This window comes from Lampetra fluviatilis, chromosome 52 (genome assembly GCF_964198595.1).
Source record: "Lampetra fluviatilis chromosome 52, kcLamFluv1.1, whole genome shotgun sequence".
NCBI classification, from domain to species: Eukaryota; Metazoa; Chordata; class Hyperoartia; order Petromyzontiformes; family Petromyzontidae; genus Lampetra; species Lampetra fluviatilis.
Window position 1 is genome coordinate 3,001,966 of NC_136326.1, and position 247,067 is coordinate 3,249,032.

At 51.2% G+C, this 247,067-nt stretch overlaps 3 protein-coding genes and 2 long non-coding RNA genes across 10 annotated transcripts; 4 read left to right on the forward strand and 1 right to left on the reverse strand.

The window, feature by feature from the left end:
- The first annotated feature begins 48,998 nt into the window (after positions 1 to 48,998).
- On the forward strand, positions 48,999 to 150,017 carry LOC144949086 (estrogen-related receptor gamma-like). 3 transcript variants are annotated; one of them, XM_078878920.1, is made up of 7 exons: positions 48,999 to 49,042; positions 119,640 to 120,175; positions 123,776 to 123,892; positions 141,792 to 141,902; positions 142,077 to 142,238; positions 144,224 to 144,493; positions 149,093 to 150,017. In XM_078878920.1, the coding sequence occupies exons 1-7, from the start codon at positions 49,002 to 49,004 to the stop codon at positions 149,335 to 149,337; spliced, it is 1,482 nt and encodes a 493-aa protein (XP_078735046.1). In that variant the 5' UTR covers positions 48,999 to 49,001; the 3' UTR covers positions 149,338 to 150,017. The 3 variants fall into 3 exon arrangements, with proteins under 3 accessions (XP_078735046.1, XP_078735048.1, XP_078735045.1); XM_078878922.1 differs by lacking the exon at positions 48,999 to 49,042 and adding an exon at positions 49,098 to 49,164; XM_078878919.1 differs by lacking the exon at positions 48,999 to 49,042 and adding an exon at positions 94,622 to 94,967.
- Positions 52,554 to 53,860, forward strand: LOC144949087 (uncharacterized). The gene is made up of 3 exons (XR_013640240.1): positions 52,554 to 52,570; positions 53,643 to 53,682; positions 53,840 to 53,860. It is a non-coding gene; the product is annotated as an uncharacterized LOC144949087 (long non-coding RNA).
- Positions 150,018 to 165,835: 15,818 nt separating the features above from the next.
- Positions 165,836 to 167,970, reverse strand: LOC144948982 (uncharacterized). The gene is made up of 3 exons (XR_013640232.1): positions 167,930 to 167,970; positions 166,999 to 167,028; positions 165,836 to 165,991 (listed from the first exon to the last, which is right to left on the reverse strand). It is a non-coding gene; the product is annotated as an uncharacterized LOC144948982 (long non-coding RNA).
- Positions 167,971 to 173,840: 5,870 nt separating this feature from the next.
- Positions 173,841 to 201,677, forward strand: SYMPK (symplekin scaffold protein). Its single transcript, XM_078878924.1, has 26 exons — positions 173,841 to 174,104; positions 175,956 to 176,024; positions 176,870 to 176,923; positions 177,484 to 177,557; positions 178,897 to 179,023; positions 180,258 to 180,507; positions 181,171 to 181,341; positions 182,439 to 182,590; positions 182,893 to 182,983; positions 184,211 to 184,362; positions 184,739 to 184,889; positions 185,373 to 185,622; positions 186,040 to 186,190; positions 187,161 to 187,396; positions 188,273 to 188,354; positions 189,028 to 189,141; positions 191,032 to 191,179; positions 191,925 to 192,085; positions 192,918 to 193,026; positions 193,957 to 194,057; positions 194,744 to 194,834; positions 195,651 to 195,752; positions 196,519 to 196,706; positions 197,811 to 197,987; positions 199,159 to 199,251; positions 199,897 to 201,677. Exons 1-26 carry the CDS (start codon positions 174,006 to 174,008, stop codon positions 200,557 to 200,559), a joined length of 4,056 nt encoding a protein of 1,351 aa, XP_078735050.1. The 5' UTR covers positions 173,841 to 174,005; the 3' UTR covers positions 200,560 to 201,677.
- Positions 201,678 to 205,492: 3,815 nt separating this feature from the next.
- Positions 205,493 to 241,191, forward strand: LOC144949088 (uncharacterized). 4 transcript variants are annotated; one of them, XM_078878923.1, is made up of 19 exons: positions 205,493 to 206,610; positions 207,732 to 208,004; positions 209,919 to 210,676; positions 211,323 to 216,161; positions 217,034 to 217,139; positions 217,875 to 218,127; positions 218,626 to 218,703; positions 219,666 to 219,858; positions 220,900 to 221,012; positions 222,760 to 223,001; positions 225,298 to 225,360; positions 226,300 to 226,419; positions 227,509 to 227,685; positions 228,178 to 228,261; positions 229,275 to 229,358; positions 230,542 to 230,631; positions 232,640 to 232,691; positions 235,190 to 235,323; positions 237,026 to 241,191. In XM_078878923.1, the coding sequence occupies exons 1-19, from the start codon at positions 205,723 to 205,725 to the stop codon at positions 237,170 to 237,172; spliced, it is 8,694 nt and encodes a 2,897-aa protein (XP_078735049.1). In that variant the 5' UTR covers positions 205,493 to 205,722; the 3' UTR covers positions 237,173 to 241,191. The 4 variants fall into 4 exon arrangements, 1 of the variants encoding a protein (XP_078735049.1); XR_013640241.1 differs by lacking the exon at positions 232,640 to 232,691; XR_013640242.1 differs by lacking the exon at positions 232,640 to 232,691 and having other exon boundaries at positions 218,629 to 218,703.
- Positions 241,192 to 247,067: the final 5,876 nt, after the last annotated feature.

The following is a 247,067-nucleotide window of genomic DNA, read 5'->3' on the forward strand; positions in this document are numbered from 1 at the left end:
AAATATATAGTTTCGTTTTATTTATATATTTTTACACTCCTGTATTATTTTTTGCTGGAACGTTCTGACCGGCCCCTACATGTGAAAAAATAGATTCATAGCCCACCGGGTTCCTCCAGTGTAAATAAATATTCTAATAACTAAAAAAACTACTTTTTTATTTTACCAGGTAAGGCCCATTGAGGTGTATAGCTCTTTTTCAGAAGCGACCTGGCCACAAATGATAGCTCAACGAATCGGCTCATCGCGTGGAAATTTAAAGCAGCCAAATACTCAAAAAACGCGTGATGTTCATTCTAAATGCGGAGGGAAAATCCCGGAGGACCAATGAGAAAAATCCACGCGACCAGAGAGAGAGAGAGAGACAGAGAAAACACGAAAACTCCAAATATACAGCAGGCATCGTCAGGGTCGGGATCGAACCCACGATCCTCCTGCATACGAGGCGAGGTAACTAACATCACCGACAGAGTGCGGAAGTCCAAGGACGGACGGAACGCTTGGCCCATGGGATGATGACTCGATGGACAGCGGTGGCATTGCGCACTGCACTCAACATTTCAGTCCCGGGGAGTGTTGCCGTCTCCCCCACACCACCACCCCTCCTCCTCCTCCTCACCCCTCCTTTGCACCTGGGCCACTCTGGCCCGAGTGGGACACTCGCAGCGGTAGCAGAGCCGGGTCTTGCGGGGCCTGTAGAATATGTTGTTATCAAGGGGCCCGAAATATTTTAAAAAATATGAAAACACAATTTTTTTTACTTGCCAAGTAAAGTAATTGTATTTTTTTCATTTGCTATACAGCCAGATAATACGACAAATCGCTAACCTTAAACACCCAGTCGTTCGTACGAGTTGAAGGGCAGTATAGTACTATAGTAATAGAGCAAGTGCAGAATCACTGAACGGGAATTGATAGTTTGAAAGCATTTAGCGCGGGACCATTGATGTAGCTACTACTACATATGTAGTATATGTAGTTTGTAGCTACTTTTGCTGTTAGGATATAGTAGTAGTAGCTACAAAAGTAGCTACTACTACTACATATGTAGCTACTTTTGCTGCTAGGATGTAGTAGTAGCTACTACTACACATGTAGCTGCTACTACTACATATGTAGCTACTTTTGCTGCTAGGATGTAGTAGTAGCTACTACTACTAAATATGTAGCTACTTTGGCTGCCAGGATGATCTAGCAGTGGTGGGGGTGGTGCGCGGGGTTGTTGTTGTTGTTGGGGGGGTGGGGGGGGACTCAGGCTCCGTCTCCGCGGCTGGCGAGCCGGGCTTGAGCAATAACAAAAACATAAAACGGATTGCTCATCGCGGGGAGTTAGCGAGCACATCTGTCATGTGACAGCCGAGGACGCGCTCCTATTGGTCGAGGAGGCGCGAGGTAAGGGGGGGGAGGGGGGTAGTGTCGGGCAGCAGCCGTTAAAACGGCGGTTTAATAATGGTGGGGGCACGCCCACCACGGGGTGTGGGGGAGCGGGGGCTAGGGAGAGAGGGGGGGGGCTAGGGGGGAGGGGGATAGGGAGAGAGGGGGGGGCTAGAGGGGAGGGGGACAGGGAGAGAGGAGGGATTAAGGGGAAGGGGCTAGGGAGAGAGGGGGCTAAGGGGGAGGGGGATAGGGAGAGAGGGGGGGGGGCTAGGGGGGGAGGGGGATAGGGAGAGAGGAGGGATTAAGGGGGAGGGGCTAGGGAGAGAGGGGGGGCTAGGGGGGAGGGGGATAGGGAGAGAGGAGGGATTACGGGGGAGGGGCTAGGGAGAGAGGGGGGGCCAGGGGGGAGAGGGATAGGGAGAGAGGGGGGGCTGGGGGGGAGGGGCTAGGGAGAGAGAGGGGCTAGAGGGGAGGGGGATAGGGTGAGAGGGGTGGCTAGGGAGAGAGGGGGGGGGCTAGGGGGGAGGGGGATAGGGAGAGAGGAGGGATTACGGGGGAGGGGCTAGGGAGAGAGGGGGGCTAGAGGGGAGGGGGATATGGAGAGAGGGGGGGCTAGGGGCGAGGGAGCTAGGGAGAGAGGGCGGCTAGGGGGGAGGGGATCGGGAGAGAGGGGGGCTAGGGGGGAGAGGGCGAGGGGGCTAAGGGGGGAGAGGGCGGAGGGGGGTGAGAGAACGGGGGGGGGGGGGCTCGGGAGAGAGGGGGCTACGGGGAGTGGGATAGGGAGAGAAGGGGGGGGTAGGTGGGAGAGTGTGCCTGGGGTTAAAGTGGAGTTGGGGCGCGCGGTGGCTATGAGATGTTAACTACCTCACTCGGTATGCAGGAGTTTGTGGGTTCATCCGGCTGTATATTTGGAGTTTGCGTCTCTCTCATCATCATCACGGTGGCTAGGATATGTTAACTACCTCGTCTGGTGTCCAGGAGGTCGTGGGTTCGACCCTGACGCCTGTTGTATATTTGGAGTTTGCGTGTCTCTCTCCCCGTGGTCGTGTGGATTTTTCTCCGGGTCCTCGGGTATTTCCCTCCACGTTCTAAAATCAAGGTGCGTTTCGAGCGCTTGGCTGCTGTAAATGTCCACACGATAAGCCACTTCGTTGAGCTATCGTTCGTGATAGCCAGGTCGCTTCTGAAAAACAATATACAGCTCAGTGGACCTTACCTGGTAGAATAAAAACATAGTTTAAGTTTTAGTTTAACTCATCTCCTGGTGAGGAGTTCGCTGTCAATGACCGCGAGCGCAGGAGCTCAGAAGCGAACGAGCAGCCAGCGTGATGGGTATCGAACTTCTGGGTATCATCAGCATTGTCGGGCTTGCTAAGCGCATCAATTTTGAACCAAAGCCCTTTTGGGACACGTGCGCTTAATCTTCACCAATGCAAGTTCAACCCCGACTCCGCTTGGAGAGCTGAGCGGAGTTCAAGAGAACCCACAAATACAACAGCGCCTTGTTGTCAAAGACCCAACGCAGAATATCCCTGGGTTTTTGATCTTCGACGAAGCTCATGGTCCACCCTAAACCGCATCCGCACATGCCACGGCAAGGAAGACCTTGCTTGATTTCATTTTAAACACCCTGTCGTTCATAAAAGTTGAAGGCGATATAGTACTACAGTTATAGAGCAAGTGCAGAATCACTGAACCGGAATCGATACCTTGAAAGCATTTAGCACGGGGCCCTTGAAAGTGCGGGGCCCGTAGCTACATTTGTAGCTACTTTTGCTACTTGGACAATCCGGCACTGCGTGGATCGTGATGAAATGACAAGGCAGGCTCCGTTATAACCGCAGAGTAGTGCATACTTGAGAGAGATTTTAAAAAAACCCGGAAGTTTGCGTTTCGTTGTTTGAAACGTGTGGTCTCCTGGCCTTCACCGTTGTTCTGTTCTGATGGGGCTATCTCGTCATTTGCGGGGGTGGTTCATTCACAATAAAGGTTTTTTGGGGTTAGATTGCGTGAGTAAAAATGTGTCGTAACCCTCCACCACCCGACACAGCCAGAAAGGGATTTGTCACGTACAATTTAAATTGTTAATGTTGTGGATTTACTGTGTCGGGTGGTGGAGGGTTACGACGCATTTGTACTTACGCGATCTAACCCAAAAAACCTTTGCTATGAATAATATTGGTCGCCAAAGCCCGCGTGTTAAATTGAGGTTGTTTATTGTCGGCACGAGCCAGTGGGCTTCACTCGGGAAATGTGCCTCTCATTCTGGTGACTGTGCTGTGCTGATGAGTCCTCACGAGGACGAAACGGGTCCACGGTTGTCTGTCTCCGTCTCACTGCTGCTGTCAGTCGGTTGCGTTTTGTTTTTGCTGAAATGTATATTGATCTTGATTTGAAGCTTTCGTGACTGCAGGAATCCATACTCTTTGGTTCTTTCTGTAAAGTCACGTAGGTATAAAATAAAATAAATCACGACGTTTCGATCGCTACTTCAGCAGTAGGAGCCTACTTCGGCAGTTTATTATTGCTGTGGTTGTTCCACAAGCGTCCGTCATCCGGTGGGAAAGCGTGATGACGGACGCTTGTGTTGCGCCCGAAACGTCGTGATTTATTTGATTTTATTACCTACGTAACTTTACCGAAAGAACCAACGAGTATGTATATTGATGCTGACCAAAGACAAAATGACCACAATGCACTTCTTCAGGAAATGCTGCTCGTGGCTTTGAATCAATGTTTTTGTGAATTTTATTTAGTTATGATAAGCGCTTTTGGGTTAGGTTAGATCGTGTCAATGTTAAATGTGTCGTAAACCCACCTCCACCTGACACAGCCAATCAGCACGGTTTGTCACGTGAACAGAACGTGCCAATATGTTACCACTACAGCACAACGGCGGGGCCGGTGAGCTGAATTGGCCAAATTGGTTGGGATACAGATCGATTTTTATTGTAATTTTGACCTCGTTTGCATGACATGTCACAACTCCCCGTGCACTGAAACATGTAGAGAGTCTCTACACACGAAGCATGGCGTGTGTGGGTATGTGGCGTGGTGCTGGCCACCCACCCCCTCGTGTACCGTTCCGGCCTTTATAGGTGCTCGCTAACAGAACTTGCCCCTACAGTCTGTTAAGGCTATACGGGGGATCTTTATCTTTGTGCCATTGCAGTGGCCCCACGTACGTGGAAATGATAAAATAAGAAAAAATTCAACATAATACAATTATTTTTATATTATTCTCTTGTGAGAATAATTTTATTATGTTTTATCTTTATTATTTTATTATTTCCATTCTACGTGACTTTACCGAAAGAACCAAGAAGATGAATCCCTGCAGTCACGAAAGCTTTAAATCGAAAGATATCTCAAAGCTAGTTCCGCAACATCACCTTCCTCGGGGCCGTTCTCTCCGATGTTTTCGTAACTCCTCACCACGGAGCGTCGCGCGACCCGTTGCTTTCTCGTTTGTTTTTCAATTGTTGTGGGGTTTTTATGTTTAGTTTTGAAACTCGGCTGTCAGCCGAGCGGAGCGAGCGAAACGAGAGCCGGGCAGCTGCTAGCGCGGTTCGCGAAAGCTCGAACCGCACCCGCCGGCACGCGCACTCGAAGATTCGCGGAAACTTTCTGGAAACGCCGACCAAGATAAAAAAAAACTACAACAACACACACACACTCGCGGAGTGACGAGAGAAGAGAGAGGTGCTGATGAGAGACGGAGGCCGAGCGCAATGAATGAACGCACGCACTGGGTCGTTTGTGAAAAAAAATTCACCCGTAAAAACAAAGTTTTTCACTATAAATCCTTTATATGCGTGTTCAATGGGCCACAACCCAGCCCACATTGGTCTTTGAAACGGGCGGCTAGAGTCCTCTCGTCCTCTGGCTTGAGATGGCTGACACCTATGGGTCAGATGATTGCCTGCCACCATTAAGCAATTGGTAATTAAATATAAAAAAAAATTCCTAAAAAGTGTCAAATTTTGGAAAAAAAATTCACGAAAATAAATTGTCATGCACAACGAGTCTGTGTGCAAAATGTCAGCTCGATTGGATCACGGGAAGTGGGTTAAAAAACGACCGAAAGATGTGCACGGTCGTAAGCGCGCAAGCGAGTGAACTTAATATAAAGGATTTAAAAAGGGCGTTGTAGCAACAACAACAATTAATCTATTATGTGTTTGAACATCTTAACACCTGCCGTTTTATTGCCAGGGAGGGTAAAGACGTACATCCTTTAATACTGGCAAAAATGGTCCCCAAGTTAAAGCGGCTCACTGATCGCTATAAATGTTCTGATAGCGGCATTGTCTTTGTGCTGTTCGCCTTTTGGCGTTCTCTGGTTTGACACTGGGTGAGGAAAGGCCATGACGAAAGCTGTTTCTGGTGTAGACCAATCAGTTTCAGAGACAACGCATCATCTATTATCGGAGCGTGTGTGTTTGTATGTATGTTCACCACAAATACGTGCGGTTAATGCAGACTTTATTCTTCGTAACACATTCCTGCGGAGGGAGCTGGTAGGAACGTTGGGTTGCTCGGTCAATGGCCAGGGTCAACGGCGGCGTGGTGTATTCCGAAAATATGCCCGACTGTGAGGGCGAGCACAAGCCGGCGTGAGTAGGTTAAACGTTGAGTTTTATGAGGGCACCACGGGGTGACCAGCCCCTCCCCACCCAGCCCCACCCCTCCCACCCCCCACCCAGCTCCACCCTCCCCACCCAGCCCTTCCCCACCCTCCCCACCCAGCCCCTCCGCACCCAGCCCCTCCCCACCCTCACCTCCCCACCCAGCCCCTCCCCACCCTCCCCTCTCCACCCAGCCCCACCCCTCCCATTTTTGGATGCACGACGGACGGACACAAAAATCCCCTGTGGGCTGGTGGAACCAGTGGGTTCCTACCAGTAAAAGGTTTCTATTTCGTGTTTGAACATCTTAACAGCTGTTGTATAGCTAGCAAAGGTAAAACCTATTCTTATTTTTTTCGGATGCTGGCAAAAAAGGTCTCATATATAGATAGCGTTGTAGCTAATCGGATTCCTCAAGTATAAATACATTATTCTGATCCTGAATCGGCTGTCTACTTTAATTAGCTCGTTATGTTTATAATTGGGATTTGAATTCGAGCCCATATCTGATGACGCGCCCTCATTTATGAATGTCATGGATTCGCACCCCCCCCCCCCCCGGACGCCCCCCCCCCCCTCTCTCCCACTTGAGGTCCTTAATCTTTTGCTGGGCTTACTTGAGCCGAGCGCCGCCACTAGCCGTGCTGGACCGGTGGAGCCGGGGCAGGGAGGGGGGGTAGCGTGCAATTTAAGGGACCCAGGGCGGTCCAAAGACAACTCGCGGCTCGGCATTACAAACAAAACCCCGCAGAGCCGAGAAGTGAGTGAGGCCCCCCCCCAACATCCCCCCCCCCCCCACAATTCCCCCACCCCCCGCCCCCCAATAAAAAAAAGGAACCCACCAAAAACTAATGAACGAGCCAGCCTTTGTATTGAGTCATAACCCTGATTGTATATTCATTAGCTCAACAAAATTATTTTTCGGCTTGGTTAAATTGTTTATTGATTTTTATTCCTTTCCCCTCTGAAATTAATGTTTTTTTTTTTGCTACAAGAACGCGGTGATTTCCATTAGGAGCCTTTGGCAATCGCGCCACGCTTTCTCCTGGGCTTTGCGCCCGGCGCGACGGGCATGATTGCTTTTCAAGTGCAGAATAATTGTGTCGTTAAGGGCCGGGGTGGTGCTCACTACACGACGTTTAGGAGAGGGTAGCGGGACAGACCGCGTGCGTGCACGCGCGCGCGTGAGTCCACGTGCCTGTGTGCGTGCTTATTCACACACCTGGCGCACGGTAAAAGTTGCAAGCGGTTAGCGCTGCGCTGCGCTACGAACCCAGCGACACCGAGTTCCGTTTCCCGCTCACGGCCAACAGACCAATGACGATTATCTAAACCGGTCCTGGGCCTCCCCTAGGTCCACTCAGCCTCAAATGGAGTACCCAGGTGCGATGCGCGGTACACACCGCTACTGGGGCGTGGTGCTTGCCACCAGCCCTTCACTAAGCTGCTCGCTCAGGGCACTCGCTCCAACCGTCTGTTAAGGCCACACGGGGGGATCTTTTGTGCGTGCGATGGCGTGCGTGCTGACCGGGGGAGGTCACGGTGTCCGCGCGGTCTGTGCGCGCCTGCAGATTGCCTTCTCGGGCTGCACTGGCGTGCATCCATCACGGGGGGGGGGGGGGGCTGTGGGAACGAGGACGCGGACTTCTTTTTAATTCTTGCATTTATAGACCTGGCGCGTGTCGCCACGGCACGGATGCGCGGTGAGCATTTAATTTGGTCGGCACTCTATTAATCGTTGTTATACGCCAAGCTTTCGCGACTACCGTTATCCGTAATAAAGGTTTTAATTTTGGGGATGGTTCGATCGCGTAAATATAAATGTTCAGTTAAGTCCGCCACCACCCGACACGGCCAAGTTGTGAGGTTTGTCACGTAAACGAAACGTGTCAATTCGTTACTACTTCAGCACACCGGTGTGTCGGAGAGTAAACCCACAACGTTTCCTGTACAATTCTACTACGAGGTTTCGCTGGTGAAGCGTCGGTTCGTAAACACGCACGGAGAGTGTGCGGGAAGTATTAAAGATGCTCTCGTCGAGGAGCAAAAGCCATCATCACGCGACACTCCGATCATCCTCGCAGCAGCAGAAGCAGCTTTTGGCTGAGCCATCAAACAAAGACGGCGGTCACCGCATCGCACCGCTTTCAGACGCGCTTCTGTGGCCGTCTGGAACGCTCTTCCTTCCGATATTGGGAAGCTGCTGGAGCTATGCACTTTCAAATCATCTCGATTGAAAACGCATTTCTTTAGAACTGCTTTTTGTGTTTATAGTCTGTTACCCCCCCCGCACCTCCCATTAGCACTGTTGGCTACGTACGGTGCGAAAGAAGTTCAACATACATACACAGAGACCGATAGACTCACACAGAAGCCCAGACTCATCACACATAGACCCATGGACTCACACACAGCATCGTACGCGTTCAGACCCGCTTCCGCGGCCGTCTGGAACGCTCTGCCCTCCGATATTAGGAATCCACTGGAGCTATGCACTGTTTAAATAATCCAGATTGACAAACTAATTTCTTTAGAACTGCTTTAAGCATTTATATTCTGTTGACCCCCCCCCACCGCACCTCCCATTAGCACGGTTGGCTACGTACGGTGCGAAAGAAGTTCAACGTACATACAGTATATACATGCTGCTCTACAGTGTGCACTGATTACGGCGCAGGTCGCCACGGGTTCGATGTCGATCTTGCGACGCTTCAGCTGAAACGGTTACTCTAGACACGACGTTTCGGAGGCAACACAAGCCTCCGTCTTCAGGTGGACGGAGGCTTCAGGAGGAACTGTGTTGTGACGGTTCCACCTGGAGACGGAGGCTTGTATTGCCTCCGAAACGTCGTGATTTTTATTTTATTTTTATTTTACTTTTATTAATTTTAATGTTTTACCTACGTGACTTTACCGAAAAAACCTAAGAATATGAAACGGTGACGCCAGTTTCTTTAAAACGTGACCGCTCCTCTCCATCCTTCTCCGCAGTTCTTGAGCCTTGGAACATCAATTCCTCATTCCAGCGACGAGTCCTCCCAATAGGCTTACTCACTCTCCTTAACGGACCGAGGTGATGTCAAGAACCTGCGGATGTTCTCGAACCCCCCACGCGCCCCGCCTCTGTTCTGTCTCTCATTGCGATTCCTCGGCGTGGTCGTGAACAGCGCACGAGGTCTTGCGATCCGGAGGGCCCACGCCGGTTCGATTCGATGTCCCGGAGCGGCGGTTGAAAGTGGTGGGACGAGTTTGCTAAGTCCACCCGGCGGTGTTCATGGGTTGACCACGGAGAGTCGCTCGATGGCTCGTACGTGGTGGGGTGAAGTGTGTGGTTGTTCCCATGCCCATCCGAGACGTTTTGGCCAGCGTGGGGTTATCGGGAGATTGGCAGCGTGCAGCTCACAGACTATGGAACAACGCTTTGCCCTTTGCTTATAATACGAAGGGAGTCGTTAGAGATATTATAACAGGACTTAAATAATTTAATTATCTTGATAACTCATCTTTCTAAATTGGCCTTTACACCACGCCTCGTGTTGAACGTTTACCCTGCAGGTTCTGTTTTTTTTTTGCTTTCCATACACGGCTGTGCTGGTGGTGGTGCTGGTGGTGGTAGCGCAATGGTGGGATATTACGGATGCAATAATAATAATTTACAAGTGTAAACTATTATTATTGTCATTAAACTTGCTGCGATGGGGCAGGCGCGGGTGGTTTGTGTGGCGGGCGGGCTGACTGGCTGGGTTGTATTAATTCTAGATTTGAAGCTTTCGTGACTGCAAGAATTCATACTTTTAGTTTTTTTCGGTAAAGTCACGTAGGTTAAAAAAGAAAACAACTAAATTAAATCACGACGTTTCGGAGGCAACACAAGCTTCCGTCTTCAGGTGAAACCGTCACAGCAAAATTGCTGTACAGCAATTTTGCTGTGACGGTTTTCACCTACGTGACTTTACCGGAAAAAACAAAGAGTATGGCTGGGCTGTCGCCCGGCGTTTGTGTGGCGGGCGGGCTGACTGGTTGGGCTGTAGCTCGCTTCTTCGTGTGACAGGCGGGCTGACTGGATGGGGCTGTAGCTTGGCGTTTGTGTGGCGGGCAGGCTGACTGGCTGGGCTGTAGCCCGGCGTTTATGTGGCGGGCGGGCTGACTGGGTGGGCTGTAGCCCGGCGTTTGTGTGGCGGGCGGGCTGACTGGGTGGGCTGTAGCCCGGCGTTTATGTGGCGGGCGGGCTGACTGACTGGGCTGTAGCCCGGCGTTTGTGTGACGGGCGGGCTGATTGACTGGGCTGTAGCCCGGCGTTTGTGTGACGGGCGAGCTGGCTGGCTGGGCTGTATCTCGCTTCTTGGTGGGGCGGTCTTGAACGTTTACCGGGAGCACGTAAATCCCGATCGTCGGCTGAGTTACGCCGTCACTTCGCCCGCGACGCGCGCAGGTGTTGACGCGACACTTTCGCAAAAGTGATTTTCACTCTCGTCTTTTAAGAGCAGCCGGCGTAGCCAGCGGGGGCCGTTCCTCTCACTCTGCGCTCGTTAAAGACGATACGGACTAACATCCCCGCGCACAAACCACCCCCCCCCATCCTCCTCCTCTTCCCCCGGGAGGGTGTCTAGCCGAATCCACTTTGACGAAGAGGGCACTTGGGATTTTGTAACGGACCTCCGGTGCGCTGTGTGTGTGTGTCTTCGGGACCGAGGTCCGACGTTTCAACCCCACGTGCTGATGAAGACGGAGTCCGCCGCACAGACGGAGCGATGGGACCTGCACGTGCCCTGGCGCTCGGTGGATGGTCACATCGGAAGGGGGAGGGGCTCGGTTGATGGGGGAGAGGGGGGGGGCTCAGGACTTTTCCCGAGATCGCTCGCTGCTGATGCCAGCCAGGGTCCGGAATCAAACCCAGGGTCGCCAGGATCATAGTGGCAGTGCGCTTAGGGGCCCGTCCATAAATGACGTCACGCACCTAGGGGTGGGGAGGGGGTGTCAGACATTTGTGACGATGTGTGACGAGCGGGGAGGGGGTTTGAGAAATGTGACGTCACATCAAAATGCGCAACTTTAAGTAAATAGAGACAACACGTTCTACTTAATTAAATATACTTTTTTAATAAATGTTTTCTCCTACAACATCAGAGTGCAGCGCCACATTAAATACGCACTGCAATGACAATAGTTTAAAGCGACTTGAAGCATGTTTTAATTTTTTGGGGGGGGGCAGAGATTTGTGACGTCATATTTTAGGGGGGGGCTGACTTTTTGTGACGCCGTGTGACGAAGGCGGGGGGGTGGTCAAAAATCGTCCAAAATCGCGTGACGTCATTTATGGACGGCCCCTTAGCCACAGAACCACACAACTCCCCCTTGGTCCACCGTGTGCGCGCGTCTATTATTTTATCGACGCGCGCACGCGGTTGAATCTTCCCGCGCCTCGTGCGTCCATGCTGACCGAAGCTTCACGTGCTCGCATGCCGGTGACGTCGTCTTCTTCTTCGTCGAACGCTACGGGGGGTGGTGGGGGGCGGAAAAGCCCCCCCCCTTCTCTATACCCGGTAGGGGTCGGCACGGTTTGGCTCAAACCACCAAACCGCGGTTTGAACCGAACCAAATCGGTTTGGTTTGGCTCTGTTTGAACTGGTTCGGTTTGGTTTGGGGCTACGAAAACCGACTCGGTTTGGCTCGGACAGGGTGGAACCGGCTCAAACTAGTTTGGTTCAAGCCAACTTAAGAGGTTTGGTTTAGCTTAGTTTGGTTTGGTTTTGGTTTGGTTTGGTTCAGTCGTCGCTGGTTTGGTTTGGATTGCTCAATTTGAAACCAGTTTGAGTCGGTTCAAACCGTGCCGACCCCTAATACCCGGCGTCAACGGCACCCTCCTTGTCACCTTCTCACGTGCTCGGTCGTCGGGCGTGGCTTGCGCGATGACGACCACCGCCACCGCGTGACGTCACAGAGTTTGCGTCGCGTGACGCCGCCCAGCGCCACGTGACCTCAGCGCGTGGATTTTTATTTATTCATTGTGTTTGTGACTTTGTTGCCGGTGACTTTGTGTTTCGTGTCGAAGTTGGCTTCAGCGCTGTTGCTGCTGGCAGCAATGAAAGTGGTGTACAAGTCAAAAGTCTCTCTCTCTTTTTTTTTACGATCAGTGGAAACAAGAAGATGCTCGGTGTAGTAGTCGGCACTTTGCTTCGTTCATCATTTCGTTAAAAAAAAATTAGAATAACTTTGCTTCATGTAAGCCTCCACCTCTCGCTCACTCTCTCTCTCGTTCTGCACGCAGCCCTTCTCGCAGTCCGACGGCCTCCGACGAGGAGCTCATATCAGCATGCAGAGCTCTCTCTCTCTTTCTCTTCGCGTAACACAGCTCCGCCGTCACGTGATGGCCGACGAAGCGCCGGGGGGCTCGGGCAACGTACAACGACGTCTCCTACGTCACAAAGACAAAGATTTCCCCCCCCCGTGTAGCTTTTAAAATACTGTCGGGGCAAGTGCTGTCAGCGAGCACCTATAAAAGGCCGGCACTGTGGCGTACGAGGGGGTGGGTGGCCAACAGCACGTCCGGCCGCCTTTGTCTCCCCAGTGGGGATGTTTACACACCGCACCAGGTACTCATTTGAGGCTGAGTCGACCTAGGAGAGGCCCAAGACCGGTTCAGAGATAATCGTCACTGGTGTTGGCCGTGAGCGGGAATCGAACTCGGTTCATAGCTGGGTTCGTAGCGCAGCGCTAACCGTTGCACCACCGCTCCCACGTGTCACATCACACACACACACCTGCTCTCTCGTCTTTTGCACTGGCTACCTCTCAGGTATCAAGTGGACTATGATATTGTGTGTGTGTGTGTGTACATGCGTTGAGCTTCTTTCGCACCGTACGTAGCCAATCGCGCTAATCGGACGTGCCCGGGGAAGGAAAGCAAACTAAACACAAAAGGCAGTTCGAAAGAAATTAGTTTTCAGTTTTGTGTAGTGGTGTAGTGTATAGTGTAGTGCATAGTGTAGTGTATAGTGTTGTAGTGTATGGTAGTGTAGTGTATAGTAGTGTATGGTGTAGTGTATAACGGAGTGTATAGTGTAGTGTACAGTGTAGTGTGTAGTGTATAGTGAAGTGTATAGTGTAGTGTATAGTGCAGTGTATAGTGGTGTAGTGTATAGTGTAGTGTATTGTGTAGTGTATAGTGGTGTAGTGTATAGTGTAGTGTATAGTGTAGTGTATAGTGTAGTGTATGGAGTAGTGTATAACGGAGTAAATAGTGTAGTGTATAGTGTAGTGTATAGTGTAGTGTATGGTGTAGTTTATAGTGTAGTGTATAATGTAGTGTACGTATGTTGAACTTCTTTGGCACCGTACGTAGCCAACCTGTTCCTGGGCTGATCGGGCTTTGTGTCACTGTGCAGCTCCCAAGACATTAGAACGTTCTTGCCTTTGCTCACACGACAAAGAGAATCTTGAGAACGATGTGAGTCTCTCTGGAATACTCGTCTCTTTAAACTGTGGCATTAACATACCCCCCACCTCCTACCTAGTTCTGGACGTGTACCTTGTACAGGTTCTAACTTTATCTGGAGCTTTCGTGACTGCAGGAATTACTCTTTGGTTCTTTCGGTAAAGTCACGTAAAACGAAAAACTAAATTAAATAACAGAATACGACGTTTCGATTGCAACACAAGCAATCATCATCAGGTACGAATGAAAGAGAAAACAAACTTAGTAAACTCAGAAATATAATGCAATACAACACAGAGAGTTGGTTAACATAACGGTCAACACCCTTGTACCTGATGATGATTGCTTGTGTTGCAATCGAAAGGTCGTATGATTTCATTTATGTTTTCTTTCTACGTGACTTTACCGAAAGAACCAAAGAGTTGTACAGGTTCTGTTTTTTTATTATTTCCTGGCTTTCCATACACAGCGGTGGCGCTTTGCTGGGATCTACGGATGAAATGCGCCACTTTAGAAACGTAAATCATTTATTTTAGCATTATTATTACTCTCGATTCATCGTAGTTATCATCAGCCATGATCGATCCACTGCGAGATGAACGCTTCTCCGAGCCGTCACCAACTCTCGTGATCCTGTAGAGCAAATAATCCGTCCGATAGTATTCTTAGGTTTTTTCGGTAAAGTCACGTAGGTAAAAAATTTAAATTAAAATTAATAAAAGTAAAATATAAATAAAATAAAAATCACGACGTTTCGGAGGCAACACAAGCTTCCGTCTTCAGGTGGAACCGTCACAGCACGCTTGCTGTATCAAGTAATACAGCAAGCGTATCAATCGTGCTGTGACGGTTCCACCTGAAGACGGAAGCTTGTGTTGCCTCCGAAACGTCGTGATTTTTTTTATTTATTTTACTTTTATTCATTTTAATTTTAATGTTTTACCTACGTGACTTTACCGAAAAAACCTAAGAATATGGATCCTTGCAGTCACGAAAGCTTCAAACCCGTCCGATAGTGTTTGTGATGAAAATTAAACAATTTTTTTGGTGATGGTGGTGGTGCTGCTGCTGCTGCTGCACAAGCACAGTTAATACATTTTAAAATAAACATTCACTGCTTTAAAAAGAACACGAATATGCATATGATCGGCGACGTTTTGAGCAATGACCCTTCTTCTTCTTCGTATCAAATAAAATAAAAAGCCCATCTGCCGAAACGTCGCCGATAATATATCTGTCTCTTTGAAGACAGCGTTGCTGACGATTGCGTCGAGTTTTTTGGAGTGTACGCGGTTATTTATCTCAAAGCGCATGCACGCAGCTGACAAGGGGGAGTCGTGGCACTGTGGTTAGCGCACCGTGCTTCGAACCTAGCCACCTGAGTTTGATCCCGGGCCGTGGCTGACATCGGTGCCGACCCCAGGCGAGAGACGCCGTTGGCTTGGTGCGACCTTCATCCAGCAGTGGATTGGCCACGGCTGGTGACGATGATGATGCTCGCGATGATTAGTAACGTTGGGGATGGTGGAGCAGTCTTCAAGCCGCGTGTCTCTCTCTGTCTCTGCCGGGGCTGTCTCCCCCATAACCCCCCCCCTCACGTGACCTCGTTACGTTATCGCCCCCCCCCCCCCCCGTGAGGGTTGTGGAAGAGGCAGTCACAGCGAGGAGCCGTGGAAGTCGGAAACTGCGCAGCCGAACAAACTCCCAGCCCACACACCTGGAATCACCCCCCCCCCCACCGCGCCCCTCCCCCCTCCTCCTGCACCCCCCGCCCCCCATCCCCCTGCCCCCCATCCCCCTGCCCCCCACCCCCCGTCCACCCCCACCCCTCCACCACCCCCACCCGCATCCCGGTTTGATGGATTGCCACGATTCAGGGTCAGGATCTGAGTCTACGATCAATTGTTTGGCGGGTTTTTTTTTACAAATCATTTTGGTGATGTTGCTGCTGCTTTGGCAGTGGTGCACAAGCGCAATTAAACGATGAATAAAATATATATTTTTAACTCAATACGTTAGGCAATAATAACTCGGCCGTGTGACCTTACAAGTAAAAAATATATATAATCGGTGACGGATCGGGCAACGGCCCTTTTCACAGCACATAAAGAGGTCACCCTGCCTCTCATGGCCTATGTGCTGTGAAATCGGGCCATTGCCCGAAACGTTGTCTACTATATACTTTCATTCTTGTTTTAACATTATCATCAAAATAGTGGCTGCGATAATCAGGTCAACGCATTGCAGCCCGTGTGTATAAAAAAAAAACAAATTATTAATTAAATCGCTTTGTCAATCCACTGCTGGATGGAAGCCTCGCCGTGTCGATCGCTCGCGGGCGGTCTTTGACCATACTTCAGCACGCTGGCCAGCGACGGGAGTTCGTTTGTTACGTTTGTTGAGCCAAGCTGGCAATGATTGGGAAATCCCTAGCCCACTGTTCACCCAGCTTCTACGTGTGCATCTCTATGAGTCTCTACTCTGAGTCTTAATGTGTGTCTATATTCCTCTGTGAGTCTCTACGCCACTCTAGTTTGTGACGCTTGTTCAAGTTCATTTATTAGGTATAGCCCTGTGAGCCATCCGGCTCTTGAATCGGGTGCAACCGCAACAAACAAAAAACAAAATCACGAACAAAAAACATCTTAAAGTGAATATGTGACTAAGTGCAAACAGAAAATCCAAGAAAAGACAGCAAAATATTGCAGAAAAAAACACCGTACACCAACGCTGTGTGCAAAAATCCCAGTGGGTGCTGGGCCTCCCCAAAGTCGACTCAGCCTCAAATGAGTATATGGTGCAGTGTGTAAACATCGCCACTGGAGAGACAAAGGCGGCCGGGCGTGGTGCTGACCAACCCACCCCGTCGTGTGTCGTGCCGCGCTTCATAGCTGCTGCTCGCTAACAACACTTGCTCCTACAGCATGTCAAGGCTATACGGGGGTGGGGATCTTTGTCTTTGTCATCATATAAGTAATGTGTGTTTGCATGTGGGGAAAAACCGGAGCACCCGGAGAAAACCCACGCGTTGTGGCCGAAACGTCGTGAGAATTATTTTATTATGTTTTATTTTTATTATTTTATTATTTCCATTCTACGTGACTTTACCGAAAGAACCAAAAAGATAGCCACAATTCTCGAGCGCACGTGGGCGCAGAATCGTCGACGTCAAGTCGTTCAACACACGGCGAGTGCAACCTGCAGCGTTCTTATTCCAGGCTGCCCTCCCCCCCACTACCATCTCCATGGGATGGGGAGGGGAGCAGGCTTTGTGCTGGGAAAGTGGGGTCCCCACCGTCAAATAATCTACTTAAACTAAGAAACTTTTTTCGTATTTTTTACCAGGTAAGGCCCCACTGAACTATGTAGCTATTTTTCGATTTAAAGCTTTCGTGACTGCAGGGATTCGTCTTCTTGGTTCTTTCGGTAAAGTCACGTAGAATGGAAATAATAAGAATAAAAGATAATAAAATAATTCTCACGACGTTTCGGCCACAACGCAAGCAGCCGTCCTCAGGTGGAGAACAGGTCTGAATGACACACCCCAGGCTTGGAGCATTCCAGCTTAAATAGACGCTCCAAGCCTGGGGTGTGTCATTCAGACTCTGTCTTCTCGACAGACCTGTTCTCCACCTGAGGACGGCTGCCTGCGTTTTGGCCGAAACGTCGTGAGAATTATTTTATTATCTTTTATTTTTATGATTTTATTATTTCTATGTAGCTATTTTTAAGAAGCGACATGGCTTTCACAAATGATACATCAACGAGGTTGCTTGAAACGCACGCCGATTCCTGATGTGGAGGAGAAAAAAATCTCGGAAGGAGCCGAAGAAAACCCACGGGGAGAGAGACACGCAAAACTCCAAATGTATAGGCGTCAGGGTCGGGATCGAACCCACGACCTCCTGCATACCAGGCGAGGTCGTTAACATCTCCTAGCCACCGTGGCGCCCTAGACTGGGGAAGCAGGAAGAAGGGAGGTGCGGGACTGGGATGGCGAGAGACGGGGGGAGGCCCAGGCCACGGCTGTTAAATGCTGCTGTGATTAATGAGAAGGGGCAGACACGGCGGCTGGTGACGGTGGGGAATCGGTGGCTTCGAAGGGACCAAGTGTTTCACCCCCGTGAGGCTCACCCCGAGAAACTGCCGCACACAACAGATAAAGGTCCCACCGTGTAGCCCACGTTGGTTTTATAGGAGGGTAGGGGCAAGTGCTGTTAGCGACGAGCGTTTGTTTTACCGGTACCACACCCGGCCGCCTTTGTCTCCCCGGTGCCGATGTGTTACTCGCCGTACTAGGCGTTAATTTTGAGGCTGAAGGGATGTATTGGAGGCACAAGGGGTCATCTTAGATTGTCTCCGCTGTCGTTGATCATTATCAATGTCCGCATGATGATAAGCCACTTTGTTGAGCTATTATTTGTGGCCGGGTCACTTCTGGGGGGGGAAAAAAGTTAATAGCTCATTTGGCGCTACCTGGTTAGATAAAACAAAATTTAGTTTTATTTTCATATATTTTTTAAGTGATTTGTTTAACCGTTCCTATACTTAACACTCATATTGTGCCTCTGAGTTGCGGCCACTACGCCTGCAAATTTGTGCGCGTTATAAATTGAACTATTATTGTGTTTTTTTGTACTGTTTGTTGGTGTAAAGTTCTGACCCGCCCCTACCGGATATATGTGAATAAAGAGCTTCATGGCTCATCGGATTGCTCCGGTATAAATTAAGATTCTGATTCTGAAGAGCTGTATGCCACCCACTATACTCCAACTCCACATACAAAAAACTAAAAGAGCGTACAACACACAAAGATCCCCCGTGTAGCCTTAACAGACTGTTGGGGCAAGTGCTGCTAGCGAGCATCTACGAAGCCCGGCACTGAACACGAGGGGGTGGGTGGCCAATACCACGCCCGGACCGCCTTTGTCTCCCCAGTGGCGATGTTTACACACCGCACCAGGTACTCATTTTGAGGCTTAGTCGACCTAGGGGTAGCCCAGGACCGGTTCAGATAATCGTCGCTGGTGTTGGCCGTGAGCGGGAATCGAACTCGGCTCGCCGGGTTCATAGCGCAGTGCGTTAACTGCTACACTACCGCTCCCCCCCCAGCCCCCCAGCCCACCAGCCCCCCAGCCCACCAGCCCCCCAGCCCACCAGCCCCCCAGCCCACCAGCCCCCCACCACAGACGAGCTCCGTGGTGCGCTTGTGGGTTCCGAGCTGTGGAAAATGAGACCCCTAAGAGCCGAGTGCATTGGATTTTTGCACGCAGCGAGCCCAAACATATATTTTACTCATCGAGAAAGATGCTTACTGCTGCTGTTTGTATGCTAATGCGCGCGTGTGAAGGCGGACTAAGGAAGCTACTCTGAGTGATGCACGAGCGGGGGATAGGCACCCAACCTAAAAAAAAAAGCCTTTAAAATATTTTAAGTAAAAAAATTGTACGCGGGCCGGGCTAAAACTGGGAAGATAGGGGCAGATCATCAAATTACACTTCAGCTTTCTGTGCTGTTTTGCGCGGTGTGGAGATTTATGTCGAAGGAGAGTGAACGGCAGGAAGATGGAGTGTCGAATTCAACAATGAGGAGGAGAGCGAAGAGGGTAAAACTTTTTGGGGGGTTTTGTTTGTATCTCTATCAAGGAAACGAGAAACGTGAACGAAAGTAAATCACAAAGGTGGCCCCGCGGTAATTACATCATTAACGTCGTGAAGCGGCGTCGCGGGCTCTGTGCGTTAATTAACGGAGAGAGCCGTGCGGTGCGTATTGTGCCCCCTTCAATAACGATGTTGATGATGGTGGTGGTGGTGGTGATGGTGGTGGTGGTGATGTGGTGATGGTGGTGATGGTGGTGATGGTGGTGGTGGTGACGGTGGTGGTGGTTATGGTGATGGTGGTGATGGTGATGTTGATGATGGTGGTGGTGATGGTGGTGATGGTGGTGATGGTGGTGATGGTGGTGGTGGTGACGGTGGTGGTGGTGATGGTGGTTATGGTGATGGTGGTGATGTTGATGATGGTGGTGATGATGGTGGTGATGGTGGTGATGGTGGTCATGTTGATGATAGTGGTGGTGATGGTGGTGATGTTGATGGTGGTGATGATGGTGGTGATGGTGGTGATGGTGATGTTGATGGTGGTGATGGTGGTGATGGTGTGGAGGGTGCCAAAGTCGTAGCCCTGCAAGCGGCGGCTCACGCAACTGCTGGGGGAAGGACCCTCCACTTTGCGATCATCTTAATCCTCGAGTGCCTTTTGCTCCTCTTCTTAAGACGGAGACAGGAAGACGTCTTTAGAATTCTGCCTAATCGCCCGATGAAGCTGGTTGCAATCACCAGCGAAACGTGCGTTTCGTAGTCCATTGGCTGCTAGACGTTTTGTACACGAGACGTTTTGTACACGAGACGTTTTGTACACGAGACGTTTTGTACACGAGACGTTTTGTACACGAGACGTTTTGTACACGAGAAGCGACTTTCGTTGAGCTATCGTTGGTGATAGCCAGGCCGCTTCTGAAAAAGAGTTGCATAATCTAGAATTGAAGCTTTCGTGACTGCAGAAATTATACTCATTGTTTTTTTTTCGGTAAAGTCACGTATGTAGAAAGAAAATAAAATTTAAATAAATAAAATGTAATTAAATTAAAATAAGTCACGACGTTTCAAACGCAACACAAGCGCTCATCATCGGTAAGTGTTTACCCCATTTCTACCTGATGATGAGCGCTTGTGTTGCGTTCGAAACGTCGTGATTTATTTAAATTGTATTTAATTGTATTTATTAAAATTTTATTTTATTTCTACATACGTGACTTTACCGAAAAAAACCAATGAGTATAAGAGTTGCAAAGCCCAGTGGGCCTTACCTGGTAAAATAAAATAAAAAAACTGCACGTGGTTTAATCGTTTCTAGTTTACATCAGGCTGCAAGCACCGCCGTCATTGTGTGTTGCGTCTGTGTGTTATCTTCTATGTTGGTACGGCGATAAGAATCGGTGAAGCGTTGCGGTAAAAAAAATGTTTTAAAAAGTCGCCGGTCGCCTTTTGCATGGCGACCTCGGCGGAACCCGCGCGGTCTTCCGCTGAGCGCGACCGGGCGAGACGCCGTGGGGACAATCAGCGGGCCGCAGTGAGCGCTACCCCTCCGTTCGTTCTCATCGCATCTCTCAGCACCACCCCCCTCTTTCTCTCTCTGCCCCCCCCCCAACCTCGCCCCCCCCCCCCCTCGTCTACACCAGCAGCACAACCACCAAAGACAAAGATCGCCTCCTCCACAGTATAGCCTTGACAGGCTGTTGGGGCAAGTGCTATCATGGGACCTTGTTTCATTTTTTTTTTATCAGAGCACGTTTGTTTGCACGTTCTGTGTGCGGTTAATGCAGAATTGATTCCTTGCAGCAAAATAAAGAAGTATCTCTTCGGCGTTTGAACATCTCAACAGCTATTCATATTCTTGGTTCTTTCGGTAAAGTCACGTAGAAGGGAAACAATAAAATAATAAAAATTATAAAACAATAACATTCTCACGACATTTCGACCGCAACACAAGCAATCGTCATCAGGTGTGAAAAACACAGCAAGAAAATTAGAAAAATCTCAACAGCTGTTTTATTGCAAACCTCGTCTTATTTTTCGGGACAGGTGCCGTTAGCGAAGATCGGCACGTTGCACGAGTCGGCGGGTGTCCAACACGACGACCCAGACCGCCACTTCTACCGATATCAATAACGCCTCCTCCCTTCCCATCCATATGTGGAAGTATTCGCTCGGTCGCCGAACGGATCCGGCATTCTAAGGTCGCACACATTCCGCACACACACAAAGCGCTTGCTTGCCACCAGCGGACCACGGTCACCTTGCCGATCCCGTCGAGGAGTATAGACAACCATCACGCGACACTCCGCTCATCCTCGCAGCAGCGGCAGTAGCAGCAGCGGCAGCGGCAGCAGCGGCGGCAGCGGCGGCAGCGGCGGCAGCGGCGGCAGCGGCAGCAGCGGCAGCAGCGGCAGCGGCAGCGGCGGCAGTGGCGGCAGCGGCAGCGGCGGCAGCGGCGGCGGCGGCAGCGGCGGCAGCGGCGGCAGCGGCGGCGGCGGCAGCGGCGGCAGCGGCAGCAGCGGCAGCGGCGGCAGCGGCGGCAGCGGCAGCAGCGGCAGCGGCGGCGGCGGCGGCGGCGGCAGCGGCGGCAGCGGCGGCGGCGGCGGCGGCGGCGGCGGCGGCGGCGGCGGCAGCGGCGGCTGCGGCTGCGGCGGCGGCGGCGGCGGCGGCGGCGGCGGCAGTGGCAGCAGCGGCAGCAGCGGCGGTGGCTTTTGGCTGCTGCCATCGTACAAAGGCGGTGGCGATCACCGCGTCGCGCTTCTGTGGCCGTCTGGAACGCTCTCCCTTTCGATATTAGGAAGCCGCCGGGAGCAATGGCACTTTTAAATCATCCAGGTTGACCACTCGTTTTTGCCAACGAGTATTACTTTCTTGCCGAAATGTATCTGGAGGATGAAAATGTTGATTCTCGGAGCTGCAATTTATGCAATTTTAGCGCAAAACCAAATTTTAAAGTGACGTGTTTCTTTGCCCAGTCACTGGATGCCGGAACACACCAATTTCCTAAGCTCAACAACCCAGTTTGATCACAGACGGCTGTAAATTGCATTTCAAAACACAGGATTCCCAGCGATGTCTGCTCAGCACTCTCTCTCAGAGCCGCGAGCGACTCTCAGTTGAAATCTTCTTGGTTCTTTCGGTTAAGTCACGTAGAAGGGAAATAATAAAATAATAAAAATATAAAACAATAATTTTTTGTCGTGTTCATTCTTGTTGTTCTTTCCCTCCTCCCGCACCTCCGATTCGCTCGCTCGGCTCCGTACGGTGCCAGGAAGAGGTTCCACGCGCGCGTGGAGACATCCCCGCCTCTCCAGTGACCATCACAACAAACACAAAAAGCGTTGCGCTGCGAGCCAAGTTCCAAGGTAGGGGGCAAGACGTGGGCAGGTATATTGTCGTCGTCGTAGTCGATTGTGGAAATGTTAATTCTAGATTTGAAGCTTTCGTGACTGCAAGCATTCATATTCTTAGGTTTTTTCCGTAAAGTCACGTAGGTAAAAAATAATAAGAAAAGTAAAATAAAATCAAAATCACGACGTTTCGGAGGCAACACAAGCTTCCGTCTTCAGGTGGAACCAAGTGTGCTGTGACGGTTCCACCTGAAGACGGAAGCTTGTGTTGCCTCCGAAACGTCGTGATTTTTATTTAATTTTTATTTCATTTTACTTATATTCATTTTTTTACCTACGCGACTTTACCGAAAAGACCTAAGAATTTGTGGAAATGTTGTGTGATGCTTCAATTTTACTGCTAACAGGCCCCCCCCCCCGCCCATCCCCCCCCCCTTTGTCTCGTGTCATCGAGTCAGCCAGGGGTAGAAGTGGCTCACCGGATCGCACGCGCGATCCGGTTCACTCAGCCGGGCCGGCAGCAGAGCGGGGCTGACATGCCCCCTCAATCACATTAATAAGCTTCACTAGCAGGGCCGGCCACGCTTCATCACGTCGCCCTGCGTGCGATGCGTGAGCGTGTGAGTGCGTGCGTAAGCGTGGGGGGTGAGTGAGTGTGGGTGGGTGGGTGGGTGGCGTGACAGCACAGACTGGCAAGGCAGCTCCGCTTCATCATGTTGACCTGTGTGTGTGTGTAAGAGAGAGAAAGTGTGTGCGTGTGTAAGAAAGAGAAAGTGTGTGCGTGTGTGTGTGAGTGTGTGTGTGTTATGGGGAGCGGTGGTGTAGCGGTTAGGGCGCTGCACTACGAACGTGGCGACCCGGATTCGATTCCCGCTCACGGCCAACACCAGTGACGATTATCTGAACCGGTCCTGGGCGTCCCCTAGGTCGACTCAGCCTCAAATTAGTAACTGGTGCGGTGTGTAAGCATCGCTACTGGGGAGACAAAGGCGGTCGGGTGTGGTGCTGACCACCCACCCCTTCGTGTACCGTTACGGGCTTCATAGGTGCTCGCTAACAGCACTTGCCCCTACAGTCTGTTAAGGCTATACGGGGGATCTTTGTCTTTGTTATGGGGAGCGGTGGTGGAGTGGTTAGCGCTACGCTTCGCTACGAACCCGGCGACCCGAGTTTGATTCCCGCTCACGGCCAACACCGGTGATGATTATCTGAACCGGTCTTGGGCCTCCCCTAGGTCGACTCGGCCTCAAATGAGTACCTAGTGTGGTGTGTAAACATCGCCACTGGGGAGACAAAGGCGGCCGGGCGTGGTGTTGACCCCTTCGTGTGCCGTGCCGGCCTTCATAGGTGCTCGCTAACAGCACATGCCCCTACAGTCTGTTAAGGCTATACGGGGGATCTTTGTAGCGGTTAGCGCGCTGCGCTACGAACCCGACGTTCCAAGTTCGATTCTCACTCATGGCCAACATCGGTGACAATTATCTGAACCGGTTTTGGACCTCCCCTAGGTCGACTCAACCTCAAATATGTACCTGATGCGGTGTGTAAAAACATCGCCACTGGGGGAGACAAAGGCGGCCGGGCGTGGCTGCTGAGCCACTCCACATCCGTCGTGACAGCCTTCACCGGGTGCTCGCTGACGGCAACTTTCCCCCAAACGAACTGTCAGAGGCTACACGGGGGACCTTTGTCTTTGTGGTGTGTGTCCCTTCCCCCCCCGCTCAGTTTCACGCCGTACCTGGCCGGCTGACAGCACCTTGCCCCAAAAGATCTGTCAGAGGCTACACGGGGGACCTTTGTCTTTGCGGTGTGTGTCCCCTGCTCATTTTCACGCCGTACCTGGCCAGCTGACAGCACCTTGCCCCAAAAGGTCTGTCAGAGGCTACACGGGGGACCTTTGTCTTTGCTGTGTGTGTGTGTGTGTGTCCCCGCCACTCAGTTTCACGACGCACCCGGCCGGCTGACACTACCCGCGCCGTCCCGCGGGTATTGAGATTTACGATGTACTCCGTTATCCGGTGTACATTTTTTTGTGCAAACCCCCCCTGGCGGAAAAGATAAAAAAAACTCTTTGGTTCTTTCGGTAAAGTCACGTAAGGTATAAAATCAAATGAATCACGATGTTTCGGGCGCAACACAAGCGCCCGAAACGTCGTGATTTATTTTATTTTCTACCTACGTGACTTTACCGAAAGAACCAAAGAGTACGGATTCCTGCAGTCACGAAAGCCTCAAATCAAGATGCGAAAATAAATGTTCGTTGACAATTGTGAACACCGCGAAATCCACCCCCGTTGATGATACACCCTCAAAGGACTTTAACAGCGGAGTCTTGAAGTTTCACGGAATGAAAAAGAAAACCATCTGTAAATGGTTTGGGAATTTGCACGTTTCAGCCGCGTTCGCAAACGACCCGAGGCTGAGGCTTGCTCGGAGGAGAATCTCCTGGCGAATGCGACCCACGCGTGCATAGCTGCGGTCCGTAGTAGATGCGTTCCATAAAAACATACAAATTTTAAAGGGCGAATCGAAGCGAAATCAGGCGAGGAGACAGCTGCCCACCAAGCGGCACACGTGGTAGACAAACACACGCGCACACACCCAACGTTGTTTCTCTGTACGTATGTCTACGTGTATGTAGCTGCATATGGGGAGCGGTAGTGTAGCGGTTAGCGCGCTGCGCTACAAACCTGGCGACCCGGGTTCGATTCCTACTCACGGCCAACATCAGTGACTATTATTTAAACCGGTCCTGGGCCTCCCCCTAGGTCGACTAAGCCTCAAATGAGCAACCTGGTGCGGTGTGTAAACATCGCCACTGGGGAGACAAAGGTGGTCGGGCGTGGTGCTGGCCACCCACCCCCTCGTGTGCTGTGCCAGCCTTCATAGGTGCCACTCCTTAACAGCACTTGCTACTCTAGTCTGTGAAGGCTACACGGGGGATCTTTGTCTTTGATTTGGGGTATTCGGGTTACATATTTTTTACATTTGCCGTATGGACCTGATTTCACGTGACTCCTCCAGCCACAAGAGGCCGCTAAAATGAACCGCAATGGCGCGACCCAAACATTTAATCCATCCTCAAAAAATTAACCCGTAAAACAAAGTTTTTCGCTATAAATCCTTTATATGCGTGGCGGCTAGAGTCCTCTCGTCCTCTGGCTTGAGATGGCTGCCACCTATGGGTCAGATGATTGCCTGCCACCATTAAGCAATTGGTAATACAATATAACTTTTTTTTCCTAAAAAGTGTAAAGTTATGGAAAAAAATTTTCACGAAAATAAATTGTCACGCACAACGAGTCTGTGTGCAAAATGTCCGCTCGATTGGATCACGGGAAGTTGGTTAAAAAACGACCGAAAGATTTGCACGGTCGTAAGCGTGCAAGCAAGCAAGCAAGTGAACTTAATATAAAGGATTTAAAAATCGTAGCGGAGCTTCCGAGTACCAGTTCAGACGCGATCGGGCGCACCGCCGGTGATCTGCTCATTGGGCTTCCTGTGAATGTCCACGCGATTGAGCCACTTTGTTGAGCCATAGCTTTTCATTGCCAGGTCGCTTCTTAAAAAAAAAGAAAGGAGCTATTTAGTTCAGTGGGCCTTACCTGGTAAAATAAAAACACGTTTAGTTTTACACGAGCCTTATAAACGTCCTACGACGATGCGTGTGTGAAACGGGAGTGCTGAGTCAAATTGCCACAACAACAAAAACGATATTCTTTGGATCTTTCGGTAAAGTCACGTAGATAGGTTCAAAGAAAATAACAGAAAAAATGACAAAAAGCTACGACGTTTCGATTACAACACAAGCGATCAGGAGGAAAAATAAAGATATCGAGGCTGAGCGAGTCGCTGCCTCGCCTCACGTCTCTCCCTGTATTTGCAGCGAAGCTCCGCAAATGTGGCGATTTCGACTATAAAAAAATGATTGGAATCATATCGAAACGACATTTATAACATTTATAACATTTATAACACAGAGGCCCAGTACCGGTTCAGATAATCGTCACTGGTATCGGCCGTGAGCGGGAATCTAACTCGGGTCGCCGGGTTCGAAGCGCAGAACAGCTAACCACTACACTACCGCTCCCCACACACACACAACTACCGGATTATAAGACGCAGCCCCCCCCCCCCCCCCCCCCCCCCAAATATATGTTTTTAAATACAGGTCGGGGGGTGGAGAGGAAGAGCGAGCGTCTTGTAATCAGAAGACGGTAATGACAGTATTGGTTCTTTCACAGGCAATTTGATGCGTCATAAGCGTACTAATCGATTTCAATAAATAAAGTATCGTAGTCCACCTCTGTTTATCACGTGACACCCTCCCGCCTCACCCTCCTCCCCCCCCCTCCCTCCTATAAAACTTATTTGATAAACTTTAATGATTCATCATCGCAATTTAATTCGAGAATCGATCTAAATTTTTGTCTCTGTTTTTTAACCCATCTCATTTGTTTTGTCTGTTGTATGCAACTGTACACATTGTCCACTTTTGTATGAGCCATTAACCCTGATGTAATACGAGCAAAATCATTTGCACGAATCATTTATTACCGCACGCAATTCAATTGCACGTACCATCACATTTAAAAAATCAATGATGAATACATTTGCAAATCATTTTCATAAATTACACGGGTATAATTGATTTGGCACACACACACACTCCAATGCATTCATCAAGAGCATAAGAAATTGATTTTGATTCGTGAATACATTTATCAATACGTGCCTATATCTGTTAATGCATTATGTGTATGTATTACGTTAACAACACAAGTTCAAGCTAATTCGAGACTCGCATGTGTGTATGTTGAACTTCTTTCGCACCGTACGTAGCCAACCGTGCTAATTGGTGCACATTTAATCACCCAGCCCTGAGCCAGTGGTGGAAATTGCACATTACTATGGCCCAGTGTAAGTCTATCCACTGGACAAACACTGTTGATATCATCATGGAACCTCCTTTGCCAGTACCAAAATATGATGATAGGTTTTCCCCTTTCATCTGGCAACAAAACAGGCGTTAAGTGTGTTTGCCAGATTAAAGGGGAAAAACCTATCATCATATTTTGGTACTGGCAAAGGAGGTCCCATGATGTAGCTGCTCGCCCCGAGCTCTCATGACTCTGGTAGTGCGTTGTCTTTGGGCTGTTCGCCTTTTGGCGTCCTCTGGTCTAACACCGTTTGAGACGAGGCTCAAAAGAAAGCTGTCTCTGGTGTGGACCAATCAGTATCAAAGACAATGCAAATATTATCAGAGTTTGTTTTTTGTTTGCATTCTGACCACAAGTAAAAGTTTCAGTTTGGTGTTTTAACAACTTAACACCTTTTGATTTAAAGCTTTCGTGACTGCAGGGATTCATATTATTGGTTCTTTTGGTAAAGTCACGTAGAAGGGAAATAATACAATAATAAAAATTTTAACCAATAAAAACGTAACACCTGTTTTGTTGCCAGATTAAAGGGGAAAAAACCTATCATCACTGTTGATATCATTATTTTTTTCCAAGTATTGGTATCGCTTTACTGGTACCATTTGGACGATGTGTGTTTAGAATACCTCTTCTTGTTCGAGCGCAATGAGCTTGCGACCGGGGTTGGCGAGCCGTCGTTGTGCAAAGGTCCGCAGTAAACTGTTAAGTGGAATCGAAACTACGGACGCCCCGCGGTTTCAGCACTTTAGTTTCTCATCAGCGGCAACCCTCGTAACGGCGGAATGTGTTCTCTGCCTCCGAAATACTGCTTGAGTGAACTTGCTTCATGAGCGGCGTTTTATGGCGCCGTGGATGGCTCGTGCCAGTGTGTAAATCTGTATAAATAATACACGTAGACAAAGATATCCCCACTCCCTTCACCCGTATCGCCTTTAACAGACTGTTGGGGCAAGTGCTGTTAGGGCACACGAGGAGGTGCGTTGCCAGCACCACGTCCGGCCGCCTTTGTCTCCCCAGTGCTGCTGGTTTGCGCACAGCACCAGCTACAGTACTGTACTCATTTAAGGCTGAGTCGATCTCGGGGAGGCCCTGGACCCGTTCAGATATTCGTCACCGATATTGGCTATTAACGGGAATCGAAATCGGATTTCTGGGTGTTCGTGGCACAGTGCGCTAAGCACTACACTGCCGCTCCCCAATGTGAACAACAGTCCGTTAAAGGCTATACGGGGGATCTTTGTCTTTTTTTATATATAAAAATTTTTCCCCCACATAGCCTTCACAGACTGTTGGAGCAAGTGCTGTTAGCGAGCACCTATGAAGCCCGTAACGGTACACGAAGGGATGGGTGGCCAGTACCACGCCCGACCGCCTTTGTCTCCCCAGCAGCAATGCTTACACACCGCACCAGGTACTAATTTGAGGCTGAGTCGACCTAGAGGACGCCCAGGACCGGTTCAGATAATCGTCACTGGTGTTGGCCGTGTGCGGGAATCGAACCCGGATCACCAGGTTCATAGCGCAGCGCGCTAACCGCTACACTACTGCCTCCCGCAATATAAAAACACACGCAAATACGCACACAATAGTCTAAAATAGTTGTAACTCACGTATTATCTCTCTCGCCCCCATTCACACCACATCACCATCGTCGGCCATGGTCGATCCACTGCTGGATGAAGGCCTCCCCAAGCTAACGCCACCTCGGACGATCCTGCGACGTTGAATAATCCTCCTGCACGTGAACTGATTTCGTTGCTCCATCTCCCACAGAGGGTGCGTCCTCCCGGTCGCGTTCCATTCTCGGGATGCCATTCCGTTCTAACTCTCGACCATCGGCCACCGTCCCTTCAATTCTGACTCCACTCAGGACCGTCTTTGTCTTCCCAGAGTCGCTACTTTTTTGCCCCATAGCGGTCGGGTGGATGGGGGTGGGAGTGGGCTTAGCCCCCCACCCCAATCACCCCCCCCCCCAATTGAAAATTATTGTAAAGTCAAAACATTTTGCTAGTGATGATGGTGGAAATAATGACAGTGATGATGATGGTAGTCATGATGATTGGCAGTGGTAATAATTATGGTTATCCGCACTGACGATTAGCACCGCGCCACCAATTAGCACGGTTGGCTCTGTATGGTGCGAAAGAAGTTCAACATACATACACTTGGTGGTGACGATGATGATGGTGGTGATCATGGTGGTGATGATGATGGTGGTGGTGATGATTGGGCTGCAAAGCTATCACTTTGACTGTTTCGACTGTCGAGATGAAGTGTGTACGTTCTTACAATTTTCTCCATTGGATGCCTCCAGGTTCATCTGCGTTCTGCATTTATCTTCTATACCAAAAAAACCCCACACACAATGTTATTCATCCATTGGCATTGGCCAACACATCCCAACTACCTATGCATGGTGTACGTTGAACTTATTTCGCACCGTACGTAGCCAAGCAGTGTTCCCCCTTTCAAAAAAAAGGTCTCCATTGGACTCAGCGTGGCTTTCCTAGCTAAAATAAATCAAACACGCACACCACACACACACCACACGCACGCACGCGCGCGCGCGTGCGTGCGTGCGCGCGAGCGCAGGGAGGACATCGGCCATGTAATTAAACCCTCCCGCGATGGTATTGCACCAGCCATAAGGGAAGCATTACGGTAAGTAGGGTGATGCCGTTAATATGTGTCGGGCGACTTTAGCAGTAATTCGGGGGTGCGTTATCAGCCCGCTGACAGAGTGTCAATGTGGGAGACAGATAGCCCTTTCAGGGCGAGACCGTTGCCGCTAACAGAGCGCCGGCAGATTGAGTTGGCCTCAAACATCCGTGGCATTTACGAATCGATACTTTTCATTTCGTGGCAAGCTCCAATAGCTCGCGAGCCATCTCAATAGGCGGCCGTAAAATTATAAACTGCTACCCCGCGAGCGGCAATTTGCTGTAAGCCGTGGGTTAAACGGCAACGCTCTGCGCCCCCTCTCCACACACACACACTCCCACCTCCCCACACCTCCTCCCCCCTTCTCTCCCCGCTCGACAATCTCGAACTCTTGCGCAACACTTGTGTGCGGGCGAGGTCGAGGGAGGGAGGGAAGGAGGGAGGGAGGGAGGTGCACAGATTGTCCCCGAAGTTGTCAGCCTGGCTTTTGATTGGTCCAGTGTGTTGTGAACAGGGTTTTGGGGTTCATGCGAGGTGGGGTTCACGCGAGGTGCCTTTCTTTGTAAGCAAATGTGTCATACCAGGCAGACCCTTGCAGCGTGGCCTCGTTTTAAAGAAGGCACCGGGGCGGAGTGGGTGCGAACAAATAATAAATGGGGGCACGGCACACACAAGTCTTAACTGAACTTTATTTTTTTATTTGACCAGGTAAGACCCCATTGAGCTTTGTAACTATTTTTCAGAAGCGACTTGGCCATCGGGAAAGATAGCTCAAGGAAGTGGCTAATTGCGTAGAAATGTAAAGATATAGCGATTTCAAATCGGGTCCATCATTTTGAAACACCAAATATCGCCAATCGCACGATGTCGATTCTAAATGTGGAGGGGAAAGCCGAACTTGCTATCCGCGGGTTTGGCTATCCGCGAATCGGCATCTGGAACTCTGGACGGCTCCTGCATCGAGATAGAGAGACACAGTGACGAGATAAAGCGATGAGATAAAGTGACGAAATAACGAGATTCATTGTTATTATAGTTTTCGCGCAATAGCTTCTTTACGTATTGATTTCAGATAATTCACGACAAAAAAAAGATAGGCTTTCGAAGGCCAACATCATTATCCGCGGAATTTGCTACGCACGGCGTTGAACTTCTTTCGCACCGTGCGTAGAGAATCGGAGGCGCGATGACCCCTCGCGACCAGCGAGGGAACGCGGTAGACGCTCTCAGTGAATATTCATTGGGTGCACGACGTACAAAGACTAAGATCCCCCGTGTAGCCTTGACAGACTGTTGGGGCAAGTGTCGTTAGCGAGCACCGATGAAGGCCGGCACGGCACACGAGGGGGTGGGTGGCCAGCACCACGCCCGGCCGCCTTTGTCTCCCCAGTGGCGATGTTTTTACACACCGCACCAGTACTCATTTGAGGCTGAGTCGACCTAGGGGAGGCCCAGGGCCGGTTCAGATAATCGTCACTGGCGTTGGCCGTGAGCGGGAATAGAATTCGGGTCGCCGGGTTCGTAGCGCAGCGTAGCGCTCACCGTTGCACTACCGTGTCAAGACGCCACACATCCACAGCCACATTTGCCGTATGTTCCTTATCGGCCGACGCTATGGGTGAATGCGTGGCATGTGTTGCTGGTCTTTTTATTATTACGTGTGCTTGTGCACCACTGCAGTGGTGTCGCTTCGAGGCCACTGGGTTCCAAGGAAACATTTATTTGGTTGTTGACAGTGCCAGATGAAGCGAGGGTGGGGCCTGTAGCATATGTAATAAAGGGGCCCTAAATAAAAACAAAAACACATGAATATTAAAACACATTTTTAACTTGCATAGTAAAGTAATTCTATTTTTTCATTTGCTATACAGCCAGATAACACGACAAATCACTAACCTCAAACACCCAGTCGTTCATACAAGTTGAAGGCGGTATAGTACTATAGTAATAGAGCAAGTGCAGAATCGCTGAACCGAAATCGATAGCTTGAAAGCATTTAGCGCGGGGCCCTTGAAAGTGCGGGGCCAGTAGCTACTACATATGTAGTAGCTACTTTTGCTACGAGGATAATCCGGCATTGGCTGTTGGTGGGCATTCAGACTGGCCCTGGCTGGCAGCGCGCATCGCTTTTGTCTGCTACTCGTTATCGGGGACACGCGAGACAAGCAAGGCGTTGTGAAATATCGCGCCATCGTCGCGTCAACTCCGTTGGGCGCGAACCCGAACCGTGCCCGCTCGGTGTCGTAGGGAGAGGGCTCTCCCCGTTGCAAGGTCTCCAACTTTGTCTTCTTTTTTAAATCCTTTATATTAAGTTCACTTGCTTGTTTGCTTGCGCGCTTACGACCGTGCAAATCTTTCGGTCGTTTTTTAACCCACTTCCCGTGATCCAATCGAGCTGACATTTTGCACACAGACTCGTTGTGCGTGACAATTTATTTTCGTGAAAAATGTTTTTCAAAAATTTTACACTTTTTAGGATATTTTTTTTGATATTTAAGTACCAATTGCTTAATGGTGGCAGGCAATCATCTGACCCATAGGTGGCAGCCATTACAAGCCAGAGGACGAGAGGACTCTAGCCGCCACGCATATAAAGGATTTATAGTGAAAAACTTTGTTTTTACGGGTTAATTTTTTCCGTTCGGCTTCATGTACATGGCAGAGCAAACAGCTACAATTTCACACTCAGGCGGTGAAGCCGGATAACCGCGTCATTATAAGTCGTGCGGTCTGTTCTGGATGACCACAGTCACACACTGGGGAGTTTTTTTTAATTGTTCGATTTGTGCATCCGAGTTGTCCCGCGCCTGCAGCCGTGGGTTTGTGCGGATGCGGTGTTCGGGTGAACCGTGAGCTCAGTGAAAGGTCAAACGCGGGGATCTTCCGCGTTGAGTCTTTCACGAGGTGTCTGTTTGTGAGTTCTTTTGGACTCCGTTCAGCTCTGCAAGCTTCATCGGCGTTGAATTCGCATCGCTGATGGTGTTCACCGCTGGAGTTTGCGAACGTCGCCTGCAGAAATATTCTATGCGCACGGTCACATTTTTGGCCTGCAATTTCAGAGGTCGCCGCCGGTTCGATTTCGATCTCCCCGGCGCGGCCGGTTGAAACGGTGACGCTAGTTTCTTGAAAACGTGTCGCCCGTCTTTGCCCGTCTCTGTCCACCCATGCACCGACATAATGTATTGAGCCTTGGAACATCAATTCCTCGTGGCCATCGAACAAGAACGGCCGCCGCATCGCGCGCTTTCAGATGCGCTTCTGCGGCCGTCTGGAACACTCTTCCCTCCGATATTAGGAATCCGCTGGAGCTGTACCACTTTTAAATAATCTAGGTTGAAAACTAATTTCTTTAGCGTTTAGTTTGTTGTCCTTTCCCCGCACGGTTGGCGACGTCATGTGAGAAAAAAGTTCAACATACATACGTTCTTGAGCCTTGGAACTTCAATCCTAATTCCAGCGATGAGTCCTGCACCTCTTCAAATCCTAACCCCGAACATCTCACCCAGCAACCCCACCGCGTCTGCACACCAAGCAAGATAAATGGGTGTAGGTCTATGACCGGCAGGTCACGTGTGGTGGGGTAAAGTGGGGGTACTTCCACCTATTCGAAGACGTCTGTGGCAGCATGGAAGAGTAGGCCAATGCACTACCTAGAGTGAGTCTCTTGAGCTCTCTCTAGCGGAGGCCCTTCCACTAGCAGTGGCGTGAGAAAGCAATTTCAGTGCTGCACCTTTACCTTTGTATGTTTGTTTTATGAATGAAACTACCTAATGGCATGGTTGACCCATTAACCAAAACCTTCCATCAAATAATTGACGTAAAATTTGCATAATTCGTAAAATAATCAATTTTCTCACGCACAATCCTGTGAATTTATCATGAGCGTAAGAATCAATATTAATTCACGAATAAATCTACAATGTAATTGTGCACATTCGTTTGAATCCACGTTCATCTTCATGACGAATCCATTGCACATCGCCACAATTTTTTAGTTCGTTTAATTCCATTTTTGAGAATTGAAATGAAGGACGTTGAAAACAGGAAGAGGGAGAGCTGAGCATTCGCCTGTGGGAAATCAGTCAGAGACCCAGGAACGACAAAGCGACACCCAACAGCTTTGTGCGCAAACTCATCCTTGCATCCATCAAGCCACCTGCGGTGAGATGTTAACTACCTCGCCTGGTATACAAGAGGTTGTGGGTTCGATCCCGATCCCGACCCTGATGCCTGTTGTTTTACTTTTGAGTTCGCGTGGATTTTTATCCGGGTCAACCTGCTTTTTCCTTACACATTTAGAAACGACGCGCGTTTAGAGAGTATTTCACTGCTATAAGTGTCCACTTGATAAGCCACTTCGTTGAGCTATCATTTGTGATAACCAGATCGCTTCTGCAAAGGAGCTATGTAGGCCAGTTGGCCTAACCTGGCGAAATAAAAATAGTTAATATTGTACAGCTCAATGGGCTTTACCTGGTAAAATAAATTGCTAACATTGTTAAGCTCAGTGGGTTCTACCTGGTAAAATAAAAATAGTAGTAGTAAATCCTGTAACCGGCTATGCCCCCCACCTTGACCCCACCCCCCCCCCCCCCACGTTCTTCTATCACCTCTCTCCCTCCGTCGGGCGTGTGAGGAACGGGCGAGCGAGCGAGCGATGGGCCAGACTGACAGCTGCCCGGATTCGCGCGCTCGTAAAAGTGCAGGCCCGTGATTGACAGCTCATTCGCGTCCCTTTGCTCGGCGGGTCCCGCGCCAGCCGAGGCTCCGGCACTGTTCAGCAGAGAGGCACAAGCCCAGCAGCCAAGCCCGTCAGCCCTGCGGTCAACCTCCTTAGAATTGTGATCCCATTTCACACCGCGTGGTTTTTCCCATTTGAAGAAGAAATTTATTATTTTTCTTTTTACATTTTTTTTTGGTCAATTATATTTTTTTATAGTGGGGGGGGGGGGGGGGATATATGGGAAAGAAAAACAAAAATAGGAAATACTCCCTGAAGCGAACCCCCCCCCCCCCACCGACCATCACCCATCACCACCAAGCACCACACACCACCCACCACCCACTACCTACCACCACCCAACACCACCACCAGCACCACCACCAACCACCACCAGCACCCACCACCACCACCCACCACTCAACACCACCCATCACCCACCACCACCACCACCCACCACCACTCACTACCCAACACCACCACCACCACCCACCACCACTACCCCCTACCACCACCCACCACCACCGACCACCCAACACCACCACCCACCACCACCACCCATCACCCACCACCACCACCCACGACCACCACCCACCACCACCCACCACCACCACCCAACACCACCCACCACCTACCACCACCCACCACCACCTACCACCACCACCACCTACCACCACCACCCACCACCACTACCACCTACCACCACCACCCACCACGCAACACCCACCACCCAACACCACCCACCACCTACCACCACCACCCACCACCACCTACCACCACCACCACCTACCACCACCACCCACCACCCAACACCCACCACCCAACACCACCCACCACCCACCACCACCACCACGACCCACCGCAGGCGATCCCGGCCGTCGTTGCGTCGGGGAAAATCGGATCGAGAATGTTGTGGGAGCCGAGTGGCGCGGACGGGAGACGCCGTGGATCGAGCTCATCGGGCGACGCAAGCGGTGAGTTGCGCAGTAAATTCGGTGGCGCGGGCAAACAAGGAGGATTTGGAAAGTGACGGCTCACTAAAAAAAAAGCGTGGATTCGCTAACACAGTGGAACATACAGAGTGACTCACGTAGAAAGCGGCTTACTGTGAGGCAGAGTGGCTCACCAGTACGGCGGCTCACTAACTGTGGCTCACTAACAATGCGGCTCACTCACAGAATGGCTCACTCACACGGTGGCTCACTACTGGCTGTGTCTGTCTCTGTGTGTCCCTGTGTGTCTCTCTGGGCACCCCCCCCCCCCCTCCCGTTCCCCCGTCTGATGTGACCCCCCCGCCCCCCACTATGAGGTAAGAAAACTCGGATGGATGGATGGGAGCTCTGCTGAGAGCTTGTGGTCTAGGGAGGCCGTAATTTAAACATGAAAACACCGCATTGTGTTTGTTCAGCGTCATTTGCAAAAGCAAATTATAAATGTTAGCAGCACTTTCCTGTGGGAACATTTTCAAGGAGCAGAACTAATGCGGCGCCGACTATATCTGTAAATATTGCACATTGTACGGGGATTGAACAACAACAACAAAAATTATATTATTTTTTCTCTCTCTCTCTCCAATTTTCAGATTTTATTGAAAACAACATTTATACAGGTACATTTTTTTATATATATACATTTTAAACTGAAATATATTCCGGATCATTCCCATGTACAAAAATTCAGAACGAATCATATTAGTTAGTCCATCGGCACTTGGCGTGTGTCGGGGTTTGAGCGTGGATTCTTGCCTTCTCTTCCAGGGAGTCTGATGGCCCTTCCCGCCAGCAGTGGCATGAGCAAGCCATTGCATGGCTGCGCCTTCATCCCTGCTTACGTTTCGACTATAACCATAACAACAATCCCCTTTAAATTTCGATTTAAAGCACCTCCTACGCATTTCACAAGTAGTACTAATCACATATCTGCATTTCCCATAAATATGCTAAATTCCTCTGGACATGCAAATGCTTTTGTCAAGGCGCTCTTCCCCTTCCAACCCAGCTTAAATATACGCTCCAAGCGTGGTGGTGTTTCATTCAGACGCTATCTCCCCGACAGACCTGGTCTTCACCTGAGGACGGCTGCTTGTGTTGTGGCCGAAACGTCGTGAGAATTATTTTATTATTTATATTTTACCTTAATTTAACATTTCCCTTCTACATGACTTTACCGAAAGAACCAAGAAGAACAATCCCCTTTGTCAATCCACTGCGAGACGAGGGCCTCCAAACACTGAGCGGGTCATGCGCGGTGGTTTGACCATACTTCACCACGCTTGGTGACGGTGGGTGGATCAGGAGCGCTTCAGATATCAACGACTAAACTCTGTTTCACTATTCAGATATCAGTCGCCGCTAGCGTGAGCCGTGGCCCCCCGCTCTCAGTGTGAAATCACGAGGTTTGACAGCGTGCTAGTGTGCGCCACCGCTGTATTATTAGACGTTTACTTTTTCAATGCTTTGCAGTCCTCTTCTAGGTTTTTTCGGTAAAGTCACGTAGAAGGGAAATAATAAAATAATAAAAATAAAACATTATAAATAATTCTCACGACGTTTCGGCCACAACGCAAGCAGCCGTTCTCAGGTGAAGAACAGGTCTGTCGGAAGAACAGCGTCATTCAGACGCTGTCTTTCCGACAGACCTGTTCTTCACCTGAGGACGGCTGCTTGCGTTGTGGCCGAAACGTCGTGAAAATAATTTTATTATGTTTTATTTTATTATTTCCCTTCTACGTGACTTTACCGGAAAAAACCAAGAAGATGAATCCCTGCAGTCACGAAAGCTTTAAATCGAAACTTTGCAGTCCTATCGTGTTTTTGTATTGCGTTTGTTGTTGTAGCGTTCTGACCCACCCCTATTGGGCATCTGTAATAAGTATAACCCGTAAAAACAAAGTTTTTCACTATAAATCCTTTATATGCGTGGCAGCGAACTTAATATAAAGGATTTAAAAATATATTCGCCTGTGGAGGACGCGGGGATCGATCCCGCGACCTTTGGCATAGGAAGCGAGGGCGCTACCAACTGCGCTACTCCGCCACGGCCTGTGGAGGAGTTACGCTCTGGGCTCTTACACTGTGACGTTCAGCCAAAGCCATGAATGAGTTCTATTTGAATATATGTAAAATACATTTTTTTTGCCTAAAAAGTGTAAAATTTTGGGAATTTTTTTTCACGAACATTAATTGTCTCGCACAACGAGTCTGTGTGGAAAATGTCAGCTCGATTGGATCACGGGAAGTGGGTTTAAAAACGACCGAAAGATTTGCACGGTCGTAAGCAAGCAAGCAAGCATGCAAGCAAGCAAGCAAGCACGCGAACTTAATATAAAGGATTAAAAAAAGAGCTTTGCAGCTAATCGGGTTCCTCCAGTATAAATAAATATTCTCATTTGACGAACATTCCCTTCATCCCTTTCTGTTACCCGAACTGCTGCTGCGTATTTTATTGTTTTTCTTTCAACCCCTCCACCCCACCCCAGATCTCCCTTCGCGCGATGCCCTATCGTTCTCGATGGATTCCCATCCGGGTTTAAATAATAGAACTCATTGATTTATTGATCCTCACCGTATGGGCCAGTGAAATTATTCATTGAGGACTTGGTAATTTGACCTATAACGCCGCACACAATTCACTTAGACCCCCCCACAGCACCGCGCTTATTAACGCGCTCCGACCTGAGGATGAGAGGAGCGTACGATGCTACTCTAGACAGCTTTGGGACCGTCCATAAATGACGTCACGCGATTTTGGACGATTTTTGACCGCCCCCCCCCCCCCTTCGTCACACGGCGTCGCAAAAAGTCAGACCCCCCCCTCAAATATGACGTCACAAAGCTCTGCACTCTGATGTTGTAGGAGAAAACATTTATTAAAAAGTCTATTTAATAAAATAGAACGTGTTGTCTATATTTATTTAAAGTTGCGCATTTTGATGTGACGTCATATTTCTCAAACGCCCCCCCCCTCGTCACACATCGTCACAAATGTCTGACCGCCCCCCCCCCCCTAGGTGCTGTGACGTCATTTATGGACGGCCCCTTTAACGCGTGCGGCTTTCACGACCAATATTATCCGCAATAAAGGATGGGGGGGGGGTTTAAGTGGTTAGATCGCTTGAATATGAGTGTGTCAAATTTCTATTTAAAGCTTTCGTGACTGCAGGGATTCATCTTCTTGGTTTTTTCGGTAAAGTCACGTAGAAGGGAAATAATAAAATAATAAAAATAAAACATTATAAAATAATTCTCACGACGTTTCGGCCACAACGCAAGCAGCCGTCATCGGGTGAAGAACAGGTCTGTCGGAAAGACAACGTCTGAATTCAGACGCTGTCTTTCCGACAGACCTGTTCTTCAAGAACAGGACAGACCTGCTCTTCACCCGAGGACGGCTGCTTGCGTTGTGGCCGAAACGTCGTGAGAATTATTTTATTATGTTTTAGTTTTATTATTTTATTATTTCCCTTCTACGTGACTTTACCGAAAGAACCAAGAAGATGAATGTGTCGTTAACCGCCGGCAGACTTATTCACACCATTCTGGCAAATCGTCCAGCGAAGCTGGTTTGCAATCGCCCCCGAAACATCGTGCTCGACTCGTGAATGCGGTGGGTTTACTCTCCAACACACCGGACGTTTTTGAGTAGCAACTCATTGGACGCGTGTTCAATTTTGACTTAAAACTTTCGTGACTGCAGGAATTCATATTCTTTGGTTCTATCGATAAAGTCAGGGTAGATAGAAAATAATAATAATAATAATAAAGTGAATAAAAACATCGCGACGTTTGTGTAGCGATCGAAACGTCGTGATGTTTGTATTCACTTTTATGTTTTCTATCTTTGTGAATTTACCGAAACAACCAAAGAATATGGACACGTGCTGCTTACGGGACAAACCTTACTAATTGGCTGTCTCGGGTGGTGTTGGGTTACGGACGCAATTATATTTACGCGATTTAACCCAAAAAACTTCTGTTATGGAATCCGTTAGCTTTTCCCTGTCCGCCCGTCCGTCTCTATGCCTGTTAGGGGTGCATCTTTACTTTCCACAGAAGAAAGCAGTATAGCAAATGTGGAACCCCCCGCATCCCCCCCCCCCCACCCCATCTATTCCGTCTGCAGAGGTGGGACAAAGTCATTGTTATGCAAGTCCAAGTCGAGTCGCAAGTCATCAAATTCATGACTCGAGTCTGACTCGAGTCCAAGTCACATGACTCGAGTCCACATCTCATAGGTGGGACAAAGTCATTGTTATGCAAGTCCAAGTCGACTCGCAAGTCATCAAATTCATGACTCGAGTCTGACTCGAGTCCAAGTCACATGACTCGAGTCCACATCTCATAGGTGGGACAAAGTCATTGTTATGCAAGTCCAAGTCGAGTCGCAAGTCATCAAATTCATGACTCGAGTCTGACTCGAGTCCAAGTCACATGACTCGAGTCCACATCTCAGAGGTGGGACAAAGTCATTGTTATGCAAGTCCAAGTCGAGTCGCAAGTCATCAAATTCATGACTCGAGTCTGACTCGAGTCCAAGTCACATGACTCGAGTCCACACCTCTGTCCGTCTGTATGGGATAGAATGTTGCCTTCTCTCCCATCTCACGCACGTAGATTTTTCTGTGGGTGCCTACCGGTTTTCTCCGACTGACGCTCCTGCTGTTGTGGAGTGACTCATGCAGCCAGATATGGCTGCAGAGTTTGGTAGTACATGTTGTTCACGTCGTTTATTGTGAAAATTCGGTCACAGTTCCTATGATCACTGTTACATTGCTTTTATGGCTTTATTTTGGTGATTTTCGAAAAGTTTTTTTGGTTTGGCCATGTTTGTTTGTTGTAGTACACAGGTAGACTGATGGCCTTAATCTAAGTTGTCTTGTGGTTGTTGTTGTTGTTGTTGTTTGACTTGCATCCTACTGGGATTTTTGCACACAGTGTTGGTGTACGGTGCTTTTTCTGCAATATTTAGCCGTCTTTTTTTGGATTTTCTGTTTGCACATAGTCACTTTAAGATGTTTTCTTGTTCATGTTTTTGTTTTTTGTTTGTTGCGGTTCCCCCCGATTCAAGAGCCGAATGGCTCACAGGGCTATACCTAATAAATGAACTTGAACTTCTCCCACACGACGCTTGTCTTTAAATCTCTTCATGGCCTTCTGCCACATCATCTCGCCTCTCTCATCTCTGTCAATGTCACCTCTCGTCCTCTTCATTCTCAATTTTCTCTCTGTCTCTCTCTCTCTCTCTGTCCCTCCTTCTCCCAGCGATAAGATAAAGTGATGAGATTAAGGTTAAGTTAATTTATAAACTATTATTTAATACTTTCATACTTATTTTGTATTTACCGTATGTTTATTATAACCAATTGTAACATTTCGTGTTATTATGATGAGTTTCAGGTAATGAATAGCTTAATTTACGTATTCATTTAAGGTAATTTATTTATAAGATATGCTTCCGGAGGCCAATATTATTGTCCGCAAAATTAGCTATCCACATTTATCTCCGGAACGCATCCCTCGCGAATAACGAGGGAATCCTTACAGTGCCTTCTACAACTCTTATCCACCGCATCTCTCTGACTTTTCTATGTGTTATGACGAAGGGCCTTTGCCTGAAACGTCACCTGGTCTAAATTTATTTCTTATTTTTAAGGCAACAGCGCTGTTAACGACTGCGTTGAATAGTTGCTGTTGTTGCTGTTGTTGTTGTTGTTGTTTTGTGTACTTGTGCGCTACTGCCAACCCAGCATCGCCGCATCATTTGTTTTGACAGAAAATGGAATCCCGTCTCGTTTGATTGATGTCTGACGCTCCGCTTGTCACTGTGTCTCAGGGACTCTTCGCCGTATTGACCAGCGATTCGCAGAGTACGGTGCACACCGGTGGGGAATTTGATCTCGTGACCTTGACTTTCGTTTCTGCAGCGAGTTTGTTCAGATGCCATCAAGGAGACATTTCGCTTCGGCCAGGATAAAAACTGACACAATTTTTTTTTATATTTTAACAGGTAAGGCCCACTGAGCTATGTAGCTTGTTTTCAGAAGCGACGTGGCTATCACAAATGATAGCTCAACGAAGTGGCTCATTTGTGTGTAAATGTATAGCAGCCACACACTCTAAACGCACGATTCTAGATGAGGGTGGGAAACGGAGGACCCGGAGAAAAATCCACGCGATCACGGGGAGAGAGACACGCAAACTCCAGGAGACGCCAGGGTCGGGATCAAACCCACGACTTCCTATTCTTAAGTTTTTTTCGGTAAAGTCACGTAGGTAAAAAATTAAAATTAAAATTAATAAAAGTAAAATGAAAAAACCTAAGAATATGAATCCTTGCAGTCACGAAAGCTTCAAATCTAGAACCATGACTTCCTGTATACCAGGCGAGGTAGTTAACATCTCATAGCCACCGCACCGGATAGACCTCCAGTGCACACGCACCACGGATCTCTCGTGCAAAATAGTCGGGCAACTTTGCTAAACGGGACCGTCCGTGTAACATTTCAGAATCAGAGTACTTATTTATACTGCAGGAGGAATCTGATGAGCTATGAAGCTCTTTTTCACACGTGTCCAGAAGGGGCGGGTCAGAATGTTACAACAACAAAAAACACAAAAACACGACAGGAGTTACAAGTATAGGAAGTGTAAACAAATCCCTTAAAAAAATATACAAATAAACCAAACTAAAAAAATAAAGTAAATGAAAACAACTAAATTAAATCACGACGTTTCGGGCGCAACACAAGCGTCCATCATCAGGTGGAAAAGCATAACCTGCTGCTACCACCCACCTGATGATGGACGCTTGTGTTGCGCCCGAAACGTCGTGATTTAATTTAGTTGTTTTCATGTATTTTTTTACCTACGTGACTTTACCAAAAAAAAACAAAGAGTATGAATCCTTGCAGTCACTAAAGCTTCAAATCTAAGCAGGTAAAGCCCACTGATGTATTAATTCATATTTCAGAAGCGACCTGGCCACAAACGACAGCTCAACAGAAGTGGCTAACACGTGGACATTTATAGCAGCAAAATAATCTAAACAATGTCAATAAAATCAATGCGGTATAAGCATATTCCACGGATATTTCCTTTCTCATCCAAAATATTACGAAAAGTCAGCGGGCTTGGGCCAGGACACGACACGGCTCGGAGTGATGATGAACGATGGTCTGGATTAATAGTGGAGTGGCAGCCAACGTATGAGAAGACATCCAAATTTGGGGCCGTCTGGAACGCTCTTTCCTTTCCGATATTAGGAAGCCACTGTGAGCTTTGTAACATTTAAATAATCTCGTTTGAAACCTAATTTCTTTAGAACTGCTTTTTGTGTTTAGTTGGTTGTCCTCCCCCCGCACCTCCGATTGGCAGAGTTGGCTACGTACGGTGCGAAAGAAGTTCAACATACATACATACATACGTACATAATAAGGAGATAAAATTCAGTTTGTATGAAGGTGCCTGGTTAATTGTAGAATCGCATGGTTATGAGAGGTGGTGGTGACTTGAGGAGGCCATAATCCAGCAGTTGAATGACCATGTGTGACGACGACGATGATGATGATGATGATTTCCCTTCTGAATGCATCCGATCAAATCACTTGTAATGTTCCCGATCCCATCAGATCTGGGAAGCTAAGCAGAATTGAGCCTGCATAGTGCTTGGATAGCCGACCCTTGTGCATGACACGTCTCATAACGACAATGATTTGCATTTGAATGGGCGCTTAAATGGCCCAGCAACTGAACGCGACTCGCATCCTATCTCATCGCATCATTCCATTGCCCCGTGGCAGCCTATAGGCGCACACGAACAATGTGCATGCCGCGGTGTAGGAAAACGCCTTAAATTCGTCGTAACACCAAAAAAAAGCCCATGAAACGCGAATTTCTTGCGCACTTTTGCTCCGTGGAGGTAAACACGACGCGTGCAATCTCAAACTCTCTCGACTGAAAATACCCGGCGGTCGAGTGGCCCTGTTGGATCACACGTGCCCTCTCACCTCCCGGGGGTGAGATGGGGTGGGAGGGCAGGGGGGCTAGCGAGTGCGAGCCACCCGTTTGTGCGACCCGCAGTGCCACTCCACACTCGAGGTGGCAGCTTCTCAAGGCGTGAAGGGGGTAGGGGTGGGGTGTTGTGGGGGCACGCGTGCGGGTGTAAAGTGAAGCGATAACGGGATGTCGGGGTGGAGGTGAGGAGGAGGAGGCGAGGTGAGGAGGGGCCACGGGGTGAGAGGCTGAATGACCAGGTGCTGTCACATGCCATTAGCACTTGCCGTACAAACGGCCTATTGTGTGGTTTTTCATCATTAACTACTATTATTATTGGGGGAGTTTTTTGTTTCTCACTCCCGGGATTTTTTTTTTCACTCGCGTGGCGGGCTGCTTTCATGAACGTCCGTCTCTGTTCATTCCTGTCCTGGTTGATCTCGACATGGGCTGCACTCTTTAAAATCCTGGTTCACCTTTTTCGAAATGCCTCTTTCTCTCGGCCTGGCTTCTCGCTCTCCGCCACGGTGTGTCCGTGGTTCATTGCCTTTCTTCTGACCTTGCCCCATACTGGAACATCGGTGAGCAAAGAGCTTCATAGCTTATCGGATTCCTCCAGTGTAAATGCGGATTCGGATTCTTTCAACGTGGTGGTTTTCCATCGTGGCCTCGTGCCACGTCTCCTCTAAGCCACCACTCGTGCCTTCTTCCCCGTCGTATCCCAGGCGATCCAAGTCACGCGATCCCCAAGAATCCATCTCACCATCCTCATTTAGCACAACATCTGAGACCCACACTCATACCCGTCCACGTCAATACTGGTCTGAATCTGGATTGTTATTTTACTATGTATTTTTCTCAACGTGTTTTTTTTTTCCACGTACTGTAAGCACATGTAGGGCATTTCCTTATTAACTGCAAGTGGGTTATGCCCGTTGGGAGTCTGCTTTATTTATTTAGTCTATATATTTTTATTTAGCTAAATCTTTTTTTTTGTGCGTGCAATTAGCGTGGGTCAGGTGTCAACTACTCTTCGCAGACACTATGAATCTTACCTTGTGTCCTGTCGAGAATGCGCTTGCAAGTTGATCGACACGCAGCAGCAGATAGAACATGACGAAGGTAATCAAATACGTGGGAAAAGTCACGCTTGGAATTATATTGAGAAACAAAAAATAACAACACGGAGATCAGAGATTTTGGACAACCAGATACAGACTACGGATGAGTTTTGGATTTAAACATTTCAGATTTTTTTTTTAATGTAGAGATATTTGGGTGGATATTCGGATGATTTACATTGTGCAGTAACATAGCGCGTCTTCGTGCGAACAAAAGTGATACAACCCGATCACTTAGAGTGAAGTCACTTCCTGTGACACCATCATACATTTTGTATCAATCCCAATCAATATATATTTTTATCGGATCATACGAATTCCCCTATTTAGGCCCGATTTTCAGATCTGTTATCGAATTGATCCAAAAATTGAGAACACGTCCCCAATACCCTACAGACCATTCCTGTGGGCTTCGTGAATTTTATGAGACTCAGGCATGCTGTTCTCTATGAGCTGAGAAGATGTTCTGCGCTTTGACGAATCTCTTTTCAGAGCTAAGTATTTGTTTAGAGATATATATATTTTCTAAATATTTGTGGACCTATATACGACGGTTATTTTTTCTCCCTTCCTTTCAGACCTCAATGTATATTTCTTTCCAGTCCGTGAGCTGAAGTCTGGGCATTTCCCCTCCAGCATTTCGGTGTTCTTCGTCCTGCGACTAGTGCAGATTCTCAGCATGCGTTTAGACATACAGTGTGGGTGTTTGTCTTAGCTTTTACGAGGATATCAACATGTTTGGGTTCGGGATGGGAATGGGGGTTACTGAGAATGGAGAGGAGAGCGGGGGGGTGAGTGAGAGGTGGGTTTAGGGTGAGTGAGAGTTGGGTGAGTCAGAGTGGGGTGAGTCAGAGTGGGGGGGGGGGGGTGAGAATGAGAGTGGGGTGAGAGTGGGGGGTGTGAGAGTAGAGGGTGGGGTGAGTGAGAGTGGAGGGGGGGTGTGGGGGTTGGGGTGAGTGAGAGTGAGGTGAGAGTGGAGGGGGTGAGAATGGGGGGGGGGGGATGGTGTGTGAGTGTGGGGTGAGTGAGAGTAGGGGGTGGGGTGAGTGAGAGTAGAGGGGGTGGGGTGAGTGAAAGTGGAGGTTGGGGTGAGTGAGAGTGGTGTGAGAGTGGGGGTGGGGGGGTGAGAGGGGGTGAGTGAGAGGGTGGAGGGTGAGTGAGAGTAGAAGGGTGGGGTGAGTGAAAGTGGAGGTTGGGGTGAGTGAGAGTGGAGTGAGAGTGGGGTGAGAGGGTGGAGGGTGAGTGGGATTGGTGAGAATGGAGGGGGGGGTGAGAGTGGGGGTTGGGGTGAGTCAGAGTGGGTGAGGGTGGGGGGAGTGGGGTGAGTGAGAGTGAAGGGGGGATGAGAGTAGTTTGCGTGAGAGTATGGGGTGGGTGAGAGTGGGGGTTGGGGTGAGTGACAGTGGGCTGAGTTAGAGTAGGGGGGTGGGTGAGAGTGAGGGGGGGCGATAGAGTGAGTGAGAGTGGGGGTAGGGTGAGTGTGTAGGTGGGTGAGGGTGGAGGAGGAGTGAGTGAGGGTGTGGGTTGGGGTGAGTGAGAGTGGGGGGGGCGATGGAGTGAGTGAGAGTAGGGTGAGTGTGTGGGTGAGGGTGGAGGAGGAGGAGTGAGTGAGGGTGTGGGTCGGGATGAGTGAGAATGGGGGGTTGCGTGAGTGAGAGCGGGGGGAGGGTAAAGCGAGAAGGGAAATGTGGGGGCGAGGGAGAGGAATGTGTGGAGTGATAGAGATAGGAGGCTGTGGGCAAATTAAGGGGGTTCCATGGGGTGAGTGAGTGAAGTGGGTTCACAGATTAATGGGAGAGATTGAGTGAAGAGGTAAGCGATGCGGTCGGGCTGTGAAAGAGGGGGGTGTGGGTGAAAGCAGGAGCGTCAACTATCACGTACATTCATTCTGGTCAACCTCCAACAGCGGCTTTTGGCTGGTCATCGGACAAAGACCATCACTGCGATTTCAGACGCGCGTATGCGGCCGTCTCGAACGCTCTTCCGATATTAGGAAGTCACCGGAGGAGCTGTGCACTTTTAAATCATCTAGATTGCAAAAAAACAATGTTTCTTGAGAACTGCTTTTTGTGTTTTAGTTTTTTTTTTCGATTTAAAGCTTTCGTGACTGCAGGGATTCATCTTATTGGTTCTTTCGGTAAAGTCACGTAGAAGGGAAGGCGCCTCGACAGACCTGGTTTTCACCTGAGGACGGCTGCTTGCGTTGTGGCCGAAACGTCGTGAGAATTATTTTATTGTTTTATTTGTATTATTTTATTACTTCCCTTCTACGTGACTTTACCGAAATAACCAAGAAGATGCTTTTTGTGTGTTTAGTTTGTTGCCCTTCCCCAGCACCTCCGATTATGGGGCCCATCCATTTGGTACGAACGCAAAAAATCTGTCAAAACTTGACCCCTCTCCCCCTCCCTGTACACACGGGGACTTTTTAACCCCCCCCCCCCCGGACCCGGTCAAAATGACAAAATAATGCACACAGATGCCTATCTGAATGCAGATTGGCATCATCACCCAGCACAGAAATCCTCTCTCCTCAAGACACTCATCATACATCGGGCAAAGACAGTGTCAGATGGTGAAAATTTAGGGAAAGAGATTAATCATGTTGAAGAAGCACTGAGACTAAGTGGCTACAATAACGCTCAAATTAACAGGGCATTGAATGCCAAATCAACATCGAACAAAAATACTACTGAAAGTGATCAGATTATCAAAACAATTAAAATACCATTTATCTCGGGAGTTACTGACAAATAAGGACGTCTTTTGCAAAAGCAAAATATTATACCTACGTGACTTTACCGAAAGAACCAAAGAGTATGGATTCCTACAGTCACGAAAGCTTCAAATCAAGATTAAAGTGAATAATAAAACTAGTGTCTTGTACTAAAGATGAATTACCGGAATTATCAACAGAAGGTGGATATCGGATCAATTGCTTATGTTGTAAGTGTTATATTGGACAGACGGGACGTAACATTTGCATAAGACTAAAAGAACACCAAAGAAACATTAAATTATCCCAAACACAGCTGTCAGCAGTGGCAGAGCATGTTTGCCAACGAAGACATCCAATTGATTGTGATAACGTTGAAGTGTTATGCAGAACGAATTATTACTGGCCAAGATTAGTTAGAGAATCAATTGAAATTGAGAAGAATTCAAATATTTTTTTTTATCGCTGTGATAGCTATAGACTCAGCGCAGCCTGGAAGCGTATTATTAAGTAAAACACAACACACACTGCAATTCCTTACAGGTGAGTCACATGCTAAGTGGCTGATTAGTGATCTGTTACCTTATTGTATTCACCCCCACCTCTGATCTCGAATCCTGACGGGGTTCAACAACGATGACGTCATCCTGCACTATTTAAGACCAGAACCACGTGGGTGGCTTCACTCGTCTGGCAAATCGCCCGAAGATGCTGGATGTAATAGCCAGCGAAACGTCATATTCAAATTATGAATGGTGTGGATTCACTCTTCAACACACCGGTGGGCTAAAGTAGTGAACTATTTGTCTTTTGCCAACGTGACACACTTTTTTTTACTGATTGGCCGTGTCGGGTGGTGGAGGATTGCGACACATACATAACGCCATCTAACCTTTGTAATGAATAATACTGGTGGCGAAAGCCTACGTGTTAAAATGCTGCATTGTTCGTTGTCGTGACGTTCTGACCTGCCCCTGCTGGACACCTGTAAAAAATTAACCCGGAAAAACAAAGTTTTTCACTATAAATCCTTTATATGCGTGGCATCGGTTTTATTGTATTATTCATTTCTGTTTTTCTTGAGTAAGAGTTTACATTTTTATGACATTGGTATTTTAAATTAAATATGAATTTTTTTTTTCCTAAAAAGTGGAAAATTTTGGAAAAAATTTTTTCACGAAAATGAATTGTCACGCACAACGAGTCTGTGTACAAAATGTCAGCTCGATTGGATCACGGGAAGTGGGTTAAAAAACGACCGAAAGATTTGCACGGTCGTAAGCGCGCAAGCAAGCAAGTGAACTTAATATAAAGGATTTTAAAATAAAAGAACTTTATTGCCCATCGGATTCATCCCGAATTAAATAAACATTCTGATTGTGAATGGTGGGAGGGTGGCATAAGTGCGGCGGGGGGGGGGGCTTAGGGGGGGGCGTGGCCACGTGACGCGTGACGTCACCGCGGACATGGTGCACCGCAGGCGGCGTGCGGGCGGCCCGAGACACAGGTACGAGCGACCCCGCGTCCTCCCCCGCCGCTCTCGCTCTGCCTACCCCGGGGCCCGACCCCTTCCAGACTCGCCCACGCTGCGCGTCCCCGCGGATCCCCGCCGTGCGCCGGGGTCCGTGGGTACGTGGAGCCGCGCTTCGTCTCCGCCGCGCTCCACAGCCCGGCGCGGACCTAGGCCTCGCCGGGCCCCCGCGGCTTTCCTAGCGGTAGCACCCCGGCAAGGCGTGACCGCGGCGGCGGCTGTGACCCCTGCCGGTGACGTCGGTCTTTTTGGTGGTGTCGGGGGGGGGGTTCCGTGTTCCGTGTTCCGTGTCCCGTTTCTCTTGTCGTATTCGCCTGGAGCTGTGGACGCCCGTGGCGCTCGCGAGTGGGTTTATTCGCTCGGGGGCTGTGTGCGTGAAGCGTGGTCAGTGAGAGAGAGGTGAACACATGTGGGGCTAATTGTGGGGCGATGCGTGTCCAGGCAGTAGCAGCAGCAGCAGCACGTGCTTGTGAAGGATTGCGTTGGGGTGGGGGAGCCTGCTACACGATATGACCTGTATGAACTTCATGGGCTGTACGATCTGTTGTAAAGCTGCGTAGGGCTGCATCGTGATCTGTACAGGACAGGGTGTATGTGGATAGTGTAAACCTGAATTAACTGCATCGGTTCGGCGAGCTCTATAGGGGACACGTTTTCTCTATGGACTGCATCACGCAGTGCAGCTGTGGGTTACTTGGGGATGTTTGGGTTGTTGGGGCCGGGTTGCATGGACTGCCACGAACTTACACGAGTTGAATGGACCGTCCGGGATTCATGAATTGTAAGTGATATATGTGTGTGTGTATATATCGAGTTCATAGCATACATGATGGACTGCATGTGTCGTAAGGGCTACCTGGGTTGTATAGCCTGTATGAGCTTAACGTTGACTGTGTTTTATGCCATTTGTATACGCTCTGTGGGCTCTGAGGTGTATGGACTTACATGGCTACATACACTGGGATGTGTTGAGAGACGTGGGCTGTGTAGTCTTCAACATGGGCGAACGTGAGTTGTGGTAGGGGCACGGGTCTGCTAAGTATGGTGTGAAAGAAGTTTTACATACGGCACTGACATGGGCGGTGATGCATTGACTCAATGACGTGTGTTCTGCAGCAGTGCCGGATTAAGCTTGTGCGGGGCCTGTAGCATATGTTTCTAAAGGGGCCCTCAATAAAAACAAACTAATTAAACCACTTGTTTTTACTTGCATGGTAAAGTAATTGTATTTTTTTAATTTGCTATACAGCCAGATAACACGACAAATCGCTAACCTGAAACACCCAGTCGTTCATAAAAGTTGAAGGCGGTATAGTACTATAGTAATAGAGCAAGTGCAGAATCGCTTAACCGGAATTGATCGCTTGAAAGCATTTAGCGCGGAGCCCTTGAAAGTGCGGGGCCCATAGCTACTACATATGTAGTAGCTACTTTTGCTACGTGGATCATCCTGCAGTGTCCTGCAGGCCGGATGGGCTGTTTGGCCTGACATTGGAGCAGCTTGCCCTCTCGGGTTATGTGAACGGTGCTCCCAGGATTTCTGCCCCATCTAGAACCTTTTCCTGCTTGTCACACAATCGTTTTAAGCCAGTGGCTCTCTTCACCTTTACCGCAGCCTTGAACCCCGTTTGGTTCTCAATCGTAAAACAATAAAACATTTTAATGTTAATAAATACATAGGGATTGATGAAACGGTAGTTTATACTTGCGTGCCCGTGCTTTAATTTGTTTTTCGTTTATTTACATTAGAAAAAAAAATCTGGCCGTGTCTCGCACTCCCAGAAAGGGCATCTCGCACCCCAGGTGAAGAACCACTGGTTTAAGCGGTGCGACAGAGCGAGGCGTTCCGCGTACCTCGCTTGTTCAAGACCCTTTGCTCCTCTGCCAATGATTAACTCCGCCTCCCTCTCCCCTGCGAATCCGTAATTGCACTTTACTGTACCACAGTCTTAGATTCGTACCACAGCCTCGACTCGGGCGCCACGGTGGCTAGGAGACGTTAACTACCTCGCCTGGTATACAGGAGGTCGCGGTTGTCAATCCCGACCCTGACGCCTGCTGTATATTTGGAGTTTAAATGTTCTCGTGGTCCTCCGTTTTTTCCCCTCCACATTTAGAATCGGCATGCGTTTAGAGTATTTGGTTGCTATAAATGTCCACGTGATACGCCACTTCGTTGAGCTATCGTTTGTGGCCAGGTTACTTCTGAATAAAGAGATGCAGCTCTGGTTAAATAGAGTTTAGTTTTTAGATTCCCTTACCTGTGGTCTCCAATTCTCCAAACATGCCCTTATTTGAAAATACTCGACCCCTTTCTTCTGCCGACCCTGCTGACCCTCGCGCCCCCCGCACCTTTGCAGTGTCCTTAAGATGCCAATCACAGTTTGTCACCCCGTTACTGTGAAGTTCACGGTTCATCTCTTGGAGTTTCATCACCGCCTGTCCGAACCCCCACCATCCCCCCTTAAAGCCGTCACCGTGGGGTGAAAGTCGGTAGTAATCCCTGCAGCCTTGCTTGGTTCAGTGTTGCGGGGGGCTACACGGTGGGTAGCAGAGGACGGGGCAGCAAAATCCTTTGTGGAACCGTACTTTTCTATGCCCCTGTAACTACGGTCCACCAACATCACACTTGACCAGCGTGGTCAAAGTTGTACACCCATGACGTGCCCCACACGTGGTGGCACTCACGCAGCGGCTGATTAACTAAACGGCTGCACACATGCCATACGGAAGATAATTCGTGTCCCACTTTCAGTAAAGTGTATAATATGCTGTACCTGCCATGTGTACATACACAAATATACTGCCGATGGTTTGAAATATCGGCCTTCTGCTGCAGCCTATAACAAAACAACCTGTTGTGCACGGTGGTCAAGACATCCAAGCACTGTTCACGCTCTACCCCACTTGGCTTATTTGATATGACGAGATTGGGCCACGGGCAGTATACAGTACACATGTATTTTGCAGTCCCTGCAGAACATTGTTTTACACAAATTGGCGACATCACGTTTCGTTTTCACATTACGGAACGCGCATTGCTGTTGTGCGTTATTTATGTGTAACGCATGTGGCGACAGTGCAGGGGTTGCCAGAACTCCACCCGCAGAGTTACAAAACGTGGATGCCGCGCTCTGCTGCTGCTGCTGCTTTCCTTGTCCCGGGGTAAGAACGGAGCCATTTACATCGAACTCGCCGCCTTCATCCGTCCAATACTCTACAATCTACTACGTAAGGTTATCAACCGCTTTTTTCCCCCCCATTCCTGACAGCTGTCAAACATACTACTGTGTACGTTTTTTCGTTGTCCCCTGCGCTCGTGCTGTATACACCCCTCCGGTGTCTCTTCTTTGGGTTACGACAGGTGTCAGGTCGGCGGCCTCCGACGTCCCGACGTTTCGCTCCACATGCCGTGCCGGGCAGCTCCTTCGGCAACTGAAGAAATGGGGAAAGCTCCCGCCAGACGCGTGGGGCGAAACGTCGGACGTCGTGGCGAAACCGACGGTGCAATCAGAAAATACATCGGAGAGTTGTAAAACGTTTTTCCATACCCCCACCCTCTCCCCCTCCTTAATGTATAATATCTCCGTAAGGTTGCTAACAAGCCACTGTCTACCTTCAGCGAGCTCTGCCAGTTAAAGACTATTTGATTATGGTGTGTTTACCTTTTTAATTATTTACACAATTTCCATTAGGCTTTCCATCACACAACTGACAATCCACTCCGTTGCTTCCAGTCGTTAAGGACCATTGAGGTGCAAGTGGTGCGACGTTTTAACAGCCGTATGCCCGCTTGCCTGACACCAAACCACCCTGGGAAGCACGTGATCACGTCAGACATCAGGAGCTCCACTAGGTTGAGCCTGAATTGCGCTTCAGTGGGGGGTGACCGCCATATGCATGCATGTGGAACTTCTTCCACACCTTACCTGGGCAACCGTGCCAATCGCGAGACAGGTTGCCGTAGGGAGTGCAGGGCTACGTGGTGGGCAGTTGAGGGAAGGGCAGAAGAATACTACCGTTGTACTGTACTGCTATGCTTTGTCTATGCGTCTCGCTTTTACCAACCGCGCTAACAGCACGGAGAAGCGTCGTTCAAATAATCCTGATGACTCACACGAGTATATGGGGAGGCCCTCGCCCAACAATGGACGGTGCATGGTGGCCGTCCATCCAAGCACTGTCCAGGACGGCTCCATCCCGCTTAGCTCCGAGATTTGCCGTGATGGGGCGCATTGTGTGTACGTGTTTATATTACGTTAAATACTATGGAACAAAAGTGTAAAAGTGCACAAAGCAGCACGGAGAGGAGCATGCTTGGAACTACTCGGAGACAGAAAGAGGAGCACGTGGATCAGATAAAAAAAACGCAAATCAGACGCATCACGGTGACGAGCATCGTAAATGGGCTTGATCGCCACACTTTTCTCGACGGGATGGGTGATGGTCGGTGGACTGGGCTGGTGACAAGAGTGGCAGCCACAGTCGGGAACACATCCATGAGGCCCACCTCTTGGATGTGTTTTTTTGTTAAACTGCTTTTTTGTGTCGTCCTTCCCCCGCACCTCCGATTTAGCACGGCTGGCTATGCACGGTGCGAAAGAAGTTCAATACGCGTACGTATAACCGTCGGTGGAGGAGGAACAATTAAGATCGGTTTTTGTGCAGCAGTAGGATTGATGGCGGCAGCACTGGCGACAGCCTTCGCCCAGCAGTGGATAAACAATGGCTGTGTTAACCCAACGCGTGCGAACTTGATTTAAACCTCCACAGTGCAAGATACGGGAACCACGTGCAAACAAGGAGAGCCGAAACACATCGCTGGAGTACCCACACTGGGCGGCGATGACTGCTCCGAGCCGCTTGCAACCAGTGCCGCCGCTATAACTGGTTTGTCTAGGCCCTGTTGGTCACGCGATATCCGGTTGAAGCCCACGGCAGGTGCGGCTGGTCGTACCTGCAGTTGTAATGGCCTGCCGGGCGGGGGGAGGGTGGTTATTTTGGTTTGCTGACCCCCGGTTTAGTCTGACAACCCTCCAGAATTTTAGTGGAGTCTGGATTTCACTTCGTCATTCTCTCGGTCTCTAGTCCACTGTGTATGTACGTTGAACTTATTTCGCACCGTTCGTAGCCAACCGAGCTAATCGGAGGTGCGGGTGAAAGACTACAAACTAGCGCACGAAAAGCAGTTCAAAAGAAATTTAGTTTTCAGTCCAGACTTAAAAGTGCATTGCTCCTGGGTGGCCTCCTAATATCGGAAGGAAGGGCGTTCCAGACGGCCGCAGCAGCACATCTGAAAGGTGACGTCACACATTTAGTCCACTCATGGGCGCAAAATTCTTCCCCCTCCTGCCCACAATATCAGGTCGGCCAATCGGTGAATTCTGTTCATCTTTTTTAACACACACACAGACTAAGATTTGATATCTGCACAAATCACCTGATTTGGTTTGTCTTCATTATTGCTCGGCGTAGTCATGCTTAAAAAGTGATTTTCCCACCCCTTCTAGCGACAACCAGGTGTGTTACATAGGACGGGGGGGTGGGGGTGTAGTATAACGCCGCATAGATTAATCGATTCACGTCGGTTCCTGTGGTCAGGGTACGTGCATCGAATAGAGGTTGCTCGAATGCATTTATTCTGGTGTATTGAATGGGCTTCTCTTGACCCCTGCGCAGCCACCAGTGACCGCTGTAGTCACCACGTGCTTAAAACACGAAATATGATTTGTAAATAAAAACACTGACCAACACATGGCCCGGGGAGGTGCTCCTCCAGCAGTGGATTGACGAAGGGCTGAACAATTATTTTTATTCTTTCCGAAGTCCTGTGACATATTACAAATTTGACAGCTTATTTGGACACGTTCTTATGTTTCTGCGTGTAAAAAAAAATAACAATCTTATCTCTGTTTAATGTACAAACTTACTTGAGGTGTTTATTTAATATAGCACACCTAGAAAACGTTTTGAGTCGTGTAACGTATCCGGTGCCTCTTCGTCTTCTCCATTAACACCGGCAGCGTTCGCAGCTTTGGACACAAAATGTTCAGCGAGTAAAAAAAAAAACCCTTCGCTCGACATCCTATTTATGGCTTCGCCCCCCACACCGCTTCTTCCCGCCCCGCCGTCACGTGACACTTACGGGACGTGTCATAAGATTGCCACGCTTCGGAGAGGCAGCGTGCTAATTCGATATAGACACGCGAAATAACCACCCGCCCCTGGTGTCGAAATGATTTAACCCGCTCGCGGGCAGGGGGATGCGTCTGGGGCAGGTGGAGGGGGGGGCCCTCCATGGAACAGTCGTGATTACAAAACGCGCGCGCGGTCTAATTGGCGCAAACTGCGAAGATGACTTGAAACTGAGACCACGGCTGCGCTCTAGATCCGGTTTCTCTCTGCCCGCGATTGTAGTCGGCGCGCGCCACAACTGCGAATGGGGGAGGGGGGGTGGCGGTTTTGGTGATGGAATTTACAGAGATGGCTTGATGGGCCGCTATGGGTTTTTTTGTGGTTATTGCCGTCACCGGACACTTACCAGGCAAGCCCTTACCTTAGGACGACATGTGCCATTATTTTTGCGGGCTCTGTTTTTTTTCTCGTCCGTGTCTTTTGGTAACTGCGGAAATAAAATGCAAACTAACACTGGCTGGGGTTTTTTTTTTGGCAGACAGCCGTTGACAGGTAGGTAGGGTTGATGGGGTGTGTGCGGCGCAGTGAATGCGAATGCCATTACAAAGGGCTGTCCATCATTCGAATACACCGTGCTGGACACACCCAGCATTGCCGGCCTTGTGGAATGTCCGTCTACCTTGCCGTTTCACGTTTATCGTTTTAGAAAAAAGTTGAATTGTTGTTCAAGCTGCGATACGTGGAAGTGATGTTACTGTCTTTGCTTGATGAACGTAATTTGGGATTATCATCTTCCCAATGTTTTGTGCAGCGTAATGAAATGTTACTTTTAGCCACTAATAAGTAATATTATTAATAACGTACGCACCTTTATCAGTCCACTGCTGCATTGAATGCTTCCCCGTGACTTTCGGTCATGGCCATCAGTCGGCAAACAAAATAACAAGAGACCATTTTTTTCAATTCGGTAATAAAAAAAACTCTATTTCAACAGCCGCAATGGATGTGAATAACGCCACGAAGCAGTCCTTAACAAGCCGCAGGTGGCCATACTTCACCACCCTGGGCACTGTTCAGATGTCACTCCGCCACCTGGTATTTGCTGTGACCGGGAATCAAGTTCAGTTCATAACCCTTTGCGCAAACCGCTGCAGCACTGCTCTACGCTCTTGGACACTAAATAAGCATACTTTAGTGAGTTTGTAAACGTTCAAAATCGTATCATTTGCATATTTAATGAGTTTTGCTTGTTGTGTTCACCATCGTTATTTTTCTGTGCGGCTCTTGGGAGATGGTTTTATAATCCAAGGTGCTACTAAAAAAATTAAGATTCACTTACGCTCACTCTTACGATATCGTGAGTAAATAGCATGTCCGTAGCAACAATAGCGCTGCCTGTTGTTGAAGGCTTTCCCGAGCTCCGGTAAGACAAGAATGCGCAAATTTCACTGCTCAGGGAAGGGCCCGAGGTGACGGGCACGAACTTGCCCCATGACGGACGGCTCCATAAAGCGGCCCGCGTGATGTGCATCGTCACCGTGAACCGTCGATTCTCGCCCGGCGACCCTCTGCGCCGCCGTACGCGAACTGCCGCAGATGCCTATCTCCATTCACTTCGGCAGCAGCAGCAGACACCGCGACGGACGTGCGGGCGGGCGAGCACGCGGGTGAGCGGGGGATCGAGCGGCAGGGGTGGGTTGGGAGACACGCGTTCCATCTGCGGATGTGAGCATCGCGTGCCGCAGGGGCGACGCTGCACGGCAACGAGTCGTCCGCTTCGCCCTGCCATGTCCAGGTGTCGCGTTTCGCCGGGCAGCAAGAGCACGTGAGTACGAGACGCCGACGTTGCCGTCGTCGTTAAGGAAACGGTGGCGTTGGCTTCTCGCGCGGGCCAGATGTTTGTGGGGGTCTCCGATTGCACGGTGGGGCGATATGAATCTGAAGATGCGTCTGGCACGGCGTGGATCGTCCTTTTTCGATCGGAAATCGTGGCCGCGCCGATTTTTCGCGCGTGCGCTCGTGGTATTTGCAAATTCGGCCGTCTTGCGCAAGTCTGTGTGGATATAAATAAGCAAAAAAAATAACTTTACGGAAGATTTACTGCCTTTGTCAATCGACATATATGTTGAACTTACTTCGAACTGTTTTTAGCCAACTGTGCGAATCGGAAAATGCAGTTCGAATGAAAATAGTTTTCAATCTATGTGATTTAAAATTCATAGTTCTAGTGGCTTCCTAATATCAGAAGGAAGAGCGTTCCAGACGGCCGCAGAAGCGCATCTTGAAGCGCCGCGTCTTTTTGTCCGACTGTTCGCCGAAATCGACGGCTCTTGGACCAAGGCCTCCTTCACCACGCTACGTCGGTCGAGGGTACGGTGGGGTGGGTTAATTTTGACCGTACCGCACAGCGCGGATCAGCGTTGGCTACTGACGTCGCGGTGTCAGGAGAAGGGTGGCAGGCGCTCGCGCGAGGGAGCCAGCATCGGTTCCGATGCCACCCGCCCCACAGATGTGGCCAGCGAACAAACTTGGGTCGCTGGGGTTTGTCGCGCTGTGCATTAAACCACCACGCCAACAACTCCTCCCCAATGAGCCTGCTCGACGTTCTAAACAAATTTAAACAAGGCTGCCTTGTAAATGAGTTGGTTTCTGTGGTATGGAGCTGCCACGCTTATACAGTTCCATAAAAGAAGCAAGGATCTGCCTCGTAAATTCGTCACTGCTTCATGGAGCCTGGAGTGACACAAAGTTTAAAGGCATATTCCAGTATGTATAAACAATAAATATACTTTGCTTGCTTCCCTTTGTAAATTTACTGTGTTCTTTTGTTTGGTGGGGGGGGCGGGTGGAGCCTGGTTATGCATTGCATTTTAATATAAATGACGGGAATGCCAAACGGTAGCAAGGCCTCATGCGCGGGCAAGTTGGTTGAGGGGTGGGGGATGTGATTTACATAATTTACGTGTCTAAAAATAATTGCAATTTATTTGAGTTTTTTTCGTGCCGTCGTCATGGCCCCATCCCTGGAGTTTTTATTTCCGAAAATCAAAACCCTCGAATTAAACGGCAACTTATCGCCTGGCGCCAGTCAATCTGTCATCGGCGCAAACATCAAGTCGAAAACGGATTTCTTATTCTTCACCCGAGTCTGCCGAATACACGGGGGTAATTCCATTCATTAGGCTCCATTTGCGCGAGGATAAATGAGTGCAGCTAATTTTTTTTCAGTCAAACAAACGCTATTTTAGAATGTTGTCAGACTCGCAGCTATTTTTAATAATTCGGGCGAAATTTCTGCCGTCAGTCACGCACCGCCCTGATCCAATAAACGTCGCGCCGCCCGCGTAATTACGTTACGCACAGAACTTCATATCCGAAATCTAAAGTTTCGGCCAGAATCATAAATGGATTATAATTCAGAGCAGAGACCGCATCATTCCTGCCTCTCTCCGTCCGAACGTATAAAAGGGAACATTCTCATTCCGAGCCTCGGAGTTTCAATTTTGTGTGCCGCCGCCGCCACGGCTGGGTGTGAGATGAGCCGTGGAACTCTCCGATGATGTATGGGGGTGTCCGTCGGGCGGTGAGCAAGGCCTGCTAGCCCGCGTCACGCCCACCTCAGACTGCGACGGAAGAGGCCAGCCAGGCACGGTAGCCCCTAGCACTCAACTGATTCGCTCCAGTCGCTCGCGGATTGATTCACTACCAGCACTTACCAATTCACTCCAGAACTCGCCAATGCACTCCAGCCACTCACTGATTCACTCCAGCCACTCACCGATTCCCTTTAAGTCAATCGCTGGTCATCGGTTGCCCTCCTTATCAATCTTTTGTTGCTGCGACCTACCGTGGTTACTGCTCCCTTGAACTCCAGCCATGGATTCCCCCGCTCCACGTTTGAGGGATCTGTTCTACCGGACACCCGATTGTATTTACCTTGCCTTCACGTAATTTATGTGGTGCCTTGTAGGGAATTAATGGGAGTGTGTGGATGTGATGGTTACGATGAGGTGGATAAAATAGATGAGAGGAAGTAATGGGCGTACCTGTGATGGCGTGAATTACGTTAAAGCAAAAGCATCCACACTGTGATCAACCACCATACCGCATGTCAACACCTCACTCGCCCACCACTCTCCCGGTCACCTCACTTATCTTTCTGCCTCTTCCCTCGCGCTGTTTCGCTATACGTTATAAATACTCTCGCTCGATTCAAGAACCCTTTCACACTCACCTTTTTACAACTTCGACAGTGCTGCTTGTTAAGCTAAACTCTTTCTATTTTACCAGGTAAGGCCCACTGAGCTAGAGTTTTTTTTCAGAAGCGACCTGGCCACATGATGGCTACCCAACGAAGTGGCTTGTCACGTGGAAATATATCGCAGCGAAAATACTCAACGCCTTTTTCCAAATATGGAGGGAAGAACCAGAGGACCCGGAGAAAAAAAATATTTAAAAATACTTTTTTTAAACACGCTTTAATGAAATGTACTGTCCGAGCTGCCCCTCCCTCTGCCCACTTCCCCCATCGCCCCTCCCCTCCTTCCACATCCCCCCGCCCCTGGGCGTGGCTCCCCGAGGCTTGCCGTGACGTAAGGGACCTCGTGGTGATTTACAGGCAACGTGAGTTGAGCGTGGACAATTAAAAGATTGTTTAAAAAAATGTTCTATGACAGAATATAGTATTGTCATCAGTATGACATAGCTATACGAAGTTTGCAGTCGTTAGCACATTGGGAAGTGTGTAAAAATTGAGTTACAAGATTTCTTTTTTGAGGATACAACAGACGAAGTGAGTTAAATAAAAGCGTGTAAAAATAATAATAATCCGACCACGGGGAGAACATGCAAACTCCAATATACATGCGTCAGGTTCGTGATCGAAACCCACGACCTCCTGCATACGAGGTGAGGTAGTTAACATCTCGCCACCGTTAGCACCCACAGCGCTGCTCGTCCTCGGTCGCTCTGCGTTTTTTGGCCCGTTTGGTTCGTGCGCGGCTGGGCGCAACCCTGGCGCAAGCGCGCACGGGTTGCAAGGTTTATGTCGCGTGATGGATTTTATGTTAACAAATATACATGCCCGCGGAAATGCACCAATGAATTATTTATACCGAGCAAGCTGGCGCCTTTGGCAGCGACGCGGGACGTTTTCGGCGTTTGGGGAAGGAAAGGGCAAAATTGGGTGGCAGGGGGGGGGGACCCCTTTCAGACCTAAGATGCGAATCTAAGATGCGAATCGGGACGAGAGTGGTCAGCCGCGTGTGTATGCGATGGGGGAGCGGTAGTGTAGCGGTTAGCGCGCTGTGCTTCGGACCCGGCGGCCCGGGTTCGATTCCCCCTCATGACCAGCATCGGTGGCGATTATCTTAACTGGTCCTTGGCATCCCATAAGTCGACTCGGCCTAAAATGAGTATCTGGTGCGGTGTGTAAACGCCCATAGACTCATCTTCTTGGTTCTTTCGGTAAAGTCACGTGACTTTACCGAAAGAACCAAGAAGATGAATCCCTGCAGTCACGAAAGCTTTAACTCGAAAAAGCCCATAGACTCGCATAGAGACCCGGTTTCGCACAGCTTAATTTCTCCCAGATTTTTTTATGGCTCGCCACTGAACGGAAACAATAGTGAGAGGTAGACTGGATGTGGTGTGCCACGTGCAGTAATTATTTCCCGTGCCACCGACCATGACAGATCTGATGGACATTAATGTCTGGGTCTAACGATTCCTGTAACTTCATCCTGGGAGCCGTCATTTTTGAAGCTCCCTGCCCCATTAATCCCATCGGACAAGTGGTCGTGGCATAGACTTTTGGAAGGATGTGATGCGCCTTTCTCTTGTGGGGCCATCGCAGATGCCGCGGTGGCGAGATGTTAATTTCCTCGTCTAGTGTACACAGAAGTTTGCGAGTTCAAATCCCGACCCTGACGCTTGCACATTTGGAATTGCGTGTTCTGCCTGTGGTCGCGTGGATTTTTCTCCAGCTCCTCCGGTTTTTCCCTCCACATTTAGAATCAACATCACGCGTTTTAGAGTATTTGCCCGCGATAAATTTCCATGTGAGTAGCAAGTTCGTTGAGGTTATTATTCGTTGCCAGGTCACTTGGAGAAAAATAGCTTTTTAGCTCTGTGTGGTGCCTTACATGGTGGGATAAAAATAATTAGTTTTAGTTTCTCATGTTGGGCCATCGCAGAAATATGTAAATGGTTTTGGGAGCTTGTCGAGTGGCAGGGAGTTGTTCTAATGCTGAAGGACAGCTGTAGAGAGCGGGGAAAAAAATAACATGTCAATTAGACCCAGCCTGCAGGTAAGAGCCTCCCGGTGTACAGACAGAAGCGATGTCGGAGCCAGTTTCAAACTCAAGCAAGCTGGCAATGCCAGCCTGTTAAGGGATCCTCCGTTTTGTAATGCACCTCTGATTTAGTGCGGTTGGCCAAAGATGTTCAACATACATACAGTCTGTGCGTCTAGAATTTTACGTTTAATGTATCGTTGAATATACACGTCCCAACCACATGCATTCGAACGGACTTGAATTCAACGTGCTGCTACGTAGCAGCGTAATAATGCTACGTAAAATAAATCAAAACAACGGGAAGGTATTTAATTATTGAAGAAGCCATTTTTGCCCAAACCTAAACAAGCCTGAGTATTGGTATTGGCAGTCTTTGTGTTACATTTCATCGCGATTTGTTTATGGCATGCCCCGGAGTGAATTGCAATTACGATGTAATTACAATTACGATGTAATTATTACAATTACGATGTAATTGTAATTGAACTAGCAATGCTTTTTGTGATTATTGTCGTTATAAGTCAGAAGTCAGTTGGCCATATGAGAACTCATCATGGTCTTCACCGCAGGTCTGGTCTATAGGTTGTCCAGTTGTCATGCCTATCGATGTGTGTTTAAACTTGTTTCGCACCGTACGGAGCCAACCGTTGATGTACGAACGGACCCACGGGCATAAACAAAACTATATCCGCGACTTCCCTTACGATGCCAACGTGGTTTACTACTCAAGCAACCATGTGGAATTGCTCGTTTGTTTACAACATGCTGTGCAAAGTCCCCACATCATCACGGCGAGTCAAGTCTCATTTTCTTGGTTCTTTCGGTAAAGTCACGTAGAAGGGAAATAATAAAATAATACAAATAAAACATAATAAAATCATTCTCACGACGTTTCGGCCACAACGCAAGCAGCCGTCCTCAGGTGAAGAACAGGTCTGTCGAGACGACAAAGTGTGAATGACACGCCCCAGGCTTGGAGCGTATATTTAAGCTGGGAGGGAGGAGGAAGAGCGCCTTGACAAAATAATTTGCATATCAAATATACGCTCCAAGTCTGGGGTGTGTCATTCAGACTCTGTCGTCTCGACAGACCTGTTCTTCACCTGAGGACGGCTGCTTGCGTTGTGGCCGAAACGTCTTGAGAATTATTTTATTATGTTTTATTTTTATTATTTTATTATTTTCCTTCTACGTGACTTTACCGAAAGAACCAAGAAGATGAATCCCTGCAGTCACGAAAGCTTTAAATCGAAATTCAAGTCTCATTTTCAACAACCTCTGCTCGTCCCCTTCCCAGTTTGCTCCTGGCATAAAACACGTAATACCACCGCTGAGTAAGAGCCCCCTTTGTATGAATGTTGAACTTCTTTCGCACTCTATGTAGCCGACCGTGCTAATCGGAGGTGCGTGGGAAGGATGACAAACTAAACACAAAAATCGGTTCTAAAGAAATTCGTTTTCAATCAAGTTTTTCAATTCCCAAAGCTCTGCGGTCCTCGACGTATAAAGATGGTATCAACCAATTTAACGAGTGTTTACATGTGGGATGAACCTTGAAATTGCCAAAGAAAACCCACGTGTGCAAGGGAGAAACGCTTCATCCCATACAGACACAACAGATGGAGTCCATATTTTCGTTTTTTTCAGTCTCCTGGCGAGGTAGCGTATGGGCACCTCAATGCCCACGGGAAGGGAGTTTTTGAGCATTTGTGTAATCCGCCAACTCCTCCCCTCCAGTTCCGGCCCTGAATGCAAAGCCACTTTGGGTCCCCTTGCATGTTATTAATTATCCTCCGTCTTGCACCAGACTCCCTCGTTGACATTTCACCGTGTCCTCAACACCGAACGCTAGGCCACATGTGCGTCGTGCACACGGCCACTTTAAAAGGCTTGCGGCCCGTGCCGAACCTAATGCTGGGGTTGCTCCGGGTCTGGTTCTCCATTGCGTGGGCGAATGCAGGGTGGAGGCTCGCTGCTCTGTTCGATTTATTTAGGTGATCACTGCCGATTGTTGGTTCGATTATGCGACTCCACGGATAACGCCATTGGTTAGCACAGTTGCACCGTGCACCCGGATATAAGCCACTTCGTTGAGTTCTCATTTTAGAGCTATCATTTGTGGCCAAGTCGCTTCTGAAAAAGATCTACTGTGGGCCTGACCTGGTAAGATACAAAATAGTTTAAATTAGAGTGATATTTGACTCAATCCTGGGCCTCCCTTCACCAACCCGCACCAACCAGCGTGACAAAGTACAGTGACTCGCCTTGCCATGACCGATACACAACCTTCATCCAGCAGTCAATTGTGTGTCCTTGCGTATGTTGAACTTCATTTGCACCGTACGTAACCAACCGTGCGATTGGCAAAAGGGGCTGAAAAATATCCCTCTTATTTGTATCATCATTATTGTTACCGGTTTAACATATAGGCTTTCGCGACCAGTATCCATAATACAGGTTTTTTTTGGGGTTAGATCGCGTAAATATATAATTGTCATTAAACCCGAATTGGCATGTTCTGTTTACGTAACAAACCTTACGAATCTGAGTACATCCAGCATCATGGAGCGATTTTTTTGTGTGTGCCAGAATTGCCGGGTAGTGGCGGGTTTAACGGCACGTATATTTACGCGATCTAACCCAAAAAAACCTAAATATCGTTGCTCAATTTGTCAAAGTTTTCTCGCAGGTGGCGGACAGTGCAGGGGTTCCGACTTTCGAGGTCGAGTTTGTCTTCGGCGAAGGCCAAATCTCGCATCTGCCACACGCAGTTGCCCGGGTTCATTTCGCGCGCGGTGAGACCTATTTATTAGTTTCTGAGATGGGCGAGCGCGAAGGATGGCAGCAAATGGTCCTCCGCCCAAGTACATTATGACATTACTTGTAACGAGACAGGCCGCCTCGGTGAGCACGCCATGAGCCTGAATGGAAGTGGCAGAATGTGACATAACAACGTTGCGAAGCAATATACATATTTAACTGACTTGGCACACCCGTGATAACCCTGGGCACGACAATGATGGTGATGATGATGATTGTTAGTATCATTATCGCGATGGTTATTATTGTGGTAGTAATGGAGCGTGCCTTTTTGGTGAGACTGGTCGCACAGTGGTTAGCGCACACCGTGCTATAAACCCGGTGATCCAAGTTAAATTCCCTGGCCATGGTTAACTAACGTAAGTTGTAAGTCGAAGCAGTGCTCTGTTCGTCCTGCCCTCCTTCCTCAAAATGATTATTGGAAATGTAAATGTCAATTAAGGGGGTTATTGAAACATTGAACAACCCACACACTAGCCAGCCTGGTAAAAGTGTGGTGTAAAAAAAAAACCTCATTATTTTGGGGAAAAAAAAGTGACTGCGTCGACAGTAGTGTGCCGCTAGTACGAAATTCGACGCATTCATCAATGACACCACCCTGAACGGGGGGGGAAACATAAATTACAGGAGACGTTTTCCGAGCAATGGCCCTGCTTACTGCTTATGCTATCAAATCGGCCCGCCGTCCGTTTGAGGTTTGCACGGAGCTGTGTTTGTGGACCAAAAAAAAAACCTCTTTCTGGGCCCGCTGCGATCCGGTCGCTTCTCCATAGCGGCACGCTGCTCGCCACCACCCCCCCCCCAGGAAGAGCGCGGCTTGTCAGGCATTGGGGGTGTAAAAGAGGGTCTAGTTTCAGGACCGGGGAACTTTATAGACCAGTGGCAGCTTGGGCCTTCGGACTCGCAAAGCCCAAGCGGAGCAGGGATTCTAAAGCGAGCCTGAGCCTAGCCAAAGCGCTACGGAGCCAGCTGGCCCGGGTGGGGGGGCCAGTGGGGGGGGGGGGGTACACGGCTCCACACCGTTCATCGTTTTCCCACTAAGCCGTCGCTCTGCCACGGTCGCCGTTTGAACTTGACGCGCGTGGTCGTCCGCGTGCGGTGTAGCAACCTGCCGCCCCCCCCCCCCCCGAACCGCCCACTTCTCCCGTGAGTAATTTCCGTAACTTATTATCCGTGATGCGAGCAGGGCAGCCTTAATGTGCCCCCTGTCAGGGCGGCGGAGCGAGAGGCATCGCCGTGGCGCTGCGTCGGACCACACCGCACGAGCAGAGCGCGCGCACGCGCATGGGTAATGGAGTGTCGCGGGTTATATTTGGAGTGGAGGAGATGAGGCCTGCTATTAATAGCGCTCCAAGGATGTTTGTTTCTCAGCTGGCGATGGGGGCGGGGGGGTGTTGGACGGTTGGCTCGGTCGACCCGCGCCAACTCTTGTTTCGTTCTTTCTGCCGCTATCGCCACCGCCACCGACACGGCCGCTGCCTCGAACGCGCCTTCGAAAAAGTGCCGCAGTTACAGAGAGAGAGGGGGACGCCGTTGTTGCGTTGTTACGCCGGGAGCGGCGAGCTGGAGAACGTGGTGGCCGTCACTTGCTGGTGGAACAAGCCCAGCGGACGTTGCAGGCGATCGGCACCCCAACCCCCCCCACACACACCAACACTTTTCTGTTGTGGGTCGCTGTCGACGATTGTGGCATCTCCCGAGGCGGCCCGGAGTTGTTGTCAACGGGAGGGTCGGGGTACACGCCGCATGTTCGGCATGCGTGGCCGTTTGTACCACCCCCCCCCCCCCCCCCCCGTGGGCCTTACCTGGTAAAAAAAATATTGTTTAATAGTTAGTCTCAACGGCAGTGCGGGCAGTTCACAATTGGAAGGATGTGAGCTCAAATCCTGCTTTGAGGTTAACTCGGCCAATCATCCCTGCAGGGTTGGTAAAACGAGTACCACTTTGTGAGCAAGTCAACGGTGTCATTTGAATAGACTCCCCCCCCCCCCCTGCCCACCATAGCAATGCGGATTTTTTTTACCGCTGGGCTCAGGGCTGTGGACATCGGCACGATACCGCTCCTGACAGCGTTGTCTGGCTTGACCACCCGAATGTGAAACTGAAGTTGTTGCTCTGCACCTACGCCAGCCGTGCGGAGGAGAAGGACGAAGACAAAGAAGGGCAGTGAACGGCAGATGGAGCACAGCCTCAATGCTCGTTTGAGCAGCGGAAATCGCTCTGACTACGGTTTCCAGGGTTAATGATCACGAGCGATGGGGGATTGTCTCATGGGTAGTGCTGCAGATGGGGCTGGGGACGTTGGCAGTGTCTCCCCGGACCTTGGACACACACAGACGCGTGGGTGTGTTACAGGACAGCCTGTGACACTGATTAGCCTGGTGCCTGGGTGGGGTGGAGGAGGGGGGGGGTTAGTGGGGGGTTAGAGGGGGGGGTGGATGGAGGGGGAGTGTGTGCATCATGTTGGTGCCACATTTGCCCCATGTCCAAAGTTCACTTGGTCACATCCCAGCCCTTACTGATAGCGCCCTTTCGGCTTCTGGAAGCCTGAGCACACGCCCCTTCTTGTTGGATCTTACCGGTGAAACGGTCGTCGTCTAAATGGTGCACGGGCCGCGGACGATGTTTTGGAGTTCCCGCTCCCAGTGAACCGGTCAACAAATTTCTTTTTGGTCGAGGTAGACTTTTTAGTCAAAACACCGTTATCTTGTCCGCATGTATAGCCGTTTTGTCATGCCACTGCTCCCTGAGAGCATTCCCCATCCCGCGTAGGGGCGTGTCGGTTATTTGACCATACTTCACCACGCTGGTCGACGAAGGGGCACGGGGCGTAACGTGAGCATTAATGCGGACGCATAGGTGTAGAAGTGGAGTACAACAAAACATTTAGGCGCACTGGCCTCTTGGGTCCTCTGTAGCCTCGCGGAAGCCTGTTGTAGCACCCACTTTATGTATGGCGGTGTCCCATACACGCACTATCCAGGCTTGCACATGCTTGGCTTCTGAGATGTGTCGTGATTAGGCGCGTTCTAAAAATGGTTTAATAATAGGCGTCGCTACATACCCCGTCCCTCCCTGCAACATCATTGGCTGCTACTTTGGCAGATGTGCCAACCATGGAATATACGTACAGTAAACCCTTGTTAATTCGATACACATGAGGCTCTGGCCTTGACGAATTATCCCATATTTCTAATTATGTGCAATGCTACTTCCCAGTGCCTCCTGCCCCAATGTATTTTTTTTTCAAAATTTGTTTTCCAACAATGATTTTAGGAAAAAAGTAACGCTTACCATCCATAACCAGCACTGCAGGCGGAGGAGGAGGAGGATGTGGTCGCTTCCATGTGGTAGGTGACATAGGTTGTGGAGGGGGCTTAATGCACACTTAGTATGCACTTACTGTACCATGTGTTCACTTTATCACTAAATTATAACTGAGTTGTTGTTTTGGTCGTGGCGCGTGGCGTTGCTCCACGTTTATGCCGAAATTGGACCATTCAGTACGGCATTTCGGCTCGTGGCGAATTCCGTATATATGCCGAAAGCCGCAGCCGTGTCGAATTATCCCCATTTACGAATGATCAAATACCCAAATAACGAGGTTTTGCTGTACTATTAGTGCGTGTCTGTATCGCTCTCCTCACCAACATGTAAATAGACGCATGCGCACAGTTTGCCTGAAGCCTTTAGGGCAAAGAGAAAGGAAAAATCACAGAACCCTGCCAAACACCTTTGTGAGTCACACCTATTTGAAGGTCTAGCAACCTGCTCTATATATATTTAAACTTGCAATATTAATATTTAATTGAGCAAGCAAACCACTCCACGTTAAATGCCATTTTGAAGTGGCTCTCGGGGAGAGTGGTGGCGCAATGGTTAGGACACTGCTCTATGGACCCCTGGAGTTTGCCCGCGTTAAATATTTGGCTACGGCTTAACGCGAGTGGTGAGTACGATCTGAACCGGGCCCGAGCCACTTTCCCCGCTTCCCCATCCCGCCGTAGCCAGCACGGTAAGCAGAGGTCGCAAACGGGTTTTGATTTCTTACCCGTACACATACCCGGCCGCACCAGGGTCGCAAATGGGTACCCGTACCCTACCCGAAATGAGTGACAAACGGTTACTCACCAGTGACTCACGGCCTACCCGTACCCGTACCCGGCCGCACCACGGTCGCAAACGGGTACCCGTACCCGGCCGGGTATGGGTAGCCGGGTATCGGGTAGGGTACGGGTATTGGGTACCCGATTACGACCTCTGACGGTAAGGTATGGTCAATCAAGCCCCTCGTATGTTCAACTTCTTTCGCACCGTACATGGCCAACCATGCTAACCAGAGGTTGCCGGGGTCTGTGGCGACACCTTCATTCGGCAGTGGTTTGACCCACAAGACGCGAGCGTTCGTAAGTGACACCAACGATAGTTAGGCCTGAACTGCCGGGCTTCATGGGCAGCTGAAACGATTGGGTCGTCACAAGCGCTGTTAAGCGTTTGCGGTGCCGTCGTCCGGGCATGCCGTGAGGCCAGGCCAGGCCCGCGCTGCCTCTGCCTAATGAGTCGTTTCGGCAAACACATTCATTCCCACCTGCGCTTTTTTAATTTCCTCCCTTAAGCGGCCTTTACATCACTGTCAGGCGTGCTGGGGTGCCTTGCAGTGGAGGCACTCTGCTGACTGTGTCAGGCGTGCTGGAGTGTGTCCCCTGCCAGCCACTCGGCACGCTTGCGCTGACGCCGTGGCCAGGAATCAAACTCGGGTTCAGAGTACGGTGCAGTGTGGTAACCACCGCACAACATCAAGAGTCGCAGAATCCTTTAAATAAAAAAAAAGCATTCAAACAATTGGGCAAAGCGAATGGCGAGGAAGTTTGGAAAACTTTCATTTTTTTTCGTGCGCGTGCTGAAAAAGTGCATTGCATCAATGGTTAGATCAACAAACCGTCCCTGCAGTTTTAAGTGCGTTGTAAAGTAGCTCAAAGTGACGGACAAATTCCTAATTTGGCTCCCTCCACATCTGAGAGTTCGAGACGTCGGTCCGATTGTGCACGCCACGAACAATCTCGCAACGATTCAAGACCCCAGGTGGCCCACCGGTGGTCGGCTCTGTCCTGTGACCCCTACACCGCGCGGCCACCTTTACATACCGACCTCTGCGATCGGCGTTTCCCACGCACGGTCGCGATGCCGTCGCGTTCCCGCTGCCGTAATCGGAGAACGCTCGCAGCTAAATAAAGCCGGCGGAAGTGAGCCCCCCCCCAGCCTCTCCCCCTCTCTTGTCTCTCCTTTTGCCCGTTAAGTGAGCGGGGAGAGCGAGGAAGGAGCTGGGGGGGGGTTGGGGGAGGTGATAGGACAGGGACCGGCGACCTCACCCCACTCAAGGTTCTTGCTCGTGGCTAATTAATATTTAAAGGGAAGCCGCGTCTGCGTCCGCTTTTCTGAGCGAGCAGAAGTTGAGCGGCGGTAGAGGCCGGCGTTCGTTTCTTTTGTTCCCCCGTGAGATCACCCCGCGGAGAACGTCCGTCGGGACGAAAGCGTTTTTTATGTTTGTTTATTTCTGGCCAACGCTTGGCTGCGAAGCGGACGGAAATCGTCGCTGTCGGGCGCTGGCCGCCGCCAAAACCACGGCCCCAGCCACAGTGAGACCAAACGCTAACGAGTGCAGATGAAGACGCGGACTAGGGAGCATTTGGGAAGGCCGTTTAGAACCCTCACCCCCCCGCCCGCGTCGCACTGAAAACCGAAACTGGTAATTGGCGGGATGGGTATCACCTCGATTTACGCAAAGGATGCGGTTCTTAAAAAAAACTCGTGTAATTAATTTCGTAAATTGGAATGGCTTTTCCCGTAAATTTTATTTTTAAAAATTAGGGTTGTGTTTCAGACAGTCATTTCAACTCTTCTCCTTAACCTAAAAAGAAACGCCTAGCACTTTTCAAAATACTAAAATAATAATAAAAATGTAAATTTGGAAAGGATTGGATGGCAATGAATTCGAAACTGAAATAATTAACCTTTTCGGTGAACTCGCCGAAAGACCTGCTTTTGCTGCACGTTGGAATGACGGTAAAGGCGCGATGGTGGAGTTGTTACCGCTGCACTGCAGGGACACGTGACGCTTTCGCCGATTGGACGATGACGCAGCCCTTCCCGGCGGCTTCTCGTTTCATGATGTCACAGCGCGGCGCGCGGCCGTAGTGAAATTGCGCTCGCGCGTAAAATTCGATTTCGTCAGTCGAATAGCGGCCGTCATTTGCCAATTGCTTTAACGCGAAATTTCGAAACACCGCACGTTCGTAAATCGACGGATGCCTTCTACTCTATATGTGTGTAAAGAGATTCGCTAAAGTTTACCGATTGGCTGACCTGATAATAATTAAGAGCGGACTACAATTTGGACCATCTTAGTCGACCAGAGTAAGACGTTGACTCTTTTTTTTATTGATGAAATCCGACTTAAGAGCTTTAGCTCAGAGGATACTTCAAAACTCGACTGACCAATGAACGTTGGTAGAGATGTAGTGGCAGTGGTGATCCTTTATTGACACGTGGGCGCCGCGGTGGCGATGTTAACTCCCTCGCCTGGTATACAGGAGGTCATTGGTCCGATCCCACCCCTGACGCCTGCTGTATATTTGGAATTTGCATGGTGGCGAGATGTTAACTACCTCGCCTGGTATACAGGAGGTCGTGGGTCTGATCCCACCCCTGACGCCTGCTGTATATTTGGAGTTTGCATGGTGGCGAGATGTTAACTACCTCGCCTGGTATACAGGAGGTCGTGGGTGCGATCCCACCCCTGACCCCTGCTGCATATTTGGAGTTTCCATGTCTCTCTCCCCATGGTCGCGTGGATTTTTCTCCAGGTCGTTTTTTTCCCCCCTCCACATTTAGGATCGACACGCGTTGAGGTTATATTTGGCTGCTATAAATTTCCACACGACGAGAAGCGGCTTCGTTGAGCTATCATTTGTGGCCAGGTCGCTTTCTAAAAACAGAGCTGTGCAGCTCGGTGGGCCTTACCTGGTAAAAAAAAAAATAACAAATGCACAGACAACTGAACTACCGAACTCCGAGTCTTGAATTACGTAACATCATCGGGAAACCTTGCGGTCCAGTGAACAAAAAACCTGGGGAACGGCTGCAGTGTGGCAAGGGGGGGCTGGGGGGGGTTCGGGGGGGGGGCACTGGGGGGCAGGGCTGAAAGGGAGTTGGAGGACGCCGGCTGGATATCATGAGTTGAATCTGACGCAGTCCACTTCGACGGCGAGTACGTAACACAAACTAAACGACAAAAGGACGCTTTGAACACTGACCTCGTGCAGTTGTTTTGGCGATTTAAAAGAAACTGTTCATCAGGAGACATTCTTTAAAAAAATAAATTCAGGCCCCCATTGTGTCAAGCGCAGACTCCAACTCTTATTATATCTGTCCTATCTCGCTCGCCTCTCTACTCATGTGCCACGAAGAAGGGCCATCACCTTTTAATAATCCTTTTCAGGCCACAGTGTGGTTGATGAACGTGTTTAAGTTGTTTTGTTAATCTTACTTGTGCAGCAGCATTGCCACCCAATAATTTGTTTAACCAACAGAAGGATCGCATTCGGCAACTGCGCGCAGTTTGACCCCGGCAGGTGCCTGGTGCTGAGCGCGCCGCGCCGTGAACCCGGCGATCCCGAGTTAGATTCCCGGCACGGAGGTCGGAGGCCAGAACCCCACGTGGCTCCGCTTTGCCCGCGCGTTGTCGATGAAACCCACGTGTCACTGCTCGCCCATGGAATGAGCACGCGCTCGTTAAGACCGAATTTACACGTGAATGGAGGGGAAAATTGGTCGTGCGCTGAAGCCACGAGGTTTGTTAATAATTAATGCAATTCATCAACGGCATCGGTGCACAATTAGTACTCCGAGGTAATAATTGCCTGAACAGTTTTACTGCAATAGACCTGAATAATGTACTGCAATGGATTATGATAATTGCCCGCCGTCAAGACGGGCTTTGCCGAATTAATGCCGTGGCATGTTCAGCGACCGTAGCAAGGCAAAGGTGCAGCCCTGCAAGTGCTTGCTCGCAGCACTGCTGCCAGACGGACCTTGACTCGGGGGAGCTCCAGAGAGCCACTCTGAAGCTTATTGCGACCGACTCCCCCACGTTGGAGGGACGTCTTGAATAGAGGTGGAGTTACCCACACTTCACCCCACCATATACGTGACCTGCCAGAACCCATGGTGGCCACGTGGATGTTTACACCGGGGCTTCCGGTTTTTTCCCTCCGCATTTATCATCGAAGTGCGTTTCCAGTATTTGGCTGCTGTAAATGCCCGCGCGACGGTGACGAGACGTGAACTACCTCGCATGGTACACAGGAGGTCGTGGGTTCAATCCCGACCCTGACGCCTGCCGTATATTTGGAGTCTGCGTCTCTATCATCATCATCATCACCACGGTGGCTAGGAGATGTTAACTACCTCGCCTGGTATACAGGAGGTCGTGGGTTCAATCCCGACCCTGACGCCTGCCGTATATTTGGAGTCTGCGTCTCTATCATCATCATCATCACGGTGGCTAGGAGATGTTAACTACCTCGCCTGGTATACAGGAGGTCGTGGGTTCAATCCCGACCCTGACGCCTGCTGTATATTTGGAGTCTGCGTCTCTATCATCATCATCACGGTGGCTAGGAGATGTTAACTACCTCGCCTGGTATACAGGAGGTCGTGGGTTCAATCCCGACCCTGACGCCTGCCATATATTTGGAGTCTGCGTCTCTATCATCATCATCACGGTGGCTAGGAGATGTTAACTACCTCGCCTGGTATACAGGAGGTCGTGGGTTCGATCCCGACCCTGACGCTTGCTGTATATTTGGAGTTTAAATGTTCTCGTGGTCCTCCGTTTTTTCCCTCCACATTTAGAATCGGCATGCGTTTAGAGTGTTTGGCTGCTATAAATGTCCACTTGATACGCCACTTCGTTGAGGTATCGTTTGTGATGGCCAGTCAGTGGGCCTTAACCTGGTGAAAAAAAATATATAGATCTAGTCTGTGGACTTGGGCAGGACGTGTCACAACTCTCGGGGATGATGGTCATTGGCCAAGAATGATGACGGAGTGGCAGCCAGGCAATGGAACGCATCTGAGAGTATGCCCACATCGGTCAAAAAGAGCTTCATAGCTCGTCGGATTCCTCCAGTCTAAAAGAGGAGTCTGATTACATCAAACGCTTGTGTGCAGGTGACTGGTGTATTGTTACATCACAGGAGAGACGGCAGCATCTGTGGGGGGGGAGCCCTTCGTCCAGCAGTGGATTGATCAAAGCAAATGATTCTGAAATGTTTGTGAGAAATTTTTAACCGAGGCCTCTATTTATTACTGTCACATGGGACCGGAGTTCACACACTGTCATGGTTATGTCCTGTTTTATTTGGCCACTTTGAGCTAACAGGCTAACTGATAAAATAAATAGGCTGAGCTGCTCAAATATAATCATTCATTTCATACATGTGTGTGCATACACACAAACACGCACATGCACGCACGCACACAAAGATCAAAGATCCCCCGTATAGCCTTAACAGACTGTAGGAACAAGTGCTCTTAGCGAGCACCTATGAAGGCCGGCATGGCACACGAGGGGGTGGGTGGCCAACACCACACCCGGCCACCTTTGTCTCCCCAGTGGTAATGTTTATACATCGCACCAGGTACTCATTTGAGGCTGAGTCGACCTAGGGGAGGCCCAGGACCGGTTCAGATAATCGTCACCTGTGGTGTTGGCCATGAGCGAGAATCGAACACGGTTCGCCAGGTTTGTAGCGCAGCGTGCTAACCGCTACACTACCGCTCCCTACACGCCCCCTACACACCCCCTACACGCGCACACACACACACATACACGCACACACACATACACACACATGCACTCGCATGTGTAAGTCTTGTAGTGGTAAACGCGCTACGAATCCGGCGATCCGGGTTCGATTCCCGCTCACGGCCAACACCAGTGACGATTATCTAAACCGGTCCTGGCCCTCCCCTAGGTCGACTCGGCCTCAAATGGGTACTTGGTGCGGTGTGTAAACATCGCCACTGGGGAGACAAAGGCGGTCGGACGTGGTGCTGGCCACCTACGCCCCTCGTGTACCGTTCCAGCCTTAATAGGTGCTCGCTAACAGCACTTGCCCCTACAGTCTAAGGTTACACGGGTGATCTTTGTCTTTGCATTGTTCCTGTGTCGCACACGCACGTTTTGGCAGCCGGTACCTATTAATCTTAATGATTTGTGAACCTCCATTTGAAGGCGTACCTCCTGGAAATCATAAATTCCTGCGCACGCATTTAAGTGACCAGAGGATTTGTAAAGACCTGGTGAGTACATGCAAACGAAGTGTAATGCAGATTGCTGTTACAACAATCGGAGAATGTCGTGCGAGTCTCGGAGGTTTATGGGTGCCTGTGTCCAGGTCGGTCTGTGAATCGTTAGTGCCGTAACGCATCCTACTCCCGCGACTACTTTTTTTGTTTTACCCAGGTAAGACCCACTGAGTTATGTAGTTCTTTTTTTTTTGAAGGGACCTCGCTGTCACAAATGATGGCTCAAAACGAAGTGGCTTGTCATCACGTGGACATTTATTGCAGCCAAATACTCCTAATCGCACGTTGATTCTAAATGTGGAGGGAGAAACAGGAGGACCCGGAGAAAAATCCACGCGACCACGGGTACAGAGACACGCAAACTCAAAATATACAGCAGGCGTCGGGGTCTGGATCGAACCCACGACCTTCCTGTATACCAGGCGAGGGAGATAACATCTCTACACCGTGACGCCCTAGAATGTGAACCCCCCCCAATTGCTGATGCAAGGGGGGGGGGGTGGTGTGTGATGGCAGCGATTTACCCCCCCTCTCCCATCCTTGCCCCCATGAAATGCGGAGCGTTGTTGATATTTACCACTGAACGCTTTTGTTATTCATGCAGAGCCCTGTTCAATGAGCTTCGCGTTTTGCGAATGTGTACGTCGGACGATGTTATGCGGCTGTCGCCACGCCGCGGCAAACCCTGGCACGCACGGACGGACGTACGCGTGGCAGCTGCCGTATACTGGCACCACGCACCGGTGTCGTGCCGCACAAGCGGGAGAAACTGCGCTCGGGTGTCTGGGGCAACTTGTTTTGTGTCCCGTGGTTGCTGGTGTGTGTCCCGCATAAACGTGTAGGGTCCGGCTGGCCTCGCCTCGCCTCGCCAGTACTTAAGAGAATTGCAATTGAAACGGTTAGTGTCTGAAATGACTTCAATAAAGAACAGTTAGGATAAACAAAATAAATATGTAACAATAACCCCACAGCGAAATAACTGCCTTTCGGAGTGAAACCACTCTCATCGCGCGGGCCCTCAATACTCGGGTGGGCCTAGTAGACAAGCGCGCGCTCCCGTTTGCCCAGTCAGCCCTGGGCACGTTATAACATTAATAATAATTTGTTTACTTAGTCATTGATTTTTGACGGTGCGTGTTCCCGTCAATAAAAAAAGAGCACTTGATTGCATAAATGGTCGACTTCGGAGCGAGGAGGTGCACACGAGTGTAAAAAGAGAAACTAACTTTTTTTTTCGTATTTTTATTGTTTTCATTACAACTGAACACGAGCCCGGGTCCAACAACGCCGGTCACAGAACGGAGGGGTGGAACAAAAACTCCGTGAACGGCATCCCGATTTGGACGCGAGAGGGCCCAATGAAGGGGGAAAATTGGGCTCAATAAAGAAGAAAAAAAACTTTTAAAAGTATATGTATATATGCCACGGTGATGTTTATACCGTCTTAAAGGCATAAAACAAAAGCTGCCGTAGATTGTAAGTCCGCATGGCGGTGCTGCATGAATAAGAGATGCCGCGGCAATAGCACGTCGTGATGGGACGACCCCGTTAAGTAAGGCACGGTCATGGCCGCCTCCCCCCCTTATTTCGTTGATAGCTCAACGAAGTGGCTTGTCGTATCCCCTACAGGGACGGCCACACTCTCATCTCTTCCCAGCCGGGTGGACCGGACGACAACACGGCCGCATGTTCGGCCCGTTTGAGCCGCTGGTCTAGGCGAGGCAGAGAGCATTTTTCACCGTGCAGTGTGGTGGTCACGTGCTGTGCATGAATGGGTCGTCGTGAGCAGCACGGCTCTGCGTGTTGATGCATCTCTTGAATTGGTGGTCTAGACAACGCTCAGATCTTTGTACACGCACGCAAGGCATATTGATGGGAAAGTCTGGCCCCTGTTGTGATGGGATTTCTCATTAGCTACATCGAGCGTTAGATTTGAAGGCAGAGTCGTGTCGGCGTGTGGCCCTGTGTGACCTTTGGCCAGTGGCCTAAGCAGTTGATTTTCATGTGGGCGTCTGGATCATTTAATGCCAAGTTCATAAGATGAACCCGTACCCGGCAGGTGGGTGGTTAGCACAGGAAACTAACGCTAAAGCGATTGTTTTTTTAAATGTAGATGAATATAAAACTTGCAATCTCCTGGCGCGGCAGTTGAAACAACGTGAAAAGTGTTTCTGAAATCCCTAGCACCGCGTCCGTCCACCCAGCGGTGCAAATGTGTCCGCCGCAGTCGATCGGCAGGTCGCGCGCGGTGGGGTCAAGTGTGGGTTCCCTCGCCTCTTCCGAGTTGACCGGCGTGGACGAGTGGGCCAACAACACGCCCCCCCTCTCCCTCTCGGGGGGGCCCTCACTCGGGGGGCCCACTGATGTCGTCTCTCCCGGCAGCAGTTGGTGCGCGCAAGAAATTGCAGGGCTGCTCCTTTTACCCCCTACTCGTAAAACTCACCGCAGTGCAGGCCCAGCACATGACGCGGTGTGGCGACGATGATGGCGTTATCAGACTCGTTGCGCAGCAACAAAAATATTGGCTCGCGCAAACGACAAACGAATTCCAAGTCGATGGTTTTTATTTTTAAATGTTATTTTTTTTAATTATTCGAGCAATTGTTTCATCGAAGCAGCATTCGATAAATCGATGATATTGACTTATTGACAGTGGGCGCTGCTTTGCCGTTTTTTTACGGAAAGACCAAACGTGTGTGCCCCTTGCCGGCAAGTCGTGCGCGCCACTGACGGTAACCCTGGTCCGGGAATCCAACTCGGATATCTGGGTTCGTGGTACGGTGCGGGGAACCGCTGTGCCACCACCACTCCACCCAGATACCAATAACTGATCAATTATTCAACGACATGGGGTAATTGTTCAAGAAGCTCGAACTGAGGGGTTGGTGGGGGGGCGGATGAGGGGGGGGGGGTTTGTGGGGGGGGAGCGGTGGTGGGGGAGGGAGGGAGGGGGTTGTCTAATGCCACACTATCTGGACACATTGGTACTAAAACTGCCAATTGGGGCTGTTCACCTTGGCAGTAGAGGTTGACCTGATAGAAATATAGTGTCTTGTGCCTGTCACTGATTTGCTGTGTCTTAAACTTGTCATTCTCATTCAACGTACATTTTTTCGCATTTTCCAAGCCGAGATCTATATATATGTGAAAAGAGAAAAAGTGATCGCTTGATGTATTTCTTTGTCACCGGGGGTGACTCAAAAGGCTACTGAAATTTTCACCCCCCCCCCTTCCCCCGTAGAATTTTAAATAAACATTACATGTTAGCAATAATAATTACAATCAGATTTTTTTTATTTTTACAGATCGGAGCTTACCCACATGAGCGTCTTTCACAGTGATGGACAACAGTACTTGTAATTGGTGCAAACAGGCAGCAGACACTTGGTAAACAAGGAGATATGATTACGTATGTTTGAACTTCTTTCACACCGTACGTAGCGAACGGTGCTAATCGGACGTGCGGGCAAAGGACAACAAGCTAAACACAATAAACAGCTCTGAGTTTTCAATCTAGATTTAAAAGTGCATAGCCCCAGTGGCTTCCGAATTATCTTCCATCATCATCATTGGCTGTAATCGGTCCACTGCTGGATGAAGGCCACCCCAAGTGGTCGTCATCTCTCACCGTCCTACGATGTCGCGATCCACCCGCACTTTGCCCAGTAGCTCATTTCATCATTCCACCTCCGCACGGACGCGTTCCGCCCTTTGTCTGCTGCGCTTCGACTACACCGCACATTGAGCGTTCTTTAGACGTCAATGAAACTCTGTCCTCGTAAAGCAACAATACTCCCAATGTACAGTTGCGGTTATGTTTTTTTTTTAACTGCAATAAGACTCGGAGCTAAATTCCTTTGTTTTATAACTTTGCACTGTGAAAACTGTTGTCTCGTCCCACAGTAAGTGATTGTTGTAATGCTATTTGTGTGGATATCCGGGTGAATATAATAATGCACTACCTTTGGCATTCTTGCCCCCGTCTCGTAGTTCAAGGGTAACACAAAGGCGTGAGCTGTCACAAACCGGGTATCGTCTGCCAGTGGGTGACAATGCTACGTTGTGGTTTTGCCCAATCAAGTAAAATTTGCACGTAATCTTTCAAACGTTTAACCCCTCCACTGAAATTAACTTCCTATATACATGAAGCAATGAACTTCCTATATACATGAAGCAGTCCCCCTCCTTAACCTCCTTCCGTTCCTCTCTCTAAGCCTCGTCTCTCCTCCATCGCCCATTCCCTTCCTCTTCCCTCGCCCCTCCGCTCCTTTTCGTCCCTCCCCTGGGGGAGCCCTCACGTGACCCCCACGTGACCCCCACGTGACCCCCACGTGACCCCCACGTGACCCCCACGTGACCCCCACGTGCCCCTCTGTTACGGTCACTCGTCCCACGGACCCTTGCACTGCCCCTGCCATCTAAATCGCTCTTGTGTATATTTTTTGTTAACTGCTTCTTAAACCCACGCTAAGAGCCTTGAGCCAAGGCGTCTCCGTATAAACATAATATAAAATAAGATGAGGAATTGGGCCTAAAACTTGGGACGATGACGCCGGCAAGCGGTTGCGGTGTCGTGCTCTTTTACGCCGAACGTGCACCGCAGTATATTCAAGTCCGCTTTGAAAAGCCATCTCTTTGAAGTGGCCTTCGCTCTTTAGTTTGGGTCGGTTACCCTCCCCGGGTTCTGTTTTCGTTTCCAGCTTTTCATGCATTGCGCATCGGGATCCTCGGATGGAATGCCGCATTAGACGTTTGAATTGTTGTTATTGTTAACCGGGGCGGGCGCGGGGCTTGAACCGCGAGGGGCAAACGTGTGGCGCGCTCCCGCTCGGCCACGCCTCCGCTCCCGTGTGGAGTCGCTCGTTGTCGAATGACTCGCTTGTAACGAATTAATCGCTTGTATGGAATGAAGCGCCCCATAATTAATTAATCGCCTGTAACGAATTAATTGCTTGTATTGAATGAATACCTTGTCTTAAATGAGTTTCTGATAGTGAATGAATCGCTTGTATTGAATACGTTTCTTGTATCTATTTCATTGCCTGTATCGATTGAGTTTGCTTGTATTGAATGAATGGCTTGTATTGAATGAATCTGATATTAAATGGCCCGATTGCATCGCGTGCAGCTTTTTTTGTATTTTCTTAACAACAGCAGCAGTAACAACAACAACAATCCCAGTGCAGAACACAACGTCCACGTGGCCGGCGCGGGCTGGCACTGTACCCACAGTGGTCTCCAGCTGTGCTGCAGCGAGTGTTGGGAAAGTGCTATGAAGGCATTGGAGAGGGCACTAGTAGAGTTAAAGAGATGGACCTGGAAGATGGAAAAGGAGATGTGGGGGTGCCACAGTGGCGAGATGTTAACTGCCTCGCCTGGTGTACAGGAGGTCGTGGGTTCGATCCCGACCCTGACGTCTGCTGTATATTTGGAGTCTGGGTGTATCTCTCTCTCTCTCATCATCATCATCATCACGACGGCTAGGAGATGTTAACTCCCTCGCCTTGTATGCAGGAGGTCGTAGGTTCTATCCCGACCCTGACACCTGTATTTTGAGTTTGCGTGTCTCTCCCTCCGTGGTCAAGTGGATTTTTCTCCAGATCCTCCAGTTTTTCCCTCCACATTTTTAGAATCAACGTCACGCGTTTAGAGTCTTTGGCCGCTATAAATTATCATTTGTGGCAGCCAGGTCGCTTTGAAAAATATCTACATAGCTCAATGGGCCTTACCTGCTAAAATTAACGTCGTAATATAAAATTAACATCGAAGAGCATCGAGCAGAAAAAAATAACACGATGTGGGCAAGAAGACAAACTCCGATCGCGAGCTGGAATCAACAACGATGGGACGGAGCCTTTCTGCAAACCGTTGGGGTTTGCGCGGCTTTTGCGAATGCGTGTCGCTGCTTTCATTAGGCCCACAAATAATGCATTAAGGAACGGCGCCTTAGCTATCGCCGGCTCTTCACTGTGCATTATCCAAGTGTTATTGATTTGAAATGTGGCAGAAGTTGGGTTTTTTTTATGCGCTCGTGCTCTCGCGAGCGCACACGCTCGGCTCGTACGTACGCCTCCTGAAATTACAAACTGGCTGCGTGCTCATCACCGACTACCTCGACCCCCTTCCCCCCCCCCACCACACCGCGGCGCAGCCCCCCGTCTGTACGCGTCTCGCTGTCGAGAGAGAAACGCCGCTCGGCAGTGGATAGAGAATGGCTTTTAGTCACAGGTCGAGGGACAGCCCCGCAACTGCTCGCTCGCTCGCTCGTGCCGCCGTTTGGCAGCAGGGCAGCGACCGCCAGATGCCATTTGGTCCACGATGGCCGGACGTCTTGAAAGAGGTCGAGAGTAACCCACACTTTACCGGGGTGATTGAATCTGACCGGCCGCCTCTGGATTGCAAGTCGAGTGTTGGTAACCTCACGACATACACACACTGGCAACATCCCTGCCATTGGCACGCGTTCAATGGAGGAATATCAAAGCTGCACAAACTCTCTCTCTCTCTCCTGAAGCCCTCTCGTGGCTATCAGATCTCTCTACATTGGCATTCAGCTTCTGAACATATTGCCACGGTAAGCAAGAATAAAATAGAATTCATTCTATCTCTCTGGCCTGTCTATTTACGTGCTGTGAAGAGCACTATTGCTCGACACATCTCCTAAGTATGTATATTTTTTATTCAGTGCTATTGACGAATGTGTGTTTTTTTTCTCTGGGTGGTTTGTGAGTAGGTGGCAAGAAAAGTCCACATTGAGCTCGCAAAGTTAAATTCTTCCCGTCAATTCGTCACTGCCGCTCAATTGTCTACCGTTCAAACAAAAGTGTCCAACCTGGGCCAAATCTGACCGCTGCTCCTCCTTATTGGATGGCATCTTCCAATCGGGTTGTGGACACACCGATCACATGACTACCTGAGCTTGCGTGTGCGTGCTCTCTAGACCAATCGCTGTTCATCAAAACAGAATTTTCAACGATTTTTCTTTTCATTGACCCGGACGTTACATCGTCACCGTAGCCTTGCTATTTGGCTTGGGTCTCCTCTAGTTTTATTTCTACAATAATAATTATGAATACACGATTCTTTATTTACATTTAGTGACTTGCTTACCTTCTCAATTTTGCTCTCCGATCGTGTTCTTGTACCGTTGGTCTGTTGCAACTCGCTGTGACCCGCCCATGCTGGACATCTGTGAAAAAAAGCTTCACAGCTCATCGGATTCCTCCTCCAGTCCAAATATACACTCTGATTTTGTGATTCTCGTTTACGGCTGGTGTCGTTCGAACAGACAGCTGCTGCGTGTGCCCCCGTGCCCCCGTGCCGTGCCGTGCTGTTCCCAGACGCCGGCGTATTCCCAACGTGCGGCCAAGGGAACTGTGCAAAGTAAATGTGTTGCCGGTGACAATTGCCTTGAAGTTGCCCTCTGGTGTATCGCTTGCAGGTGAGCAGGACTAAATTACCGTTCCTAACGACTCCGCGGACAAACTCCGTAAAGACGGCGCTTAATTAGCCGCGCCGCGCGTGCGCGAGGTGTAAACGTGCTGCGGCCCCAGGGAGTTTATTTTTGCTTCGTCCTTAGCGTAAACATTTTTAACTTTCATACTTTGACGGCGCGCGGAGGCCTTTTCAGCTGGAGAATTGATTTCGTGCCGGAGTTAGGATTTGGTCAGTTTCTGTGCGTGTGCTTGTGTGTGCGTAGCGGTTGGCGTGCTGCGCTTTGAACTCGGCGACCCGTGTACGATTCCCGCTCGTGGTCAACGACAGTGACGGTTGTCTGTACCAGTCCTGGGCCTCCGCTAGGTCGACTCGGCCTCAAATGAGTACCTGGCGCGGTATGTAAACATCGCCACTGGGGAGACAAAGGCGGCCGGGCGTGGTGTTGGCCACTCACCCCCTCGTGTGCTGTGCCGGCCTTCATAGGTGCTCGCTAACAGCACTTGCCCCAACAGTGTGTTAAGGCATCTGTTTAAGCGAGTAAATGGTCTGCCTGTTTTGACCATTTGGTCTCATCAGCAGTTTTCGTTAAAGCAGTAGGCATGTGAAAACGTGTCGATTCGTACGTGTAATGGCGTACCCCAGGATCGGTGGGTTCTCGACAAAGTTTGGGCAGAACGGAGCCGTAGAAACGAGCCGGAGGAGAATGAGAAACGACACAAACGAGGCGGCGGCGGCGACCAAACGAGCCGTGATCATTGAATCGAATCGCGAAACCGAACTTGTGGCAAAATCGTCAAATCTCTGGGGGTCGGCGGAGTTCACGTTATAATGCGAACGCGTACGTTGCCGGGCATGCCCCATGTGGTGTTGTGAGTGCGCGCGGGGTAAGTTGGCGTGTACACACACACGCGCACACACACACACATACACGCTCACACATACACGCGCACGCGCGTGTGGAGTGGACCTTGATTGTGAGCGAGGAGCGCCACGGCATCTGTCAGCGCACCGGGCGCCCGACTTAAATGAAGATATGTAAAGGAATTCTCCCGCTGTATTGAGCAGTCATCTTTGTTTTAAATTCCCGTCACTCTTTATTTAGCCGCCCGCCCGCCACGCCGCGCATTCCCAGATTGCTCTTTCTGTTCGATACTTGAACTCTGTGGCATGCAGAGCATCGCGTTTTCATTTCAATCGGCGGGCCACGGGAGTTATTACGCGGCATGATCAATAGCATTAGTTGCACGCGGCTATATTGCTGTAGCAGTAATTTTCGAGGCTGGCCGATGACATAACCCCTTGGCCCCCTCACATATAGAGAGCGGGCACGCGCGGGCACGCTCGCGCGGTGTGGGGGGCGGGCTGGGGGCAATGGGGGGGGGGCTCGCCGTTACATTAATGCGAGAATCAGCAAACGCGACAGATTGTGCGATCGCGGGACAAGGCCGTGTGCAAAAGGTCAGCCGACTGTTTAAATTGTTAAAGGCGGCCCGCGGCTCGCCTAGCCTCCGATCGTGGTAAGGGGCCCAGAGCGTTGTGGCCTCCCTTCTTGGTTGCGGCCGCCAATTCTTGGTTGCGGCCGCCAATTCTTGGTTGCGTCTTCTGCGTTGCCGCTGCTGCTTGGCTTGTTTTGAAGGAACCTGTTTTGACGGTTGTTTGTGTCACCAGCTTCCCACTTCCCTTGGCTTCGTGACATTTTTTTACCCCCGGTCGTTGATTCGGTTCATAGCAAAACCGTGCTTATCGGAAGTGGTGGGGGGGGGAGGAAAGGACAACAACTTAAACACACAAAGCAGTTCTATAGAATTGAGTTTTCAAGCATTTGCCGATTTCAGCAGGCACGTTCATCTCACCCCTCTGGCCGCTGGGCCCGTTGCATTCTTTAACAATTGCATTCAACATTTTCTGCATCGAGTGATCGCGCACGCACGCACGCACAGATCAATGTCTTCCTTTCTCTGGCCCCCCCCCCGGCCTTTTGTGGAAAGTGCCACATTTGACACGGGGGTCTGCGTTTGAAGCTGTCGCCGGTTTACGTTTCCCACACCTTTGCCGCTGCCGCCGTGCGGAGCGGCGCCGCGTAACCAAGCGGCCACGCGTCCTCAATCTCTGGCAAAGCGTGCCCCCCCCCCCCCCGCGTGGCGACGTCATTGCGTTCTGACACGTGCCAGACCGCTCGCGTCTCTCGGTGCCAGACAGCGGCACGGGGGTGGGGGGGCCTGTGCCGATCCACACTGTACTGCTGCCCTGATGCTGTGTCCGAGCAGGGTCACTCGCGGCGAGGGAAGGCGTGGGCAGGTGCCAGGAGGTGTGCGTGCAGGTAGAGGAGATGAAGCGGCGCGTGTGTGCGTGTGTACATTGAACTTATTTCCCACCGTGCGTTGCCAACCGTGCTAATCGGAGGTGCGGGGGGGAGGTCAACAGAAAGCAGTTCTGAACAAACGAGTTTTCAATCTGTTTGATTTGAAAGTGCATAGCTCCCAGCGGCTTCCTAATATCGGAAGGGCGTTCCAGACGGCCGCGAAAGCGCATCTGAATGCGCGCGCGATGGCGGTGACCGCCGTCCTTTGTCCGATGGCTTAGCCAGAAGCCGCCGCCGCTGCTGCTGCTGCGAGGATGACCGGAGTGTCACGTGACGGTTTGTGCCCCTTGACGAGACCAGCGAGGTATCCCGTGGTTCATTTGTGGCGAGCGCTTTGTGGGTGATGAGAGGTGTGAAGGCAGAGGAAGGCCGGGAGCAATCGGGTGCAGCAGGAGCAGCAGGGTAAATCTGGTCGGGTGGATGGCAATCCTCCCCCCCCCCCATATAGTGACTAACCGGGTGACTTGCCTGCGTAGCTCGCGAGTAGGAGGTGTGTAGGCCGTGCAACTGCATCAGGGCACCACGGGCCCAGGCGTGGGGCTACTAAGAGGTAGGGAGATAAGTTGGATGTAGGGGGAGGGGGGGGGCGTTGTTGCTGGAGCCGGCATTTAAATGCTTGCACCAGGGCCAGTTGCCAAACCTCGCTGCGCCACTGCCCACAATTTGATTATGATTAAGATGCACCTGCCTTCTGATGTCATCGCTTCGGCGTTGCGCGCGGCCTGGCACACTCGGAGCCATGAGCTACGCGTCGTCGATTCGGTGATCAATATCGACGTTCTGAGCTTCTGGATGAACGCATCAACGTTCTCTGTTTGTTTACGGTTCCACGGGGCGGGAGGGGTGGAGCGGTGGTCCTTGCGGCAGAGAAGTGGCCGCCGAAAGATTTTGGGTCTTGCGGAGGGAGGGAGGGAGGAGCGGTGGTGGCGATGAGCAGGAGACGGGGAGAGAGCGGGAGATGGAGCGAGCGGAAGACGAAACGACGCGCAGGGACGGCGGTTACTCCTGCACGGGGTAGAAGGGAGAGGTTAAACGACTGAACGAGTGAGAGAAGAGGAGGAAGAGGAGGAGAAGGGGGCGATGTTAAAAAAAACACATAGAGGGCAGGGGAAGCAAGAGGCAGGAAGTCGAGAGGGGGGCGACCGAAGAGAAATCGCGTGCGGCGAGGGATCGCGCACGCATAGATCAATGTCTTCCTTTCTCCGGCCCCCCCCCCTCTTCCCCCCCCCCCAGCGCGCCCCCCACCCGCATCCCGTTACCCGATCCTGCCCAACACGCTCATTGTTTCAGCGCTCCCATTGATCCCGGTTTAAATATAGCGTGCGGCGCTCTAGCGGCCGGGTGGCATGACGTAATAGCGCGCGGCATGTGATGCCCGGCACAGCTGCTGCCGTGGGCACAGCCTCGCTCCCGAGCGTGCGCGCGGTCGCGTGCACAACCCAAGCGCGCGTGTGCCTCGTGCCGGCTTGCGCTCGAAGTGCGCGCGCGTGTGTGCTCGCGTGCTTGGGCACTCGTGTGCTTGTCCGCATAGGCATTTGCACGTGTGGGCACTTGAGTGCGTGCGTGCGTGCACCGCGTGCTCTTGAGCTGTGGTGGCCGCGCCCGGTTGCCAGTCGGCGATGGTGGGGGGGAGGGGGCGGGCAGTGTGGTGGTCAAATCCCGTTTGGTGGATTCCGTTTGGACTCCGTCGCCCAGGTTGTCCTGTCCGCCGTCGTGCGCGTGTTGTTCTGCCGTGTAATCAGCAGCGCATGGAGGGAAACGCGGGTCTGGGAGCCGGTTGGCGGTGGTCAAAGCCCCGTGCGTGTCAATTTAATTGGAAGTGCCCGAGTGCGACTGCTGAAGTTGCCCGACCGATCGCGGTGGTGATGAGCGTTGCCCCCCCCCCCCCCCCCCCTGTGGGTTTAGGGCCGAAGAAGACTTTCAGATAGCTTTGGCGACCCCTCCCGCTCCCCACACGCACACACATTGACACGCACAGCTGCAATAACAAATAATAACGGGACGAATTATTAGCGCTCACATCTACCGCGCTGCCATCCTCTCGCCAGCAGAGACTCAACGCGGCCCAAGACGCTCGTTGGTGACGGACAAACATAATCTGCGGGACCGCCTCGAAGGCGGTAGGCCTCATCCAGCCGCGGGCCGGGAGAAACGGAGTCACGCGGGCCGTGCGCGCTGAAGTCGTGGGTCGCATTTGGCCCGCAGATGGTCGAAAATCCACCGGCCGTGGTTCGGAGCCCGTTGATGGTTGGTCACTGGGGGGGTTGGGGCAGAGGTCGCAAACGGGTTTTGATTCCTTACCCGTACCCGGCCGCACCAGGGTCGCAAACGGGTAGGCCGGGTACGGGTAGGGTACGGGTATCGGTTACCCGATTGCGACCTCCTGGATGAAGCCATGTTGCAGGCGCGGGTGGGTTGATTCTAGGAACTTGAATTGTGAGAAGAGACAAGACGTTGGGAAATGAGTGACAAACGGTTACTCACCAGTGACTCACGGTCTACCCATACCCGGTCGCACCAGGGTTGCAAACGGGTACCCGTACCCGTACCCTGCCGGGTACGGGTAGCCGGGTATCGGGTAGGGTACGGTTATCGGGTACCCGATTGCGACCTTTGAGTTGGGGTGGCGGGCGGCCTCGTGGTGGTTGCCGGGTCTCGGGGTGCTCCCTCTTGTGTGTCGTCACGTCACTGCACCGCGCGCTCGCTCCTCCGTCTCGTGTTAACTCCCCGCGGGAAATGGGCGAAGCTCAATATTTGTACTTGTAACGAAAAAAAACTCGACGCGTTCGTCGATAATGTAACACCGTGTGTGTGTGTGGGGCCTTAAAAGGAAAAAAATATAAAAATAAAAGGCGACGGTTCGGGCATTCGCCCTCCTTCATTCATGCGCTATGAAGAAGGGACATTGCCTGAAGCGTCACCACGGTTTTTCCTTTGTAGGGCCACACACACACAAGGTGTTGTGGTTGACGAGCGCGTCGAGTTCTTGCCCACAGGTGCTTGTGCACCACTGCCCAACGCAGAAAAGCGGCGGCAGTAAGCATCGCCAACGCTTCTCTCTGTCAAGCTGCCGAATCGCCGAACGTGTAACGATGCGTCGATTCGTTGCTTGAAGTCGAATGGCCCACGTGTTCCCAGGACGTTCGCTGACTCCGTCTCGAGGGAGAATGGATTAATTAGGACTCGTGCATGCGGCGCACGCTTGAAGATGGCGCAACTGTTACGTTTATGCTAACGAAGGGCGCTCGGCTGTAGAAACGAGATAAAAAATAGACAGCGCAGCAATGCAAACAAGACGGTGCAAATTAGAGGGAGGATTTACCGCTGGAACAAACATCAACATCGAATCGGATCACTTGGGCGAGTGAATCACTGCATGCATGCACGTTTTGGCAACGTCTTTGGACAGATTTCTATACAGCAGACGGACGTTTCTGAGCGTTTGATGTCAACATTATATCCTAGAAATGTACATGTGTGCACCGGCCTGTCTCTACATGCTGTCAGATAGTGATATTTCCTGTGGCTGTCTCTCTATATATGATATATATATATTTTAACTGACACTCTTTTAAATACAAAGACTAGGAACTTGCTTTTAAGACTCGCAGTCAACTCTCGCCTCCTCAGGATAGCCGAGAGATTTCTTTTGAAAAGCCAAAAATATAGACATGAAATTTCTTCCGTGCCAGCCCAACCGGAACCCGTTGCCCCATGTTCTCAGATTTTGCCGGGAAAATTCACCTTGGGGTGGGGGGGGGGGGTTGAGAAAGGGGGGTTTTGGGGCCTGTTGAGTTTAGAAATGGTAGTCATTAGAAAAAAAATTGTTCAAATATTTCCTTCCGAGCTGTGACCTTGGGCAAAGGTCAACCCAAAGTGAAAAAGTGACTTTGACTAGAAAAATCACCCTGGGCACAATGTGGACACCACCGTTTTGTGCAGCACCTCGTTCCACTCATCGGGAGCGCTGCGGCGGCTAGGAGATGTTAACTACCTCACCTGGTATACAAGAGGTCGTGGGTTTGATCCAGAGCCTGGCGCCTGCTGTTTATTTGGAGTTTGCTTGTCTCTCTCCCCCTGTGGTCGCGTGGATATTTCTCCGGGTCCTCCGTTGTTTTTTTTTTCCCCCCAGTTAAAGACATGCGTTGAGTGTTTGACTGCTGTAAATTTGCTCTTGATAAGCCTCCTTTCGTTTTTGGCCAGATCGCTTCTGAAAAAAACATATGTAGTTCCGTGGGCCTTGCCTTGTAAAATATAAATAGGGCAATAGGTTATGAACAGGGCTGTTCAGAAACAAATATCACGTGCCCCTAACTTTTGGCAGTGGCGAGTGTTATTCCAACTTCAGCCCAACCCCCTCTACCCTGTGTGATTCTGAAATGTAACCACTGCTGTAAGAACCCGGTTTTTGCAGACAAATTCTATCTCGTAATTTCCGGGGTTAAGGCCAACCGCCACGATCTTTTCTAGATTTGAAGTTTTCGTAACTGCAAGGATTCATACTCTGTTCTTTTTCGGTAAAGTCACGTAGGTAATTTTTTTTAAAATAAGTTAACTCACGACGTTTCGGAAGCAACACAAGCCTCCGTCGTCAGGTGTAACTGCTCCAGTGAAATTGCCGTAGCGTAACGTCCAAATGTTTTTTTTGTTGTCGCGTCACCCTTCCACCATACGACCTGCCGGCACTGTGAAACCGTCACGAGGTGCACAAGCGTTCCAGCTTGCTCTCACCGGGTGTCTCGAGAAACTCGTCGCGACCGAGTTTTGGCAGCGATTTTGTTGAGCCGCTTCGTTTAGAAAACGCTCCCACTGATGAGCGAGGGGAAATAACTCGGCTTGTTTTACCGTTCAAAAGTGTGCGACGAAGTGTGTGTGACCTTGAGCAACGTGTGCCAGGCTTCCGATTTGGAATAATTTCACTCGCGGTAGCCGCCCGCCGGCATCGTTGCGTGGTGCTGCGAATTCACGCTTTGGGTTTTTCTTTTTTTACGGTTGCGTCGTGATCGCAGCGCGTCTTGTGATTGGACGGAATTTGTCACGTGCAGGTTAATATTTCTTGACTTAAAGCTTTCGTGACTGCAGGAATTAATTCTTTGGGTCTTTCGGTAAGTCATGTAGATAGGTTCAAATTAATAAAATAAAGAGAGTCGATTTTATTTTATTTTTATTAACTTGAACCTGAAAACACTCACAGTTTGTATCTTCTTAACAGGTCGACTTTCGCAACCAATATTCATTTTAATAATTATAATGAGATGCGTATTGACCTGTACTCTGGTGAGTGTGTGGTTGTGAGCTGCAGTGTGGCGGTGGTCAGACGTGGTGTGGATGGGGTGAAACAGTCACTCTGGTAGCCCGACTCCCCAACATGGGTGGACGAATCATGATAAAAGTTTTTTGGTTTAGATCGCGTAAATATCAATGTGTCATTAAACCCGCCACCACCCGATCAGCCAATTAGTAAGGTTTGTCACGTAAACAGAACGTGCCAATTCGTTACGAGTACAGCACACCGGTGTGTTGGAGAGCAAATCCACAACATTTACAATCCGAGTACATCCAGCATCACGGGGCGATTTTTCTTTGTCGCCAGAATTGGCGAGTTGGCAACACATCCATACTTACGCGATCTAACCCAAAGAGAAGAAAATCAAATCTTCACCATGAATGATATTGGTTTGCGAAAGCCGACCCACGTGTGAGATTGCGACTTTATTTACCTTCGCCGGAAGTGTGGTGCAGGTTGGCCCAAAGAGTGCTGTCAGGTGTTTGGCTCATCCACCATCACAGCAGCGGCAGCAGCAGAGTCTCGAACGACTGTTGTAGTGGTTTTTCGAGCAAAAGCCTTAAAATAGCGTGCGGCGGTGGCGGTGTCTCGTTTTTGCGCGGCAAAAAAAGCTTCGCTCGTCATTGGCCGTGCGAAATTGCGCGAGTTTGTCAGACTTTTATTTCATCGTTCGCATATATATACATACGGGGGAGTGGTGAAATGTGATCGTAGATGACAGTAATTATAAGTGTGAATTCAAATGGGTTTCAAATTCCTCCCCATTCAGTTTTGGGATGCAGGGAACCCTTCCAATTTAACATGTTACTCCGTTGTTTTTCTCAATAATTAAATGTCGTGCAAGTATTTTATTCGTTGTTTTGACTGCTTCCGTGTGCGATTTTCAATTATCAAATTGCTTTTACGAACGAGCGTGTGAAGACTGCATAATATTAATTTGCAGTTTAAAGTGATTCATTATATTTGTGTTGGCATGTGTTGGGAGTGTGCACGCACATTCGGTGAGTGAACGAATGATCGGGTGAATGAACGAGCGATGGGGTGAGTGAACGAGTGATGGGGTGAGTGAACGAGTGATCGGGTGAGTGAACGAGCGAGTGACGGAGTGAGTATGCGAGCGAGTGAACGGCCGATTTGAGTGGGCGAGTCGGCGAGAGTGAACGCGGGATCGAGAGAGGGAGGGAGACGGTGAGTGAGTCGGCGGTGCTGAAGTGAGCGAGGTAAGAGAGTCGGCCAGCAAGCGATCGAGTGAGTGAGCGAGTCTGCCCGTGTTCGAGCCCTCCGGCGGGAGTGGAGGCGGCTTTAACAGTGATGTAACGGGCCATCGCCATTGACCCGCGATCCTGGTTTCCACGCGATATCGGATGCGCAGTCGATTTCTATTTGAGGCCCGTCGACGCGGCGGGCTGATTACACCATTGTTTCAAGTGCTCAGACTTTGTTATTAAGTAGATCTCGTTGGTGTCACCCGATCTTTGATATAAAATTCTTAAAGGATTTGAAGTCGATTTAAAAAAAAAAAACTCTGTCTACGCTGAGACTCCCCTCCCCGAGTATACGGCCAAAGACCCCCCTCTCATTCACTGAATCGTCGCAGCTCAGCTTTTTCCTTTAATACAGTATTTTATCATTGCGAATATAGCGGCCTCTAGTGGCTGGGGGAACTTCTGGCAGCAGTGGCGCGCGAGCAAGCAATTTGCAGGGCCGCACCTTTCACCGTCGTGTTTAATAATCTACGGTCAGTGGCGCTGCGCACAATGGGCGTTGTTGGCCACGCTCGTGCGCCCCTGTTCCTCCCGTGGGCACCGGTCCCCCTCGCCCGTCCGGTGAGAAGAACGCGTCGCGTTTTCTCGGGGCGATTCCATGTTGGCGCCGGCGCTCGCCGATGTACACGTTGAACGCCTTTCGCGCACCCGTACGTAGCCAACCACGAGCGAGTCGGAGATTAGCCCCCGTCGCTCGCTCGTCGGCTAGTCGGGGCTCCTCTTCTCTCGCTCGAACCGTGGTTACACTGGTCCTGCGGACTTCCCTCATTGTTATTCTGGCACCCATTTCACGCGCAGAGCTCTCGCGACCAAACATGATTCACGATCAAATAAATGTAAAGTGTCGTACCCACCCGCCTCCACCCCACGAGTTTGCACGTTTTGTTCCACGTGACCAACCCTTACTGGTGTGGAGGTGGGTGCACGACACATTTTACATTGACGTGACCCAAACCCAACAAACATTATCATGAATCCTCCACCCATGTAGGGGGAGTCGGGCTACCAGACCGACTGTTTCACCCCATCCACGCCGTGTCTAACCACCGCCACACACCGCAACTCACAACCACACTCGCTCGCCCACCCGCTTGCCGCGCTGCAGGTGAATATGGTACCTCTCCCCGCCTCTCCCCTCCCATTGTCCCCTATCCTGAGCCCGTAAAACCACACTCGGTTCAAGAAACGCGTGACGCTCTTCATCTGTCACGGCTTTCATTCGAGCGGCTGGGTTGCCCAGTAGTAACGCTCCTTCCTCGCAGCACCAAAGGGCCTAGGTTCGATTGCCCGACCTTGAGCGCCTTTACCGTGTGGGGTTTGTGTGTTTCTCCCCCTGTGCTTGTGTGGGTTTGCTCAGCTCTCCTGTTTCCTCCCTGCACGTACGATGTCACGGGCATTGGCCAAATAATCACGGTGTCGAGAAATAACAAGCAAATAACTCCAATTGGGATTACACACACACAGCAGAAACATCGCCCTCTACCCATTCTGCAAAAAAAAACCTGGCAGGACCCTCTTGAAAAAGAGCTTTTCCTGGTTAAATAAGCGTAATAATGACATTCATAAATAACATAATCAACATCGTCATCAACTAATGTCGCTAAAAATATTCCACTTGAGGTCCCAAACACTCCTGTCTCTTCCCACGCACTGCTGCACTTTAAAATCCCCTCCCATCTTATCCTGAGCCCTTCATAATAACCGTGCTCATATCAGGAAGCCTATTAACTCTTGATCTACGTGTGTGTAGTGAACTTCTTTCGCGCGCCGTACGTAGCCGACCGCGCTAATCGGAAGTGCGTCGGGGGGGGGGGGTCAACAAACTAACACATAGATAGCAGTTCTCGATTTGAAGCTTTCGTGACTGCAAGGATTCATACTCTTAGGTTATTTCGGTAAAGTCACGTAGGTTAAAAAAGAAAACAACTAAATTAAATCACGATGTTTCGGAGGCAACACAAGTCTCCGTCATCAGGTGGGACCGTCACAGCTAGATTTGCTCTATCAAGCGATTTATTTTATTTCTATTATTACTTTTAGTAATTTTTTATTTTATTTTTTACTTACGTGACTTTACCGAAAAAACCTAAGAGTATAGCAGTTCTCGCCAAACGAGCGGCTTCCTAATATCGGAAGAGCGTTCCAGACGGCCGCGAAAGCGCAATTGAAAGCAAACACAAACGAGCAGATCTATTCAATCTTGAGCAGTGACTGGTTCTGACCGTTTTGCATTTTCGTGCCTTCAGGTTCCTGTGCCCTGCAGCTCTGCAGCTCTGCAAAGAGGTAAAAGAAACGGTCCTTGCGGTCGTAGCCGAGGCAACGCACGCGGTCACAAGAGACTCTGTTCCGCTTCCCGTGTCACGCTGCATCGGCGCACCTAGCCTGGCGCAAGCGCCGTGGTGACGTCGCCGCCGCTTGGTGCCGAGTGGCGGTTGTTTGTTGTTGTTGTTGTTGTTGACGCCGCTTTGGTAGTTGACGGATCAGCTCTGCGCTGTGTGATGTGTGCAGCCACACTTGCTCGGGACGACCGTATTTATCTGGACAGGAGTGCAGCACACATTTTGTTCTCCTTTGCCGCCATGCGTTTTAAAGCAGAAGTGAGCATTGCGTCGTATAGTACGGTAGGTGCGTGTCTGTGTGTCTGTGGGGAGCGGTGGCGCAGTGGTTAGCGCGCTGCGTGACCTGGTTTCGATTGCTGCTCACGGCCAAAAGCAGTGATTATCTGCAACGGTTCTGGGCCACTCCTAGGTCGACTCGGCCTCACATGAGTAACTGGTGCAGTGTGCAAACATCGCCACTCGGGAGACAAAGGTGGACAGGCGTGGTGCCGGCCACCCACCCCATCGTGTCCTGTGCCGGTCTAGCCCCAACAGTCCGTTAAGGCTATACGGGGCTTCGCCGTCTTTGTGTGTCACGCGGGACGTGTGTAACAAGCAGCAGGTGTGTGCGGCGTGCGACGACTTCATTTGCATTCGAACCGAGGTCGGATTTCACGTCCCGATTCTCCTGGCCACGGCGAACATCGTCGGCGGAGCGCGATTTTCCTAAGCGCCTCGTCCACCGCGGCGGTTTCGCGTCGACCTTCCGCACGCGGTCAAACGCAAAACTCCACCACGGCCGACGGAGCATGCGGGGGGGGGGGGGGGGGAAGAGACCTCCACCGGTAGCAACGGCACGGCTCGGCTCGAAGCGTTGGCGGCATTCGCAGCGGCCTCGGTTGATCGCTGGCAGCGGTGGCGTTTGGGAATGAGTGATGAGCCGCGGAAGGTGGGAGGAGAGGCGGTGGTGGAAAGTGGCTTGCTGCGTGGGGTTCGAGGCCAGGGGGGTGGGGGGCATTGCTGGAGGGGTGAGTTGGGGGTGGAGAGACGCGGGGGGGGTGGAGGGAGGGGGGGTGGGGGGCCGTGGCACTGCCTACACCAACACCTGTGTGACTATCAGGCGCCGCCCCCGCTGCACCCCAGGGGCAGGCGACGAATGAGACCCCCACTTCCTGGTTGCATGCGCAATGAGGGCGCTCTATATGAAGCGGCGGCGCTGGAGCCTCAGGAGGAGAGAGAGAGAGAGAGTCGATTGGGGGGGGGAGTGGAGAGAGAGGTGCCAGGCAGCAAGAAATAGACGCAGAGAGTGCGAGAGAGAGGGGACGCGGGCGAAAGCGGTGGAGGGGGGGGTGGACGCGAGAGTGCGCGCGCACGCCAGCTGGGAATGTGCGGCGACACGCACGGACACTGACGCCCTTCAGGCCTCGTTCAGCCGTCCTTAAGGCCTCGCTGTGCAGCGACCGACCGCCTGCCAGCCCACCAGCCCGCCAGCCCGCGTGCGAGAGCGCCATCCGTCTGCCGTTGGCCTGCGGGACCCCCCCCCCCCCCGCCCCTCGTGCCGAGATGGAGTTGTGCTTCGTGGAGCCGATCCTCAGCTGTTACAACAACCAGTAGGTCGCCGCCGTGGGTCGCGACCCTCCTCCTGTCTTTGGTCGCCCCCCTCGTCATCTGTCGTCACCTCATCCTCTCTGTGCCCTCTCTCCTCCTCGTTGTTCACCTCTTACGGAACGTCCGTCGTCTTGATCCACATCGCTTGTCCCCCTTACCCCGGAAAACGCCGGTGCGTGGACAATTGAAAAAAAAAAAAAATGTGTTTTAAAAATGTTAACGTGCGGGAAGAAACTGCGGCAAGCCACTGGCGGGCGGGCTGGCAGCGCAACGGTGCGCCAACCATACCCCTCTCTACCCCTGCCACTTCTGCCATCCCTCCATCGGCATGTGACACCGCTTATCCGTGTGCGTGCGCGCGTTTGTGTGTACGGGGAAAGTGGTGTAGTAGCGGTGAGCGCGCTGCGCTGCAAACCGGGCGACCGGAGTTTGAGTGACTCTCACGGCACCGCACGTGCGTAAACATCCCTGCGAGTGAGACAAAGGCGGCCGGGCGTGGTGCAGGCCACGCAACCCCCACCGTTGTTCCGTGCCGGCCTTAATCGGTACTCGCTAACAGCACTTGCCCCGTCAGTCTGTTACAGCACATACGGGGAGGGTGGGCTCTTTGTGTGTGTGTGTGTACCGTAGATTCTTGCCTTTCAGAACCCGACTGCCCTTCTACATCGGTCACTCCTGTCTCCCTCTTCCTCCGACGCCTTTGTATCCCTTTGCTGGTCCCTGTGTCCCTGTAATCCTTTTGCTGCTTGAGAGTATTTGGCTGCGAGAAATTTCCTGCACGACGACGATGAGCAACTGCGTCGAGCTACGTAGCTCGGTGAAGCCTCTAACCTGGTGAAATAAAAAGTTGCGGTTTTAATGTGTCTAACACCCGGGTCTTCTCTGCTTCCGTGCCGGCGTTAATGTTTAACGACGAGCGAATCGCCGTTCGGGAGCGCGGAACGCGATGCGGAGAGAGTTGTAACGCAGTAACGTCCGTTCTGTGACGCAGTGTGCCCTTCTCACGCCGTCACCGTTACGGTTCGTTCGCATCGCGCACGGAATTTCGTTTTCGGGATAACTGACGTCCGTTTTGCTTTGGTACGAATTCTTCGGTATGCATAGTTGAACTTCTTCCGCGCCGTACGTAGCCAATCGGAGGTGCAGTGGAAGGACTAGAAACTAAATGCAAAAGACAGTTCTAAAGAAATTAGTTTTCATTTTACATTGCACGGTGCATCGATCCCAGTGGCTCCCTAATATCGGAAGGAAGGGCGTTTCAGACGGCCGCAGAAGCACATCTGAACGCGCCGCGTGATGCAGTGGTGACCATCTTTTTGTTTGATCGTGAGCAAAAAGCCGCTGCTGTTGCTGGATGACCTGAATTCGCTGCGTCGGCAGTGATGCTGCACAAACAAACAACAACAACGAAGAACTGAACGCGTGCGTCAAGAACGCGCTACCTACCCCCTCCTGGCGCCTCTACGGGCTGTGAAGAAGGGCCGTCGCCCGAAACGTCGCCCACTAACGGTGTTGCAGTGGCAGAGTTTTGTGGGCTTCTCATGCAGATCGGAATGAGGGCATTCGCATCGTTTAGTGACGTGTGTATGTGGGGTGGTGTGTTGCAAGTGCCGCGACACTTTCAACACCCCCACGTGTTTGTGCGTTTTCTGCGCTGCGCTACAAACCCGGCGAGCCGAGTTCGATTCCTGCTCACCGGCCAACAGCGGTGACGATTATCTGCACCGGTCCTGGGCCTCCTCTAGGTCGACTAAGCCTAAAATGAGTACCTGATGCGGTGTGTAAAGTCATCGCCGTGGGGGAGACAAAGGCGGCCGGGCGTCGTGCTGGCCACCCACCCCCTCGTGTGCCGTGCTGGCCTTCATAGGTACTACTCGCTAACAGCACTTGCCCCAACAGTTTGTTAAGGCTATAGGGGGCGGTGGATCTTTGTCTCTGTGCGTGAGCATCCTTAGAGTTCTTGCAAAACGAACTTGTATAAAAAAAAAAGAAATGCTTCGCGGAGCAGTGTCATTGATGAATATTGTTTTCTACCACTTTCTACTGCAGCCTCGCCACTGCGCTGCAATCACAACAACAGAGCGTTTCCTTGATTCTCGCGTCCGACACCCACTCCAGCGGCGTTTATTGAATTCAAATCCGCGAGCCAACGACGTTGACGGGCCCGCCTCGCCGCCGCGCACCGCTGCGGCGCTACAGCTGCGCTCCGATCAATCGATCCCCACCCGCCCGCCGATGGCCGTTCGACCGAACTGTTAATTTCGGAGTCGGAGTTAACGTTAATAAAAAAAAGTGCGAAAGAGGCCCTGCCCGTGTCGCGTCGGCGCGAGTCGCTCCGAATCGCCTCGCCAACTGCCGAGTCGTCGATGTCTCTCCCCGCCGCGGTTTCCCTCCGGCCGCCGTGCCGCTTCTCTCGCCTCATTTGCCGCTCACCCCTTCGTTGGCACCCGGCCGGGCCTCCCACTCCCCCACCCCCTCCTGGCAACGGCCGGCCGTGGACCACCCCCCCCGGCTAAACACAAGACGGCCGCGATAGGACGGACGGAGCCCGTGGTGTGCCCTTCCTCCTCCTGTCGCCACAATTCCGCGCCAGCGGCGTGGTCGCCGGCAATCTTCTTGTGATCTCATTGCGCATATGGCCAGCGAGGCAGAGCGGCGTAATTCCACTTTATAGCTCTGCGAGCATTTTCCCTTTTGCCGGCGGTCGTGTTTGCGCCGCGTTCATTCGGTCGGTCGGTCGTGGCTGTCGCTACGACGAGAAAGAGGTGGCGGTGACGGTGGCGGCAGGGGACCGGAGGAGGGCGGTTGTTGGAGACGTGGAAGGGTGGCGAGTAGGATGACTACCGAGATGACCGAACTTTTGTCAGATGTTCTTTGTTGTCTTTTTTTGTGTGCGTCCGATTTATCGTTGTTTGTCTCCCGCCCGTGTTATGGTGTGTTTTGTGATCCAAGGGTCGGCACGTTCACGCCGTCCCTCGTTTGTATTGTTCCTCCGTCCGTTCCCGGTCATACAATTTGTTCTGCTCCGTGAGCCTAAATGGCCCGCGTGACCGTATAATTACCGTAAATCGCCGACAGTCGATTTTTCGCGTGGCGCGCGCAACACAGGGCCACGGGAGGCAATCCCAGTCGATGGATCTGCGCGCCGTTAAATGCCTCCAAAATATCCCCTGCGTGCGAGTTGACCCGCCGGGGCAGTGGCGGCGGTGGCTACGGCTTAGACCTTTGGCAAGCGGTGGCATTGGGGGGGGGTGGGGGCGGATTTGAGTTGCAGGGGGTCTATTGCCTTTGTGCAGCCTCAAAGGCTCATAAGGGGGTGGCAGAGGTGGCGGCGGGGGCAGTTCAGAATCGGAATCTTTATTTGTAGTGGAGGACTCCGTCCGACGCTTTTTTTTGCAGGTGTTTAGTCGTTCTGATAGGCCTTCATCCAACAGCGGATTGACCGTGCCTGATCGATGATTATGACGACGGCGATGAATCCAGGGCAGCTTGAACTGAAACAACCGGGTTGTACGGCCGCAGACAGCTTTCGCACGGGCCGCCCCACTTTACGAGCCTCGCATCGCCGCGTGGGCATCATCCCTCCATTCATCCAGCTCGTCAGCGCCCTCGCGAGAGAGCGCGCTCCGGGGTTTTTGTTCCGTCGAATAACTTAACGCGACCTGCCGTTGCCCGTCGCTCGGGTCCGTGCGGGCGTTCCGCTCCCGGATGGTGTTCCTCCTAAAAGTGGTCGGCGATTAAACGCCCCGGGAAGTCCGCCACTTAAAATAAATCGTCGCCGCTTAACGGGCGGACCTAATCTTGAGAGCGCGCTGTGGGCGCTTGCGGAGGTAAAGGCGGCCGTGGAGCTTGTAACCGGGAAAAGGCGAGCATGGTTGGCTTTTGGCTAATTTATTGTACGAATGTGTGTGGCTTCTTTCGCACACCGGACGTAGCCGACCGCACCAATCGGGGGTGCACTGCACTGGTGTTTGAATCGGACTGCGCTCGTATGTATGTTGAACTTCTTTAGCACCGTATATAACCAACCGCGCTAATCGGATTAGAATTTCACCGTGATTACATCAGAATCGCACTGCGCCCGTATGCACGTATGTTTGTGCGTATGTTGAACCTCTTTCGCGCACCGTCCGTAGCCAACCCGGCTAATGGGAGTTTTGCTGGATTAGAATCCGTCCTGCTGGTGTCACTCTGTGTTACCCCCCCCCCCCTGTCCATCGCCCCCTCCTAGCGCTAAATGTTATGTGCTGGCTTGTGGCCCGCGCTACGGAGTGGCCTGGCTGCGAGGGGGCATCTCCACTTCGGGCGACGAACCCCTGTGACAGCTAGAGGGGGGGGGGAGGCCTGCGTTGTTATCGTCACCGTGACAACCTCCCCGACGCGTTCGTGGTTCGCTACAAACCCGAACGAGCATCATCATCGCGGCAGCTGCGTACGGCACGACTCACGACAAACCCTACGCTGAAGCGACGCCGCTCGCTGCTCTGTGATTGGGGCTCATGACGTTGTCACGGAGTTAACGAATGGTTTTTCAGGGCGATCTACGCCGCAGCTTGTTGTCTGACTGCGCTTTTGGCAGAATCTTCCCCACGGCGGGGACGGCACTTGAACCGCTGACCCCTCGCTCCCCCGGTCTCCGCCCTCCCCCTGCAAGTCGGCTCGCAAGGGGGGGGGGGGGCGGTGTGGTCAACCCTCCCAGGGCTCGCACTCGCCGCTGTTTAAACGAAACACAAGCTGTTCACTTTTTATTTTATTGCACCAGGAGTAAGGCCTACCCACTGAGCTGTGTAGCTCTCAGAAGCAAATGACAGCTCAACATTGTGGCTTATCATCACGTGGAACTCGACAGCAGCCAAACACCCTTAAACGCGTGATGTTGATCCTAAACGTGGACACGGAAAAACCGGAGGACCCGGAGAAGAAACCCACGCGACCCCACGGGGAGGACATGCGCGCTCTAAAAAAGACGGCAGGCGTCGGTGTCGGGATCGAACCCCCACTACCTCCTGTATACCAGGCGAGGTAGTTAACATCTCCCAGCCACCGTGGCGCCCTGACATCGATGGGTTCCTTCGCACGGCGGTGGTTAAGATCTGAGACCTTGCACGCAGGGAGCCTTGGCGCCACGCGTTTTTCCAGGCTGCGAGCCAAGAACGTCTCTGGCTTTTAAAGATTGCTACCTGGGGAGGGGTGCAAGCTCGCTGCCACGGGCTAGGCGTGTGAACGGAGCGGTGATGGTTCGGTAACGAGGTACGCTCTGAAACTGCCGCGGCGCTTGGATCCGGAGCCGGGCGTTCGTGATTTTGCGACGTTCGGAATCCGCTCCGTCTATTGTTCTAATTATTTCTCGCGTTGACCGGCGTGGCGAAGTATGGTCGCGTAAAAGCCTGTTCCGACCGCCCCCGTCGCGTCGTGAACAGGCCCTCCACGGAGCAGCGGAAAGACAAATGGGGCTGCAGCGTGCGTACACGTGCCGGTCGCGTTTATCGGCTTGCCCCCCCTGTACGGCGGCGGTGGCGGCGTCTTCTTCAGACGCTTTAGCTATTTACACGTTATCTAAATTAAAATTGTGGTAAATGATTTATCGCTGCGATAAATCTACTTGTGCGCGCGAGGGGAAACGCGCTGCCGTTAAAGCTGCCGCTACCGCTGCTGCTGGTGGTGGTGCTTCTGTTGGTGGTGCTGCTGGTGGTGCAAGTAATGCTGGTGGTGCTGCTGGTGCTGCTGGTGGTGGTGGTGCTGCTGGTGGTGCAAGTAATGTTGGTGGTGCTGCTGGTGGTGCAAGTAATGCTGGTGGTGCTGCTGGTGCTGCTGGTGGTGGTGGTGCTGCTGGTGGTGCAAGTAATGTTGGTGGTGCTGCTGGTGGTGCAAGTAATGCTGGTGGTGCTGCTGGTGCTGCTGGTGGTGGTGGTGCTGCTGCTACTGCTGCTGCTGCTTCTCAGCGCGTTTTCCAAACGGGTTGTGCACGACCCCCGGGGCTGTTCGCTTCCAGGTACCGTGTGGTTTTGAGGGGCCGGGGGGGGGGGGAGTGGAGGCGCAGTGATTAGGACACTGCGCCTATTAACCCGGGTGACCTGATTTGATATCTGATGGAAAACGATAGAATCATAATGGTCCTGAAACCAACACATCACAGGCTCGCACCGATGACCAGCATTGGTGAGGTCAGGTAAAACAAACGCCCTGTGACCGATACAGCATGGGGGGGGGGGGGGGCCTTCATCCAGTCGGCAGTGGATTGACACGGGGCTGTCATTTATCATTTAACACGTTATTGTACGCTTGGAAATGTAATGCACTTTATAGTAATTTTCTTTTACGAAGTTCACCGTTGTGATGGCGCTAAATGTTATTGTTTTTGCATCGTGTTTTTTTCTTTTTACACGAGCACACATTTTTTCGTGTGGTTTTGCACCGATTTTCTTGAAAAAAAAAATCGATCGCTGAAAATGTTTTATTTCTACAAATCGGTGTTAAGCAATTCTTTTCGAAAAACTCATCCAACGATAGGCCGTCGTCACAAACACTTCCGTCGGCAACACGAACCTTCAACGCGCAAGGCGATTTTAAATCCACCGTTCGAATCGATGTCCGATCGGACACGCGGGAAGGGGGCGATCGGCCGGCCAGGAATGTTTGTTAACTTGCTGCGTGCACAGCTGCGACCGTGCCTGGGGCCCCGCGTGAGCGACGCCGCCGCAGTTGCGACCGACCTCGCGAGGTCAGAGCTCGCCCGCTCGCCCGACCGACGAGTTAAGTGAAAGTGAGAGCACGTGCCCGCCCGCCCGGCAACACCGACACCTGTCCCGCCTCTGTCGGCAGCCCCGGCGACGGCTACGAACAGCTGGCAGTAAGCGCCGCCAAACGCCAGTGGAGTGAAAGGGGGGAACACAGCGACGCAGGAAGGTTTGGGGGGGTCGTGAGAGGCGGGTAGCGGTTAGGGAAGTGCGAGGCAGGCGGAGGCGCGGCGATTTTAGAACCGCGGGCTGCCGACGGTGTCACTGCCCCCGTTTTAGGCCGACACGCGGCGGAGGAGAGGAGCCGTCGTTTTGCGCGCGGTTAATGGCCCCGGTATCGGGTTGCCTCCCCGGCGGGGGGGCGGCCGGGCCGGACCGATAAGTGGCGGTGTCCTCTTCAAAGCCCCGTGGCGGCCGACTCGCTTTGCCCGTTAAGTGCCGGGTCCCCGGACAGCGCGGTGACGCCGGGCCCCGAGTGGCCACGCGGTCTGATCTCGCACTCCACCAGCCCCCACGACCACCACATTCCGCCACAGCCCCCCCCCCCCCCACATGCCACCGGCCTCTTGAAAGAAGAAACGTGAATACCGAATAAACCGACGATCTTCTTGAGCGGGCCTCTCTAATTCTATGAACGTTTTGTTCGATCAACAACGAAACTCCTTTTGTCAAACTTTTTTATTTTTTTAGCCGGTCCGGTAACGCTCAGCGTTGCTGGACTTTCGCAGCCCAATCTGCAGATCGCCAGTTCAATCCGCAGGCACGGAAGTCGAGGGAGCGCTGCAAGTTACCTAAATCCCCTCGACACCGCCTCCTTGAACGATTTGAATTTGCGATTTCGTTTGTTTTATTTCACGTGTTTGTAAATGGCGTGATAATGATTACACTTTTCGTATGATAGTTTGAAATCGTTGTGTAGCGTCGTAGCGTCGAGTATATACAAAGACAAAGATCCCCTTGTGTAGCCTTAACAGGCCTGGCACGTGCTGTTAGCGAGTAGCACCTATGAAGGCCGGCACGGCACGAGGGGGTGGGTGGCCAACACCACGCCCGGCCGCCTTTGTCTCCCTAGTTGGCGATGTTTACACACCGCACAAGGTACTCATTTTAGGCAGTCGACTTAGGGGAGGCCCAGGACCAGTTTTGATAATCGTCACTGGTGTTGGCCGTAAGCAGGAATCGAACCCATCTATGGGACCATTTTTCCAGTATGAAGATATTGAATGATAAAAACAATAGGGATTTATACCCTCTGGCATAAACACAGGAGGTGTAAATATATTCAAACAACAAATGGATACCTATGATTGAATATACTCATGCATTGCGCCCGAGTGTTACAAATACTATCGATGTTCTTGAAGGATTTGAAAGCTGAAAATTGCCAGAAATATAATTGGCGAGCAAAAAATATTTAACCGCCCCCCCCCGCCCGCCCATGAAAAAAATATATGACCTGCAGGTTGATTGGTTCCACTCGTAGGGCAGGGTCAGCTTACATTTCCAAATTGCCCGAAGCCTCGTGCTAAACACAACGTACACGATTCCCATCAAGCGACGGCGGGGCCTCTCTCAACGCGTGGCGGCGTTTTGAATCGCGACGGGTGTTCGTCTACGACGCGCTCCCTCCATTCGGGGAACACTTTCCGCACAACGCGCAACGTACGCTTTGGCGCGCACGCGAGGAATGTGAATGGAAAAAGTGTTGCCCCTTGGTTCCCGTTTGCAAGGGGCTCGTGATCGGCGCCGGACAAGGTCCCCCCCCACCCCCGGTCCCTTCTCCCATGGGTCGCCGTCGGACATTCTTGGATGCGTCGATTCACACGGCAGGCGGCAGGAATACACAATCTATCCGTGCGGAGCTTTGCGGTTTTTTTAACCGCCCTCTCCGTATGGCACAGACGCTGCTGTTTCCCTCCCACGGGGAAGCCAAAGCTCATTGAAGGAACTGGCCAAATATCACTGCGGGAGCACCGCTTGCCCTATAACAATGGTCCCGAGACTCGGCGAGGCTTTCCTGGCTAAATAAGTCATTGTAATTTTTGTGATCTCAATCGATCGCGCAGACTCACAAACTGAACCAGCTGATATGCCTCTGAACCGTCGCGCGCCTCCGCCACCACGATACTCCCCGTGCCTACGGGGTGCGGGTAATCTGCACACGGCTTCCAACTTTGCAAGCGCACCGGCGTCTTTTCAGACTGCCTGGCAACTGTTTGTTGTAGAATTTTACTGTCCCATCCGTAGGATTTGTTAATCCTTCCGTTGCCCCGGCGGTTACGGTTATAATTTTTTTTCCCGTGGCCTTCGGCGGTCAGCCGGGCCGCGCGATTTGAGTCCGGATTGAGCGGTGAGTGGGTAGGTCTCGGCAAAATGCGCGGCACTCGTTAAAATTAATACGCTCTCTATCGACACCCCTTTTGATTTACGCCGGTAGGGTCACGGCGTGGAGCAGGTGGAGGGGGGGGGTGGGGGGGCGTGTCCAGGGAGGGGGGACAGCCTCTCGCTGGGCCAGTTTGGGAAAATGAAACGACTGGAGGAGAAATATCGGCGTCTGCCTCCGCTGACGCTTTGGCCACTGCTGGTGGTGGAAAAAAAAGTCTCCAGTCGAGGCATCTGTAGAGAGCCCGTGTTTATTATTGTTTTATTTAATATAATTTTTTTAAATTTGTAATTCAACATGAGCCCGGTCCACGGAGCATGAAACCGTAGCGACGGGAGGCGGCACACAATCCGGACGAAAGTCCCCCCCCCCCCCCCCTCTCTCTCTCAATACCTGGATGCCTTCCTGGGTTTAGGGGAGGGGGACAAAAATCGCGGGCTCACTGCCGCCCCCCCCCCCCCACCCAGGTGTGGAACGCGAGCGTTGTTTGGCCTACACCTTGGCAGACGAGCGACTACTCAGACTTTTACTCCCCACCGCTCGCCACCCTGCCGATTACACCATTGGATGGACAGGCAGTGGGGGGGAGGGGCAGGAGGGTCGATTACCGTAATTAAATCGCCCCATCGTTCGAACTGCCACGCCGGGAGATCCAGTGGAACCGGCGACCCCTGTGAATCGCAAGCCCAGTTGCGCTGCCCGTTAACACCGCGGCGACGGCCAGCTTTTGTTACGGCGTTTTTTTAGAGCACATTTTATGTTATGTTTTAGGTTCGGTTAGAGTTACCAAGCAGAGCCCACCCCTCCGCCCGGGTCTGTAACACCACAGTGCAACGTGCCACTCGTTAAGGGAGCCAATCCTTGCGTCGAAACGCTCTCTCGACGTCCGCTTGCCGAGAGATCGCTGCTTCTCCGTCGCTGCTGTGGTCTGGAATTGCTCTCTGTTGTCCAGCAAATCCGCGAGCTGCTGACTCGAGCACCGCCTCTGTTCATGTCTAGGCCCCGGACGCGTCTCCTTTCTCCTGTGCCCGTGGCTGCCTCTCTCATCTCTCGTATGCCGTCATTCGCACCTTGCCATAAGAATATATTTCGATTTAAAGCTTTCGTGGCTGCAGGGATTCATCTTCTTGGTTCTTTCGGTAAAGTCACGTAGAAGGGAAATAATAAAATAATAAAAATAAAACATCATAAAATACACTTCTCACGACGTTTCGGCCACAACGCAAGCAGCCGTCCTCAGGTGAAGAACAGGCCTGTCGGAAAAACAGCGTCTGAGAATTGTATTTTATTATGTTTTATTTTTATTATTTTATTATTTCCCTTCTACGTGACTTTACCGAAAGAACCAAGAAGATAAGAATATATGCGAAGCAGTTCCCTTTTCAGTGGAAACCAAGGAATTGAGTCGGCCAAACATCCCAACGCAGGAGCCTCCTGGAAAATAGTCTTCAGACTCAAGCCAGCCTTTCCCGCATGAACGTAAGGGCCTTTGTGAATTATCACAAATCACGCATCCCGACGTTTTGTGCGGCATCTTGAGTTTTCACCGATGCGCTGAATAATAATAATTACGCATTGTTCCCGATCGAGGTCCTGCGGCCGTGCCGCTGGAGCACGGCTCTCCTGTGTGCGTGTTCTGGCTGTAAGCGTGCGTTTGTTTGGCCACGTTGTCCGACGTTTCGCTCCACGCGCCGAAGAAATCTCCGGAACGCCGGTCGCCGTGCCAAACAGCCGCGCGGTGGCTACATAACGCGAGAGTGCGCCGGGAGAGCCAAATTCAAATTGTAATCGGAGTTGGGCGAAGCGGGGGGGGGGGGGAAATGGGAAAGGAAAAAAACCGCTTTGCCGGATCTCTCGTGAGTTCTCGTCTTTCGTTTTGGAGCGGCGCTCGTGTTGACGCGGCGACTCGTTCGCAGCGATGTTGACAGCGAGACGCAGCGGCCCGCGTGTGCGCGTGGGCCCCCCGCCCCGTTCCCCGAGGGCGAGTTTGATTTTTATTTGCCGCCGCCACCACCGCCCGCGGTAAGACGAGCCTGGAGAACGCTCGCATTCGGCACGGCGGTGGTGGCCTACGTACGGTGCGAAAGACGTTCAACGCACGCACACAACAATCGTCGTTCCCGGGCAGGCAGCCTAACTCGTCACCGTCCACATTTCCCCGTTTGCGCCCCCCACCCCCCCATTCGTCCCCCCCCCACTCCGGCGAGCGTTATCGGAAGTCAAAACGCACCCCGATCTTTGGGGTTTACTTTGAGAGAAACCAAAAAAATCGGAAGACTCCAGTGTTGCTCCGAAGAGGAGGTTGTCTTTCAGAAGGCGCCTGTGACACTCAAGTCGATTAAAAGCACATTGATTAAAACGCACCGTACATAGCCAACCGTGCTAATCGGAGGTGCGGGGGAAGGACAATAATTTAGTATAGTGTATAGTAGTGTACAGTGTAGCGTAGTGTATAGTGTACTTTATAGTAGTCTATGGTGTCGTGCACGTATGTTTAACGTCATTGGCACCGTACGTAGCTGACCGTGCTAATCAGAGGTCCAGTGGGGGGGGGGGGCAAGGACACCAAGCTAAACACAAGCAGTTCTAAAGAAGCGAGTTTGCCACTCGAGATGATTTAAAGGTGCACGGCTCCCCGGTGGCTTGCTGCTATCGGAAGGAAGAGAGCGTTCCAGACGGCCGCAGAGGCGCATCTGAAAGCGTCGCGCGATGGCGGGGCGCCCCCCCTAACCCCCCCCCCCCCCCCCACGACTTTTCTCTTCTAAAAGAGAAGTCGCCGTCGTCGTACGATCCGGAGAGAGTGCGCCGATCGGCAACACCGAGCGGTCGTTCGGGCGCCGTCGATGAAATTGGAACGTGACGTCGTTTGAAATGGGGTGGGGTTTTTTTTTACCCTCGTTTTGCCAGGAAGCCCAATTTTGAACGCGCGAAACGGTGGGAGGGAGTGCGTCAAGAAGGAAATATATAAATAAGATTCCCTTTTTTAATGAAAGGGTGAAATGTAATTTTTTTTATACACTTCTTTTTAAGGTATTACACAGGCGCATATGTTTAATGTGCTTATAGTCGTTGCAATTTATCAGAGGCGGTGATTAATTTTAGATTTTTTTTGGGGGGGGGTGGTGGCGGTGGTGTGGGGTTGGTGATTCCTGAGCATTAAGAAATGTACGTAGTCGCTGCATTCAATGCGGGGGGATGTTTTTTAGCCGAAAATTTACTTTGGAAGCCGTTGTGGAAGCAAATTTCCCCCCCCCCCCATCCCTACTGCCACTGTGGCCAAGCTGGGTGGATGAGCGGCCTGCTTAGCCACGCGCTGTTTAAAACTTGCAGACATTTTGTTGTTGTTGTTGTTGTCAGATCTAAGCTTCTTTTTGCTTTTTCTCTACATTTCATTTGGCCCTTGTAAAGGGAGCACTGTAATTGGGGTTGTGACAGCTATTTGTGGTCCAGAGCCGGGCTGTGGAGGGCTTGCGTCTGCGTGCGTGGGTACGCGAGTAAGGCTTTGTGTTTTGTGTGTGTCTGTGCGTGTGGGGAGCGGTGGCGTAGTGTTTAGCGAACTGCGCTGCAAACCCAGGAGCACCCCCCGAGTTGAGCAAATCCAACCCCCTACCCTACTCGGTGTCAGACGGCAATGCTGTTGGCGTTTGTGACCACCACAGCGGCCAAATGGAGGCTCTGGACAGGTGCGAGAGGCTGGTAACCCCTCCACCTTCAATGAATTACCACCAAACCACGATTACAAATTTTAATTAATAAGCTTGTGGCGGAGGCCCTGGGGGTACAGGCGTCTATGACGTCTCCTGGCGAAACCCCATTTTGGTGGAGCCAGGAGACTGAATCCTTATCCTCGGGGCTCCTCCAGAAACAACAAAAAAACACTACAGGTGGCCACATGGAATGTTCGAATGCTCACTGCGGAGGAGAGGCTTCCACTCCTCTGTCGGGAGCTGGACCGGTACCGCCTGGATCTCTGTGGTATTCAGGAGGTCCGGTGAACCGGCTCTGGCTCCTGCCACCATGAGAGGTGGACAGTCCTCTACTCGGCAGGAGACTGCCAAACAACAGGGAGTGGCTCTTCTGAACAAAATAATCAAGTGGCCGTGGGAGCGTGGCGGTGAGGTGTGGAAAGCTGTAAGCCCCAGGCTACTTTGGGCTCGCCTTCCCATCAACCAGAGGCGAGGAGTGGTGGACGTGGTTACTTATGCCCCCACTGAAGATGAACAGCCCTTTGTTAATCCACCACAGTGTTGTTGACGAGTGTGAGTTTATTTATTGTAATTGTGCTTGTGCACCACTGTCAATGCAGCAGAAGCAGCACCAGATCATTTATTTAGAAAATATGTGTCGTGAAACCCTCCGCCACCCGACAGCCTGGCCATCACCGCCACTTAGTGGCGAATGGCGGTTGTTGTTGTGGGCAGCGTTGGCGTAGTGTTTAGCAAACCGCGCTACAAACCCAGGAGCCCCCGAGTTCAATTCCTCGCCACGGCTAGCGACAACGATGGTCATCTACAACGGTCCTGCGCCCACCGCCCTTCCTAGGGTGGGTATCTGGTGGGGGTGTGTAAACGTCAACCCCGGGGAGACAAAGGCGGCCGAGCACGGTGCTGGCCACAGCACCCGCTCGTGCGCCATTCTGGCCTTAATAGATGCTAGCCAAGGGCGCGCTTGCTCGAATGGTCTCTGCAACTATAGTGGAATCTTCGTCTTTGTTATGTTATCAGCCTGTTCATTTGTAGGTGTCTGGCAAAGATTTTCTCACGTGCGTGTGTACACGTGCCCGCGTGCGTCTCAATTTTGTAAAACGTGCTTGTGTGCAATTGTGGACGCGCGCGCGCGCGCGCACACCCATGCACGCAGTGCGCCGGTGGCTTGCACGTGTCACCAGGGGAAATTAATGCGTGCGTGCGTTTGTGCCCGTGCGTGTGAAGTCCCGAGGGCTTTCTGCCGTTTAATTTAAATCCGGATTCCGGGCCTCCACTCCAATGTTGATGAACAAGCGTCATTTAGCGGCCGTTTGAGCACGCATGTAACTACTAACGAGCAGCACTCCCCGCCGCGTTGGCTCCCAGATTAATTAACGGAGAGTGTTTCTCCCAGTGTTTGCTCTGCCCGGGATCATGCTGGATTAAGTGATGGCACTCGGCGTGATTTTTTTTCTCTCTCTCTCCAGTTGGGCGTTTTTTTGCGGTGCGGTTGGGGACGCAGTCGCCACGCTCTGTGGACTTATTGACGCGCGTTTTATTTTTTTCCTTCCTCCCCCTGTATGTTGAGAAGAATATTTATACCGGAGGAATCCGATGAGCTATGAAGCTCTTTTTTTTTTTTTTACAGATATCGGGGAGGGTTAAAGCATGGGTGGGAAAACCCCGATTTTTCCAGCGGCACGCATCGGGTTTTTTCCTTAATGCAATTAAACCCGATTTCGGGGAATTAAAACCTGGTTTAATGAATACGAAACTCTGATCCAAGGCTTAGGCTGCTTCCTCGTCGGTGCTGCTATCGTACTCGGGGGGGGGGGGGGGGGGCCGTCGGGCACGGGGTAGTCGTAGAATGCGGCGGGCAGGTTGGTCTTGATGAACACGAGCTTCTCCTCCACAATCGTGGGCACCGCCAGTGAGTTCCTTCGCTTGGAATGGATGAAGCCCATCGTTGAGAAGTTGGCGAAGTGCGCTTCTGCAATTAGAACCAATTAAACCGGATTTCTCCCACTCTCAGATGATCGGGTTTAATATAAAAAGACAATTAAACCCGATTGTAAAAAAACCCGACTGTGCGACCCTTGGGTTAAAGCAAGAGTCGGCTGAAGGGGGGGGGAGGGGAAGGAGGTGGGATGGGGGTGCGTAGATTCGTCTTACAATCGGGAGAAAAAAATGGTGAAGGTGCAGCCTTGCGTTTGCTCGTTATCCACACCTCCAATTAGCACACGGTGGCGAGATGTTGACTATCTCGCCAGGTATGCAGGAGGTCGTGGGCTCGATCACGACTCCTGACGCCTGCTGTATATTTGGAGTTTGCATGTCCTCCCTGAGTTCGCGTGGATTTTTTTTTTATCCGGGTCCTCCGGTTTTTTCCCCTCCCACATTTATAAACATGTGCCCTGGAAACATGCATCCAAATATTTTTCTGCTCGCCGTGGAAAGATTCGAGCACGACACCGATACGCGGGAAGCAATACGTTGCGTTGGCAATGCTTTGCGCACCCATTTATTAAGGGAATTGTGCAAGCGCCCCATGCCAGCTGAGGGGGGGGGTGCCTTTCGCCATGCCCTGCGATGCCCTGTGTGCGAACCAGCCCTGGGCCTTCCCTGGTGCGATGTGTAAACACCGCCACCTTGGGAGACAACAGCGGCCAGGCTTAATGCTGGCTACCCACTCCCTCGTACGCCGCGCCAGCCTTCGTAGTCGCACGCTGACAGCACTTGCCCCAAACGTCTGTGAAGGCTACGGGGTGGGGTGGGGGATCTTTGCCTTTGTGTGTGTGTGTGCGCGCGGTGGGTCGCTCGGGTCAGCAGAAAGGGCCTCTAAATCACTTCGGCCAAGAGCGGACGCGTTCTCGGCGATGATTTGTACGAGATAAGCTAATAAATAAAATTAATGTTGGGGGATGACAAACGCCCGCGTGGATGTTGCTTGGAAAGTTGTTCCTCTCTCCGGAGAGCCGTTGCCAGAAACGTTATCCCTCTCCGGAGAGCTGTTGCCTGGAACTTTATCCCTCTCCCTGGAGAGCCGTTGCCTGGAACGTTATCCTAGTTACGCACGATTTAGTTAAAAAAAGACCTTGCTACTTATTCTATCGCAAAAGGCAGCGTTGTCGTCGTCGTCGTTTTTGTACTCGGCTTGTAACGACGCATCGATGGAAATTCTCACTCCCGATGCAACGTATCAACTCGTGCTCCTGAGAGGGGAAAGTTCTTGGGAATCTATGGAACATTACACGCGTGAAAATGCAATGGCCAGCAGCACGCCGAGGCTTGTGACGCATAGAGGTCGCCGGTTCGATTTGATCTCGCGGCACAGCAGTTGAAACAACGGGGCGAGTTTCTTAAATCCCCCCCCCCCTCCTCCTTCCGCCTGTCCACCCAGCAGTGTGATCGGGTTTGTTGCAGTTATCGATCGGCCGGGTCGCTTGTGGCGGGTCATTGTGTGGGTGCTCGCTCGTCTTCCAAGATGCCTGATCAGTGTAGAAGAGTCGTCCAAGTAACCCCCACAATGAAAAGAGCGGGGGGGGGGAAAATATCTAAAATATACATTCAATGGGAGAACTTTTTCTGGGCAATGGCTCTTCTCCTTAATAACTTAACAGGGGGTAACAAACGAGAGGGGGGAGAGGGGGAATCCATGCAGTCCACCTCGGTCGTCCGGTTGCGAGGTCGCATAGCAAATTCAACGTGTGGCACGTACGTAACATACGTAACGTTTGTAACCTAGGTAACATCGCGAGCGGCCTGCACCATGCCCCACGTCTCCGGACTGGACTTGATCATTAGTCGCACCGCTCCTCCCGAAGCTGTTATCGCACGGCCCGTACAACTTAAACCCGGACGTGTAATTTAGAAGAAGAAGCAGTCGCATAGTAATTGAATCGTCTCATCGAGGCTGTCTTGAAAGTCTCAAAGAAGAAGCACTCGCACCCCCTCCCCCCCGCTCGCTCTCTCTCCGTAGCGGAGGCATCAATTTTTGTTACTCTGATCTGCCTCCGGGCTCCGCTGCTCCGCACTTTTTTTCACGTTTTGCTGCTCCGTAAGAATTGACGTTAATGCACGGAGGAGAAGGAGGAGGAGGGGGAGAGGGGGGCGGTGTGGAGGCGGCGGTGGGGGGGTGGGCGACGTTCAGCTAGGAATGTCGAGCCGAGTCCAGATACAAATCTGGTCTGTAGTTAAAAAAATAATAATGGGGGAACGGTGAGTTCTCCTTGCTCAGCAGCACCAGGCGGAGGTGAGTGTTGTGCAGGTGCCCGGTGTACTTAGCGGCCGATCGTTCAGAAACCTTTTCCCTTCCGACTGTTTGACTGGGCCCGCAGATCACACACATCTGCAGTTTTTTCTCTTCTACTGGCTCATCCCCCAAACACACTTTGGGCTTGAAATACGGTTTCTACTTAGGAGGTTGCGATAAGCTCTCAGCCCTTTGTTAATCCACTGCTGGATGAAGGGTTCCAAACCCCCCCACCCCCCCTGCCCCCACACACCGCGTCGGTCATCATGGTTGTTTGACCATACTTCGCCACTCTGGTCAGTGGAAGTTATAGCGAGGTAGTGGAGGGGGGGGGTTGAGTATCTCTTCACGGGTGTCCATGAGTAGGTACAGGTTCGTAGCGTGGTCCGCAAACCGTCGTTTCATCCTCTCCACATCCACATGTTGTGCTTAATCGTAGTAATTTTTATTCCCGATGTTAATGTTTCTTGACGTTTTACTTTTACCCCGGTTGCAATTTACTCTGCTCGGTCAGTGTTGGCCGTGGATGTCGTTGACGTGTTTCTGCTTTTACCTTTTTTTAATTCCCCGTTCGTCTCGGCCCCCTTGAAAGAGTTGTGATGCGCACCGATGCCTACTTTATTGAGGGCGATATTGGCACGTGAAATGAATATTGATTAATTGATAATAACGAGAACATTACACGGCTCTTCAATTCGCCGCTGGCCAAAGGTCCCTTGGCACGCCGTGCCGTTCGCGGGGGAGGGGGTCGGTCGTTTGACCGTACTTCGCCACTCGGGTTCGTGCGGGCCGACGAAGCAGGAGGGGGGTGGGGGGGGGGGCGGTGGAGGGGGAGTGGGGCGCCTGCTAGGACTGGCTCGGATTTCGCCCGCCACCGATGATTCGTCGCGGCGGGGCAGAGGATCGATCCAGGGGCGCCGGGTTCGCTGCGCCGCTGCGCTTCGCGCCTCAGCGGACGGTGCGCCGGTGGATCCGGCGTTGCGCGGAACCCACCGAGCTGCGTGCACCACGTGTTGAGGTTACTCGGGTGATTTCGCCGCGGCAAATGTCCGCGTGACGAGCCACTTTTGTTGAGCCATCGTTTCTGTGGCCCAGGTCGCTTCTGTAAAAATATGTTAATACCTCCGTGGGCTTCGCCCTGGTAAGATAGGGGATGGTTTAGTTTTATTTGTATGTGTGTTGAATGATTTGTTTACCTTTTTATTGTTTGTAACGTTCTACTCCGCCCCTCCCCGGACATCGGTTCCGTGGGATGATCTACGGAACCGTTGGGGTTGTGGGTTCTCTGCGTCCGTGCCGCCGCCCGCCCGTTCACCGAGTTAATTCTAATTACAATTAACAGCTTTGCCGTTAGGGCCACGAAAGGTGAAACCTTCCCCCTGCCCACTCTACTGATCCTAAGCGAGTAACCGATGCATTGATGATTTATCGTTTTAAAACTAATTTCTTAGGATCACGACGCGCGCGCGCAGGAATCTTTGATTTCTCCGCGCGTGGCGCCGCGTGCGATTGGTCTCTCGCCGTCCCTGCGGCCATCAGAGGCCGCTAACGTTGGCCACATTCTTACAAGAGTGGGATTGGACCGGGGCGCGTCGTCGAATCTTGGCGGGCGCGAGGGTCGGTGTCGGAGCGATTACAACGCCTAATTAATTCTTAGTTTACAAGGGCGTTCTCCAAGTATGTTTATATTGAAAGGTCGTTAGAAGTGATGATGACTTGAACATTATGGGTCCCATGTGCCTGCCACTGTGGTCTGATAGAAACGCCTGCTGTTAACAAAGCCCCCCTGGCACTTTGTTTGTTTTAATAATAATGATGGTGGTGGTGGAATCGCCTCAACGATTCTCCAAACCTTTTTCAGGTTGCTCCTGATTTTCCAAAGTTTGGTCACCTTTTCTGAACGAGAGTTCCTTTCCACTTACGATGATAAACAGAGAACCCCGGGGGAAAACCCACCCCCGAGGCGGGGTGCGGGGGAGGAGGGGTGTACGAGGAGCGGGTAACGCTCTAAGCTCTGCACGGATAGATTCAGGAATCCACTACGGGACCCACCTTGTCCCCCCAGTTGCTATACGGGGGATATTTGTCCTTTTAAACTTCTTTTGCACCGTACGTAGCCAACCGTGCCGATCGGAGGTACAGGAGAAGGACATCAGACTGAACACAAAAATCACGAGTCAAAAAATTTGTTTTCAATCATGATGATGATTTAAAATTGAATAGCTACCAGCAGCTTGCTAATTTATCGGAAGGAGAAGAGCGTTCCAGACGGCCGCAAAAGTGCGCTTGAAAGCTCAGGATGACGGTGACCGTCTTTCTTTGATGGCCAGCCAAAAGCTGCTGCCGTGAGAATGAGCGGAGTTTGCGGGGACGGTTTATGGACCTTGATGAGATCAGCGTGGTATTGTGGTTCATTTGCGGCAAGCGCTTTGCTTGTGATTAGAGGTGGAGGCAGAGGAAGACTGGGATCAGATGCAGCAGCAGGGTACATCGTACCGGGGTGGATGGTGATCCTACCCCGTTCCCACATAGCGACGAACTGGGTGACTTCCCTGCAATCGTTGGGTGTCGGTGTAGCTCGCAAGTTGGCGGTGTGTAGGCGGTGCAACTGCACCGGCGCGGTGGGGGGGGGTGTCCCCACTGGGTCAAAGGGCGCCGGGGCTACGAAGAGGGAGGGAAAATAGTGATAGCCCCGCCTCCACCACTTGCTTGCTACTAGAATAGTTGCAGGAACTGCTGCCACTCGCCGTTTACCTCGGAAGAGCCCGCGCGGAATCACAGGGTGCTGCTGCTTCTTTGCCGGAGCGTCCGGGCCAGTTTCCTTCGCTGTGATCGGGGGCGCCACGGTGGCTAGGAGATGTTAACTCCCTCGCTGTATATTTGTATGTTCTCTCTCTCTCTCTTCCCGTGGTCGCGTGGATTTTTCTCAGGGTGCTCCGATTCCCCCCGCCCCCCTCAATCAGAATGGGCGTTGCTTTGCAGAGAGCATTTGACTGCGATACAATTCCCACGCGATAAGCCACTTTCGTTGAGCTATCATTTTACGATGGCCAGGTCGCCCCTCTGCGTGGCTCAGTTGGGCGTTACCTGGTAAAATAACAAAAAATAGCTCGGCTTAGTTTTAGCACGGGAGACCAAGACGGGGCAACGAGAAGAACAGCCCACGCGCACGCGTAGAGATAACGCTCGAAGCTTAGCAACAGATGGGTTCAGGAAATACATTTGCTCTACTGCCATCTGGACCCCACCGCACAAGCAAATCCCTACGACATCTGGCATTCCCTTCGCAGTCTTCCCCCCCCCCCTTCCGATTGCTAACCAGGCTCAGCACCTGCTTAGCCTCCGAGTTCCGACGGGAATGGGCCACGCGTTTCACGGTGGGCTGGTCGAAGGCGCGTTGCGTCTCGTCATTGCCGCGGCATTTCCCGCCAGCGCTCCCGAATCCGTTTTGCGCACAGTGCAGGTCGGGGGGGGGGGCGGTAAACGTCTCCCCTCCGGTTCAGCTGGGCAGGCAGCGAGTTCCGTCTCGGGGTTTTGTAATCGCGGTGGACATGAGCGGGTGATTAACGCATTAGAGGAGCGGCAGGAAGGCGGAGGCGACGCTTAATTCGCCATGGAGTCCAGCTGAGGGAGGGAGGGTCAGAAAAACTGGGATGGAGCTCACTGGCTCGCTGACCTGGCGTCACGGTGGACATCGTTCGAGCGGTGCCCTCGCGGACCTTGCCGTGTGTGAACCTGCTTGCTTGCCCTGCTCTGCTCGCCACAGGCCGACGCTGCCGAAACGGGCGCCGGAAAGAACGGCGCAACTCCGGCATAGGGAGCCCGGTACTCGCTCGCACTCGCTCGCTAACCCCCTCGCTCTCTCTCGGTGTCGTCGTCGTCATCCGTAGGATAATTCTGGGCCGGCCCGAATAATGCGTGTTGTGTGATTATTCATGAAGGTGGCTCCCCTGATAGTGAAACGTATGGCAGTTGCAGCCTTGGGGGGCCGTTGCCGGAGATTGTTTTTGGTGGTTTTTGTCGTTTTCGTGGCTTTTGTGGTTTTAAGAGACGTGGGTGCTGGATGGGAGTTCGCGGGGCTCTTAAAGCGGCACGCGCTGTCCCCACGCGGGTGTTCGTTCGCGGTTGTGCTGCACTGCTCTGCCTCGTCTCGCCCGCCGGTCGCGTTGTCCGGCACCGTGTCCCCCCCCGTTACGTTTCGCCCTGCGTGCCCGGGAGGAGAGCGTCTTCGGGAAACTGAATTCGATTTTTTTGAATTCACCGTTGAATTGTGTTGGTATGTTGAACTTCTTTCGCACCCTACGTAGCCAACCGTGCTAATCGGAAGTGCGGTGGGGAAGCACAACAAACACTAAAAGCAGTTCTAAAGAAATGAGCTGTCAATCTAGATGATTTAGAAGTGCATAGCTCCAGCGGCTTCCTAATATCGGAAGAGCATTCCAGACAGCCGCATAAGAGCATCTGAAAGAGATTTTTCTCTCCAACTCGGTAGGATCTGCTTTTACATCATTTATATTGTAAACTCATTTGTTCAGAACCGCTTTCTGTGTTTGGTTTGCACGATTGGATACGTACGGTGGTGCAAAACAAGTTCAACACGTACGTACGAACGTACATTCTCAATCCCGTGGTTGCGGGATCGGTTATGAAAGCCGCTTTGATTTGACGGGTCTGCGCCGACGCTCGGCGTCTCGCTAATTGGCCGGTCTCCTTGACTGTGGCCGTGAAGTCTTGAGTTTCGACAAGCCGGAACGGGGGGGGCCCCCCCCCCCGCCCCCCTCTCCTCTCTCTCTCTCTCTCTCGTGCGTCACTCTTGGCATCCACGGCGTCTCGTGTTCGTTTTTTTTTGCGTTCGCGACTCCCGCCACCTCCTGCACGGCCGTTGCCTCGCCCCGCTCTCGCGTCGGCGTTCTTGCCGAACGTGCGCTCGGCGCAATGCACTTTATCAGATTTCCGCTCAAACGTGGAGGGGGCGGGGGGGGCCCGGCGCGGTGGGCAGAGAAAGTTGGATCGGATTAGGAGCCCCGGACACATTAAGGACCGCTAATGTACCTCAAAGTATATACGATGTTGGCCGCCCCTTCTTCCCCCCCGCTCCTATCCTTGGTCTGCCCAACATAGACTAAAGTCCCCATTGGCGGGGTTCACCGCCCAGTGTAGATGTTTGATAAATAGGGGATTAACCTGAACGCCACGTTAATCTGGCATCAGATTTTCCAGAGAGCCCTCCGTCCGGCCTGGCCAGAGTGACTGATTGAATTGATGCGTTTGAATGCACTCGCATGCGTTGCACGACAAGAAACAGGAAGGGGGAGGATTTTGCCACAATTCTGGCTGTCGCCTGATGAGGCTGGTTGTAATTTACCGGCGAGACGCCACGGTACACGAATTGTAAATGTTGTGGGTTTAATTGTCACGTTTACGTGGCAAACCTTACTAATTGGCCGCTTTAATGACACATACTTCCACGATCTCACCAAAAAAAACTTATGGATGATATTTGTCGCGTGTTAAATTGCACGGCAACAACCCGGTTGGCGCAGTGTCCGCGTTTCACGAGAGAAGGGAAGAGAAAGATTAGCACGCACACACACACACGACACGACACGGAGAATTGGACTTCCGCTGCCCGCGTGTACTTCTCCGTAAGTGGAGTACAGAAAAATAATCTCCGAATTAAAAACAGCCGAATGAGAATTTATTGCCTTTAATACACGCCGCTGGTGTAACAGGGCTTTCTGTGTAATTGATTAACATTTCGGCGATTAAGGCCGATTGCGCATCGCGCCCGCGAAGCTCTCGGTCTTCAACGCGGCGGGTCTCCGACCGTGAGAGGCCTGACTTCGACTCCCGGCGAGGATCGTTTGCCCGCGACCCCCGGTGGGCGTTGACCCGATGCGTGCCAGGTTTTGTTGAGGCTCTGTCTTACGTGGGAAGGCGGCCGTGGCCGTTCGGCGGCCCGTGTTCTCCGTCGGTGGCGAACGGAGCCGTCGCCACGGTTCGTCGTGAAATCTTGACGGGAGGTGGCGAAAGGTGGCGGTGGCACCCCACTAGACGTTCTATAGCGTCGTGCGCTTTCGACAGCTTTAATGACATTGGCATGTCAACGTGACGAGGAGGCCTTTGTCCTTTATTTGCCGTGCACGTCGTCGTCGTCGTCATCATCGTTGTGGTCATCATCATCATCCTCGTCATCATCCCGCACCTCTGATTAGCGCGGTTGGCCACGTTCAACGTGCACGCATACGTACACCGTCGTCATCATCGTCGTCATCGTCGTCATCGTCATCATCGTCGTCATCGTCGTCATCGTCGTCATCGTCGTCATCGTCATCATCGTCATCATCATCGTTGTGGTCATCATTATCATCCTGCACCTCTGATTAGCGCGGTTGGCTAAGTTCAACGTGCACGCGTACGTACACCGTCGTCATCACCCGGGACGCGTGAGCTACGAAGGCCCAGAACGTCGCCTCGATAGATCTGACGAACCACGCCGGACTGTGTGTGTCACGATGGAGCCATCGTCGAAATCCGCTCTCTGCACGGGCGGATGGACGCTAGCGCGCCGGGCGCTGTGCCGGAGAGTCCTCCTCCGCTGCAGCACAGTGGCCACTTTTACCGTCGGCGTGGAAAAAAAACTACTGCGTTCATGTTTTGGCAGTGTGATGACGGTGCTGATTATGGGTCCCTGTGTGGCTTGTTATGCCATGCCTTTTCTCTCCACTTCCTTTTCTGTGTCACTCAAATGTTCGCATGAGATGAGATCCGACACGTGTGTGTGTCTATATATTTATTTTTACGTCTTTTTTTCTCGTTTACGTCAATGAATCTTCGACGATTTCACATTAGCGCAGCGTTCGGCTCGTCGATAAATTTGATCCCCTCCTCCGTTTTGCGCGCGCGAGTTTGCCGGACCGTGGGATTTACTGACGATTAAGTCATTTTTCCAGCAACCGCTCGAAATGAACGACGGAAAATGACAGTGGAGTTGCCGGCGTAGGGACGATGCTAGAAAACGCGTTGTCGAGTCTGTTTACTTGTGCCGGCGGAAGATATTTGTTTACTTTGCGTACATCGTGCACCGACTCCTGCTTCGTTGAGGGTGATATTGGCACGTGAAATGAAGATTGATTTGATCCAGAGGGACGCCACGGCGGCGAGAGTTTGCATGTTCTCGCCCTGTGGTCGCGTGGGTTTTTCTCCGGGTCCTCTGGTTATTTCCTTACACGTTTAGAGATAATAGGCTGTTATACATTTCCGCATGATGATAAGCCACTAAGTTGAGCTATAATTTGTGGCCAGGCCGCTTCTAAACAAGAGCTGTATAGCAGCTCGATCGACCTTCGTTAGCTGGTGAAAATAAAAATAGTTTAATTGTTTAGTTAAGAGAGGAACGGTGATGTCTTGGGGGATTGATCATGGCTGATGCTAAGGATAGGGAATGGGACTTATCATGTCTCAATGTCGCATCTCAACCATTCCAAGCCGTTCCGACAGTCTAGCCAAGGGGGACCCCCAGTGTCAGCTGTCCCTGTGGCAGCACAAGGTGTACGCAACAGCGACCACAATGTTGATCGTTCACCTTCATTCTCTCTTCCCGCGTACCGCGACAGATACTTGGGCAGGATGTCCGAAAGCCGCCACCACCACCACCACCCGCCCCACCACAACAACAACCACAACAACCACCACCACCATCACCACGCGAGCGCCGCCGACGGGCCCCTCTCGGCCTACATCAAGACGGAGCCGTCGAGCCCCGGCTCCCTGGGCGACGCTGCGAGCCAGCCCAGCCCCGGCGAGCTCTCGGACGCCAGCAGCGGCAGCTACACGCGGCACGGCAGCGGTTCGCCGACGCCCGCACACCTCCTGCAAGCGCCGGCCGCACTCTACTCCCCGCCGCCCGCGCCCCCGGCAACGTCGACGCCCGGCTCGCGGAAGCCTGCCCGCTACGAGCCCGGCGGAGGCCTGGGGGGCGGACCGGCCGCGGCGGCCGCGGCTGACGAGGGGCAGCCCAGCAAGTGCGAGTACATGCTGAGCACGCTGCCCAAGCGCCTGTGCCTGGTGTGCGGCGACGTGGCCTCGGGCTACCACTACGGCGTGGCGTCGTGCGAGGCCTGCAAGGCGTTCTTCAAGCGCACCATCCAGGGTGAGGGGGTGGGGGAGGGAGGGGGGGGAGATGATGGGGCGCGTTTGGGTAAGGCCCCCTGCTCGAATCCTGCGGGCGTTTGACACGCCCGTGTCGCTATTCGAGCCACCTTTGTAATAAAGATAACAAATAATTAGCTTCGCCTTTAATATTCTTTGGGTCTTTCGGTAATGTCACGTAGATGGTTCAAAGAAAATAACAAAAAATATACGACGTTTTGATCACAACACAAGCGATCTTTTTATTTTTAACCATCTACGCGACTTTACCGAAAGACCCAAAGAATATTAATTCCTGCGGTTGCGAAAGCTTCAAGTCAAGATTCTCCTTTAATGTTAACGGGAAGCTGCTGCTGTGGTGTAGCGGACGGCGCCGCTGGACTTGTAATCCAGAGGTCGCCTGTCCGCTTTGATGTAAGTAGGTATGTAGGTAATCGGAGGTGTGGAGGAAGAACAACTAACTAAACACAAGAAGCAGTTCTCGAAATGAGTTTTGAAAGGGCCGAGGCGGTTAAATCGACGGAGAAAGTTTTTAGATCACTCCCCCCACCCCCCCCCCACCACCGCCTCTGGTCCACCTGGCGGCATAGATGGGTAATGCTCACAGTCCGTCACAATCGGCAGGTACACACGCGCGCGCACGAGGTGCGGGTCCTCCACGCCTTCTCCAACTCGTCGTCTGGCCGACCGGCATGGAAGAGTATCCCAAAATACTCGACAGCTCGGAGGGCACACGTGCTGTGAAGAGGAGGTGGAGTAGGGTGGTGGGGGGTGGAGAAATTGGCCAGAGGGAGCCCACCGGCTTATGCCACCCACGCCACTGCGTGCCCACGCACGTTCACTCCTCCGTCCGTCAGACCCAACGGCTTTGTCTTCACCCGACCGCAGCTCGCAACACTCCGCTAGCTCCCCGCTCGTACCTCCTCTGCACTTTGGAATTCCCTAGGTCAAGCAAAGAAACATTCACTCTTATGTATCGCACAATCAACAGCGCTGTTTGCTCCTGGCTGCATGGCGTTATTGGCCTTTGGACCCTTTGCTTTGCAAACCCGACTTTTCAATTGTCCCCTTGCCAGACATTCCTCAACGCACCTCGCACACCACGTGTGTGTGTGTGTGTGCCCGCACTTGCAAAGCACAGACAAACACACACACAGCCCGGCTGTGAACTCCGTACAAGTCCACTGCTCGTTGCCAATCTTTGTACAGCAGCGGCGCGCGCACACACTTGCTCGCACGCACGCGCGCACATGCACGCGTGCAATCGGCGCGCGTGTAAAGTCTGGGCTGACGGTGGCGGCGGCGGCGGCGGGCCGGGCGGAGGCTTCTCAAACATCACGGCGCCACGGTTGATTTATTAAATGCACAGCTCATAAAAGCGGGCACCCCCCCCCCCCCCTTTTAAATAATTCACACCGCCGCGCCCGCACTCCGTCTCAATGTGTCTGTGGCGCGCAAACTGCGGCGTGTGTCTGAGCGATTCTTTTTTCTTATTTTTTTTCTGCGCGCCGCTTGAGAGCTTTATGCTCGCCGCGGCGCACGAGACGGGGCCGGGGACTCTGCGAGCGCTGCCTTCCGTTCCTCCGCCGCCTTCGTTCGGCGCGTTGCAGAGAGACAGAGAGAGACGAGCTTTTTCCGAGTTTTGGCGACGTGGCTGCTCCTGCCTCAATCTTGCCCCACGCTACCTGCCGCAGCGGGGGGGGGGGGCAACCCCTTGGGAGGAAACGATCGACGCGGGGAAAACCCGCGCCTCTGATTGCTGACCGGCGCGCGCTCTCGAAAACGCGCGGCGTCACGCTGCCGCCTAAGGCCCTCGAACCGGTCGGCGGCGCTTTTTTTTCGGTGTCCGCCGTTGTCCATTGGTCTTGGATGGGCGGTCGACTGTGCGCTCCCGTCGTCTGCTCCGCTGCACGCTGCGGTTGCATTATTGCCAGCGCAAAACGGCAGCTAGAAGAGCCTGCGATGCGGTTTGCTGCGAGTTGTCGAGGACAGAACGCCGAACAAATGACCGCGGGTGCTGGACACACTGGGTGCTGCTACCAAAGGAGAACCCTGTTATAAAGCGTCGTATTTATCGGGCACTTAAATGACCCAGTATCTCAAAGCGCCTTCCGACCCTTCTCATTTCAGTCGTTCCGATGCTCTGCTATAATTTTCACTTCACGAGCCTAGGGGGTGGGAGAACCTTCCCCCCCCCCCCCCCCCAATGACACCTGTCCCTAATTGGCCACACACGGAGACAGAGACCACGATTTTACGGACGACTCAACCGCAAAGCTGGCGGTTGTCCAGAACATGCCACAACGTGACGATGTATGCTGGGACAGAGGTGGCCGGGTAGACGAAGCACGTGACGGGTCAGATGAATGCGTGTGTGCGAGCAAGCGAGGGGATGGGGATGAGTGCGGCCGTGAGGACAGAGGGAGTGCGGCCCCTCGCTGCCAACGAGGGCGGCACCCGGCAAGGATAGTTGGCACGCTTCACCCTAATTTCTGAGGGGCGTCAGAGGAACACACGGAGGGGATGGGTGGCGACGGGGCTTTAGGGCTTAATGGACACAGTCCCATCGGTGAGCTCCTCTGACAGGCAAGGCAGCGTTGGCTGGGTCACGTAGCCCGAATGCCCAGCCACCGCATGCCCAAGCAGCTTCTGTTTGGCCGGGTAGAGGGGGCTAAACGGGCATGTCGTGGGATGGAAAAGTGATGGAATTATGCAGCACAGGAGGATGTTGACTTACCAGTAGTGTCAAGATCGGTCATTGTGGAAGAGGTTGCTGACATTACTGGGTAGTTGGTGGCAGTCACCCTCCAACAAAAATGGAGGGCAAAGGACCGGTGCTCACAACAACGAGCGGAGTGCCGGGCAGCTAAAATGCAGCAAGTTGGCACAGTAGGAGGCACCGCTGGTGCATCTGCCAGTCCATCTCATTCATGGCACCTGGGTCTGTCCCACGACATCCTTGCCAGCAGCGAGCCACCGACACTTCACGTGGCCACAAAGTGCACCTGGCCTGGCACAGCCGCCGTGGTGACATCACCGCCACTTAGTGGCGAACGGCGGCTATTATGGTCGCTGTTGTGGGGCTTAATGCCACGGGGTACATTTGCGTCCAGCGTTGTTCGCCGAGACGTTCCGTCGGTGCACCGGTACGAAATCGCGGCATCGCTCGCCACGCGGCATCGGTGACCGCTGTGAACTCGGCGGCCTGAGTTTGATTCTCGGTCGTGGCTAATGTCTGCGAAAAAAAGAGCTTCATAGCTCATCAGCTTCTTCCAGGACATGTAAAGTTTCTCATTCTGATAACATCAGTGGCGGGTGATATCCGAATCATTCCTGGCCATGTTGTGGGTCGACTCGGCGCTCGGGAGACAAAGGGCGGGTCCGGCCGTGGTGCTTGCCCACACCAGCGCCTCGTGCGCCGAGCCCGGCCTTCGTAGGCCCTCGCTTGACAGCACTTGCCCCCTGACGGTCTCTGCGGGCTATACGTGTGGATTTTTGTCTTCGCCGGCTCGGCTGTTCGCTCACCTGCCTGTGTTTTTTGCCCCCACCGCGTGCACGCTGGCGCCTGCCGGGCCCGCCCTTTGCTCTCCGCGCCCACCAGGAAACATCGAGTACAGCTGCCCAGCCTCCAACGAGTGCGAGATCACCAAGCGGCGCCGCAAGTCGTGCCAGGCGTGCCGCTTCATGAAGTGCCTCACCGTGGGCATGCTCAAGGAAGGTGAGAACGTGCCCGGAGAAAACTCGCGCGTGTTTAAGAAAACTCCACATGGAAAGCGTTTCAAAAATTTGATTTAAATGTGTTTTTTTATTTTATCTTTTTTACCTTCGGTGGGGGAACGCTTTCATTCTAGATTTGAAGCTTTCGTGACTGCAAGGATTCATATTCTCAGGTTTTTTCGGTAAAGTCACAGTCTACACAACAAAGGCTCATTCCTAACAGCGTGCTTCAGCCGCACTGAACCTCACAATAATAATATCCAGGCCTACCTTGGCTCCTCCCACCCTCAACCAGTATATATACAAATAGTGTTTTCTTGGAATTTCTATTACTTGATACAGCTATCGTGCTGTGACGGTTCCACCTGAAGACGGAAGCTTGTGTTGCCTCCGAAACGTCGTGATTTTTATTTTATTTTACTTTTATTATTTTTTATATTTATTTTTTACCTACGTGACTTTACCGAAAAAAACTAAGAATATGAGCCCTTTCATTGTCAGCCCTGGCAAAAGCACTCCGTGGAAAACACGAGACCCGCGCTCGGTGATGCCGTACGCAGGCTCGTCGCGCTTTTCCGTAGAGCACGTGGTTAGGAGGTAAACGATGCACGAGTGATGCGAATGTAACTTCAGCTTGTATGTCTGAACTAAACGATACGAAGCAACATTTAATTTTTATTTTACAAGGTAAGGCCTACTCGGTTATATAGCTGTTTTTCAGAAGCGACATGGCCAAAAATTCTAGCTCGACGAAAGTGGCTCCGTCACGTGGAAAATGTACAGCAGCTGATTAAACGCAGGATTCTAAATGTGGGGCGAGAAAAACGGGAGGACCCGGAGAAAAATCCACGCGACCAGGCGCGAGGTAAATCTTGACTTAAAGCTTTCGTGACTGCAGGAATGAATATTCTTGAAAATAACAAACTACGACGTTTCGATCGCAACACAAGCAATCGTCGTCAGGATAAAAAAGGTAGTTGGCGAGGTAGTTATGCGCCACGGTGGCGAGATGTTATGTACGTACTTCTAGATTTGAAGCTTTCGTGACTGCAAGGATTCATATTCTTAGGTTTTTTCGGTAAAGTCACGTAGGTAAAAAAAAAATAATTAATAAAAGTGAAATATAAAAAAAAAACGTACGTTCGTTGAACTTCTTTCACTAATTGGAGGTGCGGGGGGGAAGGAAGCGTGAAAGGGGAATACAGAAGATGTATTATACGAGACGGAACATTGAAACCAGAATAATAATTGGCGTGGATGTGGGGGATATAAATAAGAAACGAGACCAGGAGGCAGCAACGTCTCCCTCACATCTCCGTCTTTCCTGCATGAAATATAAAAGTTTTATTTTTTACACAACTCATCGGTCCTCTACGGCCTTCTGGGAGTGCATATTGTCAGCAGCATCGATTCGGTGCAAGCAAAACTCCTGAACGGTTTCAACTAAACTGCACACAACCGATCGTTGAACCGTAATCCAGAATCGTGACGATGTCGCGCTACGAACCCGGCGACCCGGGTTCGATTTCCGGTCACGGCCAACGCCACGGACAATTATCTGAACCTCTTCCTGGGCCTCCCCTAGGTCAATTCGGCCTGAAATGAGTACCTGGTGCGATGTTTAAACATCGCCACTGGGGAGACGAAGGTGGCCGGGCGTGCTGCTGGTCACCCACCCCCTCGTGTGCCATGGCGGCCTTCTTAGGTGCTTGCTAACAGCACTCGCCCCAACAGTCTATGAAGGCTATAGGTGGTGACGGTGGTGGCGGACAGCTGTACAGTAGTAATACATTAGATTAGGTGCTCGCAACGAACAGGAAAGCTTTTCAGAGCATCAGGACTCCGTTTAAGAGGATCCAGTGTCGTGTTATATGGCAAATCCCTTCCTAACGAGTGCTTGCGTTTTGGAGGAAATCTTGCAGTGCGATAACAGTGGCTTTGGTCTTACCCGGGAGAGAGCCTCTCACCCGACTCCTCTCGACAACTTGCCGAGCTTCCGACTCTACCCCGGGGTGTTTGGCCAATTGTGTCCGAAATGAGGACGCTGGATGGACGGAATTACACACACACACGTACGTTTTATAGGGGAGAAGGGTTAAATAGCAGGCCCGTATCTCCTGCGCGTGTACACGCAGGCACGGTCGATCCACTGCTGGATGAGGGGGGGGTCCTCTCCCCGCGCCGTGTGTGACGCCGGAGTTTATTTTGTTGGATGAGGGCAGGGGGAGCACGGACGTGGGAGCGTCGAAGTACAGTACAACAATGGATTCTGCTGTGTACTGCCCTCCACTGACCCCAACACCTTGTGCCCCGGCGCATGCGCGTGAGGTACGAGGTGTTGGACGGATTCGAGGGACCCTCTGGCATGCCACCGTCCTGGCCACCTCGCATTCCGAACGAACGCCGCTGAGCGTTCCAGGGCAGGTCCCTCCAATCAAGCCTCTCACCCAGGCTCCAAACATAACAAAAAAATCCTGCTTGGCTTTTGAGATCTCAACAAGATCAGGCCATATTCAGGATGATTTTCACCGTAGGCCCAATTTTTAATAGATGTCACGTAAGCCGGGGGAGGGGATGGGGGATTTGGTGGGGGGGGCGGTGGTGGCATTGTTGGCTCGGGTGCCAAACAGACCCCATGGATCAGAGTTCGATTCCTAGTTCACGGCTAACGTGATTGGCACCTCCGATTAGCACTGTTGACTACGTACGGTGCGAAATAAATTCAACATACATTGGCGATTGGATATCAGAACCGGGTCTGTCCACCACCACCTCTCCGTTACCGTCGGTAGATCGAGCACGGCTAGAATGTATTATTTAATCATAGACAGGTTGAGGCCCACTCTTCGCCGCCAGACTGCCATCTAACTAATTCTAGATTTGAAGCTTTCGTGACTGCAAGGATTCATATTCTTAGGTTTTTCCGGTAAAGTCACGTAGGTAAAAAATTCAAATTCAAATTAATAAAAGTAAAATAAAAATAAAATAAAAATCACGACGTTTCGGAGGCAACACAAGCTTCCGTCTTCAGGTGGAACCGTTTTTTACCTACGTGACTTTACCGAAAAAACCTAACAATATGCCATCTAACTAGTCACCTCGCATAGCCCGGCATGTTGAGATCCTCGTGAACGGACGACATAATCCGTGTGATCCACCAACCTCCGGCTTCCAAAAGGCTTTGGCTCGCACGCCGGTACTGCCACCGCCGCCACCGCTACGCGGTCGTGCCGGAGAAATGCGCAACAGCCGTTTAAGATGATTAATTGCCAAGGCCCCGAAGCCTGCGAAGCACAGTGGCGAGGCATATTGTTTGGCACCGCTTTGGTTTTTATGAACGAAGCGGCAAGATAAATTGATCCAACTTATTTCGCTAATGGCGTAATAAAATCATCACATCTCCCCGTAATGAATTTGAGAACATATCTACGAGTGATGGCTGATTGAGTCGCGTGGGGGATGGGGTAGGGTGGGATGGCTGAGTGGGGGGGGGGGGAGCAGGAGGAGGGGCGGAGGATGAGAGGGGATTCAATCGGCGTTTAGCGGGGCACCGTGCGCAGGAGCTAATCGCCCGGAATGCGCACCCCCATTTCGCCGGATCTCTCTCAAGCCGAGTGGGACGGTGCCTGGCTCATGCCTGGCCCGTGCCCTGATTGGCGACCGCCAACGCATCCCGCGTGCACTCGGGACAAGGTATTGGGAAGCGGAGGGCAGCACAACAGAATCCATTTGTTGTACTGCACTTCGACACTCCCAAATCCGTGCTCTCCCTGCCCTATTCCAACACACAAACTCCGGCGTGGCGAGGCCCCCTAATCCAGCAGTGGATCGACCGTCCCTCTGTGCACACGCGCAGGAGATGTGGGCCCGTTATTTTAACCCTTCGCTGATAAAATGGTATATGCATAATCCCGTCGATTTAATAACGGACTGCGTGTTCAATATTTATGTATTGTACGGTGGCTGAACGCGTCCGTTTGTGTGTGACCTGTTGCCTTGAGTGCAAAACAAATCGTCCGCAAGCGGAGACCAAAATAAACAGGGGAAACGATCGTAAAACACAGCCCTCGAGACTCTGCGGGACGGCGCTGGCAGACAGCTGACAGCGCGAGTTTCCATAGCCGCCCCCTCTGAACTCGCCAACCTCCCAGCCTCCCCCCCCCCACCCCGTCCATGCGCCCCTCCTATGCCAGAGGCATAGACGCAACTTCTGAAAAGATTTGCTCCGTTTGTGTGTGTGTGTGCCCGCGCACGTGCGCTGTTGTTGAGTTGCGACGAAGAATGGGGGTGCCGTGTGTGAACAGGCGTGTCGCGTGGTGAGCGTTGAGAGGGGGCTGTTTGGGGTGGGGAGGTGGGTGAGTGATGTGGGAGGTGGGGCGGTGGTGAGGTGCGATGGGAGGGGGGGGTTCCTATTCACGTGGCCCTGTGCTTGCGCGTGTGGCTTTGTGTGGGGAGGCGTGGTAGTGTTGCGGTTGGCGCGCTGCGCTAAGAACCCTTGAGAGTATTCGAAGGCTATGCGGGGGATCTTTGTCTTTGTGTGCGTGCGCTGCGTGCGATTGAGTGCTGGTGATGAGAGTAATTATTCTTTTAACCGTTTACTTACCCCCCCCCCAAGTTACGGACACCATCGATGTGCGTTCTTAAATAAATCACAACGCAGGTAGCAGTCCCGTTGCAAAACCTCTCCAAATGCACCGCTGCTGTTCAAACACACCGGGGATATATCTCGTTTCCGTTGCAATTATTTACTTGCAGGCATTTGGCTCGATCGCGTCGCTACGCACACGCACGCGGTTCACGGTTCATGCCATTGCCGCGCAAATAAGCCGAATGAAATAACGAATTATAATGTACGGCCCTTTTGTCGATCCGCTGCTTGATGAAGGCTTGCCCGCGTCTTGTCAGTCATGGGGGTTTGTTTGACCATACTTCACCACGCTGGACAATTCTCGGGTTGGTGAAGGGGGGATGCCCAGGACTGGATCGGCCGTCACTTGCCACCGATGTTAGACACGGCCTGGAATCCAACTCGGGTCACCGGGTTCATAGCGCGGTGCGAGAACCCCGTTCCGATGGCAAGCAATCGCTGCACCGGTCCGCCCGTCCCCCACCCCCAACCAATTCACCCACCCACACTGACCATTATGGTGAAGTATGGTCAAAACAACCATCGCCAGATACGCAGCGCGCGTGTGCCCTTAAAACAGCAGTGGATTGACGAAGCGCTCTCGGTTACCTTTTCATAATTATTCATCCTTACAGCCGACGGCTACCGAGAGAGAGAGGTGTGTGTGTGAGCGGCAAAGGGAGATGTACAGACGACATTCACGCACGCCGCGATGGCAGCGCGAGCCCCCCCCCCCCGCGCGCTCGCTCAACGCCGCTTCCATTGTGAGCGAGAACCGCTGGCTTTTGTCCTCGCCGAGAGGACTTTCAGCCTCGGCGCGCTGTCCCACCGCCCCTGTCCCAACGCCGAAGCCTCCTTCCCCTCCCTTCCCTCCCTGCCTGCCTCCCAGTAGCGTTACCCCCCCCCCCCCCCAGGGGAGCGTCCCTGTAATGGCTATTGATTAAAATAAAGATTTATTGTAATGTGGTGTTCGGCTGCACTCAGATGAAGTGCTAATTTTGAGGTCCAGTGATGCATGATAACGACTATCCATCAGCTGTGTCCCTACTCATCCCTGGCAAACCAACCAAACCTCCCCTCCTCCCCCCCCCACCACCGATAGCTTCCCGTGAACCAAACTTTGTTGATTTGCTCTGGAAGGGGAAAGTGGTTATTGGATGGTTGCGTTTGCTTTAATGCATCCCAGATTAATTGAGAACACTTTAAAATTGACCCACTTCCCTTTTTTTTTTTCGCGTGCTCCCAAACTGGACCCTGAGAAAATGATACACTTCCGAAACCTCGCTGGTGTCGTCAAGGTGCATAAACCATCGTCACGCAAACCATGGTCATCCTCGCAGCAGCAGATTTTTGGCTGGCCATCGCCCGGCGCTTTCAGGCACGTTTCTGCGGCCGTCCGGAACGCTCTTTCCTCCGATATTAGGAAGTCGTTGGAGCAATGCACTTTTAAATCATCCAGATGGAAAACGAATTCTTTAGAGCTGCTTTTTGCGTTTGGTTTATTGTCCTTCCCCCGCACCTCCGATCAGCACGGTTGGCGGTTACATACATAAGTTCGACATGCATACGTACATACCGCACATGCCTGTTCGCGTGCCGTGACCGACCCCGAGTCGCGTCTTTGTAGCAGTAAAAAAAAAATGTGCGCTTTATTAGGCGTAAATTAACGTGCGTTAACGCGCCTGAGAGCCGGCTGCTGCCTTGCGACGCGCGTCGTAAGGAAGCCCGTCCTACCAGAGCGATCGCTGCAAACACCCCATTGTCGCCCGCGGTGTTTGATGTCTGTCCAGGGGCGGAGAGGAGAAATTGTGGCGCGACTGTTTTAGCGCGGCCGCTGCGATGCCCCTCCTCCTCCCCCCCTCTTTAAGTCACTAAGTTGTCTCTGCCGTGCAGCGGAGCATCGCTACGACCGGGGGGGCAGTCCCAGTCGTCCTCTCGCCTTCAATAATATTTTTTTTAATGTAATCGCTCGCGCAAAAATCCGTTCGTTGCAGCGGGCGTCACAGACGCATCGCCGCATCCCCGTGCGCGTCGAAGCTGAGCAGGCGGTGGGAGAGAATTTAGCAAAAAATATATAATATCCATCGCGGTTCCACCCCCAATTTAGCGCCACTCCCACCGCCCTTTATTGGTGCCCCCATAATAACGTCGTAGCGGCCGGCGCCGTGCCAACCTTTAGTGGCGGCATTAGTCGGCTCTTCCGAGGGGAAACCGATATGTCCATCAGCTGACGTGGGGTAGCTCGGGGGGGGAGAGATCGTGATAGAGAGAGGGAGAGAGACACGGGGGGGGGGGGGGCGTGGGAGGTCGGCCTCCCAACACAAAAGCACGTGCCAAATGCCGCGGCGTTTTTTTTTCCGACGCGTGTCTGCCGTCACCCCTCCCGACTGACAGCTGTCCTCGAGCGGGCGGCTCGGGCGTGGCGGCGGTAACGGGGCGCCGAACGGTCACCCGCTCCCACCGGCCTTCCGTGAATGCTCGCGCACTGCCCCGCTCCCACCGGGCCTTCCACTGACACTCCCCCACTCCCACCGGGCCTTCCACTGACACTCCCCTGATCCCCCTCTCCCACCGGCCTTCCACTGACACTCCCCTGATCCCCCGCTCCCACCGGCCTTCCACTGACACTCCCCTGATCCCCCGCTCCCTCCGGGCCTTCCACTGACACTCCCCCACTCCCACTGGGCCTTCCACTGACACTCCTCCGATCCCCCGCTCCCACCGGGCCTTCCACTGACACTCCCCTGATCCCCCGCTCCCACTGGGCCTTCCACTGACACTCCCCTGATCCCCCGCTCCCTCCGGGCCTTCCACTGACACTCCCCCGCTCCCACTGGGCCTTCCACTGACACTCCTCCAATCCCCCGCTCCCACCGGGCCTTCCACTGACACTCCTCCGATCCCACCGGGCCTTCTACTGACACTCCCCCGCTCCCTCCGGGCCTTCCACTGACACTCCCCCGCTCCCACTGGGCCTTCCACTGACACTCCTCCGATCCCCCGCTCCCACCGGGCCTTCCACTGACACTCCTCCGATCCCACCGGGCCTTCTACTGACACTCCCCCGCTCCCTCCGGGCCTTCCACTGACACTCCCCCGCTCCCACCGGGCCTTCCACTGACACTCCCCTGATCCCACTGGGCCTTCCACGAATGCTCGCGTGCTCCCTCCGGGCCTTCCACAAACGACCTCGCTCGTGCGTCAGGGCGCCCGTCGCGAGCGGACCCCCCCGAACCGGCGTTAGATTCGCACGCCCACCTTGCGCTAGCGGGGACCCAACCGCCGTCGTTTGCTTTTACAGATGAAAGCGGTTTCGTTTGTTTGCTCCGTGTTCCGGACTGAAAACTCATTTCTTTAGTTTGTCGTCGTCGTCCCCCCGCCCTTCCTCCGATTAGCACGGTTGGCTACGTACGGTGCGAAAGAGGTTCAACGTACACACGTGGCGAGTGATATCACAAATCGGTCGCGGGAATGTATGCATGTTGTTGAACTTATTGTGTACCGTACATAACCAACCGTGTTAATCGGAGGTGCGGGGGAAGGACAAAAAACCGACAGCCAATTGACAAAGGGGGTGGAGATGGGATTTGCAAACCCTAGCTCCATCACAGTTGCTGAGCAAAGGCCCAAAGTTACCAACTAAATATTTAACTATTTTAATTTTTCCAGGTAATGCCCACTGAGCTATATAGCTCGTTTTCAGAAGCAACCTGGTCACAAATGATATCCCAAATGAAGATGCTTATCACGTGGACATTTGTAGCAGCCAAATGCTCCGAACGCATGTTTATAAAGCTCCTACGTTTCTAATTTCCACGCGGCCAGCAACAAATGGCACCGTCAAAGTTGTAATAGATAACAGTCGATACGTTTCTTGAATTTGCACGAGGTTATTTTTAGAGCTCGGACAGTGTGTGTCGTGACCAATGTGGTGAGTGGGGGAGTGAGTGTCGTCGTGACCGACAGTGTGGTGAGTGAGTGAGAGGGGGGGAGAGCGCTTTTGAGTGAGTGTGCGGTCGTGACCGACAGTGTGGTGAGTGAGTGGGTGGGGGGGGGGGGTGGTACATGGGCAGGACAAAAGAAAGATGGAAGTGCTGTTAGCGAGCACCTACGAAGCCCGGGGCGATAGACGAGGTGGCGGGTGGCCATGTCACACACACGGACACAGACAGACAGAGACAGACACACACGCGGACACACACACAGACACAGACACACACACGTGCCAAGGCCTCCAGCCACGGGATTATCCGTGGCCCCTAATGAAGCGTGCCAGGCCCAGATTACCGGGATTGCGCTCCTAAACGTTGGGTCATTCTCCCAGAGCTGCTTAAGTGTCGCTTGAAGCGAGGCCCTCCCTTGTTTGGGGGCAGGGGTGGCAGGCAAACTCTGCCGCCACCCCCTCCCGTGCTCGCTCGCCGCCAGCCACCGGCCGCTGCCACCATTGGCACCACCGCCACTCCCTCCAGCACCACCGCCACTGCCATCACCAGCACCACTACTGCCACCACCACCTCCACCACTAGCACCACCACCTCTGATGCCAGCATCACCAGCACCACCACCTCCGCTACCACCAGCACCGCCACTCCCTCCAGCACCACCGCCACTGCCATCACCAGCACCACAACTGCTACTGCCACCTCCGATGCCAGCACCACCACCTCCACTACCACCACCAGCACCACCACCTCTGATTCCACCACCACCAGCACCGCCACTGCCACCACCAGCACCCACCACAAGTGCCACCGCCACCAGCACTACCACTGGCGCCACCACTGGCTACTGCTGCCACTTTGTCTCAAAGCGGCAGTGGTGAGATGTAAATTTCCTCACCTGGTACACAGGAGGTCGTGGGTTCGATGCCGACCCCTGACGCCTGCTGTTTATTTGGAGTTTGGGCGTCTCTTTCCCCGTGGTCGCATGGATGTTTCTCCCAGGTTCGTCTGCTTTTTACCTCTTCTAAATGCTTCAGAAGCGACCTGGCCACAAATGATTGCTCGGCGAAGTGGCTTGTCATGTGGACATTTATCGCGACCAACTACTCTTTACTGCATGTTTTCTAAATGTGGAGGGAAAACCCAGAGGACCCGTAGAAAAATTCAATTGACCACGGGGAGAACATGCACACTCCAAATATGCAAGCATCAGGATAGGGATCGAACCCTAGACCTCCTGCATACCAGGCGAGGTCGTTAACATCTCACCACCGTGGCACCCCAATCTTTCGTGGGGTCAATCAAATGAGAGTACCCCTTTGCACGGATGTCAACAGTTTTTGTCCTTTGGATGGACTCGGCCCCATCATGGGAACGTGGAGTTTCCACCACTGTACTCGCCACCAGCTAAATTCCCCTCCCCCCGCTGGCTGTAACCGCACGGGACGAGCACCACCTCGATGCCTGTCGTCTCACGACCAACTAATTTTTCGCTGTTTGTTGCCCAGAAAACCGTCACCTACCCCGGCTGTCGTCGTCGTCGGCTCTCCGGGCCGCGCGTGTTGTTCGGCTCGATCGTCCCGACGTTTCGCTCCACGCGCCCCAAGCCCTTCTTAACACTCCTGCAGCGCCGCATTCTCACGAGCAAAGCAGAGTTCCTAGCCCCCCCCCCCCCCCCCGCTGCTGCTACCGCCGCTGCAACGCATCCCGCGTTGGTTGGCGGGGTTCACGTTTGTCGTAACCGTCGCATCAGCTGCCGGCGCCGTCACCCCGCCGCCGCTGTTGAGTCCTCGCCGACGATGTATTGTCGGGCTGCAAAACACAGCCATAAATTAACGCGAGATGCGCCATAAGTGGCCGTCGCTGGCAGGGCGGGATGATTGCGGTTATTTACGGAGCCTGATAACGTTACAAATGGCAAGCGCGGTGGAGGGAGCTCCTGTCGCCGGCCAGCGCGCGCTATCCCCTGCCCCCTGCGGTGGTCGCACTTGGCGGGATAATGTGAGCGCGCGTGTCCGTGCGTGTAGGCGTGCGTACGTGTAGGTACGTACGCCTTAAAGTTGCCAAGCGCACAGAAGGCCCCCCCCTCCCCCCGATTTTCTATGCCGCCTTCATCAAACTCGTCGGACTTGGTGGGGGGGGGGGGGCGATGCCAGCCGGTGGGCGTGATGCATTCATTCATAATTTCCGCGCTTTGTTTGTTTACGCGATTATTCACCCGCTCGGTTGGTGCTCGCGATCGTCCGGAAGGTCGGGGGGGTGGGGGTGGGCTCGTGCGAGCGATGCCGCCGTTGCTGCACGGCCCCCCCCCCCCATTGGTACAAAGGCCCCCTGCGACGCAATCGCGGGTCGTGCCACGTGGTGTACCGACGTTTTTCTTGCGCGCGCCAGGAGCTGCTTCAGGAACTGAATTGGAACGTCGAGCATCGTGCCGAAGACGCGCGCGGTCTGACCCGAGAGCGCCTCTCCGCGTGGTGTGGTTGGTTGGTTGGTGAGCGCACAAATCCGGCAGGGCGCATCTGGCTCATCACTCGTGACGGTGATGTTGATCAACGACGGAAGTTTTTTGGGGTTGGATCGCGTAAATGTTAACGTGTCGTTAAACCCGCCACCACCCGACACAGCCAATTAGTAAGGTTTGTCACGTAAACCCACAACATTCACGATTGTAAATGTTGTGGGTTTACTTTCCAACACACCGGCGTGCTGTACGAGTAACTAATTGACACGTTGTATATACGTGACAAACCTTACTAATTGGCTGTGACGGGTTTAACGACACATTTATATGTACGCGCTCGAACCCAAAAAACCCTCTATTCTGGATAATGTTGGTCGGACAAGTCTACTACTCGTTAAACTGATGATGTTTGTTTGAGACCGGGTGAGAAAGAATCCAGACAGGAAGTCTATTTTTCATCGTAGACCTGCGATACCTTAAACACCTTGTAGCATCAGCCTCCAGAACCCAAAACAGTTGAACAGCGAATGTCATAACAGCATCAAAAAAAAGATTCCAAGAGTGAAATTAATAAAAAGTTTAAGGTGTCAAAAAGAGGCAGCCCTGCAAGTGCCTGCTGATGCCACTGCTGGCAGAAGGGCCTCAACTCGACTGAGGTGTGGAGGGTGCTTTGCCTACTCTTCCACGCTGGCCAGAAGGCTCGGTAGAGGTGGGGGTACCCACGCTTTACCGCACCACACGCATCCAACCTCCCTGCGGATCGACTCGCTGCGGCGACAACCCATTTGTCCTCCTGCATGGACAGAGAGAGGGGGTGGAAGTGACAAAGGAAAACTTAATTTCGGAAAACTTAGCACCGCCGTTCGGCGAATTGGACCCACTGGCAAAAACCCTCAGCGCCCCCCAGTTTGGTTGCGTGCCAACCCAGCCTCGCGGGGGGACCCGCTGTTGCCTTTTTTTTTTTACGGAACATCTGCACGGCATCTGGCGAGAGAGCGAGGCGACGCGCGGGCGCGCGCGCGAGTGGTGTCACGGGCACCCCTGTGGCCGCCGGCGCTGGTGGCGGCTAGTTGTTTTTTGTTCGCTCCGAGTCGAGGGTTTCGTGTCGCCGCCGGCGGGGGAGCTGCGCCGGGGCGCTGCCGTTTTTAGAGCCCCAATCGCGGACGAGGGGCGGGGGGAGAGGTGCTAATTAAAAAGCGCGGAATAAAATTAATTGACGATCGAAACATGAATAAATAAGAGACGCGCCTTCACCTGGCTGCGGCGCGGCAGGACGGAGTGAAACACTGTCTCGTAAATGAAATTAGCCATTAGGTGCGTAATTAAAATGTGCGGCGTTAGTGCCGAGGTGACTTGGCGGGGTGCGTGCGTGCGAAGTGAGTGAGTGTGTGCGGGACATATTCTCACTGGGCACAATCCCATGCCAAGCGCGACTGATTTAGCAACCGCGGAGCCAACGAGCCCGCCACCGGAACAGGTGATTGCGATATTAAAGATTGCTCCCGCCACGCTTGCCGGGGGAGAATCGTTCTCGCCCGTGGCGTTTTTTGAAGGTCCCGGCCACGGGGAGGGACACGCAGACTCCAAGTAATACAGCAGGCGTCGGGGTCGAACCCACGACCTCCCGTGTACCAAGCGAGGTAGTTAACATCTCCTAGCCGCCGTGGCGTCCCGTATTGTAGATGTGACCAAAGATGAGTTGCCGTAACGAGTGGTCCTGGTTTGTGGAGTCCTGCTTGTTTCAGCTCACATGGGAGAGACTAATCTCAGCCCAAAGGAACATTTTTTTTTCACCGCTCACTCTGCAACGCGAGCATCGTTACACGGGCAGTGCGGCAGGAAAATGCTCTTGTCGTTATTGTTGTGTTTTTTTTTTACTCTGCTCAGCGTGACGGCTAAAAGCGGTCATGGTAACAATGCTTAGCTGCGTCAGTTGATGAAATACTTTCCACGTTTTGAAGTGTTGAGGCCCATCGGGGTGTGGGGGGTGGTGGTTTGTGTGGCTGATGCCTCCGACCGAGCGAGAGAGAGATCCTGTGAGGGTGAGGGGGAGGTCTGCCCAGAATCGCGAACACCCACATCGATTCACATTTCATTTTCGCGCAGCCTTGATTAAACACAAATTTGAACTTTATCCGGCTGCGGTTGCGCCCATGTGTGCGTGTGAGTTAGTCACCAGTTGAAGAGAGCTTAGAAATGTGAGCTTAAATGTATTTATGTTAAGCAACAACTGGCCATGAAGCCACGCGCGCCGTGAAATATCGACTTGGATTAATAAAAAGTAACGCCGCACGTTTATGCATGTACGTATGCGTGTTGAACTTCTTTCGCACCGTACGTAGCCGACAACACCGCTGGCTGAGATGTGGTTTGATTTGGCCGACGGGCGCAGGTCGAGATAGCTGACGTGGTCTGGGCAAGTTTGAAAGCACCGCTAAGTACGGTAAATGGCGAAAAACCATGAACAGGCGTTTTTCTGGTCACACTTACAATATAGGGAACGGCATTCACCCATCTTGGGCTGCCCTGGTGGTTGTTGGTTCTTCCCCCGGGAACTGTCAAGTCGGTGTTTGACCACCACAGTGGCGACACGTTAAATGCCTCATCTGGTATGCAGGAGGTCGTGGGTTCGATCCCGACCCTGACGCCTGCCTGCTGTATATTTGGAGTTTGCGTGTCTCTCTCCCCGTGGTCGCGTGGATTTTTCTCAGGTTTTTCCCTCCTCATTTAGAATCGGCGTCCGTTTGGAGTATTTGGCCACTGTAAATGTCCACGTGATAATATCATTTGTGATAGCCAGGTCGTTTCTGAAAAAAATGGCTCTGTAGCCTTAGTGGGCCTTTACCTGGTAAACTAAATAGTTCGTCCGTGGTTACACGAACTACGGCTCGTCACGCGACTCGTTAGCGGCCCCCGGATCGTTCGGTTATGTGCGCGGAGTTCAGACACTTTATCAGAATCGGAATCTTTATTTCGACTTGGAAGAATCCGATGAGCTGTGAAGCTCTTACAGATGTTCCAGTAGCGGCGGCTCGGAAAGTTACGACGACAAGCAATGCAGAAATAGACGGGAGTGCAAAGTGATAGGAAAGTTAAGCAAGCCACCAAATAACAAATATCTGTAATTTTTAGGCGTCTCTCCTCTTGCTCGCATCCAGTTTCCGCGACCCTCGATTCGTATTCTGCTTTCCCATCGTTGTTGTCCCGTGGAGTTGTCGCCTCTCGCGTAGGATTCCGCGCTTGCTCGGCCCGCGTAGCTCCCCCGACGGGGACCTCGGGGCTGTACCGCGAGTTGGTTGGCACGATGACGTGAAGAGGAGGAAGATCGCTCCGAGCACGTGGGAGCGAAACGTTGGACTTCACGCCGAACTAAAAACCCGGAACAACCCGAACACGCGTCCGGAGCTGTCTTTCATCGTCTCTCCTTGTAAAAAGCAACTTTGTGATGCAATTAAATTTAGCCGCTGCGTAAATATGAGTCGAGCGCTTGCCCGGGATGGGACAGCGTTTCGAACGCTGACGTTTTTGGCGTAACGGCGTTATTGAGAAAGTCGTACGTTAATGCGCACGCGCGTACGCACGCACGCGTGTGTGTGTGTGTGTGCACGTGTAGCACGGCGGTTGGCGTTCATTGATTTTTACCGCAGCTCCAATCCCTCGTGGAAGCAGTAACTCAGGTGGTGTGGAGCGGGTGCAAAAACCGGACGTGATGTCACGTAAATCATACACATTTTTACATGGAAACCTTGCCCAGTGGCTGCAGTGGGGCGGCTCTGCATGTGATTTTTAAGCGACCGATGGGGAGGTGCGAGGTGAGGTGAGGTGGGGGGGGGGATCGGGCTGGTAGTGGTGGGAGGGGAAGAGAAAAAAAAGTTCAAGCTGCTGGCCGTTACTTCCGCCGGTGTAATTTAAGCGCCCGTCGCTGGATTTACGCGGAGGGGGAAAAAAAATGATAATGTGGCCGTAAATAACTTGACCGTTTTTTGCCGCAAGAAATTCCTGATTCGGATAAAATATTCTGGCTCGGGCCAGCGCGGACACAGGCTATTAGGTGTTCACTCACAAAGTGGTGCCAAATGTGGAGGGAGGCCTGCCCCCCACGCGTTTTGCCCCTGAGCGCACTTCCCACTGGCCTCAGGCCCTGGATTGAGTCTTTGAGCTGCAGTGAAGCAATGATTTTGCCGATTTGAAGTACTAATGTCTCGTATGGCTGTTGTTCACAAATGGGGTGAAGGTCGTGGGTTCGATCGCAATCATAGCGCCTCCTATATTTGGAGTTTGCACGATCTCCCCGTGGTCCAGGTCCTCCGGTTTTTCCCTCCACATTTAGAATCAACATCACGCGTTTTAGAGTTTGTCTGCGATTTAAATTTCCACGTGATAAGCCACTTCGTTGAGCTACCACTTGTGATAGCCAAGTCGCTTCCGAAAAAGAGCTACGTAGCTCAGTGGGCCTTGCCTTGTAAAATAAACTAAAATGTTTAGTTGAGTTTGAAGACTTCTCCACGAAGAAAGCGGTGAGCAAAGGGAAAATGTGAAATGCTCACCGGCTCGTGGGCAGATGTGTGCCGGGTGGATCGGGAAGATCGACGGCTTGTGTGGCAAGGTCTTCATCCAGCAGTGGATTGATAATGGCTGATTCGTGATGATGATGATGAAGAAATGTTTAAGAACTGCATTGGTCAGTGGTGCCATTGCTGGTTCAAAGCGGAGGTAGGGGACTGACTCGTACTTGGGAGATGGCGCTTGACTGACAATCTTGGAGGTCGCTGTGCACCCTGGGACACATAAGAAAGTTGCCCAGTTTAGGGTTTTTCTCCAAGCAGACGTGGACTCCCCAGAGAAGCCCTTTACGAAAGCAATGATCTACACGAGTGGTCTCCACTCCTTTTCGGAAGCGGGGGGGGTGGTGGTGGCACTTTCGCCGATAAGGGCCGCCACACATTTGAAATCATTGGGGGTTTGACCGCAGCACGATGACGATGATGATGGGGGGTGTTGTCACCATGTTGTGTTTTGTCGGGGGGGAGGGCCGCACTAAAGGCCACCAGAGACCGCCAGCGTCCCCGCGGGCCTTGCAATGAAGGACACTGATTTACGCAATACGCGTGAGCTAAGACCGATTCCTCCCGATAGCTTCACTTGCAATTGCTTGTTTGTTTACAGATTAGTTACTACAGGCACCCAAAATCTGTCCCAATGCTTATGGTTTTCCGTAGCTTAGTTTTTGTCGCTTGTGCTGTGGATCAATCTGCTGGGGCTGTTCTGCGCAAGCCGATTTGTGCTCTGCGTGGAATGTAATAATTCAGTTTTGACTTAACGTCGAGTTAAGTTTGCGATCTTTTCTAATCGTCCGTGACGCGGCGTTTACATTTCGTTACTTTGCCGTTCCTTTGTGTGTGTTTTTTTTTACTTGCTTCATTCTGCCAACCAAGGTCACTCGTGCAAACGAGACTTCACCTTCCGGGCCTCTTGAGTTCTCACCTGGCTAAACGAAAAGTAAAATTAAAAGCAGAAATGTGAAAATAGAAGCTTAGGACCGGCATCACGGGAAACGCAGGTTGCTCGCAACCTTGTCGCGCCTTGCCGCTAGTCAGCCTCGGCTAACACCTGCGCAGCCTCAATCCTTATCTTTCGCGCATAACCTCGCTCCTTCTCTGCCCTCCACTTTAGCGAGAGGACGCGGTGTTTACGCTCCCCTCCTGCGCTTTGGTGCAGCCGAACTTTCGTGAATTGTTCTTTTCCCTCTGTACGCACGTATGTATGTTGGACTTCTTTCACACCGTACGTAAACCACCCTCCCCCTGCCACCCTCCCCCTCCCGCCGTACTCCACAAACCAAAAGGATCGCGCAATTTCCCCGTATTTTACGATGCCGCCACCGCCGGCGCGATCGGGTTGTAGTTTTTTGTTCGTCGGGAGGATCGTTGGAAATCCTACGGCGTTGACCGTGAACCGAGACGCGGGGGACGATGTGATTGTGATAATGGGGCCTCGTCTTGCTAAAAAAAGAGTCGGGCGAGTGGGTGGCCGTGCTGTAAATTAGAGGGCCCAGGGCGAGAAGGGGCAGGCGGTGGGTAGAAAGGGCTTCTCTCATCCCCCCCCTCAACCCGGTGTCAATTTACAAAACTAAAATAAAACTTCATCACAGAAATTACATGGATTTTTTAAAATAAAACCACTTCAGCTCCCTCTTATCTGGAAAGTTTAAGTTGGCTTTGTAAAACTTGTGCCGGGTGGTTTCATGCGACCGAGAATAGCTTGAGCCACATCCCCTAATTTTTTGTCCGTCGGTGCCACCGTCTGCCGTGGGAGTCCTCCTTTTCCGTCACATCTACCTGCAACTTCGCGCACGGAGTCGACCCTTCCTCGTCCGCCTCGTGAACGCTCCTCGCCCTGCGCCCCGGTGCGCGTGTGGGAACGAACGGAGGGATGATGGTCGTAGTAGCGGTCGGCACGCCGGGAGGGAGCCACGGTGGCGAGATGTTAACTACCTTGCCTCGTGTGCAGGAGGCCGTGGGTTCGATCCCGACCCTGACGCCTGCTGCTGTATATTTGGAGTTCGCGTGTCTCTCTCCCCGTGGTCGCGTGGATTTTCTTCTGGGTCCTCCAGTTGTTCCCTCCACATTTTAGAAACGCGCGTTTAGAGTGTTTGGCTGCTGTACATTTCCACGTGATAAGCCGCTTCGTTGAGCTATCATTTGTGGCCAGGTCTCTTCCGAAATAAAAGAGCTATGCAGCTCGGTGAGCCTGAACCTGGTGAAATAAAAAAATAGTTTGGTATCGTTTACTCGTTGTCGAGCCGAGTGTTCGGGCACCAACTAGTCTCACGGCGTGCGATGGCGTTGCGTTGGCGTGCGTTGCCGCACAGGCGTCCGTCTGGACCGAGTGCGGGGCGGCCGGCAGAAGTACAAGCGCAGGATCGACGCGGAGAACAGCCCGTTCCTCGGGCCCCAGCTGGACCAGCCTGCCAAGAAACCACGTGAGCGAGCGAGTGAGAGGAGGCCACAACACCGCTCACCACGCCCGCGGCCCCCCATGCGCCGTACCGGTTCTCTTCGTGGCCGCTCGCGCCCCCCCCCCCACCCACTGCCGCCCCACCACGGTCTGGCTCGAGTGATGACATTCGCTCTTTTTGCGATTCCTCTCCCGCCAGTGAACAAGATCATCTCGCACCTGCTGGTGGCCGAGCCCGAGAAGATGTTTGCGATGCCCGACCCGGCCGTTCCCGAGGGAGAGGTGAAGGCCCTCACGACGCTGTGCGACCTCGCCGACCGCGAGCTCGTCGTCATCATCGGCTGGGCCAAACACGTCCCCGGTGAGAGAGGTCTTAGGGTTTTTTGGTTTGTTTCTCCCTCCTTTCCTTCCTCTCACGGTTTGATGCAGTTGAGAAAAAGTTGAGAGAAATCCCCAAAAGGCCCCACCCCCGAACGGCGGCATTGAAGGTTGTCAGGAGCTGTTGATAGTGAGGTCGTCCCGTGAAATTGGCCACTTGGCTGGCTGGCCAGGCCGAGGGAGCGGCGGCGCAAGGCGTGGCGGAACTCGCACGCCACCGCCCCCCGCCGTGGGTGGTGGGGGGTGACAGCGGGGGGGTGGGTGTGGTTGGGGGGTGGGTGGGAGATGGGGGGGGGCTGTCGCTCCGCCGCCGCTGAGGTGTCGGCGGATCGATCTGCGCGGCGCCGTGAATGGAGATTTGTATCTGGTAATTAATGCATTCGGAACAGCCCCGTTCTATTAATCAGCACGATAAGATAAATTGGACACACCGCCGCCACCGCCGCCGCCGGGAGCGAGCTGTGTGCGCCCGATAGCCATCACCCTGAGGCACCCCGCCCCCCACTACCCACTCTGCTGCTCGCCCTGGGTCCCCGCCTGATTATTGCGTTTAATTAGTGTAACAAGTGGGACGGTACTGGCGCGCGCGCGCGCGCGCACAAACACACACACACGCGCGCGCAGAGGTCTGCCATTGTTTGGCAGCCTTCTGCCTTCTCGTGTTCACGTGGCCGCGATGTCATTGGCGCGGAAGAGGAGAGATCCGTTTGCAAGATAGAGTGGTAAAGGTGCAGCCCTGCAAGTCGTTGTCCACGCCCACTAATGATGGAAGGAGCTCCACCGGAGGAAGCAATACATAGATGGCATTTTGGCCTACTCTTCCGCGCTGGCCAGAAATCTTAAGGGGAGGGGGGGAGGGGTGGAGTTTGAGATTCGAGCACGTTGCTTCAACTGCCGCTGCGCCGGGAGATTGAATGAAGCCAGCGAAATAGACGATTCACCGTCGTAGAGGTCTGCTCACGGCCAGATTCAGCGTCGCCCTAAGAGGTGCTCGCTCACCGCACCGGTTGGTTATAGACGGGAGACGCTGTGTGCAGCCGCAGCGGTTACCGCGTTTGCCGATTTTTCTGGGGGCTCGTTTCTACCAGACCAGCGGAAGCCAGCCTGGCTCACGCTGCCGATGCTTTCACCACGACGAGTTGCGCTCGCACCGTCCCCTTCACAGTGGACGCTAAAGTTCCCGCGACGTTCTCCCGTGCCGGCGTCGCGATCCCGATCATCTGATGAATGGCTCGCAGATCACTGTTCGTTTGGAGGCAACAATCACGCCCTGCCGACAAGGGCGACGCTCGCACGCGGGCCGGGTGCCGCTCCCTCCATTGTGCCGCACAGGGACAACTGCCACCGGGGGTGCCCCTCCTAGCAGGGCGCCTTGAGACGTAGCGCATGCGAACATTAAGGATGTCGACGACGGCGATGATAATTAAACTAGATTAATTTACATCACGCAGTGCAAACATCCAATCTCAAAAACTACTTCACTGTTTAGCCTGCGAGTCGCTTTCATTCGTGACGGTGCTGAACGTAGCGGCCTCTAGTGGCCGCAGGGGGTGGTGACGTGTGAACGCGTACGTATGTATGTTGAACTTCTTTCGCACCGTACATCGCCAACCGTGCTAATCGGAGGTGCAGGAAATGCTTGCGCAACGAAGTGGTTTACGTTGAAATTTATCGCAGCAGCCAAATTCTGTGAACGCATGTTGATTCTAAAATGTGGAGGGGAAATACCGGAGGATCCAAATATACAGCAGGCGTCAAGATCGGGATCGAACCGACGACCTCCTGCAAACGAGGCGAGGGAGTTGACACCCCGCTGACTCTGTGCCCCTCCTGGACATCTGTGAAGAAGAGCTTCACGGCTCATCGGATTTCTCCCGGGACTGAATACGGATTCCGATTGCGAACGCCGCGTTGACACGCATCGCCCCCCCCCCCCGCCACCCCACCCCGTGCCCCTTTTGTCGCCAGGCTTCTCGGTGCTCTCGCTGGGCGACCAGATGTCGCTGCTGCAGAGCGCGTGGATGGAGGTGCTGCTGCTGGGCGTCGTGTTCCGCTCGCTGCCGTGCGACGACGAGCTCGTGTGGGCGGACGACTACGTGATGGACGAGGAGTCGTCGCGCGTCGCCGGCCTCCTGGACCTCAACTCCACCATCCTGCAGCTCGTGCGCAAGTACAAGAGCCTGGCGCTCGACCGCGAGGAGTTCGTCACGCTCAAGGCCATCGCGCTCGCCAACTCGGGTACGCGCGCCCCCCCGCGCCACCGTCACCGCCACCGCCCAGGATCCTAATCACAGACTGCACGCCAGTAGCTGGTCACAGTTGGTTTCGGTATTCAAGTACTTTGATGCTGCTAATCCTGCATAATGCATGGGCATAATGACTTTAAACCCCTCGCCAAACCTCCTACGCATTTCACAAGTAGTACTAATCGCATATCTGCATTTCCCACAAATATGCTAAATTCCTCTTGATATGCAAATTATTTTGTCAAGACGCTCTTCGCCCCTCCATCCCAGCATAAATAGTCGCTCCAAGCCTGGAGCGTGCCATTCAGACTCTGCCTACTTGACAGACCTGTTCTCCACCTGAAGACGGCTGCTTGCGTTGTGGCCGAAACGTCGTGAGAATTATTTTATTATGTTTTATTTTTATTATTTTATTATTTCCCTTCTACGTGACTTTACCGAAAGAACCAAGAAGATATTCAAGTACTTGTCGATCGCAGGCTGCATGCCAATGTCCGGCCACTGTTGGTTCCAGTACTCAAGTGCTTGTGAGTTTCGATTTAAAGCTTTCCTGACTGCAGGGATTCATCTTCTTGGTTCTTTCGGTGAAGTCACGTAGAAGGGAAATAATAAAATGATAAAAATAAAACATAATAAAATACAATTCTCACGACGTTTCGGCCACAACGCAAGAAGAACAGGGCTGTCGGAAGACTGCAACTTGTGAGTTGCAGTCTTCATGCCACGAGAGCTATGCACTTTTAAATTTAGATTGAAAACTAATTTCTTTAGAGCTCCTTTTTGTGTTTAGTTTGTCCTTCCCCCGCGCATCCGATTAGCACTGCTTGCTACGTACGGTGCGAAGGAGGTTTGACGAACGTGCGTACAATAGCAACTGCAATTAGTTCCGGCACTAAAGTGCTTGTGAATCGCAGTCTTCACGCTAATGCCGGTCGCAGTTGCGGCTGCGATCAGTTCTCCAGTTCTAACCTCATCGGTGTGGATTTGGTGAAGGTGGCGCAAGTGACGCACGCAGTTACACCCCATTAAAGTTGACGCATGGATTTTAATCAAGGCTGCAGAGACCTCGAGTCTAAACTGCCGTTAATCACAATCGTAACCCCAAATGCCACTCTCACCCTAATTCCAGTCCTAGTTCAAGCTTGGCCTCGGTCGTTTGGTTACCCAAACGACACGTGCCTTTTAATGTCGACTCGTGTCTACCCCTTCGTGTCCGAGCCGTCGACCGGCGGGCACAGCGGTTAACGCACCGCGACCACGAACCCGTCGACCCCGGTGCGGTTCCCTGCCACCGCTAACATCGGTGACGAGTTGGCATCTGATAACCGGGCCCCTCCAACCCCCCCCCCTCCCCGCTCCGCTCATCAAATCCGCACCGACCAGCGTGGCAGATGATGGTCGGACAACCCCCCAAGCCTGACACGGCGATTCCAACAGCTGTGGTTTGCACCACGGCTGTTAGAATCGCTCTGGATTGCAACCGTCGGCTTGGCACCAATACCACCACCACCACCGCGGCTGACGCGACTGTGTCTCGCCCTTGCTCGCGGCCCACGTGTGCCCCCAGCCGCGAGCGTGTGTGCGTGTGTGCATGTGTGCGTGTGTGCGTGTGTGCGTGCGCCTGCCCCCCCCCCGCCCACGGCCTCCACTAGCAACGTCTGCGCGTCGATGAGAGGCATTGGGCGGCACACCCTTGATTTTTGTGTTTGGTTTGTTGTCCTTCCACCGCACCTCCGATTTTAGCAGTCGGCTACGTACGAAAGAAACGAAACATGCAAATAAAAGAAACAAAGATCTCCCCGTTTAGCCTGAACAGACTGTTGGGACAAGTTCTGTTGGCGATCACCAGTTCAACAAACATATACACATACAGTGACGCACTCGCGCGCGTGAACGCACGCGCACGCATCAGCAGCAGCAGCAGAGGGCTTCTCGTCTTCCCTGCCACTGAGCTTTCCTGGCCTCCGGCTGCAACGGTCGATGGCGCAGTTTGGCCACTCCACTTGCCAATGCCGCCCCCCCCACCCAGTTAGCGCGCAACGGCCCGTGCATGCCCCGCAGTGTGCGTGGAGTGGGTCGGGGGGTGGGACGGTGGTGGGGGTTGGGCAGTGGGCTGTGGGAAGCGTGCGAGGTCGGGGTAGAAAAAAGCGCTTCGGGAGTAAAGAGGGGGGGGGGCGGTGTGTGGGGGGGGGGGGGTTGTTGACGGGAGCTCGTTAATGGGATCTCCCCCAATTTTCCATCGCCCCCCCGGGGCGGACACCGATTTTGCACCGACTGCAGACGACCGTTTAGGAGGCCGCGTAAAACTAACGGTGACAGATGCCGCCCTCGCTCGCAGCCGCCGCCACCGCCGCCGAATTGGGATCCTAAACGGAAAATCTGTGTGGCGGGCGGGCGGGCGGGAGCGGGGGCAATCGGTCTCGCGCGGGAGATTATTTAGTTGTCTTTTTTTACCGGCTTCATTCATTTTGCCGTTTGCATCTCCCGCCGGTCACCCCGACGTTTCGACCGGCGGCTCGCCGAGAGAACGAGCCGACTGCATCTCGTCCGCGATCGAGGACCCCACCCCCCCCCCCCCCGCGCGCTCTCACTTAGGGGTGCGAATTCCCCCGCCGTCACTCACGGTTTGAGTCTCAGGGACCCCCTCTGGAACTTAGGCGGCGAGTGAGATGGGAGAGAGGAGGAGGAGGAGGAGGGCGGTTGGGGACTCGGGACTTAGAAGTCTGTAGCAGCAGCAGCAGCAACAACAACAACAAAAAACCCGCAAGCCAATTTTCCTGCCCGCCCGTCGAGTGGCTGCGGGGCCACTTCCCGGGAGCATTTCCACTCGGCTGGTTAATTCTTGAAGTCGTTTGGTTGGTAGTTAAGTAATTGAATTCAGCGAGCCCTCCTAGATGTGATGGGGAAATGTAATTATGGGCGCCGCGCACACACGCACGGGCGCACACACGCACTGATTCGAGCACCAGCGAGCGGATTTGTGGCGGCGAGGAGGACTGATGAGGCTGTTAAAGCGGGGGGGGGGGGTGGGCCCCAGCCCCTTGCTTGGCACCAGGGAGAAAGCAGCCTCATTTTAAAACTCAACCAGCGAAATCCACTTTGGTGCATCTTCCCGGGCCTCTTTAAGAGGGAGACGCGGCGGCGGGAGGGGGGGGAACGCCTGACCGCTTGCCCTCACGTTACATTTACTTACGCGCCTGCAGACGCATTTCTGCGCCTGATTCGGGCAAGACGAGGTCACCGCGCGCCGCCAGGAATCTCCCCTCCCAAAACCGGGGGGCAAATCCACAACACGCCGGTGTGTTGTACTAGTGACGAATTGGCACGTTCTGTTTACGTGATAAACCTTACTAGTTGGCCGTGTCGGGTGGTGGCGGGTTTAACGACACATTTATATATTTATGCGAGCCAACTCAACCGCTTGTGGATATTTACATGGTAATCAACGTACGTCATTATGCAAGCCCATTGTTCTTGTACCTCCTGTCGATTGTGCGAACTTAAACGTTTTATTTGCTCGAGTTGACGCACGAGCTGGCCCTGCCGATCGAGTCGCCGTGCAGAAACGTGCTCACGTTATCGAATGGGACGGTTCGTTCAACGCCACGCGTAAACGATGACAACGGTTCTTGGTTGTCACCGGACTCCACCACGTTGCAAACTTCCTCCTTCGGTAAATGATCACGTGGTACATCTGCCATCTAGTGGCAAAATCTGGAATGAAAAAAAACTCAAGTAGGGGGAGGGGGGCCACATCGCATTCGCCTCCGCGATTTTTCCCGTAATCGCACTCACGTGGGTTGCAACGTTACTTGACAATGATTACAACGTTTACTTTGCAGAGATTTATTGTGCAATAGTTTACATGACACTTACACTTATTTTGAGTTCCGGATGTTGGCAGTTCAAGAGTGCGATCTCTCTTTGAGCCTCCCGTGATTTGAGTGTGTGTCGGAAGTTACACGGACGCGCTGCTAAAGTAACGAGCCTTTTCGTGATAAATTGAGCACGATTTTCTTTGCTGATGAGATGTGTAACGGTGCACGTCTCTGATAGCTCAGCAAAGTGGCTTATCAAGTGGAAATTTTTAGCTGCCAAATACTGAAAACGCATGGCATTGATTCTAAATGTGGAGGGAAAATCCGGAAGACCCGGGGAAAAATCCGCACTACCACAGGGCGAGAGACACGCAAACTCCAAATATACAGCAGCCGTCAGGGTCGGAATCGAACCCACGAACCTCCCTGTATACCAGGCGAGATAGTTAACATCTCCTACCCACCGTGATGATGATGAAGAGAGAGAGAGACACGCAAACTCCAAATTTACAGCAGGTGTCAGGGTCGGGATCGAACCCACGGACCTCCCGTATACCAGGCGAAATAGTTGACATCTCCTCCCCACCGTGACGCCCAGTCGCGACAAGACCGTCGCGATTCTCCAATCGACGCGTTCATTCCGTGTCGCGGCCGCCCCTCCCAACTGCCCGCCCCAACCTCCCCCTCCCCTTGTCGCGTGCCACTACCGCACCCCCTCCCCCCGCTAACCCCGTCGTCGCCGCTGGCCCGCCCGTTGGTCGTGCTGCGCGCAGACTCGATGCACATAGAGGACGGCGGTGCGGTGCAGCGTCTCCAGGACGGCCTCCACGAGGCCCTGCAGGAGCACGGCGCCAGCCAGCACGCCGACGAGCCGCGCCGCGCCGGCAAGCTGCTCATGACGCTGCCGCTCCTCCGGCAGACGGCGACGCGCGCCGTGCAGTTCTTCTACTCGGTCAAGCTGGAGGGGAAGGTGCCCATGCACAAACTTTTCCTGGAGATGCTCGAGGCCAAGATCTGAATTGGAGGCGCGGCGTTTCCTTCACGAGCTGCCCCGGCGTTGCGTCCGCGACGATGTTCGACCACCCCACCCCCCCACCACCAGCCCCCACCACACCGCCACCCACACCACACCCCACCTACCCACTCCACCTGCCCGCCCCCCCCCCCCCCCACAAAACTGGAGCGATGAGACGAGAACTTTTGTGGAGACCGCTACCGCGGTGGTGACGATGGTGATGACGTTGCCGGCAACGTGCCCGCTGTTTCCCTCTACGCCCGCACCCCTCGCCGAACATCACCCCACCGACCCCCCCCCCCCCCCATCGACCCCCCACCACCCCCACCATGTTTTGGGGAGAGGGGGGAGCAACGTCAGGTCGTGCAAGCCGCAGCCGGGAAAGCAAAATGATGTTGTCAGGCTAACGGCGAGATGCTGCCAGCCGCCCCCACCCCCCGCTCTCCGGTGGTGGCGTTGACGATGGGAGGAGGATGAGGAGTGTTGGGTCGGAGCGAGCCGGAACCTCGCTGCGGCCGGCGCTGGCGGCCCGAGGCAGTGGCCACGAGGAGTTCGCGGGGAGAGCACCACGCGGCCCACTTCCCAGCAAGTGTGGGTTGTTGCCAGCTCGCCTCGCTCGCTCCGCGTGGCGGGTACATTTTATTAATTGGAATGCGTCGTGGGGGTGGCGCTGGGTGGGTGAGGGGGAGCAGGAGGGGTTGGGGGGGGGGGGCATTTGGCGTGGTGATAGCGCGTGTGTCCGTAGCCTGATTTTGGCTGCTTCCGCACAGTGTACACGGAGCCCGGGGAGGGGGGGGGGACCCCAAGGGGTCCTCGACAACTCTGGTCGCAAAAAAAGACTCTTACTCACAAATGCAATTCGTGTCGCCTAATGTTCGTCTGAATGTCCGTGTTTGAAGACGAGGGGGGGGGGTGGAGGTGCGGGTAGCGTGGTCGTACGCTAGAGGTGGATGGATGAACCATTTTCATTCCCGCGGGGCCCCCGAATTGGACTCGGATGCCGCCAGCAGCGAGCCCGCGCGGCAGTCTCCCCCCCCCGGCGCTGTCCGCAAGTTACGCCGCCGAATGTCACCGCGAGCGCTCGGCCACCGCCTTTCGTCGTCCGGGGTGAGAAACGTTGCCCTCCGGCGCCCGGATTAGCGCGGCGGTCCAAGGCCTGCTCGCGGTCGCGGATAAGTGTCGTTCGCTGGGTGGGGGGGGAGGTAGGTTCGTGAAGGGAGGAGGCACCGGGACGCGGGCCAAAGGGTAATTGGTTTTGTCTTCCACTGTCTACGCGCCACGCGCACAGCAACGACAACAACAACGGCCGCCGCCGTTCGCTACTAAGTGGCGGTCACTGCGACGCTTGTGCCAGGCTGTGTGCATTTTAGGGCCAAGTGAAGTGTCGGAACGTCTCGCCGCTGCGTAATAATTATCGCGAGCAATACAACGTGACCTTTTTTTTCCTCCTCCTCTGGCGCTCCGACTAGAACTTTGAGACGCCTTCCCCCCCAAAAGCGGCCTCCGTGAGTCTTTTTCTGACGTTCTGTTCGTGAAGCCCTACCCTGGAGCGTGCCATCGGCGTCAAATCTCGCTTCGCTCTCCGTTTCCGCCTCTCGTTCCGTCCTCGTTTCCGTCTCTTGCAAAGAGTTGCGTCTCCGTGATGCCCAAGTAGAAAGGGGGGGGGGGGGGGGGGGCGCACGCTGCGGGCCGTGCGGCGTGTCGTCCGTTGTCGTCCGTTGTGCTTCCGCGTCTGCGCTCCCCCCGCCGCCTTTTGCCAAAAGCCGTGCTCGCGCCAGGCTGGGTTCAGTACGGTCAAATAACCGGCACGACCCGCACGCGTGGGAACCCGTCTCGCCCACAGTGCGCTCACCGTTGCGCTACCGCTCGCCCGCCCGCAAGCCTGCGACACGCGCACACACCGTTCCCTTGGAAATACTGACCTCTACATTCGTGATGCGGCGTCGCTGAAATTGCCCCGGCAACTCGAGGCGCATTATATCACTCCTCATCTCAAACATTCGAAGGGAACCCCACTCCCCCCTCCTCGCCCCCTTCCCACCGCCGCCTCCTCCTCTCTGCAGCCCTTGCTGGAGCTCTGCTCTTCCTGTGCCCAGCTCTCCGCGTCCCTCGCTTTCACTTGACCGACGCACGCGGACAGCTCGGTCGTTGTGGCAGCAAAGGACCCAGGAGTTGCCGGCGGGGGGTAGAGGAGGAGGGGGTTGGTGTAGCGAATGAGTGGCCGGGTGGCGGCGGTGCAGTGCTTAGCGCCCTGCGTTCTCAACCAACCCCCGGGGACCCCCCCGGAGTTCGATTCCCGGCCACGGCGATATCCAAACCGGTCTTGGGGCCCCCCTAATCTCCCCCGCACCCCACCATCCTCCACCAAGCTGCACCGGTTCGGCGGGACGGTGAAGCAACGATTAAAACGACCTCCTGCCGCCGAGCGGCGAGTTGACACAAAGGGCTGTAATTATTAGAATACCTTTATTGCAACGGTGATTTCGAGACTTGACTTTTAGGGGGCCCGCCCTTTACAGGCCGTCCCTCCCCCCACGAAGTAAATTGGTCGGCCGATTTTGCTCGCTGCTGTGAGCGTGCGTGCGCGAGAAAGCGCTAAGCGCTAGCAGTTTAGCGCAGGAGCGCTACAAGCCCGGCGACTCGCGTTCGATTCCCGCTCGAGTCCGACACCATTGACGGTTATCTGAACTCTGTTCTGGGCCTCCTCTAGGTCGACTCGGCCTTAAACGAGTACTGGTGCGGTGTGTAAAAACATCGCCGCTGGGGAGACAAAGGCGGCCGGGCGCGGTGCTGGCCACCCACCCCCCCTCGTGTGCCGTGCCAGCCTTCATAGGTGCTCGCGAACAGCACTTGCCCCAAAAGTGTGTTAAGGCTACGCGGGGTACTTTGTCTAACGAGGGGTCCCATGGCGCGCGTCATCCCAATGTCCTGGCAATGAGTGCCACCACCTCCGTCCTCCGTGCTTGATGAGTATGGTTGCCCAGCCATGAAACACGCACTATAAATGTTCTAAGTGTTTTCGTTTTGTGTTTTTAGCAATCGTTTATATTATACTGAGCCATGCATATAAAAAAAAACTATGGCATTCAATAACTTGACTTCTCCAAATATGTAAAATAAAAAAAATAATCATGTTAAAATAAGGAAAAGATTTAAAGCCAAACGGAAACCGGGAAAGGTATGTTTAAACGACAAAGGGCGTTTCTGTGTAAAATGAAGTGTTAATTATATCGACGTGCGCGCGTGTACGCGTGTGTATACGCGCCTGCGAGCGCGTGTGTACTGCATACACACGCGCGCACGTACACGCACACGTGTACTCGTGCGTGTACGGAGCAGAACCGTGCGTCTGCCGGCACGTGTACTCTCGCTTTTATCCGCAAATCGTGCTCGCGGCGGCCGTCGTGACGTCTGGCCGCCGGTGCTGGCCCGTCCGATCCCCACCGTTGACCCCGAAACAAAACGCCCCCAACGAAAATTGAAAAATGCCAGGAGAGCGTTTAAAAGAGGCCGGTCGGCAAAACCACCGCGTTGTGGACGGAGAAACTTGGATCCAGTATCAGGAACCCCTCGGCGCGAATGGCGCCTGCCGAGCGGAAATATTCCCGTTGGAACCGTGCGCTGCTGCACGGGGGCAGCTGCCACTGGGGGGGGGGGGGGGGGGTGGTCTCCTTGGCCAGGCTACAGAAGGGCATTGGAACGGTTGAGTTGAGGTGTGATTGTGAGGCGCTTGCTGAGAGAGGCATGTTTAAGACGCCCCCGCAAGTTCAAATCCTTCTAATGGATTCCATCCGCCGTGTGAGCGTTCGGCGCTGTTGGGTATGGGGAGGGCCCGATTCGGCTAAATACGTCGGCGTGTGGGCACGACCGGTTGTCGTCTCGGTTCCAAAGTAGCGCCCCGCGTAAAACCCGCCTCGAGAAACGGCGTCGGAGATGACCCGTGCGGACGATTGGACGCTTCCTTACCGGCCCCCACTAACCCCCCCCCCTCCGTGAGCGGCCGTACCCGACCCAGACCCATCCTCTGCGCTCGTCCGCGAGCATTCCCCTCTCCCCGCGGCAGTCGCCGCCACGACGCCGGAGAATCCGTCGCGTTCGGAAAGGGCCCAGAATGCTCGCTGCAACAAGTTGGCTATTTTTGCGTGGCTGGGCCCAAATCCTCCCTGGGCATTGAAGGAGAATGTTGTTTTTTTCTTCTGGCAGAAGTGGGGCAGCGTCTACACGAGAAGGTTATCGTTTTAAATGGCACTACTGTACAAATGAAAATAAATATAATGAATACGAGTAATGTAATGAAATAGTGATAATATAATACATTTTTACGGACGACTTTTTATTTGCAGTGTGGTTGGAAGTTCACTGCAGTGTGATATAAGAGTATATATATACACTGTATATTGTAGAAGAGTCAATCATTGGTTCTCTTGGTACACGGGGGCCCTGTTTATCAGAAATATTGTTGGGTTAGGAATCTCTCCGCAGATTCACGGAAGCGATGGAACGCGCAGTCTTGTCTTCATTTGCCGCGTTTGAACACCGGGGCAGACACTCGCACAAACACCACGCACACACAGGTCACGCATATCCCACTTACAAACTGCACCCCAGGTGGAGAGAGACACCCACACACCACGCATGCTCCTGGAGGGGTAAACGGCAGGCTCGTGCCACCGATTTGTCGGTTAAAATCCACGTCTTGCCACGCGCGATGCAACTTCCGTGGATGCGTGCTTGTGGAACTGCGCAGCCCGAGAATCGACGGGTTATACAAATTGTACGTCGTGAAGAGTGCTCGGGGTGGGGGGGGTGGCGGTGACGTTTCGGTTTGCGGGGTGAAAAAGGCCCCGTGCGATTGAGGCTTTACAGGAGAGACGAAAACAACAACCGTTGAGCGGTGGGAACTCGGGCGGTGAAAACGGGACGAGAGGAACGATCCGTCCTCTCTAGCGGACTCGCGGCCTGTCGCTCATCGAGACGATGGACTCACCGCGGGAGGTGGACGGAGCGCTGCGTGTCGAGCGGGTGGCTCTTGTCCCCCCCCCCCGTCCAACCTCAACGTCCCGGAGCCGAAAGTAAACCGTGTCGTGTTCTGTTACCGAATTAATTTTGTGCACCCCTTCAGCCAAGATCTTCACGCCGGAACGAACGGTCGGCGTAGCGGCAAAGTCCAGTGGCCCGGTCGCCTCCAGAGGTGCTCCTGGAGCAAGAGAGCGCGGGATGGGGGGTGGTGGCAGCCTGTAAATGAAGATGTGGGGGGCCTAGTGGGTACAAGCAGTGGCTTAGCGAGGTTGGCATGGGCCCAAGTGCAAGGGATGAAATTAGGCTGCCCCCCCCCCCACTCCATCCACCGTCCCCCCCCCCTTGTCACCTCGGTGCGGTTGAAGCCGCCTGCTCGATAGCTGTGCTACCGACCGCGTCCAAGGCTGGGCGGTTGGTGGTGGTGGTGGCGGGGGGGGGCGGTTGTGATGACGGTGACCGAATGCTCATCTGTGATTGGTGGGAACGCGTGCTGCCCTCCCTGTACCGCGAGAGAATCACGAGAGTGGGCCCCCCCCCCCCCCACCTTGCTGCGTCGTTGGTTTGCGTGCACGTGACAGGCGTGCAACGTGCTGCTTAGTAGATACGCTATAAAAACACACAATAATATAATGAATGAATTATACACCCAGGGATAACGTCTACCTTCGAAGGTTAACAATTTTGCAATAATACGTGTTTTCCAGTTATATGTGCTGTGTTGGTTTGTTTACACTGTACACTGTTTTATTTATGATGTACATAACGCATATATATATTGAACTATAGTCTATTGCCCAACGCTTGCGACGGCACAGCGCGCTCGCCGGCCCGTCCCGAAGTGTCACCAAGGCGAGGAGAAGCGTTTCATGTCGTGCCGGAGTTAGTGGGCGCTTGCGTGCGCCGGGGAATTTTTTTGACAACGCGGCCTCGCAGCAGCCACGCCTTGGGGGGGAGGGGGGTGAGAGTCTCATCGTAGGCACTTGTGGTGTCCGTCGAATCGATTGGTCCCCCCGGCGGATTTGTCTGCCGCGCGAGTGGCACGCCCCCGTGATGGTCAGAGTGGCGGCGAGCGCTTGACGGACGATGTCGCCACGCCGGTGGCTTTCGCCCAGCTCGGCGCTAACATTTGCGAGGCATTTTCAAGTGCGCACCGTGACGCCGAATCGCTCGCGTGGCCCGCTGCTGTCGTGCGAAATCAAACTGAAGCAGACGGGGGGTGGGGTGTAGGGGGGGGGGGGGGCGTATATTTGATTGACACACCCGGCAGTATTAAACAGGGGTGGCCGCCCGGGCTTGAACCGCGAAACCTCCGCCGAGCGGCAAAAGACGCGTGTCATCGCTCGGCCGCTCGCAACACCATGGCAGATTGATTATTTCCACGAACTCTCACCCGTTCAACACACAGGCGCCCCCAACTCCTTGAAGGCGCTTGCCGATATTCGCGCCGGGTTATTTAAACAATGTAGCGTACGCCTCTTTAAGCACAAGACAGCCTAACGGTATGCATAAGAACAAACCAGTTTGTATATATCCAGACACACACACAAAAAACCGTAGCACGGCTTGGCGTGACGGGAATGAGAGCCCCCCCCCCCCGCCTTTTGGAACAGGCTTGAAAGGATCCTAGTGTGTGTTCCATCCTCGCAGGCGGTGACATCAACGCTTCAGTGACGCGAGCCACGTGTGTGGGCCCGCGTGATGATCTGCACGCGTTCAAAGGGGGAGAACGTTTTGGGGGAATTTTTTTTGGTTGCTTTACACGCAGGAGGTTTGACGAGTGAAATAAATTGCACGCATTTGCCGTCACAGACCAAACACCCAACTCCTTCCTGTTGAGCCCTTGCCGTGCCGGTGCGATCATGCCCAGGTGTGCAGGTCCCTCGAAAGATTGCGCTGCTTTGTCCACATCGGAGCGAGCAGTTGCGGTTCACAGAGGAAAACGGAACGGCGTGTTCAGGATCGTTGGCGACCAATCGGATGAACCGCGTGAACGCGCGCAGAGCCCTCTCTCTTCTCCGCGGCGCGAGTGACTGTTTTCGTGCGATTGCTCGCAACGGGTCGCGGAGACTGTCCGCGCGTAAGCGATTTTTGAGTGTCGCGCAACCGATGTGTTGGGGGGGGGGGGGCGAGGAGGGGTGAGACCCGGCTTGGCTCAAGGGCTCGGTGACTCTCTGCGCACAGGTCCACGTGGGTGCGAGCCTAAATTTGGATTCCGATCTGGCAAAGTTTTAGGCGGGCGCTTGTCTCCGGCCGGCCGGTGCGCCGCGGGAGGTCGTCGTCGGCGGACGTCGCACCGCCCAGCATTGGAGAAGCGAGCGCACGAAAGTTGCGAGCGCCACACCCGGGGGGCATGCACGCGTTACCAACACGTCGATTTGGCGAAGGTGCAGCCCTGCAATTGCCTGCTCGCTCCACTGCTTGCCGAAGGGGGCCTCCTCCTTGAGGAGGAGCTCGGGAGAGCCCCCGCTCAGGAGGAGGAGGAGGGTATTTGGTCTGCTCTTCCACGGCCGCGCGTTTAGCGCGTGGGAATCAAATGCGTGCGTGAATTCGCGCACGCAGCGACGCCGGCGCGACATGAACGCGGCCAGCGAGTCGCCCAGAAAGGGCTTCTCATCGTCGCGTCGCTTTGAAATTCACAGGTGATTTCGCACATCGCCTCTGCCGGATCTAAATGGGGCACTCGGTAAAACGCTCTAAAAATGGGAGTGCGTGTAATTACATCCGCGGCTTCTGCCCACGTGTCGTTTGGCAAGTGCAATAGTCACGTGGTCGCCATAGGAGTTTTTTTTGTTTTGTTCAATGGGCATGTGTTTTGTCACGGTTCTCATATCTCAGGTTTTAAAAAGGAGCGGGGGGGGGGGTGCTCTCCAAAGTCCATCAGCCCAGCCGTACTCACACTGACCCCCCCGTCCCCACGCCGAGATTTTACCACGAGCCCAGCCGCCTGCGAGCTGCGCGGGTTAAGGTTTCCACGGTGGGCATTTTCCACGGTATCAGATTTGACGATGTTGACGGTCATCGTGAGATGTGTTTCCCCATAACTCTGCAGTTGGTATTTTGCATTCTGATCTATTGTCTTTGTGTTGTACTGTGGGCCCTACGTCCAGTGTGAATGAAGATTTCTTAACGATTATTTAACTGCAGTTCAATCGACGTTAGCCTGCAATAAGCTATCTAATTATTGCACCATTACGACCGACACGGCTAATATAGCACATGCTGTCAGTTAACGAACTATTAACTATTTTTATTTTACCAGATAAGGCCCATTGAGCTATTTAGCTCTTTTTTTTAGAAGCAACCTGGCCACATGATAGCTCAACGAAGTGGCTTTTCACGTGGAAATGTATAGCAGGACCTGGAGAAAAATCCACCCGACCACGACGAGAGAGAGAGAGAGAGAAACGTGCAAACTCCAAATTTACAACCGGCATCAGGGTCGCGATCAAACCCACGACCTCCTGTATATCAGGCGAGGGAGTTAACATCTCCTTGGCGCCCCAGTTGCATCGGGTAGGGCTTGGGTTTGGCTGACTTGTGTTCATCATCCCTCGACACAAGGTGTCCCTTATCTCCTGTTCCCATCTTAAGACCGTTTCACATTTTGTTTAATTTTCACATTCTGGAATCACCACCGTGGTGTACGAGAATGCACGTCGACTTAACGAGAGTTGTGGCTTTTTTTTGTTGTAAAATAAACTTTATCGACATGGTAACGCGAGGTAGTTTGGTAGCTTCACTGTGGCAAGTGGAAGACATCAGCGCTGGAGCGGTGAGTGTTGCAAGACACAACAGTTAGGTGGCCAAAAAATATATATTTGAGATTTAAACGTGCAACCTACAACACTGGTTTAACGGAAGATGCAATCCAGAAAGAGAAAAAAAGCGTACGTAAATATCCACGTAGGCACATTGCTAAGTCTGCCAGCAAACGGCTGGCTGTGTTGATAAGTGGGAAAAACGCCCTTGATGAGTTATGTGGTACTCGCCTCTGCGGGTTTTCCACAGGATCCACTCCGAGCCAAAATCTAAAATAAAATAACTGCACTGGCCTCGTTTGCGAGCTGAAGTATAATCACTCTGAAAGTAAACTCTTAAATGTGACATGTAGACCTCGCTGAATGCTTGAGAGACGAGCATTTATATCTACAATAATCTGATTTTTTTTGCAAAACCGTAGCGATGCGGTGAACGGTTTTTAAAATGCCCCCCCCCCCCCCCCTTGTTCCAGTTGAATTGTCTCTTCCCAGTTGACCAGTTTACCCTTTTTCGTCTGTCTGTAGTGACTACCCCCTGCTGCCCCAGTGTTCCACGCTGTTATTACATGTACCGGTGTGTTAACGTTGTTAAAATTGGTCGTTAACTCGCTATACGAAAAAACAAAAAACACGCACGCGCACACACGCGCACGTACGTATACCGACACATACACACGCCTAATACACGCATTATACATCTCTCTATATATATAACCGTGTGATTATGTAAACAGGGACGACGCATCTACTATTACCGCGAACGCCGTGGTGTTCCTAAGCGGCCGAGCCCAAGCGCGTTCGCGTAAATCGTGTTGTGGTTCCTCCGGTTTGTGCGTAAAAGCGCTCTGTGTGTTCGGGAGGTCGCGATCGGTCGAGGAAGAACCATGCGCGCGAATGTGCCCGTGAATCATTGCAGACGCTTCAAAGTAGTCGGCTGGGGCAGTTGGGGGGGGTGGGTGGAGGCACGAGTCAAAAGTGCTGAGGGCCCAGCTTTGGGGCAGCGATGTTTGGTGGGTTGATGGGGGGGGGGGGCTCAGGCTGTCAGGGTGGTTTTAGGGGTGGTGGTGGTGGTGGGTCCTAAATCTGTTTAATGCTGGGTGCCGTGTCTTCACGGGTGCAGGGCCAGCGCTGTGTGGGAACCTGTGTTCCACTTTTTGTCGGCATGTCAGCGTTTTTGAGTCGGGAGTCCGAAGACTTGTGGAAATTTCGGTCGAAGTCGTTGGTGGGGGGGGGGGTTTGTGTGGATTTGTCCTTTTGGCCTTTCGAATGAAACATTCGGGCTGCGTTGAATGCACAGATCTCAAAATATTTGACGGTAATTCCACCCGGAAACAAAAACAAATCACGTATTTTAAAGTCGTTCAAACACACAGGCGTGCTCACCGATCTAACACTGGTGTTTCAACGGCCGAGTGAAATACCCACGGACTTGAAACTTGACTGGAACACCCACGGACTGCTGCCCAAATGACCCCTTGCTGGGAACGGCGCCGAGCCCCCGGGGTTTCCCGTGTGCCGATGATGTTGACTCGTTGTATCCGGCGTGACCCCGTGTACTGTTGTTGATCGTTGCGCTTGTGTTCGTGTTTAAGTATCAATAAAGCAATATGGACTTTTATAACACAGAACCGGACACCTTATACGAGCTGGCCTTGTCTCGCCTCTTTTTTTTTACCTCCATCCCCTCGTCTCTCGCACACACGGGGGGGGGGTAGCTGTTACAGTTCACCAATCGGCACTGGTCGGCGTGTGTGAAGTATGGGCAAGATAACAGCCTCCCGCGTGACAAATTTGGCGTGGAGAGGCCCCCAGCCAGCAGCGGATTGATAAAAGCTGAACATCGGTGGGAAAAGAGCTTTACAGCTCATCGGATTCCCCCAGTATAAATACATATTCTGATCCATAATACAGGTTCTTTGTTCTTTTTTGGTTAGATCGCGTAAATATAAGTGGGTCGTTAAACCCACCACCACCCGACACGGCCAATTGGTAAGGTTTGTCACGTAAACGAATTGACATGTTCTGTTCACGTGACAAACCTTACGAATTATCCGTGTCGGGTGGTGGTGGGTTTAACGACACATTTACGCGATCTAACCTAAAACACCTGTACTATGGATGATATTGGTCGCGAAAGCTCACGTGTTCAACTAAATATTCCGAAAATCGCCTGAATTATATTTCAATTTTTTTATGTAAACGAACGGTATAAGTACTGCGTTTAGCATTGAGGGCACCCGTGGCGCTGTTTATTATCCGACAGTGTATATTCTTGCCTTCTGTTAGCGAGCGCCGGGGTAGCATAGAGGGACTCGGCTCGCTACGTCGGCTGACCTTTTGGTGGGGAGAGACGGCGGGGGGGGGGGGTCTTCGATTGACCTCGCGAGGATCGAAGCGCTGGAATTCAGTTGCACCACCCCCGGTCACGTGGCGGCGCTATGGAGCGACAGCCTCTCAACGCAGTGTGGTTCTTTAAACCAGGGGTCCCCAACCCACGGGCTGCAGACCGGTTGGTCCGTGGCCTGTTAGAAACCGGGCCGCACAGCAGGAGGTGAGAGCGGTGAGTCCGCGCATGACTCGCCCATTATTTTATTATTTACCACTTCAAGTGGCAATCGGGTACCCGTACCCTACCCGGCCGGGTAGGGTACGGGTAGGGTACGAGTACCCGATTGCGACCTCTGGGATGAAGCCATGTTGCAGGCGCGGGTGGGTTGATTCTAGGAACTTGAATTGTGAGAAGAGACAAGACGTTGGGATATGAGTGACAAACGGTGACTCACCAGTGACTCACGGCCTACCCGTACACGGCCGCACCAGGGTCGCAAACGGGTAGCCAGGTATCAGGTAGGGTACGGGTATCGGGTACCCGGTTGCGACCTCTGCTTCAAGTTCATTTATTAGGTATAGCCCTGTGAGCCATTCGACTCTTGAATCGGGTGCAACCGCACTTGTCTCAGTCTTGGTAAGCCCACACAGTTGACCCTGGCCACAATGAGTAAAAAACAAGCGTCGCTGGAGAGCTTCTTTGAAAAGGGGGAAAGACCCAATGATGAACCCTGCCCCCCCGTCCGTGAAACAATTGTCTTCCACGAAACCGGTCCCTGGTGCCAAAAAGGTTGTAGGCCGCTGCTTTAAACCGTTACAGCAGATATAATAAAAAAACTTCTATACAGGGCCCTACCCTGGCTCCTCCCCCCTCAACCAATAGAAGGTCGGGTCTCTTGGAATTTCTCATTTACTTGATACAGCAAGCGTGCTGTGACGGTTCCACCTGAAGACGGAAGCTTGTGTTGCCTCCAAAACGTCGTGATTTTTATTTTATTTTTATTTACTTAAATTTTTTACCTACGTGACTTTACCGAAAAAACCTAAGAATATGAATCCTTGCAGTCACGAAAGCTTCAAATCTAGAACGCTACAGCAGACTTGCCAGCTCTTTGGTACCGGCAATCGTTAAAAAAAAAACAATGTAAATAAACACAGGGTTTGATGAAACAAAGTAGTTGTAACTTACATTCCCGTGCTCAATTTGTTTTTGCAATGATTTACCTTCGAAAAAAAGGCATCTCGCACCCCCAGGGGGTGCATGCACACCAGGTTAAGAACCACTGCTCTCGTGCACGTTGAACTTCTTTCGCACCGTACGTAGCCAGCCGTGTTAATCTGATGCAGCGTTTCTCAGACGTCTTGTCCCGCGGACCATCCAGCCAATCATCCACCCCTGGTGACAAATCGCATCCACTTCTACTCCCTAAATACCACCCATACAAACTAATTAATATTACCGGAATTTATAAACTGTCTATAAGATTTGTTACAGGTTGTGGCGGGGGGTGGCGTTTCGATCTTCGGGATAGGGGTAGTTTAATCAGGGTAGTTTACCGAACTTGGGTCGCTGGGTTCATAACGCTACGCGCTAACCGCCACACTACCACTCCCCACAACTGCGACAAGCACGCTTCCACACACTCGCACACCGAACCCTCACAAGGAATAATACCGTTCTGCGAGTTTATTCAGGCTTAACAAAGTAGTCGCTGTTTCCGGGAGTGACGCCCATGAAGGACACAACGTTGGAATGGACAAATCTCCCGCGTATTTACGCTACGGCACCTGCTCACGCCTCGCACTCTGCCTGTATCTTCGCAGCCGTCACGCGGAGAGACGAGTCAGTTCGCGAGAGCCCAGAGATACATGCTGAGGTCTGATTATGCTCTAATTACTAATGCAAACAGACCTGCATTCCCTACGCCTTTTATCGGCACAAAGTTGTGTTCCTTACTTATACACAACAACCTTCACCGGCTCAGCTACTGGATGGGTGGCCCCATCCTGCCTCACCCCCCTTTGATTATAGGATCCGGCCGGTATCATTCCCTGCATATCAAATCTTTGCCAATTTCCCTCCTCTTGAGAAAACCCAGACAATTTTTGCTCGCTACGCAGGCTAGGGGTGAAAAACTCAGCGGAGGGGATCTGATACCGGGGCTAACGCTCTTAAGATTCCTAGGTGTTTGCCGAGGTGATGGTGTGTGTGTGTGTTGAGTGTGCGTGTGATGTCTCTCCCAACTCGGTGCCCGAGCAGCCTGTGCATCGCAGTGCCAACGCCCGAGGTCTTCCGGCTCCAGGAGAAGGCCCCAGGAGAGAGCCTGTGCAGAGGGCCCCAGCAGAGGGACCCAGCAGAGGGCCCAAGCAGAGGTCCTGTGCAGCCCCACCACTCCTCCGCCGGAGAAGCGCAGACCACAGCGGTCCGATGACTTGACGTGGCTGACGTGTGGCACGCCAGTTGGCGCCGATGAATGCCAAAGGCAGGAGGCACGACGCCCGGTCCCCGAACGAGGCGTTCACCCTGAACGTCCTTGCTGCTGCACTCCGTCACCCATGTGGGGTCCGAAGGCCAGGCCTCCATCAAGTAGGACTCTTCCACCCACTCGGCCGCATGAGAGTAATGTTCGACTGGCTGTAGGTTCAGTGCTGGGTTGAGCGTGAAGCTTGCGTTGGCTATCGCTGCGTGCGGTGTTGTGTTAGTTTGCTTATTATGTTAACGTAATTTATATAGCGAAAAGGGAACAGGAATGGTAGTGGTTATGAGGGGGAGTTTCAAGGGGTCGTGGGGTGAGCTGGGGTTTGTTTGGTCTTTCCAGCTTTGGGACTTTTGATTTGTGAGTGGTGTTTAGAGGAGGGTTCTTTCTGTCCGCTCCTTATTTTCTTTTTCTCCTTGGAATGAGTCTGGAGAGCTGGTTTGAACTCCTTGCCACTCAATACCTCCCTCAGCATAACACTCTGTGGATCTTCCTCCTTCTTAAATGAAGTCACTGCAATACACGCACACGCACCACATCATCATGCACACCGTGTCACCACTCGCCCCTCTCTACGGCATGAGACATTATTACACACATCGTATCACTAAAGCACCACTTGCATCGACTTTCCTATGGCATTTTAACCCTATCCCGTTCCTAGATGTCTGCAGGGTGGGTGTCCCTTTCACCGCCGAATCTTGGAATGCGAAAGCGGTGAGCTTTAATTGTATTTAGAGAGGCATAGTGCCATTGTTTTTAAACACATTGTACTCACCGCAGAAAACCGTAGCAACACGACCGCACTCTAATATAGCTGGCACCAAACTGTGCCACACGCCCTCACGCATTGCCTTGTGGGAGCCTCGGTACGGATAAAGTTATTTATTCTAGTTTTTCTTCCGGTGACGTACACGTACGTCATTGGATCGTACATCATCGAAGCGGAATTGGAAGAAAAACTGATGGCATACGTCATCAGAATGGGAAAGGGTTAAGAGCAGAGAATACGAGGTTATAAATGCCTGTGTTGAGTTAGAAAAGCCAGGTGATGGCACCTGAAATGGATTACATTTGTACATCCTGAAAAAAAGTGTGCGTTGGGCAATGAGCGGCGATGCGATAGACTGCACACATCACTACAGTAACCATCACTCGCATGGACTCGTACCAGCAGCCATAGTCAAGTTAAGTTGATTTGTTAACCAGGTGAGAACTCAAGAGACTAGTATAATTCTCAATAGCAAAAGTGGCCTGGGTCATCAACATGTACAAAAGCAACCGAAAAATGCTTTTGCGAATAAATAAATAAAAAGTACAGAAATGTGTCACATGACAAATCTAAAATATAACACAAATATAAATCAATATTGAATAATGAATTATTTGTAGCCTAAGTTGGCTCTGGCAGATTATTCGTTTAGAGATGCTTATACTAACATTTAGACCAATTGACTGACACAGAGCATAGAGAGAGAAGCATAGACTCACATAGAGAATAAGCAACTCACATAGAGACCCATGCTATTCAATACAGTAAAACCTTGGATTGCGAGTAACTTGGTCTGCGAGTGTTTTGCAAGACGAGCAACATTTTTAAATAAATATTAATTTGATAAACGAGTGAGGTCTTGCAATACGAGTAGCACATGTATACGCTTTGTCTGCCGAGCGTCACGTGATCACAACTGATATACGAGTGCTTTGATATACGAGTGCTTTGGATTACAAACACGTTTCCGGAACGAATTATGCTCGCAATCCAAGGTTTTACTGTACATAGTTAAGTGCATTCCCCCTGTTTTTTCAGGATAAAAATCTGGGAAGTGTCTTGTTTGGGGCACCACAGGCTGACCAAATATTTCACCACCGACCGCCGATCTCTGACAAGCACCGAGGCATTGATCCATCAAGCTTTCCTAGGCATTAGACAGAGTGCAGTTCTGGGTACCATGGCCCAGTGACGTGTAGCCCTACCGGCCTGTTATCTCACCGATAATGGCGATGATGAAGATGAGGATGACCACCAGCATACTGCATCCCAATAGCCGGAGGAGGTCAGGGTTCCCACGGATCCTGTTGAGGAAACCTAACATCACACCGCAACATAGTATAGCATGCACACCACACATGGCACGTCCAAGCGTTCCAACACCCCACAGTGCAAAACGTGTAATAGAATACTAAAAGACTACGTGTCATAGTATGCATCATCACACCGCAGCAAAGCATGCCAACACACTGCAACACGTCATAGCACACCACATCACATAAGTGAGACCCGTAGAGTGAATAAAAAATGGTATCCTGTGGTTGCAACAGCAGGCCATTCTGTGCTCGCCTTAATCGCAACATTTTAACTGACAGTATACGAAATGTTCAGATTATTATTTATTACGACACTTGTTTAACCAAAATGAACCTCACTGAGGCTGGTGACTCGTTTTCAGGAGGGTCCTGCCAAGTTTTTTCGCAGTCGTGGGCGATGGCTGCTACGTCTTATCACAATTGAGCAATTTGCGGGGTTATTTAAATTCGGCAAATTTGTACCACAGGATTATATGTGTACTGATCTTTCAAGTTCAAAGTATGAATAGAGTCAGTTAATTGGGTTCGACCATTTTTGTTCCACTGCTTTATGTCCATAGAAATTTAAATTGCAATTGAAAAACAAGATTGCCACCGGCATTTGTATGTAAATATGTAAAGGGAGTAAATGTGGTGATTCAGCGTTTGTGGTGAGGTGTGTGGCGTTGTCTGTGTGTGATATGTGGTTTGTGTGTTACATATAACGCTCGTGTAGTGTGGCTGCCTTGTGTGATATTCCACCTAGAAAAGGGTGGTGTTTATGATGGAGTTTGGGCAGTCAAGTGCGCAAGTGCATGATGGGATGTTGGTGGTGGTTTTCTAGTAGGTAATGTGAATAGTTGTAGAGTATGAGTGTGGTGGGGGCATATGCGGGATGTGTCAGTGTGGTGTAGTTTGGTGATGGGATGTTATTCTTACTACATGCGGAGCATTTGATGACCACCCGTTCACATGTGCCGCATTTCACTGCCGGCACTGATTTCCTATCTGCATCAACAAAAACATCACCATGAACATCATTAGCAGAGGAGGTCTATGTGTGTGCGTGCCTGTATGTGTGTATATGTCGTTACATATGGAGAGTGGTAGTGTAGTGGTTAGTGCGCTGCACTACTAACCTGGCTGCCTGAGTTCAAGTGTTGATAATTATCTATACTGGTCCCGGACCTCCCCTAGGTCGACTCAGCTTAAAATGAGAACCTGGTGCAATGTGTAAACATCACCACTGGTTAGCCAAAGGCGCTGGCCACCCACCCTCTCGTGTACCGTGCCGGCCTTGATAGGGTGCTCACTAACATCACTTGCCCCAAAAATCTGTTAAGGCTATACTGAGGCTCTTTGTCTTTGTTACATATGGGCAGTGGTATGTCGTGGTAAGCACACTGAACTACGAACCCAGTGACCCAAGTTGGATTATCCTGCTCACAGCCAACCATTTGTGATAAATATATGAACCGGTCCCGGGCTTCCCATACAACTGCTCAGCCATAAATGAGTAACTGGTGCAGTGCCGCTGATCGCTCACCACTTTGTGTACCGTGCCAGCCTGAACAGGTGTTCACGAACAGCACGTGCCCCAAAAGTCTGTTAAAGGCTATGGGGGGATCTTTTTGTGTGGTGATGAATAGGCATTGTGGTTACATGTGTGGCTTTGTGAGTGGTGGGTTTTTTAATCTCTTTGCTGGGAGAGAGAGAATAACAGAAGGACGAGACTGTTTAAGTTTGCTCCAGGAAGGCAAGGCCATTATCTGGCTTTCAGCGACGAACGTGATGACAACGTACAATTTGGGAAGGCGATACTCTCGCAGCAAAGTCTCTGGCGATGGGCAGGATGAGTTGCAGTTTTTATCTTTGTTTTTAACCAGCACATGAAAAGATGTGGCATCACTAGCTCTGTAGGAGTTTGTTCAGAACGAATCGGGTGTAGAATGAATGAACGTGCTGTGTATGTGCGCATAGTTCCTGTGTGTCATTTGGGGTGTGCGACCGCTCACCACAGTTTTCGCACGGCGCCTCTGCAAGCTCTGTGGATAAACAAACAATAGCAATGATCACGAATGAACAATTAAGCAATGATCATGGCACCTGATTAATTCAGATCATGTGCAGGCGCTAGGTTGGATTGTTACATCGCAGAACCGTGACAGACGGTGACTGGGGAGGCCTTCATCCAGCAGTGGAATTAACTTGGCTGCTGATGATGATGAATGTCTAACCTCACATTTTTCTTTGTTAAATGTTTGGCTGCTCAATACCCATTCGTGGAGCACTCAGCGGGATCATCATTAAATTCATTGCCGAGAATCAAACCCAGTGTCTCAACCGTGCTCACCAAGTTTGAAAATGATTGTTTAACTAAACATTTTAACAATCGCAGTCCCAATGAACTTGGCTCGGTAAGCACAGGTGGGGGAAAAGGATTGGGGAGAATGTTGTTGGGTCACGATGACCAAGTCTCCAGTTTCAAGTTGATTTTGTGTCACCGGGTGGGAACTCCAGAGACCGAGATGAGTCGTATTTGTTTTTTTCGGTAAAGTCACGTAGGTAAAAAATCTAATAAAATATAACAACTAAATTAAAACACACTTAAGCGGTTGTGCTTTCGCTACGTTGTCCCCACCTGAAGAAGGACGCTTGTGTTGCGCCCGGAACGTCGTGATTTAATTTAGTTGCTTTCACTTATTTTATTTTTTACCTACGTGACTTTACCGAAAAAAACAAAGAGTATGAATCCTTGCAGTCACGAAAGCTTCAAATCTAGGAGTCTTATTTTCACGAGTGACCTGGGTCACCAACATGACAAAAGAAAAACTAAATAAAGTGCGGCTACGATGCCGATCCAGGACCAGCCCTGCGGCTAAACACTGGACATGGGAAACACGCGTTTGGCTTCAGTCTCTAAATCCCAGCTTCACTCTCACTCACGTTGGATCACTTCGTCGTATTCTCTTCCGAGAGTGATTAACTTCCTCAGCACATCTGAGGAAACAAGAACACCATCAATATCTGTACCATCAACACCATTACCACAATCGCCATCGCTAAAGCTATCAACACATTCATCGGTATTACCCTTAAAATGTATGTAATGATGAGTTATTATGGACCGCTTATTGAATGAGTTTCTCATTTTACAATTATTATGCTATAACAGTAGGATTATTCAGCTCAGATAACTTAACCACACTTTGACTACCGTTACAATTTCTCGAGCTGTCAATCGGATCCGGTGCCGCACGTCTGCAATCCAGAATTTGGAGGCAAGGGTTGGTTGGATCACGTAGACTTTTCACCCAACCCGGCTGGCTCTGCATCTAGTGGGTTCATATTATCTCATCTTAAAAGAAGGTATATAGCTCCTCATCCAAGGCGCTTTGCACAGAATTAACAATCGTACACATGAATGTAACGGTGGCGATGAGGTGAATGAAATAGATGAGAGGAAGCAATGAGGGGAAAATCTGTGATGATGCATGAATTCGGGAACAGCGAAAGTGATGACGGTAAATGATGATGAATGGATTGAATGAACGGGGAATGAGTGAAAGCATTATGAGAATATGAAGAGGGAAAAGTAACGGAGGGGGTTATGAGGGGGAGAATAAGGGGTCGTGGGGTGAGCTCGGGAAAATAAGTGAGTTTTGAGTGTGTGCTGGCCTTTGGGTGTTATCCCCCCGCACGTGATTTTTCTCTGGGTACGGTATCCTTCCCGCACCCAGTGAAACACGCCACTACATGAAATTGGAATTCATCCGTTACTTCCAGAATCTGACTGCATGGATAAATATGAAACAGTATTCCTACCACAGCTATGCTAATTATGCTACTTAGAAAAGTTAAAGTATTACCTGGAACATCGACGTCGTTTTTGCCACCCAACATTCCTGTAGATAGAGAGAGACAACGACAACGACTGATGAGACAATGTGCATCGGCTCCAATGCTACTTCAACTGTTTCAACAGACCGCGCAATGCGTGAGTTCTCCCAGTGGTGTGGCGTGAGATTGACCAGCAGTGGTGTGAGACCAGGGGGAGAGGGAGGTGAAAGGGTCTAGTGGTGGCGGGGCAACCCCATAGCGTGACCTTATTTAAAGGTGGCACACCAACCTCGACGCTGAGCAAACGTTAAACAAATAATTGAACAACTAAACACTATGTATGTTTGATAAAACACATGCATGTGAGGGAGCAACATTCACGCAGAAGGAACAGGTGATATTAGTCTACACATTGCTGCACCACCTTCTCAATAACGCTACTTGTACAAGTTCAAGTTTTACCTGGAATCTTCATTGATTTGAGGCTGTCAAATAATCCTGGAGAGAAAGAGAAAGACACAATGACAGATTAGGCAATGTACACAAACTCCAATGCTAATTGCATTCGCAGCGCAACTCTCAGACCGTGAAATGCGCGAGTTCACCCAGTGGTGTGGCGTGAGATTAGCAGTGGCGTGAGACCAGGAGGGGAGGGAGGTGAAAGGGGTAAGTGGTGGAGGGGCAACCCTGCAGCGTGACCTTCATTTAAAAGTGGGGGGAGGGGTCACGACTCAGTTAAGGCTTCACAAACTTTAAACGAATGTGAAACACTAAACACAATGTGTATGACACGATCTGCTATCGTCTGTCATTCATTCTGCCATTACCCGAAACAAAACCTATTATCTAATATTCATTTTAAGGCCACGGTTTTATTGACGAATGTGTTGAGTTTATGATGGTGTCATTTGTGCTTGTGCACCGCTGCCAACGCAGCAGCATCACCAACTAATTTGTGTTCATGAAGAAAGATTGTGACGCCCATTGCTTAATTGAACTCATGTTTGCTGTCCACTCCAGCCACTGCGGACAGTCTCCATACCAAATCATAACCGGCGTTCACCAAACGGGTGAACTCTGAAGTCAACCACCACTGGTGTTACATATGGCCCCAAGGAGGTGGGGGGAAGTCTATCCTGTGCTCAGATGTTGAGTGCCATGACACTGTATGTGTGTGTGTCTGGGGAGAGTAGTGACGGAGTGACTGAGCTCGCCTTGGGAAAAGTCACAATCCTCAGAGTTTATGAGCCCAGAACCGGATAAATCACTTTGTCAGTACCACCTGAGGTGGCATACATTTACTGGTTTCAATTTCTCTGTGGCCAATAACAGTGAATGATAAGATCCCCAATGCGAAATAAGAGGGGTTATCAGATTATTCACTTGTATCAGCCGCATACCTAAATTGGTACCGACTCAAGTGTTGCAAACTGAGGTGGTACCAATTTATTTTCTGGTCCATGGACTATCATGTCCGTGCAATGAGCATTAGCAGTAAGACTAAGAAACAGATTTATATGTGTGGTGCTGAGCGAGTGTGGTTGTGGTGGTGTGGTTGTGAATGTGGTGTGGTGGTGAGGGCATGCTGTGATGTTGTTTTGGTGGTAAGTGTGGTGAGTGCATAACATTCACCCTTTGGCTTCATAGAGTCAATGATATCGACAACCTTCTTCATGTAAATCGGCGCCACGTCGTCAAAATCGACTGTGAAGACACAAAAATCGATCGTACCATCAACTGCCACCACTGACAGTAGCATGAAAGTATCAGCAACACTACCTTTGACTTCCGCACCTCCAATTACCACGGTTGGCTACGTACGGTGCGGAAGAAGTTCAACATACATACACACATAGCACCAGGTTCACATCTTCAGCAAAATAAACATTTGATGAGGTGGGGGAAATTTACCGGTATTCACACAGTGCTCCTCGTCAGCACCCGGGCCCACCCCAGAGACAGTGAATTATGTCCCTTGAAGAATGGCTATTGCCCGAAAAGTTGCCCGTTATCTATTTTTCCTTTAAAGGCAACACCGTTATGGACGAATGTGTTGAGTTTTACGAGATCCAACTCCACACGTGCCGATCTCGAATTCACATGCTCAATACATACATTTGTCAAGGAGTTGGCTCCTGATTGGAAGTTCACTTTCACCAATCACTCAAGGCTTCACTAAGCGTTGTTGACTTTAGTAAGTGTTGTATGTTTGAGCAAAATTTTTGAAAAATCGATAGGATTAACATATATACACATGTAAACTTCCTTTTAAAATTTGTATACCACTCCAAAACAGGACAAACGTTTCATTTTCTTGGTTCTTTCGGTAAAGTCACGTAGAAGGGAAATAATAAAAATAAAACATAATAAAATAATTCTCACGACGTTTCGGCCACAACGCAAGCAGCCGTCCTCAGGTGAAGAACAGGTCTGTCGGAAAGACAGCGTCTGACAGACCTGTTCTTCACCTGAGGACGGCTGCTTGCGTTGTGGCCGAAACGTCGTGAGAATAATTTAATAATTTATTATTTATTATTATTTTATTATTTCCCTTCTACGTAACTTTACCAAAAGAACCAAGAAGATGAATCCCTGCAGTCACGAAAGCTTTAAATCGAAATTTAAACGTTTCATTTTTAGACCATGCAGTATAAGTCATAGATACATCTGTTAATTCCTATATGGTATGAGGCATTAATGTCATCCGTTTTCATTCTGTCACTTTCAAATGTCAGAAATCCAAAACTGTAAGGTGAACAAAAGGTAACAATGGCTCGTACTACTGGCTGATTGGCTAGTTGGTTAGTGCTCAATGGCGGGCTAGTACTCGTCAATTATTGGTTAGTTATCAAGGGTTAGGTGCGATGTTCGTGTTTAACTGGACGGTGAGCTCCTCCCAATTGCAAAATGTCACCTTCTCAGTTTCGTGTCGCCTGTTCAATTCAGGATTGAGTGTGGTGATTGAGAGCAGAGATTGACATAGGGGTTTGAGAGCAGAGATAGAAAGATAGTGAGGAGTGACAGAGGGGGTTGAGAGCTGGGATTGAGAGCTGAAATAGAGTGGGGGTTGATCGAGTGGTTTGAGAAATGGGATTGACAGAGGGGTTTAAAAGTGGGGAATGAGAGTAGGGATTTTACAGTGCCACCTGTATGTATGTTGAACTTCTTTCGCAATGTACATAGCCAACCATGCTAATCGGAAGTGCAGGGGAAGGACAACAATCTAAACACAAAAAGCAGTTTTAAAGAAATGAGTTTCCTTTTCAGACTCTGTCTCCTCGACAGACCTGTTCTCCACCTGAGGACGGCTACTTGCGTTGTGGCCGAAACGTCGTGATAATTATTTTATGATGTTTTATTTTTATTATTTTATTATTTCCATTCTACGTGACTTTACCGAAAGAGCCAAGAAGAAAATGAGTTTCCACTTACACAGAAAGGGGGCCTCTTTGCTGCCAATCTCCATGATGACGTTATCAACTTGTTGCATCTGCTCCGTGCTCAAGCCTTGGATTGGCACCTTGAGCTGTGTCCGCACGGTCTCAAAGATCGGTGAGCAGCGCAGGCAGCAGAGCACTGGGCTCACGGGCCAGAGCAGCAGAAGCAGCAGCATTGGCAGGGTCCCGGGAAACATCGTGGAGCAAGAAGTGAGACCCAACAGCAGCGACACAACCACCTCTCCTAAACACAACCACACACAGCATTGGCTCTCTGGTGCCCGAAACAGTAAACATAATTGGAACAAAAATGTAACCACTGAAACCACAATCAGCAATACGGAACCACATTACCACTAAACAACCACCAGCGACTTTACGCAAACTTACCACTGAACGCAATACACAACCACTTTACTCAACACAATTACCGCTACAATACGCAATTGCCACTTAACACAGCCACCCCAAACAAGGAACACATTATCCACCAGGCATCAACCACTAAACACAACCAACATTCACAAAGATTACGACGGCAGAAGGGGCCGTCCATAAATGACGTCACGCGATTGTGGACGATTTTTTACCCCCCCCCCCCTCAAATATGACGTCACAAAGCTCGGCCGACCCCCCCCCCCCAACCATATTTCCATTTTTAAAATAAAACATGCTTCAAATTACTTTAAACTATTGTCATTGTAGTGCGTATTTAATGTGGCGATGCACTCTGATGTTGTAGGAGTATTGTTATAACAATTCTATATGTTTTGTTCTTTCGGTAAGGTCACGTAGAAGGGAAACAATAAATAATAAAAATGTAAAACAATAAAATTCTCACGACGTTTCGATTGCAACACAAGCAATCGTCATCAGGTGTGAAATCCACAGCAAGAACATTTGAAGTGGCATTGTTTTCTTAACGTCAGCACCACGGACAGCGACTTGGCAGTTGTTCAGATGGACGAGTCCATCTATATTCTTGGTTCTTTCGGTAAAGTCACGTAGAAGGGAAATAATACAATAATACAAATATAAAACAATACAAATTCTCACGACGTTTCGACTGCAACACAAGCAATCATCGGCAACACAAGCAATCATCAGTCGAAACGTAGTGAGAATTTTTATTGTTTAATAGTTGTATTATTTTATTATTTCCCTTCTTCGTGACTTTACCGAAAGAACCAAGAATACGTGTACAAGTATATAAGTTTAGCCATGCGCTTACCTTAACGCGTGAGGGGAATAAATTTTTGTATCTTTTTTTAAGTGGTCGTCTTTCTTGTAATCGTGGCACACAAAAAATGTCGCAAGACGATCTCCAACGGTTGTTTTTGTTGTAATTAATGATCTGCGCGTCGATTAAAATCGTTAAAATGTTTACGGCCGCTCGCGATTTTGCCTCGTGCGTTCCCGCCTCCAAATCTGACGCTAATTTATGACCGACGTCACCGTGCGCGTCATAACAAAAAACAAAAAACTCAGTGACGTCATTCAACAGTGTCCCATCTCCTCCGGTGACGTAGAGCCGAGCGCGTGCCGCGACATGACGTCACTTTATCATTTCTCCCCCCGCCCCCTCCCTCTCCGGCAACATCACGGGAGCCATGATGGCACCCCCAGGCTTCTTGGGTTAGCGGCTTAGAGCAGCAGCAGCAGCAAGCGAACGAGCAAGCAGCCGTCGGCTCCCTTGTGGCCGCGAAAAGAACAGAGGGCGAACCGCAGAGGGGAACGAGGAGCAAATGACGGCGGCGCAGCGGTTCGGAATGGCCTCGGAGCTGCACTCGGAGGCGGCCGAGGAGGCGGGCAGCACCACGGATAGTAGGCCCACGTCTGACCGGGTGAGCGTGAGGAGGAGCGAGCGGGGAAAGTCGGGGGGCTGGCGGTGGTAGAGATGTAGGGACCACCACCAGGATCTCTGGGGTCGTCTAGGGGGGCTTGTGGGGGTGACGGTCGGTGAGGCGTGGGGTTGTCTGGGGGTCTCGGGTCCGAAGTTTGGGGCCTACAGAATGTCAGGCGGTGGACTTGCTGGGTTGCGACACGTTTAGTGTGAGTCACTCGGTTATTGTCGTGTAAAGCGGTGCAAGTTGCAGAAGAATAAAAACATTACTTTCACTTAAGCTGTTTTAAGAGACCGGCTACTGACTGCAGTGTTCTTACACTCATTTTCAAATGGGGGTGGTAAGGGCACTTTCGTCGATAAGACATTATCGGTGTTAGGGCCGCCACGCATTTGAAACCAATGGGGGTTTGACAGCATGCTGGGGTTTTTTCTCACTATTTGTGTATTATCGGGTGCCGAACACAAGGCCGTCAGTGGACCGCGGACCTTGCGATGAAGAACACTTGGCTACGGAATGTCCGTGGTCTCGGATTTTATGATACAGGGTCTAACTCGGGGCCACTGGCAAGAGGACTCAGTGCTAGAGTCCAGCGTTTATACTCTGCAGTCTTTAGGGTCTGGAGACCCAAGATCTGCAGTCCGTCATCTGGGATGTATACGGTCTTTTGGAGTCTCGGTCGGAGGTCTAAAGTCTGTGAGGTTGACATTCTGGAGAATGTCTCTGAGATTGCGGATCCGCGATCTCTGGGGTGTTTTGGCCTGTGGTGCCAGGAGTTTGGAGTATTTGGGATCTTCGTGGTTTATGGGGGTTTGGGGGGGGGTCTCGAGAATATGTGATGTGTTGGCAGCACGGGGGATGTTGGGTCTGTGTGGATTGTATCACCGCGGAAGTTGTGCAGTCTTTGTCAGAGAGAGGCACGGACAGACAGATAATGAGAGACGTAAATGCAGGGAGAGGAACAGACACATGGAGCAAGTGGTTTGTGTTCTCTAGGATTGGCGGTCTGTGGTTTAAATAAAAAATGGTTTCGCCCATTATTTTAGCAGTAAATGCTTTTTTTCGTCTAAAATAAGACTTTGAGTAATAGATTTGCCAAAATGAGCCCTCTGAAAGTGATTCTCAAGAGCAGCATGTACATTTGCACCTCTGTAACTTTTTGTCATAGAAGCGTTGAGTAGATGATTGCAATCCCAACTCGACAAAGCAGAGAGAGAAATGTGTAACATTTGGTGCAAGTGGCCTTCCATCCTAAAAATCAGCCCGGGAAGGGCCCTTACCCAAAATGACTAAATAAGTCACATTTATTTTCCAACACATTCAATTCCCAGCCACAGCTAACTTAATTTAATGGACATCTGTGAAAAAGAGCTTTATAGCTCATCAGATTCCTCCAGTGTAAATATATATTGTGATTCAGTGGCGAATGATATGCGCATACCTGTAAACCCCTTATCAGTGCCTACTTTATTACAGACCAATTCAGACCTTATTGGTCACCCCGTGCCCTTATATATCTCAACGTTCATCCTACAAAGTCCAATCACAAGGGAGAAACACAAACAAATAGAGCAATTTTTTTGCCCGTATTGAAACGGCTGTACGCCGTATGGACCTGAAACTAAATTTCCCTGTACAATAATACGTGTAAACCATATGGGTTGACAGGTATGTATGTGAAACAGTCCTAGACCACCTTTCGTTTCTATGGACAAACAAACGACGAAGTGTCGAGGCCTTCGTCAAGCAGTGGATGGACAAACAAATTACATTATAACATCGTGTCAATTATTATATTGGTAATGTGTTTTCAGCCGACGTTTTGATTTGCTTCCTGTCATTTATTACTAGGTCGTGGACTTGATCAACCAGGCTTCACTCACAACAAATGAATCTCAAAAGTTGCTCCTGCTGAAACAGGTAAGTGTCCGTGTGTACGTTGCGTGCGCACTGTGACAATGCCTGTCCAAAACCACAAGGACGGCACTATGCAATGCAACCGCTGTCATTGGTTCCCTAACCTTAACTATTAACTTTTCAATTTAGGCATAATAACTTACCCCATATCGTAAATTAAATTCACTCATTCCACTGCACAACCATATTGCGCTGGAGCCGTGCTGAGCTAGCCCTGAGCAGCTCAGGAGGCGCCCAGGTTTTATTTCCACTGCAGATACACTGCTGCGCCACTGACATCACAGTTCACATGTCGTGAGTTAAATTAAATATCGAGAATGATTTACCTCTGCTCCTGGCTGTGTTTGGCTGGAGCCACATTTATAATTTGGTTCTGGCTCAGCTTATCAAATTACCAGTGGAAAAACCACTAGCACTGAGGGCCCCACCATGCTAGCATGGCTCAGATGTGCCAGTGGAGTTCCAAGTGAGCATCCTTATTCTTGACATTAAACATGGCCAATAGGTTTCAAGTTTTCAAGTTTCATTTATTTGGTATAGCCCTGTGAGCCATTCGGCTCTTGAATCGGGTGCAACCGCAACAAACAAAAAACATAAACATTAACAAGAAAACATCTTCAAGTGACTGTGACTAAGTGCAAACAGAAAATCCAAGAAAAGACAGCAAAATATTGCAGAAAAAGCACCATACACCAAAGCACCGCCAATAGGAAACATACGTATCTGCCATCTGTGTAATTCCTGTAAGGATGGGGGCATACATTATGAAAAACCTCTGCTTAGTACAATACTGGAAAGCGCTGTCAATCTGTCTTGATCGTAGTGAATGCCATCTCATTTGTTCACAGGTTCAGGAACTGATTGTCAACAAGGAACCAGCCCTCCTGGATAACTTCCTCGATGTAAGGCCCTGTAAAATGTGTGACCAAAAATTAAAATTAAAACAAAGTAAAGGGGAGGCTCCATTGGCAGTGGTGTATGGGCACAAATTAAAATTTTAAGGGAGTGCGTTTGATCTGTGCCCGTAAATGTGTAGATACTTTTCGAACTAAAACAAGGATGAGATGGATAGAATTTAAAAGCCAGATCACCACTTGAGAATTGTATCGATACTTGCGGGTCGATAAGCTCTGCTACATTTGTGCGATTCCATCACAGGCTTGGTAGCCATAATGGGTGTTTTGGATGGTGGGAAAAAATATCCCGTTGTCGATTATTGAAGTCATTCATCCAGTTATTATAATATATTTCAAGTTTTGGTGTCATTTGTAAAATCAACCACGATAAAAAAAGTTTTATTTATTTATCAGGTTAAGTCTCCTGAATGTAGTTTTTTGTTTTTCTTTCCCGAATGTATTCCAATTCTTTCAGCTCATGCATTAAACGTGTCTATTCAGAAGAATTGAACAGCGGGACATGCTTACGTAACCATGATTATATCACTTCGCTCCGCTTTTTTCAGGAAATGATCGCGTTTCAAAATGACAGACTATTGGAAATTCGTAAATTTATCATTGGCTTCATGGAAGAGGCATGGTGAGTTTCATATTTCTTACATCTTTGTTTACCTACAGCTATCAATAGATACACAATGATTCGGGGGCCCAGTTTCGATTTTATGTATCGTCACAAATAAGGTGTGGGATTTAATTCAAGAATCAATTCATGAAATGATGCGCTGTCGTGCCTTTTGTGGGTGAGGGTGGTGGTCTCGTGAAATTAATACAACATACTTATTCAAAATATTTTCTACTTTACATAAATGGTTATTTTTACGGTCTGATGTGTGCATCGTGAGTGTAACAATATATTTTAATTCACGAGTTAATCCATAGCTAAATGCCTAGCATTGAAGGTGCATGTGCGACCCCGGGGTCCCGAATAAACGGAAGTCAAAATCGTAATTAATTTATTTTTGGCGACTCCGTCCCACCGCGCACATAAATGCCTCGACCTACCTGGCATGGATCATTCTATTGTCATGTCCAAGCGCAGCGAGGACGAATTCGCAGAAGAAACGAAACGTTGATTAGCGCATCGTGTAGAGCTCATCGATAAGAATAGATTGCCGTATCCTTCACCTTCAACAGACATAAAATGATGTCGCAACGCAGTTTATGGGAGAGCTGGGGGCTTATGGGACCCCGGGGTCCCGCCATAAGGTGCAATTGTTGGCTTAACCCATGCTATATTAAAACCTAGTTATGAAAGCTGAATTCCTACCATGGGAGCTTATAATGTATAGATGGAATTTATCATGTGTAACATCTGGATTGCATCCAGTCTCATCAGATCTTGGAAGCTAACCAGGTTTGAGCCTGGAAAGTGACTGGAAGGGTGACCAGCATGCATTGCATAGGTCTTGTCGGCGAATATGAGGCTATGTTTGTGAACAGTGGGCAGTGCAGCACAACCCATTCTTGTCCTGTACTATGCTCCCACGTCTGTGCTTCCCTCCACTAAACCGGCACCGATCAGCGTGGTGATGTATGCTCAAACAATCCCCACAATCTGCACGTGTCTTGTTTAGGCCTCGTCCAACAGTGGATTGACAAAATTGGCTTTACATTTATAAGGATGCACTGGCCATCCCAGGCATATGCAAGTAGTTCCGCATGACGATCCTGCAACACGTTCAGCATGCAGGAAGTGCAACTGCACCAGGACCCATGCGCTGGAGGATGCTCAGGCGCAGGGCTATAAAAAGCGGGGAAATTGGACACGGGGGCACCCATTTTATTCCTTGCATCCAGAGCCGTTACCTACCACACTACAGCCACTGTCTTCCCCAAGGATCGCCGCCTCGCCGTGGTGGTGAAGCGTGTGCGGTGCTGAGATCCCAAGAGCAATGCCGTTGTTGCTTTCCCCTCCGCAGTAAGAAGGACAACGAGCTGCTTCTGAAGCTGATCGCGAACATCAACATGCTGCTGCATGACGAGAATGTGAACGTGGTGAAGCGCGCTATCCTCAGCCTCACGCAGCTGTATCGCGTCATGCTACAGGTGGGTCTGGCGCTGCTGTTTGTGCGTCACCGTGTATGTGCTTGTGCATGTCCGGCCTTCATAGGTGCGCTCGCTAACAACACTTGCCCCAACAGTCTGTTCCGGCTATACCCTTTTTACGCAATTGGGAGCGGTAGTTCAGCAGTTGACACACTGGGCTACAAACCCGGTGATATGAGTTTGATTCCCACTCACGGCCAACACCACTAACGAATATCTGAACTGGTGCTGGGCCCCTCTCCTAGGTCAACTCGATTTTAAATTAATACTTGGTACTGTGTGGACATATCAGCACTGGAGAGACAAATGCAGCATGGGCGTAGTGCTGGCCACACCACGACATTGTGCAACTTGTCGGCCTTAATGGATGCTTGCTTACAGCACTTGCCCAAATTGCTTGTGAAGGCTCTATGGGGGATCTTTGTCTTTGGCCGCATGTCATTTTAATATCAATTTCCAATGTTGGTTTTCACAGAGGAAATGCTCAACACGTGCATCTAACCCAGAACACCACAATTGGCTCCAATCGCCTTTTAATGTTTCAGGCTGCAATAATAATTATGTTGATTATATTTGTTGTTCGCCACATTCTTTTATCACACATCACAAAGGGGCTATTGTTTCCACAAATCGGTAAAGTCTGTGCTATGTTTTTACCCAATTAAATATTGTCCGGTAATTTTTCTCATATGGACCGTGATGCCAGCACCCATGGCCTGTGAGGCGGACGCCGTTACTTCACTCGCAGCATTAACCAGGGCTGCCTACTACCTCGAACTGGCAAAACGTGCTGGACGCTCGACTTTCATAACCACTTTTCATTTCACTCCCAGGAGACGACCTTCTTTAAATTTCAGGGAGAAAGTTGTTCCCACCCGTGTCCAGGAATGGATACAGTTACAGATGGTGCCTGGTATACAGGAGTTCGTGGGTTCGATCCCGACCGTGACGCCTGTATATTTCGAGTTTGCACGTTGTCCCCCGTAGCCACATGGATTTTTCTCCAGGGCTGCTGGTTTTTCCCTCCACATTTACAATCAACATGCGTTTATAGAGTATTTGGCTGCTATAAATTTCCCCTTGATAAGCCACTTGGTTGAACTATCATTTGTGGCCAGGTCGCTTCTGCAAAAAGAGTTACATTGCTCAGTGGAGTTTCCATGTTCTGGTAAAAGAAAAAATATTTTAAGTTTTTGTCACGTTTGTGTATCTGTGCGCATGCGTGCGCCTTCAGTGGTTGGCGGGCCACCGCAAGGTGTCCGAGGAGCAGGAGGCGGTGTGGGAGATGATGAGTGCGATGCGCATCGACATCATGCAACTGCTCGACTCGGAGAACGACGGCGTGCGCACCCACGCCATCAAGTTCGTCGAGATGCTCGTGGTGGCCATGTCACCGCGCACGCAGGACTCTGAGGTCACCAAGCGGCAGGAGGGAGAGGCCTGCATGGAGCGCATCCCGCGCGACCACCCCCTGCTCAAGCAGAGTAAGTCGCCGCATCGTCGTCAAAATCGTCAACATCGTCATCAAAATCGTCAACATCGTCATCAAAATCGTCAACATCGTCGCAATCGTCATCATCGTCACAATCGTCATTGTCATCATCGTCATCATCGTCAAAATCGTCACCACCATCAAAGTTGTCAACATTGTCATCGTCGTCATCTCCATCATCGTCAAAATTGTCAACATCGTCATAATCAGAATTGTGGCAATTCGCTCGCCCCACTATCACGTTTTGCGTGGTGATTTAATTGAAAAATTGATCATTTTAATTTTTACACATTGTAATTGCAGCGCCTCTAGTGCCTGCAGGGGTCACTTGAACCATTTTGTCAATTCGCCACTACTGGACAATGGCCTCCCCACGCCGTGTCTTGTCACGGTTAGAGGTTGTTTGATCAAACTTCACCCCGCTAGTAGGTGTGATTTAGTGTTGGTGGCAGGGAGGGGGCTGGATCAGCTCGAATATCACTCGCCACTGATGACAGTCTAGCTCGGGTTACCGTTCTCACAGCGCAGTGTGCGTATTGCTCCACCATATTTCCCATGGCATTACCACCGTCATTACCACGACCATTACTGTGAATGTGAATGGCGTGCGGCACGATGCGTCGCGGTGGGTTTAGTGGTTTGTCGTCGCTCTCAGGTCAGCTGCGAGAAATGGGTGAGGCGGCGCTGGAGCGGCTTCTCAGCTTCATGGTGCACCCGGCCATCTCCTCCATCAACCTGACGGCTGCACTGGGCTCCCTGGCCACCATCGCACGCCAGCGGCCCGTCTTCATGGCCCGCGTGGTACAGGCCTACGAGACGCTTCACGGTGAGAGCCTCGCCGCTCGCGGCGCACGCACGCACACACGCAAGATCGCAACAACAACAACAAAGCACCGAGCGCAGAAACTAAAGTTTTTACCAGGTTAGGCCCACAGAGCTGTATAGCTAATTTTTTTGAAGCGAGCTGGCCACAAATTATAGCTCAACAAAGTGGCTTTTCACGTGGAAATGTATAGCAGGACCTGGAGAAAAATCCATCCGACCACAGAGAGGGAGAGAGAGAGACGTGCAAACTCCAAATATACAGCCGGCATCAGGGTCGCACGTTGATTTTAAATGTGGAGGGAATAACCGGAGGACCCGGAGAAAAAGCCACGCGACCACAGGGAGAAACATGCACACTTCAAATATACAGGCGTCAGGGTCGGGATCGAACCCACGACCTCCTCCATACCAGGCGAGGTAGTTAACATCTCGTCACCGCGACATGAATGAATAGCGGAGGGAGACCGAGGGTGAGATGATTGAAGGATGTGATTGAGATGTGTGAGGAAAGTCGATGTTGCTAGAGAAGAGGCACAGGAGAGAAGTACATTGAGTACCAGTGAACTAGAGAGCTCTAAATGCAGGGTTCCTGCATTAACACCAGATGCTATGTCATCAAACAAACAAGAGAAAATCTAAGCGGCTGACTCCGTGGTCTACCGGTAGCACTAAATTCATCACACCATCTGATATTTTGACAGATAAAAAGTGTCCCGTAAGTATAGACATATTTATCCTGTTATCAATATTTATGAGCAGATAACCCCACTGATATTAATTATTTTTGTGGGTAGACATGGCTAATAATAGCTGACAGTGTTGCCCGCACATCAACACGGATAAGATCAATGTATTTGAATTTGTTTAAAATACTGTTGGCTAAAGCACAGACCAGTGAAATGTTACGTTCCACATTTTACAGCTATTCGGCTCGTTTATACAGTCTGCAGTTTGCCGTGTAGTATTCATTAAAATAAATTTGCCTGAACTGGCCATACAGTTGCAGGGTTGCCCTTTTACGTGTCTATAGTTGCACCACAGACTGCAGCACTCTGTTCTAGCCACGTATAAACCACGGGTGCCTGTGTGCTTGCGCAGCCAATTTGCCACCGACGCTTGCCAAGTCACAGGTGAGCAGCGTGCGGAAGAACCTCAAGCTGCACCTGCTGGGGCTGCTTAAACTTCCGTCGTCCATCGAGTTCCACCCGCAGATGAGCACCCTCCTCTACGACCTGGGCACCAGCCCACAGGTACGACCCCACCGTGCTCCATGGCCCCATTGTATTGTCAATCCACTGCTATCGACAACACTATCTATAAACTAAACAGTACATAAATTATCATTGTATTATAATAGACATCAATTCAATGAATTTTTTTCGGGATTTCAGACAGCAATCATTTCTTTGCGGAGACTGCTAATTGTAGGAGATCCGTGGCATTTTGCGTTGTCCGGGGCCACCGTTAGGAACAACCCCTTGCGTGTACGGCTGCGTGAGCTCTTGCGATGTCGCGCCGGTTTTGTGCGACACTCACCGACTGCCGTTCCCAGGAGCTGCAGCGCAACATGCCGAGCGCGCGCGAACTGCGACGCCGCATGCACCGCGACGACACGGAGCAGCACAGCAAGAAGATGAAGATGGGTACGCGCGCGCTCGTGCCAACAACAAAAAAACATTCCCCTAACAAATAGTTCAAACCATTATACAGAAAAATATCCGTTATGCGGCGCTTTAATTGTGCGGAATGCTCGTATTAACCCGCATCTGTCATAGATGGTAATGCAAATCTTCACTTCACGTATCTGTAAAAATTCCGACAGCCTCCGGCATCTTGCCATGCACTTGTCGTAGATCTGTTGTTAATGGGAGCTTCATGACCATGCGGAGTGGTGGCGCTCACGGCAGTCCGTACATACAGTACTCTACTACTGTATAAAGCACTGTACTACTGTATACTGTACAATAAAAGGCCCCACTGCTTCTCAACAATTCACTTAGAATGCTCTACAACTGACTGCTGAGCACCTCTGTAAAAGAGTATATTATTTCCTTTATCGTGGTTAAAAAGTAGGCTTAGTTTTTTTTCTTGAAAAGTTGTATGTACTCAAAATGTGGTTAACAATAAGTAGAACTCTCAGAGAACTGACTTATTTGATTAACCGCCCACCCTCCATTCCCTATGGATGCTGAATAGCAGAGCTGAAGATGGTGTCATCGGAAGTGCTAATGACGGTTGCGTTTTGCCCCGCTGCGTGATGTTTCTCCGTGGTTCTGCTCGGTGTTGCGGTTCCTCCTCGTGGCTGCACCGGCTCCATCAAATCTCCACATGACCCTTCCTTTCATGAATGGTCTATGTCGCTGCCATTCTCAATTTGTTCTGGACCTAAACTGCACATAATTTGCAGAAATCATGTGTTGTATATGTTAATTCCCAATGCACGATTTTATGCGTGTATTACGTGCAAAAAAATAAACTTTCAGCAATTATTATTTGTTATTATTCCACTGTTTACCCAGGAAAGCCGCACCGACTCTTTGTTACCAGGGCCTTGCCCTAGTGGGCGACGTTGCTATATGTAATCCCAATGGATAATTTTCAGGTAATACTTTAGCATTTGGATGTTTGGCCAAGACCAGTGACATTGTAGGCCGTTTTAATTAAGGAAGGAAAATGGAGAACCCGGAGCAAACCCACGCAGAACAAGCGGAGAAACGCAAAAACCCCATGCAGAAAGTCGGGAATCGACACGGGAAAACTTTTGTTGCGAGGCCAAGCGTTAGCGTGGCGCCACCCTGCCACCAAGCGACGGGCAGATTAGCCATTGTAAACGACGCCCGCTGATCACGACCCCGGGTGTCATCGCGCAGAGACCATGCAAGACGAAGACGACGACAAGGAAACGGAGGCGGTGCCGGCGCCAAGACCCAAGGTGGCGCCGTTGCCCAGCGTGCTATCTGCCATCGACGTCACGGCGCAGCACATCCTGCCCATGCTCACCCCGGACAAAGTGGCCAACCTGGTAAAGCGCGCCCGCATTGTGTGGGTGCGCGGTGAAACGCGCCCGCGTGTTTTAAATAGAATTCCCAAACGGATTGCAGCCAGGGCTGGACATTTAAATTGTGTGGAGGAATGCGTAAATGCCCCCCCTACCTACCAAGATCTAAACCATACCAACAAAACAGCCTTTGACACAATTGTATGCACAGTTTCCGCCCACGTACCCTTTGGGAGGTCCAGAGCGTGACGGACAGACGCTTGCGAATTATGTGATCGGTTATGGCCTTTTCAGAGCTTCAATAAAGTAAAGGCCTTTCTGCCAGCACTTACGTAACCACGTGATTTCAGAGCTGCACCTCGAACATATGATCATCTTGTTTTCTAATGTGGGTACGCAGGTGCTGGTGAGCATGGTGCTCCTTCCAGACACGATGCCAGCCTCTTTCCAGGCCACCTACACGCCCATCGAGTCGGCCGGCACGCACGCCCAGATCCAGCACCTGGCTCGTCTCATGGCTACGCAGATCTCCAACGCCGGGCTTGGACCAGGTGTGACACCACCCACCCATCACCACCAATGCCTCTCAAGTCCGCCGTGTGTTTAAATAAAAACACATTCCTGCGGAGGGAGCTGGTAGGAACGTTGGGTTGCTCGGTCAATGGCCAGGGTCAACGGCGGCGTGGTGTATTCCGCAAATATGGCCGACTGTGAGGGCGGGCACAAGCCGGTGTGAGTAGGTTAAACGTTGAGTTTTATAAGGGCACCACGGGGTGACCAGCCCCTGCCCACCCTCCCCACCCAGCCCCTCCCCACCCCCCACCCAGTCCCACCCTCCCCACCCAGCCCCTCCCTCCCCACCCAGCCCCTCCCTGCACGACGGACGGACGGACACAATAATCCCCTGTGGGCTGGTGTAACCAGGAGATTCCTACCAGTAATAACCCAAATGGATTACAGCCAGTGCTGGAAATGGAAATTGCTGGAGCACCCCTGGTTGAGAGGCGTTCGGCTAAGCGTGCGCTGTCGTGCAGGCGTGGAGATGGAGAAGGAGAGGGAGAGGGAGCGTGAGCGAGAGAAGGAGAGGGAGAGGGAGCGAGAGAAGAAGGCGAACGAGGAGGAGGAGAACAACAAGAACTCGCTCATCAAGCGCAAGGTGCAGGTCATCTCCGTCATGGCCACCTCCTACTCCGGTGCCGGTGGAGCCATGCCCGCGACGGATGAGGGGGCGACTCCGACCCCGCGCCGCTTGCCCGAGCCCATCATCCCCGCGCCGCAGACCCGGTCAGCACAGAATAACAATGTTCAGATTTCCACCACATGATGATGATAATGATGATGAAAATGCGCTTTGAGTTGCTGAGGCAATTTAAGCGACGCCACACGAATGTAGAGATCAGTATTTATAAGGTGAGTAATGGTGTGTGTGTGTCGCAGGCTTGTGGGGAGCGACAGTGCAACGGTTAACACGCTGCGCTATGAACTCGGTGACCCGAGTTTGATTCCCTTCACGGCCAACACCAATGACGATTATCTTAACTGATCCTGGACCTCCCCTAGGTTGACTTAACCATAAAATGAGTACCTGGTGCGATGTGTAAACATCACCACTGGGGAGACAAAGGTGTGGTGTTGGCTACCCACCCCCTCGTGCTCGCTAACAGTACTTGCCCCAACAGTCTGTTCTTTGTCTTGTCACAGGCTTGCTGGCCCAGGCATACGCAGGAAGGTATTCCGCGTGGCTGACGTGCTGCAGCCACTGTCGAGCGAGGAGATGGAGCGCATGTCGCGGGCCGCTGTGGGCCGCATCCTCCAGGCGGACAGGACGTGCATGCGCGGTGGCGCCGGCCACGTAAGCGTGGCGAGGGTTAACACACTTCCTCCACCAGCCCGCAACAAACATCATTATCATCATGCACTACTTGATATCGTGCCTCTCACAAGTATAAAACAAGTCCCCAATCACCACTGCACGTGTGGTGGCTCCAGGCACATAAGCGTGGCTCGGGTGAACACACTTCCTCCCTCTTCCAGCCCGCAACAAACATCATTATCATCATGCACTACTTGATATCGTGTCTCTCACAAGTATAAAACAAGTCCCCAATCACCAACACACGCTTGTTGACTCCGGCCACGTAAGCGTGGCTTGGGTGAACACACTTTCTCTCCCACCCCGCAACAAACATCATTATCATCATGCACTACTTAATATCGTGTCTCTCACAAGTATAAAACACGCCCCCAATCGCCAACGCAATAAAGAAGCTCAATGAAACGGAGCAGTTGCGCGCAGGTGGTTGCACACATGAACTTGGCATCACGAGACGTGTCCAAGATTGCACACAACCTTTCCAAAATTGTATACGTACACTGCGGGAGTATTATGAACTAACACATCGACAAATTACGTCGTTGTGTGCTTAAAATACATACTAAGTTTTGAACAATGTTTAAAAAAAATAGCATTTTCAACATCCAATAGGATGAAGGACTCAAGAATGTTTTTTTGGAGAGGATAATAATCGATGTCCATATAGCTCTACGAGTTCAGTCGTGGTGCATTGCACTGGTTAGTGCACAGTGCATTAAATCGAGCAACCTGAATGTAATTTAATTATAATTTGACCAGGATGAACTCAAGTATGGTCAAACATCAACCTCCGCGACTGACACGGCGTGGGGAGGAAATTCGTCCGGCAACGTATTGTAAATGATAACACGGCCGCTCGCCTTTGTGTTCATGCATGTTGAACTTCTTACGTAGGCAACCATGCTAATCGGAGGGTGCCTTTGTCACGTGTTGCACCTTTGTCTCGCAGGTGCGCAATCAGCTGCTGGCGCGGCTGGCGGCCCGGTTCGGCGGGGATATGCGGGCCCAGCTGCTGGAGTGCGTGCTGGCTGACATGCGCACCCAGGGAGACCTGGCCTTCACGTGGCTCTTCCAGGAGTACGCCACCTACCTGGAGAGCGAGCAGCCCTCGGCGCTCGACGACTACGACGACTGCCTCACGGGGCTGCTTAGCGGCCTGCTGGAGAAGGGCGACCAGCGGGACGGGTGCGACATCGCTGCTGCCGCTGCCACCGCTATCACCATCAACGGCGATATGCGCCACACCGCGCTCTAATCCTGCCCTTGACGTACATCGGAAATCATCAGAATCTTTATTTAGAGTGGGCGAATCCTATGAGCTGCAAAGCGCTTTTTCACAATACGAAAACACAATAGGAGTGCAAAATAGAGATAATGGTAAAACAAGTCACTAAATATTAATAAATACACAAATAAATGTAGTATACGAGTCAAATTCATCAAGATTGAGCAAGGCAGCAGAAACAACAAAACAGTCCCAGACCACACCAAGATAACACCACACTGCATTAGTCCCTCAATAGAATGGCACATGAACATTGAACTATCGATACACAGATACATCAGACGTGACCCCAAAGTGAAGACACAGGGGATTATCAATTTCACTACCTTAACATCACTCTTTAAACTAAGACTAAACTATTTGTATTTTTACCAGGTAAGCTACCACTGAGCTGTATGGCTCTTTTTTTAGAAGCGACCCGGCTGCAAATGATAGCTCAGTAAAGTGACTTATGGTGTGGAAATTTATAACAGCCAAATACTCTAAGCGCCTGTTGATTCTACCATGCGAGGTAGTTAACATCTTGCCACTGTGACCACCGTGGCAGGGGCACGTAATCATGTGATTTGATCTCAGTGGGCCTCCGCTTTGTGCTCCATTCAAGCTGAGCTTATCTTTGACAGGGTGGGAACCTATGGTCCCGCAGGCCGGATACCAGCCAACCCCTATGGCCAGGCCTGACTACCATCGTAAAATAAGTATTATGCGATTTTAATCATTGATGTTAGCGGTGATCGTGACGATTGTTGTTGCCGCCGCGTGCTCCGTGTCACCAGGCTGTTCTCCAGGATCGTTCTGGAGGCCCCACGGATGACAGGACGTGCGGTCGAGGTGTTGAGGAGGTACTGCGAGGATGAGGTGGGTATTTTGCGTCGCTGCATCGTCTTACTTTAGAGTCGTGAATATATTGCTCCTGCCCACCTCTCCCTACCGTCACGCTCCACTCCACTCCTCCCCTCCACACTCTCCGACAGCTTTCTTTCGACGCGCTCTGCTCGCCTCTTCAAACTCTCCTCCCTCTCCTCCCTCTCATGGCCGATGATGACGATAATCAAGATTATAATGATATAACCGATCTCTTACATCAATTTAATGGCAGTGCTTGTCTTGTGTTGCATGCAGAGCTATGCGTACCGTGTGTATATGTGTTTTATGTGGGGAGAGGTGGTGTAGCAGTTTGCCTTCTGCTCTACAAACCTGTTGACCTGAGCTCATTTCCCGCTCACAGCCAACAACAGTCACATTTATTTGAACCGGTCCTGGGCCTCCCCTAGGTTGATTCGGCCTCAAATGAGTACCTGGTGCGGTGTGTAAACATCACCACTCGGGAGACAAAGGCAGCCGGGCGTGGTGCTGACCACTCACCCCCTCGTGTGCCGTTCCGGCCTTCATAAGTGCTACTCGCTAACAGCACTTGCCCCAACAGTCTGTTAAGGCTATATGGGGGGGATCTTTGGGTTTTTTTGTATCGTGCGAACCCGCGCGTAGCGTGAAGACCCCCCCCCGTGTGTTACCCGTGCCCCGTGTGCAGACCCGCGTGTACCTGGGCATGTCGACGCTGCGGGAGCTGGTGCTGAAGCGGCCGTCGCAGAAGATGCTCTACATGCACGTGCTGCTTGAGTTGTGCTCCCACGACAAGGACAAGGCAAGCGCCAGTGTCACCTCGCCCCACCAGCGTACAACACGTGAAGAGTCGCGACACGCGTTGGGTGTAGACGATAAGGCGCAATTCATCCGTAGATTCCCCATGCGCCGTGCGTGGAAAGCAGGAAATAAACAGAATCTGTAGGGTCAACGGCCAGAACTAAGGGGGTAAATGCCAGTTTTAAAGAGGTGAGTTATAGAGACGGACTTAAGACTTTCGTGAACATATTCTTGGTTCTTTCGCTAAAGTCACGTGGAAGGGAAAGAATAAAATAATAAAAATATAAAACAATAAAATTGTCACGACGTTTCGACTGCAACACAAGCAATCATCATCAGGTGTGATGATTGCTGTGGATTTCACACCTGAAAAAATGTTCTTGCTGTGTGTTTCACACCTGATGATGATTGCTTGTGTTGCAGTCGAAACGTCGTGAGAATTTTTATTGTTTTATATTTTTATTATTTTATTGTTTCCCTTCTACGTGACTTTAGCGAAGGAACCAAGAATATGAATCCCTGCAGTCACGAAAGCTTTAAATCAAAACTTTCATGAACGTTATCTATATTTATTAGCAAAGGCAACGTGTTCCACAACTTGGCAGCTGCACTGGCAAAACAGCCTGATCACCCCAGGAAGTGAGGCTTGAACTCGGAGTTCTTTGAAGAAGGCGATCAAAGATCTCGGGGACACCTCGTTGGAGAGTATAAAGATGGATCGCTTTCTGTAGATATTGCGGGGCTATCCCATTGAGTGCCTTGTAGGTCAGCAGCAGATATGTCGCCGATGATGACGATGCTGGAAACATCAGCATAATTTCAATAAAATCAGTGATTTGCTGCTCAGATGACCGTTGAGGCGGATCCAGTGGTGGAAATTCCTCGTTCCAACGGAGGGGACAAGTCTACAGGTAGACCCCGAGTTACGACGGTCCGACTTACGATATTTCGATCTTACGATGGCGATAGTGATACGACAAAATTGTAAAATATTTAACATTTCGCGCGGCAGGCAAACGCAGCAGCGTACGAGGTACGATACTGTACGTTGGGACGCTGCCGGGATGTGACGCATCTCCCGCCTTTCTATGAAATGGAAGTTCATATAGGTAGGCTAAGAATTTACCTTGATTTTTTACTTTACATTTTACTGTGCAATACAGTATTGTAATTAATAAATACATACAGTATATAGTTTATACCAGTACGGTACTGTAAATTGCTCTGTTTTGCTAAATTATCACCATTCTTTAAGACTCCTGGGTAGGCTAGGCAATCTTCGACTTACGATATTTTTGACTTACGATGGGGCCATCGTAATGCATCTCCATCGGAAGTAGAGGACTACCTGTATTCGTAGGATAACCGCTGTTGGCTGACCACCAAGTGGTGCACAATTTCTCAATCACGTTGGGGTGATGGGCTGAGTCAACCCCCAAAAAGGGTTTGGACTCGCAACCTAACGATTGTGAGCCAGTCGCCTTGCTATCCCTCTACGATGAGGCAGAGTCATTGCACCGAAATGTCGTCTATTCTACATTTTTTTCCTCTTCAGGGCAGTATAATTCGATGCTTGTGTTGAGTTTTAAAACAAAATCACTTTATTGGTACCAAGCCTCCCACAATGCCATGCGGCAAGGAGTGTGGCATAGTTTGGCGCCAGCTTTTGTAGGGTGCGGTCACGTCGCTACAATTCTCTGCGGTGTTTACAACGTCTTTAAAAACAACGGCACTACGCCTCTCTAAATAACATTAACGCTGAACCCACTTGCACATTCCGAGATTGAGCGGTGACCAGGGGACCCCCCCCCCGACCCTGCAACTGGCAGTCGTCTCGGAACAAGCAAAGGGTTAACGACCTCCGCTCGGCTGCGTGCGCGATCGTCCGCAGGTGCGCTCCCAGGCGCTGCTGTTCGTGAAGCGTCTCTACGAGAAGGAGGAGCTGCGGAACTGCATCGAGAAGTTCGCGCTCAACATGCTGCAGTGTCTGGTGCACCCCAACCCGCCCTCCGTGTGCTTTGCCGACGACCGTGACACCGGTAAGGGCCGGCTTGCACCAGCTCGCGCGGCACAACACGCGGGCCCTTGATTCGCGGTTGATTTTTGTTTATTGGGGTTGGGCCACGTAATGATCTGGCTAAATCTGTGTCGTTAATAAATCCCTCCGTCACCCGATACCATCTGGAATGCACCTCTTACGATATTAGGAAGCCGCTGGAGCTGTGCACTTTTAAATATAGTTTGGAAACTAATTTCTTGAGAAATGCTTTTTGTTGTTTAGTTTCTTGTCCTTTCGCCGCACCTCCGACTCGCAAGGTTGGCTATGTACGGTGCGAAAGAAGTTCAACATACATACATATAACAGTTGGCACATCGCCACTAGAGAGACAAAGGCGGCTGGACGTGGTGCTGGCTACCCACTCCTTTGTGTGCTATGACGGCCCTCACAGATGCTCGCTAACAGCACTTGCCCCAACAGTCTTGTTAAGGCTATACGGGGGGGGGGGGGGTCGTTGTTGCGGTTAGCACTCCAAGCCCATCCTCCTAAGCTCGATTCCCGGCCAGGCTTATAATCAGTGGCGAATATCTGAACCGGTCTTGAACATCCCCGAGGCAACGATTACTTGGTGCGTTGTGTAAAAACTTCAGCACTGGAGACTAGTGCTGTTGCGTGCTGTGCTTGCCATAGCACCCTTTCGTACGCCACGTGCTCCCGAACAGCGCTTGCCTCAACAACCTTTGAAAATGCCATATTGAGGGATGTTTGCCTCTTCACAAATGCAGAGGTGGCTTCATCATGGACGGATGACTCAATCCGTCAGTGCCTCTATGTGTACCTGTCGCTGCTGCCGCTCAACCACACGCTCATCCACGAGCTGGCCGCCGTCTACACGGAAGCCATCGCGGACATCAAGCGCACCATTCTGCGCATCATCGAGCAGCCCGTAAGCTACTTTCACATCACCTCTAATGTCCTACCTAAAATCAACATATTTTTAGCAGGCTGGTAGCATACAGTGATCGGGATATCTCGAACATACTATCCATAACCGTTCGGTTTTTAGCATCCTCGAGCAGGGGTCGGCAACTAAAACAACAAGAAGAGAATTTTTTTATATTATTCGGTAAAAAACTCAATATATCAAAAAACACAATGCACGTGAATACGAGAACAATTTCGATTTAAAGCTTTCGTGACTGCAGGGATTCATCTTGGTTCTTTCGGTAAAGTCACGTAGTAGGGAAATAATAAAATAATAAAAATAAAACATAATAAAATACAATTCTCACGACGTTTCGGCCACAACGCAAGCAGCCGTCCTCAGGTGAAGAACAGGTCTGTGGGAAAGACAACGTGTTTTATTTTTATTATTTTATTATTTCCCTTCTACGTGACTTTACCGAAAGAACCAAGAAGATGAATACGAGAACAGTGGTCCATAATAAATGAAGTCACAAAGCAGTCTTTCAAAAGCCGCATGCGGCTCCGTCGCCGCAGATTGCCGACCCCTGGCCTAAAGTAAGCTGCGATGTAACTCCTTCCTGACGTCACATGCGCCATTGGCATCGCCTGCTGGCCCCTGCGTGGCCCCTGAGCTTGATTCGTGACTTCTTGTGAGTCCGGAGGGCCATGGTTTAGTTGCAGTTCGACTCGGCAAATATCCGCTGCAAAAAAAAAACGATCCGTACCGTGAAGGGCCCACGCTGGCACGGCTCGGATGTGCCAATGGAATAAAGAGGGCTGTCAGCGGCGAATGACGTAATGGGTCATTGCAGATCCGTGGGATGGGCATGAACTCACCGGAGTTGCTGCTGCTGGTGGAGAGCTGTCCCAAGGGTGCCGAGACGCTGGTCACGCGCAGCCTGCATATCCTTACCGAGAAAGGTATTTTGTTCAACTGATTTTCAACGTGCTATTGCATCCGCTTGTTCGCACTGATTGGACTTCCGTGTGTGACCATTCACCCCAACCAGAAATTCAATTGTCATGATTCTGGGTCGTGATTAGATTCAGGAATTTATTGTTCTTATTTCTTTGCATCTAGTTTGGTTTGTGTCTCTCAGGTTTGTTTTTAGTTTTTATCTCACTTTCCTTTTCTACAGTTTTGCCCTCTGCATTATCTGAAGTGTAATATTTGCATCTAATTTGCACATTACTTTGCAATTTGATGCATGTATCCTGATTGCAGCAATCGATGTTAATTGACGAATCAAAGCCTATGCCTAGAAGAGACAGTCTTTGGACATCTGTGAAAAACAGCTTCATAGCTCATCGGATTCCTCCAGTCTAAATCTAAGATTCTGATTCCCGATTGGCAGAGGGGAAAAGGAAGGTGCTTAGCCTGAACTTTTGAACAGCGAGGGAATCGCCAGCGCTAACGATTGGCAAAAGAGAATTCCGGATCCGTGGCGGTGGCCACTTGCCATACGGAGCAAATCCTCCAGCAGCTGGGACTAATTAGAGGGAACAAGTAGAGCTCATTCCAGCTGTGGCGGAGTGTGGCATACTGCAGATAATAAATGCGTAATTGCTAACGTTAAATTACATGTACTTTGAATTAACACTTGATATCTCAACAGCATATAAGTATACGAACACGCATCAATGGCAATTATCACAATGGTCGGAGATAGCGTCTTACGCTTCCCCGTGTTGACAAACGCATTTAAAATTCCCCACACATGATTAGCGTCGAGCTTTACCACGCGGGAAAGCTGATGCACACGCATTGACTGCAAACCAAGTTCTACATCTCTCAGATTTATTGACCCCCGCCCCTTGCGTGCGTGTGTCGCGTGGTCGTGCGCATTGCAGCTCCACCGTCCCCGGAGCTGGTGAAGCGCGTGCGGGACCTCTACCAAAAGCGCGTGTCGGACGTTCGCTTCCTCATCCCGGTGCTCAACGGCCTCGAGAAGGTGACACAAAGACAAGAATCCCCCGTATAGCCTTAACAGGCTGTTAGGGCAAGTGCTGTTAGCCGAGCACCTATGAAGGCCGGTGCGGCACACGAGGGGGTTGGTGACCAGCACCACACCCTTTGTCTAGAAATACGTAATTACTAACATTAAATTGCTAACACCAGGTACTCATTTGAGGCCGAGTTGCCCTAGGGGAGGCCAACGAATGGTTCAGATGTTCATCACTGGTGTTGATCGTCAGCGGGAATTGAACTCGGGTTGCCTGGTTCGTAGGGCAGCGCACAAACCGCTAGGCTACACACAAGAAGAACAAAAACAACCGCCAATCGGCACTAAGCGGTGACGGTGAAAAAAATATCTAGAGGGATTTGGGAAAGTGGCTTATTGGCTGCTTAATTATTCTCCACAATACAGCTAATTATTATAATGTACAATGTGACCGATATGCCTTCTGAACCATTACTTCAGCACACCGATCAGTCTGTGGTGCATAAGGGAGCACAGAGGAACAGTACAATATAATTTTCCACACTGCCCCACTACACAGTCCGCACCGCGCGTGAATTCACAACCGGTAAACATCACGACAGTTGAGGCTCTCGTGACAAGTGGTTACTCAAGCCAGACCACCGTCTCCCACGGTCGAATGAGTCTCTGATGTTTTTTTATTTTCCGTGCCACAGAAAGAGGTGATCGCAGCACTGCCCAAGCTCATCAAGCTGAACCCCATCGTCGTGAAGGAGGTGTTCAACCGGTTACTCGGCACCCAACACGGTATGGCCGGGCACGTGCCCAGAGCCGTCGATGCTTTCCAGGATCAACAGCGTTCAAGGGAGAGGCGTGGATGTGGACGACCGTCGCAAAGTGGTGGTGGTGTCATAGCTTAATTTGTTGACTGGCATCATTGGATGCAACTCGTGTTTTCCACTCTCATATTCAAGATATGCCGCCTTAAAATGTCTATTTATATACAGGCCTGTGATTAAACCAGGTTCTCAAGTGTTGTGAATTGATGGTCACCACTGACTACAAAAAAAAATCCCATATTAAATTTGGTTCTGCACTTAATTTGGATAAATACCAGCTCCGTGGATTGAAAATATTGGTTTGACTTGTTTCGTGACAAGCATTTCTCTCAGTGGCAGAGTGGGAGGGAAAGTGCTGCCCTCCTCCTCTGTGCACCACAGATCACTTGAAGTGATCTCAGAAGTAGCTCTGTGGCATCCGCTTCCGTGGACCGTCCTCTTCCACTGCTCCGTTAACGACAAATGTGGCGAGTTGCTTGCTGTACTGCACTGCCAATACAGTCCCCTGTGTTTTTGAGTTAAATCGCATAAATATATAAATGCGTCGTTAAAACCCGCCACCACCCGACACAGCCAACTCGTAAGGGTTGTCACGTAAACAGAACGTGCCAATTCTGTCGGGTGGTGGCGGGTTTTAAAGACACATTTATATTCATAATAAACTGACACATTTATATATTTACGCGATCTAACCAAAAAAACCTCTTACGGATGATATTGGTCACGAAAGCCTACGTGTTAAACTGTGTGTTTTGATGTCGTCCATCGTCGCTGCTCTGCGTAGGCGAGGGTGGAGTGGCCATGTCGCCTCTCACACCGGGAGAGTTGCTTGTGGCGCTGCACAACATTGACACCACCAAATGCGACATGAAGTCCATCATCAAAGGTACTTCGCTTCTATGTACACGCGTGTACGTTGAACTTATTTCGCCACCGTACTCGGCCAACCCATGCTAATCGGAGGTGCGGGCGAAGGACAGCAAACTGAACGCCCCAAAAAAAGGTGGAGGCTTGGTGGATGCCCTCCACCTTGCTTGTTGAAGCAATCAGTTTTTGTATTGAAACTGTGTACCAATGTAAATTAGCTAACGTGGTTTTCCTTCGTAGCTTTTATTAAATAATAAAGTACAGCCCTTCGTCGGTCCACCTTATGATGCCTTATCAGGGCTTATTCGACCATACTTCACCAGGCTGGTCTAGTGTGGGTTGGTGAAGAGGGAGGAAACCTGAGCTGGTTCAGATATCACCTCTGATGTTGCGGGGAATCGAATGCAGGTTCTCTGGTCTATAGTGCAGTGCGCTAACCACTGCGCCCCACCGCTGCACCGCTCTACCAGCTGTATTGTTTGCGCCTCTTTCACCAACACTAAAAAGTCTTGTGATTTGCAACGGAAATAAGTCTTCGTCATAAGTGAAATGCTATACGAGGTGACCAAATCACTTGGAAATGCCCCCTATCCCGTCAGATTTCAGAAGCTAGGGAGGATCGAGCCTGTTGAGTATCAGCCATGGCCAGGAATCAAACAGGGTTGCCGCGCTAATAGCGCAGTGCGCTAACCACTTTGCCAACACTTCACCCGACACCCAACTTTTCATACTTTTTATAATCTATTTATATTTGTTCTACTTGTTCGTTCATTCGCTGTGTGCAGCCACGAGCCTGTGCTTTGCGGAGCGCTGGGTCTACAGCTCGGAGGTGCTGGCAGTGGTCATGCAGCAGCTGATGGAGCAGAACCCTCTGCCTGTGTTGCTCATGCGCACCGTCATCCAGTCGCTGTCCATGTACCCACGCATGGGCGCCTTCGTCATGAACATCCTGCAGAGGCTCATCATCAAGCAGGTGCGCCAGTCACCTCGCTGCGGAGATTAGCTTGCAGGGGGATGGCACTCGGAAACTCGTGTGTGGAGTCGTCCGTTTGTATGCAAGTCCGTCCGACTAAATATGAACACGGCTACATGATGAAAACACATTCCTGCGGAGGAAGCTGGTAGGAACGTTGGGTTGCTCGGTCAATGGCCAGGGTCAACGGCGGCGTGGTGTATTCCGCAAATATGGCCGACTGTGAGGGCGGGCACAAGCCGGCGTGAGTAGGTTAAACGTTGAGTTTTATAAGGGCACCACGGGGTGACCAGCCCCTCCCCACCCCTCCCACCCCCCACCCAGCCCCACCCTCCTCACCCAGCCCCTCCCCACCCTCCCCACCCAGCCCCTCCCTCCCCACCCAGCCCCTCCCTCCCCACCCAGCCCCTCCCCACCCTCCCCTCCCCACCCAGCCCCTCCCCACCCAGCCATTCCCTGCACGATGGATGGACGGACACCCCTGTGGGCTGGTGGAACCAGTGGGTTCTTGCCTGTAAAAAACTTCATTGGTACTTGGATGAGTGACCAGCAGCGCTTGCCAGATGTGTTGTACATACGGAGCAGGGAGAGAAGTGGCCAGGAGATCACAGCAGTAAATGTCACCCCCTCATGTACGTGGGTTTTCTCCAAGCACTCCTGCTTTTCGTTGACATGTCACTCATTAAACCATTTGGCCTAACATCCCAATGCAGTAACCTCCTCTTAAAAAAAAAGGTTATACGACCCGGTGAGTGTTTTGATTCTCTCATTTCGGTGCCTTTTCGTACTTAGGGGCGAGAACCAGTAATCATTCATTTCAGGCTAAATTTACCAAGGGGAGGAACTCGTCAAACACTCTTCTCAGTCCAAGTTGGCAGAGGCCGTAGGGCAATCACTCCATTACCAAATGTAGAATCAAGCCATAGGCCATTGTGCTCACCATCTGTCAAGTAACTTTGCGTAGCTCAGAATCCAAATCTTTATTTACACTGGAGGAATCCGATGAGCCATTGAAGCTCTTTTTCACAGACGTCCAGTAGCTACCGTTGACTTAAACTGGGTTAACCCCCCCACCCGCTCCCTCTCGCATGCCCCATCCGCCAGGTGTGGAAGCACCCCAAGGTGTGGGAGGGCTTCATCAAGTGCTGCCAACGAACCAAGCCGCAGTCGTTTGGCGTGCTGCTGCAGCTGCCGCCCGCGCAACTCGCCGTCGTCTTCGACAAGTGTCCCGAGATACGAGAGCCGCTGCTCATGCACGTGCGCTCGCTCACCCCGCAGCAGGTGCGGTCCCCTCTACTACCCCCTACCTACCACCCCCCCACCGCAGCACGCAGAGGTCCAACATGGTTGCGTCCTCGATTATACTTATTTGAAAAACTAATTTCTTTGGAACTCCCATGGAGACCCATAGGCTCGCGTCGACTGTCCTCATATCTTAATTCAACCACATCCTTCCATAAAGATGGTCACTGCATCGCGCGCTTTCAGATGCGGTTCTGCATCTGAAATGCGCGTGAAGGAACGAAACAGACTTCTCCACAAACCTGGCTGTCGCCTGATGAAGCTGGTTGTAATTGCTGGCAAAACGTCGTACTCAGATTGTAAACGATGTGGCTTAGCTCTCCAACACACCGGTGTGCTGTACTAGTGACGAATTGGCATGCTCTGTTTACGTGACAACCGTTACTAGTTGGCTGTATCGGGTGGTGGCGGGTTTTAACGACACATTTATATTTTTATGCGATCTAACCCAAAAAAACCTCTTATGGTTCATGATAATAGTTTTTCGTGCTTTGTTTGTTGTCCTTCCCCCGCGCCTCCGACTAGCACGGTTGGCTAGGTACGATGCAAAAGAAGTTCAACTTACATACATATATGCGGGCGTATTATTATTATTCGGGTTATGGATTAAACGTGCTTGCGACAAAATCACGAAGGTGTATTTAAACGAGACGGCAGTGCACGCGGGTTTAATCCTCACTCGCCCAATGGTCAACGATTCTTCGCTGATCAAAACGCAAAAAAGGCTTAAGTTGTAAAAATTAAAACTCTTAACATTCGTTCATAAGACTGTGGCCTTAAAATTAAATTTCGACAATAGTTGACAGGTCGGGCAATGGCTCTACTTCTGAGCACATGTTATTTTTGTTTTTGGCCCTTCTACTCGTATGTATTTAGAACTTTTTTTGTGCCGTACATAGCCATATATATCTATATATTTTTAAGGCAGTGTAATTGACAAATGTTTAGAGCTTTTTTGTTGTTAATTGTGCTTGTGTGTGCCACTGCCAGCGCAGCATCGCCAACAATTTTTTTGTTTATTCACTTTTACTTGCACACTTTACTCTATTTAAACCTGTTCATGTCTCGCTTCACTTCTCAATTGCAGTCCGCGGCGGTTAAATACTGCACTAACGGCACAACTTCTCGTCACTTTTTTTTCTGCTCGCAGCAAAACCACATTTCCAAGTCGACGATAGCCGTCCTGGAGATGGGGCCCATAATCAAGATCGAGCAGGATTCCGAGCACATCCTACCAGCCCAGGTGAGCCGTTCACTTCGTGGGTGCCTCGGTTAACGTGGCTGAATATTGTCTTGAAGTACCAACCTGTCCGAACAGGAAAGGTTTCATTGCGTACGTATTACCAGCTTGATCGTAGAGGAAACTTGGGAATCACTTTAAGGATGACCGATGGCGAAGGCGCTGCGCGCTATATATGCTTTGAGCATGATTCAAGATTTATTACATTATATTACATATTACATTAGCTCTGTGATATCCACATCCAAGGGCCCGTTCTCTAACACAGAGGGTTGTACTTCTCCGCTCGGGTTTCCGATGGATGCCTCGTTGCATGACGACATGACAACGATAGCACATTTTGGGTACATTTTTGGATAAAGATGGAAGGAATCTTTTGATTTAAAGCTTTTGTGACTGCAGGGATTTATATTCTTGGTTCTTTCATCATCAGGTGTTATTGCTTGTGCACACCTGATGATCATTGCTTGTGTTGCAGTCGAAACGTCGTGAGAATTATATTTTCATTATTTTATTGTTTCCCTTCTACGTGACTTTACCGAAAGAACCAAGAATATGGAAGGAATCGTTTAAAGATGCATGTGCGAAAGCTGTGCTCCTGCAGGCCGTACGACACGCGAGCGTTTACTGCATGTGCTGGCTTTGCAGGGGGAGGCGCGCCGCGCGATGGACACTCACGGCATCCGTGACGACGGCTCCCTGCCGTGCTGGGCCACCCCGCACCGGCCAGACCTACACCCGCGAGTCAACATGAACATGCACCCCGCGCAGCACGCCCCGCAGCACGCCCACCCGCACCCCCACCCGCACCCCCACCCGCACCCCCACCCGCACCCACACCCCCACCTCCAGCACTTGCAGCCCATGCAGCCCATGCAGCACCTGAAGCTGGCGCAGCTGGCTCAAATGCAGCCCGGCCACACGCCAACCCCTGGAGGACGCGCGGAACCGCCGCTCAGGCCGGCCGTGCACCTCGAGCCACGCCCCGAGAGCGCCGCGGGCGCACAGAGCCAGCCGGAGCCTGAGCACTCGCGACCCAACAGCGCGGTCACAGTCGCCTCTGCTGCTGCCACCGCCTCCGAAGCTAAGCCGTCGGCGGTGCTGGAAAGGGCAGAGGGAGCCGACGCGACGGCCGGCGCGGGTGGGCGATCGATGGGCAAGGAGGACAAAGCGAAGGCGGATGTAGAGGGGGACAGCGCGGGTTTGCGCCCGGAGGAGGTGAAGCCGGCGGCACGGGAAGGTGCAGCCGAGGTGCACGTAGCGCAGGGGAGCGGTGTGCCATTCGCGCGTGTGATGCCGGCGGGTCCCTAGGTCGGCCAGACCCAGCCTCAGATGCAGCCCAAACCCCCTCTAGGTTTGGTTGTCTCAGACACCCAAATCTAACCCCCGGATCCAGAACCCAATGAATTACGATCACCCGAAATGCATACGGTCCCATCTTGTCAGATCTTGGAATCTAAGCACGGATTAATTATTGCTTGGATGGGGTGGGTGACCACCGTGGCATGCCAGGTGTGCCCAGGAGATGGCATGGGTTTTTCCCTGGATTCTCTAATATCCTTTCCCATGCCAAACTCTCATGAATGCTGTTGGCCAAACAACCCATTTTTTCCCCTTCTGAAAAAGTATTTAGAATCAGTGTAGGCTTTCTTGGGTAAATAAGAACACATGAGTGTACGTGTGATTTGCCTCATTGCAACACTAGGCTGAGTTAAGGCAACACCCAGACACGATAAAAAATGGGTTTGCAGGTTATATGGGTCCATTATGCCACAGATGTAATGATATTCCATCGGGCCCCGTTGCACAAGCGTCAAAGCGTGCATGGGGAAATAAAAGGTGACTTCGTCTATGCGAATTCCATACAATGAGTAAATTCACGCGCCACTTATGAGAAATTGCCGATTGTTCTTTGGGCACGTGGGAAATCTATACGATAAAAAGATACTATATATCACCAGTTAAGGCCCAGTGAGCTACATAGCTTTTTCAGAAGCAACCTGGCTATCACAAATGATAGCTCAAAGAAGTGGCTCATCAGCATGTGGAATTCTATAGCATCCAAATACTCTTAAATGCATGTTTCTAAATGTGGAGGGAATAAACGGAGGAACCGGAGAAAAATCCACACGACCATGGGGAGAACATGCAAATTCCAAATATACAGCAGGCATCAGGGTTGGGATCAAACCCACGACTTCCTGCATACCAAGCGAGGTAGTTAACATCTCACCACCGTGAGATGTTAACTCCAAACGCTCGCGTGATCTCACTCCATTGTAAGCCCAGAGCAACGCCGATGTACCTCTGGCCTTAAAGCGTTCGCTTGTCGGGGTACTGTCGTCCACTGTACGTGATTTAAGTTTAACGCTTGCGTGCAAACTGATGACGGTGCATTTGTAAACCACAACAATAAACTTCGACTAACACTGCGTATTTTGCATTGCGTTCTTAAAACACTGTGTTGCGTGTGACGGAACATGGTTTTGTACAGCTTACACAGAAATGTCAACGCAGGACTTGGATAATGGGCATTATTAATGTATTCTTTGGATTATAAGATGCTCTGTAAAGGAAGAAGCACCCCAACTTTGTGCCTGATGTCAATTAAATTATTCAATTCTGGTCCAACGGATTACAATATAAGGGTGGAAAGTGGGTAGTCATCAGGAGAATATGGTATTAGCCCGAGATATAAATAGGATGCTGCCGTGCTGTAAATGGGAAGTAACATCCAAAGTTCAATCCAGAGGTCAAGAATTGGAATCAATCTCCCGGCGTGACCATTGAAACAATGGTGCAGGTCTATTCAATCCATCGCGCTTCTGTGCACCCACTATGAACGGGCATGAAGTCGATGAGCAGGCAGGTCGTGTGTGGTGGGGTTAAAAGACCGGTCGGAGTTAAGCCATCGTGTGCGCTACCGTCGTGGTCCAAATTTGAAAAAGTTCACGGCAAAGTCACTCAGTTTTGGCTGTACATCGCAATCATTCATTTGTTAAAGTTTTTAAGCCAGCTGGTCAGGATTTGGCAAAAAACCCTAGCCCACTTTTCACCCAGGCAACTGGAGAGCACGCACTTAATGTTACTAACCTTAAATTAAAACATTTAAGAATCACAAGAGACAAACAACATACTTCGTTAAAATGAATCGACTAAATTACATCTCATTAAGGGTCATCCAATCATCGCAAAAAGAGACTCGCTGGACCCTCGTGAAAGAATCGAATGTTTATTTATCCTGGAGAAATCCGATGAGCTATGAAGCTCTTTTTCACAGATGTCCAGTAGGGGTGGGGCAGAGTTACAAAAAACTATTGGGGGTCATGTAGGAAATGCAAGCAAATTACTAAAAATACATAAGATAGATAAAGCATATATTGTAAATATAAATTGCAAAAGTACAGTATTTAAATTCCTGATGATTTTTCAACGATAACTGCAAACTTGGGCAAGGCAGCAAAACAATAGTCCCAGACCACAGCAAAAACAAAACAGTGCGCATTACAATTTAACTATCGATACACGGGTATCAAAGCTACAAATCGCATTTTCAAACGGGGTTGCATCCTGCAATGTATTCGTATCCAGCGTAAAGAGTCATGCGACTCGGTGAGCTAACCCGAGGTAAACAAGCGAAGTAAAACAACTAAATCGGATCTCCTAGATCAGAATCAGCATATTTATCTATACTGGAGGAATCCGATGAGCGATAAATATTTTTTCACAGATGTCCAGTATGGGCAGGTCAGAACGTCACAACAACAAACAATACAAAAAAAACCAAGATAGGAGTTCAACGTATAGCAAAGGTAAACAAATAACGATTTAAAGCTTTCGTGACTGCAGGGATTCATCTTCTTGGTTCTGTCGGTAAAGTCACGTAGAAGGAAAATAATAAAATAATAAAAATAAAACATTAAATAATTCTCACGACGTTTCGGCCACAACGCAAGCAGCCTCTGCCTTCTCGACAGACCTGTTCTCCACCTGAAGACGGCTGCTTGCGTTGTGGCCGAAACGTGAGAATTATTTTATTATGTTTTATTTTTATTATTTTCCTTCTACGTGACTTTACCGAAAGAACCAAGAAGGTAAACAAATAACTTTTAAACATATACTAATAAAACTAAATTTTTGTTAATCCTACCAGCTAAAGCCCAGAGCTATTATATTATTTTTCAGAAGCGACCAGGCCACAAATGATAGCTTAACGAAGTGGCTTATCTTGTCGACATTTATAGCAGCAAAGTAATCTACTATATTCTGATAAATCCCACCATAACACATTAATTGGTATTCTTGGTTCTTTCCGGTGAATTAAGACATGTACATCGGGCCCTCAGGATGAACGGATACTCTGACCGTACTATCCGCCAAGCTGTCTCTCCCACCACACAGAAACAGCCACTTGAAACTCCGACCAAAACCATCACGTTACCATACATAGCAGGCGTGACCAAAAAGATCTCCAAAATTCTAAACAAACATAAGATCCAAGTCCGATTCAGTACAGTGCATAAAATCCGTGATCTGATTCCATCTGTGAAGGATGTCGTTCCTGACTTACAGTATCCTGGAGTCTACAAATTGAGTTGCATTTGTGGTGATTGCTACATTGGAGAAACGAAACGTCATGTTTCTGATCGTGTCCGCGAGCATAAGTCAGATCTGAAACACGGCAGAACTGATTCTTCTGCCGTTGCCGATCATTGCTACAACTCGGTGGGCTCTCATGAAATTGTCTTTTCCGAGACCAAGGTTCTCTGCAAACCTCCCGGCTACCATCAAAGGTTTGTACACGAAGCCATACAAATATACAAACACAGACATAATTTCAACCGTGATGATGGGTACAAACTTAGTAATCATTGGAAAGATGTTATCAACCACGCAAAAAAGACTTAATTACACTTTTTTGGACCATCTTATCTGACAGGCACTATTTTACTTTACTTCACCGAGTGTTAACATCCCCAGTTATTTTTTGGCAGTGCTCTCTTCATTGTTCAGCCAGCATTGGTATAAACATGGGCATTTTCGTTCTTTTGTCTATCATGTGTATCAGACCTCCCCCTCCCCCCTCTCTGTCCATTGTGTTGGCGTGTGCAGCATCAGCCGCGTCCAGGTCGTCGTCCATTGTTTTGGCCCCGCTCCCCCCCCTTCCCCCTCCCGATGCGTTGTGCTTAGCACTCCGTGCTGTCTTTGAGCCCCGCCCCCCTCCCTCCCTCCCGATACGTTCCATTCATTGGCTACCACATTCTGATGAGCTCCCCCCCCTCTCCTCCCCCCTTCAACTCGCTTATAAGGGATTACATCTTGAATCATTGCCTCACTTGATGCAGCTAATTCGGCTGTGACGGTCCCACCTGATGACGGAGACTTGTGTTGCCTCCGAAACGTCGTGATTTTTGTTTTTATTTTATTTTCATTAATTTTGATGTTTTACCTACGTGACTTTACCGAAAAACCCTACGAATATGATGCCTAGGCAGTCACGAAAGCTTCAAATCTAGAATAAATATAAAAGAATATAAAACTATATTTTTGGTTCTTTCGGTAAAGTCACATAGAAGGGAAATCATAAAATAATATAAAGCAATATATTTTTCTTTTATTATTCCCCTTCTACGTGACTATACCGAAAGAACCAAGAATATGAATCCCTGCAGTCACGAAAGCTTTAAATCAAAACATTAATTGGTGTAACGCTTGGCCAGAACGAGTTCCACATGTCCTAACCCAGCAGGTTCACTTCCTCCTCGTCGATGACGTTGGGGGGCGGGTTCGGGGTAGGGGGTTGGGAGAGGGGGAGGAGGGGGGGAATAGGGGGTTGGGGGATAGGGGGAGGGGAGATGGGGAAGGGGGGTTGGAAAAGGAGGGGATAGGGGGAGATGAGTTGTGGGGGGATAGGGGAAAGGAAATAGGGGAGGGGGGAGCGGTGGAGAGATAGGGGGGGATAGGGGGAGGGGCACGTGCGATAGGGGGAGGGGAATGCAGGGATAGGGGGAAATAGGGGGAGGGGCGTGTAAGGATAGGGGGAGGGGGGAGATAGGGGGAGGGGCGTGCAGGAATAGGCCGATAGGGGGAGGGGCGTGTGCGATAGGGGGAGGGGCGTGTGCGATAGGGGGAGGGGCGTGTGCGGTAGGGGGAGGGGCGTGCAGGGATAGGGGGAGGGGCGTGCAGGGATAGGGGGAGGGGCGTGCAGGGATAGGGGGAGGGGCGTGTAGGGGGAGGGGGGTACGTGGTGACGTCACGCGGGGCCTGCACTGTGCCGCGTCTTTATGTCTGCCTCGCCATTACAACCACAAACAATCGGCGCGGCCGCGCGTCACCCAAATCGCGGCATCGCTGCCGCCCAAGCGGATCCACGATTCGGCCAAAGCGGGCAACGGTAACAACAACAACAGCAGCAGCACCACTCGTAACAACAACAACTATCATACGAACAGGCGCGCGTCGGTGGCTGGCGTCATGTACCCGGGCTGGAGCCAGGCCTCAGGCCTACACGGGTCGGGCCTGCCCGCCACGGGTCCCGGCTCCTACTCGGCCTCGGGGCTCGGTGGCATGGCCTACAACAACGCCGGCCTCTCCTCCTCGGCGGCTGCTGCTGCTTCTTCGTCGTCATCGTCGTCTTCGTCGGTCAATTCGGCTGCGCCTGCCTCCTCGTCGACGGGATTCCAAAGCCTGCAGCAGCAACACATGCAGCAGATGCAGCGTCTGCAGCAGATGCACCATCAGCAGATGCAGTCTTTCAATTCGTCGTCGTTGTCATCGTCCCTGTCGGGGACGACGACGACCAGCGTCGCCTCGACTGTTGCCTCGCCCGCTGGCTCCTCCACGTCCGTGACGTCGTCTGCGAACACGGCCACCTCGTCCATGGCTCCGATCTCGTCGATAGCCTCCTCCTCCACCTCCTCCTCCTCCTCAGCTTCATCCACAAAGCCCTCGTCCTCCACCTCATGCGTCACCCCGGCATTGCCCCCGGGTCCTCCGCCTCCCCTGCCCCCGTCAGGGCCACCCTCAGGCTACGGCTACAACCCCTACTCGGTGAGTGGTGGTGGTGGCGGACCCACCACCACCACCACGATGCCCCCCTACCACTACTCGGGACACTACGGGGGCATGTCTCACTACCCCCCTCCCACACAGCCCCCCCAGCCGTACTCTATGGCTGTCTCTTCAACCTCCACCTCGGTGCCTACCTCCACGGCGACCGCGATGCCACTACCCCCCTCCGCCCTCTCATCGGGGATGGAACCTCATCATCAACAACAACACCAACCCCAGCCGCCACCACCGCCCCTGCCACCGTCAGATGAGCCCCTGCCGCCTCCACCTCCCGATGATGGCGCTGATGAGGTTTGTCACTTTTTGGAGGCTGTTATTTTTCTTGTTTTGTTGTTGCGTGGTTACACGTATTTCGCTTGGCACCGACGGCCCAGGCGCTGAGCTGCAGTCTTTTTAATTCGCCGCAAGCCGGGGGCTTTTGCCCTCTCGACTTTTTTGTGCCACAACACACGCGCGCACTTCCTGAACTGAAAGTGGTCATCGGCGGTGGTGTAAATCAATGTAAGCAAGATGAAAAGGAGGAAGTTAAGGCTGTCAAGGCACAGGTAGAGATGCGCCACGGTGACCTACCGCGTGAGACCATTTGCAATTCCCTTGCGAGGGAAATCTTGAGACGGAACGCAAAGAGGTCCACTCGCATTACCAGTGCGACACAAAAAAATACACTACCATTTGGTGGAAACCAAAATGTAGAATACTAATAAGCATGAAGCTGATATACACTTGGTCGGTCTGTGTATACGGGCGGTGATGACACAACGCCTGTTTAATCCAGAACTGTGGAGGTTAGGGAGGGTTAGTGGATCGCAAAAATGTTGCCGAAGTCCCTTTCCGTGGGGCGTCGAGGCGTCGTACCGTGGCTTGCCAGGAGAAGGCGGTACAGCAAAATGCAGACTTTCGTTAACCTCTTGTCCCCTTGTGTGTGTGTGTTGCCCCCTCGTATTTCTCGGCGTTCCCCATGTTTCCCCACTTGTATAAACACTCGTCGGCAGAAAAAAATCTTCATCTAGAGAGGACTCACTGCCTGGCTGCCTTCAAGGCCATCTGTGGTTCCTCGGCGATTGTCAGATGAAATGATCTTGGATGATGTTATTTAAAACTGAACATTATTATACTTTTGTCTCATCGTCCTACTGCTGCTGAAATTAATGTTTCCACGATATTCACTCGTTTGAGTTGTCTAAAACGAGGCTGTGTGCTTAATGCCATCACACAGTGTGTCGATGGAACGTGACATGCAAGGCATGATGGGAGGACATGCTTTGCTGTAAAGAATTCACCTTTTGCTTGTACAGTATTTCCCTTATTTGTTTCCAGCCTTTGCTTAAATATTTAATTCCGTCCGATGAGTCTCTTATCATTCACAGACAGTCATCATGTGTTTGCACACTGATGTTTTTTTTTATTTGCAGACGGCCGTGGCCAATGTGGGTGACCCTGAGGAGGCTGCCCGGTTGCGACAGCTTCAGCAAGCAGCTGCCCAGTGGCAACAGCGCAAGCAGTGGCAAGAGCAGCAGCAGCAGCAGCATCAGCAGCAGCATCAACACCAGCATCAGCAGCAGCACCAACCGCATCAGCAGCAGCACCAGCCGCATCAACAGCAGCACCAGCAGCAGCAACAACAGCAACAGCAGCAACAACAACAGCATCAGCAAATGCAACAGGGATACATGCAGAGCCAAGTGGTAAGAAGAGCTCCAGTCATTCTGCGACCACTTCATCGCTGCTACTTACCCTTCCGCGCTTTAGATATTTGTGACGTTGGCACCAATGTGTAGTCGGTACTCGTGCAACCGCCCCAGCGATTTGGTGTTGACATTGGAATTCAATTTCTGTTGCATTTTCCCCTCGTTTTTTCCTTGTTCATCTCATTTAGTAGAATTGTGTTTGTACCAGAGGTGGGACAAAGTCATTGTTATGCAAGTCCAAGTCGAGTCGCAAGTCATCAAATTCATGACTCGAGTCTGACTCGAGTCCAAGTCACATGACTCGAGTCCACACCTCATAGGTGGGACAAAGTCATTGTTATGCAAGTCCAAGTCGAGTCGCAAGTCATCAAATTCATGACTCGAGTCTGACTCGAGTCCAAGTCACATGACTCGAGTCCACACCTCTGGTTTGTACCATTAGCCTGATTGTAACATTAGCATATAGCACGTACAACGCAAACGTGTGGCCCTGCAATTTCTTGCTCATGCCAGTGCTGGCAGAAAGAATCGCCACTCAAGCAAACTCTGGAGGGTATTTGGTCTACTCTTCCCCACGTTGACCAGACGTGTTGAAAGAGTTGGCCACACTCACACTTTCCCCCCCCACCACACGCAACCTGCTGATCGACTAATTGTGTCTTTGAACCCATGTATGTGGAATTTAAGAAACTTGCACGAAAGTTTCAATGGACCTTGCCAGAAAATGGAATCGAACCGGCCCCCCTCTTGTTTTGCAAATCCAATGTGTGCCAACCATTACTGCACGGCAGTTCAGTTGGCATGTATTTTGCACACATGGTTTTTTTATCAGTTTCAATTATTGTAATTCGACACGTGTATCATGAGTGTAAGAATCTTCAGATTTTAATTTTTAACCGGTGCATTTTTACACGCCTAGGCCACATGGGAACACTAAACTCGAGCGATTTTGCGCTGGATTTAATGTAGCATCGGCATGTGATATGTGTGCAGCCCTTTGTCCATTCACTGCTGGTTGAGGGCTTCCACACACTGTTGCAGGTCACACTGTTGCAGGTCACACTGTTGTTCATACTTCATCATGCTCTTAATGCAGGTTGGTGAAGGCGGCATAGAGTGTTATTCTATACAGCGGACGCAGCAGAGTAGGAGAGTTGCATTGTTGTATAGAGATTAATTATTAATAGATGAGAGAATAGGCAGTGTTGCCAAGATAACTATTCATCCTGTTGCGTACAATGTCGCCAAGAGCTATGGGCACCTACTCAAGTGTTCATGTGTGCGTTTTTTAGTCAGTTGTTTTACATCGTCAAATCATTACATTAAAAATCCCACAACATCGATTAATTATTGACTAGCCAACCACCAAACCGTACACTATGTCCAGTGTGGTCTGGTCAATCAAGTTCTGTGACTGACATAGCATTGTGAGGCTTTTATCCAGCAGTGGACTAACAAAAAGGGCTATTAAAAACATCACAAATGTACGTAATGGATTGTCACGTAAGCAATCAATTTTAAACCCGCCATACGGTTTGAACGTTTGCACGTTTGCACGTGCCAATTGGGTCAGTTATTTCTCAGACAATCATTTATCGATTTGGTGAACAATGATCTATAATCTGTTATCAACCTGAGATCGGTTGATACTGAGTTGTCTACAGCAGGCTACTCAAGCAGCACACGGTATCCTCCGAAAACAATTAAATAATTTGGATTAGCCGTACAAATCCACATTTGTCGTGGGGCAACTCAGAATAGCGGCCTTTTTGCTGCCCAGTTATCTGATCTGACAATTCAGTGGCTTATGGATGATTGTATCCCGGTTAGTTGTTTTTGGTGCAAAAAGTAAATTTTCATAAAAAAATATTTCGCGTCACATTTTCTAATTCTCTGTCCCCACAAATTCAGGTGACACCGGCGGAGACGCAGACAGCGCCAGCCGAGAAGAGCGGAGAACAGGCAGAGACGCTGGTGGATATCGAGTGGCAACAAGCTCAGTTCAACACGCTTTACGCGCAGTGGAAGACGCAGTTCAACGAGTGGCAGGAGCAATATAAGAACCATCCGGACCACGAGCAGTTTGTGCAGTACGAGCAGCACTGGAAGCAGTGGCAGCAGCAAATGCAGGCGGTGGGTGCAAACCTGCAGCAGCGAAAGGAGCAGCTTACGAAGTCCACCGTTGCGCCTCCGCCCATACCCACGCAGCCCGAGTCGGCGCTGCCACCCACCCTACCGCTAACCTTGCCACCAACCTTGCCGCCGCCACTGACGCCGTCGCTTCCGCTAAACATTCCGCCGGGACCTCCATCGACGCTGCCACCGGGCCCACCACCAGGCCCACCACCAGGACTTCCACCAACACTACCGCCTGCGTATCCCCCTACGTACCCACCGACATTTCCTCCGGTTTATCCACCAAATTACTCTCCGCTATACCCCCAGACGATGCCGCCAATGTTGCCTCCAGCTCTCCCATCGACACTCACGCCGCCCGTGAGCTCCTCGCAGGAGGTGGCCGTCGGCAAGGCAGCGAGCGACACAGCGGCAAGCAGTGTCACCGCGGTGGCGGCATTGGAAGGAGAGGGATTCGCAGGACCTGTTCCCGGAGCTGCGAGGCCCTCACTGCTATCCCCTCCTCCACACTTCTCTGGGTCCAACATGCCCAGGTACCCAGTGTCTCTTTTCCCCATTGCGCAACAGATGCTGGGCTGGCGCTGTGCAGTCTAGCGTGGACCGGCAGGCACCCCAGATTGTTATTTCCACTGCGGTAGCAGAGACGCTCCGCTAACGTCTCGCTCGATGAATTGGTCGAGGCGCGTGTAAACGTTGTGCTGACACCGTGGCTTCACAGTGTACCAACTGACGTCATGTGTTTTGTCTCTCTCTCAAATTTAGTTCTACCTGATGACGACTGCTTATTTTCTTTATACGTGACTTCACCGATGTCTTTAATTCGGTTTTTTTCTCTAATACATTTGTTACACTTTCTGTACTTCTTTACACCCTGTTCAGTTTTGTTCCCTTTTCTTTGTCAGCATTTATTCTTGTGTTTAACCAAGTCATAGCAGGCAATATGCACTGTACGTACATGTCGTATGTAATGGGTTCACCATAGCCCTGCAACCAAGCAAGGGTAGCCACTCCATGAACCACGATGCTTAAAAATAAATCGATTATTCAATGAAGTCGCCATCGAGACAATATGACACCTAGCAGTCAAAAAATTAGCTAAATGTCTCTTAAGAAACAAATGCCCTTCCTGTGCACGCCGGCGTGAGAATTTCTACTGAGTTTACGTTGTGTGTTTTTCAGGCTCGGTGGACCTATGCGGTATCCTCCCCTCTATGGCAATCAAATGCCATCTGGCGGCAGGCCTCCTCAGGGCTCCTTCCAATCATCCGGCCCTCAAACAGAGACGGGCAGCTCTTACCCAGGTTCTTCTCAGCGATTCAACGACCCTTCCCCGGAACGGTCGGGCGCGACTGCCGTACCTCTGCCGGGATCCCGATATTCTAGGTCCGGCCTCCCGGACGGACCCAGAGGACAGGAGGGTACCACGGACCTCGAGAGGTCATCGGCGCCGACGACGGAAAGTTTCGGGTCATTCAGCGGCTCCAGTTCTCAGTTCGACTCCACTGACGCCCAGGATCTGGACGCTCGCGATAAGGGCGGTCATGGTGAAGCATCGTCAAGCCGAGGAGGAATTTCTCGATTTGAAGGCTCTCATCTCCAAGGGGCCCACAATCAGGGCCCGAACAGTCAGAGCGAAGGACCCAATATGCAGGGACTCCGTCCAAACGACCAAAGCAGTCAGTATGGCAGTCAACGGTTTCCAGGGCCTCGCTTCTCGGGCCCCAACGCTCGATTTGTGGGACCTCATGGCCCAGGTTCACGTTTTCAGGGCCCCGGTGGCAACCGATTTGATTGGCCCGGATCTCAGGGCACACTTGCGCACGGCGGAGGTAGCGAATTTGAAGAATTGCACACGAAGGGCCCTGGCGGCGGGAAGTTTGAAGAGCCACGTGTTCAACGCAATCGCTTTGAGGCCTCCGACGGCGAGTTTGAAGAATCGCGCACACAGGGAAAGGACGGTCAGTTTGAGGGATCACTGGCACAGAGCCGCCAAGCCTCGGATGTTGAGAACAAATTTGAAGGTGCTCGCCCCACCCATGGCACCGGCAGTCAGAGTGAAGGTGCGTGCATGCCAGGACCCAATCAGCACGGCGCCAACAGTCCGTTTGGAGGATCCCATTTCTCAGGGCCACGCTTTCAGGGCCCCAATGCTTCATTTGAAGGACCGCGTCCACCAGGCTCCAATTTTCGAGGACAGGGTCCTGACGGTCAGTTTAACGAGCAGCGTGGTCCGGGTTCTCAAAATTGGGGCCCCGGCAACGAGTTCAAGGGACCGCATTTCCAAGGCTCGAACAAGTGGGGTCCTGGCAGTCGGGGTGAAGGTCTCCTTGGCGAGGGCCCGCATTCTAATGTCTCAAGCAGTCAGTTTGGGGGACCACGTTTTCCAGGGCCTCGATTCCAGGGCCCTACCAGTCGATTTGAAGGGCCTCGTGCCCCTGGCTCTCGATTTCAGGGCCCCAACAACAGCAGATTCGATTGGCCTGGCTCTTGGGGCCAGGTTAACGAATTTGAGCAGTCTCAAGGTCAGGGTCCTGACAACAAATTTGAAGGATCCCATGCACAAATCTCACCGTACCAGAGTTCCAGTAATAAGTCTGAATGGCCACAAGCCCATGGTCCTTTCACTCAGGATGATAAGGGTGAAATAAAGGAACCAAATGCCCCAGGGCCTCACACTCAGGGAGTCAACATTCAAAATGAAAGTCCTCACTCCCAGAGTACTCCTCGCGGTTCCTTTGGTCAGTTTGGTGGGCCTCGCTTCCAGGGTCCCCGTTTCCAGGGCCCTAGCAGTCAGTATGTAGGACCTAACAATCAGTCCGAAAGACTACAGGCCCAGGGTCCCCAATCCCAAAGTCCTGGTAATCGGCTTGAAGGACCTCATGCTCAAACACCTCAGCTTAAAGATCTCAACAGCCAGACAAATATGTCCTATAGCCAGGGTTCTTACTCTCAGGGTCCTAAAAGCCAAGCTGAAGGTCCTCAGCCTCAAGGTCCTACCAGTCAGTTTCAGGGCCAGCACCCCATGGGCCCTCGTCCTCAAGGCCCAGTCAGTCAGTCTGGAGGTCCTCGTCCCACAGGTCCTGGTTCTCAAGGTCCCACCAATCAATCTGTAGGTCCCCGTCCTCAAGGTCCCATCGGTCAATCAGGAGGGCCTCGTCCCACAGGTCCCGGTTCTCAAGGTCCCACCAATCAATCTGTAGGTCCCCGTCCTCAAGGTCCCATCGGTCAATCAGGAGGGCCTCGTCCCACAGGTCCCGGTTCTCAAGGTCCCACCAATCAATCTGTAGGTCTCCGTCCTCAAGGTCCCATCGGTCAATCAGGAGGGCCTCGTCCCACAGGTCCCGGTTCTCAAGTTCCCACCAATCAATCTGCAGGTCTCCGTCCTCAAGGTCCCATCGGTCAATCAGGAGGGCCTCGTCCCACAGGTCCCGGTTCTCAAGTTCCCACCAATCAATCTGCAGGTCTCCGTCCTCAAGGTCCCATCGGTCAATCAGGAGGGCCTCGTCCCACAGGTCCCGGTTCTCAAGTTCCCACCAATCAATCTGTAGGTCTCCGTCCTCAAGGTTCCATCGGTCAATCAGGAGGGCCTCGTCCCACAGGTCCCGGTTCTCAAGTTCCCACCAATCAATCTGTCGGTCCACGTCCTCAAGGTCCCACCGGTCAATCAGGAAGTCCTCGTCCTACATGTCCTGGTTCTCAAGGTCCCACCAGTCAATCAGGAGGTCCTCGTCCTACAGGTCTTGGTTCTCGAGGTCCCACCAGTCAATCTGTAGGTCCACGTCCTCAAGGTCCCACCGGTCAATCAGGAGGTCCTCGTCCTCCAGGTCCTGGTTCTCAAGGTCCCACCAGTCAGTCTGTCGGACCCTGTCCTCAAGGGCCCACTGGTCAATCAGGAGGTCCTCGTCCCACAGGTCCCGGTTCTCAAGGTCCCACTGGTCAGCTTGTGGGTGCCCATGAACAGGGTTCTCGCTTTCCAAATCCAAACACTCAAGGACCTCGCAATAATTTTCAGGGACCTAATGCCCAAAACCCAAGAACTGAGGGCCCTCAAGGTCCCAACGCACAGGGTCACAGTGTCCATATAAATGGGCAGCGTTTCCGACCACCTGGCCCAAACTCTCAAACCCCCTTTTCGCGCACCGGAAATTTTGTTCCTCAAATGGGTGGCCCTAACCCCAGAGGTTTTGGCCCGAGAGGGGAGGGTCAGGCAGTGCCAGTCAGGGGTCTAAATCAAGGGCCCATGGAGACTGCTCCCAGGTTCCCTGGCCCTCACGGCTCATTGCCTGGATCTGCAGAAATCCGGCATCCAGTACCTGGACAAGTCAGAGCTCCTACGCCCCAGCAATGTGCAGCCGGTAATCAGGCGCCCGATAGTGACAGCACAAGCGAGCCTCCCGATAAGAAGGCCAAAACAGAAGATGCCACGGCACCATCAAATGTTTCGCCAAACCAGTTGAACGCACCCGGTGACCAACAAAAGGGCAAGACTGACCAGGAGACAAACCTGCAAGCCTCGAAGGTGGAGCAGCAGCACCTGCCCGGTGTCATAAAGCCGCAACAAGGTGGGCAACTGGCGGCGGGAATATTCGCACCGTCATCCACGGCATCGTTGCAGACTTCACAGCCCAATCAGGGTAGCGTCGGCTCAGCTAGCAGCGTGTATGAGGGCGCCGGCTTGTCGTCTAATCCTGCAGACAGCACCACAGTCTCCATGCAGATGGACGAGCCCATGCTTCTAGACGAGGACATGGAGGACAATGGTCAGATAGATTCTCAGCCGCCCGGCTGGCAGGACCAGAGACGCAATGATGACACCGATGCAAGACCCTTCGGCGGCATGGGCGGTAGTGGCGAGAGGTGGGGCGGTGCCCCGCCGCACAGGTCAGACGAGCGGTGGACCCCCGAGGAGCGTTCGCACGAAACAGGGCAACCGTGGGACAGACCTCCGTTGGCGCAAAACAGGGAAGCTTCCAACATGAGACCTCTGAACAAACCTTTCGAAGGCAAAAATCCCGAGTGGGGCAACAGGGGTCCGAATCAGTTTCCTCCCTCGGGGAGGCCATTCCCACCTCGGTTCCCCAGGGAGGTCATGGACCGACAGTTCCAGCCGATGCAGCCAAGAGATAGGGACCAGGGGTACGAAGAGGAGTTCGGCTTCCAGAGGGACTTCGATGCCCGCTTCGAGCGTGACTTTGATCAAGAGCCACCGCAGGGCTACAGGGAATTTGGGGCCGAGGGGGAAGATGAGGAGGAAGAATACTACGACGTGGATGGCCGGCCCCTGGGTCGGAGCAGCCCTGGCAGGGAGGAGCACTGGAGAGAAGGCCCCAGAGAGGGCGAGTTCGGTTACAAAGAGCGAGGCCCCTGGAACGAAGAGCAGAACGAGGACGGGTGGGACCACTGGCATCCTGACAGTCGCCCTGGTCACCCTGGCATGCCCAGGCACAGAGGGATGGGAGGGCCCCCCATGGGCATGCGGGGACGAGGCTTCATGGGACCCCCGCCACGGGGCAGGTTCATGATGCAGGGGCCCCGACGAGGAGGCCCGAACAGGCCTCCGTTCCCGCCGTGGGGTGAGCACGAGCGGGGCGGACACTCGCTGGGCCCCAGACGTGGCGGCCCGCCCGAGGGTCATCCGCGGGGATTCGGCAGGGGAGGGCCCGATGGCCCTCCGGCTTCGAGCAGGTGGGACCCCTCGGGCCCGGGCAGGTCACACTTTGGTGCGCCTTTGCCTGGAAACAGACGGGAGCTACCGATGCGTCGATGGGATGGCGGACCCGAGGAAGACGACGACAATGACGGTGGAGGACGTCCACACTGGGATCGCGACGCTGAGCGGTGGGACGAGCAAGGCGTCGTGCCGCGATGGCGGAGGGAAATGTCACCTCCGTCGCCACCGCCAGCGCCAGCGGAAGGGGATGAGGAGGGAGACCTCGAGTTCCCTGATCGCGTGATGTCACTCTCGAGCAGGGAGCACGAGATCATCTTAAAGGCCGCACAGGAGCTCAAGATGCTCAGGTGAGCGCAGGTGATCCGTTCGGTTGTGTTTTGCTGCGCAAGAAGATTATATCTTAATGGCTCGCATGTAATTTTGGACTGAATCATTACCTGATGAATCTATCAATGCATTCATTATCTAAACAATTGAATTATTAATTAATTGCTGGCTAATTTCTTCTTTAGAACTGCCTTTTGTGTTTAAATTGTCCTTCCCCCGCACCTCCGATGAGCATGGTTGGCTACGTACCATGCGAAAGAAGTTCAACAAACCTACATAATTTATTTGATATAAAGTACCTTGTTAATTTATTTTCTTAATTTGTCGATGTACCAGATGGCTTTGACGGATTTTCAAATTCAGTGATTGACGGTATTTTGGTGCAATAATCCAACCGTCGCATATCTGCCCTTAACAATTCACCACTGTCGCTCAGTGCAGTTAAATGCGCGTGCTGCAACTGTCGTCTTCCATGAATGTTTTCAAAATGTGACCTTTTCTCAGTCGGCCGTCCAGATGTCTCTGCTCCCTACCCAAATGGGTACTTCCTGTTATTGACACGTCGCTTGTCCACCATCAAAATAAAATATAATTATTTTCGAGCTAGTTCAAACAAAATCGCTTGATTCGGATGGCAACGTTGATTGGTGACGGTGTATCTAATCGCCGGGGGTGATTGAATCGTTATGTACCCCATGCCCATCGTTTATGATACAATTGGGTATATGTTTTAAATTCTTCTTCGGTGATTAAAAGCTGTAATTGCTTTTGAGCATGATGCATAGACATTGGCCAGGGTGTTTATGCATCAGCACATTTACCTCCTTTGGTTAATTGATGTTTGCGTGTGTCTGTGTTTATTTCTATTAAAATATTTCAATACATCTCTCAGGGAGCAGCAAGAGCAGCTGCATTTGCTGAACGAGATGCAGAATGATGTTCGAGGAGTCACGGCATCCCCGTCCCCTTCCAGCAGTGCTGCACCGTCATACTACAGGGTACGCTGTGTTTATACTACAATACTGCCGGATACGCTGTGTTTATACTACGATACTACAGGGTACGCTGTGTTTATACCACCATACTTATAGGTACGCTGTGTTCATACTGCCATACTTACAGCTACGCTGGGCTTATACTACCATACTTACAGGTATGCTATGTTTATACCGCCATACTTACAGGTACGCTGTGTTTATACTACGATGCTAACGGGTACGCTGTGTTTATACCGCCATACTTAAATGTACGCTGTGTTTATACTGCCATACTAACGGGTACGCTGCCATCTCGTGTGTGTGTGTGTGGGCGGCAAAATGGCCGAGCGAGGGATTGTGAGTTTGTCGCTTGTTGCACATCCTCGTGGTTTGAGCCCAGCGGCCTCCCCTGGTTAATACGGGGGCAGTAGGGTCGCGCAGTGCTAACACTTGTGCCCCACAGCAAGAAGGGCCTGTGTTTAATTCCCGACTCGGGAGTCTGTATGTTCTCCCCATGTTCTGCATGTAACTGGTATTGGCCGAACAAACATCCCTAACAAATGACAGCGAAGAATTCTCAATTTGGATTGTACGTAGCAACGTCACCCCTGCTGCGGCAAACTTGGCAGGACCCTCCTGACAATGAGTCTCGAGACTCAGAAACGCTGAACCCAGAAAATATCCTCTGAGAAATGAATTCCTGATCATGACACACACACACACGCACCCTTGGTCGGGGCGGGGCTGTCTTTCCAGACGTCACTCGACGCCCTGGACTCGCCAGCGGAGAAGCCCAAGGTCGACTCCGGTGGTAGCGGTTGGTCCCTCGGGGAGGCTCCCTGGGTCAGGGAATCGTTGGCGCCCAGCACGGGAGTGCAGCGCCACGACAACCCGGGGTCTTGCCCACCGCCGCTGCCGCCACCATCATCATCGCTGCTCGAAAGGAAGCCGCTGAACCTGGAGCCGATGAGTGTCAAGAAAGTCACGCATGACTACTCGCACAGCTCAGGTGAGACGTGCCAGCATCGTCGGAGACAAAGCCGTTCCGCACGCTTGCCGTGTGGCCGGAGGGTCGAAGCACTGAGCCGCCAAAGCCGAGATGCTGGGTTTGAATCTGCATTTCAGCCACCTGTGATTTAAACCGTGTTCACGAGCATGGTGACACGTTTCGAGGATCCTATAGGCGGTTTTTGTTTGACCGTACTTCACCACGCCAGACATTGCGTGTGTGTTTTTAATGGGGGCGGCGACCCCAGGACCGTTTCAGATATTACTCGTCGCTTATATTGGCCTGAACCAGGAAATCAATGTCGGGTCGCTGACTTCAATCCACTGCCAGATTCGGGCCTCCCCAACTTGTTACCATCTCTCGCGATCTTGTGATGCAACAATTAAGCACCTGTACATGAGCTAATATTGCCGTAATATGCAGTCATACGTTTTTGTTTGAAAAGCGCTGCATGCGGCTCGTAACCTACTAAGTGTGTATGTGTGTGCGCGGGCATAGCAGAAGGGCTTCCTCGCATAGAGCAGACGTCATATGGTGAGCGAGTCTCCCTGGGTCGTGGGAAGTCCTACATCAGAGGTACGTGTACAAAGACAAAGACATCACAAGCAGGGAACTCTCTCATCAGCATGCATTTCCACCGTGGTCTTCGGTTTTCTTCCGTAGCTAAAAAAACGAACGTTGTCATTCACGTTGATGAAAAATGCCTCCTACAGGACCAACCTGAAAAAGGGTCCTTTAGTTTCAGTGCACACATCTTTTATAGGCCCCTTTAATAGACTGGCTGGCCAACTGGTTATACTATATGCCATCATCATCTTTCCTTTAGCCGTGGGGATCATGAGGTAGCGGGGGGGCTACCAATAATGCGTTGGCAATCGACTCTTTGCCTCGTACGGTCTTTTGCGGTCTGTGCATCTCCCGCTGATCTCTCTGTCCCAAGTCGCTTCGTACATCATCCAGTAGCCGCTCCTGGGGTCAGTCAATCTCTGTCCCTCGTCCCCTTCTGCTGTACCCTGCAGTATGGTGTCGGAGAGTCCCTCTTGTATTTTGATGTCATCGCATCTTCCTCCTCCCTGTGCTTTTGCCAGTCATGGTTCGTGTCCCTGAAACGTTTTAGCCATTGGAAGCATCACATCTCTCAAAAGCCTGGATTTCCTCCTTGGATTCACTTGTATTTTTACAAAAAAAATTATGTTACCAGGTCAGGCCCACTGAGCTATATTGCTCTTTTTCTGAAGCGACCTGGCCACAAATGATAGCTCAACGAAGTGGCTTATCAAGTGCAAATTTATAGCAGCCATATGATCTAAATATGGAGGGAAAAACCCGAGGACCTGGAGAAAAATCTACGTGACCACGGGGAGAACATGCAAACTTGTCCACGATCCACAGCCATATAACTGCACATTTTACCATTGCTCTGAGTACATCAATTTTGGACATTGGTTGCCCACATCAGTGTTTGTTTTTGCTACCGTATGTCACGCGTTGTTCATCTGCCATGGTTCTCTGTTGCCCGTGCGACCCCCGCTGCGCAGAGAGCTTGCCGCCCGGCGACACGTCATTCCGGGAGCGATGCCTGGGCTGGGAGGGCGGCGATGGCGAAGGGATGTGGGAGAGGGAATCCATGATGGCCATTGAGAGGGGGCCCAGACCCCCGCCCCTGCTTTCACGTGATCCCAAGGACGGCGCGTCCAAAGAGTTCATCCGGGAGCCTCTGGATAGAGAACGGTGTGAACTTCGCACGGAAAAATGGACGATATTGTCATTTACACGGGATGCCGCCATGGGGCAACGGTTGGCATGCTGCATGCACTCGTAGGTCAGAGGTTGCCGCTTCGATCTCCTGGCGAGGGAAATTAAATAATGTCTCAAGTTTGTTAAAGCCCTCCTGTCGAGTCGGTTGCATTTTCGGTTAAAGTGCGGCGCCTTTCTGGCACAAATATGCCACCCAAAGTGCCCAGCAGCATCAATAGATTCCACCACAGTCGGTCGCTGGCACGCGTGTGTCGGGGTAAGGTGGGTACTTCTACCTCTTCCAAGATGCCTGGCCAGCATGGAGGAGTAGGCCGTGTACCCTCCAGCGGGGCTCTCCCCGAGCTCGCAGTCGTGGAGGCCATACTGCCAGCAGCGGTGTGAGCAAGCAAATGCAGGGTTGCACCTTTACCATAACCTACCACTTATGCAGATTTTTTTGCATGACATACTGTTAGATTTAGGCCATAGGAGCGAACAAACTTGGAGAATCGGGAAACTATTTTTAACTATTTAAACTCTTTTATTTTACAAGCTAAGGCCAAGTGAGCTATATAGCTATTTTTCAGAAGCGATCTGGTCACAAATGATAATACAACCAAGTGGCTTATTACATGGAAATTTAAAGCAGCCAAATACTTTAAACGCACATTGTTTCTAAATGTGGAAGGAAAAATCGGATCATCCAGAGAAAAATCCACGCGACCACAGGGAGAACATTTACAGGCTTCAGGGTTGGGATTGAACCCACGACATCCTGCATACCAGGCAAGGTAGTTAACATCTCGCCACCATGGCGCAGATAAAAACAACCAGAAACAATTCAAACGAGATGGTGAACACGACACAAAGGTGAATTGAATCGCGCCGCCGAATCGTGACGATTCGTCAAAAAACAACGCTTGCGGTATACGCCCCAATCGGGAACGCTTCTTCCTTCGGACGGGTGGCCTCGGATATCCGAAAAAACAACACCAACACACCTGGCTTGCTGTTTCGTTTTGCGGGGCTGTGCAGGTTGCCTCTGGGGCAGCCAGGCAGCTACATGAGCTACGCGGAACGGAGAGCTGGACCCGAGCGACCCACGTACGAACGCAAGCCGTTTGAGTCCATGGCACCGCCGTACCCAGGTGACGAGCAAGATTCCTGATTTTCGGAGGGGGGCGGAGGGAGGTGGCCCCACTTCGCCGATAAGGCATCATCAGTATGAGGGCCGCCACACAGTTGAAGCCATTTGGGGGTTTGACAGCAGCACGATGATGATGATGGTGGGGCGCACATCATGGGCCTCACTGAAGGCCACCAGGGACCACCAGTGGCCCGCGGGTCTTGCAGTGAAGAACGCTGGTGTAAATGACGTGCCGCACGTCTCCTTTGTTGTGTTGCTGAGGCTACTGAAACCTCGGAGCAGCGCAAAAAGTCAACGATTTCCTGCTTAAATGATCATTAAAGTGGTGTTTTTTTATCTCCTGCTCTTAGAGCCCTGAGCCAGTGGTGGAAATTCCACAATACTCTGGTGGGGGCGAGGCTATCCATTGGACAACTGCTGTTGACTTCCCCATGAAAGTGATGCTCATTGTATCGACCCCAGAGAGATGATAGCTCAAGTCAACCCTCAAGTGGGATCTGAACTCGCGACGTCCTGATCGAGAGCCGCTGGCTCAAACGCTGAGCCACTTGAGCCATGGGCACAACCAATGCATGTGTGACCAGATTCGAATAACTTTATTGGCACTGGGCACCAGCCAGTCAACAACTTTATTGCCACCACGAAGCCACTTCCACCATTATTGTATTCTCCAGAATAAAACATGCACTTTTTACCCAGCGTCCACTCTTGTTCCGTAACTTTACACACCCTTGTTTGCTGCTTTTCCGGGACGTCGGATTTATTGAAGCAAAAAAAAAGATTAAAAAATAAGCCGAGTTTGTGTGCGTCTCACTTTCCGAAGCATCTTATAATCTAGATAATACGGTAATAGAACACTTCGCGTGATTGTTCACATGTCCATTTGTTCTTAACAAATGCCTTTGTGCAGTGTTCATCAAAACCTACGTTCTGGCAGGACATGTAATATAATTAGCTTGTGCTGATGGGCCACGTACCATCATAGTGTCATTCGCATAGTCATCGTGATGTCACTTGCTTGCCCCTTTAGGCTCCCTTAGTTTATTTAATTCAGTGAAGGCCAGTTCCACTGAGGATAAATACCATTTTGTCAACTCTCGTCACTGCGCCATAATCGATTCGCTGTTGATCGCGACCGAGCTCTCCACATGTAAATAAGTACAACAATGTAGTCCACTGAACTCTTGGATTTCCAGGACTATATTATCCAGTGGCACTTGTTCAAGCATTGAAACTGTGAAACGGTTTTGACCTGCTTAATATTGGTTTGGAAACCAAAAAGGACTGTGGACTATATCATGTGATTTATTTTCCTGATGAAACAGAAAAAGAGGAATTCTACTTATGTCTCTTACACACTGCTGCACAGCAACACGTAATGAGTTTGTATACTCGACTTTAGTTACAATGCAAATTAATTGAGAGATATACTTAGATGCCAAACGCTTAGAGCCTCTAGAAAGGAACCGTATTTGTCGGTCGTTCAAAATGTGCGACCAAGGTAGCCGGGCATGGTGCCAGCCACCCACCCTACCTCGTGTGCCGTACCGGCCTTCATAGGTGATCGTTAACAGCACTTGCTCCTCCAGTTTGTTGAGGCTACACGGGGGATCTTTGGCGAGTGAGAGAGAGACGTACGTTTGTATGTTGAACTTCTTTCGCACCCGTACGTAGCCCCGGCCGTGCCAAATCGGAGGTGCGGAGAAAGAGCCTCAACTCAAAGCTCCACTTTTGTGTCCCGTGTTCAGGGGAGCACTACCAGGACCGGCCGCCCATGCCGTTCTCGCGCGATCGGCCCCCGTATCCGCCCAGCCGGATGGGACCCCCGGACAGGAGGATGGGAGTGCTGCCCCCACCGCCGCCACCTTCGTCGCTACCGCCGCCGATGGCCCCGCCGCCGCCGATGCCGCACGTGGAGGAGAAGAAGCCCGAGTCGAAGCACGTGGATGACCTGCTGAAGAAGCCGGGACGCGTCACCCGCCCGGAGCGCGTGAGTGCGACGCCTCCTGTCCCCCCGGCACGCCGGGTCTCACTGCGAGCCCACGTCTCTTTTCCGTTGCAATATATTATTCGCCCATTAATATATTCGTTTTTTTTTCACTTGTCAAACTTACTTTACCAGTTAAGGCCCACCGAGCCTTATCCAGCCAATTTCTCTTCAACGCACGTTTCTAAATGTGGAGGGAAAAACCGGAGGACCCGGAGAACTCCATGCGACCGCAGGGAGAACATGCAAATTCCAGATATACAGGCTTCGGGGTCAGAATCGAACCCACGACCTCCTGTATACACGGCAAGGTAGTTAACATCTCGCCGCCATGGGACTCAAGCAATCCTGACTGTGTGTTGAAGCCGGTCCAGAGATTGCTTGCCTTGAACCAACACTGCTAAAAATATACACTCCCAGAAGGCAGTGCGGCTAATAAGTTGTGTAAGAAATGGTTTTGTTTTGTATGCGGACAGACGGGTACAGTACCCCGATTTTCGCAAATACGTCCTCACTTTATTAACACAGCTGCACGATTTGCTTCGCCTCGACCCACATACTCGCGTCGCTGACGGCATCCTCCGTCGTTTCTCGCATCCATCACCTCTCAGCCTTCGCCCCCACCACCTACCCCCTGTAAATTGCTTTGATTGGCGTCGTTTCGATATTCACCGTCGCGTCTTTCAGGAACGCATCCCCGACGTAAACCGGGGTATTTATATGAAGGAGACATTGCCAGAATATTTATTTTGTCAACAGTGTATTGAATTCTAAAATATGGCTTAAATTCCAGTAAGATACGATGTTTAGCTGCATAGGGTATAGTTCAAAAGCACTCTCTGGCCTAAATCAGTATGCACTGCTACACTAAGAGCTGAACCCATTCATTGAAAGTAATGGAATGTTGACACTCAGTCTAAATACTCCACAATGGCTTTACGCTCTTGCTTCCGATATTAGGAAGCCACTGGAGCTATGCACTTTTAAATCTATATTTAAAACTCATTTCTTTAGAACTGCTTTTTGCATTTAGTTTGTTGTCCTTCCCCAGCACCTCCGATTAGCACGGTTGGCTACGTACGGTGCAAAAGAAGTTCTATATCCATTATCTTCGGTTGTGTCGGAGGGCAGCACTGTTTTGTATTTTTTTTAAAGTGATTTTACATTGGCAGTGCTGCACAGGCACAAATAACAAAAGCTCGATACATTAGTCAATAACACTGCCCTAAAAGGAAAATAATATATATAGGCGAAGTTTCGGAGAATGGTGGTCTTCACTGTAGAAGATAATTCATGAGAGATTGAAATTATCTTTGCATTGTACCGAGTGGTTCCTTGGACACTGTCAAACTTCAACACAGTCCCACTTTTTCCAATTTTTTAATGCTCGGGCGACATCTCCCATGGCTTTATCCCTTTCCCAATTCCATTCCAATTATGCTATCGGCATCATGTCACAAGATAAAGAAGTGTCCGTTCGGAACTCCCATCGGGCGGTGTGGCACTCCATAATGGAGATAGTGGATCATCCGCCATCGACGATATATCACGGAACCACTTCAAGGGAGTCCTTCGAGCGACATCTTTTATCTGCAGTCAAGAAAGCCGTACTTTCGGACTCGCCCTAAACCTGACAGATGTTCATCACATGACGGCCAATCCAATGCTTTCATTTCTCAAGTAAGCTTGAATTTAGTCAAATTACAATGTAGCTCAATGTGATGGGATCTTCGCTGACCAGCCCACTCGGCTATGTCGAGTTTTCATTATTTTTGGTACTGGATGTTCTGTGCGGTCATGTGACTCGATGCTGAATTCACAGTGAGTGGCATAGTGGATGTATCCTTTACGTGCGCATTCATGTGTTAATTTTCACGAAGGGACTGGTCCTGTTGGCCCATCAGATAATCATATTCACGGGTAAAGAGTTCCACTCTGCTATCCAACATAGGAAAATGGATCAAATACCCAGGACAACACGCTCTGCCTAAAATACATTTGTACAGGATTATTAATTGCCATCTCAGCAGCTTGCGAGCAACAATTTTTGCGCGAATACCGAAATAAGTCACTCGCAATTTATCACCCAAAGCCCACCGAGGCAACACCACGCAACGATTCTGTGTAATTTGGCTGCAAGTGGCATCACTGTTAGTCACACACCACACACAGCCGGGGGTCCCGTTAGCCATCAAAGTGAAACGTAGCCCTTGTTCCGCAAACGGCAGTCCGGAAGCCGCGGTGGCAACCGTCGGTTGTTCTGTTTGCCGCCGAGTCTCAAGCGCGCCTCTCGTTTCAGATCGTGGTGATCATGCGAGGCCTTCCCGGCAGCGGCAAGACCCACGTCGCCAAGCTCATACGGGTGAGTGTGATCCCCGGTGCGTGGACAGAGAGAAAACCGGTTGAAGCCATACTTATCCTCGTCGCCATAGGGCGTCCAACGTTTCGCGCCACGCGCCTGGAGCTTCTTGGGCACATGGGACAGCACGCGACCCATAACGCGTCGGAGGGCCTGGTTACGTTTGGTCGCTTCAGGTTAAATTATGCCGCTTGTCTTGACCGCTCATACAGCTAAAATTGTAGTTCAAATTTACTGTAAGTTGTACGTGTGTACGTTGAACTCCTTTCCCACCTTAATTTTTGGAGCTTTCGTGACTGCAGGAATTATTCTTTGGTTCTTTCGGTTAAGTCACGTCTAAAGATAAAATAATAAATTAAAATAATAGCGACGTTTCGATTGCAACACAAGCAATCATCATCAGGCATAAGAGAAATAGCAACAAAAATCTAACTAGAAAACTATAGACAGACATACAAGCAGACAGACATCACAAGGACACACAGAGAGAGGACACATATCGGCACAGAGAGAGGGGTCGTTTCTGTGACGGTCCACCGTACGTAGCCAACCGTGCGAATCGGAGGTGCTCGCTAACGAGCCGAAAATGTTGAGGCTTTACGGGGAGAGATATTTTTTGTTGTGGTGTGCGTGCGTGCATTCATGCCTCCACAAAGCAAATTAGAATGTGTTTAAGAACCTATAGTTTATAAACATTTACAGGCGACATTGAAGGCTCACAATGCACACACTCAGTGCAATTTTTGGTGCGATGTGTCGTGCTACAAAATAACACGATGTTAATGCTGTGATGTGAAAGTAATCAAAAATGACAAGACGGTACAATTAGATATTTATAGCGCCAGCCATGCTCCCATTGACAGCACTTGCCGTGAACAGCACCTGCCCCGACAGATTTTCTCGGCTAATTGGAGGATGCCTTTACTGTGATGGTCCTCGCAGGATAAAGAGGTGGAGGAGGGAGGCGCGGCGCCACGCGTGCTCAGCCTGGATGATTACTTCGTCACCGAGGTGGAGCGCACGCAGACTGACCCGGAGACCAAGCGCAAAGTCAAGAAGAAGGTGGACCAGTTTTTTTCCTGCACCAACAACAACAGTAGCAACAACCACCGTTCGCTACCAAGTGGCGGTGACGGCACCACAGCGCGCTTGTGTCTTTGCACTTTGAGGCCACGTGAAGTGTCGAAGGTTCTCTGGCAGGAGGTCACGGGACAGACCCAGGTGCAATTGGTTGACCGATCGAGACTCGTGCTCACCTTTTTGAGTTCTCTCCTGGTGAAACAAAATATACTTGAATCAACAGGAATGGCATTGATGCATATGGAAAGTGGCCGGATGACTTTGTGGTAAGTTCAAGCCAATTGAATCATAATTATAATCATAATAATACGGATTTAGTACCTTTGCTTTCGGTCCACATGCTGGCAGCTTCTTCAGCAGCTGAATTAAAAGAGAAGCTCCCAGCACGTGGAGCGAAGTGTTAGACTTCACGCCTAACACCACACAGCGGTACAACCCGAAAAAGGCATCGGAGGGCCGTGCAGCAAAGATCCCCTGTGTAGGCTTAACATACTGGCGGGGCAAGTGCTTTTAGCGAGGCGCACCTATGAACACCCACACGGCACACGAGGGGGGTGGGAGGTGGACTGGCCAGAACCCCGCCCCGGCCGCTCTTTGTCTCCCGAGTGGCAATGTTTGCATGTCGCATGAGGTGCTCGTTTGAGGCTGAAGCTACTTGGGGGCCACGTGGCACAGTACCCACAGTGGTGGAATTGCACTACGAGCTCGGGTGAGTTTGCAGGTTGCGTGTCTAAACTACTAAACTTAAAACAAATTTTTATTTAACAGGTAAGGTCCACTGAGCTAAATAACTCTTTGTCAGAAGCGAACTGGCCACAAATGACAGCTCAATGAAGTGGCTTATCGTGTGGAAATGTATTGCAGCCAAATACCCTAAACACGTGATGTTGATTCTAATTGTGGAGGGAAAAAACTGAGGACCCCGGAGAAAAATCCACTCGACCACGGGGAGAGAGAGAGAGAACACGCAAACTCCAAATATACAACAGGCATCGGGGTCGGGAACGAACCCACGACCTCCTATATACCAGGTGAGGTATTTAACATCTCGCCACCGTGTCACCGCCACAGGTCATGGAGTACGAGTACGAGCCGGAGATGGAGGAGACGTACCGCAGCAGCATGCTCAAGACGTTTCGCAAGACCCTCGACGATGGCTTCTTCCCCTTCATCATCATTGACGCAATCAACAACCGCGTCAAGCACTTCGAGTCCTTCTGGAGCTCCGCCAAGACCAAGGGCTTCGAGGTGCGGTGACGTGAAGCCGTGCCGGATGCTGTGGTCTCGAGGGTTTACGAAAATATTATGAATGGGACGGGCAAATGCGGGAGCGTTATTGTTAATTGCTCCCATCATTTTTGTTGTTTTAAAGAACTCGGCAGTTCACGCTATTAGTTGAGCTTTGAATGATTGGATTAACGTTGCAAGTGGTAAACATTTTAATTTCCTTTTCAGTCATATGAAAGTGTTTTAATCTTGGGATAAAGTGCGTATTAAAATAAAATGCAAGGCTATTATGTCTATTCGAATAAGTTTAGCTATTTCTCATTGTTAACGGAAACCCAGTGCGTGTGTGCGTGCGCGGTATATTTCTTTTGATGCGCCGCGCCTGAAACTTCACAGTTGTCCACAGTAAGATGCTGCCCCAAAGTTTGCCTAAGGCAGCCGCTGCCAAGGTCCAGGACACGGCGGCATGCTCACATGGATGTTTGCGTGCGATGCTCTCCGCTCGTTCACCAGGTGTACTTCGCCGAGATAACCGGGGAGACGCACACGTGCGCCAAGCGGAACACACACGGCCGCAAACACGATGAGATCAACAAGGTGAGTGGCTCCCCCCCCCCATTTGGTTCGTCACAAATAGCGCTCGTGTAGACCACTGTGACGGGGGGGAGGAGGAGCCTCTTAATCCCTTCGTGTACTCGGGGATTTGGGCAGCGCACCAATCGGTAGAAGGCATCGATGGTGCGGGAACAGCTCCTTCACCACCACCACCACCGTGGAGAAGGAGCGGTGATTTTGGGCCGGTGAACACACGCTCACTGCTGGACGGTTACGTAGCAGGATCCGGGAGAGACGGGGAAGGCTTGGGGAGGACTTCATCCAGTGTTGGATGACGGGGCTGACACTGGCGTTGGTATTCGCATCGTTTTCAATTTGTGGTGAATTGGAGTTGGCCCCAAATGTGGACAAAGTGATCGTGCGTGACGGTTGCCCATCCAAGTACTATCCAGGCTCCACTTTGCTTAGCTTCCGAAATCTGACAACGTTGGGTGCGTTACGGGTTGACGTGGCCCAGCGGTGGCGCTTTCGCCGCTTGTTGCGGAGGTTTCGCGGTTCGAATCTAGCGGCCGCCCTGGTTAATCCTGCAGGGTGTATTGACCACAGTAATACCACGCGCTGCCTTGCTTTACGGTGGACCTTAAAGATCCGTGACGTCGTTCGCAAGAGAGTAGGCCACCCTTGTGCCGGCGTCGTGCTCCAAATTTGTAGGCCTCGTTCCTACCCACAAATCACTCAATTTGGATTGTGTATATATCGAGTTTCTCACCGTACGTAGCCAACTGTACTAATCGGAGGTTACGTATTATACATACCAATCACCAGCCTTATAGTGCGAAAACAGGGACCCCCCTGAAACAAGTGTCACCAGACTCGGCAAGGCTCTCCTGGGCGGGGGGGCGGGGGGGCGGGGGGGCGGGGGTTAAACAAGCGCAATGAAACGAACCAAAAAAATGTTAAATGCATCATCTCCATGACTCGCGTCACGCATCGTCACGCGCTTGGTGTGCGGTCCCGCGTGTCGTCGCCGCCACCGCCGCCGTCGGCTCGTTCAGATGGCCGATCAGTGGGAGGTGACACCCAAGCACATGATTCGTCTGGACATCCGCTCGCTGCTTCAGGACGCCGCCATCGCGGAGGTAAGGTGGCTTGCGGCCCACGAACGCCAACGTCCTCAACACACCAGGGTGTCCCCCCCCTCCTCCCCCCACCTCCCTCCCCTCCCTCCCTCCCCGGCTGCTCGTCGTCCGTTCCCCCAACGTGGGCTCTTTTTAACCCTCATCGTATCAAGTCGAGAGCGTTTATTAATGAGCAGTCGTAACTTTAACGGCGGGGGAGGCAAAATATCTCTCGTAAAGGCGATCCGTGATGGTTAGCATAAACCATCACGTGAACTTCGGTCATCCTCGCAAGTGGCGGCTTTAGGCTAGCCATCGAACAAAGACGGGGTCACCGCATCGCGCGCTTTCAGATGCGCCTCTGCGGCCGTCTGGAACGCTCTTCCGTCCGACATTACGATGTTGGTCGTGGTCGACGATCAAACACGGTGTTTCTGGGTTCATAGCGCAGCAGCGCCAGCCACGGTTGAGATTGGCCCTTGGCACGGTAGCACCTTCGCCGCTTGTTGCAGACGTTCGCGTGCGGTTCGGATTCCAGCGGGCCGACCCTGGTTAACCCTACGGGTGCATTAATCGTAAACTCGCGCTGTCTGCTTCACAGTGGACGTTAAAGATCCCGTGATATTATTTGAAAAAAGAGTGGGTCCATGTGTGCCAGTGTAAAGGCCGAAATTTGAAAATGGGCTCACAAATGACCTGATTTTTTAAAAACGATGTAGCGACATCGCCCCTGCATGAAGAGCCTTCAAACTATACGTGTCTATTTACAACCGAAACAGGAGGACGATTTCTCCACAACTCTGGCTATCGCCTAATGAGGCTGGTTGTAATTACCGGCGAAACGTTGTACTCAAAGTACTAATTGTAAATGTTGTGGGTTTACTCTCCAACCCACCGATGTGCTGAACGAGTAACGAAGTGGCATGTTTTGTTTACGTGACCAACCTTACCAATGGCCTGTGTCGGGGTGCTGGTGGGTTTAACGACACATTTATACGTCCTCGATCTAACCCCAAAAAAATCTTTCATGGATAATATTGGTCGCGAAAGCCTACATGTTAAACTATACCCGCCTGTGAAACGTAGCACCTTGGCGATAGCCTCGCGCTATATGAATGCGCAGATCTCAAACGTACTGACGATTTTATGATTGTTTTTATTTGGTTGGCGCGGCCACCCCACCTCTTGATGCGATCGTATCCAGGTGGAAATGGAAGACACGGATCCTTCAGAAGAAACCGAGAGCAAGAAGACTGCACCCACGACTGAGGAGGAGGAGGGGGATGGGGAGGGGGTAGGAATGCTACACTAGTTCACGTGCACTCACAAACAACGATCCCCCCCCCCCCGTAGGGCCTTAACAGACCGTTGGGGCGAGTGCTGTTAGCGAGTAGCGCCTAACAAAAGCCGGAACGGCACACGAAGGGGTGGGTGGCCAGCATCATGCCCGGCCACACTTTGTCTCCTGAGTGACGATGCTTACACACAGCACCATGTGCTCACTTGAGGCTGAGTCGACCTAGGGGAGGCCCAGGACTGGTTCAGATAATCATCACTGTTGTTGGCTGTGAGCGGGAATCGAACTGTGGTCACTGGGTTCGTAGCGCAGAGCGCTAACCGCTACACACACACGCGCTCATGCAGTCCGTCTCTCCACACGACCGCATCTTGTAAAGGTTGCGCACCACAGCCATAGCTCTTTAACTCCAATGCTCGAACTGCAGCTGCAGGCGCGTGCAGAGTCCACGTTTGCTTCCCGGTCAGAATCTGCCATAGGTGTGCAAGGTCACCGACCCTGAACGTTCGGCGAGGCACGGAAAGATGCCGTGTTGTGGGTCGCGACGATTGACAGTTCAGAACCCGCAGCATTGACAGACAATTGACCTGCCATGCAAACGAGGGGGGTGGGGGGGGGTGACGCTAGTAGTTTTAACTACGATCTACGAAATCACCTAATCAGAAAATGTTACTTGTTCTCTACTTATTATTATTATTGTTTGACGGATTAATTAACCGAAACGAGTTGCACTGATGATCGTCCTGTCTAGGCCACAAACGTGCAGTTGTGTAACTCGACCAGGACACATGGGGCTGCAAGCTCGCTTAAGTACCCAGGCTGGTGGTTGGCAGTGGCGCACTCAGTGCCCGGCCGACTGCCCAGTTTGTCTTCTGTAAAGTAAACCGTAACTGCTAGCGGTCGTGTATATCTTTTAAGTTCGACGTACATGATAAAATGGTCAAGTTCAGTTATCTCTCTCCTGCTCACTAGCGCATTCAGGCGGGAGGGGGGGGGGGCTCATCTCTGTTGGGCTCCCCCCAACCCCCCTGAGCCATTGGTGGAAATTCCTTATTCCCATGGTTATGGACCAGTCTTGTCTACAGGATGGATGGGCGCACGGTTGGCATTCCACCGAGTAGCTACTAAGTTTTACCGATTCCGCAGCGTTGATGGGCTGACTTGACACCCCTCCCTACCCCCCCCCCATCACAATCTGAATTTGCAGCTGTCTCCGACTTTGCAGCTCTTGGCTGTGAGAGCCACCCGGGCGTACTGAAACTGTGTTCGCGGATATCGCGCTTTGCCTGTGCTCGTAGATATACTGTGTGTGCGGAGTCGTCTCTTTTCTGTATGTGTAGATTACATGGCCAACTAATGATATACCAGCCTCGCGACGTGCCACTCTTTGAGTGGTGGTGGCTTGCGATATTTTAGTTTTTTCATGAAAAAATGTAAACGTTCGGAACAGACCGATCAATCGGTGTATCGTCTCGGTGGTCTTTTGTCATTCGTCTGCCCTGTAAAAGTCTTTTTTCATGTAGTGTTACACAATATGCTGTACATTTACAACGAAAATATTTTCATGGCATTACTGGTTTAATGTTATGCTGTTCATATGCACTCCTGTCATGTTTTATGAATGTTAGAAATTAGCGTCACACTGTAAATTGCCACCGGTAACTCTCCACTATGCTTCGCTCCAGTTGCTTACGATATTACATCCACACAAAAAAAACCCGCCCTCTTTCCCTTGGCATTAATGGCATGGCCTTAACCAAGTCACGTGGTTAAATGATGACGGCGTGGTGCTTGACTTGGGTCGTTCCATTTCACGTGCCGGGGGATGGGGGGCGAGCGAAGTGGCTGTTTAGGTGGCATCTCGAGCGAAGCACAGTGACGACGGAGAGAATGATGTTTGTGTGCGCAGGCTTTCGTGTCGTTACTTCTTTTTTTATAATCCTGTAACGAATCACGCCATTGCTGTGTGTTAACAAGGAAAGGTTTTTTCCTGTCTGCAATTCAGGGGTATATCCCAAAAAGCAAATGGGAAATGGACACCTCTGAAGCAAAACTAGGTACGTGTTATGCTCGTTCTCTCTCTAACGTACCTGCCCCCCGCCTAAGGGGGGGGCTACCAGTCTGAATGTTGAGTGCTTAGAGACATTCAAGGAAGACTTTAAAGAGTTACTGCCGTATTCCCAAACGTGAGACATGGGTTACTCCTCCGATATGGGCTGCCAGGGGTTAGCCGCGCGATGCTTTCTCAGCCAATTTAAAGCTTTCGTGACTGCAGGGATTCATCTTCTTGGTTCTTTCGGTAAAGTTACGTAGAATGGAAGTAATAAAATAATAAACATAAAACATAATAAAATAATTCAGACTCTGTCGTCTCGACAGACCTGTTCTCCACCTGAGGACGGCTGCTTGCATTGTGGCCGAAACGTCGTGAGAATTATTTTATTATATTTTAATTTTATTTCCATTCTACGTGACTTTACCGAAAGAACCAAGAAGATGCTTTCTCAGCCGTCGCTGCACGCCTAGATTTTTATCCTGCGACTATGGGAGACGCTTGTAGTTGTGGCAATCCATTGGTGTGAGCGATGGCATTTCCTAACGACACAATCGCACGTTTTTACGTAACCGGACTCTTCTAATGATCTTGGTCAGGATCTCGAAAGCTGTGAGCAATGTTGTTGAGTCTGGGTTGGTACTGGCATGGAAAACTGCCTGCGGGATATCGGGCGTTAATTGGCGGGGTTACTGCTCGGTGTCCCGGGTTCAATCCACGGAGAGATTCGATGAGTTGGAAGTGTTTGCTGTGTTTCAAATGTTAACCCCCCCCCCCTCTTGTGCGTGGTTTTTTTTTTATTTCTTCTGGATTCTCCAATAGTCTGCCACGTGCCAAATACTCAGTAATGGAATTGGCCAAAAATCCCAATGTGCACACTCGCTTCTTCCGTGAGCCTTTTTTATCAATATATATATCTACCGCATTCACCGAATTATAAGGTATACTTTATTTCCCCCCTATATTTTAAATGTAAAGTTTAGGGGTGCATCTTACTTTCCGGAGCGTTTTTGCAATCTAGAGAACACGCTAATTTATCGGCAGCTTCCCCGCAACGGCAATGCCCCCTCCGTCTGGAGGTGACGATGCTCTGGTCAGTCCCATGAAAGGATCGTAACCCCCGTGTCCTCACAAGTTTGCCTGTTGAGAGGCGGAGGCACGCACTCTGCCTCCTTGTCACTGTGAACGCATCGACCGCGCTGTTCGTAACACGGCAGGCGCTTGAGGAGGGCCCCTCCCCCCCGCACGCGTGCTCGATATGTGTGTGTGTCTGTATTTATGTTAAACTTCGCTCGCGCCGTACGTAGCCAGCCGTGCTCATCGGAGAGCGAGCGATCGAGCGTCGCTCTGAGTACTTCTGCGTGACGCAACAGATGTTTTAAAATAAAGTATATCCGTGGCGAGACCTGGGCCGCTCCTTGCATCGATTGCACAGAAACTGATAGCGCCCAGTTGTTTATGTATCGCTGTCTATTTATTCAACTTTTATGCTATTTAATAATAATAAAAGTAATTTTTTTTTATTAAAATGCTTAAATTGTAGGTTTTGTTCATCGAAAGGGGGGAGGGGGGTGCGGTGGGTCCCAGAGCTGACCCAGTCGCGTAGGGCACGGGTTGGCACATGAAGCGGAGTAAATGCTCGGTTTAGCCAGCGGAGGTTCAGCTGTCCCAGACCGTTAGGCCACAAAGGTGTGGGTCCCCCTTTCCCGAGTAGCTGCAGGGGTGATGCTGGTGGGCTTGGTCCAATACACGGTTCATTTCCCCACGTAACGCCTGCCTGGCGAGATCCGATCTAGACACGGTCGTCTCTACTGCCTAATTCAGAACGGAGCACGGTTCGGCGTTAAGAATGTACATGGCCAAAAGGACATCCTGCTAAAATAATAATTTAGTTTTGTTAAGCCATGCAATGGAACGTGTTTTTATTGGGGTGCGTAGCACAGTGCAGCGCCCGTCGGTGTGAATAAGAGAGCACTGGAAGGGATTTCAGAAGTGGCTCTGTGATATCACCTTCTGTGGGCCATTCTCCAGCAGCGGGGGTCGCTCACTGATCTGCGAGGGTTCTGAATGGACATGATGCCAGTAGCGTAAATGGAATAAAGTTGGGGGAGATTGTGAAACTTTCTTACAGCAGAAGCTGAACATGAGCAAGGAGCAAAGTGTGTCGTGCGTTTGCATCAGAAGTTGCCCATTAATAATGGTAAAATAAAAAATATTTTTTTACGCTCTGTTCCACCAAATGGGTTCGTGTTCGTGCATGGTACATCCAAATGTATATATGCAGCAGAGTAAACCGCCAGAGGTGTTTTGAGGGTGCAGTTCCCGCGCGTGCGTTCGCCTATCTGACGTACGACGCTGAGAACGCCTTACCCCTCCGCGTTCAGTCTCCCAACGCGGGCGTACAGGCGGTGGCGATGACGACGACGATGGCATGGGAACGCGTTGGCTGACGCGCTGCTCTTCCCCCCCGTTCGCCCCTTTATCCGACGCCGCGTCCCTCAGATAAACTGGACGGACTCGGCGGAGGCTGCAAGAGGAAACGCGACTTGCTGACCTCGGCAAAGCAGCGCATGGAGGATTACCTCTCGCTGCCAGAGTACTTCAGCCAGCGCCCCGCACAGCCGGGGAAGAAACGGGTGAGGCTCCCTCGTTGCACGCGCTCCCGTTTTTAGTTTTTTTTTTGCGCCGTTGGTTTGATTTCGATGATGTAAGTGAACCCCCCGTTCCGATTCCATTCCAATGAGGTGCGTGTACACTGCTATCAAAACGAAACTGGAAAGAAAAACTCAAATAAATAACTTTATCGGTACCGAGGCTCCCACAAGGCCATGCCGGAAAGACACGTGGCGCAATTTGGTGCCAGCTATTGTAGAGTGGCGGTCGAGTCGCTACAGTTCTCTGCGGTGAGTAACAACGTCTTTAAAAACAACGGCACTACTACGTCTCTGCGAATAAAATTTACGCTGAGCCAGTTGCGTGTTCAAAGTTTCAGGTGAACGGGGGACACCGCACCCTGCAACTTGCAGACGTCTCTCGTAACGGCGAAGAAGGGTTAATATTCGAGGCTTTTCATGATCGCTGTCATGTGTATTCGCGACAGAATTACCAGGGGGGAGTGCTGTTTTATTAATTAGCGGGGTTGTATTTTAGATGTTCGCGGCCGTAGCGCACTGCTGCCCGACAAGAGAGTCGCGAGGGAGCCGCTCTTATTTTTCACGCACGAGAAAATTTTCGACTAGAAAATATCTTTCCATAATAGAGGTTTTTTGGGTAAGATCGCGTAAATAGAAATGTGTCGTTAAACCCGCCACCACCCTACACAGCCAATTGGTAAAGTTTGTCGTGTTAACAAAGCGTGCCATTTCGTTATTAGTTCAGCACACCGGTGTATTGGAAAGTGAACCCACAAAATGTACAATTTGAGTACGACGTTTCGCCGATGATTACAACCGGCATTTAAATTTACGCGATCTAATCCAAAAAAACTCGTGGATAATATTTGTCGCGAAAGCCTAATGCTCTCAATGTATACATGTATGTTGAACTTATTTCGCTCCGTTTGTAGCCAACCGTGCTAATCGTAGGTGTGGGGGAAGGACAACCAATTAAACACAAAGCAGTTCTAAAGAAATTAGTTTTTCAATCTAGATGATGTAAAAGTGCGTCGCTCCATCAGAGACTGAGCACCTGACCCCGTAAGTGGGCGTGAGTCTTGCCAGCAGGAGGGGGGGGGGCGATGATTGCCTTGCGTCTTCCCAATTGTGAGTGACTTCCGCGTAACGTTTAAAATTTCTAAAAAAAAATGGGCCTGCTCGTTTCAAACCGAATTGTGGGACCTTTAATCTCCGCTGTGGTATCTTTGTGGGTTAACACACACCGCATTAACCATTTAAAACTTTTTATTTTACCAGGTCAGGCCCACTGAGCTATATAGCTATTTCTCAGAACCGACCTGGCGACAAATGATAGCTCAACGAAGTGGCTTATCACGTGGAAATCTATAGCAGCCAAATACTCTAAATGCACGTTGATTCGAAATGTGGAGGGAAAAACCGGAGGGTCCAGAGAAAAGTCCACGCGACCACGGGGAGAGAGAGACTCAAACTTCAAATATACAGCAGGCGTCAGGGTCGGCATCGAACTCACGACCTCATATAGACCAGGCGAGGTCGTTAACATCTTGCCACCGTGGCACCCATAATAACCAGGGTGGCCTGCGGGATTCGAAGCACGAACCTCTGCGACAAGCTGCGAACGCCTGACCAGCGGATCTCCGTGGTGACCACGCCGCCCCCACCCCCCTCCCCCTTAGTGAACACGGTGCTTGCGTTCCCGCAGGTGCGCTGGGCCGACCTGGAAGAGCAGAGCGAGGCGGAGAGAAAGCGCGCCATCGGGTTTGTGGTGGGTCAGACGGACTGGGATCGCATCACGGACGAGAGCGGGGAGTTTGCCGCCAAAGCTCTTAATCGCACTCGATACTTTTAACCGTAAACTCCCGTTAGGTGTTTGCCGACGGCTCTGGGTAAGTGTCTCGCTACCTACATCGCCTTCACGCCCACCACACCGCGCACACGTTAGCGGACATCCCCGTAGTTGCAGTCCTCTTTAATTCTACGTGAATTTTGAGATTTGTTGATGATTGTGTTCGCAATTCAAAAATTTGTTTATTGATGTCGTGAAAAAAAATTGTGCCCCTTTGTAAACTTATTTCGCACCGCACGTAGCCAACCGTGCTAATCGGAGGTGCGGGGGAAGGACACCAAACTAAGCGCATGAAGCAGTTTTAAAGAAATGAGCCAATGGCCAGGTCACCCGAAATGTGCCTGATTGTGACAAAGCTTGGAAACTTAAGCAGGCTTGAAACTTCTTGGTTCTTTCGGTAAAGTCACGTAGAAGGGAAATAATAAAATAATAAAAATCAAACATAAAATAATTCTCACGACGTTTCGGCCACAACGCAAGCAGCCGTCTGCTTTCCCTTCTACGTGACTTTACCGAAAGAACGAAGAAGATGAATCCCTGCAGTCACGAAAGCTTTAAATCGAAATTTAGGCTTGAAACTGTATAATGGATGGATGGGCAACCATCATGCATAACAGGTGTTGCAGGCTGCCTGGCTAAATTGTGGCCTGCAGAGGGCAACAATCCATAGCTGTACTCTGCCACCACATCCATGCTATGCCTGCCTTCACCATCACATGCTGACCGGCGCGGTGAAGTATGGTCAAATAAGCCCCACAAACCCTGCACGGGACGGGGAGGTCTGCATCCAACAGTGGATTGGCATAAGTGCTGCGCACGTAGACCAAAAGAGATGTGGCACAAGCAAGTGGAAGTTTAAGTGATGTTGCGATGTTTTACCTGTTGATATTTGATAGAAGCTAGATGCAAAACCTTGGCTCTCGCGGTTGATCTATCAGGATTGAATCCCTGTTTCTTCGTAAATACAGCCTAGCCTTTGCGGTACAGTTACATGGTTTCTTGAGCTGTGTGTTTTTTGAGTTTTCCGTTGCGAATTGCGTGGGCTTATCGTCTGCGATTTCTCCTTCACAAACGCAATACGGTCCCTTTGCAAAGGCTTGCCTAACCGTGCCGACGCAGGGGGGAACCCCCCTCTTGCGAATGTAACTGTTCGCGCACCTGTGACCCGCAATCCAGAGGTCGCCGCCGCCACGCTTTGATCGCCCGGCAGCGTGGCAGATTAAACGATAGGGCGAGTTTATTAAATCCCTCCGCCTCTGTCCAGCCGGCCGAATAAGTATGTTCTCCACCGATAAAGTCTTATGATGGGCAGGTCGCGTGTAGTGGGGTAAAGTGTTGGTTCTCACCCACCTCTGCCAAAAGCATCTGGCCAGCGTGGAAGAGTAGGCCAACATACCCTCTATAGGGGGTTTGTTGTCCTGACCCCCCCCCCCCGCACCTACGATTAGCACGGTTGGTTACGTACGGTTCAAAAGAAGTTCAACACGTACATAGAGCTCTCTCTGCTGAAGGCCCTAATGCCCAAGCAGTGGCTTGAGGAACACATTTCAGGGGACTGCTGATTCAAGTGAACACAACCTCCTGAAAGGTAAAACTGAAAGAGACAGGAGCAAAAATGTATGCAGAGTTTCGATGTCACATGGGGTTATGATTGTCCATTCTGTGTTGCGCTCTGATACGTAATTTTTAAAGTTCTGAAACCCCTTTGCCGGTTTGCGCGAGTCACCCGTTGTCTGTTAAAACTTGTGACATTTTGGATGTTTTTTTATTTCTTTTTAGGTGACCGAGATGGAAGGAAAAGTGGGATGAAAGAAAGTTGCGTCTACTTTAAACAAACGAAAAGATGGACAATTCATTTTCTGCGAAGGAGGCTTTTACGTAATCCCAAGGCCTGTTCTGTAACGAGTTGCATACGTGGTTTGTGGGTTTTTTTATGTGAATTAAATGCTTTCCCGTTTAATTATTCCCATTTGTGAATTTCGGAAACAAAATGTGTTAAAGGGTCAATTTTCACAGGGCGGAGATGGCAAAACAAACATCGTTTATTTTTTACTGTAAGCCAACCGCAACGCCCCCCCCCCCCTCCACTGTGCCCTGGCGCACGCGGTAACACGGAAGACGTGGGAATGTGGATAACGAGCAATCGTGTCGCTCGCGAAGGTATAGTATTCGTTTTTGGGGGAGTTTTAACATTGAGCGGGCAGTGTCGCGTGTTTAAACGTAGTTCCTTGTTGCTGCCTTCGCCATTTAAAAGTTGGCCACTGGCTCATGCCTTGGAGGTGGTACTTGATGTTAGTGCGCTGCGCGGGCTGTGATGAACCCTGGCCACAGCGACCATCGTGAGCGAGTGATATCGGAGCTGGTCCTGCGCTCCCCCCCCCCCCCACTCTTCACTATGACCAGCATGGCGAAGTATGGTCAAAAAATCTCCATGACCCCCGCATGGCATGGGCGGTAGTCGTTTATCACTTGGTGGATTGACAAATGTCGGGAATAGAATTGTTTTGTGCCCTCGCTCATACAGAGAGAGGGGGGGGGGGCGTAGCCATTAACATTGGGCGGTGGTCATTGGCGTTGGAGCGTGTGCTGCTGCTGCTTCTGCATGGGACTTTGTTGGTCCCTACTGTGTCCGTGGCCTGTGCGACAGGCACGCGATTCGGGGGGGGGGAGGGGGGGCGGTGTACCCTCATGAGATTGTTCACCGCTTTGCTCGAGTGACGGGGCGCGCCCGCTGGCAACGCGTTTAAAATCGCCTCGGTAAGCGACGTCGGATGAACTCGCTGGACTCTTGATAACTGGTTTGTCACCGATTATTTTGTTTTCTGCTGCTGCTGTTAGGAGTTACAAAGATTTCTGTTTTACCAGGGTGGCTTGGACGAGTTCAACATCACCTGCATTTCGATTGGTGCATTCCCCCCCCCCCCCCAAATAAAAAGGCACTGGTTATCAATCGAATTTAGACGGAGAACATTTTCATATGGACGGTCGTCTGTGCGTGGGCATCGAACTTAGAGCTCATCACGTGGCACCCCGAATCGCCAGGTCCCGCTGCTCATTGCTGCAGGATAAGCAAAGATGAGGATTCGTCACTCGTAGATCAATCGCCCTCTTAAGTGATGACGCGTCATAATAATTACATTTATAAAACGTGTTTCGTCAAGATTTGCCATGTGTGCACCCCCCTCTCCCCTTTGCAGAGTAACTCTCCACTACAGCCCCAATCCCTGCCCAACCACAGTCCCATCTTTTTCACATTATTTACTTGTCATACACACGAGCCCATTTACACACACACACGCGATGACCATGCGATGCCTTTGGCAAGCTATAGGAGGGCGTGTGTGTGTGTGTGCCTGGTGTTTTAATCTACACGTTGACTTGGCGTTCCATCCTGTGCTCGTAACATTTGTCGGCGGGGCTCGACTCATCAGTGTGCTCGAACACAGCCTGCTGGGTTGGGGCTCACTGGCTCTGGTGCTGCTCATACCATCGGAATGGACACAGTCCCTGGACCCATCACTCCCCCCCCCTAAAAAAAACATCCCCCCCCCCTCCCTCTGCGGTTGGGTTTATAAGTCGGAGATTGTACGAAAGATTTGCGAAAATGGATTAACCCGAGTCCCCCCCCCCACCTCGCGTGTTTTACGCTGGCGACGAGACGAAACGTCGTCCAACGATGCACAGAATGGATGACGGGGACATCTTTCGAGTGATCGCGTGCGACATTGGTGGTGGGGGGGTGACTTTGTCCGCCGTTACCTGTCGCGTATTCCCCGCGGAAAAAGCTTCGTTTTTGTCGTTGGACGTGATTTGATGAGTTGGATCGTTTTTTTGTAACAAAAACAAATATCTCGCGCGGTTGGTGGTCGCGTGAAATGTTCATGGTGTTGTTGGGGCGGGTAGGGGGGGATGTTGTTCTTTCTGGGTGAGTGCGCCGCCGGTGGAGGGCAGGCGAAGCGGTGCACGCAAACTGTGAACGTGAATTGTAAACGCCGCGTGATAAATATAATCCCCGGATCGCAGCTGCGCAGTCCTCTCTCGTGTGTCGTCTGTCGTGCGCGCTGCTCGACGTTGCTGCTGTGGTATGTTTGTGTGTGTGTGTATGTTGAACTTCTTTCGCACCGTACGTAGCCAACCGTGCTAATTGTAGGTGCGGATGGAGAACAAACTAAACGCGCATACTCTTTGGTTTTTTCGGCAAAGTCACGTAGGTAAAAAATTAAATGAAAACTACTAAATTAAATCACGACGTTTCGGGCGCAACCCACACTGAAGCGGTTGTGCGTTCACTACGTTGTCCCCACCTGAAGAAGGACGCTTGTGTTGCGCCCGAAACGTCATTTAATTTAGTTTTCATTTATTTGATTTTTTACCTACGTGACTTTACCGAAAAAACCAAAGTATGAATCCTTGCAGTCACGAAAGCTTCAAATCTAAAACTAAACGCAATTTAATATAGTGGTGTTGTGTATAGCAGTAGTGTAGTGAATAATGTGTGTATGTTGAACTTCTTTCGCACCGTACCTAGACAACCGTACTAATCGAAGGTGCGGGGGAAAGACAACTTTAACACAAAACGCGGTTCTAAAGAAATTAGTTTTGAATCTAGATTTAAAAGTGCATAGCTCCAGTGGCTTTCCAATGTCGGAAGGAAGAGCGTTCCAGACGGCCGCAGAAGCGCTTATGAAAGCGCACGATGCAGTGGTGTCGTGGTCGGCACACTGAACTTGCGATCCAGAGGTCGCCGATCCGATTCGTTCTCCCGGCTTGGTATGGAGGAGTGCGTGGGTTCGATCCCGACCCCTGTATATTTTGAGTTTGTATTATCTCCCCGTAGTGGCGTGGATTTCTCTCCAGATCCTCCGGCTTTTCCCTCCATTTAGAAACAACGTGCGTTTAGAGTATTTGGCTGCTTTCAATTTCTACGTGATGATAAGCCACTTTGTTGTATTATCATTTGTGGCCAAGTCGCTTCTGAAAAAGAGCTACAATATCTAACTCGGTGGGCCTTACCTGGTGAAATAAAATAAAAACACAAAGCGAAATAGTTTGGCTGGTTCAGGTCGGAATCAGGTTGGTGGGCGCATTCCTGGCGGCGGAGGCGATGCACGCACGCAATCCAGCCCCGTGGAAACAGCAGCGAGTGTTGGTGAATCACCGAAGAGATGTTGTCAAACTCCTCCCTACCTGTGGGTGTCGTCGTGGTGCCATACCCTGGCTTGCCAGCAGAAGGCAGCATACAGCAAGTGTGGACTTCAATCTCCGTTCCATCTGTACGGGGATAAGAGTGTTGCATCCTCGCACGCGTGGGTTTTTTTTGGTTTTACTGGACATCTGTGCAAGAAAAGAGCTGCTTAGCTCATCGGATTCCTCCAATCTAAATGAAGATTCAGATTTCTGATACCTCCCACATTAGATCGGGCCACGGCTTGGGCGATTTTTGCCTGCGCCGGTTCTGGCTGCTTTGCCGCTCATGTCAGAATCGGAATCATAATATTTACACTGCAATAGGAATCAGATGAGCTATGAAGCTCTTTTCACGGATGTCCAGTAGAGGCGGGTCAGAACGTTACAACAACAAACAGTACAAAAACATGATCGTAACGCAAAGTACAAAAAAGGTTTAAAAAAACCCAAACACCAACAAACACCACACTAAACCATCCCCATCCTACCAGGCAAATCCCACTGAGGCATTAACTTATCAGAAGCGACCTGGCCACTAACGATGGCTCAACAAAGTGGGGCCCCATCATTGTACATTTATAGCAGCAAAATCATCTCACGTGGTTCACGGACACTGCGTATGACTTCGTCTTTGCATACTTGACTCGCCTTGAAGCGTGGGAGTGAAACGCATGGGAAGTGAGTGCCTCGCAAATGTGTGCGACGTGGCGTTTGCCGTGACGCCTTCGCCCGTGCAAGTTAATTGGATTGCAGAGTGCGACATCGCCCTCTGCACCGAATCGTGGCACTCGGCGTGTTCACGATCAATCAATTAATACGCGTGGCCTCTTGCATTACTCTGGTAACTAATTAGTCACGCAATCACGTCATGACACTACCCCCCACCTCAAATGAGTACATGGTGCTGTGTGTAAACATCATTGGGGAGACAAAGGCGGCCGGGCAAGGTGCTAGCCACCCACCCACTCGTGTGCCGTTCCGGCCTTCATAGGTGCTCGCTAACAGCACTTGCTCCTCCAGCCTGTTAAGGCTACACGGGTGATCTTTTTCTTTGGAGAAGGAGAGAGGAACACACACAGTGGCACGTCTATTTAAATTAAAATATCTCCACCTGGATAAATCTTAAGATGAAGCATCACCGCTTGCAAGGCAGTGTCAGGTTACAAGCGCGCACACACGTGTGTGCGTGTGTGCGATCGTCTTCACAATGAGCAGATGCCATCTCGATATGAAGCGTAAGATGCTAAAGGGGCCCAACCAGCTGAAAGCAACAAGGAGCACTCGTGATGGCAATCTGCATGCACGTAACGGATACCTACTGACCCAATGTCGATCCTAATGATGTTGCCCAAGTGTTAGAAAGGTCGTCTGTGGCGCATATAACCTTACTGCGAGAACAACCCGTAAACCAAACATGATCGACATTTGGCCAAGGAGATGAATCGGATCCGTTTACTCATAGGGTTAAAGTATTTTAATCGCTTTAAGTTGGGTGTTAGACGCTTACAAATGTTACCATCCACGTGATCCGCATAGCCGTCGACCCGTACGGTTCACCCCGTATGCTTCACCAGGGACATTGAATTTCGATTTAAAGCTTTCGTGACTGCAGGGATTCATCTTCTTGGTTCTTTCGGTTAAGTCACGTAGAAGGGAAGTAATAAAATAATACAAAGAAAACACAATAAAATAATTCTCACGACGTTTCGGCCACAACGCAAGCAGCCGTCCTCAGGTGAAGAACAGGTCTGTCGGAAAGACAGCGTCTTTTTTATTTTATTATTTCCCTTCTACGTGACTTTACCGAAAGAACCAAGAAGACAGGGACATTGAGTTTTCAGGTCCATACGGCGTACAGCCGTTTCAATACGGGCAAAAATAAAAGTGTCTAGTAGTAGGTTTTTACCCTTTTAAACTGGTACAAAACTGACACCTTTATTCAAGGCATCATGTTTGCAATAACCACAACACAAGTAGTCAAAAAAGCAAACAAAAAGAAGCAACTCTGATAATGATAATAATATGCACTGTCCTTGAAGTTGATTGGTCCACACCCGAGACGGCTTTCTTTAGAGCCTAGTCCCCATTGGTGTTGGACCAGATGACACCAGAAGGCGTACAACTCAAACACAGTGCAATATCAGAGTATTGAGAGCTCGGGGTAAGCATTTACTATATTTTGCCACTGGTAAAAGAGATCTCATAGTATAAAAGTGTCTATTTGTTTGTGTTTCTCCCTTGTGATGTGACTTTGTAGGATGAACGTTCAGATTAATAAAGGCACGGGGTGACCAATAAGGTCTGAATTGGTCTGTAACAAGGTAGGGGCACTGATATGAGGTTGACAGGGATGTGATCAGTGGGCCGAGTAATTCGCGTAAAGCGAAGTGCGATTGTTCGCCTGGATATAGAGCGACGCGGATGTTTATTTTTACTTCAGAGCTCCCGTGGATTTCTTTTTGTGAGTCATGGTGATGATAAATTAGTGAGAGGGAGATAGATTGCTTATTTGTATATAGCTGCGTATTTAGAGACGCTCGCCAATGTGTTCGTCTTTAAAGCTGCCGTGGATTTCTTTTTGTGAGTCATGGTGATACGGGAGGGGGGGTCGAGTGGGAGGGTGTGATGGATGGCTTATACGTCATTTATTTTAAACCCATAAATGTCATTGTTTGTCTGTCCGTGTGTGTGCGGCCCAAACTTGCTAAGGATTTGGCTCGCAAACCGCGGGGTATACTTTTTAACAAAAGTAGCCAGTTAGCACGCCATAAGCCCCGTGCCGAGCCATTCCGATTTCGCGTCCGTCACCTTTAAAATAGTTTCATTAGCGATTTTGTGCTGTTTCCAGTTATATATTTATTTACTTATTTATTTCTTTGCCCATACCAACTCACACGTGTTCCGTGGGGGGGAGGGGCTCCTACCAACTGACACGCGTTCCGTGGGGGGGGGGGGGGGGCTCCTACCAACTGACACGCGTTCCGTGGGGGGGGGGGGGCTCCTACCAACTGACACGCGTTCCGTGGGGGGAGGGGCCCTACCAACTCACACGCGTTCCGTGGGGGGGAGGGGCCCTACCAACTCACACGTGTTCAGTGGGGGGGAGGGGCTCCTACCAACTGACACGCGTTCCGTGGGGGGGGGGGGGGGCTCCTACCAACTGACACGCGTTCCGTGGGGGGGAGGGGCCCTACCAACTCACGTGTTCCGTGGGGGGGAGGGGCTCCTACCAACTGACACGTTCCGTGGGGGGGAGGGGCCCTACCAACTGACACGCGTTCCGTGGGGGGGAGGGGCTCCTACCAACTCGCACGCGTTCCGTGGGGGGGAGGGGGCGATTTCTCTTTCGTGTGCACACTGCGGAAGGTAACACAGATATTTACAGCTCCCTTCAAGCATTTATTACCATGACTGTTTAGGGGCCGTCCATAAATGACGTCGCGCACCGAGGAGGGGGTCAGACATGTGTGACGATGTGTGACGAGGGGGAGGGATTGAGAAATGTGACGTCACATAAAAATGTGCAACTTTAAATAAATATAGACAGCACGTTCTACTTAATTAAATAGACTTCTTAATAAATGTTTTCTCCTACAACATCAGAGTGCAGCGCCACATTAAATACGCACTACAATGACAATAGTTTAAAGCGATTTGAAGCATGTTTTATTTTCAAAATGGAAATATGGGTTTGGGGGGGGGGGGGCAGAGCTTTGTGACGTCATATTTGAGGGGGGGTCTGACTTTTTGTGACGCTGTGTGACGAGGGGGTGGGGGGGTAAAAAATCGTCCAAAATAGCGTGACGTCATTTATGGACGGCCCCTTAGGCCCTCGCATTCCACTCATTACAAATAGCCTTTTATAGGTTAGATTTAATGACACGGAAGTACCAATGTTTTTGAAGAATAGCCTTTTTCTCTACTCGTGAGGCATAAGCATCCACGCATTATCACTGTACAGGGGCAAACCAATACATTCCTCAATTACGTCTTCATTCTATTGTATTTACACTTCAGTAGGGGGTTGAGCAGTGAAGCTATGTCACTTACGCTTGATTGGTGCGCATCTGCTCATAGTTAAAGGTAGGTTAGGTTCATTTTATATTCGTGGACTTTCATTATTTTCCCACTCTTGCTCGCGGCAAATGTTTGCACCAAAATGACGGAACACCCTCGCAGTCGCTCACAATGACTTATTATACCCGCGTGCATTTCCCCTCTCACTTGCTTCTTTCGCTAAAGTCACGTACATAGAAAACTATGATTTACAAACTTATTTAGTCGATATAAAGAGTATGTGTTAGTCGATGTGTCTATGTGTGTGGGTCCATGTGTGTCAGTCGATGTGTATGTGTGTGTACGTCGCAATGTGTGTCTGCGTGAGTCCATGTGCATTTGTAAGTCCGATATGTGTGTGTGTGAGTCCGTGTGTGTCTGTACGTCGATATGTGCGTGTGTAAGCCCATGTGTATGTGTGTGAGTCGATGTGTGTGTGTGTGAGTCGATGTGTGTGTGTGAGTCCATGTGTGTGTGTGAGTCCATGTGTGTGTGAGTCGCTGTGTGTGTGTGAGTCGCTGTGTGTGTGTAAGTTAATGTGTTTGTGTGTGTGGGTCGATGTCTGTGCGTGTGTAAGGCGAGGTGTGTGTGTAAGTCGATGTGTGTGAAAGTCTATGTGCGTGTGTGTAAGTCTATGTGTGTGTGAGTCGATTTG

Excerpts from the sequence above, each read along its gene's own strand:
- LOC144949086 (XM_078878919.1), top strand. The coding sequence starts at position 94,921 with ATGGAGTTGTGCTTCGTGGAGCCGATCCTCAGCTGTTACAACAACCA. Across the intron at positions 141,903-142,076 it reads CCAGCCTGCCAAGAAACCAC|TGAACAAGATCATCTCGCAC; the intron begins GTGAGCGAGCGA and ends CTCTCCCGCCAG. Across the intron at positions 142,239-144,223 it reads CTGGGCCAAACACGTCCCCG|GCTTCTCGGTGCTCTCGCTG; the intron begins GTGAGAGAGGTC and ends TTTTGTCGCCAG.
- LOC144949088 (XM_078878923.1), top strand. The coding sequence starts at position 205,723 with ATGTACCCGGGCTGGAGCCAGGCCTCAGGCCTACACGGGTCGGGCCTG. Across the intron at positions 210,677-211,322 it reads TCTGGGTCCAACATGCCCAG|GCTCGGTGGACCTATGCGGT; the intron begins GTACCCAGTGTC and ends TGTGTTTTTCAG. Across the intron at positions 235,324-237,025 it reads CACAGCCGGGGAAGAAACGG|GTGCGCTGGGCCGACCTGGA; the intron begins GTGAGGCTCCCT and ends GCGTTCCCGCAG.
- SYMPK (XM_078878924.1), top strand. The coding sequence starts at position 174,006 with ATGACGGCGGCGCAGCGGTTCGGAATGGCCTCGGAGCTGCACTCGGAG. Across the intron at positions 176,025-176,869 it reads AGTTGCTCCTGCTGAAACAG|GTTCAGGAACTGATTGTCAA; the intron begins GTAAGTGTCCGT and ends ATTTGTTCACAG. Across the intron at positions 179,024-180,257 it reads TGTATCGCGTCATGCTACAG|TGGTTGGCGGGCCACCGCAA; the intron begins GTGGGTCTGGCG and ends GTGCGCCTTCAG.